General features: G+C 47.2%; 1 protein-coding gene and 1 non-coding gene across 4 annotated transcripts; both read right to left on the bottom strand.

The window, feature by feature from the left end:
- Window positions 1-27,873: 27,873 nt before the first annotated feature.
- UPF3A (UPF3A regulator of nonsense mediated mRNA decay) lies at window positions 27,874-206,730 on the bottom strand. Of its 3 annotated transcripts, none has more exons than XM_063953396.1 (10): window positions 206,340-206,730; window positions 196,477-196,583; window positions 176,269-176,375; window positions 134,344-134,442; window positions 112,642-112,752; window positions 96,077-96,132; window positions 95,829-95,987; window positions 76,428-76,585; window positions 69,519-69,816; window positions 27,875-28,347 (listed from the first exon to the last, which is right to left on the bottom strand). In XM_063953396.1, the coding sequence occupies exons 1-10, from the start codon at window positions 206,484-206,486 to the stop codon at window positions 28,195-28,197; spliced, it is 1,395 nt and encodes a 464-aa protein (XP_063809466.1). In that variant the 5' UTR covers window positions 206,487-206,730; the 3' UTR covers window positions 27,875-28,194. The 3 variants fall into 3 exon arrangements, with proteins under 3 accessions (XP_063809467.1, XP_063809466.1, XP_063809468.1); XM_063953398.1 differs by having other exon boundaries at window positions 69,575-69,816; window positions 206,340-206,729; XM_063953397.1 differs by lacking the exon at window positions 134,344-134,442 and having other exon boundaries at window positions 27,874-28,347.
- LOC135051758 (5S ribosomal RNA) lies at window positions 181,366-181,484 on the bottom strand. The gene has a single exon (XR_010242213.1). It is a non-coding gene; the product is annotated as a 5S ribosomal RNA (ribosomal RNA).
- Window positions 206,731-211,655: the final 4,925 nt, after the last annotated feature.

Below are 211,655 nucleotides of genomic sequence, written 5' to 3'. Positions count from 1 at the left end.
CTAGGGGTCTGAGCGCCCCTGGCAAAGTAAGGGCTGGTGCCCCCCACATATTTGAAATAAGGAGGGTGTATCAAAAAAGCGGCGTGGCCTTGTGGGGAAGGGGTGTGGCCACACAATAGTACTTCCAATTCAAATTACGCACAGTAGTGTCTCTTATTCACGTTATGCCACACAGTATCACGTTACATCACACAGTAGTGTCTCTTATTCATGTTATGCCATACAGTATCACATTACACCGCACAGTAGTGTCTCTTATTCACGTTATGCCACACAGTATGACATTACACCACACAGTAGTGTCTCTTATTAATGTTATGCCACACAGTATCACATTACACCGCACAGTAGTGTCTCTTATTCACTCTATGCTACACAGTATCACGTTACACCACACAGTAGTGTCTCTTATTCATGTTATGCCACACAGTATCACATTACACCACACAGTAGTGTCTCTTATTCATGTTATGCCACACAGTATCACATTACACCACACAGTAGTGTCTCTTATTCACGTTATGCCACACAGTATCACGTTACACCACACAGTATTGTCTCTTATTCATGTTATGCCACACAGTATCACATTACACCGCACAGTAGTGTCTCTTACACACATTATGCCACACTGTAGTACTCCTATAGGAAACATTGTCTATAGAAGGCATATGAGGAATGCAAATAGAAAATAGAAATGTGGACCAGTACTAATAAATATATTTCTATTTTTATCAGGGATGCGACTGCAATATCTCCTTTTCGAGGAGGCTGAGTGACATCACACACAGTCGCCCCTATGCTGCAAGGTGTCTTCCACAGTTGCTGCGACCACAATTAAATTGCGGTTGCAGTTGCTGAGCAGGCCATTCAGCATGCTGAACGGCCTTGCCCTGCGATGGAAGAGCATCCCCCAGCATGCAATCCTTACCGAATAACCCCCACTGCCATTAGTACATCTGATCCCGCCCATAGGCACACACATATACACTTACATACTGTCACACATAAAACACATACAGTACATATGATATACAGTACTGTCACACATGCAGTACACACAGTTACACACTTATTCACATACATAGTCACACACTAATACACACATAAATACAGTAGACACTTATACACACACACAAACATACATACATACACATATAGTCACATACTTAAATGCAGTCACAGACACACATACATACAGACAGACAGACAGACAGACAGACTATATAGTGTTTACCCCCCTCACTGCACAGACAGGGTACACTCAGTGCATGTACTTTAGTAGCTCCTCATCCTCTCCCCCTCTCCTCCATGCTGCTGAGTTGCCTGGCACTGACTTAGTGCCGTGTAGCCCCGCCCCCTGCTTCCACTCTGTCCACTTCCCAAAGGTCAATGCCGTGCAGTGCAGTCTTCTGCCACGCATCCCCTCACTTAATCCGGATTACCTTATGACTGTCTGTTACTGCCGGCGATGGTGTCCAGCAGCACAGCCCTGCACTAATGATCAATCAGACTCAAAATAAACGACAGCTTCCAGAGCTCCCGGCAACAAGGGATGCTGGTAGCTGTAGTTTATGTTGAGTCTGATTACAAGTGAGGTGCGGTGCGCTGCTGCCTGACACTGGTGCCGGCACTAACAGACAGTCCCCAAGTCTGACAGTACTACTGGATACCAGGCGGCACCCCCTTGCCTGGCACCCCTGGCGAGTGCCATCCTGGCCAATGGTTAGATACGCCCCTACCTACTGTATTCTGTTTCGGGAGGGCTATTATACTGAAAATTAGCCATTAAAATGTAAAAATATCCTTGTTAATGAGAAACTATCACCAGCCTCTGTTGTGTTTCTACCATACTAATAGCAATAGAACAATGTTCCTCTTTAACTATCCAGATAATACTTAACTTTTTCTGTGTGTGTGCTTGTGTGTATCTACACACAAGCACCATCGGTCAAACGCGCCTGTTTATTCATACAACATGGTAATTTACTATTCAGTCGTATTTTGTTGTTTGTCCATGAATGTTCAATTGCTGGCGTATTTTTTTGCGACTCGTAAAAAAAAAGCAGCAAAAAAAATAGATCTGCTTTTTCCTGGCGTGTTTGGATAGTCATGCACAGATCAGTGAGATCCGTGCGTGATTATCTGTGGGAAATGGTCTGTTTAGGTTAAAAATGTGTAAAAAAATTTGCGTGGGGTCCCCCCTTCTAAGCATAACCAGCCTTGGGCTCTTTGAGCCGGCCCTGGTTGTAAAAATACAGGGGGGAAAATGCGTAGAGTCCCCCCATATTTATACAACCAGCACCAGGCTCTGCGTCCGGCCCTGGTTCAAAAAAATACGGGGGACAAAATATGTAGGGGTCCCCCGTATTTTTTAAACCAGCACCGGCCTCCACTAGCCATGGAGATAATGCCACAGCCGGAGGACACTTTTATATAGGTCCCTGCGGCCGTGGCATTACCCCCCCCCCCCAACTAGTCACCCATGGCTGGGGTTCCCTGGAGAAGTGGGGGCCCCTTAAATCAAGGGGTCCCCCCCTCCAGGCACCCATGGACCAGGGGTGAAGCCCGAGGCTGTCCCCCCCATCAGTGGGCGGTGGATGGAAGACTGATAGCCTTTGTGTAAAAATAAGAATATTGGCCCTCATTCCGAGTTGATCGCTCGCTAGCTGCTTTTAGCAGCCGTGCAAACGCTAAGCTGCTGCCCTCTGGGAGTGTATCTTGGCTTAGCAGAAGTGCAATCGAAAGGATCGCAGCGCCGCTACAAAAAAAGATTGTGTCGTTTCTGAGTAGCTCCAGACCTACTCCTAGCTTGCGATCACTCAGAGCCGGCCCTAACCAATATGATGCCCTAGGCAAGATTTTGGCTGGTGCCCCCTAGCACCACCGCTGGTTCTGCCTCTGACCTTGCACCTCTTTCCCAGCACTATCACCCCTCACCCATAGCAGTCATTGTACCCCCTATATTTTAAATAGGAACAGTTCGCACATTTGACGCACAGCTCAAAAAGGGGCATCTTCTTGCTGGGTAGGGGCATGGCCACACAATAGTAACCCCAATTCCAATTCCGCCACACAGTACTGCAACTTTATTCACATTTTATCTTGCGATAGTGTCCATAATTCATATTACATCCCACAGTAGTATCACTTTACCTTATAAACATTTCTCCTCACAGTAGAACCCCTTATTCACATTACATCACACTGAATTGCTCCTTATTCACATTACACCACACCTTATTGCTCTTTATTCACATTAGACAACACAGTAGTGCCCTTTCTATATGCAACGCCACATAGTAGAGCACCTTATACACATAATGCCACACATTAGTAATGCATTTATACACAATTCCACACAGTAATGCCCCTTACACATGAGACACATTAATGTGCTTATAAACATAATGCACCTTACACATTATGACAACCTTTATTAATGCCCTTTTACACATAATGTCCCTTACACATATGCCGCACATTATTAATGCCCTTATACACATAATGACACACATAGTGCCTCCTACACATGTGCTGCACATTATTAGTGCCCCTATACACATAATGACACACATACAGTAGTACCCTGTTACACATATGCCGCACATTATTAATGCCCTTATACACATAATGACACACATAGTGGCCCTTTACACATATGTTGCACATTATTAATGTATTTTTACATGACACACATAATGCTCCTTACACATATTCCGAACACTACTGCACAACCAACCCACTCACATGCACACAGCACTCACACTTCCACTAACACTGTGACCTCTGCCTCTGCTTGGATACAGATGTGTCCTCACAAATCTTGCATCAATGCTAACGTCGGGCGCCTTTTTTTTATGAAAATGCATCTTATTTGCATTGCCATGTGGCTAGGATGCACAAGCAGCTTCTGCTGATTAAACGGATATGCAGCATGCCTATATACTGTGTGAGACTGTGGCTGTATCTGCATATGAAATACTACACACAGAATATAGGCATGCCGCATATCATTTTAATCAGCAGAAGCTGCTGATGCCCCTAGGCATATCAAATGCCCTAGGCAATTGCCTAGTTTGCCTATAGCTATGGCCGGCTCTGCGATCACTTAAGACTATTTAGTTCCTGTTTTGACGTCACAAACACGCCCTGCGTTCGGCCAGCCATGCCCGCGTTTCCCCAGGCACGCCTGCGTTTGTATTTGACACGCCTGCGTTTTTACACACACTCCCCGAAAACGGTCAGTTACCTCCCAGAAACACCCACTTCCTGTCAATCACTCTGCGGCCGCAGTGCGACTGAAAAGCATCGCTAGACCTTGTGTGAAACTGCATTGGTTTTTATGAAAGTACGTTGCGCGTGCGCATTGAGCCGCATACGCATGCGCAGAAGTGGCAATATTTAACCTGATCGCTGCGCTGCGAACAACGGCAGCTAGCGATCAACTCGGAATGACCCCCATTGTTTTTTGTTGTAGAACTACAAGTCCCAGCAAGCCTCCCCGCAAGCTGGTACTTGGAGAACCACAAGTACCAGCATGCGGGGAAATAACGGACCTGCTGGTACCTGTAGTTCTACAACAACAAAAAATACCCAAAAAACAACACAACACACACAAGAGTGACCCCAATTTACCGCAGACCACAAAGTTCCCATCATTGGGTAGAATGGAGGAGTGTCTCCTCCATTCTAGCTTGTGCGCTCCTCCTGATTGACAGGCTAGGAGCGCACAGCCAATCAGGAAAGCGCCATGACGTGGCGCTCCCTGATTGGCTGGCGGGACCTTCAGTGACAGAAGTCACGGGGGGTCCCTGCATTCGGGGAAAGGGGTTCCATGTTTAAACATGGAACCCCTTTAGTGGCGTGGATCGGGTTTCCGGTTTGTCCCTGGATTACGTTGGATAAGAAGAGGACAGATCTACACTGGATTGGTTATAAGTATAATTTTTATTTGACAGGTACCCCGTGGATTCTACTTGACAAGGGGACCGAGGGGCTCCGTGGGACACTAGGTAGGTAAGTATGTGAGTGTGTAAGTGTGCATGCATGTAAATTAAAGCTTTACTTCCACGGTGTGTGTGTGTTGTGTTGTTTTTCGGGTATTTTTGTTGTTGTAGAACTACAGGTACCAGTGGGCCCGTCATTTCCCCGCATGCTGATACTTGTGGTTCTCCAAGTACCAGCTTGCGGGGGAGGCTTGCTGGGACTTGTAGTTCTACAACAAAAAACAATATTCTTATTTTTACACAAAGGCTATCAGCCTCCCATCCACCGCCCACGGGTGGGGAGGACAGCCTCGGGCGTCACCCCTGGTCCTTGGGTGCCTGGAGGGGGAGACCCTTGATTTAAGGGGTCCCCACTCCTCCAGGGAACCCCAGCCAGGGGTGAGTTGGGGAGGGGGGGGGTAATGCCACGGCCGCAGGGACCTATAAAAATTTTTCCCCCGGCTGTGGCATTATCTCCCTGGCAAGTGGAGCCCGGTGCTGGTTTAAAAAATACGGGGATCCCTACATCTTTTGTCCCCCGTATTTTTTTAACCAGGACCGGACACAGAACCTGGTGCTGGTTGTATAAATATGGGGGGACCCTACGCATGTTTCCCCCTGTATTTTTACAACCAGGGCCCGCTCAAAGAGCCCGAGGCTGGTTATGCTTCGGTTGGGGGACGCCACGCAATTTTTTTTCTAGTTTTAACTCTTTAAACACTACTCATAATGTACACAATGAAGCCCTGCATGGATCTCACTGATCCGGCCGGGCTTAATTTTGTTATGTCCGGCAGTGTTTTACTCATCACTCCCGTAAAACACTGGCCCTCATTCCGAGTTGATCGGTCGCAAGGCGAATTTAGCAGAGTTACACACGCTAAGCCGCCGCCTACTGGGAGTGAATCTTAGCTTCTTAAAATTGCGACCGATGTATTCGCAATATTGCGATTACTAACTACTTAGCAGTTTCTGAGTAGCTCCAGACTTACTCTGCCTGTGCGATCATTTCAGTGCTTATCGTTCCTGGTTGACGTCACAAACACACCCAGCGTTCGCCCAGGCACTCCCACCGTTTCCCCGGCCACTCCTGCGTTTTTTCTGGAAACGGTAGCGTTTTCAGCCACACGCCCCTGAAACGCCGTGTTTCCGCCCAGTAACACCCATTTCCTGTCAATCACATTACGATCGCCGGAGCGAAGAAAAAGCCGTGAGTAAAATTACTTTCTTCATAGTAAAGTTACTTGGCGCAGTCGCAGTGCGAACATTGCGCATGCGTACTAAGCGGATTTTCACTGCGATGCGATGAAAAATACCGAGCGAACAACTCGGAATGAGGGCCACTGCCCGACAATACGAATCACATCGACATCGGAAAATACGAAAACAGAAAGCTCGACACCATAGTAAATTAGCGTAGATGATTTCAAAAAGTTGCAGAAACAGACGTCCGATAGCATTCGAAAAACTCACTAGAAATCGGCACAAACATGATTATTAGTAAATAAACCCCCCTGTCTCTTAACTCACATATACTTGTACAATCAATAAAGACATTGCATGCTACAGTGTGTATTATATTCTTTTATTTTTTAAGTATACCTAGCAAAAAGAAATACATTTACTAAGTGGCTGGTTTGAAGTGGCTTGTAAACTGATGGGACCCATTGGCAAATGCAGGATTTCTGTAGTTTTTTTTTTTAAATGTTTGCGTTTAGAGCGATTGTCGCCAGCCCATGAAGGATGCATAATTAGCATGTAAAAAACTGTAGTGTGCCCCAAATAAAGAGCAGTGTATGTAATACAGTACTTCAGACATACGCAGGCCCAATGATCACAGTAAGCAAATTACCACATTCTCTCTCAGGTGCGATGATTGAGCATGCAGACAAACAGTGGTAGCTGCTCAATCATTCTGGAGATAATTATACCAGGTGCTAAAAGACGGGAGGGGTCACACAAAAAACAGCAGACAGAGGGAACTGCTTTGGGTTACGGTAGTTAGGTCGACACAACTTAGGTCGACACTCATTAGGTCAACCACTGAAGGTCGACAATGCCATTAGGTCGATATGCATTAGGTTGATATGGCCGCTAGGTCGACATGTACTAGGTCGACAGGTCAAAAGGTTGACATGAGGGTTTTAAAAAAAACAAAAAAAAAATGTGAGGATTTTTTTCCATACTTAACGATCCACGTGGACTACGATTGGAACGGTAATCTGTGCCGAGCGAAGCGGTAGCAGAGCGAGGCACCTTGCCTGAAGCATGGCGAGTGAAGCGAGCCATGCGAGGGGACACGGTGCACTAATTTGGGTTCCCCGTCACTTTACGGAGAAAACAACACCAAAAACAGTCAAAAACCTCATGTCGACCTTTTGACCTGTCAACCTAGTACATGTTGACCTAATGCATGTAAACATAATGGCAATGTCGACCTTCAGTTGTCGACCTAATGAGTGTCGACCTAAGTTGGGTCGACCCAACGACCCATACCCGCTGATTTATCCCCTCTTTGTATCCCCTTAGCACACTGACTATTACCTGTAGCAATACTTGAACCTAACTGGTAATAGAATTTCGGAGATATTTTTTACATGCATTTGCAAAGACATGGATAAGCTGCTGAGCCGTGTCAAGGCTTCTCTGATGTCAGCAGAACTAACACTACATAGTAGCAGTGCCCACATAGGGCCATGTGATTTGTCTACAGCAGGGATGGGGTACCTTCAGTCCTCCAGCTGTTGTTGAACTACACATCCCAGCATGCCCTGCAACAGTTTTAGCATGGCCAAATAGCAAAACTGTAGCAAGGCATGCTGATATGTGTAGTTCAACAACAGCTGGAGGGCCGAAGGTTCCCCATCCCTGGTGTACAGTAAGGCCTCATGATAAAGGCTCATACAAAACCGCATCCAGACTGAGGGCTAGCTTATGATTGAGCAATCAGATCAACAGACACACACATACAGCAGAGTTGGTAGGAAAATCTGCTGCCACTGTGCATGTGCAGCAGCTCCATTCAGCCCTTTATATTGCATGTAGTGGCTGCTGGCCAGTGGGGAAGGGGAATTTCTGGGCAACTGGAATCCCCCTCCCCTGCATTTGCCTATGGGACCAGTCAAATCCGCAGTATTTACTAAAAGTAATTTTATCCTTGTACGTAGAAACCACATTCGACCCCGTTAGTCTCGTCAAAAAACACAGAGAATTAAAAGTTCTACATGGAGCCACAGAATCTGTGTACCTTCCCGATATGATTTTGTAAAAAAAAAAATGGACAAAAAAATGCAACCATAAGGTTACTGCGAAATTCATAACTAGCACTAGGCCTTTACACCAGGTTGATAAGTGGAAAAATCGGCTAGACGAAGAGCATAGAGTCCCCCCTGAATCTTCCACTAGTCAACACTAAGCTTTACCAGCCAGGGCTTGTTGCATTATGGCTGGGGTGATATGTGGTGTGTTGGTCCCCCGCCATGTTGTAAATCAGCCCAAGGCCATCTGTGGTGCTAATAAATATAGTTGAATAATAAAATGAATATTGTTCTTTATTGTAAACTACACAAATGACTGCCAGGAGACTCAAACCTTGACACGCTCGTCTGGGCTCTGCCTGTAGGGGATGGGGTATATGCCCATGGGGGTGGGGGGCAGTGACGTGCGGTGAGGTCGGTGGCTGGGGAAGCACACATGGGGGTAAACGTACACACCTGCATTACATGAAAGTTATGTGCTACTTGCAGATTAATTCAGTGCACATATATATGTATTGTATGGGGGTTAAATTGACCTTCTGCTGGGGAGATAGCACATTGCAAATCCCAACAAAAGCACTCCTAAATGGTATCACTCTTTCTTGCTCTAACCCATTCTAGAGAAAGACAATCCTGCAAGCATGAGCAAGCAATATCAAATATTTTGGTCACTTATTGCAGACCATTAGTGCATCCTGCAGTGAAGAAACAGGCAGGTTATTGGTTGTGCAAGTCATAGGTTCCCAGGGTCTCTGTCCTGCATGGTGCTACTGCTAGATCATTCACAGAAATCTCCTGGAAGCTTCCTGTGCATGAAAGTGCATTATCACTGTACATAACTTACACTAGCCAAGCTCTTATGTAAAAAGGTGTATCCAGGATCCACTAATAACAGTGTGCACTGCACAGCACATGGGGGGTCATTCCGAGTTGTTCGCTCGTTGCCGATTTTCGCTATACTGCGATTAGTCGGTTACTGCGCATGCGCAAGGTACGCAGAGCGCATGCGCTTAGTTATTTTACTAAAAACTTAGCTGTTTTGCTGTGGCTTCTGCGGCGCTTTTCAGTCGCACTGGTGTTCGGTAAATGATTGACAGGAAAGGGGCGTTTCTGGGGTTGGCTAAAAAACGCAGGCGTGTCAGGGAAAAACACGGGAGTGTCTGGGGAAACGGGGAGTGGCTGGGCGAACGCAGGGCGTGTTTGTGACGTCAAACCAGGAACTAAATGTCCTGAGCTGATCGCAGTGTAGGAGTAAGTCTGGAGCTACTCAGAAACTGCTAAAAGCTTTCTATTCGCAATTCTGCTAATCTTTCGTTCGCAATTCTGCTAAGCTAAGATTCACTCCCAGAGGGCGGCGGCCTAGCGTGTGCAATGCTGCTAAAATCTGCTAGCGAGTGAACAACTCGGAATGACCCCCATGGTCTTAGTAGACACCTGGGCCCTCATTCTGAGTTTATCGCTCGTTAGCTACTTTTAGCAGCCGTACAAACGCATAGTCGCCGCCCACAGGGGAGTGTATTTTCATTTTGCAAGAGTGTGAACGCCTGTGCAGCCGAGCGGCAGCAAGCTCATTTTGTGCAAAACAAGACCAGCCCTGTAGTTACTTATTGTGTGCCATGATTGCTGCGACGAGTGTCCCGATATTGACGTCAGATACCCACCCAGCAAGCGCCTGGCTACGCCTGCGTTTTTCCAAACATTCCCAGAAAATGGTCAGTTGACACCCAGAAACTCCCACTTCCTGTCAATCTCCTTGCGTCCGCCAGTGCGACTGGAAGCGTCGCTAGAACCTGTGCAAAATCACAAAGCTCTTTGTTCTTGTACGATGCACCTGCGCATTGCGGTGCATATGCATGCGCAGATTAGCCCCGTTCTGCCATAATCACTGCACTGCAAAAATCCGTAGTGAGCGATCAACTCGGAATGATCCCCTGGTCCCTTGGTGGACCTGTGTCAGCACAAAATGCTGGAAAAGTGCAGCTCTCAACTTTCCTGCCAGCGCTGCTGGTGCTCTCTTCTCCCCTACACTCTCCAGTTACTGACTGCTGCCCCAGAAATAACTCCTTGGCTCAGAAGACTGGGACAGATGCTCCCCTGATAAGAGGGATAGGAGAGTCCTGCAGGGCAAATGTAGTCAGTCCCCCGCCCTGGGATGGGAGTACACCTATTATCTGGCAGGAGGAATAAGTGGTGCAGGGAGCCCGGCCAGTGACAGCTGTGCACACTAGTACTGCTCTCACCTCTGTCTGTGTAGTAGTTCTCCTTCCTCTCTGCTCTTCCCTGCAGCTGCCATCTCTGCCCTTGGCCCCTCAGTGCTGCCGAGCTCTGCTGTTTTCCTGGACTTCTTTGATTGGTCACCAAAGCACGAGGCATGCCCCCCACTGTAAGGGATGCCTCACATGGATCTTTGCTGTATTAATGGCTGCTGTGTAGCCCCGCCCCCAGCTCTGCAAGCAGTGTCTGACTATACAGAGCTGATGCAGATCTACTGCCTAATTTCTTGTATTTCCCTGCAGGGAGCCCCGCAAATCTGAAGGGTTTTGCCTATAGAAAATGATTACAGCAATATAAAGAAGATGCTTGTAAGTTATAATTATCTTCTTTGTAGTGTATTATTCTAATAGTTTCTGTAGCCAAAACGCTAGGGAATAACAGGCAGTATGACAGGTAAGGCACTGCCTCCCCTGACTGCACATCCCTGGTGGGAGGTAACCCACTAGGGGACCTATCACCTGTGTGAATGGGGGAGGGGTAAAATAACATATCCTCCAACATTTTACACATAAAAATCGGTACAAATTAGAAAACGCCCCTTTTCCTATACTTTCAATGGAAGTTTGGAGAGCCAAAAATCGGTACAGACCATAAAAAAAGATACTGTACCTGTTAAAAAGGTACAGTTAGAGGGTATGAAATAAAGACGCAAGAGGGGGGATAAAATAATAATAAAAATTCATTGGTCACATGGTAGGAGGGTATGCTTTTTACATGGCAGGGGGGTTAGTTTATAAAACATGAATTTTCTTAAACTTTTTAAACTTTATTAAGTAATTTTTTGTGGGAAAAGAATTGTCGGTTAAGCTGTTAAATAAACACACCCTGTCACACCTTAATTAGCCACTTTATAACTTACTTAGATCCATATGAATGGGAACCTCTTTATTCCATGTAGGCAGAGCCCACCCTAACCAATCAGATGCCATAGGCAAGATTTTGGCTGGTGCCACCAAGCGCCGCCGTTAGTTCTGCCCAGTGACGTGTGGTGGGGTGAGGCAGGTGAGGCAGACCCTTTCCTGTCATACTAACGTTTGTGCTGGAGTTTTGACTGTATAAAGTATATGAAAAATACAAAGAATATGTTTGAAATAACTTCTTTGCATTATTCTAATCATTTTTATAGCCAAAACGCTGGAGTAAAAAGTCTATGAAAGGTGAGGCAATGCCTCTTTTCTGCACATCTCTGATCAAAACTCACCAAATTTCCAGGAGTTTATACTGCCACACCTGTGTATAATGCCCAGATGTATGCTTTGGCTCATATATTGCGTGTAAATCTGGCTCTTGCCTCTCCCAGTAGCACAGATCACCCTTCACCCACAACAATCCTCATCTAGCACCCCTCAACCAGAGATCTACTGTGAAAGCTACAAATCTTTCATGATCTAACAGGGTGGCGCGCGTTTAAAAAAGGGGGATGTGACATTACAATGGCATCGCTGCAAGGGGAGTAGGAACTGTTTTGCCCAAAATCAAACATTGGCCCACACAGTAATGAACACAAAAAATTGAAACACACACTGCCGCCAAAGGTAAAAAAAAAAACACACTGCCCCCACATGGGAAAAATGTCAAACACATTGCTACCACATGGAAAAAATAAGATTTTACTCACCGGTAAATCTATTTCTCGTAGTCCGTAGTGGATGCTGGGGACTCTGTAAGGACCATGGGGAATAGCGGCTCCGCAGGAGACTGGGCACAACTAAAGAAAGCTTTAGGACTACCTGGTGTGCACTGGCTCCTCCCACCATGACCCTCCTCCAGACCTCAGTTAGGATACTGTGCCCGGAAGAGCTGACACAATAAGGAAGGATTTTGAATCCCGGGTAAGACTCATACCAGCCACACCAATCACACCGTATAACTCGTGATACTATACCCAGTTAACAGTATGATAACAACTGAGCCTCTCAACAGATGGCTCAACAATAACCCTTTAGTTAGGCAATAACTATATACAAGTATTGCAGACAATCCGCACTTGGGATGGGCGCCCAGCATCCACTACGGACTACGAGAAATAGATTTACCGGTGAGTAAAATCTTATTTTCTCTAACGTCCTAACTCCTAAGTGGATGCTGGGGACTCCGTAAGGACCATGGGGATTATACCAAAGCTCCCAAACGGGCGGGAGACTGCGGATGACTCTGCAGCACCGAATGAGCAAACTCTAGGTCCTCCTCAGCCAGGGTATCAAACTTGTAGACTCTTGCAAGAGTGTTTGACCCCGACCAAGTAGCAGCTCGGCAAATTTGTAAAGCCGAGACCCCTCGGGCAGCCGCCCAAGAAGAGCCCACTTTCCTCGTGGAATGGGCTTTTACAGATTTAGGGTGCGGCAGTCCAGCCGCAGAATGTGCAAGTTGAATCGTGCTACAGATCCAGCGAGCAATAGTCTGCTTAGAAGCAGGAGCACCCAGCTTGTTGGGTGCATACAGGATAAATAGCGAGTCAGTCTTTCTGACTCCAGCCGTCCTGGAAACATATATTTTTCAGGGCCCTGACTACATCCAGAAACTTGGAATCCTCCAAGTCCCAAGAAGCCGCAGGCACCACAATAGGTTGGTTCACATGAAAAACTGATACCACCTTAGGAAGGAATTGGGAACGAGTCCTCAATTCCGCCTTATCCATATAAAATACAGATAAGGGCTTTTGCATGACAAAGCCGCCAATTCTGATATACGCCTGGCCGACGCCCAGGCCCACAGCATGACCACTTTCCACTTGAGGTATTGTAGCTCCACGGATTTAAGTGGCTCAACTCAATGCGACTTCAGGAAATCCAACACTACGTTGAGATCCCACGGTGCCACTGGAGGCACAAATGGGGGCTGACTATGCAGCACTCCCTTAACAAAAGTCTGAACTTCAGGCAGTGAAGCCAGTTCTATTTTGGAAGAAAATCGATAGAGCCGAAATCTGGACCTTAATGGAACCCAATTTTAGTCCCATAGTCACCTCTGACTTGTAGGAAGTGCAGAAATCGACCTAGCTGAAATTCCTCCTTTTGGGGCCTTACTGGCCTCACAGCACGCAACATATTTCCGCCATATGCGGTGATAATGGTTTGCGTTCACTTCTTTCCTAGCTTTAAATAGCGTAGGGATAACTTCCTCCGGAATGCCCTCTTCCTTCAGGATCCGGCGTTCAACCGCCATGCCGTCAAACGCAGCCGCGGTACGTCTTGGAACAGACAGGCCCCCTGCTGCAGCAGGTCCTGTCTGAGCGGCAGAGGCCATGGGTCCTCTGAGATCATTTCTTGGAGTTCTGGGTACCAAGCTCTTCTTGGCCAACCCAGAACAATGAGTATAGTTCTTACTCCTCTCCTTCTTATTATTCTCATTACCCTGGGTATGAGAGGCAGAGAAGGGAACACATACACCGACTGGTACACCCACGGTGTTACCAGAGCGTCCACAGCTATCGCCTGAGGGTCCCTTGACCTGGCGCAATATCTTTGTAGCTTTTTGTTGAGGCGGGACGCCATCATGTCCACCTGTGGCCTTTCCCAACGGTGTACAATCATTTGGAAGACTTCTGGATGAAGTCCCCACTCTCCCGGGTGGAGGTCGTGTCTGCTGAGAAAGTCTGCTTCTCAGTTGTCCACTCCGGGAATGAACACTGCTGACAGTGCTAACACATGATTTTCCGCCCATCGGAGAATCCTTGTGGCTTCTGCCATCGCCATCCTGCTTCTTGTGCCGCCCTGTCGGTTTCCCTGAGCGACCGCCGTGATGTTGTCTGACTGGATCAGCACTGGCCGGTGTTGAAGCAGGGGTCTAGCCTGACTTAGGGCATTGTAAATGGCCCATAGTTCCAGAACATTTATGTGTAGGGAAGTCTCCTGACTTTTCCACAGGCCTTGGAAGTTTCTTCCCTGTGTGACTGCCCCCCAGCCTTGAAGGCTGGCATCCGTGGTCACCAGGACCCAGTCCTGTATGCCGAATCTGCGGCCCCCTAGAAGACGAGCACTCTGCAGTCACCACCACAGCGACACCCTGGCCCTTGGAGACAGGGTTATCCGCCGATGCATCTGAAGATGCGACCCGGACCACTTGTCCAACAGATCCCACTGGAAAATCCTTGCATGGGACCTGGCGAATGGAATTTCTTCGTAAGAAGCTACCATCTTTCCCAAGGCTCGCGTGCATTGATGCACCGACACCTGTATTTGTATTAGGAGGTCTCCGTCTAGAGACGCCAACTCCTTGGACTTCTCCTCCGGGAGAAACCCTTTTTATCCTGTTCTGTGTCCAGAACCATACCCAGGAACAATAGACGCGTCGTAGGAACCAGCTGCGACTTTGGAATATTCAGAATCCAGCCGTGCTGTTGTAGCACTTCCCGAGATAGTGCTACTCCGACGAACAACTGCTCCCTGGACCTCGCCTTTATAAGGAGATCGTCCAAGTACGGGATAAGTACTTCGGCCATTACCTTGGTAAATACCCTCGGTGCCGGGGACAGACCAACGGCAACGTCTGGAATTGGTAATGACAATCCTGTACCACAATTTTGAGGTACACCTGGTGAAGAGGGTAAATAGGGACATGCAGGTAAGCATCCTTGATGTCCAGTGATACCCTGAAATTCTCCAGGCTTGCAATAATCGCCCTGAGCGATTCCATTTTGAACTTGAACCTTCGTATATAAGTGTTCAAGGATTTCAATTTTAGAATGGGTCTCACCGAACCGTCTGGTTTCGGTACCACAACATTTTGGAATAGTAACCCCGGCCTTGTTGAAGGAGGGGTACCTTGATTTCACCTGCAGGAAGTACAGCTTGTGAATTGCCGCCAGTACTACCTTTCTCCGAGGGCAGCAGGCAAGGCTGATGTGAGGTAACGGCGAGGGGGAGTCGCCTCGAACTCCAGCCTGTATCCCTGTGATACTACTTGCAGAACCTAGGGATCCACCTGTGGGCAAGCCCACTGGTCCCTGAAGTTCCCGAGACGCACCCCCACCGCACCTGTCTCCACCTGTGGAGCCCCAGCGTCATGCGGTGGACTCAGAGGAAGCGAGGGAAGATTTTTGATCCTGGGAACTGGCTGCCTGGAGCAGCTTTTTCCTTCTTCCCTTGTCTCTGTGCAGAAAGGAAGCGCCTTTGACCCGCTTGCTTTTCTGAAGCCGAAAGGACTGTACCTGAAAATACGGTGCTCTCTTAGGCTTTTGTGAGGAAACCTGAGGTAAAAAAATTTCTTCCCAGGTGTTGCTGTGGATACGAGGTCCCAGAGACCATCCCCAAACAATTCCTCACCCTTATAATGGCAGAATCTCCATGTACCTTTTAAAGGCAGCATCACCTGTCCACTGCCGGGTTTCTAATACCCTCCGGGCAGAATGGACATTGCATTAATTCTGGATGCCAGCCGGTAAATATCCCTCTGTGCATCCTTCCTATATAAGACAACGTCTTTAAAATGCTCTATGTTAGCAAAATATTATCCCTGTCTAGGGTATTATATCATCTGACAGGGTATCAGACCACGCTGCAGCAGCACTATTTTGCTGAGGCAATTGCAGGTCTCAGTATAGAACCTGAGTGTGTGTATATACAGACTTCAGGATAGCCTCCTGCTTTTTATCAGCAGGCTCCTTCAAGGTGGCCGTATCCTAAGACGGCAGTGCCACCTTTTTTGACAAACGTGTGAGCGCCTTATCCACCCTAGGGATATCTCCCAGCGTGACCTATCCTCTGGCGGGAAAGGGTACGCCATCAGTAACTGTTTAGAAATTACCGGTTTATTATCGGGGGAACCCACGCTTCTTTACACACTTCATTCATTCATCTGATGGGGGAACAAAACACTGGCTGCTTTTTCTCCCCAAAAATAAAACCCCTTTTATGTGGTACTTGGGTTCATGTCAGAAATGCGTAACACATTTTTCATTGCCGAGATCATGTAACGGATGTTCCTAGTGGATTGTGTATATGTCTCAACCTCGTCGACACTGGAGTCAGACTCCGTGTCGACATCTGTGTCTGCCATCTGAGGTAACGGGCGTTTTTTGAGCCCCTGATGGCCTTTGAGACGCCTGGGCAGGCGCGGGCTGAGAAGCCGGCTGTCCCACATCTGTTTTACGTCATCCAGCCTTCTATGTAAGGAGTTGACATTGTCGGTTAATACATTCCACCTATCCATCCACTCTAGTGTCGGCCCCACAGGGGGCGACATCCCATTTATCGGCCTCTGCTCCACCTCCACGTAACCTTCCTCATCCCACATGTCGACACAGCCGTACCGACACACAGCACACACACAGGGAATGCTCTGACTGAGGACAGGACCCCACAAAGTCCTTTGGGGAGACAGAGAGAGAGTATGCCAGCACACACCAGAGCGCTATATAATGCAGGGATTAACACTATAACTGAGTGATTTTTCCCCCAATAGCTGCTTGTATAAACAATATTGCGCCTAAATTTAGTGCCCCCCCTCTCTTTTTAACCCTTTGAGCCTGAAAACTACAGGGGAGAGCCTGGGGAGCTGTCTTCCAGCTGCACTGTGAAGAGAAAATGGCGCCAGTGTGCTGAGGGAGATAGCTCCGCCCCTTTTTCGCGGACTTTTCTCCCGCTTTTTTATGGATTCTGGCAGGGGTATTTATCACATATATAGCCTCTGGGGCTATATATTTGATATATTTGCCAGCCAAGGTGTTTTTATTGCTGCTCAGGGCGCCCCCCCCCAGCGCCCTGCACCCTCAGTGACCGGAGTGTGAAGTGTGTATGAGGAGCATTGGCGCACAGCTGCAGTGCTGTGCGCTACCTTGGTGAAGACTGATGTCTTCTGCCGCCGATTTTCCGGACTCTTCTTGCTTCTGGCTCTGTAAGGGGGCCGGCGGCGCGGCTCCGGGACCGAACATCAATGGCCGGTTCCATGCGGTCGATCCCTCTGGAGCTAATGGTGTCCAGTAGCCTAAGAAGCCCGAGCTACCACCAGTTAGGTAGGTTCGCTTCTTCTCCCCTTAGTCCCTCGCTGCAGTGAGTCTGTTGCCAGCAGATCTCACTGTAAAATAAAAAAACTAAAATATACTTTCTCTCTAGGAGCTCAGGAGAGCCCCTAGTGTGCATCCAGCTCGGCCGGGCACAGAAATCTAACTGGGGTCTGGAGGAGGGTCATGGTGGGAGGAGCCAGTGCACACCAGGTAGTCCTAAAGCTTTCTTTAGTTGTGCCCAGTCTCCTGCGGAGCCGCTATTCCCCATGGTCCTTACGGAGTCCCCAGCATCCACTTAGGACGTTAGAGAAAATGTCAAACACTTTGCTGCCACACTAGGAAAAAATGTCAAACACATTGCTGCCACACAGAAAAAATGTCAAACACATTGCCACCACACGGGAAAAATATCAAACACATTGCTGCCACACGGAAAAAATGAAAAACATTGTTGTGCCACACAGAAAAATTGTCAAACACATTGCCACCACACAGGAAAAATATCAAACACATTGCCACCACATGGAAAAAAAATCTACGTTTTCTGGACCGCTCCCCTAAAATGCTGCCGTAACGCCCTACAAACGCCTCTACCTGCCAACCAGTCAGAGGTGTTCACACAAGTGAGATGTCGTCACATCTCACTGTGGCTTCAGCATGCGAACGCTGTCGGAGCAACATTCCATGATGAATTAGGCCCAAAGTCTGGAGCACAGAAGGAAAATATCTCAAAGGTATTAACAAGGTACACGAGGGATACATTCTTCAAAGGAAGAGAAGTAGAACACGAGGACATGCACTGAAACTGGATGGAGGTAGGTTCAGGAGAAATCTGAGGAAAAATTGCTTCATGTAAAGGGTAACGGTTAAGTCAGTGGTGGCAGAGGCTAAGACAGTAGTGCAATTTAAATATGCTTGGGATAGGCATAAGGACAGAGGCGTCACTAGGGTTGGTGTCACCCCCCACCCCCACCCCTATCGACCTACTCTTGTATCAGTCCATGCAGATACCCTGAGAGCAGGGGCCAGTGTTAGGGTGTTTGGTGCTCCCAGCAAATGACAAATTTGCGCCCTCCATCCATATGCAATAAAGGGACAGTGCGTGCCGATGCACACCGCCAATAGTACCCCCAATTCAAATTACGCCACACCGTAGCACACAATAGCATACAATCTTATTCACATTACAATGCCCACAGTAGTAGTGCTTGAAGACCCTCCCACCCCTTTCCGTATATATATATTTAGTCATTTTGTGCCCCGTATTCCCCTTCCCTTATATTTATTTAGAATTTTATACTCCCCCTTATATTTTTTATGCTCATTATTACCCAAGTCCTTTATATATTTTATATCCATCACCCTCCACTCCTATTTTTTGCCCATTAACCCACCCCTAATATATTTTATGTCCATCAGACCCCACCAGTTATATACTTTTATCACATCAGCCCCCCCACCATCCCCTTATATAATGTATACACATCTACCCCTTATCTATCCTACACTGCCACATACTTTTGTAATGTACCTTTAGTTGGCAGTGCGTTCTGTCAGCTGAGGGGGATAGACTGCGGAAATGTATGTCCAGGTCCTTCCTATTCTAACGGCGCAGCAGCAGCACTCAAGCCTCCTCTCGTTCGTCCATTCCAGAATGGTATGCGGTGCCAGAGTGCGCGATGATGTCACGAGGGAGTGACGTACAGCACCCAGCATCGTTTCCATAGAGACTGTGGCAGGACGGACCCAGCGGCGCCGTGGCGGTGAATGACTTTGACAGTCCGGCTCATCAGTCAGTGGGGATTGCGTGATCTTGGTGTGGGTGCTGCCACGGGCATGTCTGTCAAGTCAGTAGTTGGGATGGGGTGCGTGTAAGCAGCTCTTTTTGGTGTCACCCCATTGAAGGGTGACACCCGGGTGTGGGCCGCACCCCCTGCACCCCCCTCATGACGCCACTGCATAAGGATAGCCTTACAAAGTACTAAAGATCAAATAGGGTTGCGGTTACCAAAAAATTAAAAAAGGGCAGATTAGATGTGTCAAGTGGTTCTTCTCTGCCGCCAAATTCTATGTATTTTTTGTTAATATACAGAAGGTTGCCTGGATCTTAGGGATCACTGCAGCTCTTTACTCAAACATGCCCCTTAGACACAACTCATTTTTTCAGTGTTTTTGCAGTGGGATTTCAGGGTTTTGCGGCACATACAAATCCATCACTTAATAAATCAGATGGTTTGTATACTTATCAGGAAAATTGTAATGGCATTTTTTTTTATCTAAAATTTTATTTCTCTTACGTCCTAGAGGATGCTGGGGCAGAGCTGGCCTTAGGCATAGGCAAACTAGGCAAATGCCTATGGCATTTGGTATGCTTAGGGGCACCAGCAGCTTCTGCTGATTAAAAAGATATGCGGCATGCCTATATTCTGTGTGTAATCCTGGAAATCATTTTAATGTAGCATTTCGTATACAGATACAGCCGCAGTTGCACACAGAATATAGGCATGCTGCATATCATTTTAATCAGCAGAAACTGCTTGTGCATCCTAGCCACATTGTAATGCAAATAAGATGCATTTTCATAAACAAAAGGCGCCCGATGTTAGCAGAGCTGCCAGCTGACTCATGCCAGGCTTCTCTTGCAGAACTAGCGGCGGTGCTAGGGGGCACCAGCCAAAATTTTGCCTAGGGCATCATATTGGTTAGGGCCGGCTCTGTGCTGGGGACTCCGTAAGGACCATGGGGATAGACGGGCTCCGCAGGAGACATGGGCACTTTAAGAAAGACTTTAGATCTGGTGTGCACTGGCTCCTCCCTCTATGCCCCTCATCCAGACCTCAGTTTGATACTGTGCCCAGTGGAGACTGGGTGCTTTTCAGAGAGCTCTCCTGAGCTTTCTGACAGAAAGTATATTTGTTAGGTTTTTTATTTTCAGGGAGCCTGCTGGCAACAGACTCCCTGCATCGAGGGACTGAGGGGAGAGAAGCAGACCTACTTCTGTGAGTTTCAAGGCTCTGTTTCTTAGGCTACTGGACACCATTAGCTCCAGAGGGAGTCAGAACACAGGTCTCACCCTGGAGTTCGTCCCGGAGCCGCGCCGCCGTCCTCCTCACAGAGCCGGGAGATAGAAGCCGGGTGAGTATGAGAAGAAAAGAAGACTTCAGAGGCGGCAGAAGACTTCATGATCTTCACTGAGGTAACGCACAGCAATGCAGCTGTGCGTCATTGCTCCCACACACCTCACACACGGCAGTCACTGTAAGGGTGCAGGGCGCAGGGGGGGGTGCCCTGGGCAGCAATATAAACCTCATTTCTGGCAAAAGAGATATATATACAGCTAGGCACTGTATATATAAAGAGCCCCCGCCAGTTTTTATTGTATTTAAGCGGGACAGAAGCCCGCCGCCGAGGGGGCGGGGCTTCTCCCTCAGCACTCACCAGCGCCATTTTCTCCACAGCACAGCTGAGAGGAAGCTCCCCGGACTCTCCCCTGCTTATCCACGGTGAAAGGGGGTTTCAGAGAAGAGGGGGGGGGGGGGCACATAATTGGCAGCAAATAATAGTATTACAGCGCTACTGGGTAAACACATTGTGTGTTTTTCCTGGGGTATTAGCGCTGGGTGTGTGCTGGCATACTCTCTCTCTGTCTCTCCAAAGGGCCTTGTGGGGGAACAGTCTTCAGATAAGAGGATTCCCTGAGTGTGTGGTGTGTTGGTACGTCTGTGTCGACATGTCTGAGGTAAAAGGCTCTTCTAAGGAGGAGATGGAGCAAATGTGTATGTGTGGTGTCTCCGTCGACAACGCCAACACCTGACTGGATATGTGGAATTAAGTGCTGAGGTAAATTTATTGCACAAAAGATTAGAGAACAGACAGGGAATCTACCCATGTCTGTCCCTATGTCGCAGGGACCTTCAGAGTCTCAAAACGCCCACTATCCAAAATAATAGACACTGATACCGACACGGAGTCTGACTCCAGTGTCGACTACGATGATGCAAAGTTACAGCCAAAACTGGCAGAAAAGTATTCAATATATGATTATTGTAATAAAAGATGTTTTGCATATCACTGATGACCCATCTGTCCCTGACACGAGGGTACACATGTTTAAGGGGAAGAAAGCTGACATAACATTTCCCCCCTCTCATGAACCAAATGAATTGTGTGAAAAAGAGCGGGAATCTCCAGACAAGAAACTGCAGTTTCCCAAAAGAATTCTCATGGCGTATCCTTTCCCTGCTAGGGCCAGGATACGATGGGAATCCTCCCCTAGGGTGGACAAGGCGTTGACACGTTTCCCCAAAAGGTAGCGCTGACATACCAAGATACAGCTACCCTCAGGGATCCTGCAGATACCATGCAGAAAAGTACTTTGAAGTCCATTTACACACATTCTGGTACACTACTCAGACCGGCGATTGTGTCGGCAGGGGTTTATAGCGCTGTAACAGCATGGACAGATACCTTATCAGCGGAGATTGAAACCTTAGATAAGGATACCATGTTATTGACCCTAGGATATATAAAAGATGCTGTCTTATATATAAGACATGCTCAAAGAGACATTGGTCTACTGGGTTCTAGAGTCAACGCTATGTCGATTTCTGCTAGACGTGTCCTGTGGAACATGCAATGGACAGGTGATGCAGACTAAAAGAGGCATATGGAGGTTTTACCTTACAAGGGTGAGGAATTGTGTGGAGCAGGGCTCTCGGACCTGGTCTCCACAGCTATAGCTGGTAAATCTGATCTTTTGCCTTATATTCCCTCACAGCCTAAGAAAGCACGACATTATCGAATGCAGTCCTTTCGGTCGCAGAAAAACAAGAAAGTACGAGGAGCGTCCTTTCTTACCAGAGGTAAGGGCGCAGGGCACAGCTAGTTCCCAGGAACAGAAGTCCTCCCCGGCCTCTACTAAATCCACCGCATGACGCTGGGGCTCCGCTAAGGGAGTCCGCCCCAGTGGGAGCACGTCTTCGACTCTTCAGCCACATCTGAGTTCACTCACAGCTGGATCCCTGGGCAATAGAAATAGTTTCTCAGGGTTACAAGCTGGAATTCGAAGAGGTGCCTCCTCGCCGGTTTTCCTTATCGGCCCTACTGGCTTCTCCCCCAGAAAGGGAGATAATATTAAATACAATTCACACATTGTATCTCCAACAGGTGGTGCTCAAGGTTCCCCTCCTTCAACAAGGAAGGGGATATTACTCAACCTTGGCTGTAGTCCCGAAACCGGACGGTTCGGTCAGACCTATTTTAAAATTAAAATCTCTGAACCTATACTTGAAAAGGTTCAAATTCAAAGTGGAATCGCGCAGAGCGATCATCGCCAGCCTGGAAGAGGGGGGATTTTATGGTGTATCTAGACATAAAGGCTGCATACCTTCATGTTCCCATTTATCCACCCCATCAGGCGTACCTGAGAATTACGGTACAGTATTGTCATTACCAATTTTAGGGTAATTGGCGGAAATAATGGTGCTCCTACGCAAGCAAGGAGTCACAATTATCCCATACTTGGACGATCTACTAATAAGGGCGAGATCAAAAGAGCAGTTTTTGAACAGCGTGTCACTTTCGCTGAAGGTGTCACAGCAACTCGGCTGGATTCTCAATATCCCGAAGTCACAGTTGGTTCCTATGACTCATCTGCCCTTCTTGGGTATGATTCTGAACAGGGCCGGTGCTAGGGTGTTCGGCGCCCCCCTGCAAACTATAAATTTGCGCCCTCCCATATTCCTTTGGCGCGAGCCAGGAAAAGGGGTGTGGTCTCACAAGTAAGGGGCATGGCCACACAATAGTACCCCCATTTAAAATTACGCCACAATGTAGCACAATCTTATTAATCTTATACGTAATGCCCCACCCGTAGTAGTAGCGTCCTTATATGTAATGCACCCCAGTAATAGTAGCATCCTTATACATAATGCCCCCCAGTAGTAGTAGTGTCCTTATACATAATGCCCCCCCAGTAGTAGACGCGTCCTTATACGTAATACCCCCCAGTAGTAGTAGCGTCCTTATACGTAGTGCACCCCCAGTAGTAGACGCGTCCTTATACGTAATACCCCCCAGTAGTAGTAGCGTCCTTATACGTAGTGCACCCCCAGTAGTAGAAGCGTCCATATGCATAATTCCACCCTAGTAGTAGTAGCGTCCTTATACGTAATGCCCCCCCAGTAGTAGTAGCGTCCTTATACGTAGTGCACCCCCAGTAGTAGTACCGTCCTTATACATAATGCTCCGCGCAGTAGTAGCATCCTTATACGTAATGCCCTCCCCCCAGTAGTACCATTGTTATACGTAATGCCCTCCCAGTAATAGTAGCGTCCTTAGACATAATGCCCCCAAGTAGTAGTATCGTCCTTATACGTAATGACCCCCCAGTAGTAGTAGCGTCCTTATACGTAGTGCACCCCAGTAGTAGTATCGTCCTTATTCGTAATGCCCCCCCAGTAGTAGTAGCGTCCTTATACGTAATGCCCCCCCAGTAGTAGTAGCGTCCTTATACGTAGTGCACCCCCAGTAGTAGTACCGTCCTTATACATAATGCTCCGCGCAGTAGTATCATCCTTATACGTAATGCCCTCCCCCCAGTAGTAGCATTGCTATACGTAATGCCCTCCCAGTAATAGTAGCGTCCTTATACATAATGCCCCCAAGCAGTAGTATCGTCCTTATACGTAATGACCCCCCAGTAGTAGTAGCGTCCTTATACGTAGTGCACCCCAGTAGTAGTATCGTCCTTATATGTAATGACCCCCCAGTAGTAGTAGCGTACTTATACATAATGCCCCCAAGTAGTAGTATCGTCCTTATACGTAATGACCCCCCAGTAGTAGTAGGTCCTTATACGTAGTGCACCCCAGTACTAGTATCGTCCTTATACGTAATGCCCCCCTCCAGTAGTAGTAGCGTCCTTATACGTAATGCACCCCCCAGTAGTAGTAGCGTTCTTACATGTAATGCCCCCCCAGTAGTAGCGTCGTTATACGTAATGCCCTCCCAGTAGTAGCGTCCATAAAGCGCGCGCACAGACATACCTCACACATACACACACACACAATTCACACACATATACACACCCACACACTTCTCTCTCACCCTCCACTTACCTAAGCCAGTCTCTCTCTGTACAGCAGCCTGGTCCGTGTAGCTCCGCCCCTTCTGTGCCGATTAGCCACGCCCCTTCCATCCCGTGTAGCTCCGCCCCCTTCTGTCCCGTACTCGGCGCTGTCACACAGGAGAAGGGAGGGAGGAGGCTTTTTATGCTGCAGGTGCCCGCTGCCAGTGCCTGTCATACAATGACAGATACAGCACTGGCAGCTGCACCAGCAGCAGGGGGCACAGGACGGCGCAGCAGGGAAGGAATGCAGAGCAGGGGAAGCGCCTATCCGTCCCAGCGCCTCCCTGCACTGCATCCCTTCGCTGAGCGGGTAGCGCCGGGCCTGATTCTGAATACGGACCAGAAATGGGTTTATCTTCCGATAGAGAAGGCCCAGGAACTAATGACTCTGGTAAAAAACCTATTAAAGCCAAAACAGGTGTCAGTGCATCACTGCACTCGGGTCCTGGGAAAGATGGTGGCATCTTACGGGGCCATTCCCTTCGGCAGGTCCATGCGAGGACTTTCCAATGGGATCTACGGAACAAGTGGTCCGGATCACATCTACAGATGCATCAGTTAATCACCCTGTCCCCTAGGGCCAGGGTGTCTCTCCTATGGTGGCTGCTCACCTTCTGCAGGGTCGCAGGTTCGCCATCCAATGCATTCTGGTAGCCACGGACGCGAGCCTCCGAGGTGGGGGAGCAGTCACACAGGGAAGAAACTTCCAAGGTCTTTGGGTCAAGTCAAAAAACTTGTATTCAAATCAACATCCTGGAGCTGAGGGCCATATACAACGCCCTTCGGCAAGCGGAAACATTGCTTCGCAACCTACCGGTTCTGATCCAGTCAGACAACATCACCGCAGTGGCTCATGTAAACCGCCAAGGCGGCACAAAGAGCAGAGTGGAAATGGCAGAAGCCACCAGGATTCTCCGCTGGGCGGAAAATCATGTAAGCGCATTTTCAGCAGTTCATTCCGGGAGTGGACAACTGAGAAGCAGACTTCCTCAGCAAACACGACCGGCATCCAAGAGAGGACTTCTTTCGGAAGCCTTCGCACAGATTGCAAGTCAGTGGGAACTGCCACAGATAGACATGATGGCGTCCCGCCTCAACAAGAAGCTACAGAGGTATTGCACCAGGTCAAGAGACCCTCAGGCAGTAGCTGTAGATGCCCTAGTGACACCGTGGGTGTTCCAGTCGGTCTATGTATTTCCCCCTCTTCCTCTCATACCGAAGGTGTTGAGAATGGTAGGAGGGAGAGGAATGAGAACAATCCTCATTGTTCCAGATTGGCCACGAAGGACCTGGTATCCGGATCTGCAGGAAATGCTCACAGAGGATCCGTGGCCTCTTCCTCTAAGACAGGACCGGTTGCAACAGGGGCCATGTCTATTCCAAGACTTACCGCGGCTGCGTTGGACGGCATGGCGGTTGAACGCCGGATCCTAGCGGATAAGGGTATTCCGGATGAGGTCATTCCTACGATAATAAAGGCTAGGAAGGACATGACATCTAAACATTATCACCGTATATGGTGAAAATATGTTTCTTGGTGTGAGGCCAGGAATGCTCCTACGGAAGAATTTCATCTGGGCCGTTTCCTTCACTTCCTGCAAACTGGAGTGAATTTCGGCCTAAAATTAGGATCTATTAAGGTTCAGATTTCGGCCTTATCCATTTTCTTTCAAAAGGAATTGGCCTCTCTTTTGTGAAGGGAGTACTGCATATTCAGCCTCCTTTTGTACCTCCGGTGACGCCTTGGGACCTTAACGTGGTGTTAAGTTTCATTAAGTCACACTGGTTTGAACCACTTAAAACGGTGGAGTTGAAAAATCTCACTTGGAAGGTGGTCATGTTATTAGCCTTGGCTTCGGCTAGGCGAGTGTCGGAATTAGCGGCTCTATCACATAAAAGCCCCTATCTGGTTTTCCATATGGATAGAGCGGAATTGCGGAACCGTCCTCAATTCCTGCCAAAAGTGGTTTCATCCTTTCATATGAACTATTGTGGTGCCTGTGGCTACGCGTGACTTGGAGGATCCCGAGTCCCTTGATGTGGTCAGGGATTTTAAAATTTACGTGGCCAGATCGGCTACAGTCAGAAAAACAGAAGCACTGTTTGTCATGTATGCAACCAACAAGATTGGTGCCCCTGCTTCAAAGTAGACTATTGCTCGCTGGATCTGTAACACGATTCAGGAGGCGCATTCTATGGCGGGATTGCCGTTACCTAAATCGGTCAAGGCCCATTCCACTAGGAAGGTGGGCTCTTCTTGGGCGGCTGCCAGAGGGGTCTTGGCGCTACAGCTGTGCCGAGCTACTACTTGGTCGGGTTCAAACTCCTTTGCAAAGTTCTATAAGTTTGATACCCTGGCGGAGGAGGACCTCTTGTTTGCTCAATCGTGCTGCAGAGTTATCCGCACTCTCCCACCCGTTTGGGAGCTTTGGTATAATCCCCATGGTCCTTACGGAGTCCCCAGCATCCTCTAGGACGTAATAGAAAATAAGATTTTAAACCAACCGGTAAATCTTTTTCTCGTAGTCCGTAGAGGATGCTGGGCGCCCGTCCCAGAGTGCGGACTACTTCTGCAAGACTTGTATATAGTTATTGCTTAAATAAGGGTTATGTTATAGTCTCATCGGTCTTGGACTGATGCTATGTCGTTTTCATACTGTTAACTGGATAGTATATCACAAGTTATACGGTGTGATTGGTGTGGCTGGTATGAAGCTTGCCCTTGGATTAACAAAAATCCTTTCCTCGTACTGTCCGTCTCCTCTGGGCACAGTTTCTCTAACTGAGGTCTGGAGGAGGGGCATAGAGAGGGGAGCCAGTGCACACCAGATCTAAAGTCTTTCTTAAAGTGCCCATGTTTCTGCGGAGCCCGTCTATCCCCATGGTCCTTATAGAGTCCCCAGCATCCTCTACGGTCTACGAGAAAAAGTTTTACTGGTAGGTTTAAAATCCTATTTTTACATCAATTTTACTGCGCAATTTGGCTTCGTAAATTGTCACGATGCAAAACCTCTGGAAAATAGCTGCAATCACACCGGTAATTCAAGCTGGTTAGTAAATCTCCCCTACATACTGTACACACATGATAATTAAGAAGCATTTTAGCATTTTCCTTTTAGTTGCATACGAAAGAATGGAAAATTATGAAATTATTGTTATCACTGCTCACAGTGACTTCTAAACAAGTGTTATCGTTAAAATGTTAAAAAAAAAAAGTTCACGAGGCTGTAACCATTCATTTTTATCTTTATTTATCTATGAATATCAATGAAAACACTAGACCTTAAGATCAACATTAATGATTCAGAATAGACAATAATAATTTAAAATAAGGGTTGCTCAAAGTTGTTCATTTTATCTGACCCTAAAAAGTACATCTGAACTGGCTATTGTATAATTTTTTATGAGGTATTTGGCACTGAAGGGGTTAACAAAAAAAAAAAGTATGCAACATTTTTTTCCTCCTTTACTAATGCTCTGTTTTCCATGGAAATAACGAGGCAGGCAACGCATGGCATCGTTTCAGATTCTGTTGTCCATATTCTATGGCCTACCTATGATCTGTTCTTCAGGTCAGAACACTGTACTTTCAGCAAATGTGTTTTACCCAGCATCTTCATTCTTCTCTGGTTGTCTTCCTGGTATATTGTCTACATCATTCTTTCTGTAATAGGCCTCTTCCACATATTTACTTGCAAATCCTGTAGTTATGCGATTGCGAGCTCCTGGCTGGTATAACTGCATGGCCGTACGATCCTGCGCAAGGTAAGCCACAACCAGCTGTTAACAGGATGAAGATAACACAAAACATGGCAGTATCTCAAACACAGCTTTGTCTTATTTGTAATAATCCATTGTAAGTAAGAAATAATTGGTTCAAAACTCCATCCATTAATTTCTATTACCAGGACTCAAACCAACATAACATTATTAGTTAAATGTTGTCATTTTTCTGCTTAATGTACTAGAATAGTTACTCAATTTACATCTTTACTTTTCTACTGTATCAGTTCATTAAATGTAAAAGGGAACGTAGGTGGTCAATAAAAAAAAAAAAGGGATTTTTGTTGCTTACCATAAAATCTCTATCTCTGATTCCATCTGGTGGACGCTGTGCACTTACGGATGCATTAGAGTCTGTCGGAAGGGAGTTTGGCACAGAACCTATAAAAACTAACTCCTCCCCCCTCTAACTCCTCCCATCTCCAGCCTGACCAACAATTACCTTAGTTAATGTTTAGCAGAGCCGGAAGAGGCAGAACAGAATACAACCAATAAACCACACAAAAATACGAGAGGGATCGCAGTGTCCCCAATATGGAATCAGAGAAAGAGATTTTACGGTAAGCAACAAAAATCCCTATTTCGCTTACGTCCTAGGGGATGCTGGGGTCCACATTAGTACCATGGGGTATAGATGGGTCACTTGGGAGCTATGGGCAGTTTAAGAGTTTCATAGTGTGGGCTGGCTCCTCTCTCTATGCCCCTCCTACCAGACTCAGTTTAGAAAATGTTCCCGGAGGAGCCGGTCACAGCTCGGGGAGCTCTATAGGAGTTTTTCAAGTTTTATTATTTTATTTTTTAATTAGAGTTAGGCACAGGGAGGCTGCTGGCAACAGCCTCCCTGCTTCGTGGGGGTGTAGTGTCCAACCCTTTGAGGTTAATGACCACTATCTCTGCTGACAGGACATTAAGCTCCTGAGGGTGATGATCGTTAAACCCCTCAAGGTGACCGCTTACTCCCGCTGCATGCCGCCACCCCCTAACAGAGCCAGAAGATCGCGGTGGTGAGTTAGTCACTGGCAACCCGACAAGCGGGGAACCGGTGTGAATGGCGGCTGTAGGGTGGGAGCGCAGTTCTGAAGCTTCGTTCCGTAGGCTCAGCGGTACTGTGGTGCGGCGCTGTGAGGGGCGCCCTGGGCCAGTGCAATACCCTTACACTGGTCGCTACCTCTATCAGGGTCTCCGAACTGCTGCTAGACACTAACCTCAGGCCAGTATAAAGAATTTCAAGTGCGGGAAGACGCGTCATTTTGGGGGGCGGAGCTTCTCCTCAGAGCGGATCCAGCAGCTCTCCAGCGCCATTTTCTCCATGCAGAAATCACACAGCAACGCTGACCCTCCACAGACCTCCAGTCATCCTGTGCGGTACCAGGGTGTTATAGAAGAGGGGGGGGGGGAGTGCATTCTAACTGTGTAATCTATTAATCTATTAAGGGTACACAGTCTGCGCCAGATAATTATTTCTAACTGTCTACTGGAAAGTGGGAAAACCCACCTATAGTGGACGCTTCTGTATCTAGACTGTCTAAAAAGGTGGTGTTGCCTGTCCCTGGGTCTACCGCTTTGAAAGAACCGGCAGACCGCAAGATTGAGACTACCCTCAAAACCATATACACTGCATCTGGCGTGGAGTTAAGACCCACTATTGCCTGCGCATGGATTTCTAAATCCATAGTTAAGTGGTCAGGCACATTTCTAGAGGAATTAGCTTCTCTGGACAGAAGTGACGTTGAATTGTTTTTACGTAACATACAGCATTCTGCGGGTTTCATGGTGGAGGCCATGAAGGATCCAGGTCATCTGAATGCAAGGATGTTTTCCATGGCTGTCTCGGCACGTAGGGGATTCTGGCTGCGCCAATGGTCGGCAGATGCGGAATCCAGGAGAAGTGTGGAAAACCTACCCTTCACAGGTCAGGCTCTATTTGGAGAAGCATTGGATGCGTTGGATTTACACGGCAAGCACTGGTAAGTCAACCTTTCTTCCCTCAGCCACTCAGTCAAAGAAGAAACCTTTTTCTATGTCCACGATGCAGTCCTTTCGGTCCGCAAAAGCTAAAAAGTCTCCTACCACTTTCTTCAGACGTGGTCGAGCAAAATCCAAAAGACATGCACCTGCAGGTTCCCAGGAGCAGAAGCCTACCTCTGTCTCCTCAAAATCCTCAGCATGATGGTGGACCTCACAGCCTGGAGATCGGGCAGGTGGGAGCGAGACTCAGACATTTCAGTCACGTCTGGTTGTCCTCCGGCCTGGATCCCTGGGTACAAGATACTGTGTCCCAGGGGAACAGGCTGGAGTTTCAAGAGCTCCCACCTCACAGATTCTTCAAATCAGGCTTACCAGCATTGCTGACAGACGTGGCTATCCTACAGGAAGCCATTCAAAAATTGGAAAGGGCAGATGTCATTGTATCGGTTCCAGCTCATCTGGAAAAATAAGAATTTACTTACCGATAATTCTATTTCTCATAGTCCGTAGTGGATGCTGGGGACTCCGAAAGGACCATGGGGAATAGCGGCTCCGCAGGAGACTGGGCACAAAGTAAAAGCTTTAGGACTAGCTGGTGTGCACTGGCTCCTCCCCCTATGACCCTCCTCCAAGCCTCAGTTAGGATACTGTGCCCGGACGAGCGTACACAATAAGGAAGGATTTTGAATCCCGGGTAAGACTCATTACCAGCCACACCAATCACACCGTACAACTTGTGATCTGAACCCAGTTAACAGCATGATAACAGAAGGAGCCTCTGAAAAGATGGCTCACAACAATAACTCGATTTTTGTAACAAAAACTATGTACAAGTAATGCAGACAATCCGCACTTGGGATGGGCGCCCAGCATCCACTACGGACTATGAGAAATAGAATTATTGGTAAGTAAATTCTTATTTTCTCTAACGTCCTAGTGGATGCTGGGGACTCCGAAAGGACCATGGGGATTATACCAAAGCTCCCAAACGGGCGGGAGAGTGCGGATGACTCTGCAGCACCGAATGAGAGAACTCCAGGTCCTCCTCAGCCAGGGTATCAAATTTGTAGAATTTAGCAAACGTGTTTGCCCCTGACCAAGTAGCTGCTCGGCAAAGTTGTAAAGCCGAGACCCCTCGGGCAGCCGCCCAAGATGAGCCCACTTTCCGTGTGGAATGGGCTTTTACAGATTTTGGCTGTGGCAGGCCTGCCACAGTATGTGCAAGCTGAATTGTACTGCAAATCCAACGAGCAATCGTCTGCTTAGAAGCAGGAGCACCCAGCTTGTTGGGTGCATACAGGATAAACAGCGAGTCAGATTTTCTGACTCCAGCCGTCCTGGAAACATATATTTTCAGGGCCCTGACTACGTCCAGCAACTTGGAATCCTCCAAGTCCCTAGTAGCCGCAGGCACCACAATAGGTTGGTTTAAGTGAAATGCTGAAAACACCTTAGGGAGAAATTGAGGACGAGTCCTCAATTCCGCCCTGTCCGAATGGAAAATCAGATAAGGGCTTTTACAGGATAAAGCCGCCAATTCTGACACGCGCCTGGCCCAGGCCAGGGCCAACAGCATGACCACTTTCCATGTGAGATATTTTAACTCCACAGATTTAAGTGGTTCAAACCAATGTGACTTTTGGAATCCAAAAAAAAACTACATTGAGATCCCAAGTGCCACTGGAGGCACAAAAGGAGGCTGTATATGCAGTACCCCTTTTACAAACGTCTGAACTTCAGGGACTGAAGCTAGTTCTTTTTGGAAGAAAATTGACAGGGCCGAAATTTGAACCTTAATGGACCCCAATTTCAGGCCCATAGACACTCCTGTTTGCAGGAAATGTAGGAATCGACCCAGTCGAATTTCCACCGTCGGGCCTTACTGGCCTCGCACCACGCAACATATTTTCGCCAATTGCGGTGATAATGTTTTTGCGGTTACATCCTTCCTGGCTTTGATCAGGATAGGGATGACTTCATCCGGAATGCCCTTTTTCCTTCAGGATCCGGCGTTCAACCGCCATGCCGTCAAACGCAGCCGCGGTAAGTCTTGGAACAGACAGGGTCCTTGCTGGAGCAGGTCCCTTCTTAGAGGTAGAGGCCACGGATCCTCCGTGAGCATCTCTTGAAGTTCCGGTTACCAAGTCCTTCTTGGCCAATCCGGAGCCACGAATATAGTGCTTACTCCTCACCATCTTATCAATCTCAGTACCTTGGGTATGAGAGGCAGAGGAGGAAACACATACCCTGACTGGTACACCCACGGTGTTACCAGAGCGTCTACAGCTATTGCCTGAGGGTCCCTGGACATGGCGCAATACCTGTCGAGTTTTTCCCAACGGTTTATAATCCTGTGGAAGACTTCTGGGTGAAGTCCCCACTCTCCCCAGGTGGAGGTCGTGCTGAGGAAGTCTGCTTCCCAGTTGTCCACTCCCGGAATGAATACTGCTGACAGTGCTATCCCATGATTTTCCGCCCAGCGAAGAATCCTTGCAGCTTCTGTCATTGCCCTTCTGCTTCTTGTGCCACCCTGTCTGTTTACGTGGGTGACTGCCGTGATGTTGTCCGACTGGATCAACACCGGCTGTCCTTGAAGCAAAGGTCTTGCTAAGCTTAGAGCATTGTAAATGTCCCTTAGCTTCAGGATATTTATGTGAAGTGATGTCTCCAGGCTTGACCATAAGTCCTGGATATTCCTTCCCTGTGTGACTGCTCCCCAGCCTCGCAGGCTGGCATCCGTGGTTACCAGGACCCAGTCCTGAATGCCGAATCTGCGGCCCTCTAGAAGATGAGCACTCTGCAACCACCACAGGAGGGACACCCTTGTCCTTGGTGACAGGGTTATCCGCTGATGCATCTGAAGATGCGACCCGGACCATTTGTCCAGCAGGTCCCACTGGAAAGTTCTTGCGTGGAATCTGCCAAATAGGATTGCTTCGTAGGAAGCCCCCATTTTACCCAGAACCCTTGTGCATTGATGCACTGAGACTTGGCTCGGTTTGAGGAGGTTCCTGACTAGCTCGGATAACTCCCTGGCTTTCTCCTCCGGGAGAAACACCTTTTTCTGGACTGTGTCCAGGATCATCCCTAGGAACAGAAGACACGTCGACGGAACCAGCTGCGATTTTGGAATATTGAGAATCCAATCGTGCTGCCGCAACACTATCTGAGATAGTGCTACACCGACCTCCAACTGTTCCCTGGATCTTACCCTTATCAGGGAATCGTCCAAGTAAGGGATAACTAAAATTCCCTTCCTTCGAAGGAACATCATCATTTCGGCCATTACCTTGGTAAAGACCCGGGGTGCCGTGGACCATCCCTACGGCAGCGTCTGAACTGATAGTGACAGTTCTGTACCATAAACCTGAGGTACCCTTGGTGAGAAGGGTAAATTTTGACATGAAGGTAAGCATCCTTGATGTCCCGAGACATCATGTAGTCCCCTTCTTCCAGGTTCGCAATCACTGCTCTGAGTGACTCAATCTTGAATTTGAACCTCTGTATGTAAGTGTTCAAAGATTTTAGATTTTAGAATCGGTCTCACCGAGCCGTCTGGCTTCGGTACCACAATAGTGTGGAATAATACCCCGTTCCCTGTTGCAAGAGGGGTACCTTGATTATCACCTGCTGGGAATACAGCTTGTGAATGGCTTCCAAAACTGCCTCCCTGTCCGAGGGAGACGTTGGTAAAGTCGACTTTTGGAAACGGCGAGGGGGAGACGTCTCGAATTCCAATATGTACCCTTGAGATATTACCTGAAGGATCCAGGGGTCTACTTGCGAGTGAGCCCACTGCGCACTGAAATTCATTGAGAACGGGCCCCCACCGTGCCTGAGCTTGTAAAGCCCTAGCGTCATACTGAGGGCTTGGCAGAGGCTGGAAAGGGTTTCTGTTCCTGGGAACTGGCTGATCTCTGCAGCCTTTTTCCTCTCCCTCTGTCATGAGCAGAAAAGAGGAACCTTTTGTCCGCTTGCCAACAAAGGACTGCGCCTGATAATACGGCGTCTTATTTTGAGAGGCGACCTGGGGTACAAACGTGGATTTCCCAGCTGTTGCCGTGGCCACCAGGTCTAAAAGACCGACCCCAAATGTCCCCTTTCAAAGGCAATACTTCCAAATGACGTTTGGAATCCGCATCACCTGACCATTTTACTGGTAGAATTGGACAACGCACTTATACTTGATGCCAGTCGGCAATTATTCCGCTGTGCATCATGCATATATAGAAATGCATCTTTTAAATGCTCTATAGGCAATAATATACTATCCTTATCTAGGATATCAATATTTCCAGTCAGGGAATCCGACCATGCCAACCCAGCACTGCACCTCCAGGCTGAGGCGATAGCTGGTCGCAGTATAACACCAGTATGTGTGTAAATACCTTTTTTTGGATACCCTCCTGCTTTCTATCAGCAGGATCCTTAAGGGCGGCCATCTCATGAGAGGGTAGAGCCCTTGTTCTTACAAGCGTGTGAGCGCCTTATCCCCCCTAGGGGGTGTTTCCCAATGCATCCTAACCTCTGGCGGGAAAGGGTATGCAGCCAATACTTTTTAAGAAATTATTAATTGTTATCGGGGGGAAACCCACGCATCATCACACATTTTATTTCTCAGATTCAGGAAAACTACAGGTAGTTTTTCCCTCACCGAACATAATACCCCTTTTTTGGTGGTACTCGTATTATCAGATATGTATAAAACATTTTCCATTGTCTCAATCATGTAACGTGTGGCCCTACTGGAAATCACGGTTGTCTCTTCACCGTCGACACAGGAGTCAGTATCCGTGTCGGCGTCTGTATCTGCCATCTGCCTGACGGCCTATGAGACGTCTGGACAGGCACAAGCTGAGTAGCCAGCTGTCTCATGTCAACCACTGTTTTTTTATATAGAGCTGACACTGTCACGTAATTTTCAACAGTACATCCACTCAGGTGTCGACCCCCTAGGGGGTGACATCACTGTTACAGACACTCTGCTCCGCCTCCACATCATTTTCCTCCTCATACATGTCGACACACACGTACCGACACCCAGCACACACACAGGGAATGCTCTGATAGAGGACAGGACCCACTTAGCCCTTTGGGGAGACAGAGGGAGAGTTTGCCAGCACACACCAGAGCGCTATATATGTATAGGGACAACCTTACAATAAGTGTCTATCCCTTATAGCTGCTTATATCTGTTATTTTGCCAAATAAGTGCCCCCCTCTCTTTTTTACCCTGTTTCTGTAGTTGCAGGATGCAGGGGAGATTCTGGGAGCCTTCCTACCAGCGGAGCTGTGTGGGAAAAATGGCGCTGTGTGCTGAGGAGATAGGCCCAGCCCCCTTCACGGCGGGCTCTTCTCCCGCTTTTTACTGGAAAACTGGCAGGGGTTAAATACATCCATATAGCCCAGGAGCTATATGTGATGTATTTTTCGCCAACTAAGGTAAATTCATTGCTTCCCAGGACGCCCCCCCCCCCCCAGCGTCCTGCACCCTCAGTGACCGGAGTGTGAAGTGTGCTGAGAGCAATGGCGCACAGCTGCAGTGCTGTGCGCTACCTTATGAAGACAGGAAAGTCTTCTGCCGCCGATTTATGGACCTCTTCTTGCTTCAGCATCTGTAAGGGGGCCGGCGGCGTGGCTCCGGGACCCATCCATGGCTGGGCCTGTGATCGTCCCTCTGGAGCTAATGTCCAGTAGCCTAAGAAACCCAATCCACTCTGCACGCAGGTGAGTTCGTTTCTCTCCCCTAAGTCCCTCGATGCAGTGAGCCTGTTGCCAGCAGGTCTCACTGAAAATAAAAAACCTATTTAAACTTTTACTCTAAGCAGCTCAGGAGAGCCACCTAGATTGCACCCTTCTCGTTCGGGCACAAAATCTAACTGAGGCTTGGAGGAGGGTCATAGGGGGAGGAGCCAGTGCACACCAGCTAGTCCTAAAGCTTTTACTTTGTGCCCAGTCTCCTGCGGAGCCGCTATTCCCCATGGTCCTTTCGGAGTCCCCAGCATCCACTAGGACGTTAGAGAAACAAGGGTTACTATTCAAACTTATTTGTGGTACCGAAACCGGATGGTTCGGTCAGACCAATTTTGAACCTGAAGTTGCTAAACCTTATTTGAGGGAATTCAATTTCAAAATGGAGTCTCTGAGACTGGTGATCTCAGGTCTGGAGGAGGGGGAATTCCTGGTATCCCTGGATATCAAGGATGCGTACCTTCACATTCCAATCTGACCACCTCACCAGGCTTATCTAAGATTTGCACAGTTGGACTGTCACTATCAATTCCAGGCACTGCCATTCGGCCTCTCCATGGCACCGATGGTTTTCACCAAGGTGATGGCAGAGATGATGGTTCTCCTCCGCAGGTAGGGAGTAAATATAATTCCATATCTGGATGATCTGCTGATAAAAGCGTCATCCAGGGAGAAGTTGTTGCAGAGCATTGCTCTCATGACTCATCTACTCCGGGATCATGGATGGATCCTGAATCTTCCAAAGTCACACTTGGAGCCGACAAGGAGATTGTCTTTCCTAGAGATGATCCTCGACACACAGGTGCAGAGGGTGTTTCTACCGGTGGAGAAAGCGTTGGTGATCCAATCACTGTACAGGGATGTCTTGAAGCCTGCCCGGGTATCGGTCCATCAGTGCACTTGCTTTCTGGGGAAGATGGTTGCCTCCTACGAGGCTCTAGAGTACGAAAGATTTCATGCACGGCCCTTCCAACTGTATGTCCTGGACAAGTGGTCAGGATCTCACTTACACATGCACCAAAGAATACGTCTGGCGCCGACAGCCAGGATTTCACTCCTATGGTGGCTACAACTGCCTCACCTTCTAGAGGGCTGCAGGTTCGGGGGTTCAGAACTGGATCCTTCTGACCACGGATGCAAGTCTCAGAGGTTGGGGCGCAGTCACCCAAGGGGAAACCTTCCAAGGAAGGTGGTCAAGTCTGGAATCCATTCTTCTGAGAAACGTCCTGCAACTAAGAGCCATGTACAACAGTCTTCTACAAGCAGCACACCTTCTGCAAGATCAGGCCATTCAAGTGCAGTCGGACAATGTAATGACGGTGGCCTACATAAACCGACAGGGCGGAAGGAAGAGCAGAGCTGCAAAGTCAGAGGTGACGAGAATCCTCATCTGGGCAGAAAAGCATGCAGTGGCGCTGTCAGCAATCTTCATTCTGGGTGTGGACAACTGGGAAGCGGACTTCCTCAGCAGGCACGCTCTCCATCCAGGAGAATAGGGCCTTCATCAGGAGGTGTTCGCAGAGTTGACAAGTTTTTGGGGTGTACCTCAAATAGACATGATGGCCTCACGCCTCAACAAGAAGTTTCGGCAGTACTGTTCCAGGTCAAGGGACCATCAGGCTGTGGCGGTAAACGCCCTGGTAAATCCGTGGGTCTTCAAGTCAGTGTACGTATTACCTCCACTACGACTCATCCCAAGGATTCTAAAGCTTGTAAAAAGAACAAAAGTTCAGGTGATCCTCATTGCTTCGGACTGGCTTGGAAGGGCTTGGTGTGCGGATCTTTTGGAGTTACTGCTGGAAGATCCAAGGCCTCTTCCTCTTCGAGAGGACCTTCTGCAACAGGGGCCGTTCACTTATCAAGACTTACCATGGCTACGTTTGACGGCATGGAGGTTGAGCGCCAGATCTTAGCTCGAAAAGGCATTCCCAGCAAAGTTATTCCTACCCTGATACAGGCTAGGAAAGGAGTAACGTCTAACCATTATCATCGGATTTGGAAAAAGTATGTATCTTGGTGTGAGTCCAAGAAGTTTCCTACGGTGGAGTTTCAACTTGAATGGTTTCTCCTCTTCCTGCAAGCAGGTGTGGATGTGGGCCTGCGTTTGGGCTCCATTAAGGTCCAGATTTCGGCCTTGTCCATTTTTTTCCAGAAACAATTGGCTTCCCTCCCTGAAATTCAAACTTTCTTGAAAGGGGTCCTGCACATCCAGCCTCCCTTTGTGCCTCCTACGGCATCTTGGGATCTTAATGTAGTGCTGCAGTTCCTGCAATCGGATTGGTTCAAACCTTTACAGGAGGTTGAGGTCAAGTTTCTTACTTGGAAGGCGGTCACACTGTTGGCATTGTCATCTGCTAGACGTGTGTCAGAATTGGGGGCATTGTCCTGCAAGAGCCCCTACTTGATTTTACATGTAGATAGAGCTGAGCTCAGGACGCGTCAGCAATTTCTTTCGAAGGTTGTGTCGGCTTTTCATATCAACCAACCTATTGTGGTGCCAGTGGCTACTGACTCCTCAATTACCTCAAAGTCCTTGGATGTTGTGAGGGCTTTGAAGATTTATGTGATGAGAACTTCTCGTCACAGAAAGTCGGACTCTCTGTTTGTCCTTTATGATCCCAACAAGGTTGGGTGTCCTGCTTCTAAGCAGACGATTTCTCGCTGGATCAGGTTTACTATCCAGCATGCAAGGAAAGATTACCAAAGTAATAGGCCCGGCGCTTCAAAATGTGGTGTTTGACCCAAAGCAGCTGTTTAAGGGATAGTTAATCCCTGAAGAATAATTGTAGGAGAAGATATACAGCGCTATAAACTGGATATAGACAATATAGCCTTTTATTGTTAAAAACTAACATTTAGTTGCAACAAAAGAATACTAAAAATCTGATTAAAAATATATATAAACAAATAGGGAAAACATAGCACAGCACTTTGTTGGAAATATTACCACATTTAGAGGCCAAACACAGTCTCCTGTTTAGAATCCTTGGAAAAAGGTGCCACAGTCCAAGCTTGGTCTTGTACTCCTCTCTCGGACAACAACAAGTTCCCCGTTTAGATTGTAGAAGGACTTCTAGGCGTATTCCAGGCTAAAGATGGTAGCTGTAGTGGAGGCCTCTGTAAACCGACGCGCTTCGCTATGTCAACAACTTGTTGTTGTCCGAGAGAGGAGTACAAGACCAAGATTTCACTAGGACTGCATCTGTCCATAATCAAACTCTGAAGGTCCTCCATCTTACTCCATACGGACCATAAAAATTCTTCAAGTGCTATATATACCCTCTGGACTGTGGCACCTTTTTCCAAGGATTTTAAACAGGAGACTGTGTTTGGCCTCTAAATGTGGTAATATATCCAACAAAGTGCTGTGTTATGTTTGCCCTATTTGTTTATATATATTTTTAATCAGATTTTTAGTATTCTTTTGTTGCAACTAAATGTTAATTTTTAACAATAAAAGGCTATATTGTCTATATCCAGTTTATAGCGCTGTATATCTTCTCCTACAATTACTATCCAGCATGCGTATTCTACGGCAGGTTTGCCGTGTCCAAAATCTGCTAAGGCCCACTCTACTCGTAAGGTGGGTTCTTCCTGGGCGGCTGCCTAGGGTGTCTCGGCTTTACAGCTCTGCTGAGCAGCTACTTGGTCAGGATCGAACACGTTTGCTAAGTTCTACAAGTTCGATACTTTGGCCTTTGAGGACCTAAAATTTGGTCAATCAGTTCTGCAGGGGCCTCCGCGCTCTCCCTCCCATACTGGGAGCTTTGGTACATCCCTGTGGTACAAATGTGGACCCCAGCATCCTCTAGGACGTAAGAGAAAATAGGAATTTAATTACCTACCGCTAAATCCTTTTCTCGTAGTCCGTAGAGGATGCTGGGCCCAGCGCTTTGTTATCCTGCAGTGGTTTCTTGGTTTAGTGCTGCTTTGTTCTTGGTTTAGTTTAGTACTATGTTGTTACTTAGTTAAGTAATGTTCTTCAGCTGTTGCTGAGTTTTCATGCTGGTTAGCTTCGTTTGCCTTGTATGTGTGAGCTGGTGTGAATTTCACCACTTTCTGTGTAAATACCTTCTCTTGAAGTTGTCCGTCTTCTCGGGCACAGTTTCTATACTGAGTCTGGTAGGCGGCGCATAGAGGGAGGAGCCAGCCCACACTATTAAACTCTTAAAGTGCCCATGGCTCCCAAGGGACCCGTCTATACCCCATGGTACTAATGTGGACCCCAGCATCTTCTACGGACTACGAGAAAAGGATTTACCGGTAGGTAATTAAAATACTATTTTCTCTTTTATCCATCTGGGGGACGCTGTGTACTTACTGATGGGATTTCCCAAAGCAAGCTAATTAGAGGAGGGAGAAACAGACAGCAGAGCTGTCTGTAAAATTTGACGCCCAACAGAGGCAGTCTCCAAACCAAAAGTATGAAAACGGTAAAACTTTGTGAAAGTATGCACGGACGATCAAGTCGCGGCTCTACACAGCTGTTCAACTGAAACACCGCCGCGAACACCCCAGGAGGCCCCAACAGCTCTAGTCGAATGAGCCCTCAGGGAGCCAGGCAAAGGCAGGGCAGAAGATATATATGCCTGCCGAATAGCAGAAGTTACCCAACGCGCTACTATGTTTTTAGAGGTCGGCCAGCCACATTTGGATGCATCAGTCAAAACCAGCTAGGTATCTGCGGAAAATAGACTCTGTATGGGACAAATAAATGCATAAAGGGCCCCATACAATACTGCAACATGTTGGACCCTCATGTCGTAAGCGATCACCCCAGCAGCCTCCCGGGCATCAGGATCGCCCAAGAAACATTGTATGCTGTCCTTTTGCATACGCTATATCTTGGGCGATCCCATCCATGCCTGCGGGGTCCGACATATCACAAGTGCAGCACGTTTAATCTGGAGGATCCGATGCTCACGGGAACGTGCATCGGATTGGTTCAGAAACACCTCCAAAATGCCCATTTTCACCCAATATATCGGGCCGAATGCCGAAATCGGATGAAATCGGGCATTATCCTTCTAGTGTATGGGGCCCTATAGGCCCTAACAACATCCAACAACGCCAAATGACAATGCTTTCCAGAAGACTATGGAGCAAACGCTGGAAGCACTATGTCATGATTCATATGGAAAGCAGACACAACCTTTGGCAAGAAGGAAGGCTTTGTACATAAGACCACTTGATCCTCATGAAAAACCAACAAAGGTGGTCTACAAGAAAGTGCCGCTAACTCAGAAACACGCCTGGCCGAAGCAATCGCCAAAATAAAAACCACCTTCAGTGTAAGAAACCTCAATTCTACAGTCTCCAGTGGTTCAAACGGAGGCTTCTGGAGAGCAAGAAGGACCAAATTTAAATCCCGGGAGGAACTGGAGCAACAAACGGAGGTTGATTCCTGAGCACCCCTTGAAGAAACATCTGCACCTCCGGAAATGATAGCCAGTCTTTTCTGAAAAAGAACTGACAAGGCTGACAACAGCCCAGAATTTGAGCCTGAAGAGGCCGAGCATGGAATCTGGCATATGGCACCACTTCGAAGGTCGCTACCATCTTGCCCAACACTTGCATATATCTGAGAACTGAGACCCTCTGCAATTGTAACAGGGAGCAGACTCTGGATTGTAGATCCTGAATTTTGTCCTGAGGTATAAAAATCTTCTGACTTTCTGTGTCGAACAGGAGACCTAGAAACACCACATTGTGGGAGGGAAGCAGCAAATATTTTTGGACATTCACTATCCACCCGAATGACTGTAGGGTGGCTATTATGAGCTGTAGGTGTTGGTGAAGCAGAGTCTGTGATGGAACCTTCAGCAACAAATCGTCCAGGTAAGGAGTTCTGTTGACTGCCTGACATCTGAGAACAGCCACCACATGGCCCATGATTTTGGTAAACACCTGGGGGGCAGTGGAGAGGCCGAACAGAAGAGCTTAAAACTGTAAATGCCAAGGCCCTATTGCGAATCTCAAAAGATGCTGATGACCTGTCCAAATAGGAACCCACTGATCCGGTTTCGACAGGAGCCACACATCCTTGAACTGTGGTAACTGAGTCCCAACCACCAATGATCCCTCCTGAGACCTCCCCGCATCATGCGGTAGGTTTGTCGGCAGGTTTGACCGCTGGTCTTCATGGTGTATGGGATCCCCTACCTCAGAACACACCTCTGCAGGGAAATCTTGAAAAGGCTTGAAAGGACTGGAAACCTCCCCTGCCTTGTATACGAAAGGACCGAAACTTAGTTGGTTTTGGCTTTTGAGGAGCTACTGGAAGAAACTGGCTCTAGTAGAGATAATTTTTGTATGTTCCAGACCAAAGAGAAATTCCCCCTCAAAGGGAACGGCAGTCAAAGTCTGTTTCGCATCTGAGTCAGCATTCCAAACCCGAAGCCAGAGTGAACGTCTTGCTGTAACTGCTAAAGCGGACACACGTGACTTTAGAGAGGCCGAGTCCAATAAAGCTACACCAACATAAGTGAGTGCCTCAGAAATTTGTTCTGCTAATTGAATAGCCTCCGATAGATCGTCAGATTGCATGCCAGATACAACTCGTGCTAACCAGTCATCCACTGCTTTAAGAACCCAAGCTCCAGCGAGGATTGGACACAGAGAAATACCTGATAAGGCAAACATGGACTTTAGGATCTCCTCTATCTTCCTATCCATGGAAAACTTCAGTGTCACTGATTGTACTGAAGGGATAACTGTAGCTTTCGCTAAATGAGTAATAGGAGCATCCACCTTTGGGGCTGACTCACAGAATTTTGTGTCTTCTGATGAAAATGGATACAGAAATTTTAATTTCTTAGGAGCTTGAAAGCGTGAATCCGGTTTAAGCCAAGGCTCTTTTAAAATCTCCGCAAAATGTGTATAGGAAGGGAACACAGCTACTTGTCTTTTCTGTCATTTGAAAAAGGCTGTTGAAGTCTCTGTCACTGCCGCATCTGGAAGATTATGGGTCTGACGTATGGCTTCTATCAATAATCTGACACCTGAGCTAGTAGACAACTCTTCTTCTTCCCAAACGGAGGTATCCTCCCACTTAGGATCTAATTCACCTTCTTCCAAAGGGGGAACTACAGAATCTGACTCCTCTCCTGGGAAAGTGATAGCGGGTAGTGGCTGCTGTCGTTTAGGAGCAGCTGAGCCTGAAGGAGTAATTATTTGGTCAAAGTCAGAAAGACATTTGCCCATATTTCTTGCACATGGTGGCTCTTCAGCAGACTGTCCTGAATCAGTACCCGACTGGGACTGACGCAAGTCAGTAATAGCGTCGACCATATTCCTGGCCCACTGAGGCATTGACTGAACCGTAGAACCGCCCTGCTGCTCTGCAACAGGTGATCCAGAGCACGCCGTGCAGAGAGGACCTGGGTCCGTGCTACCTTTAAACAGTTTGGAGCTGCACTGTGAACAGGCAAAATAAACAACAGAGCCTGCTTTCCCTTTAGCAGATTTGTCCGGCTTATTGGCCATATTATCTCTTAAATCTAACAACTGTCCTAAACTGTAAACAGTGAGTGGTAAGAAGGGGTCTATAAAAAATTCAGCCTATTTATCCCCTTATACAATGTCTAAAACAGATATAATCCCCGCCTGTAATAATAACAAGGTGAGAACCCACTAGTGTAATATGAAATTATAATAAAATCACAGTGAACCTGCACAGGGATAGCCCAATACTTGCTGTCAGCCGATTCCCGCCTGAAATGAACAGTGTGATAAGCTGATGTCCCCTTAACTGTCTGTGTGATGTGGTATCAGCAGCGCAGCATCCCCCGCAGTGTCTCTGCAGCGTGGAGAAAATGGCACTTGTAGTTCAAGCCAGCCCCCACAGATTGAGGTGGGCGGCGCAGTAAATGTCACCTGAGCTAGAAACGATCCTTCCCCCTTCTGTGTAACTGCCACTGCTGGCCATTCCCCTTCAGTAAGGGGACCCAAGCGGTACCAGAGCGAGGCGGAAGCAGCATCGAGGGTCGATATCCCCTTCAGTCACCGGGGAAATGATATCCCCTTCAGTATGGCCGGGGAAATGTCCGTATATCCCCTTCAGTATCCAGAGAAACTGTCTTGCTGCCCTTCCAACCTGTGCAGCACGGATCGAGCACCAGCGCGTGCACTCACCAGCGGCCCGTTAGACCGCCGCCACAACACCTCACAGCGTGCGCCCTTTCACCAGTTCCACAGCACCGCCACTTACATGATACCACGCAGAGGGGAAGAATAACCCAACACTATTTAAAACAGCGCTGTTTCTAATAGGCCAAATCTCACAGGAGAAATAATAAGAATTTACTTACCGATAATTCTATTTCTCATAGTCCGTAGTGGATGCTGGGGACTCCGTAAGGACCATGGGGGGGAATAGCGGCTCCGCAGGAGACTGGGCACATCTAAAGAAAGCTTTAGGACTACCTGGTGTGCACTGGCTCCTCCCCCTATGACCCTCCTCCAAGCCTCAGTTAGGATACTGTGCCCGGACGAGCGTACACAATAAGGAAGGATTTTGAATCCCGGGTAAGACTCATACCAGCCACACCAATCACACCGTATAACCTGTGATCTGAACCCAGTTAACAGCATGATAACAGAGGAGCCTCTGAAAGATGGCTCACAACAATAATAACCCGATTTTTGTAACAATAACTATGTACAAGTATTGCAGACAATCCGCACTTGGGATGGGCGCCCAGCATCCACTACGGACTATGAGAAATAGAATTATCGGTAAGTAAATTCTTATTTTCTCTAACGTCCTAAGTGGATGCTGGGGACTCCGTAAGGACCATGGGGATTATACCAAAGCTCCCAAACGGGCGGGAGAGTGCGGATGACTCTGCAGCACCAAATGAGAGAACTCCAGGTCCTCCTCAGCCAGGATATCAATTTTGTAGAATTTTACAAACGTATTTGCTCCTGACCAAGTAGCTGCTCGGCAAAGTTGTAAAGCCGAGACCCCTCGGGCAGCCGCCCAAGATGAGCCCACCTTCCTTGTGGAGTGGGCATTTACAGATTTTTGGCTGTGGCAGGCCTGCCACAGAATGTGCAAGCTGAATTGTACTACAAATCCAACGAGCAATAGTCTGCTTAGAAGCAGGAGCACCCAGCTTGTTGGGTGCACACAGGATAAACAGCGAGTCAGATTTCCGGACTCCAGCCGTCCTGGAAACATATATTTTCAGGGCACTGACAACGTCTAGCAACTTGGAGGCCTCCAAGTCCCTAGTAGCCGCAGGCACCACCAATAGGTTGGTTCAGGTGAAACGCTGAAACCACCTTGGGGAGAAACTGAGGACGAGTCCTCAATTCCGCCCTGTCCGAATGGAAAATCAGATAAGGGCTTTTTCAGGATAAAGCCGCCAATTCTGACACGCGCCTGGCCCAGGCCAGGGCCAACAGCATGACCACTTTCCATGTGAGATATTTTAACTCCACAGATTTAAGTGGTTCAAACCAATGTGACTTTTGGAACCCAAAACTACATTGAGATCCCAAAGTGCCACTGGAGGCACAAAAGGAGGCTGTATATGCAGTACCCCTTTTACAGACGTCTGAACTTCAGGGACTGAAGCTAATTCTTTTTGGAAGAAAATTGACAGGGCCGAAATTTGAACCTTAATGGACCCCAATTTCAGGCCCATAGACACTCCTGTTTGCAGGAAATGTAGGAATCGACCCAGTTGAATTTCCTCCGTCGGGCCTTACTGGCCTCGCACCACGCAACATATTTTCGCCAATTGCGGTGATAATGTTTTTGCGGTTACATCCTTCCTGGCTTTGATCAGGATAGGGATGACTTCATCCGGAATGCCTTTTTTCCTTCAGGATTCGGCGTTCAACCGCCATGCCGTCAAACGCAGCCGCGGTAAGTCTTGGAACAGACAGGGTCCTTGCTGGAGCAGGTCCCTTCTTAGAGGTAGAGGCCACGGATCCTCCGTGAGCATCTCTTGAAGTTCCGGTTACCAAGTCCTTCTTGGCCAATCCGGAACCACAAATATAGTGCTTACTCCTCTCCATCTTATCAATCTCAGTACCTTGGGTATGAGAGGCAGAGGAGGGAACACATACCCTGACTGGTACACCCACGGTGTTACCAGAGCGTCTACAGCTTATTGCCTGAGGGTCCCTGGACCTGGCGCAATACCTGTCGAGTTTTTAATCATGTGGAATACTTCTGGGTGAAGTCCCCACTCTCCCGGGTGGAGGTCGTGCTGAGGAAGTCTGCTTCCCAGTTGTCCACTCCCGGAATGAATACTGCTGACAGTGCTATCACATGATTTTCCGCCCAGCGAAGAATCCTTGCAGCTTCTGCCATTGCCCTCCTGCTTCTTGTGCCACCCTGTCTGTTTACGTGGGTGACTGCCGTGATGTTGTCCGACTGGATCAACACCGGCTGACCTTGAAGCAGAGGTCTTGCTAAGCTTAGAGCATTGTAAATGTCCCTTAGCTTCAGGATATTTATGTGAAGTGATGTCTCCAGGCTTGACCATAAGCCCTGGATATTTCTTCCCTGTGTGACTGCTCCCCAGCCTCGCAGGCTGGCATCCGTGGTCACCAGGACCCAGTCCTGAATGTCTAATCTGCGGCCCTCTAGAAGATGAGCACTCTGCAACCACCACAGGAGGGACACCCTTGTCCTTGGTGACAGGGTTATCCGCTGATGCATCTGAAGATGCGATCCGGACCATTTTTCCAGCAGGTCCCACTGGAAAGTTCTTGCGTGGAATCTGCCGAATGGGATTGCTTCGTAGGAAGCCACCATTTTACCCAGAACCCTTGTGCATTGATGCACTGAGACTTGGCTCGGTTTTAGGAGGTTCCTGACTAGCTCGGATAACTCCCTGGCTTTCTCCTCCGGGAGAAACACCTTTTTCTGGACTGTGTCCAGGATCATCCCTAGGAACAGAAGACACGTCGTCGGAACCAGGTGCGATTTTGGAATATTGAGAATCCAATCGTGCTGCCGCAACACTACCTGAGATAGTGCTACACCGACCTCCAACTGTTCCCTGGATCTTACCCTTATCAGGGAATTGTCCAAGGAAGGGATAACTAAAATTCACTTCCTTCGAAGGAATATCATCATTTCGGCCATTACCTTGGTAAAGACCCGGGGTGCCGTGTACCATCCATACGGCAGCGTCTGAACTGATAGTGACAGTTCTGTACCATAAACCTGAGGTACCCTTGGTGAGAAGGGTAAATTTTGACATGAAGGTAAGCATCCTTGATGTCCCGAGACATCATGTAGTCCCCTTCTTCCAGGTTCGCAATCACTGCTCTGAGTGACTCAATCTTGAATTTGAACCTCTGTACGTAAGTGTTCAAAGATTTTAGATTTAGAATCGGTCTCACCGAGCCGTCCGGCTTCGGTACCACAACAGTGTGGAATAATACCCCGTTCCCTGTTGCAGGAGGGGTATCTTGATTATCACCTGCTGGGAATACAGCTTGTGAATGGCTTCCAAAACTGTCTCCCTGTCAGAAGGAGACATCGGTAAAGCCGACTTTATGAAACGGCGAGGGGGAGACGTCTCGAATTCTAATTTGTACCCCTGAGATATCACCTGAAGGATCCAGGGGTCTACTTGCGAGTGAGCCCACTGCGCGCTGAAATTCATTGAGACGGGCCCCCCACCGTGCCTGATTCTGCTTGTAAAGCCCCAGCGTATACTGAGGGCTTGGCAGAGGCGGGAGAGGGTTTCTGTTCCTGGGAACTGGCTGATTTCTGCAGCCTTTTTCCTCTCCCTCTGTCACGGGGCAGAAATGAGGAACCTTTTGCCCGCTTGTCCACGAAAAGACTGCGCCTGATAATACGGCGTCTTCTCATGTTGAGAGGCGACCTGGGGTACAAACGTGGAATTCCCAGCTGTTGCCGTGGCCACCAGGTCTGAAAGACCGACCCCAAATAACTCCTCCCTTAATAAAGCAATACTTCCAAATGCCGTTTGGAATACGCATCACCTGACCACTGACGTGTCCATAACCCTCTACTGGTAGAAATGGACGACGCGCTTAGACTTGATGCCAGTCGGCAAATATTCCGCTGTGCATCACGCATATATAGAAATGCATCTTTTAAATGCTCTATAGGCAAAAATATACTGTCCCTATCTAGGGTATCAATATTTTCAGTCAGGGAATCCGACCACGCCAACCCAGCACTGCACATCCAGGCTGAGGCGATTGCTGGTCGCAGTATAACACCAGTATGTGTGTAAATACCTTTTAGGATACCCTCCTGCTTTCTATCAGCAGGATCCTTAAGGGCGGCCATCTCAGGCGAAGGTAGAGCCCTTACAAGCGTGTGAGCGCTTTATCCACCCTAGGGGGTGTTTCCCAACGCACCCTAACCTCTGGCGGGAAAGGATATAATGCCAATAACATTTTAGAAATTATCAGTTGTTATCGGGGGAAACCCACGCATCATCACACACCTCATTTAATTTCTCAGATTCAGGAAAACTACAGGTAGTTTTTCCTCACCGAACATAATACCCCTTTTTTTGGTGGTACTCGTATTATCAGAAATGTGTAAAACATTTTTCATTGCCTCAATCATGTAACGTGTGGCCCTACTGGAAGTCACATTCGTCTCTTCACCGTCGACACTGGAGTCAGTATCCGTGTCGGCGTCTATATCTGCCATCTGAGGTAACGGGCGCTTTAGAGCCCCTGACGGCCTATGAGACGTCTGGACAGGCACAAGCTGAGTAGCCGGCTGTCTCATGTCAACCACTGTCTTTTATACAGAGCTGACACTGTCACGTAATTCCTTCCAACAGTTCATCCACTCAGGTGTCGACCCCCCAGGGGGTGACATCACTATTACAGGCAATCTGCTCCGTCTCCACATCATTTTTCTCCTCATACATGTCGACACAAAAGTACCGACATACAGCACACACACAGGGAATGCTCTGATAGAGGACAGGACCCCACTAGCCCTTTGGGGAGACAGAGGGAGAGTTTGCCAGCACACACCAGAGCGCTATATATATATACAGGGATAACCTTATATAAGTGTTTTTCCCCTTATAGCTGCTGTATAGTTAATACTGCGCCTAATTAGTGCCCCCCTCTCTTTTTTAACCCTTTCTGTAGTGTAGTAACTGCAGGGGAGAGCCAGGGAGCTTCCCTCCAACGGAGCTGTGAGGGAAAATGGCGCCAGTGTGCTGAGGAGATAGGCTCCGCCCCTTTTTCGCGGACTTTTCTCCTGCTTTTTTATGGATTCTGGCAGGGGTTAAATGCATCCATATAGCCCAGGAGCTATATGTGATGCATTTTTTATTTTTTTTGCCATCCAAGGTGTTTTTATTGCGTCTCAGGGCGCCCCCCCCCAGCGCCCTGCACCCTCAGTGACCGAAGTGTGAAGTGTGCTGAGAGCAATGGCGCATGGCTGCAGTGCTGTGCGCTACCTTGTTGAAGACAGGACGTCTTCTGCCGCCGATTTTCCGGACCTCTTCTGCCTTCTGGCTCTGTAAGGGGGCCGGCGGCGCGGCTCTGGGACCCATCCAAGCTGGGCCTGTGATCGTCCCTCTGGAGCTAATGTCCAGTAGCCTAAGAAGCCCAATCCACTCTGCACGCAGGTGAGTTCGCTTCTTCTCCCCTTAGTCCCTCGATGCAGTGAGCCTGTTGCCAGCAGGTCTCACTGAAAATAAAAAACCTAAACTAAAACTTTCACTAAGAAGCTCAGGAGAGCCCCTAGTGTGCACCCTTCTCGTTCGGGCACAGAGATCTAACTGAGGCTTGGAGGAGGGTCATAGGGGGAGGATCCAGTGCACACCAGATAGTCCTAAAGCTTTCTTTAGATGTGCCCAGTCTCCTGCGGAGCCGCTATTCCCCCCCATGGTCCTTACGGAGTCCCCAGCATCCACTTAGGACGTTAGAGAAATACAGTCCAGGTTTCTTCACGTTTATAAAGGACACTGTACCACATCGGTGTAGATAAAAGATAATCCTTACTTTATTTCAAACATCCATTTAAAAAGTCTTTTTATGCAGACACAGGGCAATCTCAGCAAGAGAAGCGGTACAAGCGTTGGATTTCAGATATACTCAGTGGAGCTCACCAGACCCTCAGGACGCAGTTGGTAATCGCGGTGCTCTCTATTACGGGGTTTGCTCACCCGCAGTAGTTTTCCATACACCGCTAGCCGTCCTTAGGTCACGGACCCTCCAGGCGCTGCAGCCGCCTCCACACTCCTCCGCTCTCCCCCGTTAGATGCTCCCTGGTACACGCGGATAACGACCAGGTTCCCTCAGCTGCCGCCTCTCACCGTCCACCGCGTCCCGTCACCGGCTTCCTCCTCCTGGTCCTCCTCTCTCCAATTACTAGGTAGTTCCTGTACTTCCGGATTTTCTTGGTCATGTGACCGGGTGACTCTGCTGTCCTGTAGTGAGCGCTTTGTTGTAAATGATAATTGGCTTTTGGTGTATAAGGTCTTGGCCCAACGCGTTTGAGCCCACTTGGAGCCTTCCTCTGGCTCCAAGTGGGCTGAAACGCGTTGGGCCAAGAACTTATACACCAAAAGCCAATTATCATCTACAACAAAGCGCTCACTACAGGACAGCGGAGTCACCCGGTCACATGACCAAGAAAATCCGGAAGTACAGGAACTACCTAGTAATTGGAGAGAGGAGGACCAGGAGAAGGAAGCCGGTGACGGGACGCGGTGGACGGTGAGAGGCGGCAGCTGAGGGAACCTGGTCGTTATCCGCGTGTAGCAGGGAGCATCTAACGGGGGAGAGCGGAGGAGTGTGGAGGCGGCTGCAGCGCCTGGAGGGTCCGTGACGTAAGGACGGCTAGCGGTGTATGGAAAACTACTGCGGGTGAGCAAACCCCGTAATAGAGAGCACCGCGATTATCAACTGCGTCCTGAGGGTCTGGTGAGCTCCACTGAGTATATCTGAAATCCAACGCTTGTACCGCTTCTCTTGCTGAGATTGCCCTGTGTCTGCATAAAAAGACTTTTTAAATGGATGTTTGAAATAAAGTAAGGATTATCTTTTATCTACACCGATGTGGTACAGTGTCCTTTATAAACGTGAAGAAACCTGGACTGTATATTTCTCCTGTGAGATTTGGCCTATTAGAAACAGCGCTGTGACTTTCCTTGATCTGATTCCTCTTTCCCTATGTTTGATATTTGGGCAGTGTGAGCTGATCTGCCACAGAGAAAGGAAACAGCTGCAGTTATTTAAAGCGCCCCATACGGAGGACAACAACTTGTGTTTTTGACTATTTAAAACAGGTTGTGACTGCCGGAATGACCATCAGGTTATGGAGCCTTGTCCTACCTGACAGCTGCTCCCTCGGATTACTTGTCTGGATAGAAGAAAGCCCTAGTGACCTTATTATGGTGGCTTCCTCAGAGGCTGTATTGAGTGGGAAATTCTCCGTCTATCTAGCCCCACTCTAAATATCCTTGTCCCCTGACAGGGACTATGTACAAAAAAAGGTAAATCAAATAAATAAAAACCGAACTAAAAACTATAGCAAGGACATCTGTGCCTGCACTCTCCAGGCACAAAACTAAAACTGAGGTAATTGTTGGTCAGACTGGAGATGGGAGAGTTTAGAAGGGGGAGGAGTTAGTTTTTATAGGTTCTGTGCCCAACTCCCTTCACACACACTCTAACCCATCAGTAAGTACACAGCATCCCCCAGGTGGATTAAAGAGAAATACACGAAATACATTTATTTGTGGGCTCAAAATCCCACTCCCGAAATAGTAGGACCATAGGGTTCCATACTGGTATAACCCACACTTTAGGAATCTTTACTGCAAATGATCCTCTAGGGATCACATCTAGGAGTTGAAATATAAATTGCTGCAGGTGAAGCTTTTGATGTGGCTTATCCAATCAGCTTAGTCAATAATACCCCTTTCAGATTTACTCTAAAATCCTGGGTTTTTGTGCGTCAACCCAGGATTTCTGTAAGTCTGATAGGTACCAACCTGGGAACACGTGCTACTGACTAGGGTTTATCCCGGGACTTTCGTCCCAGGGTAAACAACTGGGGTTAAATGTGAATGGTGCGACCCAGGACTTTACTCCTGGGTCGCATTTAGAAGCCTCTGATAGGCTGTTCGGGGCTGCTTGGGGGGCGAGGCTGTGCTCCGTGCTGCCGGTAGAGACAGCTGGTTTTAGAAGGGGTGTGTGATTGCTTGACTGTGACATGGATGTGCGTGTATGAGTGTGACATGGATGTGTGTGTATGAGTGTGACATGAAAGTGTGTGTATGAGTGTGACATGTATGTGTATGAGTGTGATATGTATGTATGTATGTATGTATGTATGTATGTGTGACACGTATGTGTGTTTGTATGAGTGTGACATGTGTGTATGACATAAGCCTGGCAGCCCTGGCTTGTAGAATGCCAGGGCAGACTAGGCTTATGTCTGAAAGAGGACGAACCGGGAGTTTCTCAGGTCTCAGTCAGGTGTAGTGTGAAAGGGGGTCTTGAGCAAAAATTCTGGATTTTTCAGAAGCGAAAAACCCAGGTCTGAGCTGGCAAATTACCGGGGCATATGTCTGAAAGTGGTATAAACTGGATTTGCAGTTTCTTACACAGAATTGGAAGTACCAATAGTGGTGAGTTCCTTTTAAACCAATAGTTGGGGGTAGGAGAGGTTAATCTCCAAAAACTCCAGAATGTCAGGTGCCTATTGAAGTAACCTTGAGCCCTAGCCAGAGACAAGAAGTAGTAAACTTCATAGCATGGTACCAGTATGTGTTTTCTGCCCTTCCGGGAAAAAACCCACATCATACAGCATGATATTGTTACTCCACCTGGGGTGGTGATAAAACAAAGGCCATATCGCATTCCTGAGGCCAAACGGGTAGCAGTAAAAGGGGAAGTGGAAGAGATGCTGTACTTTGGGGTCATAGAGCAATCAAACAGTGAATAGGATAATCCCATTGTTTTAGTGCTTAAACTGTCGGGAACTTTGAGATTCTGTAATGACGTCATAAAAATAGGATTTTAATTACCTACCGGTAAATCCTTTTCTCGTAGTCCGTAGAGGATGATGGGGTCCATTTAGTACCATGGGGTATATATGGGTCTTTTGGGAGCCACTGGCACGTTAAGAGTTTAATAGTGTGGGCTGGCTCCTCCCTCTTTTCCCCTCCTACCACACTCAGTCTAGAAACTGTGCCCGAGGAGACGGACATACTTCGAGAGAAGGAAATACATAGATAGTGGTGAGATTCACACCAGCTCACACATAACAAAAAGGAAAGCCAAGCTAACCAACTTGAACCAATTCAACAACAGCTGAAACAACAATACTGAACCAAGTAACAATGCAGGAATACGAAGCACTGGACGGGCGCCCAGCATCCTCTATGGACTAAGAGAAAAGGATTTACAGGTAGGTAATTAAAATCCTATTTCCTCTTACGTCCTAGAGGATGCTAAGGTCCATTTAGTACCAAGGGGATGTACCAAAGCTCCCAGTACGGGAGGCAGAGTGCTGAGGTTCCTGCAGAACAGATTAACCAAACTTCCAGTCCTCAGAGGCCAAAGTATCGAACTTGTAGAACTTAGCAAACGTGTTCGACCCAGACCAAGTAGCTGCTCGGCAAAGCTGTAAAGCCGAGACACCCCGGGCAGCCACCCAGGAAGAACCCACTTTACGAGTAGAGTGGGCCATATCAGATTTTGGACACGGATAGCCTGCCGTAGAATAAGCATGCTGGAAAGTAAACCTGATCCAGCGGGAAATCATCTGCTTAGAAGCAGGACACCCAACCTTGTTGGTATCATAAAGGACAAATAAAGCGTCCGACTTCCTGTGACGAGAAGTCCTCTTCACATAAATTTTCAAAGCCCTCACCACATCCAAGGACTTTGAGGTAATTGAGGAGTCAGTAGCCACTGGCACCACAATAGGTTGGTTGATATTAAAGGCTGACACAACCTTCGAAGAAATTGCTGATGCATTCTGAGCTCAGCCCTAACTTCATGGAAAATCGAGTAGGGGCTCTTGCATGACAATGCCCCCAATTCTGACACACGTCTAGCAGATGCCAATGCCAACAGTGTGACCGCCTCCTTCCACGTAAGAATCTTGACGTCCACCTCCTGCAAAGGTTCAAACCAATCCGATTGCAGGAACTGCAGCACCACATTAAGATTTCAAGGTGCTGTAGGAGGCACAAAAGGTGGATGGATGTGCAGAACTCCTTACAAGAATGTCTAAACCTCAGGGAGGGCAGCCAATTGTTTCTGGAAAAAAATGGACAAGGCCGAAATCTGAACCTTTATGGAGCCCAAGCGGAGGCCCACGTGCACACCTGCTTGCAGAAAGAGGAGAAACCATCCCAGTTGAAACTCCACCATTGGAAACTTTTTGGATTTACACCAAGACACATACTTTTTCTAAATCCTATGGTAACGTTTAGACGTAATTCCCTTCCTAGCTTGAATCAGGGTAGAACAGGGATGGGGGGATAGAATACGCTCTGCACCAGCTAAATAATTGTTAGTATTAACTTGAAAGGAAAGCCCCGTCTTATATCTGTCAGGAGATCATCCACTTGTTTCTGGATACTCGGGGGTGCTACCAGAGACAAATTATATTGTACAGAAAAAAGGAGAGAAAGAATGTCTCTTTGTTGGCGCACATAGGATATTTTAAAAATTAACTTTTAATAGATATGTTAAAATTGTCCAAACACAAAATAAAACAATACAATACACCAAATAATGCACTTCCTATACACCGTGAATAAATTGCTTAATAAAGTGAGTTTTTAAAAACAAAGGCTCGCTACCTGTGTCAAGTCTCTATTAGTATAATTTAATTTGAATATATCTTACTATGAATAACAACTCTCAAAGTGAGTTATTCAATAATCTGCAAACAGTAGAGAATAAAGTAGGTCCACTAATATTCAGTATCTAAGTAGTCTTTGTTTTGATTTACAGAGATTATTCTTATATTACAATCCTATAAACTGTGTGATTCTAACAGGTGTATATTAATAATTTACTTCCATACCATATTGTATTGAGCTCATTCCCATGTATAAATTGTTTCTGTGAGACCACTAACTAGAGACCATAATTATGAGTACTCTGTCAATAGGATCTATATATACTCTTCAAATGCACCTATCACAGAACAGCTTGAGAGTGATTAGTGAATTTACTCAATGTGTCAGTCCTTCAACAGTAGTTACATTAAGTAAAAATGCGCACACTTGCTATTGCTGAACAGAGTCACCAAATATATTGCTATAATAGGATTCATGTGTATTAGCTGGGACTTTTATGTATAGAATTTTATTAGGATGAAATTTACAGCAGTATTTGTATTAATTGCTGTTAGATAGAATCACTGTGTATGTATCCTATATCTGGATTCACATCCAATTAATAAGCTGCTTATACTGTATATTGTCTTTATTACTAGCGGCTATATATAATGTGAACATGTAATTGGGTATAAAGTATTAGCTGGCTCTCTTACTGTTTTATCAATACTAGTTATTAGAAATCCCCACTGGATTCATTCACATAGGCTCAAATGTGTGAATTAATCATGTTCTCATGCGTTCATAGGATTTGTTTCCCATAGACTTAATTATTTTCTAAAACAATATTTGCAATAGTTTGCTGTGTGTAAATTAAACACAGTAAGATTATATTTGCCAATTATTTGGTCCCTCTATACACATAAATGGCTCTTAAATAGTGCTTCAATAATGTCTACAGCACTTGTACTATTTCATGCTGCTTACTTATCAAGTCCTTTTCTCAGCAGTAGCTTCATTTGTTACAAATGGGTATGAATGTAACTTCAGCAGTCGCTACATTACTCACAAGTAAACAAAATGTAGCTATTGAGTGAAGTCACTGGGTGTATTTCCTGTGACAGAATTCTCACATGATTGTTAAGCTGCTATCATGTTATCTTTGTTACTAGCAGCTATGTGAGGTAAAAGCTTGTAATTAAATGTACAGTGGTGGTCATTCCGAGTTGTTCGCTAGCTGTTTTCGCTCGCAGCGCAGCTATTAGGCAGAAAAGCGGCACTTCTGCGCATGTGTATGCGGCGCAGTGCGCACGTGCGACGTACTTTCACAACAGCCGTAGTAGTTTTACACAAGCTCTAGCGACACTTTGCAGTCGCACTGCTCGCCGCAGAGTGATTGAGATGAAGTGGGCGTTTCTGGGAGGTAACTGACTGTTTTCGGGGAGTGTGTGGAAAAACGCAGGCGTGTCAGATACAAACGCAGGCATGCCAGGGGAGACGCAGGCGTGGCTGGCCGAACGCAGGGAGTGTTCGTGACGTCAAAACAGGAACTAAATAGTCTGAAGTGATCGCAAGCTAGGAGTAGGTCTGGAGCTGCTCAGAAACCGCACAATCTTTTTTTGTAGCCGCGCTGCGATCCTTTCGTTCGCACTTCTGCTAAGCAAAGATACACTCCCAGGGGCGGTGGCTTAGCGTTTGCACGGCTGCTAAAAGCAGCTAGCGAGCGAACAACTCGGAATGAGGGCCAGTGTTAACTGACTCTCTTGCTCATTTATAGATGCTGCAGTATTTGGGTGGCACCACTGGTTACATCTGCATGTATAAATTAATTATACTCTCATACAATTAAGTGGAGCTGCTAGTGCGTATAATTATTTGAATATTTAGCATATTATATCGACATATGTAAGCTTCTAGTTGAATTCTCACAAAATTATTAGGCTGCTATTGTATTATCTTTTTCTCTGACGTCCTAGTGGATGCTGGGAACTCCGTAAGTACCATGGGGAATAGACGGGCTCCGCAGGAGACTGGGCACTCTAAAAGAAAGATTAGGTACTATCTGGTGTGCACTGGCTCCTCCCTCTATGCCCCTCCTCCATACCTCAGTTAGAATCTGTGCCCGGCCAGAGCTGGATGCACCTAGTGGGCTCTCCTGAGCTTGCTAGAAAGAAAGTATTTGTTAGGTTTTTTATTTTCAGTGAGATCTGCTGGCAACAGACTCACTGCTACGTGGGACTGAGGGGAGAGAAGCAAACCTACCTGCGTGCAGCTAGCTTGTGCTTCTTAGGCTACTGGACACCATTAGCTCCAGAGGGTTCGAACACAGGGCCTGACCTCGATCGTCCGTTCCCGGAGCCGCGCCGCCGTCCCCCTTGCAGAGCCAGAAGACAGAAGAAGGAGATAAAATCAGCGGCAGAAGACTCCGGTCTTCATTAAGGTAGCGCACAGCACTGCAGCTGTGCGCCATTGCTCCCACTGCACACCACACACTCCGGTCACTGTAGGGTGCAGGGCGCTGGGGGGGGGGGGGGGCGCCCTGGGCAGCAATAAGTATACCTTTTGGCAATATATACACATAATACAGTCTGGAAAACTGTATATGTGTAAAACCCCCGCCATTTTTAGTCAGAAACAGGACAGAAGCCCGCCGCTGAGGGGGCCGGGCCTTCTTCCTCAGCACACCAGCGCCATTTTCTCTTCACAGCTCCGCTGGAAGGAAGCTTCCCAGGCTCTCCCCGGCAGTATCCTGGTACACAAAGGGTGAAAAGAGAGGGGGGGGCACATAAATTTAGGCGCAAAAAAATTTGTATATACAGCAGCTACTGGGTAAACACTGAGTTGTAGTGTAATCCCTGGGTTATATAGCGCTGGGGTGTGTGCTGGCATACTCTCTCTCTGTCTCTCCAAAGGGCCTTGTGGGGGAACTGTCCTCAAATAGAGCATCCCCTGTGTGTGTGGTGTGTCGGTACGCGTGTGTCGACATGTCTGAGGTAAAAGGCTCCTCTAAGGAGGTGATAGAGCGGATATGTGTGTGAGAGGGTGTCTCCGTCGACAACGCCGACACCTGTTTGGATATGTGTAAGTGCTAAGGTGAATTTATTGCACAAAAGGTTAGGGAACAGGCAGAAAATCTACCCATGTCTGTCCCTATGTCACAGAGACCTTCAGAGTCTCTCAATGCTCACTATCCATAATAACAAACACTGGTATCGACATGGAGTTTAACTCCACTGTCGACTACGATAATGCAAAGTTACAGCCAAGATGGCTATAAGATATTCAATATATGATTATTGAAATAATAGATGATTTGCATATCACTGATGACTCATCTGTCCCTGACACGAGAGTACACATGTTTAAGGGGAAGAATGCTGAGGTAAATTTCCCTCCTCTCATGAGGAAAAAGAGCGGGAATCTCCAGACAAGAGACGGCAGCTTCCCACAAGAGAATTCTCAGGCTGTATCCTTTCCCCACTAGGGCCAGGATATGTTGAGAATCTTCCCCTGGGGTGTCCTGTTTGCACAGATGGTAGCACTTGCTATTCTCAGGGATCCTGCAGATAGCGTGCACATTCTAGTATACTACCCAGACCGGCGATTGTGTCGGCATGGGTTTATAGCGCTGTGGCAGCGTGGACAGGTACCTTATAAGCAGAGATGAGACCCTAGTATGCAATATAAATATATTAAAGATGCTGTCTTAAGTGATAGATATATAGTTATAAAGCATGCCCAAAGAGACATGAGTATACTGGGTCCTAGAGTCAAAGCTTTGTCGATCTCTGCTTGACGTGTCCTGTAGAATATGCATTGGACAGATGATGCCGACTTAAGAGGCATATGGAAGGCTGAGGATTGTGTGGAGAAGGGTTCTCGGGCCTGGTCTCCACAGCTATAGCTGGTAATTCTGCTAGTTTGCCTTATATTCCTGCACAGCCTAAGAAAGCACGACATTATTAAATGCAGCCTTTCGTATAAAGAAACAAGAAAGTCTGAGGGGCGTCCTTTCTTGTCAGAGCCGGGCAGCTAGTTTCCAGGAACAGAAGTCCTCCCCGGACCCCCACAAAAATCCACCAATGTCGCTGGGGCTCCACAGGCGGAGCTAGGCCCGGTGGGGACACGCCTTCGTAAGTTCAGCCACAAGTGGGTTCACTCCCTGTTCGATCCCTGGGCAATAGATATTGTGTCTCAGGGACACAAGCTGGACTGTGAGAAGATGCCCCCTCACCGACGGCCCTGCGGGCTTCCCCCCAAGAGAGGGAGCCAGTGTTATCTGCAATTCACAAATTGTATCTTTAACAGGTGGTGGTCAAGGGTCCCCTCCTTCAACAAGAGGGTGTTATTATTAGACCATGTTGTAATCCCGAAACCAGACGGTTCGGTCAGACCCATATTGAATTAAAAATCCCTGAACATATACCTGAGAAGGTTCAAGTTCAAGATGGAATCGCTAAGAGCGGTCAGTGCAAGCCTAAAAAGGGGGAGACTTTATTGTGAATCGGGACATAAGGGATGCATACCTTCAGGTCCCCATTTATCCACCTCATTAGGCGTACCTCAGAATTGCGGTACGGGATTGTCATTACCAATTTCAGATGTTGCCGTTTGGTCTCTCCACGGCCCCGAGAATATTCACCATGGTAATGGCGGATATGATTGTGCTCCTGCGGAAGCAAGGTGTCACTATTATCACGTACTTGGACGATCTCCTAATAAAAGCGAGATCAAGAGAGCAGTTGCTGAACAGCGTATCACTTTCTCTGGAAGTGTAACGGCAACACGGCTGGATTCTATATATTCCAAAGTCGCAGTCATTTCCTACAGCTCATCTGCCTCTCCTAGGCACGATCCTAGACACAGACCAGAAAAGGGTTATCTCCCGATAGAGAGAGCTCAGGAGCTCATGACACTGGTCAGGAATCTATTAAAACCAAAACAGGTGTCAGTGCATCACTGCACTCGAGTCCTGGGAAGGATGGTGGCATCATACGAGGCCATCCCCTTAGGCAGGTTCCATGCGAGGACCTTCCAATGGGACTTACTGGACAAGTGGTCCGGATCACCTCTTCAGAGGCATCGGTTAATCACCCTATCCCCCAGGGCCAGGGTGTCTCTCCTGTGGTGGCTGCAGAGTGCTCACCTTCTCGAGGGCCGCAGATTCGGCATTCAGGACTGGATCCTGGTGACCACGGATGCAAGCCTCCGAGGGTGGGGGGCAGTTACACAGGGAAGAAATTTCCAAGGTCTGTCGTCAAGTCAACTGACTTGCCTTCACATCAATATCCTGGAACTAAGGGCCATATACAGCGCCCTAAGTCAAGCGGAGATCCTGCTTCGCGACCAACTGGTTCTGATCCAGTCAGACCGCAGGGGTTCATGTAAACCGCCAAGGCGGCACAAGGAGCAGGGTGGCGAGGGTAGAAGCCACCAGAATTCTTCGCTGGGCGGAGAATCAAGTAAGCGCACTGTCAGCAGTGTTCGTTCCGGGAGTGGACATCTGGGAAGCAGACTTCCTCAGCAGGCACGACCTCCACCCGGGAAAGTGGGGACTTCATCAGGAAGTCTTCACGCAGTTGGCAAATTGATGGGAACTGCCTAAGGTGGACTAGATGGCGTCCCACCTCAATAAAAAGCTAAAAAAGGTTTTATGCTGGGTCAAGGGACCCTCAGGTGATAGCTGTGGTCGCACTAGTAACACCGTGGGTGTTCCAGTCGGTCTCTGTATTCCCTCCTCTTCCTCTCATAACCAAGGGCTGAGAATTGTAATAAAAGGAGGAGTGAAAACAATATTCTTTGCTCCGAATTGGCCAAGAAGGACTCGGTACCCGGAGCTGCAGGAAATGCTCTCAGAGGACTCAGGGCTTCTGCCTCTCAGACAGGACATGTTGCAACAGGGGCCCTGTCTGATCCAAAATTTACCGCGGCTGCATTTGACGGCATGGCGGTTGAACGCCGGATCCTAGCGGAAAATGGCATTCCGGATGCAGTTATTCCTACGCTGATAAAGGCTAGGAAAGACGTGACAGCAAGACTTTTTCACTGTATATGGCAAAAATAGGTTGCTTGGTGTGAGGCCGGGAAGGCCCTACAGAGGAATTCCAGCGGGGTCGATTCCTGCACTTCCTACAGTCAGGAGTGACTATGGGCCTAAAATTAGGATCCATAAAGGTCAAGATTTCGGCCCTATACATTTTCTCTAAAAATGAACTGGCTTCACTGCCTGAAGTTCAGACGTTGTTCCGGGGGTGCTGTATATTCAGCATCCTTTTGTGCCACCGGTGGCACCTTGGGATCTTAACGTTGTGTTGGATTTCCTGAAATCCCACTGGTTTGAGCCACTTAAGACCATGGAGCTAAAATATCTCACGTGGAAAGTGGTCATACTATTGGCCTTGGCTTCGGCTAGGCGTGTGTCAGTATTGGCAGTTTTGTCATGTAAAAACCCTTATCTGATCTTCCATATGGACAGGGCAGGATTGAGGACTCGTCCCCAATTTCTTCCCAGGGTGGTATCATCGTTTCCTTTGAACCAGCCTATTGTGGTGCCTGCGGCTACTAGGGACTTGGAGGATTCCAAGTTGCTGGACGTAGTCCGGGCTTTGAAAATTTATGTTTCCAGAAAGGCGGGAGTCAGAAAGTCTGACTCGCTGTTTATTCTGTATGCAGCCAACAAGGTTGGCGCTCCTGCTTCGAAGCAGACTATTGTTCGCTGGATCTATAGCACGATTCAGCTGGTTCACTCTGCGGCTGGATTGCCGCATCCAAAATGGTGAAAGCCCATTCCACAAGGAAGGTGGACACTACTTGGGCGGCTGCCTGAGGGGTCTCGGCTTTACAGCTTTGCCGAGCTGCTACTTGGTCGGGGTCAAACAAGTTTGCTAAGTTCTACAAGTTTGATACCCTGGCTGAGGAGGACCTTGAGTTTGCTCATGCGGTGCTGCAGAGTCATCCGCACTCTCCCGCCCGTTTGGGAGCTTTGGTATAATCCCCATGGTCCTTATGGAGTTCCCAGCATCCACTAGGATGTCAGAGAAAATAAGAATTTACTCACCGGTAATTCTATTTCTCGTAGTCCGTAGTGGATGCTGGGCGCCCGCCCCAAGTGCGGACTCTCTGCAATACATGTATATAGCTATTGCTTAACTAAAGGGTTATTGTTATGAGCCATCTGTTACTGAGGCTCAGTTGTTGTTCATACTGTTAACTGGGTATGGTTATCACAAGTTGTACGGTGTGATTGGTGTGGCTGGTATGAGTCTTACCCTGGATTCCAAATCCTTTCCTTGTTGTGTCAGCTCTTCCGGGCAGTTTCCTTAACTGAGGTCTGGAGGAGGGGCATAGAGGGAGGAGCCAGTGCACACCAGTTAGTACCTAATCTTCTTTTAGAGTGCCCAGTCTCCTGCGGAGCCCATCTATTCCCCATGGTCCTTACGGAGTTCCCAGCATCCACTACGGACTACGAGAAATAGAATTACCGGTGAGTAAATTCTTATAATTACTAGCAGCTATGGTGATCATTCCGAGTTGTTCGCTCGTTGCCGATTTTCGCTATATTGCGATTAGTTGCTTAATGCGCAAGGTTCGCAGAGCGCATGCGTTTAGTTATTTTACACAAAAGTTAGGTATTTTACTCACGGCATAACGAGGAATTTTCATCGTTCTGGTGATCGTACTGTGATTGACAGGAAGTGGGTGTTTCTGGGCGGAAACTGGCCGTTTTCTGGGAGTGTGTGAAAAAACGCTGGCGTTTCTGGGAAAAACGCGGGAGTGTCTGAAGAAACGGGGGAGTGTCTGGGCGAACGCTGGGTGTATTTGTGACGTCAAACCAGGAACGAAACTGACTGAACTGATCGCAGTGGCAGAGTAAGTCTGGAGCTACTCAGAAACTGCTAAGAAATTTCTATTCGCAATTCTGCTAATCTTTCATTCGCAATTCTGCTATGCTAAAATACACTCCCAGTAGGCGGCGGCTTAGCGTGTGCAAAGCTGCTAAAAGCAGCTAGCGAGCGAACAACTCGGAATGAGGGCCCATGTGAGATAAAAACTTATAGTCAAATGTGCAATGTTAAATAGCTCTCTTACTAATTTGTAGATGCTACAGCTATTAAGTGTCACCGCTGGTTACATCTACATGTACATATTATATCCTCATGCACTTAGATGGAGCTGCTAATATGCACAGTTAGATCTGCATTTGGCATAGTATATAAACACATGTAAGCTTCTGGTAAATAATCAGTTCTCCCATTGGATTCCAGGGGAATTCCCTCTGTTACTGCAACTTCCTATACTTAATGTCCCCTGTCAGCAGTGTTTCACAACAGCATAAATTATTATTTTTACAGATTTGTTTTCATAACAAGGTATATTATTTCATGTGTTAAACATTAGTGAGACCAGGTAGCAGCCATAACGCCGACAAGCGTTTCGTTTTTTTGGACTTTTTCAAGGCTTTTTGAGCCTAGTAATGTGCCGGACCACTTTACTATGGCTTTAGAAATCCACGCATGAGCAATAGTGGGCCTTAAAGCCATGCCTGTAGCAGTGTATAGTGATTTGAGCGTAGTCTCAATCTTGCGGTCTGCCGGCTCCTTTAAGGGGGTTGAACCGGGGACAGGTAAAACCACCTTTTTAGACAACCTAGATACAGAAGCGTCTACTATAGGTGGGTTTTCCCACTTCTTTCTATCCTCCTCAGGGAATGGGAAAGCAATAAGAATTCTTTTATGGATCTGGAATTTTTTCTCTGGGTTTTCCCAGGATTTTTTAAATAAAGAATTTAACTTCTTAGAAGCCAGGAAGGTGAGCGAGAATTTCCTATTTTCCGTAAAATAAGATTCCTCTACTTGTTCAGGAACCTTCTCAGAAATATGTAAAACATCCCTAATGGCTTCAATCATTAGCTGCACCCCCTTAGCAAGGGTTGCATCACCCTTCTGCATATCCCCATCACCGTCCCCTGTATCAAAGTCGGTATCAGTATCAACTTGCATTATCTGGGCAAATGTACGCTTCTTTGGATATGTAGGTTAGTATAGGAAGTAGTGGGAGCTGAATGCTGCAACCCCTCTACAGATTTTCTCAAAAACTGCGTCTCTTTCTCATTATGCGACATCCATGATGAAATCTGGGATTTCAGTCCCCTTAAAGAATCCACCCACGGGGGTTCAGATTCAGAAGGCTGGGAAAGCACATTGCAGTACATGGAATAGACTCCTCTGAAGAAGATACACACTCTGCAGCACATGATACAGAGCCCTTAGACATGGTAATGTGGCTATATACACTCACACACACATACAGGAAAATGTCAGACACAGTTTCCCCCAGAGTACCTTCAGAGAGTCACAGAGTATAAGGATCCAGCCACACAGTGCCCCTGTGGACAGTTATTATGATAAAAGCCCGGCACTGACTAATGAACCTTAATAGGTTGAATAGTACTAACTACACTCTCCCCCCGTCTATAACACCCTGGTACCACAGTAACTGGAGTTATGTGGGGTTCAGTGCTGCCTGTCAGCGTCTTGTTAGGCATTCTGCAGAGAGAAAATGGTGCTAGTGAGTGCTGGATCCTCTCTGAGAAGCCCCGCCCCCTGTAATGGCGCGCGGCTTCCCGCACAATGATTATACTGGTCTGAGGTCTCATGGTGCTAACAGCGGGATTAGCCCATTAGCTATGTACACCAGTGTAGGGTGATCTTGCTGGCCCAGGACGCCCTTCAGCAGCTTCTACATACATATGTTGCTGCGCCTGTATGGAGCGCAGCCTGTCAGAGCTGTGCTCCCACCCTTGCACCACCATTCCCGCCGGCGACCCGCTAACCGGGGCCACCAGCGCTGTACTCACCACTCTTCTTTCTTCTGGCTCTGTTAGGAGGTGGCGGCCGTGCTGCGGGAGTGAGCGGTCGCCTCGTGGGCTTGCGATCAGCACCCTCAGGAGCTCAGTGTCCTGTCAGCGGAGATAGAGAACCATTAACTTCTAGAGTTGGTTCCTACCCCCCCCCCCCTAAGTCCCACGAAGCAGGGAGGCTGTTGCCAGCAGCCTCCCTGTACCTAACACTCTTAGAAAAAAAAAAACCAACTAGATAAAACTCCTAAGAGCTCCCCTAGCTGTGACCGGCTCCTCCAGGCACATTTTCTAAACTGAGTCTGGTAGGAGGGGCATGGAGGGAGGAGGCAGCCCACACTATTAAACTCTTAACGTGCCAGTGGCTCCCAAAGGACCCGTCTATACCCCATGGTACTAAATGGACCCCAGCATCCTCTAGGACGTAAGAGAAATTAAATCTTACCAAGCTAGATTTAACAAAGGGGTACTGGAAAATTCCACTGACGGAAGCTGCCAAAGCAAAGACAGCCTTCTCTACCCCAGAGGGTTTGTTCTAGTAAAAAGTGCTGCCCTTTGGTTTGTATGAGGCCTCTGCAACTCTCCAGAGAGCTATGAATAAATTGCTCCGGCAGGGAATACGCAGTAGCATATTTAGATGGCATTGTAATTTTTAGCTCTGACTGGAAGTCACACCTTCCAAAGGTGGAGGCACTGTAACAGTCTCTATGGGCACATGAGTTCACAGCTAACCTGGAGTAGTGTGCCATTGGAATGGTGGAGGCAAAGTATCTGGGGGATATTGTAGGCCGAGGGCAAGTTAAACCTCAACCCAGCACAGTGGAAGCAATCCTCACATGTCCTAAGCCAAAATGTATGGTGGGCTATTATCGTAGGTTCAAATGCGATTTTGCCACCAGGGCGGCACACTTAACTGCATGTCTGAGGGAACAGTCCCCAGACAAGGTAGTAAGGTCTAGGCCTGCAGCGACTGCTTAGCAGGATTTAAGGCAAGCTTTATGAGCAGAGCCTGTATTGCAAGCACCTGATTTCTGGGGCATGAAGGGGAAGAGAAGCCCATCCTCTACCTTAGCCGGAAATTGCTGCCCAGAGAATGCAAGTACGTAACCGTGGAGCAGGAGTGCTTGGTGATTAAATGGGCAGTGGAGTCACTGAGATACTATTTGTTGGGGCGAAAATTCCGGCTAATCACCGACCATGCACCCTTACAGAGGATGCACACAAACAAGGAGGTGAATGCTCATGTGACTCGCTGGTTTCAGTTGCCCTTCCTAGAAACTGTATGGGTCCTGATTCTCCTAGCATCCCTGTGATGAAACTAGGGGAGGACGAGGGTGAAGAAGGGGATCTGTGGAAGCTAGCTGAGGTGTGTGTTGCCGGACGGATGTAGCAAATAGGTATGGGTGAGGCAGGAAACTTGCCGGGTGAAGTCATAGCTTCACCAGAGTGGTTGAAGCTAAGGGGGAGGAGTGTGGCAGGGACAACATGATTCCACATGAGGTTAATGTAGAATGGCAGGTTTTTGCAGGATTGGATCAGCAGCAACAGGTCTGATGGAATACAATCCGGGTTTAAGCTGAGTCTGTGGTAAGCCACATCTGGGCTAATCACTTCACATTGTCTGTTGTCTTTAAAAATGTGTTTTGTTCAGTAGGTCATTGCTTCTGATGCCAGCAAATGGCCAGGCGATAGCTTGGGGGGTCTGGAGATACGTTAGGAGCCATTTGGAATATGCACTGTTTCTGATTACCAGAACTTGGAATGTTATACTGCTGTTTTAAGAAAACTGCCTGTAAAACTTCACCTGCAAAACCTGCATGTGAAACTGAATCCTGCCTGAGGTCAAAATAAAGTGTGTTGGATTGTACTCCATCTATGTGTTTCCTGTCACATTATGCATGTAAATTATACTTTAATCTTTCTTAGCAGTGCTCATGCAAATCATTATCTCGGTTTTTAAAATCTCTCTGTAACGGAAAAAAGAGTGGCTGCAAAAACATACCTTAGATTCTCAGCATTTGTCTCTCAGTAAATCGAGTTTAAGGGGTCTATTTACTAAGCCTTGGATGGAGATAAAGTGGACAGAGATAAAGTACCAATCAGCTCCTAACTGACACATTACAGGCTGTGTTTGAAAAATGTCAGTTAAGAGCTAGTTGGTTGGTACTTTATCTCCATCCACTTTATCTCCATTCTAGGCTTAGTAAATAGACCGCTTAGCCTTTTAATCATATTTAAAAAGGATAAAAATATAGGATGTTTATTCTTGAAACTATGGGGGTAATTCAGACCTGATCGCTGGGCTGTGGTTTTTGCTACCCTGTGATCAGACAGTCGCCGCCTACAGGGCGAGGGTGAATTTGCTGTGCAAGTGTGCATTCGGATGTGTAGCAGAGCTGCACAAACTGATTTTGTGCAGTCTCTTCTCAGCTCAGGACTCACTCAGCCGCTGCGTTTGGCTTCTTGCTGATCGGGGCCGGAGCTGACATCAGACACCCTCCCTTAACACGCTTTGACATGCCTGCGTTTGTCCGGACACTCCCTGGAAACGGTCAGTTGCCATCCACAAATGGCCTCTTCCTGTCAATCACCTTGCGAATACCCGTGCGATCGGATTTATCACACCAGCCCGTCACTGACCGGTGTTCCTGTTGCTGCGGTCCATCGCGCCTGCGCATTGTGGTGCGTACACATGCGCAGTTCAGATATGATCGCACGCTGTGCAAAAACGCACAGCAGCGATCAGGTCTGAATTACCCCCTATATTTTATTACTTGTTCATGAGAAGAAGGTCAAGACAAACTCAATTTCGGTAGGTTATTCCTGATTCACAGTCCTCAAAAGTGGAGGCTTTTCTGGATGGAATGTGGTGTTTAGGCAAATCGGTAGAGAGTTTCGGCGGATTGAGGTGTGTGGGATCCCTATGGATAACAATGTAAACAAGAAGTGATGTCCATGCAAGTAAGATGGTACTAAAGTTAGTTAAAACACTGGCCCTCATTCCGAGTTGTTCGCTCGGTATTTTTCATCGCATCGCAATGAAAATCCGCTTAGTACGCATGCGCAATGTTCGCACTGCGACTGCGCCAAGTAACTTTGCTATGTAGAAAGTAATTTTACTCACGGCTTTTTCATCGCTCCGGCGATCGTAATGTGATTGACAGGAAATGGGTGTTACTGGGCGGAAACACGGCGTTTCAGGGGCGTGTGGCTGAAAACGCTACCGTTTCCGGAAAAAACGCAGGAGTGGCCGGAGAAACGGTGGGAGTGCCTGGGCGAACGCTGGGTGTGTTTGTGACGTCAACCAGGAACGACAAGCACTGAACTGATCGCACAGGCAGAGTAAGTCTGAAGCTACTCTGAAACTGCTAAGTAGTTAGTAATCGCAATATTGCGAATACATCGGTCGCAATTTTAAGAAGCTAAGATTCACTCCCAGTAGGCGGCGGCTTAGCGTGTGTAACTCTGCTAAATTCGCCTTGCGACCGATCAACTCGGAATGAGGGCCACTGTAACTGTGTTGGCATTGTAAGTTTACACATGATGCTACGGCATCATTTTTAAACTTATACTGACATGCTTGACATCAGGTTGCTGACAAACTCATAGTTGACAAAGTGGCTGCCTGAAGATTAACTAAATCCCCACTGGAGGTTGCTTTCCCTGTTAGCATTAACACTGGTATTTTCTTTAGCTGATGTTGAATTGATCAGCAGCTGTATAATAAAATACATAAAACGAGGCATTATTACAACTGTTAGATAGGAAAAGAGACTGTAAGTAATTGCAAATTATTATGACTGCTACAGATGAACAATAAATCTTTCTAAACACTGCAACAAACAGCATATGACTAGTCGTTCTAGTCACAGCCTTTCCTGAACACCAAGGTCCATAGCTGCCAGTAACTAAGTGCTGAATGGAATAGGGGAAGGAAAGGGAGAAATGTTCTTATCCCTCTCCTGTCCCTACTCTTCTTTCTCTTTCAGTCACCATGCATACCATGGTGGTCGACATGCATTAGGTCGACAGGTACAAAATGTCGACAGATGAAAGGTTGTCAGGTTCAAATGGGCGACATGGAAATAGTGACACAAAAATGGTCGACCTACTGTATTGACTGTCAAACTATACATTGTTGATCTTTCACCCGCATACCTCATGCAACAATGACTGCAAGGCACTGATGTTGTTTGTTGTGCAGTCAATAACTGCAGGGCAACCAGTGACCAGAGTGCTGGATGAGGCAGGTTAGCATCCAGAAGGTTCAGTGAGAACCTTGTCTTTGCTGCACCTACTGTATGATTATATTATCTGAGACAAGCATCTTACCTTGCTCCCTGGGAGGAACAACCCTGCACAAATGCCTCCCCAAAATATATAGTCCAAAATTCTTTAGCCTTAAATACTGGCTGACAGTTAATGTGAATTGTAGTAAAAGCAGCTTTTATTAATTCATGTTGACTGTCTTCATTCCTTCCATTGACTGGTGTTCTATTTTTCTCCATAAAACTTTAACGTTCTTATCACTGACTTAAAATGACAGAACACATCTCTCCTACTACTCACCATGTTCAACGTATTTTGGCAAAACAGACTCACTAAGTTTAGTCAACACAATGTACATTTACATTAATAATATCCAGAAAAATGCTGCATGAAAAAAATGATGTTTTTTTACACAAGGTAAATGTAATGTGCTTCTGTATGCTTTCTTATTGGTGCATAAGGACCATTTTTTTATGGGTATATTTGGCTAATGAAGAATGATCCTAAAAGAAAAAAAGAACCTTATTTCTTATGCGCTCCTTTTTGGATGCCATGTCATCACACTTGTCCTCTTTACCCAGTTTGTCTACAGCATCCCCTGAAAAGCTGTTGCTGTGACTTCCTTTCTTGACCCGGTCTTGGTTGTATGCTTTTCCCCATTTCTGGTCATCTTCATTCCGCCTTATTAACTTCTCAAACTCAAAGTGGGTTCTCGATTTTCTGCCATCCTCCATGCGCTGATACTTTTGCCTTTCTTGTTCTTTATCTCGAAATCTCCTGTCATTATCTCTTTGTTCCTTGTCACTTTCATTCTGAGTCCTGACAAAAGAGTATAACTATGTTATCAGTTTTTCTGCGCACAAAAATAAGCCAATTACATTTTTATATGGGACAAAATCTGGGCTCCTTGCTGATCTCTCCTTCTAATGCCATACACACAGAACCGATCAACAGCCTAGGACAGTGAGGGTAACAGGCAGTATTGGGGCTGTATTCAGCCCTCCAAGGCTTCACTTGCTGCTCCTATTTCCTGCCTTCATGTTCTCATATTTGCTTGCTGTGGCTTGTAATGCTTATTTAAAAGTCCTGCTGATATGTTATTATATGTGTCTGGTTCAGTGACTATGGGGTCTATTTACTAAGCCTTGGATGGAGATAAAGTCACCGGAGATAAAGTATCAGCCAATCGGCTCCTGTCATGCCACAGGCTGTGTTTGAAAAATGACAGTTAGGAGCCGATTGGCTGGTACTTTATCTCCAGCGACTTTATCTCCATCCAAGGCTTAGTAAATAGACCCCTAAATGTATTAACATAACTAATTACTAACATTAAAAGTGTGACCCTTTTAAGTGTTAAAGAGGGCCACCTAATGTGGCCCCCAAAGTTTATTAGTTTGCTTTTCTGCAGCGGGGTATACTGGTATTCCACAGGGAATAACATTGGGGTGTAGAAGATAGAAGACTTCAAGGGCTGCAGCAGAGGCACTCTAGTGCTAGATATCATTCTGATATCTCCTGCTGCAGCTCCATCACCTCCCCCAGCGACGCTGTGTACTCCCGCATCCCTGGTTGCCGGGTACTTACAGCGGAGGCTCCGGTTCTTCACCCAGGGCACACACACTAACCGAAGTTCTCCGGGATCGCGTGGCCGCACTCAGGGAGGAGGTAAGAGGGTCCCCCAGGCGGGACCCACTGGAAATCGCGATCCGGTGCGGCCATTAGGAGGCAGGCCGCGTGCGCTGGCGTGGACACTGTGTCCGTACAGGGACCCCACTAGACCACCAGGGCAAGGGTACAGGTCGGATTAGGCTATAATGCATTTTATTAAGGCCCGCAGCACCCGGTGGTGAAGTCCAGCAAGAGGATAAGGCTCTGGCCTGTAGCCACTCCCCCAGCCCCATGGCACCATTTAGAGTAAATGTTCCCGACCTGGAGCGGCATCTCTCTGTCTCCCTCACTCCCTGTCAGCATTTGGGCGCCATTATACACAGCAGTGCTGATTCTGGGACTGCTGGGTGATGCCTCCTCTGTAAAGCCACCTGCATCATCAGTGCTGTGCATTTACAGGACACTTAAGTATTCTACATGTCGTTTAGACAGTGTTAGTTAAGAACAAGTGCTTACTTCAGGGTTATTTAGTACAAGTACCCTGTGATATTCATCCAGTTTTTACTGTGCATTGATATATCTATTTATATACATAGCCTTACTCAGTAATAGTATTGCTAGTCCAGTGCAGTTTTATTGTTTGTCATAATTCCTGCATTGTACATGTGACTTTGTGTGTGTGTGTGCATATAGCTGCTGGGTGATCTCTACTCTGTGTATCTTACTCCTACTGCTATCCCTATTCTATAACCTGAGGGGGCTCTGTGCGTCAGGGTTATTAGATAATATAGGTATTTCACAGGATATATGTATTTTGTATTTTTCTCTGTTTTTCAGTCACATTTTACCTCAGAAATCCTCTGTTTGTGCTGTCACACTGCACGGGGGGGTTTGTGTTAGGTATTCTATCTACTGATACTGTACTGTGTCGCCCGTGGTTTACGCTTTCATATTATGTCAGCTACAGGGGGCGATGGGTCTGGGGCTGATTCTGCCGTGTGCGGTTATGACGCCCCAGATGCATTTGAGGATAACATGGCTGCGGAGGGTTCAGGTTTTGGGGGTTCTGTACCCCCCAGTCAGTTTGTTACAACGGGGGCACATCAGGGCCCGCCTTGGTCTGCCTTTTCTAATTTACTGACTACGCTGGTAACTAGACTTGCGCCCGCTATGGGACCTCCTGTGCCTTATCAGCCTTTTATGGTCCCTGCGGTTAATCCGCCATGGACAGATGCTCTGTCCACTCAGTTACAGCACTTGAATAACTTTTTGGATAAACGTATTCCTGACCCCCGCCCGCCTAAGACTAAACCTAAGAAGTCCTCTAAGCAGGCTGTTACTTCCCCTCAATCCACGCATGTTCTGAATACCTCTTCCGATGAAGATGGCGTGAATACTGATCCCACAGACTCTGATAATGACTTTTCTGATGGAGAATCTGCTTCACAGGTGGATGTTCCTGATCTCTTAGAGACTACCAGGCTCATTCTGTAGATTGATGATGATCCTGAGCCTGCTACTACATTTAAGAAACTGGACAGGTTCAAACGTCAGAAGGTTAATAAATTGGTTTTACCTCATTCTGACCACTTGGTTGAAATACGTCAGGAATCCTGGGAGAACCCAGGAAAGAAATTCACCCCGCACAAGAAGATGTTATCCCGCTATCCCCTTGCGGTAGAAATTGAGTAGAAATTGGGAAACGCCACCGCCGGTGGACTCTCAAATCGCTCGGCTGGTGGTTTCATCTGCTCTGCCTGTCACTACCGTCACTTCTCTCAAGGAGCCGACGTATAAGCGTGTGGAAGGCTGCTTAAAAGCTATCTATACCCTTGCAGGGGCTGTGCATAGGCCCACGATTGCGGCTACTTGGGCCGCAGAAGCTATTGAGGCGTGGGCTCAGGAAATGGAGGCTGAGTTTCCGTTCAATTTTCCTGAACATGCCAGACAATGTCTCTCTTATATTGTCACGGCATCTCATTACATTAAAGAAGCAGCTTCAGATGCAGGTGTTCTGGCGGCCAAGGCTGCTACGACATCCATTTTGGCTCGCCGTATTCTCTGGTTACGGTCCTGGTCGGTGGACTTGGACTCTAAGAAAACCCTGGAGGTGCTCCCGGTTAAAGGAAACATCCTCTTTGGTGAGGATCTCAACAAGATTGTCGCTGACTTGGCGTCTGCCTAGTACTACTCCTTCGGCCCCGAAGGCTAAGAGTACTTCCTTTCGTTCCTTTCACCCTCGGGTAAAGCAAAGGGTCAGGCGTACCCGAAACAGTCTCGCACTTCCAAAACCACCAAGCCCAAGTCTAAACGTGTCTGGGCTGCCCGTCAGCCTGCTTCCAAATCTGACAAGCCTGCGGCATGACGGGACGGGCCTCCCCCTGGGAGATCCCAGGGTGGGAGGCCGACTTCTACAGTTCACCCAGGTATGGTTGAAGACCACTTCAGACGCTTGGGTACGGGAAGTCGTCACTCACGGATACGCTATATCCTTCAAGAAGCGTCCCGCTCCTCGCTGTTGCCTGACGGACATCCCTTCGGATCAGGCAACAACTCTCCGTTTAGTGGTACATTCCCTCCTGGACACCGGAGTGTTAGTGCCAGTGCATTGGGCTCAGAGGGTCAGGGGGTACTATTCAACGCTGTTCCTAGTCCCCAAACCAAATGGTTCCTCCCAGCCCATTCTCAACCTCAAATCTTTGAACAAGTTTGGGAGGGTTTCCAAGTTTCGTATGGAGACCCTTCGCTCTATTGTCCTGGCTTTGGAACCAGGGGACTATATGGTATCCTTACCTGCATATCCCTGTTACCATGTCACATCAGCAATACCTGCGGCTTGCTATTTACTAATTCCTGGCCTTACCGTTTAGTCTGACCACGGCTCCGCAAATTTTCACCAAGGTCATGGCAGTTATGACGGCTTCACTCCGCCGTCGGGGTATCAGGATCCTGCCGTATCTGGATGACCTGCTGATCCTGGCCAATTCCCCAGAAGTTCTCCTCCGTCATTTGGATCTGACGGTCCAGTTTCTGCAAGCCCATGGGTGGCTCATCAACTGGAAGAAATCATCCCTGGTCCCTGCCCAGAGCATGGTGCATCTGGGAGCGTTGTTGGACACACACATCCAGAGGTTGTTTTTTCTCACAGGAGAAAGTCCTGAAGCTTCAGGACAGGATACGTTGCTTCCTCTCTCGTCCACGTGTGTCGATACACTCAGCGATGCAAGTACTAGGCCTCATGGTATCGGCTTTCGACATAATGGAGTATGCTCAATTTCATTCCCGCCCTCTGCAGAAACTGATTCTTGCCAAGTGGGGCGGCCTGCCTAACCGGATCAGGTCTGAAATGATCTCCTTGTCTCCGGAGGTCCGTCTGTCACTGACCTGGTGGTTGCAGGACCAACGATTGAGTAGGATTCGTCTCTTCTGGATCTCCAACTGGGTCCTTCTGATGACGGATGCCAGTCTGAGGGGTTGGGGCGCGGTGTTGGAGCAACACTCTCTTCAGGGTCGGTGGACCAGGGAGGAGTCTCTCCTCCCGATAAACATTCTGGAATTGCAGGCAGTGTTCAATGCTCTGAAACTGGCCCAGCATCTGGTACTGAACAGGCCTGTTCAAGTGCAGTCAGACAACGCCACCACGGTGGCGTACATAAATCATCAAGGTGGCATCCGAAGCCGCATGGCAATGATGGAAGTGATAAAGATTCTTCAATGGGCGGAACGCCATCTGCCAGCCATATTGGCAGTGTTCATTCCGGGGGTCCTCAACTGGGAAGCGGACTTCCTTAGTCGCCAGGATGTACACGCCGGAGAGTGGAGCCTTCATCCAGAAGTATTTCAGCTCCTAGTGGACAAGTGGGGCCTATCAGATGTAGACCTGATGGCGTCTCAACACAATCACAAGGTTCCAGTCTTCGGAGCAAGAACAAGGGATCCTCAAGCGGCGTTCGTGGACGCAATGGCAATTCCATGGAACTTTCGGCTGCAGTACATGTTCCCTCCGGTGTCACTCCTGCCCAGAGTAGTGAGGAAATTCAAGCAAGAAGGAGGAATCCTTCTACTAATAGCTCCAGTGTGGCCCAGACGGCATTGGTTCTCAGACCTACAGGGTCTCTCGCTAGAGCGTCCTCTTCTACTTCCGCAATTACCAGAATTTCTCGTTTAGGGCCCTTGTGTTTACCAGGATTTGGCCCAACTGGCTTTGACGGCGTGGCTCTTGAAGCTTCCGTACTGAGGGCCAAAGGATTTTCTGAGGCGGTCATTCAAACTATGTTGAAGGCCCGTAAGCCGGCTTCTGCTCGGATTTACCATAGGGTCTGGAATTCTTACTTTGCTTGGTGCGCATCTAACAATCATGACGTTTACAAGTTTAGTACGGCCAAACTTTTGGCCTTCCTACAACAGGGCCTGGACTTGGGCCTTCGGTTGGCCTCCCACAAGGTTCATATTTCTGCCTTGTCGGTATGGTTTCAGAGAAAAATTGCGACTCTTCCTGATGTTCATACATTCACTCAGGGTGTTTTACGGATTCAACCTCCCTATGTCCCACCTGTGGCTCCTTGGGATTTGTCGGTGGTTCTGGAGGCTTTGCAAGAGTCTGCATTTGAATTTGAACCTCTTGAATCTGCGGACCTTAAGTGGCTTTCCCTCAAGGTCTTGTTTCCGCTAGCTATTGCCTCTGCTAGACGGGTATCACATTTGGGTGCCTTGTCTTGTAGGTCCCCCTATCTGATTTTTCACCGTGACCAGGCGGTTCTTCGGACGCGCCCTGGTTATCTACCTAAGGTGGTGTCTTCTTTCCACCTTAACCAGGAGATTGTGGTTCCGGCCTTTGTCTCTCCGGATTTATCCTCCAAAGAGCGGTCTTTGGATGTGGTACGGGCTCTCCGTATCTATGTGAAGAGGACAGCCTCCGTTAGGGAGTCTGATTCTCTCTTTGTACTGCTAACAAGCAGACCTTGGCCAGATGGATTAGAATAGTGATTGCACATGCATATGTACAGGCTGGCCTTCCAGCTCCTGCTACCATCAAAGCCCATTCTACTCCGTCTGTTGGACCTTCTTGGGCGGCCCGCCGTGGTGCGACCCTTGAACAATTGTGCAAGGCGGCTACATGGTCCTCAGTGAACACGTTCATAAGGTTCTATGCTATGCCTTCGATACTTCCGCCTCCCAGGATGCTTCCTTTGGACGCCGGGTTCTTGTGCCCGCTACAGTGCGTCCCCGCCCATAAGGAACTGCTTTAGGACATCCCCGATGTTATTACCTGTGGAATACCAGTGTAGCCCGCTGCAGAAAAGGAGATTTATGGTAAGAACTTACCTTTGTAAAATCTCTTTCTGCAAAGTACACTGGATTCCACAGGACGCCCACCCTGACGCACTTAGCTTCTTTGGGTTGGTATGGCATTAGCCGCTGATACCTTCTCCTGTCATGAGAATGTGGTATCTGTGGCTAGTAACAGTTGTCGTCTCTTTTACCTGCTACTGCTTTGGACTGGTTAACAAAACTGAGCTCCTGTGCATGGAGGCGGGGTTATAGAGGAGGCGGTGCTGAGCATCTTGGGAACAGTCAAAGCTTTTAGCCTGTTGGTGCCTCGGATCAAGATCCTACTCTACACCCCGATGTTATTCCCTGTGGAATCCAGTGTACCTCGCAGAAAGAGATTTAACAAAGGTAAGTTCTTACCATAAATCTCCTTATTCCTAGTCTACGGTAAAGTTAATAAGTGTAGTCATTGCTGGTTCTCTACTGGAGTACAACTCATTAAAACTTCAAGTACAATGGAATGTCTTGGAACTCAAACAATGGACCCTTACTTTTCCTTGAGTTCCTTGACAAAGTGGTCAAAAGTTCTCATTTTGATGATCCCAGAAGAAGACTTTTCCCATTTTGTTTCCTCTAGCTCAATGTCTTCTATTTTCTCTTTTTGCTTCTCATTGATTATGTCGTCGCTCTTGTCAGGTTTCTTAAGAAGCTAAATTTAGGAATATTTTACAGTGAAAATAAATGAAAACACTAAATAATAAGAGACATTGGGGGGTATTCAATTAGCATTTTTTGCAGTAAAAAGATGCAAATGTACATTAAATTCGTGAATAATAGGTGAAAAATTCAGCAGGAGCGAAAAACATGTGGATCAGTGAATTTGTTTTTTCACCTGCACTGGCGAAAAAGTGGGCTGTTTGCACTGATTTTGAGGCATTTTTCGCCCGCGTCTTTTCACAAAACAAAAAAAAGTGGCGAAATTGCCTTAAAAAGGCAACTGAATACACAGGGGATTGACTTTAATAGCTCTGAAATTAACCCCAAATTAACAGAGCTAATTGAATAGCCCCCATGATATTTTACACACCAAAGGGTCTGACTTCTAGGAGCAAACAAAGGTATAGTAATGAATAGGGTAGTTTCTGTGTGTACCTATAGATTCAGCATTGTAATACACTGTATGGCAGATTGTATTATTTCATACAGTATTTTCCATTCACCTATTTTGGCTAATATAGATCTACAAATAACAATACATTGCAAATAATCTAATCCTGTTTATACAGCCACCCTCCCTAATCTTACTAAATTGCCAATGGCACATTATGTGCCGGTTCCTTTTTAAAAATGATAGAAATAGGCCTATCATTTAATTCCCAGGCAAAATGACATATTTATTGGAATGCATAAGGATCTGTTTTGTTTTTGTTAGTAAAACTGTACATGCATGGTACATGTCACTCCTGGCTGAATGGTCATTACTTGGTGGCAATGGGACTGTAACGTGGTACTCTCACATAAGATAAGTGGCTCATGAGTGTGTAGACAGCATTACGGGCTATTCAGCAAGAGTGTATGAAGAAAGCCATCTGACTTCAGTTAGATTTTCAAAACCAAGGATAGGGCTGGTGCATTTGCAGATAAAGGCCCTCATTCCGAGTTGATCGCTCGCTGCCGTTTTTCGCAGCGCAGCGATCAGGTGGAAAAACGGCAATTCTGTGCATGCGCATGGTACGCAGCGCGCATGCGCTAAGTACTTTCACACAAAAGTTTGTAGTTTTACACAAGCTCGAGCAACGCTTTTTAGTCGTTGTTTGATTGACAGGAAGTGGGTGTTTCTGGGCGGCAACTCAGCGTTTTCAGGGAGTGTGCTAAAAAACGCAGGCGTCCCAGGTAAAAACGCAGGAGTGGCTGGAGAAACGGGGGAGTGGCTGGCCGAACGCAGGGCGTGTTTATGACGTCAAACCAGAAACTAAACAGACTGCAGTCATCGCAAGCTAGGAGTAAGTCTTGAGCCACTCTGAAACTGCATGAAATTTTTTAGTTGCAGAACTGCTAACCTTTCGATCGTACTTCTGCTAAGCTAAGATACACTCCCAGAGGGCGGCGGCCTAGCGTTTGCATTGCTGCTAAAAGCAGCTAGCGAGCGATCAACTCAGAATGAGGGCCAATAACTATGCCAGCTGCTTTTACAAGTGGAAGCCTGGGGGTATTGTGGTTGTACAGATGCAACCAACTATCCCATTACTGGATGCGGACGGAACTGTGACCGTTTTACCTGAGACTCTGCATAAGGCCCTCAGTAACTGAAAAAAATCTTAATAGGTTTATATAAAAAATTAGCTGCACATACCATTAATATGCTACATATCTACCAAATAAGTGCTCACTATGGAGTTTAAGACATTTTACTGCACTATTTGGTTGTATTCTGAGACGCCTGGCTGAAAAAGACACAGCTTCATACATTCTACACAGCTGTATGTGTATACTCTAGTAACAGATGTTACAGGTATTTGCATTAGCAGTTTTGCAGACATATCTTGCATGTTTTCGCACCGCTTATGTTCAGGAGTTGAGCATACAAAGTATTTCGGAGTACGGACAATGCTAAGTTGTACACAATTCAGTAGCATCTCCACTTGTAGCTGAAGATATGTAACTGGGCGGTAGCGGGGCAATTGCACATAGCTAGGGGACGTTCAACCTCAGATGCATATAACTCTGCATATGGTGGACTACAGATGTAGCCACGCTCATCATTATTGCGATGCGCACAGGTATACACATCGGGGCAAGGCGCGTACGCGCCCCACTGCGACTAAGTGCAGCCGGCGATCGCTCCATAGACGCAGGCACACTAGTCATGCCTTCGCTGCCGCGAAGCGCAACGAATAGCGTGGCTAAATCTGTATATGCATTTTTTCCAATGCATACAATGTAGGAGCAATTACAGCCAACTTGCGTTCAACTCTCCATCAGGCCCTAAGTCTGAATCTCTCTATGGACCTGATTCAGAGGTGGACACTAATTGTATTGCTCCTGTCTCTTTGTACACAGCAGATCTGAGAAGATATGCAAATGTCACATCTGCTGTCTTTGTATAGAAACAACCACCGCCGGTTCTCATATCCTCTGGTTGCGTACAAAGATGCAGCATCGGACAAACACCGGTCGCACCATTGGAGCTCTGACCAACCCTATGGTTGATAAGAATGTCCATCGAAACTAAGCCGGTGGGGCCAATGACGCTGCGTCTGAAGACACAGTCATTGTCTGTGACATGCCCCCAAAATGGTCACGACATCCCTGTGTTTTATACACCTCTGCTCCGTTACCTCCCCTAACAGTCACTGGAGTCATTCCGAGTTGATCGCTTGCTAGCAGTTTTTAGCAGTCGTGCAAACGCATAGTCGCCGCCCACGGGGGAGTGTGTTTCCACTTTGTGCAAAACAAGACCAGCCCTGTAGTTACTTATCCTGTGCGATGATTGCTGCAACGAGTGACACGGTAATGACGTCAAATATCCGCCCTGCAAACGCCCGGCCACGTCTGCATTTTTCCAAACACTCCCAGAAAACGGTCAGTTGACACCCAGAAACTCCCACTTCAGGTCAATCTCCTTGCGTTCGGCTGTGCGATTGGAATCGTCGCTAGAACCAGTGCAAAACTACAAAGGACTTTGTACCCGTACGACGCGCATGCGCACTCCGGTGCATACGCATGCGCAGATTAGCCGTTTTTTTTCAATGAACGCTACGCAGCAAACAACGGCAACTAGCGATCAACTCGGAATGACCCCCCATTGTCTGCCAATCACTCTGCATCCGAATGCATACTACAGCCATCACAAGACCATCGTGGCACATGTGCAGTGTGACTCCAACGCATGTGAAGCAGAAAAAATACTGGCTAACCGTATAAACATTAGCATTGCATCACCTCTGCATCAGGCCCTATATCTCCTAGCCTGAAAGGAAGTCAGTTGTTTTCCTAACCAAGCCTAACAGGATAGAACAGAGAAAAATAAAATAGAAAAAGGAAGGAAAACAACTGGTCCCCAGCAGTGCCCCCAATTAATTCAAAGATTTTGATTTAACATAAATTACATGTTCTTCATCATCCTGTTTGGAATACCAAATCCTTGTTCCTAATCTGCCAGAATGGGCGGGTGTGCTCCGAGGTTTAATTTGCACAGCGCCTTCCCTTGAATGCTAGCATCTTTGTACACAGCAAATTCTCATGGATTTAAAAGTGTGAGAATATGCAAATGCCAGTTTAAGCATTCATCTTGTGCACTAAGAACTTTGCAAACCCTGCAATCCCCACTTTGCAGATGTGAGCAATGAAAGTGTGCTGATGGATCCCAATTATCCCATCGACGCACCACTGTCGCAACATCGGCTCCCTGAGTTCATTGACTCTATGAGTTGCCCCTGCCAGAAGCAGTCTCCCTTGTAACTTTCTTAAGATATGGCCATTGCAGCAGCATGCCGAAACACACCCTTGACACTCCCATAACACGCCCATGATACCTCCTCTTTTTGCAAAGACTTTAGGTAACCTCCCAATCTACACTCTGACATGCCCATGGTACACAGAAGCCATATTAAGTAACAGCGTTGTCGTACACAAATGCGTACGCCATCACACACCTTGGGTCATGTGTGCCCAGTAAGGGTTTCCAGGGCTATTTTTGCATGTGCAGTAGAGTTCACATCTGCATCTGGCCCAAAGACTTGAACTTCTAAAATGTATGTCCTGAGGACCATGAGGTTGCTCACCATGGCTATTCAGCTGAAGCACCATGCCATCCAGAAGGCACTCATCGGTCTGGTAATATGTGCATTCACATTGTCAGGAACAGCTTCCCTGCAGCACTGTAATGCTGCATTCACACGGTGCGACGGCCCATATTGACTATATTGTGTCCAGAGGCATGAAACTCCGACATAGCCAATATCAAACCTGCCTACACACACTATTTTTTCTTGCGATGCCGATCCCGCGGGACTGCGCATCGGCATCACAAGGTGTTTACACGCGGTGCATTATGCACTGTTTCTCATACGTCCTAGAGGATGCTGGGGTCCACTTCAGTACCATGGGGTATAGACGGTTCCGCAGGAGCCATGGGCACTTTAAGACTTTTCAAGGGTGTGAACTGGCTCCTCCCTCTATGCCCCTCCTCCAGATCTCAGTTTAGAAAATGTGTCCAGGCAGACTGGATGCACTCCAGGGGAGCTCTACTGAGTTTCTCTGAAAGACTTATGTTAGGTTTTTTATTTTCAGGGAGGACTGCTGGCAACTGTCTCCCTGCTTCGTGGGACTTAGGCGGCAGAAGTAGGAACCAACTTCCTGAAAAGTTTCATGGCTCTGCTTCTGGCTGACAGGACACCATTAGCTCCTGAAGGGTACTGAACGCTAGCTGCGGCTATGTACTCACTCCCACAGCCCGCCGTCACCCCCCTTACAGAGCCAGAGGTCAGGTGAGTGTAAGAAGAAAAGGCTCTTCAGACATCGTGACGGCTGAAAGGTACCGTGCAGCGGCCGGGAGCGCTGCGCGCCATGCTACCCATCACACACAGGCACTGCAGGGTGCTAAAACTGGCAAAAATAAGGGGCATGAGATGCTGAGGCACAGTCCTACCCCTGCCAGTATAAATATTAGTTCAAAAAATCTGAGGGGAAACGCGCCATTATGGGGGCGGGGCTTCCTCCTGGGTCAGCCAGCACACTGCTCAGCGCCATTTTCTCTCCCTCCAGGCTGCAGAGAAGAACGCTGGTCCTCCTCCACTGCTGAACTAAGTATCAGGGTGCTAAACAGGGGGGGCACAGTGAAATTTGGTGTTATATATATATATATATACATATATAATATTGTGTGATTATAAAAGCGCTGCAGGTCTGTGGGCATTTTGTGTTACACAGACATTTTATTACTGGCGCTGGGTTGTGAACTGGCAAATCCTATCTGTGTCCTTCTGACAGACTTTACTGTGGGTCTATCCCCTATAAGTCCCGGAGTGTCTGTGGTGTGATTGTGCATGTGTGTGACATGTCTGAGGCAGGGAGCTCTTCCCCTGAGGGAGCCATTTTAGGGACACAGAGTTGTAATGTGGTGGCACTGCCGGCACACCATGAGCCTGAATGGGTGAAAGAATTACGTGATAGTGTGAATCATATCAGTAAGAGATTAGATAAGTCTGAGTCTCATGTAGAAAGCTGGAGAAAATCAGTGGAAGATGTGATTTTTAGTGGTTCTGCTTTTTCATCCACAGGCGTCACCTCTGGGTCACATAAAAGACCATTTGCACAAATAGTACAAACTGATACCGACACGGACTCTGATTCCTGTGTCGACACTAGTGATTCCAGGGGAATAGATCCTAAATTGGCAAAAAGCATTCAATACATGATTGTTGCTATAAGGGAGGTTTTGGAAGTTACGGAAGCCCCTCCTGTACCTCAGGAGAAGGCTTATTTTTATAAAGAAAAGAAAATTATTGTAACTTTCCCTCCTTCTCACGAGCTAAATACTCTCTTTGAGGGAGTTTGGGCAAACCCTGAAAATAAATTTCAGATTCCCAAAAGGATTCAGGTTGCTTATCCTTTCCCGGCAGAGGACAGGAAAAGGTGGGAGTCACCCCCAGTTTTAGACAGTGCCCTGTCACGGTTAACAAAAAAGGTGATTCTCCCTGCACCTGGGACGGCTTCACTAAAGGAGCCGGCAGACCGCAAGTTGGAGACTACATTAAAATCTATTTATGTGGCCAATGGTACACTGCTCAGGCCCACTATTGCTTGCGCGTGTGTGAGTAGTGCGATCGAAAAATGGTCAGATAACTTGTCATCTGAAATTGACACGATAGATAGAGATGAGATACTCCTAAAGTTAGGTCGTATCAAAGACGCTGCTGCATACATGCTAGAGGCCATGAAGGATATTGGGCTTTTAGGTTCAAAAGCCGCTACCATGGCAGTCTCGGCTCGGAGGGCGTTGTGGATTCGCCAGTGGAATGCTGACACAGATTCCAAAAGAAATATGGAGGCTCTCCCGTATAAAGGTGAGTACTTGTTTGGAGATGGGCTGGATGCGTTGGTCTCTGCGGCTACCGCAGGTAAGTCGACATTCTTGCCTTATGCTCCAGCACCGACAAAAAAGACACATCACTCTCAGATGCAGTCCTTTCGGCCCAACAAATACAAAAAGGCCAAAGGTTCCCCCTTCTTTGCAGGTAGAGGGAGAGGATGAGGAAAAAAGTCTGCAGCATCTCCCGGATCGCAGGAGCAGAAGTCTACCCCTGCTTCTGCCAAATCTGCAGCATGACGCTGGGGCTCCCTTGCGGGAGTCCGCTCGGGTGGGAGCACGTCTGAAACTTTTCAGTCAGATCTGGGCTCAATCTGGCCTGGACCCTTGGGTTTTGCAAATAGTGTCCCAGGGATACCAGCTAGAGTTTCAAGACATCCCCCCATGCCGATTTTTCAAATCGACCTTGCCAGCTTTTCTTCCAGACAGAGAAGCAGTAAAGGCTGCAATTAAAAAATTATGTCAGGATTAAGTCATTGTCCTTGTACCCTTGTCACAGCAGGGAGGAGGTTTTTATTCAAGCCTCTTCGTAGTTCCGAAGCCGGACGGCTTGGTCAGACCAATTCTGATCCTAAAATCTCTGAATCTCTACCTGAAAAGGTTCAAGTTCAAGATGGAATCTCTGAGGGCAGTGATTTCCAGTCTGCAGGAAGGAGATGTCATGGTGTCGGTAGACATAAAAGATGCCTACTTACATGTTCCCATTTATCCTCCACATCAGGCTTATCTGAGGTTCGCGATACAGGATTGCCATTACCAGTTCCAGACGTTGCCGTTCGGACTCTCCGCGGCACCGAGGGTGTTCACCAAGGTGATGGCAGAGATGATGGTCCTCCTTCGACAACAAGGAGTCCATATAATTCCTTACCTGGACGATCTCCTGATAAAAGCGAGATCCAAGGAACGGTTGGTGCAGAACATTGCACTCTCCCTGTCAGTGATCCAACAACACGGTTGGATTTTGAATTTTCCAAAGTCACAGTTGGAACCAACGACAAGATTGTCTTTTCTAGGGATGATACTGGACACAGAAGTTCAGAGGGTATTTCTTCCAGTGGAAAAAGCTCTGGAGATCCAGAAAATGGTCAAACAAGTTTTGAAACCGACAAGAGTGTCAATACACCAATGCATTGGGTTGTTGGGAAAGATGGTAGCGGCCTACGAGGCCATACAGTTTGGCAGATTCCATGCCAGAGTTTTCCAGTGGGATCTGTTTGACAAGTGGTCCGGACCCCACCTACACATGCACCAGAGGATAATCCTGTCATCCTAAGCCAGGATTTCACTCCTGTGGTAGCTGCACAGTTCTCACCTATTAGAGGGATGCAGATTCGGGATTCAGGACTGGGTCCTAGTAACCACGGATGCAAGTTTCCGAGGCTGGGGAGCAGTCACACAGGAAAGAAGCTTCCAAGGAAAATGGTCAAGTCAGGAATCCTGTCTTCACATAAACGTTCTGGAATTGAGAGCCATTTACAATGGTCTTCTACAAGCGGTGCATCTTCTACAAGATCAGCCAGTGCAGATCCAGTCGGACAATGTAACATCAGTCGCGTACATAAACCGTCAGGGCGGAACGAAAAGCAGAGCGGCAATGGCAGAGGTGACAAAGATCCTCCTCTGGACAGAAAGACGTGCAAAAGCTCTGTCGGCAATTTTCATTCCGGGAGTGGACAACTGGGAAGCAGACTTCCTCAGCAGACACGATCTCCATCCAGGAGAGTGGGGCCTCCACCAAGAAGTCTTCGCAGAGGTGACAAGTCTTTGGGGAGGTCCTCAAGTAGACATGATGGAATCTCGTCTCAACAAGAAGCTTCAGAGATATTGTTCCAGGTAGAGAGACCCTCAAGCAATAGCAGTGGATGCACTGGTGACCCAGAGGGTGTGGTCGGTATATGTCTTCCCTCCTCTTCCACTAATACCAAAAGTTCTCAAAATAATAAGAAGAACAAGGGTTCTAGCAATCCTCATTGCCCCAGACTGGCCAAGGAGGGCTTGGTATCCAGATGTTCAGGAGTTACTCATGGAAGATCCTCAGCCTCTTGCTCCTCGTGAGGACCTGCTACAGCAGGGGCCGTGCGTATATCAAGACTTACCACGGCTACGTTTGACGACATGGCTGTTGAGCGCCGGATCCTAGCCCGAAAGGGGATTCCCAAGGAAGTCATTCCCACTCTTGTTCCGGCCAGGAAAGGAGTAACGTCAAAACATTACCACTGTATTTGGAGAAAATATGTGTCTTGGTGTGAATCCAAGAAGGCTCCTATGGAAGAGTTTCAGTTGGGACGTTTTCTCCATTTTCTGCAGGCAGGTGTAGATGCAGGCCTAAGATTGGGCTCAATCAAGGTTAAGATTTCGGCCTTGTCAGTTTTCTTTCAAAAACAATTGGCCTCCTTTCCAGAAGTTCAGACGTTCGTGAAAGGGGTGCTGCACATCCAACCTCCATTTGTGCCTCCAGTGGCACCATGGGATCTTAGGTGGTCATTCCGAGTTGTTCGCTCGCTGCTATTTTTAGCAGAATTGCTAATAGGCTAAAATCCGGCAGTTCTGCGCATGCGTATGCACAGCAGGGCGCACGCGCTAAGCAATTTTATACAAAACTATGCTATTTTACTCACGGGCAAATTAAGCTTTTCAATCGCTCTGCTGATCGTAGTGTGATTGACAGGAAGTGGGTGTTTCTGGGCGGAAACTGTCCGTTTTCAGGGAGTGTGCTAAAAAACGCAGGCGTGCCAGGTAAAAATGCAGGAGTGGCTGGAGAAGCGGAGGAGTGGCTGGCCGGACGCTGGGCGTGTTTGTGACGTCAAACCAGGAACTAAACGGACTGAGGTGATCGCAATCTAGGAGTAGGTCTGGAGCTACTCAGAAACTGCAAGGAAATACTTAATAGCAGAATTGCTAATCTTTCGTTAGCAATTCTGCTATGCTAAGATACACTCCCAGAGGGCGGCGGCTTTGCGTTTGCATTTCTGCTAAAAGTAGCTAGCGAGCGAACAACTCGGAATGAGGGCCTTAATGTGGTGTTGCAATTCCTTCAATCGGATTGGTTTGAACCTCTACAGGAGATAGAACTGAAGTTTCTCACTTGGAAAGTGGTCATGCTATTGGTCTTGGCATCCGCAAGGCGGGTGTCTGAGTTAGGGGCCTTGTCTCACAAAAGCCCTTACCTGATCTTCCACGAAGATAGGGCAGAGTTGAGAACTCGCCAACTATTTCTTCCGAAGGTGGTTTCGTCTTTTCATATAAACCAGCCTATTGTGGTGCCAGTGACTGCTGACACCTTCACTGCGTCAAAGTCTCTTGATGTGGTTAGAGCTTTGAAAATTTATATCGCAAGAACAGCTAGGATTCAGAAAACAGAAGCTATGTTTATGCTGTATGCTCCCAACAAGATTGGGTGTCCTGCTTCTAAGCAGACCATTGCGTGCTGGATCAGAGGGACGATTCAGCACGCTCATTCCACGGCAGGATTGCCGATACCGAAGTCGGTAAATGCCCATTCTACTAGAAAGGTGGGCTCATCCTGGGCGGCTGCCCGGGGGGTCTCGGCGTTACAACTTTGCTGAGCAGCTACTTGGTCAGGGGCAAACACGTTTGCGAAGTTTTACAAGTTTGAGACCTTGGCCGATGAGGACCTCAAGTTTGGTCAATCGGTGCTGCAGGGTCATCCGCACTCTCCCGCCCGTACTGGAGCTTTGGTATAACCCCATGGTACTGAAGTGGACCCCAGCATCCTCTAGGACGTATGAGAAAACAGGATTTTAATACCTACCAGTAAATCCTTTTCTCCTAGTCCGTAGAGGATGCTGGGCACCCGACACAGTGCGTACTTTACCTGCAGTTGTTAGTTTGTTGTTACGCGAGTGTTGTGTTGCGATTATTTTCAGCATGTTGCTGCAATTGTTCATGCCCGTTGGCATGTGTTAAGTTGAATGCCATGTTGTGCGGCATGGTTGAGGTGTGAGCTGATATGAATCTCACCTTTAGTTTAAAAGTAAATCCTTTCCTCGAAATGTCCGTCTCCCTGGGCACAGTTCCTATACTGAGGTCTAGAGGAGGGGCATAGAGGGAGGAGCCAGTTCACACCCTTGAAAAGTCTTAATGTGCTCATGGCTCCTGCGGAACTGTCTATACCCCATGGTACTGAAGTGGACCCCAGCATCCTCTACGGACTAAGAGAAAAGGATTTACCGGTAGGTATTAAAATCCTGTTTTTTTCTACTGATATAGATTAACACATAAAAATAATAATTTACTTACCGATAATTCTATTTCTCGTAGTCCGTAGTGGATGCTGGGAACTCCGTAAGGACCATGGGGAATAGCGGCTCCGCAGGAGACTGGGCACAAAAGTAAAGCTTTAGGACTACCTGGTGTGCACTGGCTCCTCCCCCTATGACCCTCCTCCAAGCCTCAGTTAGGATACTGTGCCCGGACGAGCGTACACAATAAGGAAGGATTTATGAATCCCGGGTAAGACTCATACCAGCCACACCAATCACACCGTACAACCTGTGATCTGAACCCAGTTAACAGCATGATAACAGAGGAGCCTCTGGATAGATGGCTCACAACAACAATAACCCAATTTAGTTAACAATAACTATGTACAAGTATTGCAGACAATCCGCACTTGGGATGGGCGCCCAGCATCCACTACGGACTACGAGAAATAGAATTATCGGTAAGTAAATTCTTATTTTCTCTGACGTCCTAGTGGATGCTGGGAACTCCGTAAGGACCATGGGGATTATACCAAAGCTCCCAAACGGGCGGGAGAGTGCGGATGACTCTGCAGCACCGAATGAGAGAACTCCAGGTCCTCCTCAGCCAGGGTATCAAATTTGTAGAATTTAGCAAACGTGTTTGCCCCTGACCAAGTAGCTGCTCGGCAAAGTTGTAAAGCCGAGACCCCTCGGGCAGCCGCCCAAGATGAGCCCACCTTCCTTGTGGAATGGGCTTTTACAGATTTTGGCTTTGGCAGGCCTGCCACAGAATGTGCAAGCTGAATTGTATTACAAATCCAACGAGCAATAGTCTGCTTAGAAGCAGGAGCACCCAGCTTGTTGGGTGCATACAGGATAAACAGCGAGACAGATTTTCTGACTCCAGCCGTCCTGGAAACATATATTTTCAGGGCCCTGACTATGTCCAACAACTTGGAGTCCTCCAAGTCACCAGCAGCCGCAGGTACCACAATAGGTTGGTTCAGATGAAATCACCTTAGGGAGAGAATGAGGACGAGTCCTCAATTCCGCCCTGTCTGAATGGAAGATCAGATAAGGGCTTTTACAGGATAAAGCCGCCAATTCTGACACGCGCCTGGCCGAGGCCAGGGCCAACAGCATGACCACTTTCCATGTGAGATATTTTAACTCCACAGATTCAAGTGGTTCAAACCATTGTGACTTTAGGAACCCCAAAACTACATTGAGATCCCAAGGTGCCACTGGAGGCACAAAAGGAGGCTGTATATGCAGTACCCCTTTTACAAACGTCTGAACTTCAGGAACTGAAGCTAGTTCTTTCTGGAAGAAAATTGACAGGGCCGAAATTTGAACCTTAATGGACCCCAATTTTAGGCCCATAGACACTCCTGTTTGCAGGAAATGCAGGAATCGACCTAGTTGAAATTCCTCCATCGGGGCCTTACTGGCCTCGCACCACGCAACATATTTTCGCCAAATGCGGTGATAATGCTTTGCGGTTACATCCTTCCTGGCTTTGATCAGGGTAGGGATGATTTCATCCGGAATGCCTTTTTCCTTCAGGATCCGGCGTTCAACCGCCCTGCCGTCAAACGCAGCCGCGGTAAGTCTTGGAATAGACAGGGTCCTTGATGGAGCAGGTCCCTTCTTAGAGGTAGAGGCCACGGGTCCTCCGTGAGCATCTCTTGAAGTTCCGGGTACCAAGTCCTTCTTGGCCAATCCGGAGCCACGAGTATAGTTCTTACTCCCCTCCGTCTTATAATTCTCAGTACTTTTTGTAAGAGAGGAAGAGGAGGGAACACATACACTGACTGGTACACCCACGGTGTTACCAGAGCGTCCACAGCTATTGCCTGAGGGTCCCTTGACCTGGCGCAATACCTGTCCAATTTTTTGTTTAGGCGGGACGCCATCATGTCCACCTTTGGTTTTTCCCAACGGTTTACAATCATGTGGAAGACTTCTGCTGAGGAAGTCTGTTTCCCAGTTGTCCACTCCCGGAATGAACACTGCTGACAATGCTATCACATGATTTTCCGCCCAGCGAAAAATCCTTGCAGCTTCTGCCATTGCCCTCCTGCTTCTTGTGCCGCCCTGTCTGTCCACGTGGGCGACTGCCGTGATGTTGTCCGACTGGATCAGCACCGGCTGACCCTGAAGCAGAGGTCTTGCTTGGCTTAGGGCATTGTAAATGGCCCTTAGCTCCAAGATATTTATGTGAAGTGATGTCTCCAGGCTTGACCACAAGCCCTGGAAATTTCTTCCCTGTGTGACTGCTCCCCAGCCTCGCAGGCTGGCATCCGTGGTCACCAGGACCCAGTCCTGAATGCCGAATCTGCGCCCTCTAGAAGATGAGCACTCTGCAACCACCACAGGAGAGACACCCTTGTCTTTGGTGACAGGGTTATCCGCTGATGCATCTGAAGATGCGATCCGGACCATTTTTCCAGCAGGTCCCACTGGAAAGTTCTTGCGTGGAATCTGCCGAATGGAATTTCTTCGTAGGAAGCCACCATTTTTCCCAGGACCCTTGTGCACTGATGCACTGACACTTGGCCTGGTTTTAGGAGGTTTCTGACTAGTTCGGATAACTCCCTGGCTTTCTCCTCCTGGAGAAACACCTTTTTCTGGACTGTGTCCAGGATCATCCTTAGGAATAGAAGACGTGTCATCGGGATCAGCTGCGATTTTGGAATATTAAGAATCCAACCGTGCTGCCGCAACACTACTTGAGATAGTGCTACCCCGACTACCAACTGTTCCCTGGATCTTGCCCTTATCCGGAGATCGTCCAAGTAAGGGATAATTAAAACTCCCTTCCTTCGAAGGAGCATCATCATTTCGGCCATTACTTTGGTAAAGACCCGGGGTGCCGTGGACAAACCAAACGGCAACGTCCGAAACTGATAGTGACAGTTCTGTACCACAAACCTGAGGTACCCTTGGTGAGAAGGGTCAATTGGGACATGGAGATAAGCATCCTTGATGTCCAGAGACACCATATAATCCCCTTCTTCCAGGTTTGCAATCACCGCTCTGAGTGACTCCATCTTGAATTTGAACCTTTGTATGTAAGTGTTCAAGGATTTCAGATTTAAATTAGGTCTCACCGAGCCGTCCGGCTTCGGTACCACAAACAGCGTGGAATAATACCCCTTTCCCTGTTGTAGGAGGGGTACCTTGATTATCACCTGCTGGGAATACAGCTTGTGAATGGCTTCCCATACCGCCTCCCTGTCGGAGGGAGACGTCGGTAAAGCAGACTTTAGGAAACGGCGAAGGGGAGACGTCTCGAATTCCAATTTGTACCCCTGAGATACCACCTTAGGGATCCAGTGGTCCACCTGTGAGTGAGCCCACTGCACGCTGAAATTTTTGAGACGGGCCCCCACCGTGCCTGAGTCCGCTTGTAAAGCCCCAGCGTCATGCTGAGGACTTGGCAGAAAACGGGAGAGGGCTTCTGTTCCTGGGAACTGGCTGTTTGCTGCAGCCTTTTTCCTCTCCCTCTGCCACGGGGCAGAAATGAGGAGCCTTTTGCCCGCTTGCCCTTATGGGGCCGAAAGGACTGCGCCTGATAATATGGCGTCTTCTTATGTTGAGAGGCTACCTGGGGTAAAAATGTGGATTTCCCAGCCGTTGCCGTGGCCACCAGGTCTGTTAGACCTACCCCAAATAACTCCTCCCTTTTATAAGGCGATACTTCCATATGCCTTTTGGAATCAGCATCACCTGACCACTGTCTTGTCCATAACCCTCTTCTGGCAGAAATGGACAGCGCACTTACTCTTGATGCCAGTCGGCAAATATCCCTCTGTGCATCACGCATATATAGAAATGCATCTTTTAAATGCTCTATAGTCAGTAATATACTGTCCCTATCTAGGGTATCAATATTGTCAGTCAGGGAATCCGACCAAGCCACCCCAGCACTGCACATCCAGGCTGAGGCGATTGCTGGTCGCAGTATCACACCCGTGTGAGTGTATATACATTTTAGGATATTTTCCTGCTTTCTGTCAGCAGGTTCCTTAAGGGCGGCCGTATCCGGGGACGGTAGTGCCACCTGTTTAGACAAGCGTGTGAGCGCTTTATCCACCCTAGGGGGTGTTTCCCAACGTGCCCTATCCTCTGACGGGAAGGGGTATGATGCTAATAACTTTTTAGGAATTAACAGTTTTTATCGGGGGAAACCCACGCATCATCACACACTTCATTTAATTCCTCAGATGCAGGAAAAACTACAGGCAGTTTTTTCTCACCCAACATAATACCCTTTTAAGTGGTACTGGTATTATCAGAAATGTGTAAAAACATTTTCCATAGCCTCAATCATGTAACGTGTGGCCCTACTGGAAGTCACATTCGTCTCTTAATCGTCGACACTGGAGTCAGTATCCGTGTCGGCGTCTGTATCTGCCATCTGCGGTAACGGGCGTTTTAGGGCCCCTGATGGCTTTTGAGACACCTGGACAGGCACAGGCTGAGTCGCCGGCTGTCTCATGTCATCAATCTTTTGTAAAGAGCTGACACTGTCACGTAATTCCTTCCATAAGCTCAGCCACTCAGGTGTCGACTCCCTAGGGGGTGACATCTCTGTTACAGGCAATTGCTCCGCCTCCACATCATTTTCCTCCTCATACATGTCGACACAACGTACCGACACACAGCACACACACAGGGAATGCTCTGATAGAGGACAGGACCCCACTAGCCCTTTGGGGAGACAGAGGGAGAGTATGCCAGCACACACCAGAGCGCTATATATATACAGGGATAACCTTATATAAGTGTTTTTCCCCTTATAGCTGCTGTATTGTTAATACTGCGCCTAATTAGTGCCCCCCTCTCTTTGTTAACCCCTTTCTGTAGTGTAGTAACTGCAGGGGAGAGCCAGGGAGCTTCCCTCCAACGGAGCTGTGAGAGAAAATGGCGCCAGTGTGCTGAGGAGATAGGCTCCGCCCCTTTTTCGCGGACTTTTCTCCTGCTTTTTTATGGATTCTGGCAGGGGTTAAAATACATCCATATAGCCCTGGGGGCTATATGTGATGTATTTTCGCAAGCCAAGGTGTTTTTATTGCTGCTCAGGGCGCCCCCCCCTAGCGCCCTGCACCCTCAGTGACCGAAGTGTGAAGTGTGCTGAGGAGCAATGGCGCACAGCTGCAGTGCTGTGCGCTACCTTGGTGAAGACAGGATGTCTTCTGCCGCCGATTTTCCGGACCTCTTCTTGCTTCTGGCTCTGTAAGGGGGCCGGCGGCGCGGCTCTGGGACCGGACTCCGAGGCTGGGCCTGTGTTCGGTCCCTCTGGAGCTAATGGTGTCCAGTAGCCTAAGAAGCCCAATCCACTCTGCAAGCAGGTGAGTTCGCTTCTTCTCCCCTTAGTCCCTCGATGCAGTGAGCCTGTTGCCAGCAGGTCTCACTGAAAATAAAAAACCTAAAACTAAACTTTCACTAAGCTCAGGAGAGCCCCTAGTGTGCACCCTTCTCGGCCGGGCACAAAAATCTAACTGAGGCTTGGAGGAGGGTCATAGGGGGAGGAGCCAGTGCACACCAGGTAGTCCTAAAGCTTTACTTTTGTGCCCAGTCTCCTGCGGAGCCGCTATTCCCCATGGTCCTTACGGAGTTCCCAGCATCCACTAGGACGTCAGAGAAAATAGGTTTATCTGTAAGATAGAGCCCCCAGCTTTGACCCCATCTGTGCTGTGGAAATGGATGTCAGGATTATGAACAGAGGCTGGTATAGAAACAGGTGTTATACTGCATCTCAGCTAGTTTCTGTCATTTAAACTAGTTACTTTGCCTTTACTTGATTTCTCTGATACTCAAGAGCTTAGAATTAAGGATATCCTGAGAGGTAGTGGTTGGAAACCTTTTATTACACCAAGAAAAATAGTGTAACAAACCCTATAATACGCTTTTGACAAGACAGGCCTTGGGCATGGTCCACATCCCTTTTCCTTAAGAATTATGGCTTCATACGCCACACTGTCAGCGGCACCGATACCTGTCGATAAATTGCTTCCTGATGATGCCCCATCTGTCCTGTTGATATTTTGATAGTGTCTGTGCACCCTTACCTTCTTAGCCAGTCTGTGATGCTACCAAAAACACCTTTTCCTTTTTACTTTTTTGAGGATACACATTAGCATCACCACCACAAGGAAACGGATAAACCAGATGAAAATCCCAAGGTACAGTCATATGGCGGGATGTACTGCAGGCTGAGATCGCCAGAGGTGCGGATTGCCAGACGTTTTTTTAAAGGGGCAATGACTTACAAGGCATGGATTTGCCTGGTAAGTGACTGTTCTTTTAAAAAAACGTCCGAGATCGGCCAGCAAGCCAATCTCATTACATCACACCGATAGTGTCTGCCAGAGATGCCTGTGGGTTCCTTGTTTTTGAGAAGAACCACTCCATTTTATGAGTTTAACAATTTATGACCCATTGCTTCTGGTGTAACCCAGTGATGACACTAATAAAGTAGACTAATGACTAATGAGGCCCTAAGTAATCCCCCAAAAATATGGTTTGGTTATTTTGACCCAATGTCCATCCTAATGGACAACGATGCTAGCGTTGTGTCTCATATATTAAAACATTGCAATTGCTTTTTAATTTGATAGTTTGATACCCCAGTAACTCCAATTACTGTTTGCATAATGATTTTGTCACAATTTGATTGATAAAGGACATTGATTTACTTGTAAAGCGGGACACACGCCTCGTGCAGCCGTTCTGGGTGAAGCTATTTTTTAAACTTGCAGCGACCGTTGCAAGCCGGTGTTGCCAACTGCCAGAAAATGTTTTGAGTATTTTTGTACATTTAAATTAGAGATGAGCGGGTTCGGGTTTACTCGGTTCTTAACGCCAAAATTAACACAAGTTCAGATTTTCCAGATTTTTCTTGCTGGCTAACCAAAACACTTGAAATCCGAGTAAAACCGAACCCGCTCATCTCTAATTTAAATGGACATTGGGTTTGAATAGCAACCGTCATCACAATACAGTCTACGCATTACAAATCTGCATTTTCAGGGAAAAATGCACAAAAACATGCCTGATGTTAGCAAAAGTGCTCACAAATAGGTGCCACTTGAAGGGCTGTGGTAACTTTGTGTCTGGAACAAAACGTTTTGCCATGCAAGGGGAGCAAATGCATTTATATTTTATCTGTGCAGGATAAATAGCAGCTGCTTTTGCATGCAGCCCACAAATGTAACATACTGTAGCTTAATTTCTACACTGCAATTTAGATTTCGGTTTAAACACACCCCACACAAATGTAAATCTCTCTGCACGTTACATCAGCCCCTCTTTGCAGTGCAACATGGTTTGGCCCAGTTGCTTGCTATTTTGCGTTACTTACAAACATGAATCAGGCCCAGAGAAATTATTAGTCTCTTTATTAACTGTAGCTTGTCTTCTGGCAATGAAACTGTTTTCTTTTGCCTGTCAAATAACAGCTATAGGAAAACTAACCACTGCATTGGCACTAGATTGGATGTTTGATAGTAAATGATCCAACTATTCAGAGCTATCCTTCTTATATTGAAATTCTGCCTTCATCAAAATATCTTCCATGTAAGTACTGAGTTACCTCCTTGGACGTCAGAATAACAGCCATAAATGACACAACGTTCACAAAAACAAAAAAAGCTTTGAAAGGACAAAAGGAAGTACCCAAAATTAGAAATGATGAGCTTGAACTATAAATCTATAGAGGCAATCATGGCCCATCCAGACCAGAACATACAAAATAAGCATCTAAGATGCCCATGGATACCATGAACTCAATCCGCTTCATGTTGTTTATGGCAGACTTAAGAAACTTCATCTTGAAGATGTTCACTCAAACCTGGGTGTCCATGGCCTTTAGGTTCAAGGACACAGCCACTGGCTTCAGCACGCCTAGAAAAAAATGTGCCCTCCCTGTTTTCTGTAATGCTGCTTGTCGCTGCCCCAAATGCCAGCAGCATGTCAATCAAGCGCATGAGTAGATCTGAAAACACTGTAGATGTACTTAAACATCAGGGTTGCTTACATCACTAAATTAAACCCCATGAACAGGGGATACGGTCATTAGGTCGACACCACATAGGTAGACAGTAATTAGGTCGACCACTATTGGTCGACATGCATTAGGTCGACATGGTCATGAGGTTGACATGTACTAGGTTGGCAGGTCAAAAGGTTGACATGAGTTTTTTTTTTTTTTAAATTCATTTTTTTAACTTTTTCATACTTTACGATCCATGTGGACTACAATTGAGAACGGTAACCTGCCCAAAGCATGACGAGCCATGTGAGGGGACACGGTGCACTAACTGGGGTTCCCCATCACTTTACGAAAAAAACAACACCAAAAAAAGTAAAAAAACTCAGGTTGAACTTTTGACCTGTCGACCTAGTACATGTCGACCTAATGACCATGTCGACCTAGTGACTCTGTCGACCTAATGTATGTCAACCAATAGTGGTCAACCTAATGACTGTTGACCTAAGTTTTGTCGACCCAACGACCCATACCCATGAGTAGTGTTAAGATGAGCTTCGTAAATAGGCATAAGTTCAACACTGCAGCAGCCCGTCTGACATAATGATTTATGAAACTTATCAGTTAATCAATATTTCCATCAACTTTTCTTTTTTTTTACCTTAATTCGTATTTCCTTTTCGCACATTTTCTTTTGCTTATCAGCTTCCTTCCTTTTACGCCTTTCCTCTTCTCTCCTTTTTCTTTTTTCTTCCTCTCTCAAGCGCTTTTTCTCCAATTCCCGTCGTCTCCTGTCTTCCCTTTTTTCTTCTCGTATTCTCTAGAGTTGCATTAATTAAACATAAAACATGAAATGCTAAAAGAATAAATGTTAAATGGTGCATTCCTCAGATCAAAGCTCTATAATACCTGTTTCTCTAATTTCCGGTTTTTGATGAATTCTAGAAGCGGAGTCGTCCTTCTGGCTGAAAGTCAAAACTACATTAATTGAACATATATATAATTATAGTCATTATTTATTTATGATATCTTATACAGAAATGTGCCAATGAATAGTGAGTATGCCATTCCATTTTAATGTTTTTCACAGTTAAAACTACACAATCTGCAACTGCCTGCGATCGCATGTTGGGGGTCGCCCAGCATAGGGCAAGGCCGCCCAGCATGCACATACATGGCAGCGATGCGATTGCAATGCAATTTGTGGATGACCCCCTGCCTCTGCAGCCAGGCTGCGAAGGCAGGCGCAGCGCCACCATTTTTTTTATCTGAGCAGCTGTCATTCATACTGCAGGGATAGGATCACAATATGACAGCATGCATATTGCTACCAATGTGCATGCACAGTACAGCACACGTTGTGAGTATGTAAACGGAACGCATCTCCGACACTGCCCCATGTTTTTTTAAAGAATAAATAAATAATTGTTACAATTATTTGCCCACAATCCTCTCATTTACCATTTAATCTAAGGACCAAAATACAAAATATAGATCCAGCTAACATTTCAGACAGCATCTCAGTCAGAGTTTTTGGTTTGAGATGTACCAAATGGTTTATGAAAGCCATTTACTGTAATTGCACAGTTCTCAATCAGCTACTATAAAAATATCATGATATTTATGTTTAGCAGGAACCATAGTGGAAAGGTTGCCACATTTGGAACATAATTAGTCAGATTTGAGTATTTGCTACAAAGGGAAATTCTTTCATAGAGGTGCATCCAATCTAACAACAATTTTGAAATGTGTGCCCAGGTTTCCCCAACAGAGTACTGGTTATGTGTCCACATACACCTATCTTCAAATACCTGTTTAGCTCAGCGGATTTTGCAACTTGACTGTGCCAAAACACTAGTACCTCGTACACTATATACAAACTAAGACTCAAAATTTTGAAAAAAGTGGCACAGTGGAGAAAAGCATACACAATCTGTCTAAACAGACAAAAGACATGTCTGATACAAATGCATCAAGTGGAAAGTAATGCCCAGGGAAGGTGATATTTTGGCACATGGGGGGTGTAAGCGTGTGAGAAAAGGTGGTTCTGCTGTGAGGCAGGTGGATTAAACTTATATTTAGATTGACACATGGTGGTAGTAGGGAGGGACCTCAGTGTGTTGTCCACCCTACTTGTAATACTACAGTATTATAAAGGGGGCTTATGGATAACATTTTTAAATCCATTTTAAAGAATGTATTTTAAGGCTGGGTACACATCAGATGATATGTTGTCCGATCCCACAGATCGGAGCAACATATCGCACACATCGTCCAATGTGTACCTGTGATTGCGCGCTCCCGCCCATCAACAGCGGGGTCATCACATTCAATATCAGATGTGATATGTTCTACATATCAGATTTGACGACCCGACAGCTGACGGCATGCTCCTGGATTTGGCCAATGAACGATATATTGTGCAGTCATGAGCTATATCATTCTGTGTCTACGGGCAACCAATGTTGTCCCGTCGACTACAATCAAGGATCATTTGATGTGTACCCAGCTTAAACATAATTAGATAACTTCTGAGTGTTTTTTTAAGAAATAATTAGTTAATAATATTTGCGAACTAGGGGGCTTATTCAGTAAGGATTCTTACTGCATTTCCCCAATGTTTGAGCATATGTGCAGAACAGGCCCTGCGAACGTGGCACAGTTTTGCGAATGCCTCTTCTTGAGTGACAAGCAGAAACGTTCAAGGGAAGGGGGAGGCCAGCATTGGCGAAACCGGGAGCATTTTCCGGGAGTGGCGAGGCCAAGGACTGCGTTGTGAGATTCAGTTTCCCTTGCCTAGCAAGTCGCCCTGCGACAGCAAGGATAAAGGTGCATACACACGGTCAGGGCCGGTGCTAGGGTGTTCGGCGCCCCCCTGCAAACTATAAAATTGCGCCCTCCCATATTCCGTTGGCGTGCGCCGGGAAAAGGGGTGTGGTCTCACAACTAAGGGGCATGGCCACACAATAGTACCCCCATTTAAAATTACGCCACAATGTAGCACAATCTTATTAATCTTATACGTAATGCCCCACCCGTAGTAGTGGCGTCCTTATATGTAATGCACCCCAGTAGTAGTAGCACCCTTATACATAATGCACTCACAGTAGTAGTAGCATCCTTATACACAATGCCCCCCAGTAGTAGTAGCATCCTTATACGTAGTGCCCCCCCAGTAGTAGTAGCATCCTTATACATAATGCACCCAGAGTAGTAGTAGCATCCTTATACGTAGTGCACCCCCAGTAGTAGATGCGTCCTTATATACGTAATGCCCCCCCCCCCAGTAGTAGAAGCGTCCTTATACGTAGTGCACCCCCAGTAGTAGAAGCGTCCTTGTACGTAATTCCCCCCTAGTAGTAGTAGCATCCTTATACGTAATGCCCCCCCCACAGTACTAGTAGCGTCCTTATACGTAATGGCCCCCTCAGTAGTAGCATCTTTACATGTAATGCCCCCCCCCCTGCAGTAGTAGCGTCCTTATGCATAATGCCCCCCCAGTAGTAGCATCCTTATACGTAATGCCCCTCTAGTAGTGGTAGCATTGTTATACGTAATGCCCCCCCGAGTAATAGTAGCGTCCTTATATATAATGCCCCCAAGTAGTAGTGGCGTTCTTATACGTAATGCCCCCCCCCAGCAGTAGTAGCGTCCTTATACGTAGTGCACCCCCAGTAGTAAAAGCGTCCTTATACGTAATTCCCCATAATAGTAGTATCGTCCATATACGTAATGCCCCACAGTAGTAGTAGCGTCCTTATACATAATGCACCCCCAGTAGAAGCCTCCTTATATGTAATTCCCCCGTAGTACTAGTAGCGTCCTTATAAGTAATGCCCCCCCCCCCCCAGCAGTAGTAGCGTTGTTACGCGTAATGCCCCCCCTGTAGTAGCGTCCTTATACGTAATGCACCCTCCCAGTAGTAGTAGCGTTGTTACGCGTAAAGCCCCCCCTGTAGTAGTAGCATCCTTATACATAGTGCACCCACAGTAGTAGTAACATCCTTATACGTAATTCCCCCCTAGTAGTAGTATCGTCCTTATAAATAATGGCCACCCCAGTAGTAGCGTAGTTTCACGTAATGCCCCCCTGTAGTAGTAGCGTCCTTATACGTAATGCCCCCCCAGTAGTAGTAGCGTCCTTGCATGTAATGGCCTCCCCCAGTAGTAGCGTCATTATACGTAATGCCCCCCCCCCCAGTACTAGCATCCATAAAGTGCGCGTACGCAGACATACCTCACACACACAATTCACACATATATACACACACATACACACCCACCCACCATATGCACACATACACACTCACCACACACACACACACACACACACACACACACACACACACACACACACACACACACACACACTTACCTAAGCCAGTCTCCCTCTGTACTGCAGTGCAGCCTGGTCAGTGTAGCTCCGCCCCTTCTGTCCCGTTTAGCCCCGCCCCTTTCGGCCCGTTAAGCTCCGCCCCCGTCTGTCCCGTACTCAGCCGCTGTCACACGGGGAGGGGAGGCAGGGCCGCAGGAGGTTTTTGATTCTGCAGACGCTGCTGCCAGTGACTGTCATACAGTGACAGACACAGCAGCAGCAGGGGGGACAGGACGGCGCAGCAGTGAAGGGATTCAGAGCAGGGAAAGCGCCTCTCTGTCCCAGCGCCTCCCTGCACTGCATCCCTTCGCTGAGCGGGTAGCGCCGGGCCTGCACACGGTGAGATTTTGACTATCTTCGATTTTGACTATGCGATTTCCCTTGAAATCCCCCAGTGCCCAGATAGCAGAGATTTTGACCATCTGTACCCTCGATTTTTCGCTGCTGTGCGAACGGGTACGGAAAGCGCATGCACGGTGGGCGCGACATTGCCCGGCGACAGGGAACGGTTGCATCACAAATGCAGGGAGGAGCTGGTATGCACCTCCTCCTGCATTTGCATTGCAGGCTAAGGATTTGCAATCCTTAATGAATCAGGCCCTAAGATGTGAAATTGAGTAAAAAGTAGCACAATGAAGGAAAAAGTAACAAAAAACGGAGAAAAAATAAGGCAGCGTGGGAATCACGCCAGGTGTCTTGTGCCATATGGTGCAAAAAGGTATAGATGGATGAGAACATGTAGTTTTACAATTATTAACCATAATTTTAATTCATTGAGTAGACTTTTTACTTTGTATAAAATAGGATTTTAAATACCTACCGGTATATCCTTTTCTCATAGTCCATAAGGGATATTGGGGACAGAATTAGTACGATGGGGTATAGACGGAATGATGGTGAGATTTATACACCAGCACACCAAAACATAACTGGGCCAGCAATGGCTGGAAACATTAACAGCTGAACAGGTAACACATAATAGGGAACCAGCAGCAGTAACCGGTCAGAGGCGGGCGCCCAATGGCCCTCATTCCGAGTTAATTGCACGATGCCGATTTTTGCAGTGCAGCGATCAGGTTACTACTGCGCATGCGTATGCACTGCAATGCGCACGCACGTTGTACGGGTGCAAACAGCATTGTTGCTGTGCAATGCTTCTAGCGACGATTCCATTCGCACAGCCGTTCGCAAGGAGACCGGACAGGCTGAAGTGATCAAGGGCTGAGTAAGTTCAGACCTACTCAGAAACTGCAAAAAACTTTTTCGTCCCGCTCGGCTGCACATGCAATCACACACTTGCAAAGCAAAAATACACTCCTATACGTTTGCACGGCTGTAAAAAGTAGCTAGCGAGCGATCAACTCGGAATGAGGGCCAATATCCCTAATGGACAACGAGAAAAGGATTTACCGGAAGGTATTTAAAATCCTATTTTCTCTAGCATCCATAAGGGATATTGGGGACAAAATTAGTTCGATGGGGATTTCCCAAAACTTCCATAACGGGCGGGACCGTGCGGAGACTGCTGCAGCACCGCCTGCCCAAACTCTTTGGCTAGGGTATCAAACTTGTAGAAGTTCACAAAGGTGTTCTTCCCCGACCAGGTAGCGGCTCAGCATAGTTGCAAGGCCGAAACTCCACGGGCAGCTGTCCAGTAAGAGCCATCTGACCTTGTCGAGTGGGCCTTCAAAGACTTAGGAACAGGCAAGGCTGCCGACACATAGGCCTGTTGGATAGTAAGCCTAATCCAACGAGCAATGGACTGTTTTGAAGCAGGACAACCCTTTTTCTGCGCATCATTGAGCACGAACAAGGAATCCGTCTTCCTGACCTGAGCTGTGCACCTGACATAGATCTTCAACGCGCGCACCACATCCAAAGACTCTGGAGGAGACAAAGCGTCAGAACAAGACGGACCCACAATAGGTTGATTCAGATGGAATGCGGAGACAACCTTCGGCAGGAACTGCTGTCTAGTCTGGAGCTCCGCTCTGTCCTCATAAAAGACCAAGTATGGACTTTTACACGATAAGGCCCCCAATTCTGAGACGCATCTAGCAGAAGCCAGGGCCAACAACATCACTGTCTTCCATGTGAGGTACTTGTCTTCTACTGTCATCAGAGGCTCAAACCAGGAAGACTGTAGAAATTGCAACAACACATCCAAAGCCCAGGGTGCCGTAGGCGGCACAAATGGATGTTGTATGTGGAGCACCCCTTGTAAGAAGGTCTGAACCTCTGGCAATACAGCCAATTTCTTCTGAAAGAAAATTGCAAGAGCTGAAATCTGGACCCTAACGGAACCCAGACGTAAGCCTTTATCCACACCAGCCTGCAGGAAACGTAGGAAACATCCCAAGTGAAACTCCACAGGTGGATATATGCATTCCTCGCACCAAGAGACGAATCTCCTCCAGATATGATGATAATGTTTTGACGTCACAGGTTTTCTAGCTTGCACCATAGTGGCAATAACCTTTTTGAAAAGTCCTTTGTGAGCTAGGATATTCCGCTCAACTTCCATGTCGTCAAACAAAGCCGCCGTAAGTCCGGGTAGACGAACGGTCCTTGCTGAAGAAGATCCTTTCGTAGCGGCATAGGCCAAGTGTCTTCTACGGACATGTCCAGAAGAGTTGCATACCACGCCCTTCGGGGCCAATCCGGCGCAATCAGGATTGCTTGGACTCTGTGATGTCTGATCCACTGAAGTACCCTTTACCCTTGGGATCAACAGGATCGGAGGAAACAGGTAGACCAGCCGGTAAGGCCAAGGCAACGTCAGTTCATCCACTGCACTCGCCTGAGGGTCCCTGGTTCGCGAGCAGTAGCAACGAAGCTTCTTGTTGAGGCGAGACGCTATCATGTTGATCTGCAGGTATCCTCACCTGTTGACAATCTGTTGAAACATCTGGGGATGTAATCCCCACTCCCCAGGGTGGAGGTCGCGGCGACTCAGGAAGTCCGCTTCCCAGTAGTCCACTCCCAGAATGAAAATTGTGGACAGTGCTCTTCCATTTCTTTCCGCACAGAGAAGTATTTTTGACACTTCTCGCATGCAGGCCTTGCTTATTGTCCCTCCTTGTCGATTGATGTACGCCACTGCCGTAGCGTTGTCCAACTGAACCTGGATCGCCCAATCCCTGAATAGAGGGGAGGCCTGAATCAGAGCATTGTATATCGCCCGAAGTTCCAGAATGTTGATCGGGAGTAGGGCCTCTTGGGCAGACCACCTGCCCTGGAACTGCGCCCCCTGGGTGACAGCTCCCCGTCCTCGTATACTCGCATCTGTCGTGAGGAAGGTCCAATCCTGAATCCCGAAACGTCGACCTTCCAGCAGGTTGGAAGACTACAACCACCATAGGAGCGAAATCCTGGCCTGGGGTGACAGCTGAAACATTCGGTGCATCTGGAAATGTGAACCGGACCACTTGTTCAGGATGTCCAATTGGAAGGGTCTGGCATGGAACCTTCCGAGCTGTATCGCCTCATACGAGGCTACCATTTTTCCCAACAACTTTATGCAAAGATGAATGGAAACTCGGGCAGGATGGAGAACCCTGCGAACCATCTCTTGAAGTGTTTTCACCTTGTCCTCTGGGAGAAACACCCTTTGAGCTACAGTATCCAGTATCATACCCAGAAACAGGAGCCATTGAGACGGTTCCAGTTGAGACTTCTGTAGACTGAGGATCCACCCGTGGTGAGACAGAAGCTGGATAGTGCGATCTATATGGAGCAGTAGAAGCTCCCTGGAACTTGCTTTTATCAGGAGATCGACCAGGTAAGGGACAATCTTGACCCCCGGACTCTAAGCTGGAACATCATTAACGCCATCAGCTTCGTGAACACCCTCGGAGCTGTAGACAGGCCGAAGGGCAATGCCTGAAACTGGTAGTGATCGTTCAGTAGGGCGAACCATAGATAGGCCTGATAAGGAGGTCAAATCGGGATATGCAGGTAGGCAACCTTGATATCCAGGGACACGAGGAATTCTTGTTGTTCCAGGCCCGCGATCACCACTTTCAAAGATTCCATCTTGAATTTGAAAACCTTCAGGTAAGGATTCAAGGACTTCAGATTCAAAATGTGTCTCACTGACCCGTCTGATTTTGGTACCACAAACAGACTGGAATAGTAACCTTGTCCTTGTTGTAGTAGGGGTACTTGTCGATGGCCAGCAGTAGCGTAACATGCATATTTTCCAAAACTGGCAAGCCTGATTTGAAAAATTGTTGGGGAGGAGCACTGTCTAACTCCAGCTTGTAACCCTGAGAGATAAGGTCCCTTACCCTGGCATCTTGGCAGGAACTGACCCAGATGTGGCTGAAGTGATGAAATCGAGCCACCACTGCGAGATCCCCTCGGGGTGGGTGGGCACCGTCATACTGAAGTCTTGGCAAAAGCTGAACTGGTGCTCTGGTCCTGAGAGCTGGCAATTGCTGGTTTCTTAGGGTTACCTCTGGAGCCTCTAGCTTCATTGGAGGCACCCCGAGCCCTAGATCAAAATCTGGAGGACCAAGAGAACTGAGTAGACAGCCCCGGATAGGTACGTCTAGCAGGTGGAGCCCCTGAAGGGAGAAATGTGGATTTTCCAGCAGTAGCTTTGGAGATCCATGCATCCAATTCTCCTCCGAAGAGCCATTCACCTGTGAAGGGAAGAGATTCCACATTACGTTTGGAGTAAGCATCTGCAATCCACTGACAAAACCATATGGCTCTGCGAGCAGACACAGCCATAGCAGTTGTTTTAGCCTGTATATTGGCAATCTCTTTTAGGGAGTCACAGAGGACTCTTGCCGTGTCCTGAATGTAAGTAAAGTTACAGTAGTAACCAAGGTCATATACCCAGAAAGGTCCTCTTGAATTTGAGTAGCCCATGTATGAATGGCATGTGTCATCCAGCAACCAGCAGTGACCGGCCTTTAAGCTACACCTGCAGCAGTGTAGATAGATTTTAGAGTGGTTTCTATTTTCCTATCCCCCTGGTCCTTTACTGTAAAGGAGGCCGGAGCAGGGAGCGCCGCCTTTTTGGAAAGACGAGAGACTGATACATCTACTGCTGGAGATTCTTCCCAGAATTTCCTGCCTTCAGGGGCAAAAGGGAAGGTATTTAAAAACCTTTTGGACACCTGATATTTTTTATCTGGATTTTTCCAGGCTATTTTAAATAAATCATCCATTCTTTAGAATCAGGAAACGTGACAGTCAGTTTGTCTTGAGGGAGGAAAAATTACTGCTGATTAGTAGAATCCTCCAGGGGGAGCTTTACCACATCCCGTATAGCCAATATAAGGGGTTCAATACCCTGCGTAGGGGTGGAGTCCCCGCTTATGGGGTCCATATCATCCCCATCATCCTGTAAATCATCATCAGTATCTGATAGTGGGGCAGTACGGATGGTGTAATGGTTAGCATTACTGCCTCACAGCACTGAGGTCATGGGTTCGATTCCCACCATGGCTCTAACTGTGCGGAGTTTGTATATTCTCCCCGTACTTGCGTGGGTTTCCTCCGGGTACTCCGGTTTCCTCCCACAATCCAAAAATATACTGGTAGGTCAATTGGATCCCAACACAAATTAACCCTAGTATGAATATGTGCTCGTGTGCATGTGGTAGGGAATATAGATTGTAAGCTCCACTGGGGCAGGGACCGATGTGAATGGGCAAATAGTCTCTGTAAAGTGCTGCGTAATATGTGTGCGCTATATAAATAACTGGTAATAATAATAATAAGAATTTACTTACCGATAATTCTATTTCTCGTAGTCCGTAGTGGATGCTGGGGACTCCGTCAGGACCATGGGGAATAGCGGCTCCGCAGGAGACAGGGCACAAAATTAAAAGTTTGACCACTAGGTGGTGTGCACTGGCTCCTCCCCCTATGACCCTCCTCCAAGCCTCAGTTAGGATACTGTGCCCGGACGAGCGTACACAATAAGGAAGGATTTTGAATCCCGGGTAAGACTCATACCAGCCACACCAATCACACTGTACAACTTGAGATCTGAACCCAGTTAACAGCATGATAACAGAGGAGCCTCTGAAAAGATGGCTTCCAACAATAATAACCCGATTTTTGTAACAATAACTATGTACAAGTATTGCAGACAATCCGCACTTGGGATGGGCGCCCAGCATCCACTACGGACTACGAGAAATAGAATTATCGGTAAGTAAATTCTTATTTTCTCTGACGTCCTAAGTGGATGCTGGGGACTCCGTCAGGACCATGGGGATTATACCAAAGCTCCCAAACGGGCGGGAGAGTGCGGATGACTCTGCAGCACCGAATGAGAGAACTCCAGGTCCTCCTTAGCCAGGGTATCAAATTTGTAGAATTTTACAAACGTGTTCTCCCCTGACCACGTAACTGCTCGGCAGCGTTGTAATGCCGAGACCCCTCGGGCAGCCGCCCAAGGTGAGCCCACCTTCCTTGTGGAGTGGGCATTTACAGATTTTGGCTGTGGCAGGCCCTGCCACAGAATGCGCAAGTTGAATTGTGCTACAAATCCAACGAGCAATCGTCTGCTTAGATGCAGGAACACCCAGCTTGTTGGGTGCATACAGTATAAACAGCGAGTCAGACTTTCTGACTCCAGCCGTCCTTGAAATATATATATATATATATATATATATATATATATATATTTTTTTTTAAGGCTCTGACAACGTCGAACAACTTGGAGTCCTCCAAGACGCTAGAAGCCGCAGGCACTACAATAGGTTGGTTCAGGTGAAACGCTGATACCACCTTAGGGAGAAACTGAGGACGCGTCCGCAGTTCTGCCCTGTCCCAATGGAAAATCAGATATGGCTTTTGTACGAAAAAGCCGCCAATTCTGACACTCTCCTGGCCGAAGCCAGGGCCAGTAGCATGGTCACTTCCCATGTAAGATATTTCAAATCCACCGATTTGAGTGGCTCAAACCCATGGGATTTGAGGAATCCCAAAACTACATTGAGATCCCACGGTGCCACTGGAGGCACAACCGGGGCTGTATATGTAGTACTCCTTTGACAAAAGCCTGGACTTCAGGAACTGAAGCCAATTCTTTCTGGAAGAAAATCGACAGGGCCGAAATTTGAACCTTAATGGACCCCAATTTGAGGCCCATAGACAATCCTGTTTGCAGGAAATGTAGGAATCGACCCAGTTGAAATTCCTCCGTCGGAGCCCTCTCCTTCAGGATCCGGCGTTCAACCGCCATGCCGTCAAACGCAGCCGCGGTAAGTCTAGAGGTAGAGTGCACGGATCCTCCGTGCGCATCTCTTGAAGTTCCGGGTACCAAGTCTTTCTTGGCAAATCCGGAACCACGAGTATCGTTCTTACTCCCCTTCGCCTTATAATTCTCAGTACCTTGGGTATGAGAGGCAGAGGGGGGGAACACATACATTGGCTGGTACACCCATGGTGTTACCAACGCATCCACAGCTATTGCCTGAGGGTCTCTTGACCTGGCGCAATACCTGTCCAGTTTTTTGTTGAGGCGGGACGCCATCATGTCCACCTTTGGTTTTTCCCAACGGTTCACAATCATGTGGAAGACTTCTGGATGAAGTCCCCACTCTCCCGGGTGGTGATCGTGTCTGCTGAGGAAGTCTGCTTCCCAGTTGTCCACTCCCGGAATGAACACTGCTGACAGTGCTATCACATGATTTTCTGCCCAGTGAAAAATCCTTGCAGCTTCTGCCATTGCCCTCCTGCTTCTTGTGTCGCCCTGTCTGTTTACGTGGGCGACTGCCGTGGTGTTGCCCTACTGGTTCAACACCGGCTGACCCTGAAGCAGAGGCCTTGCCAGGCTTAGAGCATTGTAAATTGCCCTTAGCTCCAGTATATTTATGTGAAGTGAAGTCTCCAGGCTTGACCACACTCCCTGGAAATTTCTTCCCTGTGTGACTGCTCCCCAGCCTCTCAGGCTGGCATTCGTGGTCACCAGGACCCAGTCCTGAATGCCGAATCTGCGGCCCTCCAAAAAGGTGAGCACTCTGCAACCACCACAGAAGAGACCCCCTTGTCCTTGGAGACGGGGCTATCCGCTGATGCATCTGAAGATGTGATCCGGACCATTCGTCCAGCAGATTCCACTGAAAAGTTCTTGCGTGGAATCTGCCGAATGGAATCGCTTCGTAAGAAGCCATCATTTACCCAGGACTCTTGTGCATTGATGCACTGACACTTTTCCTGGTTTTAGGAGGTTCCTGACTAGCTCGGATAACTCCCTGGCTTTCTCCTCCGGGAGAAAAACCTTTTTCTGAACTGTGTCCAGAATCATCCCTAGGAACAGCAGACGTGTCGTCGGGCTCAGCTGGGATTTTGGAAAATTTAGAATCCACCCGTGCTGTTGCAGCACTACTTGGGTTAGTGCTACACCGGCCTCTAACTGTTCTCTGGATCTTGCCCTTATCAGGAGATCGTCCAAGTAAGGGATAATTAATACGCCTTTTCTTCGAAGAAGAATCATCATTTCGGCCATTACCTTGGTAAAGACCCGGGGTGCCGTGGACAATCCAAACGGCAACGTCTGAAACTGATAGTGACAGTTTTGTACCACGAACCTGAGGTACCCTTGGTTTGAAGGGCAAATTGGGACATGGAGGTAAGCATCCTTGATGTCCCAGGACACCATAAAGTCCCCTTCTTCCAGATTCGCTATCACTGCTCTGAGTGATTTCATCTTGAACTTGAACCTTTGTATGTAAGTGTTCAAAAGATTTCAGACTTAGAATAGGTCTCACCGAGCCGTCCGGCTTCGGTACCACAAACAGCGTGGAATAATACCCCTTTCCTTGTTGTAGTAGGGGTACCTTGACTATTACTTGCTGGGAATACAGCTTGTGAATAGCTTCCAACACCGTCTCCCTGTCGGAGGGAGATGTTGGTAAAGCAGACTTCAGGAATCTGCGAGGAAGAGACGTCTCGAATTCCAATCTGTACCCCTGTGATACTACCTGCAGGATCCAAGGGTCGACTTGCGAGTGAGCCCACTGCGCGCTGAAATTCTTGAGACGACCCCCCCACCGGACCCGAGTCCGCTTGTAAGGCCCCAGCGACATGCTGAGGACTTTTCAGAAGCGGGGGAGTGCTTCTGCTCCTGGGAAGGAGCTGCTTGCTGCAGTCTCTTACCCTTTCCTTTGCCTCGGGCAGATATGAATGGCCTTTTGCCCGCTTGTTCTTATGAGAACGAAAGGACTGAGGCTGAAAAGACGGTGTCTTTTTCTGTTGGGAGGTGACCTGAGGTAAAAAAGGTGGATTTTCCGGCTGTTGCCGTGGCCACCAAGTCCGATAGACCGACCCCAAATAATTCCTCCCCTTTATACGGCAAACTTCCATATGCCGCTTGGAATCCGCATCACCTGACCACTGTCGCGTCCATAAACTTCTTCTGGCAGAAATGGACAGCGCACTTACCCTTGATGCCAGAGTGCAAATATCCCTCTGTGCATCTCGCATATAAAGAAAATGCATCCTTTAAATGCTCTATAGTCAATAAAATATTGTCGCTATTCAGGGTATCAATATTTCCAGTCAGAGATTCCGACCAAACCCCCCCAGCACTGCACATCCATGCTGGGGCGATTGCTGGTCGCAGTATAACATCAGTATGTGTGTATATACTTTTTAGAGTATTTTCCAGCCTCCTATCAGCTGGATTTTGAGGGCGGCCGTATCAGGAGACGGTAACGCCACTTGTTTTGATAAGCGTGTGAGCGCCTTATCTACCCTAGAGGGTGTTTCCCAGCGCGCCCTAACCTCTGGCGGGAAAGGGTATAATGCCAATAACTTCTCTGAAATTAGCAACTTCCTATCGGGGGTAACCCACGCTTCATCACACACTTCAATCAATTCATCTGATTTCAGGAAAAACTACAGGTAGTTTTTTCACACCCCACATAATACCCATTTTTGTGGTACTTGTAGTATCAGAAATATGTAACGCCTCCTTCATTGCCGTGATTATGTAACGTGTGGCCCTACTGGAAAATACGTTTGTTTCTTCACCGTCGACACTGGAGTCAGTGTCCGTGTCTGTGTCTGTCGACCGACTGAGGTAATGGGCGTTTTAAAGCCCCTGACGGTGTTTGAGACGCCTGGACAGGTACTAATTGGTTTGCCGGCCGTCTCATATCGTCAACCGACCTTGTAGCGTGTTGACACTATCACGTAATTCCATAAATAAAGCCATCCATTCCGGTGTCGACTCCCTAGGGGGTGACATCCCATTACAGGCAATTGCTCCGCCTCCACACCAACATCGTCCTCATACCTGTCGACACACACGTACCGACACACAGCACACACACAGGGAATGCTCTGATAGAGGACAGGACCCCACTAGCCCTTTGGGGAGACAGAGGGAGAGTTTGCCAGCACACACCAAAACGCTATAATTATACAGGGACCACCTTATAGTAAGTGTTTTCCCTTATAGTAGCTTAATATATAATAATATCGCCAAAAAAATGCCCCCCCTCTCTGTTTTAACCCTGTTTCTGTAGTGCAGTGCAGGGGAGAGCCTGGGAGCCTTCCCACCAGCGGATCTGTGTGGGAAAAATGGCGCTGTGTGCTGAGGAGATAGGCCCCGCCCCCTTCACGGCGGGCTCTTCTCCCGGTTTTTTCTGTAATCCTGGCAGGGGTTAAATACATCCATATAGCCCAGGGGCTATATGTGATGTATTTTTAGCCAGTAAAGGTAATTACATTGCTGCCCAGGGCGCCCCCCTCCCAGCGCCCTGCACCCTCAGTGACCGCGGTGTGAAGTGTGCTGAGAGCAATGGCGCACAGCTGCAGTGCTGTGCGCTACCTTGAGAAGACTGGGAAGTCTTCAGCCGCCGATTTCTGGACCTCTTCTCTCTTCAGCATCTGTAAGGGGGCCGGCGGCGCGGCTCCGGTGACCCATCCAGGCTGTACCTGTGATCGTCCCTCTGGAGCTAGTGTCCAGTAGCCTAAGAAGCCAATCCATCCTGCACGCAGGTGAGTTCACTTCTTCTCCCCTTAGTCCCGCGTTGCAGTGAGCCTGTTGCCAGCAGGACTCACTGAAAATAAAAAACCTAACAAACTTTTATTCTAAGCAGCTCTTTAGGAGAGCCACCTAGATTGCACCCTTCTCGGCCGGGCACAAAAACCTAACTGAGGCTTGGAGGAGGGTCATAGGGGGAGGAGCCAGTGCACACCACCTAGTGGTCAAACTTTTAATTTTGTGCCCTGTCTCCTGCGGAGCCGCTATTCCCCATGGTCCTGACGGAGTCCCCAGCATCCACTTAGGACGTCAGAGAAAATAATAATAGTAGTGCAGGTAAAGCACGTTTTTGTGCACCTGCATTGGACAGGGAGGGGCGTTTTGCAGCTAAATTTGCCACAGCTTGCTGCAGCTCTTGAGTTTTAATGGCATTTGCAGTGAGCTGAGATGACATATCTGACATCATAGTTTTGATAGCCCCCAGCCAGGAGGGCTCTGGACTCTCCGCCACATCGTTATCAGCATTCTGAGATGACTGACTACACTGCTCACATGATATTGAGCCAGATTAACTAGGAGAGAATCTAGCATTACAAACACTGCATAACTTCTGTTTTACCATGTTGAATAAGAACAACAGGTATAATACACATACAACATACAAAACAAGCCTGTCCTATTGCATGTGAGAGGAGACATAGGAGAGAGGACACCAGCGCACCCAGCGCTGCACAGCCCCAGTGAGGCTGTCAGCGTTTTTATAAGTAAACAACAGTGAGACTGTATTATGAAAAATCCCTCAGATGGATGTTACTTGTGCACACTCTAGCGGCTCTCCCCCTCTACACCCAGTACCAGTGATCCAGGGACTGTTATGGAGGAGCTGTTGAGGCTGCTGCTGCTGCTAAGCAGAGGAAGGCTCCAAAATGCCGCTGAGCCCGCTCTGATGTAGCTCCGCCCCCCGCCATGGCATCGGAGCTACTGTTTTATATTTATGCTGGCCATATCTCCCTGTGTTGTATCCTCACATAAATACTTGGTGCAATGCCTTTTAGCCAGTCTCACGCAGGGGCTACAGCGGGTCCCCCCCAGGAGGGACCCGTACGCCTCCCACGCGCTTCAGTAGCACAGTGAACCTTAGCGGTATCCCTGGCTTGTACTCACCACAGATGATCACCTTCAGGCAGCGTTAGCGGTGTGCGGCATGCTGCGGCTGCGGCAGCCAAGGCGCCATGCCCCGCTGAACAAACAGCCTCTCAGGGCGGTGGTCCTGCAGCGGGGAAGCGGCTCTGCACCTCAGGAGGCCGGTGACCGTCCCCCCCTAACTTCCACGGTGCAGGTATGCTGTTGCCTAAACCGCATACCGAAAAAAATGTAACTTTTAAAAGAAAAACTCTGGAGCTTGCAGAGTGTGCATCCTCTCCTGATGGCACTTTTTCTAAACTGACCTGTAGGAGGAGGCATAGAGGGAAAGGAGCCTGCACACCCAGTTGAAGAAATTTAAAGTGCACTGGATCATTTGGACCCGTCTATACCCCATCGTACTAATTCTGTCCCCAATATCCCTTATGGATGCTAGAGAAATAATATTTTAAAAATTCCTAATTACAAAAAAAAAAAAAAAAAAACAACTATTAATTAAAAACTAGGTTTACAGTAGTGTCAATGATAAGTGGTACTGGTGAACTGAATGGGATCCGTTCAATTTACCGGCTGTTGGGATCCCGGCGGTCAGGATACCGCTGCCAGAATCTCGTTAGCCGACAATGCCGCCAGCCAGAATCCCAGCAAAACAGGACTATTCCCACTCGTGGGTGTCAATGACACCCATAGAGTAGGAACAGAATCTGTGGCGAGCCCCCGAGCCCGCAGCGTGGCAAGTGCAATGAGCCCGCAAGGCGACTCTTTGCTCCCGCCTTGCTGGCAGCATTCTGGTGGTGCTTCCGTCGCGATATGGACAGCCGGCATCCCGCCCACTGGTAAATCATACTGATTCCAACTGAACAAATGATGATGTCTTTGACTTTAGATAACCTTATTACCTTGAGAGTACTGTAAAATGATAGCAAAGAAAATATTTTTCTATAAAATCTTTTATGCAAATGCTATAATACAATCCACATGTATATAAATAACAAACCAATAAGTTCCTTTGTTTTTGCTTCAATTTCTCCTAAGAGCGTTTCTGGATTTGCGCAAATCTTTTCCTCATCAGCACAATAGTTCTCCAAAAACTTCTTATACTCTATATCTACAAAATGAACATAAAACAGTTAAACAGTTAAACTGATGTACGGTTAGAAGACATTAGGAAGACATTAAAAATAAAGCAAAGATGACATGCACTGAAACAGCTAAACTTTGAAATGACACCACCAATTTGAACCAGTGACTCCATTATGGGGCTAATTCAGTAAGGATTGTATAAAGTACAATCGCAAAATTGCGAAAGCACGCCCAAACGCAAAATCTGCAACACTAATTTAATGTTACAACAAAAGGTGGACTTGTTAAATTAGCAAATTTTGCAATTAGATTTAAAAATCTGCATTTTTTGCGAAAAAACTTACACTTTGTCGCATTTTTTGCATAAAGGTTTCTGATGTCACAATTTAACATCAGCCACACACAACATTGGGGGTAATTCCAAGTTGATCGCAGCAGGATTTTTGATAGCAATTGGGCAAAACCATGTGCACTGCAGGGGAGGCAGATATAACATGTGCAGAGAGAGTTAGATTTGGGTGGGGTGTGTTCAATCTGCAATCTAATTTGCAGTGTAAAAATAAAGCAGCCAATATTTACCCTGCACAGAAATAAAATAACCCACCCAAATCTAACTCTTTCTGCACATGTTATATCTGCCTCCCCTGCAGTGCACATGGTTTTGCCCAATTGCTATCAAAAATCCTGCTGCGATCAACTTGGAATTACCCCCATTGGGGGTAATTCTGAGTTGATCGCAGCAGCTAGTTTGTTAGCAATTGGGCAAAACCATGTGAACTGCAGGGGGGGGGGGGGGGGGGGCAGATATAACATTTGCAGAGAGAGTTAGATTTGGGTGGGTTATTTTGTTTCTGTGCAGGGTAAATACTCCCTGCTTTATTTTTACACTGCAATTTAGATTTCAGTTTGAATACACCCCACCCGAATCTAACTCTCTCTGCACATGTTATATCTGCCCCCCCTGCATTGCACATGGTTTTGCCCAACTGCTAACAAAATTGCTGCTGCGCTCAACTCAGAATTAGGCCCATGGAGCCAACCATGCCTATTGACAGGATGCGTCGAACAACAAGACGAGCAACTCCCGCTGATAAATACACAAACGCCGGCGGAAAAAGGGAAAAATACACGTTTTTTTAATGTTGAAAGTTTACATACATGACATATTAATGTTTCTTTGTTATTATTAACATTCCTTATGTTATTGTTTAATGTGAAAATATAAAAAAAAAAATGGTGCATAATTAAAATGTCCACAAAATCACAATTATTATGGTGATGTTATTGAACATATGATTCTTTGTCAAGGGGGAAAAAAAAAACCTTACACATGTATGTGGGTATAATTTTTGAAGATAATAATTGTTTGTTAGTTTAAATCATTAAAAAAACTCAGCTTTTAAACAAAAAGCCATTAACCAAACAATAAATAAAAAAACTTGTTTGTAAATGTTATTGTACATGTTTGTTCTTGACAAACCTGCATTTTTATTAACTTAAAGTATTATGTTACTACTAACATATATTTTATAGTAATACATGTGTTAAATAGTTTAAAGCTCCCTTACATGATGTTAGTTTCAATGCAGCTGAATAAACTGAATTGTGGTCAGCAGTCTGATCTGCTTCAGCTGGGTGTAATGAAGCAATGATTGCAGGATACATCCAACATTCTACAACTGAGGTCAGCTTGTGTAGATTTTAAGGTAGACCTGTAGTCACTCAGAAACTGTACACCATAAATGTGCGTTCAGTTGCAAAAAATGCGTATGCTCCGCCTATCTAAAATCTGCATATGCCCCCAACACACCCCTGCTCGTAGTTTTTGCGAGTCCAGCCCTTTAGTACGCTCCCTACACGCCTAGTTTTCGTAGTGCATATGCAGTTTTTGCTTTGTCTCAGAAGTTGTATTTTTTGTCTCAGATTTTACGTATTTTCGCAATTTTTGCAGTTTTACATTCCTTGTTGAATTAGCCCCTATGTCTGAAAAGAAATGCCCTCATACGTCTTTGCTTCAGTCACACCAAACAGCCCCTCTGGGCACACCAGGTCGCGTAAGAATATTCTAGCATTGGGCGACTTTTTTTCTGAAAATGTGTCTTAGTCACAACGCAATGCGACTAGGACGCATGAGGAGACTGTGCAGATTAATGTGATATATGACACTTGTGTAATTGTGTGTGACTGAGGGTCTATGTACTAAGCCTTGGAGAGAGATAAAATGGATGGATATAAAGTACCAGCCAATCAGCTCCTAACTGCCATGTTACAGGCTTGGTTTGAAAAATGACAGTTAGTAGCTGGTTGGTTGGCACTTTATCTCTATCCACTTTATTTCACTCCAAGGCTTAGTTCATAGGGGGTCATTCAGATCTGATCGCTACTGTGCGTTTTCACACAGCGGGCGTTCAGGTCCTAACTGCGCAAGCGTATGCACCACAATGCGCATGCGCGTCGTACAACAACAACAGGCATCGCCGGTCTGCCACGGGATACTGTGAAAAATCCAATCGCACGGGCGTTCACAAGGTGATTGACAGGAAGAGGCCTTTTGTGGGTGGCAACTGATCGTTTACAGGGAATGTCCGGAAAAATGCAGGCGTGCCCAAGTGTTTTCAGGGAGGGTGTCTGACGTCAGCTCCAGCTCCGATCAGCCTGATTCTATTGCACTGGAGGAGTAAGTCCTGGGCTGCGCACAGCGAGAAAATGCTCTGTTCCTGGACTTTCCCAGTAATGTATGATTGCCATCACCTGTGGTGAAACACCTTTCTTATCAATTAACTAGCTCACCACAGGTGATGGCAATCATACATTACCAGGAAAGTCCAGGAACAGAGCATTTTCTCCCTCATGGAGAGGGTCAGGTAGGATCCATGTGCACTTTCAATCTCCGTCTGTAGGCCTATACATGCTGCGGTGCATGTGCAGTCTGCGATTGATTTCTACAATGCATGCAGTTTGCAGATATCCACAGGATGCGTCTAACTCAGAATAAGGCCCATTGTCAGTTATATATAAATATATATACTTGAGTCACTATATGAGTCAGAGTTTATCTTAGGGCTGGTATAAGGCTTTTGGGGAACCCACGGCAAGTAAGTTGTGGGGGCCCCCCTCTATTAAATGTCCCCTTGCCTTGGCCCCAAATTGGGGACAGTGCCCCCCCCCCTCCCCATATGTTGCACATTGCAAATCCCCCCCGTTCCCTCCATGCCATTCACAGACGTAGTTTCTGTGGCAGCATACTTTCCGGCACTGTGTTCTGCATGCACAGACTGATTACAGAGTACAGCATCCTTCGAGTCCCCTTATCAGCAGGAAGGACAGTCGTGATGTGTCACTGATGGTGGGTACCGGGGAGCCTTCTTGCGCTGTATGCTGTTTGTGCATGCAGAACGCAGAGATACGGAGCACCTGCCTGCTGGCACTGTTCTCGCAGAGGAGAGTGAAGAATCTTATTTTATTATAAAAAATAAACCCTCAGCCACTCTTCCTGTGCCACAGGAACTAAATACCCTGTTTAAAGACCCGTGGGTTAATCCTGATAGCAACCGTTTAGGGATTTGAAATTTCCTATCATCTTTAACGTTTCCTCCTGAGGATAGGAAAAAATGGGAAAATCCACCGATAGTGGATGCATCAGTATCCAGGCTGTCACAAAAAAATTGTATTGCCTGTCCCGGGTGCAGCCTACCTGAAAGACACGGCTGATTGTAGGATTGAGACCACACTCAAATCCTTGTATACAGCTGCTGGGGTGGCCCAGAGACCCACTATAGCAAGTGGGTGGATTACTAAAGCCATTGCTAAATGGTCGGGTAACCTAATTGAAGGGTTAGATACCTTGCCTCAAGGGGAGAAAATTTTACTCCTGCAACATATACAGGACTCTGTAAACTTTATGGTGGAAGCCATAAAAGAAATAGGCTTGCTTAATGCATGCACCACTGCTATGGCAGTGTCAGCATGCAGGTGCTTTTGGCTACACCATTGGACTGCTGACGCGGACTCCATGAAAGGAGTGGAAGGCCTACATTTCACAGGAGAGGCCTTATTTGGAGATGAACTAGACAAATGAATCTCCAAAGCTACTGCGGATAAGTCCACATATCTTCCTTCTACAGCTTCCCCAGCCAGGAAGGTTTACTCAGGTTCCAATTTACAGTCCTTTCGGACGGCCAAGTTTAGGGGCAAAACCAGAGGTTCTTCTACAGCCACCAGAGGTAAATCACGCAAACCTGCAACTGCCGGTTCTCAGGAACAGAGCTCAAGCTCTGCTTCATCAAAGCCTTCAGCATGACGGTGGACCGCGATGCCTGAAAGACTGGCGGGTGGGAGCCCGACTAAAATTTTTCAGTCACATCTGAACAAGTTCATGCCAGGATCCCTGGGTCATAGATCTTATAGCCCAGGGCTACAGACTGGAGTTCCAGGAGCTCCCACCTCACAGATTCTTCAAATCAGGCTTACCAGTTTCGCAAGAGACAAGTATAACTTTACAGGACGCCATTCAAAAACGGATACAGACCCAGGTCGTTGTTCCAGTTCCACCTCATCAGCAAAACAAGGGGTATTATTTCATCATGTTTGTAGTACCGAAACCGGATGGTTCGGTAAGACCGATTTTGAACCTCAAGTCGTTGAACCCGTAGTTACAAGTGTTCAAATTCAAGACGGAGTCTCTGCGAGCGGTAATCTCAGGTCTGGAGGAGGAGGAGGAATTCCTAATGTCTCTGGATATCAAGGATGCGCACCTTCACATTCCGATCTGGCTGCCTCATCAGGCTTATCTACGGTTTGCATTGCAGGACTGTCACTACCAGTTCCAGTCTCTCCATGGCACTGAGAGTGTTCACCAAGGTGATGGCAGAGATGATGTTTCTACTCCGCAAACGGAGTGAACATAATTCCGTACCTGGACGATCTTCTGATAAAGGCACCGTCCAGGGAGCGGTTGTAGGACAGCATTGGCCGCTCAACCAGACTACTACTGGATCACGGGTGGATTCTGAACTTACCAAAATCTCACCTGGAACCGACGCAGTGGCTTCCTTTCCTGGGAATGATACTCGACACAGAGTCTCAGAGAGTGTTCCTTCCCTTGGAGAAGGCTATGGTAATCCAGTCAATGGTTCGAGCTGTCCTGAAGTCAACCCGGATCTCAGTGCATCTGTGCATTTGCCTTCTGGGTAAAATGGTGGCCTCTTACGAGGCACTTCAGTACGGAAGGTTTCATGCGAGGCCCTTCCAGCTGGATCTGTTGTACAAATGGTCCAGATCGCATCTTCACATGCACCAGAAGATACGTCTGTCGCCAAGAGCCAGGAGCTCCCTTCTGTGGTGGCTACAGACTTCTCACCTCGTTGAGGGTTAGAGGTTCGAGATTCAGAATTGGATTCTGCTAACCACAAACGCAAGCCTCAGAGGTTGGGGAGCAGTCACCCAGGGGGTACAGTTTCAAGGAAGATGGTCAAGTCGGGAAGTCGTCCTTCCAATAAACATCCTGGAACTCAGGGCAATCCACAACGCCCTTCTGCAGGCCTCACATCTACTTCGGACTCAGACCATTCAAGTCCAGTCGGACAATGTAACAATGGTAACGTACATAAACCGACAGGGCGGAATGAAAAGCAGAGCAGCAATGTCAGAGGTGTCAAGAATTCTCCTCTGGGAAGAAAAACACGCCATGGCATTGCCGTCGGTCTTCATTCCGGGAGTAGACAACTGGGAAGCAGACTTCCTCAGCAGGAACGACCTGCACCCGGGGGAGTGGGGCCTCCACCTGGAGGTATTCTGGTAGATGACACGTCGGTGGGGATATCCACAGATCGACAAGATGACCTCTCCACTCAACAAGAAGCTCAAGCGGTATTGTTCCAGGTCGAGGTACTCACAAGCAGTGGCGGTAGACGCTCTGACAACTCCGTGGGTCTACCAGCTGGTGTACATGTTCCCTCCACTTCCTATGATCCCAAGAATTCTAAAAGAATAAAAAGGGATAGGGTTCAAGCAATTCTCATTGCTCTGGACTGGCCACGAAGGGCCTGGTATGCTGATCTTCCCGAGATGCTGATCGAAGACACGTGGCCTCTACCTCTTCGCGAGGATCTTTTGCAACAGGGCCCATTCATCTATCAAGACTTACCGCGGCTACGTTTAATGGCATGGAAGTTGAATGGCTAATTCTAGCCAGGAGAGGGAATACTGACAAGGTCATCCCGACTATGATCCAAGCCAGGAAGGGGGTAACGTCTAAACATTACCACCGTATATGGAAGAAGTATGTCTGTGTGAAAGCAGACAATATTCTGCGGTGCAGTTTCATCTGGGTTGTCTCCTGCTTTTTCTGCAGTCAGGAGTTGATGTAGGCCTACGCCTAGGCTCCATTAAAGCCCAGATTTCGGTCTTGTCTATTTACTTTCAGAAATAATTGGCTTCTCTCCCTGAGGTCCAGATGTTCTTGAAGGGTGTTTTGCACATCCAACCTCCCTTTGTGCCTCCCACGGCACCTTGGGATCTCAATTTGGTTCTACACTTCCTACAATCGGACTGGTTTGAACTGTTACAGGAGATGGATGTAAAGTACCTTACGTGGAAGACCGTCACACTGCTGGCCTTGGCTTCAGCTGTACGTGTGTCGGACCTGGGGGCATTGTCTTACAAGAGTCCCTACTTAATTTTCCATGAGGATAGAGCTGAACTCAGGACTTGTTAGCAATTTCTTCCTAAGGTGGTGTCCGCATTTCACATAAACCAACCTATTGTGGTTCCGGTTCTGCTACTTCAAAGTCTTTGGATATTGTGAGGGCTTTGAAGGTGTACATAAAGAGGACAGCTCGTCACAGGAAATCGGACTCGCTGTTCGTTCTTTATGATCCCAATAAAATTGGGTGTCCTGCTTCAAAGCAGTCAATTGCACGCTGGATCAGGCTCACTATCCAGCATGCTTATTCCACGGCAGGATTGCCGGTTCCAAAATCTATACAGGCCCACTCTAGTAGGTCAGTGGGTTCTTCCTGGGTGGCTGCCCGGGGGAGCTCGGCTTTACAGCTCTGCCGAGCAGCTACTTGGTCAGGTTCGCACACGTTTGCAAAGATTTACAAGTTTGATACTTTGGCCTCTGAGGACCTTCAGTTTGGTCAATCAGTTCTGCAGGAACCTCAGCACTATCCCACCCGGTTTGGGAGTTTTGGTACTTCTCCATGGTACTAAATGGATAACCAGTATCCCCTAGGACGTAAGAGAAAATAAGATTTTAATTACCTACCAGTAAATCCTTTTCTCGTAGTCCGTAGGGGATACTAGGCGCCCGCCCGGTGCTTCATTCTTCCTGCACTATTACTTGTTTAAGTAATGTTGTTTGGTTCAGCAGTTGCTGTTCCTGGTTTCATGTTTGGTTAGCATGGCTTTCCTCTTGTTTTGTGTGTGCTGGTTCGAAATCTCACCACTTTCCTTTTCTATAACCTTCTCTCAAAGTATGTCCGTCTCCTTGGGCACAGTTTCCTAAACTGAGTCTGGTAGGAGGTGCATAGAGGGAGGAGCCAGCGCACACTATCAAATTCTTAAAGTGCCCAAGGCTCCTAGTGGACCCGTCTATACCCCATGGTACTAAATGGATTCCCAGTATCCCCTACGGACTACGAGAAAAGGATTTACCAGTAGGTAATTAAAATCCTATTTTCCTGACTAGTGATAGAGTAAAACCCTTTTCTCTGACGTCCTAAGTGGATGCTGGGACTCCGTAAGGACCATGGGGAATAGCGGCTCCGCAGGAGACTGGGCACAACTAAAGAAAGCTTTAGGACTACCTGGTGTGCACTGGCTCCTCCCACTATGACCCTCCTCCATACCTCAGTTAGAATCTTGTGCCCGGCTGAGCTGGATGCACACTAGGGGCTCTCCTGAGCTCCTAGAAAGAAAGTATATTTTAGGTTTTTTATTTTACAGTGAGATCTGCTGGCAACAGGCTCACTGCAGCGAGGGACTAAGGGGAGAAGAAGCGAACCTACCTGACTGGAGATAGTTTGGGCTTCTTAGGCTACTGGACACCATTAGCTCCAGAGGGATCGAACACAGGACCCGACCTCGATCGTTCGGTCCCGGAGCCACGCCGCCGTCCCCCTTACAGAGCCAGAAGCAAGAAGTGGTCCGGAAAATCGGCGGCAGAAGACCTCGGTCTTCAACAAGGTAGCGCACAGCACTGCAGCTGTGCGCCATTGCTCCTCATGCACACCTCACACTCCGGTCACTGATGGGTGCAGGGCGCTGGGGGGGGCGCCCTGAGCAGCAATATAAACACCTTGGCTGGCAAATCATCACAATATATAGTCCCAGGGCTATATATGTGATAAATTACCCCTGCCAGAATTCCTGAAAAAAGCGGGAGAAAAGTCAGCCGAAAAAGGGGCGGGGCTAACTCCCTCAGCACACTGGCGCCATTTTTTCTTCACAGTGCAGCTGGAAGACAGCTCCCCAGGCTCTCCCCTGTAGTTTTCAGGCTCAAAGGGTTAAAAAGAGAGGGGGGGCACTAAATTTAGGTGCAATATGTGTATACAAGCAGCTATTGGGGGAAAAAATCACTCAGTTATAGTGTTAATCCCTGCATTATATAGCGCTCTGGTGTGTGCTGGCATACTCTCTCTCTGTCTCCCCAAAGGACTTTGTGGGGTCCTGTCCTCAGTCAGAGCATTCCCTGTGTGTGTGCGGTGTGTCGGTACGGCTGTGTCGACATGTTGGATGAGGAAGGTTACGTGGAGGCGGAGCAGAGGCCGATAAATGGGATGTCGCACCCTGTGGGGCCGACATCAGAGTGGATGGATAGGTGGAAGGTATTAACCGACAATGTCAACTCCTTACATAAAAGGCTGGATGACGTAACAGCTGTGGGACAGCCGGCTTCTCAGCCCGCGCCTGCCCAGGCGTCTCAAAGGCCATCAGGGGCTCAAAAAACGCCCGTTACCTCAGATGGCAGACACAGATGTCGACACGGAGTCTGACTCCAGTGTCGACGAGATTGAGACATATACACAATCCACTAGGAACATCTGTTGCATGATCTCGGCAATGAAAAATGTGTTACACATTTCTGACATGAACCCAAGTACCACATAAAAGGGGTTTTATGTTTGGGGAGAAAAAGCAGCCAGTGTTTTGTTCCCCCATCAGATGAGTGAATGAAGTGTGTAAAGAAGCGTGGGTTCCCCCGATAAGAAACTGGTAATTTCTAAAAAGTTACTGATGGCGTACCCTTTCCCGCCAGAGGATAGGTCACGTTGGGAGATATCCCCTAGGGTGGATAAGGCGCTCACACGTTTGTCAAAAAAGGTGGCACTGCCGTTTTAGGATACGGCCACTTTGAAGGAGCCTGCTGATAAAAAGCAGGAGGCTATCCTGAAGTCTGTATATACACACTCAGGTACTATACTGAGACCTGCAATTGCCTCAGCATGAATAGTGCTGCTGCAGCGTGGTCTGATACCCTGTCAATATTAATACCCTAGACAGAGATAATATTTTGCTAACATAGAGCATATTAAAGACGTCGTCTTATATATGAGGGATGCACAGAGGGATATTTGCCGTCTGGCATCCAGAATTAAGGCAATGTCCATTCTGCCAGGAGGGTGTTAGAGACCCGGCAGTGGACAGGTGATGCTGACTTTAAAAGGCACATGGAGATTCTGCCTTATAAGGGTGAGGAATTGTTTGGGGATGGTCTCTGGGACCTCGTATCCACAGCAACAGCTGGGAAGAAAATTTTTTACCTCAGGTTTCCTCACAGCCTAAGAAAGCACCGTATTTTCAGGTACAGTCCTTTCGGCTTCAGAAAAGCAAGCGGGTCAAAGGCGCTTCCTTTCTGCACAGAGACAAGGGAAGAAGGAAAAAGCTGCACCAGACAGCCAGTTCTCAGGATCAAAAATCTTCCCCCGCTTCCTCTGAGTCCACCGTATGACGCTGAGGCTCCACAGGTGGAGACAGGTGCGGTGGGGGCGCCTCTCGGGAACTTCAGGGACCAGTGGGCTTGCCCACAGGTGGATCCCTAGGTTCTGCAAGTAGTATCACAGGGATACAAGCTGGAGTTCGAGGCGACTCCCCCTCGCCGTTACCTCACATCAGCCTTGCCTGCTGCCCTCGGAGAAAGGGAGGTAGTACTGGCGGCAATTCACAAGCTGTACTTCCAGCAGGTGAAATCAAGGTACCCCTCCTTCAACAAGGCCGGGGTTACTATTCCAAAATGTTTGTGGTACCGAAACCAGATGGTTCGGTGAGACCCATTCTAAAATTGAACTCCTTGAACACTTATATACGAAGGTTCAAGTTCAAAATGGAATCGCTCAGGGCGATTATTGCAAGCCTGGAGAATTTCATGGTATCACTGGACATCAAGGATGCTTACCTGCATGTCCCTATTTACCCTCCTCACCAGGAGTACCTCAAAATTGTGGTACAGGTTTGTCATTACCAATTCCAGACGTTGCCGTTGGTCTGTCCCCGGCACCGAGGGTATTTACCAAGGTAATGGCCGAAATAATTATCCCGTACTTGGACGATCTCCTTATAAAGGCGAGGTCCAGGGAGCAGTTGTTCGTCGGAGTAGCACTATCTCGGGAAGTGCTACAACAGCACGGCTGGACTCTGAATATTCCAAAGTCGCAGCTGGTTCCTACGGCGCGTCTACTGTTCCTGGGTATGGTTCTGGACACAGAACAAGAAAAATAAGAATTTACTTACCGATAATTCTATTTCTCGTAGTCCGTAGTGGATGCTGGGGACTCCGTCAGGACCATGGGGATCAGCGGCTCCGCAGGAGACAGGGCACAAAAGTAAAAGCTTTAGGATCAGGTGGTGTGCACTGGCTCCTCCCCCTATGACCCTCCTCCAAGCCTCAGTTAGGATACTGTGCCCGGACGAGCGTACACAATAAGGAAGGATTTTGAATCCCGGGTAAGACTCATACCAGCCACACCAATCACACTGTACAACCTGTGATCTGAACCCAGTTAACAGCATGATAACAGCGGAGCATCTGAAAAGATGGCTCACAACAATAATAACCCGATTTTTGTAACAATAACTATGTACAAGTATTGCAGACAATCCGCACTTGGGATGGGCGCCCAGCATCCACTACGGACTACGAGAAATAGAATTATCGGTAAGTAAATTCTTATTTTCTCTGACGTCCTAAGTGGATGCTGGGGACTCCGTCAGGACCATGGGGATTATACCAAAGCTCCCAAACGGGTGGGAGAGTGCGGATGACTCTGCAGCACCGAATGAGAGAACTCCAGGTCCTCCTCAGTCAGGGTGTGCCCCTGACCAAGTATCAGCTCGGCAAAGTTGTAAAGCCGAGACCCCTCGGGCAGCCGCCCAAGATGAGCCCACCTTCCTTGTGGAATGGGCATTTACATATTTTGGCTGTGGCAGGCCTGCCACAGAATGTGCAAGCTGAATTGTACTACACATCCAACTAGCAATCGTCTGCTTAGAAGCAAGAGCACCCAATTTGTTGGGTGCATACAGGATAACAGCAAGTCAGTTTTCCTGACTCCAGCCGTCCTGGAAACCTATATTTTCAGGGCCCTGACAACATCTAGCAACTTGGAGTCCTCCAAGTCCCTAGTAGCCGCAGGTACCACAATAAGCTGGTTCGGGTGAAACACTGACACCACCTTAGGGAGAAACTGGGGATGAGTCCACAGCTCTGCCCTGTCCGAATGGACAATCAGATATGGGCTTTTTTGAGACAAACGCCGCCAATTCTGACACTCGCCTGGCCGAGGCCAGGGCCAACAGCATGGTCACTTTCCCTGTGAGATATTTCAAATCCACAGATTTGTTTAAACCAATGTGATTTTAGGAATCCCAGAACTACGTTGAGATCCCACAGTGCCACTGGAGGCACAAAAGGGGGTTGTATATGCAGTACTCCATTGACAAACTTCTGGACTTCAGGAACTGAAGCCAATTCTTTCTGGAAGAAAATCGACAGGGCCGAAATTTGAACCTTAATGGACCCCAATTTGAGGCCCATAGACACTCCTGTTTGCAGGAAATGCAGGAAACGACCGAGTTGAAATTTCTTCATGGGGCCTTCCTGGCCTCACACCACGCAACATATTTTCGCCACATGTGGTGATAATGTTGTGCGGTCACCTCCTTCCTGGCTTTGACCAGGGTAGGAATGACCTCTTCCGGAATGCCTTTTTCCCTTAGGATCCGGCGTTCAACCGCCATGCCGTCAAACGCAGCCGCGGTAAGTCTTGGAACAGACATGGTACTTGCTGAAGCAAGTCCCTTCTTAGCGGCAGAGGCCATGAGTCCTCTGTGAGCATCTCTTGAAGTTCCGGGTACCAAGTCCTTCTTGGCCAATCCGGAGCCACGAGTATAGTTCTTACTCCTCTACGTCTTATAATTCTCAATACCTTGGGTATGAGAAGCAGAGGAGGGAAGACATACACCGACTGGTACACCCACGGTGTTACCAGAAACGTCCACAGCTATTGCCTGAGGGTCTTTTGACCTGGCGCAATACTTGTCCAGTTTTTTGTTCAGGCGGGACGCCATCATGTCCACCTTTGGTCTTTTCCAACGGTTCACAATCATGTGGAAGACTTCCCGATGAAGTCCCCACTCTCCCGGGTGGAGGTTGTGCCTGCTGAGGAAGTCTGCTTCCCAGTTGTCCACTCCCGGAATGAACACTGCTGACAGTGCTATCACATGATTTTCCGCCCAGCGAAAAATCCTTGCAGTTTCTACCATTGCCCTCCTGCTTCTTGTGCCGCCCTGTCTGTTTACGTGGGCGACTGCCGTGATGTTGTCCCACTGGATCAATACCGGCTGACCTTGAAGCAGAGGTCTTGCTAAGCTTAGAGCATTGTAAATTGCCCTTAGCTCCAGTATATTTATGTGGAGAAAAATCTCCAGACTTGATCACACTCCCTGGAAATTTTTTCCCTGTGTGACTGCTCCCCAGCCTCTCAGGCTGGCCTCCGTGGTCACCAGCATCCAATCCTGAATGCCGAATCTGCGGCCCTCTAGAAGATGAGCACTCTGTAACCACCACAGGAGAGACACCCTTGTCCTTGGAGATAGGGTTATCCGCTGATGCATCTGAAAATGCGATCCGGACCATTTGTCCAGCAGATCCCACTGAAAAGTTCTTGCGTGGAATCTGCCGAATGGAATCGCTTCGTAATAAGCCACCATTTTTCCCAGGACTCTTGTGCAATGATGCACTGACACTTTTCCTGGTTTTAGGAGGTTCCTGACTAGCTCGGATAACTCCCTGGCTTTCTCCTCCGGGAGAAACACCTTTTTCTGGACTGTGTCCAGAACCATCCCTAGGAACAGCAGACGTGTCGTCGGAAACGGCTGCGATTTTGAATATTTAGAATCCACCCGTGCTGTCGTAGAACTACTTGAGATAGTGCTACTCCGACTTCCAACTGTTCTCTGGACCTTGCCCTTATCAGGAGATCGTCCAAGTAAGGGATAATTAAGACGCCTTTTCTTTGAAGAAGAATCATCATTTCGGCCATTACTTTGGTAAAGACCCGGGGTGCCGTGGACAATCCAAACGGCAGCGTCTGAAACTGATAGTGACAGTTCCGTACCACGAACCTGAGGTACCCTTGGTGAGAAGGGCAATTTTGGACATGGAGGTAAGCATCCTTGATGTCCAGGGACACCATATAGTCCCCTTCTTCCTGGTTCGCTATCACTGCTCTGAGTGACTCCATCTTGATTTGAACCTTTGTATGTAAGTGTTCAAAGATTTCCCATTTAGAATAGGTCTTACCGAGCCGTCTGGCTTCAGTACCACAATATAGTGTGGAATAATACCCCTTTCCTTGTTGTAGGAGGGGTACTTTGATTATCACCTGCTGGGAATACAGCTTGTGAATTGTTTCCAATACTGCCTCCCTGTCGGAGGAAGACGTTGGTAAAGCAGACATCAGGAACCTGCGAGGGGGAGACGTCTCGAATCTCCAGTCTGTACCCCTGGGATACTACTTGTAGGATCCAGGGGTCCACTTGCGAGTGAGCCCACTACGCGCTGAAACTCTTGAGACGACCCCCCACCGCACTTGAGTCCGCTTGTACGGCCCCAGCGTCATGCTGAGGACTTGGCAGAAGCTGTGGAGGGCTTCTGTTCCTGGGAATGGGCTGCCTGCTGCAGTCTTCTTCCCTTTCCTCTATCCCTGGGCAGATATGACTGGCCTTTTGCCCGCTTGCCCTTATGGGGACGAAAGGACTGAGGCTGAAAAGACGGTGTCTTTTTCTGCTGAGATGTGATTTGGGGTAAAAAAGGTGGATTTTCCAGCTGTTGCCGAGGCCACCAGGTCCGATGGACCGACCCCAAATAACTCCTCCCCTTTATACGGCAATACTTCCATGTGCCGTTTGGAATCTGCATCACCTGACCACTGTCGTGTCCATAAACATCTTCTGGCAGATATGGACATCGCACTTACTCTTGATGCCAGAGTGCAAATATCCCTCTGTGCATCTCGCATATATAGAAATGCATCCTTTAAATGCTCTATAGTCAATAAAATACTGTCCCTGTCAAGGGTATCAATATTTTCAGTCAGGGAATCCGACCAAGCCACCCCAGCGCTGCACATCCAGGCTGAGGCGATCGCTGGTCGCAGTATAACACCAGTATGTGTGTATATACCTTTTTAGGATATTTTCCAGCCTCTCAGCTGGCTCCTTGAGGGCGGCCCTATCTGGAGACGGTACCGCCACTTGTTTTGATAAGCGTGTGAGCGCCTTATCCACCCTAAAGGGTGTTTCCCAACGCGCCCTAACTTCTGGCGGGAAAGGGTATACCGCCAATAATTTTCTATCGGGGGAAACCCACGCATCATCACACACTTCATTTAATTTATCTGATTCAGGAAAAACTACAGGTAGTTTTTTCACACCCCACATAATACCCTTCTTGTGGTACTTGTAGTATCAGAAATATGTAACACCTCCTTCATTGCCCTTAACATGTAACGTGTGGCCCTAAAGGAAAATACGTTTGTTTCTTCACCGTCGACACTGGAGTCAGTGTCCGTGTCTGTGTCGACCGACTGAGGTAAATGAGCGTTTTACAGCCCCTGACGGTGTTTGAGACGCCTGGACAGGTACTAATTTGTTTGCCGGCCGTCTCATGTCGTCAACCGACCTTGCAGCGTGTTGACATTATCACGTAATTCCTTAAATAAGCCATCCATTCCGGTGTCGACTCCCTAGAGAGTGACATCACCATTTCAGGCAATTGCTCCGCCTCCTCACCAACATCGTCCTCATACATGTCGACACACACGTACCGACACACAGCACACACACAGGGAATGCTCTGATAGAGGACAGGACCCCACTAGCCCTTTGGGGAGACAGAGGGAGAGTTTGCCAGCACACACCAAAAACGCTATAATTATACAGGGACAACCTTTATATAAGTGTTTTTCCCTTATAGCATTTTAATATATATATACATATCGCCAAATAAGTGCCCCCCCTCTCTGTTTTAACCCTGTTTCTGTAGTGCAGTGCAGGGGAGAGCCTGGGAGCCTTCCCACCAGCATTTCTGTGAGGGAAAATGGCGCTGTGTGCTGAGGAGAATAGGCCCCGCCCCCTTTTCGGCGGGCTTCTTCTCCCGTTTTTCTGAGACCTGGCAGGGGTTAAATACATCCATATAGCCCCCAGGGGCTATATGTGATGTATTTTTAGCCAGAATAAGGTACTATCATTGCTGCCCAGGGCGCCCCCCCCCAGCGCCCTGCACCCTCAGTGACCGCTGTTATGAAGTGTGCTGACAACAATGGCGCACAGCTGCAGTGCTGTGCGCTACCTTATGAAGACTGAAGAGTCTTCTGCCGCCGTTTCTGGACCTTCACTTTTCGGCATCTGCAAGGGGGGTCGGCGGCGCGGCTCCGGGACGAACCCCAGGGTGAGACCTGTGTTCCGACTCCCTCTGGAGCTAATGGTGTCCAGTAGCCTAAGAAGCCAATCCATCCTGCACGCAGGTGAGTTCACTTCTCTCCCCTAAGTCCCTCGTAGCAGTGAGCCTGTTGCCAGCAGGACTCACTGAAAATAAAAAACCTAACAAACTTTTACTCTAAGCAGCTCTTTAGGAGAGCCACCTAGATTGCACCCTTCTCGGCCGGGCACAAAAATCTAACTGAGGCTTGGAGGAGGGTCATAGGGGGAGGAGCCAGTGCACACCACCTGATCCTAAAGCTTTTACTTTTGTGCCCTGTCTCCTGCGGAGCCGCTGATCCCCATGGTCCTGACGGAGTCCCCAGCATCCACTTAGGACGTCAGAGAAAAAGGGTTTCTCCTGGAGGAGAAGTCCAAGGAGTTGTCGTCTCTAGACAGAGACCTCCTAATACAAATACAGGTGTCGGTGCATCAATGCACGCGAGCCCTGGGAAAGATGGTAGCTTCTTACGAAGAAATTCCATTCGGCAGGTTCCATGCAAGGATCTTCCAGTGGGATCTGTTGGACAAGTGGTCCGGGTCGCGTCTTCAGATGCATCGTCGGATAACCGTGTCTCTAAGGGCCAGGGTGTCGCTGTTGTGGTGGCTGCAGAGTGCTCATCTTCTAGAGGGCCGCAGATTCGGCATACAGGACTGGGTCCTGGTGACCACGGATGCCAGCCTTCGAGGCTGGGGGGCAGTCACACACGGAAGAAACTTCCAAGGACTATGGACAAGTCAGGAGACTTCCCTACACATAAATATTCTGGAACTAAGGGCCATTTACAATGCCCTAAGTCAGGCTAGACCCCTGCTTCAACACCGGCCGGTGCTGATCCAGTCAGACAACATCACGGCGGTCGCTCATGTAAACCGACAGGGCGGCACAAGAAGCAGGATGGCGATGGCAGAAGCCACAAGGATTCTCCGATGGGCGGAAAATCATGTGTTAGCACTGTCAGCAGTGTTCATTCCCGGAGTGGACAACTGGGAAGCAGACTTTCTCAGCAGACACGACCTCCACACGGGAGAGTGGGGACTTCATCCAGAAGTCTTCCAAATGATTGTACACCGTTGGGAAAGGCCACAGGTGGACATGATGGCGTCCCGCCTCAACAAAAAGCTAAAAAGATATTGTGCCAGGTCAAGGGACCCTCAGGCGATAGCTGTGGACACTCTGGTAACACCGTGGGTGTACCAGTCGGTGTATGTGTTCCCTTCTCTGCCTCTCATACCCAGGGTAATGAGAATAATAAGAAGGAGAGGAGTAAGAACTATACTCATTGTTCCGGATTGGCCAAGAGCTTGGTACCCAGATCTCCAAGAAATGATCTCAGAGGACCCATGGCCTCTGCCGCTCAGACAGGACCTGCTGCAGCAGGGGGCCTGTCTGTTCCAAGACGTACCGCGGCTGCGTTTGACGGCATGGCGGTTGAACGCTGGATCCTGAAGGAAAAGGGCATTCCGGAGGAAGTTATCCCTACGCTAATTAAAGCTAGGAAAGAAGTGTGCGCAAACCATTATCACCGCATATGGCGGAAATATGTTGCGTGCTGTGAGGCCAGGAAGGACCCAACGAAGGAATTTCAGCTAGGTCGATTTCTGCACTTCCTACAGTCAGGGGTGACTATGGGCCTAAAATTGGGTTCCATTAAGGTCCAGATTTCGGCTCTATCGATTTTCTTCCAAAATAGAACTGGCTTCACTGCCTGAAGTTCAGACTTTTGTTAAGGGAGTGCTGCATAGTCAGCCCCCGTTTGTGCCTCCAGTGGCACCGTGGGATCTCAACGTGGTGTTGGATTTCCTGAAGTCGCATTGGGTTGAGCCACTTACATCCGTGGAGCTAAAATACCTCACGTGGAAAGTGGTCATGCTGTTGGCCTTGGCGTCGGCCAGGCGTGTATCAGAATTGGCGGCTTTATCATGCAAAAGCCCTTATCTGATTTTTTTATATGGATAGGGTGGAATTGAGAACTCGTTCCCAATTCCTTCCTAAGGTGGTATCAGTGTTTCAGGTGAACCAACCTATTGTGGTGCCTGCGGCTACTTGGGACTTGGAGGATTCCAAGTTACTGGACGTAGTCAGGGCCCTGAAAAATATATGTTTCCAGGCGGCTGGATTCAGGAAAATTGACTCGCTATTTATCCTGTCTGTTCCAAGACGTACCGCGGCTGCGTTTGACGGCCTGGCGGTTGAACGCCGGATCCTGAAGGAAAAGGGCATTCAGGAGGAAGTTATCCCTACGCTATTTAAAGCTAGGACAGAAGTGAACGCAAACCATTATCACCGCATATGGCGGAAATATGTTGCGTGCTGTGAGGCCAGGAAGGCCCCAAAGGAGAAATTTCAGCTAGGTCGATTTCTGCACTTCCTACAGTCAGAGGTGACTATGGGCCTAAAATTGGGTTCCATTAAGGTCCAGATTTCGGCTCTATCGATTTTCTTCCAAAATAGAACTGGCTTCACTGCCTGAAGTTCAGACTTTTGTTAAGGGAGTGCTGCATAGTCAGCCCCCGTTTGTGCCTCCAGTGGCACCGTGGGATCTCAACGTGGTGTTGGATTTCCTGAAGTCGCATTGGGTTGAGCCACTTACATCCGTGGAGCTAAAATACCTCACGTGGAAAGTGGTCATGCTGTTGGCCTTGGCGTCGGCCAGGCGTGTATCAGAATTGGCGGCTTTATCATGCAAAAGCCCTTATCTGATTTTTTTATATGGATAGGGTGGAATTGAGAACTCGTTCCCAATTCCTTCCTAAGGTGGTATCAGTGTTTCAGGTGAACCAACCTATTGTGGTGCCTGCGGCTACTTGGGACTTGGAGGATTCCAAGTTACTGGACGTAGTCAGGGCCCTGAAAAATATATGTTTCCAGGCGGCTGGATTCAGGAAAATTGACTCGCTATTTATCCTATATGCACCCAACGAGCTGGGTGCTCCTGCTTCTAAGCAGACTATTGCTCGCTGGATCTGTAGCACGATTCAACTTGCACATTCTGCGGCTGGACTGCCGCACCCTAAATGTGTAAAAGCCCATTCCACGAGGAAAGGGGCTCTTCTTGGGCGGCTGCCCGAGGGGTCTCGGCTTTACAATTTTGCCGAGTTGTTACTTGGTCGGGTTCAAACACTTTTGCAAGAGTCTACAAGTTTGATACCCTGGCTGAGGAGGACCTAGAGTTTGCTCATTCGGTGCTGCAGAGTCATCCGCACTCTCCCGCCTGTTTGGGAGCTTTGGTATAATCCCCATGGTCCTTACTGAGTCCCAGCATCCACTTAGGACGTCAGAGAAAATAAGATTTTACTCACCGGTAAATTTATTTCTCGTAGTCCGTAGTGGATGCTGGTCGCCCATCCCAAGTGCGGATTGTCTGCAATACTTGTATATAGTTATTGCCTAACTAAAGGGTTATTGTTGAGCCATCTGTTGAGAGGCTCAGTTATATTTCATACTGTTAACTGGGTATAGTATCACGAGTTATACGGTGTGATTGGTGTGGCTGGTATGAGTCTTACCTGGGATTCAAAATCCTTCCTTATTGTGTCAGCTCTTCCGGGCACAGTATCCTAACTGAGGTCTGGAGGAGGGTCATAGTGGGAGGAGCCAGTGCACACCAGGTAGTCCTAAAGCTTTCTTTAGTTGTGCCCAGTCTCCTGCGGAGCCGCTATTCCCCATGGTCCTTACGGAGTCCCAGCATCCACTACGGACTACGAGAAATAGATTTACCGGTGAGTAAAATCTTATTTTTAAGTGCACTGAATTGTTTCTCAAGCATTTACTTTGTGTATGCATTTTTATGAATTTTATTAAATTGTTATTATACATTCACTCTCTCTCAACATTGCTTTCAATTTATTTTTACCCTTATGGTGGGACTGACTCTCCCCTACCAAGGCAGCTGCTCAGTAAAGCACCTCTTGTCCTAAGCGCCCTAATATACTTAGGTATATGCAATCTTTTTCCCCTTAATGTACAGGGCTGGACTGCTTATTTTATCTTCTCTCCCCTGCATCTTCTCATGTTTTGCAATACTACACAATAAAGTTGAACCATCAGAATCCTGCAGAAACAATCTTTCAGACCTTCTTTGGTAGCCTATGACTAGTTTGTGTAAAATGCACCTACCGAATTACAGTATGGCTGTTTTCTTTATTTATGCTCTATTTATCTAACACTGCCACCCCCACCCTCCCATTTTACTTTTTTCACCACCAACAAGTTACAGTATCACTTACTGTTGAGAAGTGGTGCAAGTAGAAATGTTTTCTTAGTGGTACTGATAGTTAAAATGGGCGTGGTCACGTGTCATAAGGCGGGGTGGTCACACAAAACTTGGGGAGTGGCTACATGACAATAGGGGCATGGCCACATTATGCCACACACCGTAATGCCCCTTACACATTATGCCAAACATTGTAATGCCCATTACACATTATGCCAAACACCGTAATGCTTATTACATATTATGCCACACACCATAATGTTTATTACACATTATGCCAGACACCGTAATGCCCATTACACATTATGCCAGACACCGTAACACCCATTACACATTATGCCACACACCGTAATGCCTTACATATTATACCACACACAGTAATGCCTAATACATATTATGCCACTAACACCATTTTATGGCCCACACAAAAAAATGCCCCTTATAAATTATGCCACAGCAATGGGCTGGTGGTATTGCGTACCACCACCATATTTCTTAACGGTACTCCATACCACCCCGTACCACCCTACTTTTAGCACTGCTGTTGAGGCTTACAGCCATTTGTTTTCCTTTAATGCTTTATTTGTTGTCTTTGTTCATAAATTCAATACCTGTTACTGCCTATATTGGTACATTTGTAAACACAAAAATAAAAGTACAAAATACGCAAAGTATAAAGAAAAATTGTACTCATTGGGGGTTATTCCGAGTTGTTCGCTCGCAAGCTGCTTTTAGCAGCTTTGCACACGCTAAGCCGCCGCCTACTGGGAGTGAATCTTAGCTTATCAAAATTGCGAACGATAGATTAGCAGAATTGCGAAAAGACTTCTCTGTGCAGTTTCTGAGTAGCTCGAGACTTACTCTGCCAGTGCGATCAGTTCAGTGCTTGTCGTTCCTGGTTTGACGTCACAAACACACCCAGCGTTCGCCCAGACACTCCTCCGTTTCTCCAGCCACTCCCGCGTTTTTCCCAGAAACGGTAGCGTTTTTTCGCACACACCCATAAAACGGCCAGTTTCCGCCCAGAAACACCCACTTCCTGTCAATCACACTCCGATCACCAGAACGAAGAAAAAAACCTCGTAATGCCGTGAGTAAAATACCTAACTGCATAGCAAATTTACTTGGCGCAGTCGCACTGCGGACATTGCGCATGCGCATTAGCGACTAATCGCTCCATTGCGAGAAAAAAATAACGAGCGAACAACTCGGAATGACCCCCCTTGTGAAACAAGAATAAGAAAACAATTGCATGCAGTGATTAACAAATCCCTGTGTGCTTTGCTTACAATATATGCACTCCACTGACAGCCATTTCAAGTATTTATACAAAATTTAACAAGAGAAAAAAGCGGTTGTTATCTTTTTTGATAATTTAATTACGAACATACATATATTCTCACTAGTACACACATGCTTACCTTCAGCTATACTTCCAGCTTTTGCATCTTTTTTCTTTAGTTTCTTTTTGGAAATTTTTTGAAAAGGTGCAAATTCAACCACAGCAGGAAACTCCTGACCTAAGGACACACAATGTACCGTAGGTCACTTAGGGAGAGCACGGATTTATTTTTACTGTTATCACAGCAATAGAGTTAGAGAAACATTGCAATTATGTTTACTTGTACCCAGTCAGCATGGGGTAATGCTGACAGAATAGTTTTGCCGCTTTACGCGGCTAAACCCGACTGATGTGGGCACAATCAGCACGATAATGGGGGAAAATTGAATATCTCCCTACAATCTCCCATCACTTTAGATGGGAGATCGGGCGCGATTAAACAATTGAATTCCCCCAATAATGTCAACCACACAATGTGAATAAAATATATTAAAATGTTATTTTAAATGGAAAAAAAAATGTAGATTTTTTTTTTCTGTACACTTTGCCTTTCCCTGTGTATTAAATTGTGATTATGAGTTATTGAGTGCTCTCTTGTTATTCTCCATTTTTGTTTCCATAATTTCCACTACTGTTTTATCCCTTCTCTTACTCATGTAAGGGCTGATTCTGAGTCGCGCAGATCTCTCTTCACAGATGCAAACAATGAGTGTTTGCATACAGCACATGTGCAGAAGTGGCCTTACACATTCTTGCGTATGCCCGTCCTATTCTGGGTCATGCACAACTTGGTCAGATCTGTCTTTCCATGAAATGAAACTGGACAGAGGCAAAGGAAATACAAATAACTGCCCTGACTTCTGGGGGTGTCAAGGGAGAATCCTGGAGTGTTGCAGGTGTGTCATGGGAGTGTATCAGTCATGCATTTTTGATAGATCTCTTGCACTTAGCAAGGGACTGGAGGAAGTGCATGTACTAATGATGACCGTTGTTGCAGGTAGCATAAAACCAATGGGAGGCCCTGGTTTCTGCAAGATCCCTCACATTAGTTGAATGCATACTTGTATTAGCTGCCTGCATCTACTGCCACTTTGCGTGCGACCAAGAATCAGGCCCTTAATCTATCACCGGCATTTTCTATTTATACTGTAGTCAAGTATCTTCCTCTCAGCATTCCTTCATCTCACTGTCTCTACTTCTTCATATCAGTGTGTGTTAGTTCTCATGCCACTGTCGTGTTACATACAGTACCTATATGCCTTTCCTGCTAGGGAGAAGTGGAGAAATAGATGGGGCATACACATCAGAAGGGTTGTGGCCACACTTGACAGGAGCCATTCCCTTCCCCTACAAGCCCTCTCTGAATGCTGCCCGCTCCATTGCAGGTTAAATCTCATCACACAAGACAGTAGCTCTGAGGTAAATAGTGCTATTCACATGTCCAGGATGGACAAAAAGTCACTTTTCCCTTTAAATCAGACTCACTGGGCTATGGGAAGAAGAGTCACTGAAACTCTGCAATGTATTAGTAGCATACTTCATCTTGAAGCACTGCTGGCCCCAGCAACTCAATGATGATAGCCATGGTATCAAACTGTCATCTCCACAAGACAACCTGTTTAATTTACCTGGATGATTTATTAATCATAGATAGGGACAGAAACTCCTAATTCTATAATACTGCAAAAAACTGCTGTGTTTCACAATAATGTGCAAAAACCTCTCATCTGAAGAAGACTTACATGAATATGCTAGAGCTCAGGGCGGTAAGTCGCCTCAGAGGCTCTGTTACCTTCACACTTCACTTCATCCTCAATCAGATGGATAACTGAGCAGCAATATCATCCATAACATAATATACATAAACTGGTTGAGGGGAATAACATTCTTGTAAGCTATGCAAAGTGGTCTCTCAGAATAATCTTGTCTATCCTGGAAAGGAAACAAGATATACTGTTCTGTGACATTGTGGGATTTCCTATATAGATCAGCTGCCAACCCGGGCTTCCAAGAAAAAGAACAGAAAGTATAGTAATAGGGAAAAAGTATCAGTACATATACTGTCAGGCAGAGTGTCTCTGGTTTAATGAACTGTCTCCATTTCTAATGAAAATAATAAAATGTATAATACAGCCATACGGGATGCAGTTAAAATGGCAGTTGTTAAGATCCCAGCGTTCAGGATACCAATGCCGAAATCCCGCCAGCCAACAATGCCGCCAGTTGGAATCCCTGCGACTCAGGGCTAGTCCTACTTGTGGGTGTCCACGACACCCATAGAGTGATAATAGATCCTGTGATGACCGCAGCAAGCCACCAAACCCACAAGGGAATTCTTAGCGCTCGCCCCACTGCCGGCATTCTGGCGGACAGGATATCACTATCGGTATATTGACAGCCGGAATCCTATCCGCTGGTAATACGTATGCAATCCGTATGTAATAGCCTGCAAGTTTAAGGCGGACACAAGATTTCATTAATTTAACCACTTTTTTTTAAAAGACAATGCCAGTTTGGTTACCCCTTTGAGTACAGTTGATGAAAACTTGTAGCTACTTGCAACTTGCAGTCTATAATATATCCATTATTTATAGTAGCACTCAGACAAACCATTTCCAAACACTACATCAGTCTAAAGGCCCGTACACACTGGTCGATATATCGGCCGTTCTTTTGAACGGCCGATATATCGCGGGACCGTCGGCCAGTGTGTACGGCCGACACGTCTGTGAACTCCGTCGTTCACAGACGTATCGCGTCGGCCGCGCAGCACAGCCGACGGCCAATATATCTACCGATATATTGGCGCGTCGCTGTGTGTGTACGGGGCGGTCGGCCGACCGCCCGTACACATGCTGCGGCTGCCGGCGGTGATTGACAGCTGAACTGGGCGGGCATGTGTACACGCCCGCCCAGTTCATGACGTCAGTCCCCGACGGATCGAGCAGTGTGTATGCTGAACACACTGCTCGATCCATCCATAGATATATCTGCAGATCAATTGATCTGCAGATATATCTATTAGTGTGTTCCCACCTTAAGGAGTATCATGTACAATCTGACCTTAGCTATGCTTTTCAGGCTTAGGAACAATTTCCCACTTTAAAGTATAAAAATAAACATAAAAATTGTACAGTACACTTTGACTAAGTTTTTATGCAGATAGATGATGAATATTCAAATGCTAGTAAATACCAAATCAATAGATCTGGTAGCAAGCCAAGCCATCTATTATTGAATTTACTCAAAGGTGACAGACTGCAATGAAGAATGGTTCTAATTAGCAGTGTCAGAATGGGGGAGGTGTACCGGTAAGTGGGCAGCTATCCACTCCAAAACATCTGAGAGCGGCACCAGTCAATGAACTGGACTGCTTCGAGGACGAGAAATAATAGGATTTTAATTACCTAGCGGTAAATCCTTTTCTCGTAGTCCATAAGGGATACTGGGGGAATCTAGTACGATGAGGTATAGACGGGGTCCAAAGGAGCTGGTGCACTTTAAATTTCTTCAATTGGGTGTGCTGGCTCCTCCCCTCTTTGCCCCCTCCCACAGACAGGTATAGGTAAAATAGTGCCCGAAGGAGAAAGGACATACTTGAGAGAAGGAACAAACAACAATGAGTGGTGAGATTTACACACCAGCACACCACTAACAAAAAAACGACCAGCAATGGCTGGTAACAAAACAGCAACAGCTGAACAGGTAACCTTAGAAAAGAGAACCTATAGAAAAGTCAACACACTGAGGCGGGCGCCCAATATCCCTTATGGACTACGAGAAAAGGATTTACCGATAGATAATTAAAATCCTATTTTCTCTAGCATCCATAAGGGATATTGGGGGAATCTAGAACGATGGTGTTACGATTCACCTGCCTCTAATGTTTGGCAGGTGAATTACAAGGAGAGAATTACTACTGGAGGTGCAGGCAGATGCAGTGTGACATAGAAATGGTTAACCAGACTTGACTGGGGAATACAGTAATAACTTGAGCACGTTGTAGCAGAATTGAAGGTTAGCAGACTATGGACTCTCCCTTTAATACTGAAATGTGCAGCACCACACTTTACACTGATTATGGACAGCAGGTGAGTAATATAACAGCTAAGAGCCAGGACTTGATTACAGGACTAGAATGTATCACAATCACTGTTGCAGGTAATGAATGTCCACAGAAGTGCAGGAATACTAAGTATTTATTATAGCAGTGGTATAATGAGGTATGGCAGAGGTATCACAGTAACAATCCAGGGTACAATATGAGCTAAGAGTAAATGGGTTTGCAGACTGAGAATTGCAGCAGAGTAATGAGACAGTTGAATAAGGAATCAGAGTAATATAATCCACGGAACTGATTGCAGGATTTGTATAATAAAGCATAACAGCATGCAGGCATAGAAGGAGTCCATAGTAACATGTAACACGAGTAGTGAATACTAGAAAATCCACAGAGCAGTGAAAGTCCATAATACTTAACTAAATAGTTCTGGCATGAACATGAGCTGGCAAGAATGGTTGTGGCAGTATAACATGAACTGGAAAACCAGGCTTCTCGGCATGAACAGGAGCTAGGACGAAGACACCAGGCAATGCAGGTAGTTCAGGCAGGAAAGTAGTATAATATCACCGGCGTCGGAGAACTCAGCTAGCTGGCCTTTAACAGCCACACTAACCAATGAACAAGGCCAGGCTGGGAGTGTTAACTCTAATTACAAACCCTGTGCACCTGCTGAGCTGCATGTACACAGAGCCAAAGGAACAGAACACATATGGATCAGCTGACACCAGATACATACTGAACAGAATCCTAACAGATGGGGACGTCCCAAAGCTTCCAGAACGGGCTGGAATGTGTGGAGACGTCTGCAGCACTGCCTGCCCAAACTGGGAATCCTCTTTGGCCAGGGTATCAAACCTGTAGAACTTCACAAAGGTGTTCTTCCCTGAGCAGGTAGCAGCTTGTCATAGTTGCAAGGCTGAGACTCCACGGGCAGCCGCCCAGGAAGACCCCACCGACCTTGTAGAGTGGGCCTTCAGAGACTGTGGAATAGGTAAGGTTGCCAACATATAGGCCTGAAGGATAGTAAGCCTAAGCCAATGAGCAATGGACTGCTTTGAAGCAGGGCAACATTTTTTCTGCGCATCACAGAGCACAAACAAGGAATCCATCTTTCTGATCCGAGCCATTCTTTTGACATAGATTGTCACAGCATCCAATGCTTCCAGAACTCGACGGAAACACAATAGGTTGATTCAAGTGGGAACGCAGAGATGACCTTCAGCAGGAACTGCTGCCTAGTCCTGAGCTCCGCTCTGTCCTCATAAAAGACCAAGTAAGGGTTTTTACACAATAAGGCCCCCAATTCTGAGATACGCCTAGCAGAAGCCTGGGCCAGTAACATCTCCGTCTTCCACATGAGGTACTTGTCTTCTACCATCGTCAGAGGTTCAAACCAGGAGGACTGTAGAAATTCCAACACTACATTCATTTCCCAGGGTGCCGTGGGCGGCACAAAAGGAGGTTGAATGTGAAGCACCCCTTGCAAAAAGGTCTGAACTTCTGGCAATACCGCCAATTTCTTCTGGAAGAAAATCGAGAGAGCTGAAATCTGGACCTTAATGGAACCCAGACGCAAGCCCTTATCCACACCAGCCTGCAGTAAACGGAGGAACCGTCCCAAGTGAAACTCCGCAGGTGGATACGTGCGGTCCTCGCACCAAGTGACATATCTCCTCCAGATATGATGATAGTGTTTTGACGTCACAGGTTTCCTGGCCTGAACCATGGTAGCAATACCCTTTTTGGAAAGGCCCTTGTGAGCTAGGATGTTCCGCTCAACCTCCATGCCATCAAACGAAGCTGCCGTAAGTCTGGGTAGACGAACGGTTCTTGTTGAAGAAGATCTCTTCTCAGTGGCAGAGGCCAAGGGTCTTCGACGGACATGTCCAGAAAATCCACGTACCAAGCCCTCCAAGGCCAATCCGGGGCAATCAAAATTGCTTGGACTCCTTGATTCTTGATTCGCTTGAGCACCCATGGGAGCAATGGAATCAGAGTAAACAGGTAGACCAGCCGGTAAGGCAATGGCAACGTAAGTACATCTACTGCCCTCATCTGAGGGTCCCTGGTTTGTGAGCAATACCAACGAAGCTTCTTGTTGAGCAAAGAAGCCATCATGTCTATTTGTGGGCAGCCCCACCCTTCGATGATCTGCTGAAACACCTGATGGTGAAGCCCCCACTTCTCCCGGGTGGAGATCGTGACGACTCAGGAAATCCGCTTCCCATTTGTCTACTCCCGGAATGAAGATTGCGGACATTGCTCTTGCATTTCTTTCTACCCAGAGGAGTATCTTTGACACCTCTCGCATGCAGGCCCTGCTTTTTGTCCCTCCTTGTCAATTTATGTACGCCACTGCTGTGGCGTTGTCCGACTGTACTTGGATCGCGTGATCCCTGAGTAGAGGAGAGGCCTGAAGCAGAGCATTGTAGATCGCCTAAAGTTCCAGAATGTTGATTGGAAGTAGGGCATTGTGGGCTGACCACCTGCCCTGAAACTGAGCCCCCTGGGTGACAGCTCCCCATCCTCTCAGACTCGCATCTGTCGTGAGGAGGATCTAATCCTGAATCCCGAAACTTCGATCTTCCAGTAGGTTTGAGGACTGTAGCCACCACAGGAGGGAAATCCTGTCTTGAGGTGACAACCGTATTAACCGGTGCATCTGAAGATGTGATCCGGACCACTTGCTCAGGAGATCCAATTGAAATGTTCTGGCATGGAACCTTCCATACTGGAGTGCCTCGTATGAGGCTACCATTTTCCCCAGCAATCTTAAGCAAAGATGGATGGATATTTGAGTAGGCCGTAGAACCATTCAGACCATCTCCTGGAGTGTTCTCGCTTTGTCCTCTGGGAGGAACACTTCCTGGTCCACAGTATCCAGCAACATTCCCAGGAACAGGAGCCTCTGAGTTGGCTCCAGGTGGGACTTCTATAAATTGAGGATCCACCCATGGTGTGACAGAAGCTGGATAGTGCGGTCTATATGGAGCAATAAAAGCTCCCTGGATCTTGCTTTGATCAGATCATCTAGGAAAGGGATAACATTGACCCCCTGGACCCGGAGTAAGAACATCATCTCGGCCATCCCCTTCGCAAACACCCTCAGAGCTGTGGAAAGGCCGAAGGGTAACGCCTGGAACTGATAGTGATCGTTCAGAAGGGCAAACCTCAGGTAGGCCTGATGAGGTGGCCAAATCAGGATATGGAGATAGGTGTCTTTATATCCAGGGAGACCATGAACTCCCGTACTTCAAGGCCCGCAACCACTGCTCACAAGGATTCCATCTTGAACTTGAAAACCTTTAGGTAAGAGTTCAAGGATTTTAGATTCAAAATGGGCCTTACCGAACCATTCGGTTTCGGTACCACGAACAGGTTGGAGTAGTAACCCTGTCCCTGTTATTGCAGCGGCACTGGAACAATGACTTGGGATTGGACCAACTTTAGGAAGGCCTATTGCAGCGTAACACGCGTATCTTCCAAAGCTGTTAAGCTTGATTTGAAAAATCAGTGGGGAGAAGCACCGTCGAACTCCAGCTTGTAGCCCTGAGAAATGAGGTCCTGTACCCAGGTATCCTGGCAGGAACTTTCCCAGATGCGGCTTAAGTGACGCAGCTGAGCTCTCACCACGAGATCCCCATGGGGGTGGGCGGGCACAGTCATGCTGAGGCCTTTGTGGAAGCTGAACTGGTGGTTTGTTCCTGGGAACCTGCACCTGCTGGCTTTTTTGTCAACTAGCAACCCGCTATCACAGGTCTTTGTGATATACCAGCTGCTGTGGAATAGACTTCAGTGTAGTCTTCTAGTTTTCAACCCCCAGGGTCCTTCGAAGCCGAGGTGCCAGTAACACCACCTCTTTAGACAGGCGTGAGACAGAGACGTCAACAGCCGGAGGATCTTCCCAGATTTTCCTGCCATCAGGAGAAAATGGGAAAGTGTTAAGAAGCATCTGGCCACCTGGAATTTTTTATCAGGATTTTTCCAGGTCAACTTTAAACATATCATCTAATTCCTTAAAATTAGAGAAAGTGACGCTAACCTTTTTCTGTGAGGAGAAAACGAATGCTTTACTGCATCGTCTTCTACTGGGAGTTTTAACACATCCCTGATAGCAGTTATGAGGGGCTCAAGCCCTTGTGCAGGAGATGAATCCTCAATAATAGGGTCCATCTCCTCCCCCTCCTTCTGTCCCTCTTCATCAGTTACTGAGAGTAAGCAGGCAGCCCACATGTATGTGGCCCTGAGAAGGATCTGTCCTCTGCCTCTTGCAGCCAGGTCTGCTATACAGCCTGCTGCAGTCGCTGTGTCTTATGACTATTTGCAGGGAGCTGAGGTCCACCATCCAGGGAGTTTAAACAGGATGGCTACTGTACCCCCCCCCCCCCCCCCAAGCCCGTGAGGACTTGCAACATTGTTCATGAGAAGGAAGGGGGGGGGGGGGTGTATGTGCATAAAAGGAGATTTATGGTAGGAACTTACCTTTGTTAAATCTCTTTCTGCGATGTACACTGGGTTCCACGGGGATAACATCGGGGGTAGTGTTGGATCTTGATCCGAGGCACCAACAGGGTAAAAGCTTTGATTGCTCCCAGGATGCTTAGCGCCGCCTCCTCTATAACCCCGCCTCCGTGCACAGGAGCTCAGTTTTGTTAACCAGTCCAATGCAGTAGCAGGTAAAAGAGACGACAACCGTTAGTAGCCACATACACTACAGTCTCACGACAGGAGAAGGTATCAGCGGCTAATGCCATACAAACCCAAAAAAGCTAAGTGCGTCAGGGTGGGCGCCCTGTGGAACCTCGCAGAAAGAGATTTAACAAAGGTAAGTTCTTACCATAAATCTCCTTTTCTGCAGCGGGGTACACTGGGGTTCCACAGGGATAACATCGGGGATGTCCTAAAGCAGTTTCCATCATGGGAGGGGACGCACTGTAGCGGGCACAAGAACACGGCGTCCATAGGAGGCACCCTGGGAGGCGGACGTTTCAAAGGCATAGAACCTTATGAAAGTGTTCACCATGTAGCCACCTTGCACAATTGTTCAAGGGTCGCACCACGGCGAGCCGCCCAAGAAGGTTCAACAGACCGAGTAGAATCGGCTTTGATGGTAGCAGCCTGTACATAAGCATGTGAAATCACCATTCTAATCCATCTGGCCAAGGTCTGCTTATTAGCAGGCCAACCATGTTTGTGAAAACCAAAAAGGACAAAGAGGGAATCAGATCTCCTAAGAGAAGCTGTCCTCTTCACATAAATATGGAGAACCGTACCACATCCAAAGAATGCTCTTTGGAGGATAAACCTGGAGAGGTAAAGGCCGGAAACCACAATCTCTTGGCTAAGGTGGAAAGATGACACCACCTTAGGGAGATAACCAGGGTGAGTTCTAAGCACCGCAGGTTCACGATGAAAAATCAGAAAGGAACCGACAGGACAATGCACCCAAGCCTGAAACCCGTCTAGCAGAGGCAATAGCCAGCAGAAAACAAGACCTTAAGAGTAAGCCATTTAAGGTCCACAGACTCAAGAAGTTCAAACGGAGACTCTTGTAAGTCATCCAGAACAACCAACAAATCCCAAGGAGCCACAGGCGGGACATAGGGAGGTTGAATCCATAAAACATCCTGACAAGGCAGAAATATGAACCTTGAGGGAGGTCAGACGAAGGCCTAAGTCCAGGCCCTGTTGCAGAAAAGCCAAGAGTTTGGCAGTACTGAACTTGTATGCGTCATAATTGTTAGTTGCACACCAAGCAAAATAAGAATTCCATACCCTATGATATATCCGAGAAGAAGCCGGGTTATGGGCCTTCAACATAGTTTGAATGATCGCCTCAGAAAATCCTTTGGCCCTCAGTATGGAAGCTTCAAGAGCCACGACGTCAAAGCCACCTGGGCCAAATCCTGGTAGACACAAGGGCCCTGAACGAGGAGGTCTGGGCCCTGCGGAAGCAGAAGAGGACGCTCTATCGAGAGACCCTGCAGGTCTGAGTACCAATGCCGTATGGGCCACGCTGGAGCAATTAGAAGAAGTATTCCTCCTTTTTGCTTGAACTTCTGTTACATTCACTGTACTTGGTACTCCTGAAACTTGGCGGATGAGCCCCAACAATCAGCAACAACCCCTACAGAACCCTGACTCCGTTGTTCCACCCGCGTGGTCAGTCTACGCCTGCGAGACTATGTTTGCTTGGGCCCACGGCAGCCGCTTTTGAAGGGCGGATTATGTCTGCCCAACTCCGATGCCCCCCGGTCTTAGTTGGAGACAAGGCGTAAACTGAGACGGGGCGAGAACAAGGGGAACCTCTAACTAAACAGAAACCTGAGTTAGGGGCAACTACAGAACTCAAACAAAAGTATGTGCGGCTCAGCCGCCAAGACGAACTACAACAAAGGAAATGCTGACCACACGCCGACACAATACTGTTGTGTACCAGCGATGACAGCATACGCAGAACCCTCTGCAGAAAATCCAAAGTAAATATAACAAGAAGCTACGGCCAAGGCCTTAAGGTGCGACAAAGCTGCTACTCACAACACCGGTGCTAATACAGGCAGGTGAACGGGAACCCCGAGGCTGCAGGCACAGACTCACAGGAATGGAAAGCTGGAAGGATTCCAGCAACAGACTTCCGGACACCAGGACTCAGGACTACAGGATCAAAGGTTGACAGAATCACTGGGTTACAGGACAGGAACGCTCCAGGGCAGGAAGCAGCTCACAAGAAGCTCCAGACTCTGACAGAACCGAGTACACAGGATTCCAGTATCAGACAGGGCCAGGACATAGATGCAATACTGGACCAGACACTAATCAGGAACATCCAGGTATAGCTACAAACGTCTATCACCAGCCCAGAACTGCATAGCCAGCTAGGCAATAAGGGAACACGCCCCAATCCGGATGGCTGGAAGCCAGGAACAAGATAATGACCAGAATAGCTGCAGGTGAGAGTAACACAGACAAGAGCTAGATTGCAGTACAGAGATTCACCACATAATGATCAACTATCAGACAGGTGAGGCTAAACACATAGAAACAGGCTGTAATTACACCAACTCACCACCGGCGGCCAACAAGAGTCTTCTAAACCATTGCAATGGAAATCCTGGCATGCGAACAGAACTATAGTACAAAATACATAAACGGAAAGCAAACAGGAATGAACCACTACTTGTGGTTCATAACAGTACCCTCTCCTTAAGGGTGGACTCCGGACACCCCATATAAGCCAAGGGGAACAGAATCAGAAGAATAACATAAAATACATAACCAAAATGCAAAACAGGAATGAGCCACTACCGTGGCTCATAACAGTACCCCCCCCCCCCTTTGGGGAGGGGTCAACGGACCCCAAAATTCAGGTTTTCCAAAACAAGAGATACATAAAAAAACCTGACACACTGGACTAACAGGCAAGAAAACAGAAACAAGCTGTGGCAACAGCTTGTAACAGTGCCCCCCTCCCCCCCCCCCCCCTTGACAGTGGCCACTGGACACAAGACAGGGGGGGGGAAATCAAGAGTCAGCAATTATTTATTTTTCTTCTTCTTTTTCCCCTGTGCCTGCTTGGAGACAGCAGGAAAGGAAGAAATCTCTGGCTCAAAAAGTCTTCAAAATATATAGGTCGAGCAGTCAGATGATTCTTCCCTTTTCTACTAGAATGCTCAGGCACATAAGAAATCTCATCAGTTTCAGAATCTGAGAACAGAACATAGATTGGTTTCATTCCCCTAGGTACTGAAACTTTATGAGAATTCCTGTGGGGAGAAGACAGGAAAGCACATCCAGTAGCCAAAGCAATAGGCTGAGATTTTTGTGTTGAGTTTACAGTGGCCCTCATTCCGAGTTGATCGGTCGCAAGGCGAATTTAGCAGAGTTACACACGCTAAGCCGCCGCCTACTGGGAGTGAATCTTAGCTTCTTAAAATTGCGACCGATGTATTCGCAATATTGCGATTACTAACTACTTAGCAGTTTCAGAGTAGCTTCAGACTTACTCTGCCTGTGCGATCAGTTCAGTGCTTGTCGTTCCTGTTTGACGTCACAAACACACCCAGCGTTCGCCCAGGCACTCCCACCGTTTCTCCGGCCACTCCTGCGTTTTTTCCGGAAACGGTAGCGTTTTCAGCCACACGCCCCTGAAACGCCGTGTTTCCGCCCAGTAACACCCATTTCCTGTCAATCACATTACGATCGCCGGAGCGATGAAAAAGCCGTGAGTAAAATTACTTTCTACATAGCAAAGTTACTTGGCGCAGTCGCAGTGCGAACATTGCGCATGCGTACTAAGCGGATTTTCATTGCGATGCGATGAAAAATACCGAGCGAACAACTCGGAATGAGGGCCAGTATACAATGGACTCTCAGCAGATAAGACGGGTGACCTAGAGAAACCTGAACCAATTGCTTTGGAACCATACCTTTTAATAACTACATCACTGAATGCCGGGGGATCCTGAAGAATGGGATCTTCAGTATTCATTAAGTTGGAAGCCCACTCAAAAGGCTCCCCTCTAAAGGAATATATCAGATAGAGCACAAGGTTCTCTGAAGTGATGCCCAGAAATGGTCTAGACAGCACAATGGTGTAGTAGTGTTTGGTTAGTGCAAAAAATTGGACTAAGTCCCCATCAAAGACTATAGACGTTGAGATATCAAAAGAGTCAGGATCTGCCTCATTCCCATCTGACTGACTGGAGTGCATTGCTAAGACCAGGTCACTACTGACCTTCCTCGAGGTTGTGGCCTTCGGAATCCCCTCTGGGGCAGTGGCCTTCGGAACCCCCTCTGGGGCAGTGGCCTTCGGAACCCCCTCTGGGGCAGTGGCCTTCGGAACCCCCGCTGGGGCAGTGGCCTTCGGAACCTCCGCTGGGGCAGTGGCCTTCGGAACCCCCGCTGGGGCAGTGGCCTTCCGGAACCCCGCTGGGGCAGTGGCCTTCCGGAACCCCGCTGGGGCAGTGGCCTTAGTTTCTCTTACAGGGACCGGACCCTCGGATTCCCTCTCTGGGATCGGACCGTCGGCCTCTCTCTCTGGGAATGGACCGTCGGCCTCTCTCTCTGGGACCGGACCGTCGGGCTCCCTCTCTGGGACCGGACCATCGGGCTCCCTCTCTGGGTCGATAATTATTGAGACTTCTCCCAGGATTATGACCTCCGGGACTTTTGCTGAAGCTATGACCTTCAGAACCTCCACTAAAGCTATGCCTCTTGAGTCCTTTCCTGGGGAAGCGGCTTCTAGACCCTTCTCTGGGACTGTGCCTCTCGAGACCCCACCTGGGGACATAGCTTCAAAGATCCCTTCTGGGGTTGTACTTCTCGAGTTCCCTTCTGGAGCTATAGCTCTAGATACCCTTTCTGGGGTTGCGCCTTTAATGTTCCTACCTGGGGAAAAAGCTTCTAAGACCCCTTCTGGGATTGACACCTGAGCTATTATATTCGATGCCCCTCTTTGACCCTGAGCATCGGGCCCCGCTCCTAGACCCTGAGCATCGGGCACCGCTCCTGGGCCCTAAGCATCGGGCACCGCTCCTGGGCCCTGAGCATTGGGCACTGCTCCTGGGCCCTGAGCATCGGGCACCGCTCCTGGGCCCTGAGAATCGGGCACTGCTCCTGGGCCCTGAGCATCGGGCACCGCTCCTGGGCCCTGAGCATCGGGCACCGCTCCTGGGCCCTGAGCATCGGGCACCGCTCCAGGACCCTGAACATTGGGCACCGCTCCAGGACCTTGAGCATCGGGCACCACTCCAGGACCCTGAGCATCAGGCACCACTCCCGGACCCTGGGCATCAGGCACCACTCCAGGACCCTGGGCATCGGGTACCGCTTCAGGACCCTGGACATCGGGTACCACTTCAGGACTCAGAGATTCCACTATGGGGGTTTGCAACTCTGATTCAACAGGAAAGTCAAGAGAGGAGAGAAACATTCTCCTTTGGTTCCGGAATCTATAATGGGGCTCCCTAGCCCAAGGACCCCAATTATAGGACAGTGTTTTTTAGTGTGGGTTTTGTGACAAGTACCTCTGCCACAGTAGAGACAGGGGTAGGTCTTGAATCCTGACTCAACTTGGCCAGAGGGCAGGACTTGTCGCCACACTTTGGCTTACGCAAGTCACAGGTCTGCAGATAGTGGCCTAAATCCCCATAATATAGGCATAAATTTAAGTTTCTGCAATGCAGACGCTCCTCTTCTGAGAGCCTAGGCCGCAGAAAACTTTTAAACTTTTTCTCTCCAACCAAACCTGAGGATTCTCTTGTCACAACATTGTGAGCAAGAGTCTGTTTAGAGATAGATGAACTCTCAACAAATTCAGGCAGGATAAGCAAAATTTTGGTCAGAAGGTTTTGCAGTTGCTTTAAGGATTGCTGCAAAACTTCCAGCCGCTCAGGTTTCAAAGCACTGAAAGCAGAGTTCAGGGCTGAGAGAGAGACGCCTGCAGGGCTTGCATAGTAGACATAGGAGGATTTCAAACTAGACAATACAAGACAAGACTGGGCTGTATTCTGAACTAGACAAGACAAGACTGGACTGGATTCTGAACTAGACAAGACAAGACTGGGCTGGATTCTGAACTAGACAAGACAAGACTGGGCTGGATTCTGAACTAGACAAGACAAGACCGGGCTGGATTCTGAACTAGACAAGATAATGTTATTTTCACTGTACTTGGTACTCCTGAAACTTGGCGGATGAGCCCCAAGTACAGGAACGTAATGCTGGAGTGGGAACGGAGTTCAGCAGCAACCCCTACAGAACCCTGACTCCGTTGTTCCATCCGCGTGGTCAGTCTACGCCTGCGAGACTATGTTTGCTTGAGCCCACGGCAGCCGCGTTTGAAGGGCGGATTATGTCTGCCCAACTCCGATGCCCCCCGGTCTTAGTTGGAGACAAGGCGTAAACTGAGACGGGGCGAGAACAAGGGGAACCTCTAACTAAACAGAAACCTGAGTTAGGGGCAACTACAGAACTCAAACAAAAGTATGTGTGGCTCAGCCGCCAAGACGAACTACAACAAAGGAAATGCTGACCACGCCGACACAATACTGTTGTGTACCAGCGATAACAGCATAAGCAGAACCCTCTGCAGAAAATCCAAAGCAAATATAACAAGAAGCCACTGCCAAGGCCGTAAGGTGCGACAAAGCCGCTACTCACAACACCGGTGCTAATACAGGCAGGTGAATGGGAACCCCGAGGCCGCAGGCACAGGCTCACAGGAATGGAAAGCTGGAAGGATTCCAGCAACAGGCTTCCGGACACCAGGACTCAGGACTACAGGATCAAAGGTTGACAGAATCACTGGGTTACAGGACAGGAACGCTCCAGGGCAGGAAGCAGCTCACAAGAAGCTCCAGACTCTGACAGAACCGAGTACACAGGATTCCAGTATCAGACAGGGCCAGGACACAGATGCAATACTGGACCAGACACTAATCAGGAACATCCAGGTATAGCTACAAATGTCTATCACCAGCCCAGAACTGCATAGCTAGCTAGGTAATAAGGGAACACGCCCCAATCAGAATGGCTGGAAGCCAGGCACAAGATAATGACCAGAATAGCTGCAGGTGAGAGTAACACAGACAAGAGCCAGATTGCAGTACAGAGATTCACCACATAATGATCAACTATCAGACAGGTGAGGCTAAACACATAGAAACAGGCTGTAATTACACCAACTCACCACCGGCGGCCAACAAGAGTCTTCTAAACCATTGCAATGGAAATCCTGGCATGCGAACAGAACTATAGTACAAAATACATAAACGGAAAGCAAACAGGAATGAACCACTACTTGTGGTTCATAACAACTTCCTTATCACCCTGGGCAGAAGTGACACCGGAGGGAACACGTACGGCAGCCGAAAGTTCCATGGAATTGCCAGTGCTTCCAAGAACGCTGCTTGAGGATCCCTTGTCCTTGCTCCGAAGACCGGAACCTTGTGATGTATCTAGACGCCATTAGTTCTACATCCGGTAGACCCCACTGTTCCACGAGGAGTTGAAAGACCTCCAGATGAAGGCTCCACTCTCCAGCGTGTACGTCCTGACGACTGAGGAAGTCCGCTTCCCAGTTTAGGACCCCCGGAATGAACACTGCTGATATGGCTGGCAGATCTTTGACACTTCTATCAGTGCTTTACCGTTTCGGGTGCCGCCTTGATGATTTATGTATGCCACCATGGTGGCGTTGTCCGACTGTACTTAAACAGGCCTGTTCTGTACCAGAGGCAGGGCTAGGTTCAAAGCATTGAACACTGCTCGCAACTCCAGAATGTTTATCGGGAGGAGAGACTCCTCCCTGGTCCATCGACCCTGGAGAAAGTGTCGCTCCAACACCACGCCCCAACTCCACAGACTGGCATCCGTCATTAGAAGGACCCAGTTGGAGATCCAGAAGGGATGACTCCTGCTCAGTTTCTGGTCCTGTAGCCACCAGGTCAGTAACAGGCGGACCTCCGGAGTCAAGGAGATCATGTGAGTTCTTATCCGGTGAGGCAGGCCGTCCCATATGGAAAGGATTAACCTCTGTAGAGGGCGGGAGTGAAATTGAGCGTACTCTACCATGTCGAAAGCCAACACCATGAGACCTAGTACTTGCATCGCCGAGTGTATTGACACACGTGGGCGGGATAGGAAGTATCTTATCTTGTCCTGAAGTTTCAGGACCTTCTCTGGAGACGAAAACAACAGCTGGTTGTGTGTGTCCAATAGTGCTACCAGGTGCACCATGCTCTGAGCAGGGACCAGGGAAGATTTCTTCCAGTTTATGAGCCACCCGTGGGCTTGCAGGAATTGGACAGTTAGTTCCAGATGATGAAGGAGAACCTCTGGGGAGTTCGCCAGGATCAACAAGTCGTTGAGAAACGGCAGGATCCTGATACCCTGACGGCGGAGTAGGGCCGTCATGACCGCCATGGCCTTTGTGAAAACTTGAGGAGCTGAAGTCAGACCAAAAGGCAAGGCCTTGAAAGAAAATGTAGGTTGCCAATAGCAAACCGCAGGTATTGCTGATGCGACACTGCAATAGGTATATGCAGGTAAGCATCCTGTATGTCCAGGGATACCATGTAGTCCTTGGGCTCCAAGGCCAGAACAATAGAGTGAAGAGTTTCCATACGGAATTTGGAGATTTTCACAAATTTGTTCAAAGACTTGAGGTTGAGAATGGGCCAAGAAGATCCATTCGGTTTCGGGACTAGGAACAGCGTTGAATAGTACCCCCTGCCTCTCTGAGCCAGAGGCACCGACACTACCACTTCTGTGTCCAGGAGGGATTGTACCACCATATGGAGAGTCTTTACTTTTACCTGATCCGAAGGGACTGTTGTTGAGCATAACTGGTGAGCGGGACGTTTCTTGAAAGAGATGGCGTGTCCGTGAGTGACGACTTACCTTACTCAGGCATCCAAAGTGGTCTGTAGCCATACCTGAGAAAATAGTAGAAGTCGGCCTCCCACCCCGGGATCCCCCAGAGGGAGACCCACCCGTCATGCAGCAGGCTTGTCTGTTTTGCAGCAGGCTGACGGGCAGCCCAGGAACGTTTAGGTTTGGGCTTAGTGGATTTGGAAGTGCGAGCCTGTTTCATGTACGCCTGACCTTTTGCTTTACCTGGAGGTCGAAAGGAAGTACGCTTAGCCTTCGGGGCCGAAGGAGTAGTACTAGGCAGACGCTAAGTCAGCGACAATCTTGTTGAGATCTTCCCCAAAAAGAATGTTTGCCTTAAAAGGGATCACCTCCAAGGTCTTTTTAGAGTCCAGATCTACAGACCAGAACCGCAACCAGAGGATACGGTGAGCCAGAATAGACGTGGTGGACTCTTTGGCCGCTAGGATACCTGCATCTGATGCCACATCTTGAATATAATAAGAGGCTGTAACAATGTACGAAAGACACTGTTTTGCATTATCAGGAAAATTAGACGGTAGTTCCGCTTCAACTTCCTGAACCTGGGCCTCAATAGCTTTAGCAGCCCAAGAGGCCGCAATAGTAGGCCTATGCACAGCTCCAGCCAGAGTGTAAATGGACTTCATGCAACCCTCCACGCGCTTATCCGTCGGTTCCTTCAGAGAAGTGACGGTAGTGACAGGCAGAGCAGATGATGCCACCAGACGTGCGACCAGCGAGTCGACCGGCGGCGGTGTTTCCCAATTTTTGCATAACTATGCAGTGAAGGGATAACAAGCTTGCATCTTCTTAGACAGAGAGAATTTCTTTCCTGGATATTCCCAGGATTCCTGACGTATGGCAACTAAATGGTCAGAATGTGGTAAAACTAACTAAGTAACCTTTTGACGCTTGAACTTATCTGGTTTTTTAGAGGGAGCTGGTGGTTCTTCGTCATCATCAATTTGAAGAATCAGCCTTATAGCCTCTAAGAGGTCAGGAACATCCACTTGGGTCAGGGATTCCCCATCAGAAGCATCTGCATCAGTGTCTGAGGGATCAGTATATGCGCCATCTTCATCAGATGAAGTATCTGTAACATGTGTGGATTGTGAGGACGTAATGGCCCGCTTAGATGACACCTTGCTCTTAGGCGGGTGAGGGTTAGGATTTTGCTTGGCCAAAGACTGATTTAATTGCTGTAACTGAGAGGACAGAGTATCTGCCCATGGTGGATTAACAGCAGGGACAATATGTAGCTGTAATGGCACAGGAGATCCCATAGGAGGCGCATGTCTAGTTACCAGCGTAGTCAGTAAATTAGAAAAAGTAGCCCACGGCGGGTCAGTAGTTGCCCCCGTTGTAGTAAACTGACTGAGAGGTACAATGCCCCCAGCACCTGAACCCTCAGCTGCAATATATTCCTTAGAGACATCCATGGTATGAGCATTGCAGGACACAGGGTCAGCCACAGAACCCTCACCATGTTGAGCTGACATTATATGAAAGCTTTACTTTAGGGTGGAACAGTACAATATAAACAGACAAAGTACCTAACAAAAATCCCCCCGGCTAGTGTAACTACAGGCAGAGCACACACAGATGATTTAAGAGGTATATGGTGACTGTAATACACAGAGAAAATACCAAAAGAGTATATCCTGTGATCAACACTATATTATATGAAAACCCTGACGCACTTAGCCCCCCTCAGGGTACAGAATATAGGGATAGCAGTATAAGTGAGATACACGGAATGGAAATCACACAGCAGCTATTGGCACACACACAGTCACATGTACAATGCAGAAATTATCACAAATAACAATAAAACTGCACTGGACTAGCAATACTTTAGTAACAATACTACTCAAGTAAAGCTAATTAGGTATAGAGATATATCAATGCACAGTGAAGACTGGATATACACTGCTCAAATAAATAAAGGGAACACTAAAATAACACATCCTAGATCTGAATGAATGAAATATTCTTATTAAATACTTTGTTCTTTACATAGTTGAATGTGCTGACAACAAAAATCACACAAAAATTATCAATGGAAATAAAATGTATTAACCCATGGAGGTCTGGATTTGGAGTCACACTCAAAATTAAAGTGGAAAAACACACTACAGGCTGATCCAACCTTGATGTAATGTCCTTAAAACAAGTCAAAATGAGGCTCAGTACTGTGTGTGGCCTCCACGTGCCTGTATGACCTCCCTACAACGCCTGGGCATGCTCCTGATGAGGTGGCGGATGGTCTCCTGAGGGATCTCCTCCCAGACCTGGACTAAAGCATCTGCCAACTCCTGGACAGTCTGCGGTGCAACGTGGCGTTGGTGGATAGAGCGAGACATGATGCCCAGATGTGCTCAATTGGATTCAGGCATGGGGAACGGGCGGGCCAGTCCATAGCATCAATGCCTTCGTCTTGCAGGAACTGCTGACACACTCCAGCCACATGAGGTCTAGCATTGTCTTGCATTAGGAGGAACCCAGGGCCAACCGCAGCAGCATATGGTCTCACAAGGGGTCTGAGGATCTCATCTCGGTACCTAATGGCAGTCAGGCTACCTCTGGCGAGCACATGGAGGGCTGTGCGGCCTCCCAAAGAAATGCCACCCCACACCATTACTGACCCACTGCCAAACCGGTCATGCTGGAGGATGTTGCAGGCAGCAGAACGTTCTCCTTGGCGTCTCCAGACTCTGTCACGTCTGTCACATGTGCTCAGTGAGAACCTACTTTCATCTGTGAAGAGCACAGGGCACCAGTGGCGAATTTGCCAATCTTGGTGTTCTCTGGCAAATGCCAAACGTCCTGCACGGTGTTGGGCTGTAAGCACAACCCCCACCTGTGGACGTCTGGCCCTCATACCACCCTCATGCAGTCTGTTTCTGATCGTTTGAGTAGACACATGCACATTTGTGGCTTGCTGGAGGTCATTTTGCAGGGCTCTGGCAGTGCTCCTCCTGTTCCTCCTTGCACAAAGGCGGAGGTAGCGGTCCTGCTGCTGGGTTGTTGCCCTCCTACGGCCTCCTCTACGTCTCCTGATGTACTGGCCTGTCTCCTGGTAGCGCCTCCATGCTCTGCACACTATGCTGACAGACACAGCAAACCTTCTTGCCACAGCCCGCATTGATGTGCCATCCTGGATGAGCTGCACTACCTGAGCCACTTGTGTGGGTTGTAGACTCCGTCTCATGTTACCACTACAGTGAAAGCACTGCCAGCTTTCAAAAGTGACCAAAACATCAGCCAGAAAGCATAGGAGCTGAGAAGTGGTCTGTGGTCACCACCTGCAGAACAACTCCTTTATTGGGGGTGTCTTGCTAATTGCCTATAATTTCCACCTGTTGTCTATTCCATTTGCACAACGGCATGTGAAATTAATTGTCAATCAGTGTTGCTTCCTAAGTGGACAGTTTGATTTCACAGAAGTGTGATTGACTTGGAGTTACATTGTGTTGTTTAAGTGTTCCCTTTATTTTTTTGAGCAGTGTCTATCACAGGGTACTTGTACTAAAATAAGATTTTACTTACCGATAAATCTATTTCTCGTAGTCCGTAGTGGATGCTGGGACTCCGTAAGGACCATGGGGATATAGCGGCTCCGCAGGAGACAGGGCACAATAATAAAAGCTTTAGGATCAGGTGGTGTGCACTGGCTCCTCCCCCTATGACCCTCCTCCAAGCCTCAGTTAGGATACTGTGCCCGGACGAGCGTGCATAATAAGGAAGGATATTGAATCCCGGGTAAGACTCATACCAGCCACACCAATCACACCGTACAACCTGTGATCTGAACCCAGTTAACAGTATGATAACAACGAAGGAGCCTCTGAAAAGACGGCTCACAACAAGAATAACCCGATTTTTGTAACAATAACTATGTACAAGTATTGCAGACAATCCGCACTTGGGATGGGCGCCCAGCATCCACTACGGACTACGAGAAATAGATTTATCGGTAAGTAAAATCTTATTTTCTCTGACGTCCTAGTGGATGCTGGGACTCCGTAAGGACCATGGGGATTATACCAAAGCTCCCAAATGGGCGGGAGAGTGCGGATGACCCTGCAGCACCGAATGAGAGAACTCCATGTCCTCCTCAGCCAGGGTATCAAATTTGTAGAATTTAGCAAACGTGTTTGCCCCTGACCAAGTAACTGCTCGGCAAAGTTGTAAAGCCGAGACCCCTCGGGCAGTCGCCCAAGATGAGCCCCCTTCCTTTTGGAATGGGCTTTTACAGATTTTGGCTGTGGCAGGCCTGCCACAGAATGTGTAAACTGAATTGTATTACAAATCCAGCGAGCAATCGTCTGCTTAGAAGCAGGAGCACCCATCTTGATGGGTGCATACAGGCTAAACAGCGAGTCAGATTTTCTGACTCCAGCCGTCCTGGAAACATATTTTTCAGGGCCCTGACAACGTCAAGTAACTTGGAGTCCTCCAAGTCCCTAGTACCCGCAGGTACCACAATAGGTTGGTTCATGTGAAAAACAGAAAACACCTTAAGGAGAAATTGAGGACGAGTCCTCAATTCTGCCCTGTCAGAATGAAAAATTAAGTAAGGGCTTTATATATGATAAAGCCGCCAATTCTGACACACGCCTGGCTGAAGCCAGGGCTAATAGCATCGTCACCTTCCATGTGAGATATTTTAAGTCCACAGTGGTGAGTGGTTCAAACCAATGTGACTTTAGGAAACTCAAAACAACATTGAGATCCCAAGGTGCCACTGGGGCACAAAAGGAGGCTGTATATGCAGTACCCCTTTTACCAACATCTGAACGTCAGGCACTAAAGCCAGTTCTTTCTGGAAGAAATTCGACAGGGCCGAAATTTGAACCTTAATGGACCCTAATTTTAGGCCCATAGACAGTCCTGTTTTCAGGAAATGTAGGAAAACGACCCAGTTGGAATTCCTCTGTAGGGGCCTTCTTGGCCTCACACCACGCAACAGATCTTCACCAAATGCGGTGAAAATGTTTTGTGGTTACATCCTTCCTGTCTTCGACCAGGGTAGGGATGACTTCATCTGGACAGCCCTTTCAGGATCCGGCGTTCAACCGCCATGCCGTCAAACGCGGCCGCGGTAAGTCTTGGAACAGACAAGGCCCCTGCTGGAGCAGGTCCTTTCTTAAAGGTAGAGGCCACGGGTCTTCCGTGAACATCTCTTGAAGTTTCGGGTACCAAGTCCTTCTTGGCCAATCCGGAACCACGAGTATCGTTCTTACTCATCTCCCTCTTATGATTCTCAGTACTTTTGGTATGAGAGGCATAGGAGGGAACACATACTCTGACTGGTACACCCACAGTGTTACCAGAGCGTCCACCGCTATTGCCTGAGGGTCCCTTGACCTGGCGCAAAATCTGTCTAGTTTTTTGTTCAGGCGGGACGCCATCATGTCCACCTTTGGTTTTTCCCAACGGTTTACAATCATGTGGAAGACTTCCCGATGAAGTCCCCACTCTCCCGGGTGGAGGTCATGCCTGCTGAGGAAGTCTGCTTCCCAGTTTTCCACTCCCGGAATGAACACTGCTGAGAGTGTTATCACATGATTTTTCGCCCAGCGAAGAATCCTTGTAGTTTCTGCCATTTCCCTCCTGCTTCTTGTGCCGCCCTGTCTGTTTACGTGGGCGACTGCCGTGATGTTGTCCCACTGGATCAATACCGGCTGACCTTGAAGCAGAGGTCTTGCTAAGCTTAGAGCATTGTAAATTGCCCTTAGCTCCAGTATATTTATGTGGAGAGAAGTCTCCAGACTTGATCACACTCTCTGGAAATTTTTTCCTTGTGTGACTGCTCCCCAGCCACTCAGGCTGGCATCCGTGGTCACCAGGACCCAGTCCTGAATGCCGAATCTGCGGCCCTTTCATAGATGAGCACTCTGCAGCCACCGCAGAAGAAACACCCTTGTCCTTGGAGACAGGGTTATCCGCTGATGCATCTGAAGATGCGATCCGGACCATTTTTCCAGCAGATCCCACGGAAAGGTTCTTGCGTGAAATCTACCGAATGGGATCGCTTTGTAAGAAACCACCATTTTTCACAGGATCCTTGTGCAATGATGCACTGATACTTTTCCTGGTTTTAGGAGGTTCCTGACTAGCTCGGATAACTCCCTGGCTTTCTTCTCCGGGAGAAAACATCCTTTTCTGGACTGTGTCCAGAATCATCCCTAGGAACAGTAGACGTGTTGTCGGAAAAAACTGCGATTTTGGAATATTTAGAATCCACTCGTGCTGTCGTAGAACTACTTAAGATAGTGCTACTCCGACCTCCAACTGTTCTCTGGACCTTGCCCTTATCAGGAAAGCGTCCATATTTCTTTTAAGAAGAATCATCATTTCGGCCATTACCTTGGTAAAGACCCGGGGTGCCGTGGACAATCCCAACGGCAGCGTCTGAACTGATAGTGACAGTTCTGTACCACGAACCTGAGGTACCCTTGGTGAGAAGGCAAATTTGGACATGTAGGTAAGCGTCCCTGATATCCAGTGACACCATATCGTCCCCTTCTTCCTGGTTCGCTATCACTACTCTGAGTGACTCCATCTTGATTTGAACGCTTGTATGTAAGTGTTCAAATATTTCAGATCTCACCGAGCCGTCTGGCTTCAGTACCACAATATAGTGTGGAATAATACCCCTTCCCTTGTTGTAGAAGGGGTACTTTGATTATCACCTGCTGGGAATACAGCCTGTGAATTGTTCCCAATACTGCCTCCCTGTCGGAGGGAGACGTTGGTAAAGCAGACTTCAGGAACTTGTGAGGGGGAGACGTCTCGAATTTCCAATGTACACCTGGGATACTACGTGTAGGATCCAGGAGTCCACTTGTGAGTGAGCCCCTCTTGAGATGACCCCCTACCGCACCTGAGTCCGCTTGTACGGCCCCAGCGTCATGCTGCGGACTTGGCAGAAGCTGTGGAGGGCTTCTGTTCCTGGGAATGGGCTGCCTGCTGCAGTCTTCTTCCCTTTCCTCTACCCCTGGGCAGATATGACTGGCCCTTTTGCCCGCCTGCCCTTATGGGGACGAAAGGACTGAGACTGAAAAGACTGTGTCCTTTTCTGCTGAGATGTGACTTGGGGTAACAAAAGGTGGATTTTTCAGCTGTTGCCATGGCCACCAGGTCCGATGGACTGCCCCTTTATACGGCAATACTTCCATGTGCCGTCTGGAATCTGCATCACCTGACCACTGTCGTGTCTTCGTCTGGCAGATATGGACATCACATTTACTCTTGATGCCAGAATGCAAATATCCCTCTGCGCATCTCGCATATATAGAAATGCATCTATAGTCAATAAAATCTTGTCCCTGTCAAGGGTATCAATATTTTCAGTCAGGAAATCCGACCAAGCCCCCTCAGCGCTGCACATCCAGGCTGAGGCGATTGCTGGTCGTAGTATAACACCAGTATGTGTGTATATACTTTTAGGATATTTTTCAGCTTCCTATCAGCTGGCTCCTTGAGGGCTGCCGTATCTGGAGACGGTAACGCCCCTTGTTTTTATAAGCGTGTGAGCGCCTTATCCACCCTAAGGTGTGTTTCCCAACTCGCCCTAACTTCTGGCGGGAAAGGGTATACCGCCAATAATTTTCTATCGGAGGAAACCCACGTATCATCACACACTTCATTTAATTTATCTGATTCAGGAAAAACTACAAGTAGTTTATTCACACCCTACATAATACCCTTATTTGTGGTACTTGTAGTATCAGAAATATGTAACACCTCCTTCATTGCCCTTAACATGAAACGTGTGGCCCTAAAGGAAAATACGTTTGTTTCTTCACCGTCGACACTGGAGTCAGTGTCCGTGTCTGTGTCGACCGACTGAGGTAAATGGGCGTTTTTACAAGCCCCTGACGGTGTCTGAGACGCCTGGACAGGTACTAATTTGTTTGCCGGCCGTCTCATGTCGTCAACCGACCTTGCAGCGTGTTGACATTATCACGTAATTCCTAAATAAGCCATCCATTCCAGTGTCGACTCCCTAGAGAGTGACATCACCAATACAGGCAATTTGCTCCGCCTCCTCACCAACATCGTCCTCCTACATGTCGACACACACGTACCGACACACATCACACACACAGGGAATGCTCTGATAGAGGACAGGACCCCACTAGCCCTTTGGGGAGACAGAGGGAGAGTTTGCCAGCACACACCAAAAACGCTATAATTATACAGGGACAACCCCTTATACAAGTGTTTTCCCTTATAGCATTTTTATATATGTAATCATATCGCCAAATAAGTGCCCCCCCTCTCTGTTTTAACCCTGTTTCTGTAGTGCAGTGCAGGGGAGAGCCTGGGAGCCTTCCTCACAGCAGAGCTGAGCAGGAAAATGGCGCCGTGTGCTGAGGAGAATAGGCCCCGCCCCCTTTTCGGCGGGCTCTTCTCCCGGAGTTTGTGAGATCTGGCAGGGGTTAAATACATCCATATAGCCTCAAGGGCTATATGTGATGTATTTTAGCCATAAAAAGGTATTATACATTGCTGCCCAGGGCGCCCCCCCCAGCGCCCTGCACCCTCAGTGACAGTTGGTGACTGTTGGTGAAGTGTGCTGACAACAATGGCGCACAGCTGCAGTGCTGTGCGCTACCTTATGAAGACTGAAAGTCTTCTGCCGCTTGTTTCTGGACCTCTGGACCTCTTCAACTTCGGCATCTGTAAGGGGGGTCGGCGGCACGGCTCCGGGACCGGACTCCATGGCTGGGCCTGTGTTCGATCCCTCTGGAGCTAATGGTGTCCAGTAGCCTAAGAAGCAAATCCATCCTGCACGCAGGTGAGTTTACTTCTCTCCCCTAAGTCCCTCGTAGCAGTGAGCCTGTTGCCAGCAGGACTCACTGAAAATAAAAAACCTAACTTAAACTTTTATTCTAAGCAGCTCAGGAGAGCCACCTAGATTGCACCCTTCTCGTCGGGCACAAAAATCTAACTGAGGCTTGGAGGAGGGTCATAGGGGGAGGAGCCAGTGCACACCACCTGATCCTAAAGCTTTTATTATTGTGCCCTGTCTCCTGCGGAGCCGCTATATCCCCATGGTCCTTACGGAGTCCCAGCATCCACTAGGACGTCAGAGAAATATCCCTTACAATGTGCACTTGTTCATCACTAACACTGTCTAAAGACATGTAGAATACTTAAGTGTCCTGTAAATGCACAGCGCTGATGATGCAGGCGGCTTTACAGAGGAGACATTGCCCTGCAGTCCCAGATCAGCGCAGCTATGTACGTAATGGCGCCCAAATGCTGATGGGGAGTGAGGGAGAGAGAGAGATGCAGCTCCAGGGCAGGAACATTAGCAGTAAATGGTGCCCTGGGGCTGGGGGAGGGGCTACAGGTCAGAGCCTTATCACCTTGCTGGACTTCACCACCGGGTACTGCGGGCCTTAGAAAAACGGATTATTTCCAAAATCCGACCTGTGCCCTTGCCCTGGTGGTCTAGTGGGGTCCCTGCACGGCCACAGTGTCCACGCCAGCGCCCGCGGTCCATCTCCTAGAGACCACACCGGATTGCGATTTGCAGCGGGTCCCGCCTGGGAGACCCTCTTACCTCCTCCTTGATGCGGCCACGCGATCCCAGAGAGCAGCGGTCAGTGTGTGTGCCTAATTGAAGGACCGGAGCCCTCCGCTGTAATTACCCGGCAGCCAGGGCGCTGGAGTATACAGCGCCGCTGGGAGGTGAGGGAGCCGCAGCATGATATGTCAGAAATTACAGTGCCTATGCTGCGGCCCTTGAAGTCTTCTTTCTTCATATAAAAGCTCTTTTCAGGGCTGCTTAGCGCAGCTCTCCCTGTTAGCTGCCTGCACTGCAGGCACCAACTTACAAACTGAGCTCCTGTGCACGGAGGCAGGGTTATAGAGGAGGCGGTACTAAGCATCCTGAAAACAGTCAAAGCTTTTAGCCTGTTGGTGCCTCGGATCAAGATCCAACTCTACCCCCGATGTTATCCCTGTGGAACCCCAGTGTACCCCGCTGCAGAAATGGTGTTTACCGTATTCACAGGAGACAAACTCTCACACACACCACACAGACACTGTACAAGCAAGCCTGCCCTTGATTGGTATGTGAGTAGGAGACCCAGAGAACATGACCAGCACACCAAGCCTAGCAGACTCAGGGAGACTGCAGGCTGTAACTTTATACTGTGACTCAGTGGAACACCTGTGTTTTTCCCTTATGAGGACTCTATTTACAAGTATAGTATAATGGCTGCTCTACCCCTTTCTAACACCCCTATATGTATCTGGAGTGTTGGAGGAGCTGTGTGCCTGCTTCTGCTGCTGCAGGAAGCAGAGGAAGGCGCCAAGAAGCCGCTGGTCCCGCTCTGAGGTAGCTCCACCCCCTGCAATGGCGCCGGAGCTATACACTTATTTATACTGGCAAATGTCTCCTTTTGGTGTAAAACATAATATAAATACCTGTTTTCACAACCGCGTGCCAGTGTACACAGGGGGCTATAGCGGGTCCCCGCGTTTTTGCCGCACCAAGACTCACCACTGTCGTTTACCTTCAGGCAATGTTAGGGGTGTGCGGCGTGCTGCGATTGTGACCGCAAAAACAGTGCCCCGCTGTACAGCAACCTCTCAGGACAGTGGTCCTGCAGCGGGAAAGTGCCTCTGACACCTCGCGAGGCCGGAGACCGCCCCCCTTCCCCTAGCTCCCACGATGCACGTATGCTGTTGCCCAAACAGCATACCAAAAAATAAGATTTTACTTACCGATAAATCTATTTCTCGTAGTCCGTAGTGGATGCTGGGGACTCCGTCAGGACCATGGGGATTAGCGGCTCCGCAGGAGACAGGGCCCAAAAATAAAGCTTTAGGATCAGGTGGTGTGCACTGGCTCCTCCCCCTATGACCCTCCTCCAAGCCTCAGTTAGGATACTGTGCCCGGACGAGCGTACACAATAAGGAAGGATTTTGAATCCCGGGTAAGACTCATACCAGCCACACCAATCACACCGTACAACTTGTGATCTAAACCCAGTTAACAGTATGACAACGTAGGAGCCTCTGAACAGACGGCTCACAACAAGAACAACCCGATTTTTTTGTAACAATAACTATGTACAAGTATTGCAGACAATCCGCACTTGGGATGGGCGCCCAGCATCCACTACGGACTACGAGAAATAGATTTATCGGTAAGTAAAATCTTATTTTCTCTAACGTCCTAGTGGATGCTGGGGACTCCGTCAGGACCATGGGGATTATACCAAAGCTCCCAAACGGGCGGGAGAGTGCGGATGACTCTGCAGCACCGAATGAGAGAACTCCAGGTCCTCTTTAGCCAGGGTATCAAATTTGTAGAATTTTACAAACGTGTTCTCCCCCGACCACGTAGCTGCTCGGCAGAGTTGTAATGCCGAGACCCCTCGGGCAGCCGCCCAGGATGAGCCCACCTTCCTTGTGGAATGGGCCTTGACAGATTTAGGCTGTGGCAGGCCTGCCACAGAATGTGCAAGTTGAATTGTGCTACAAATCCAACGAGCAATCGTCTGCTTAGAAGCAGGAGCACCCAGCTTGTTGGGTGCATACAGTATAAACAGCGAGTCAGATTTTCTGACTCCAGCCGTCCTTGAAATATATATTTTCAATGCCCTGACAACGTCCAGCAACTTGGAATCCTCCAAATCGCTAGTAGCCGCAGGCACCACAATAGGCTGGTTCAGGTGAAACGCTGACACCACCTTAGGCAGAAAATGAGGACGCGTCCGCAGTTCTGCCCTGTCCGAATGGAAAATCAGATATGGGCTTTTATACGATAAAGCCGCCAATTCTGACACTCTCCTGGCTGAAGCCAGGGCCAGTAGCATGGTTACTTTCCATGTAAGATATTTCAAATCCGCCGATTTGAGTGGCTCAAACCAATGGGATTTGAGAAAATCCAAAACTACATTAAGGTCCCACGGAGCCACTGGGGGCACAACCGGGGGCTGTATATGTAGTACTCCTTTTACAAAAGTCTGGACTTCAGGAACTGAAGCCAATTCTTTCTGGAAGAAAATCGACAGGGCCGAAATTTGAACCTTAATGGACCCCAACTTGAGGCCCATTGACAATCCTGTTTGCAGGAAATGTAGGAATCGACCCAATTGAAATTCCTCCGTGGGGGCCTTCCTGGCCTCACACCACGCAACATATTTTCTCCAAATGCGGTGATAATGTTGTGCAGTCACCTCCTTCCTGGCTTTAACCAGTGTAGGAATGACCTCTTCTGGAATGCCTTTTTCCCTTAGAATTCGGCGTTCAACCGCCACGCCGTCAAACGCAGCCGCGGTAAGTCTTGGAATAGACACGGTCCCTGCTGAATCAGGTCCCGTCTTAGAGGTAGAGGCCACGGATTTTCCGTGAGCATCTCCTGAAGTTCCGGGTACCAAGTTCTTCTTGGCCAATCCGGAGCCACGAGTATCGTTCTTACTCCCCTTTGCCGTATAATTCTCAGTACTTTGGGTATGAGAGGCAGAGGAGGAAACACATACACTGACTGGAACACCCACGGTGTTACCAGAGCGTCCACAGCTATTGCCTGAGGGTCTCTTGACCTGGCGCAATACCTGTCCAGTTTTTTCTTGAGGCGTGTTGCCTTATAGGTAATTGTCTGCACTTAGTATAATATTAGGGCAATGGATATTGTCTGAATCAAAATATAATTCATTATAAATAGGCGATGTTACCATAGTGGACAGTATACTGGATATATATAGTAAGGAATAGATATGAAATAAGTTTGAATGTATGAGGTAATGTTTAGCTGATTTAAGAGATTAGGTTTGTGTATGTGTTTATATAGATATACTGTATATTTGTGTCTTACAGCAAGATGGTAAAAAATAGTGTAGGGAACAGGTTTATTCTGCTCTAGTCATAAATAAGGCCAGAGAGGTTACAGTAAGATCAAGAGTCATTGTAGAGAAAAGGTATTAGGCCATAAATGATAATAGGTATGTGACAGAGCTCTGTTGGTCATTGGAATTCACAGGTGTGCTTACAGTAGATCAGAATCTACTGGTTTGTCTATTGTCCAGTGAAGGTTAAAAGCTAGGGAGTATAAATTAACTACTATGAAAAGAGATCACATCCATTGATAAAACATTGTGTAACCGACCCCAGGAAAACTTGTCAATACAACAGAACTTTGGATGAAAAGACATTCCAGATTTTACAATACTATACTTGCTTAAGGCAGTGTGGACACCACACTTTTATGACACCATGCCTCCGTGAACAGGACACGACAGCCCAGTTCAATGTTTGTTTTATTACACCTTGGAATCTGACAAACCTATAATTACCTATTCCATTGGAAACTATGAGAATATGATAGTTTGAATTGGTAAAATATGAGATAAAAGGACCAGACTTGTAGTTAGGAGTTAGAAGGAAGAGGGAGAGGGAGAAGAAGAAGGAGAAGGAAGGAAGTCAGTCAGGAGGAGAAGTCATGGAGAACATGCAGAAGGAATGATTCTTGGGATGGCAATCTTTAACTTGCAAGTATACATTTTATGTTAGCAATTGAAACTGTTTGTGAAACTTATGTCATGTTGTTTTATGTTATGTAACGAAGGAAGCATATATAATTATAATTAGTATATATATCACTACTGTGTATATCTTATTCTGTACGATTTGATCTGCCTGTAAATAAAGAATCATATAAAAAGAGCGGTAATATTCAAGCTTGAACTCTCTTTAAGGAATCTTAACTTAATAACTTCATAAGTCATATGTATAAGGACTGCATATATGTATCAGCCAATTAGTTTGTAAGCCTGACATAATATATTTGCAGATATATATGATAAATGCATATTAATTGAAATATATCCATATATTAAATACCATATATGATATATTAAATATTAATATTCATAAATAAGATTCCATAAATCAATATTGGCGACCACGAATTGGACTTGTTATTACTGAATCTGATTATCTGATTTATAATATTTATGAGGAGTAGCAAATGCTATAAGCTGGCTACCAAATCTGCAGAATCACGGTGGGGATGTATCTATGAAAATTTATTACCATTGTGTAATGTCAATTTTGTATTCTGTATAACCTAGGATAAATGTGTTAGTGCAATATACGTTATTTTAACTAACATAATATCTATTAGGAAGCAGCACCAAAGGCTATAAGCCTGCTGGCAAAATACAAGATCACAGTGGAATAGGTTACAAATGAGAATAAAGAATTTAAAGGCCTAGAATAGAAAATGTGCACAGTGGAAAAGAGTATTTCCAAATAAATGTATAAATGTACCAGGTATTAGAGTTTAACCTTAAGACACCGGTCAATCTTAAGGAGAGGATACCTTCAGTACTAAAAACAAAGAATATATAAATTTAGCATTGAAATGTTAAAAATGCAAAAGTTTTCTGTAGCATTTAGAAAAATGCGCAGAACTGCGGCTCTAGAAGCCAAACAGAAATGTAAAGAAGAATCAGGTTCACGTCTTCGTAAGGCGTGCCTGACCATTAATGCAAAAATGCATTCGTTATTTAAGTCCCTTAAACAGAAAAATAAACAGAAAAAGTTTGGGGCAGAAGCGAAAAGCCTGACAGTTTGTAATCAAATTGTCAAGATCTCTGATGAAGAGATAACATCCAGCAAGCAAGCTGAGATAGAAACACCAAACAGGAATAGTGTTGAGGTATGTGAAACTCTGTACACAGAGTCTACAGGAGTCAGAAATGACTTAATCAGTCAAGATCCTAAAATTAAGGAAAGTTACATGTTGCAGGACTGCATCAATGTGCAGCGCATGGAGTCTGCTATGGTCACACAGACCACCAGCAGAACAGCCTCTGTGGTAAAGGAAGAAAGTAGCAATGTGCCGGATGTGTCTATCATCAGACAGCACATTAATGTAAAGGAGGTAGCAGCAATAGGAGATGTCCCCTATACTGTGTCTAGTAAGGGGGAAGATCATTGTAACTCAGATTATGAGTATTCTGCTGAATACACTCTCAGAGTTCCCAATGTAAATGAAGAATTTGTTATGCCCTTAGGCAAAGGTGAATTGTCAGCAGATTTAAACACTGATAGCAGCAGTACAGTGCACACAGGGGTGGGGAAGTTCCCCATGGTGAAAACTCCCATGGCAACCAGAGTTGCAAACCTTGAAATGTATTCACCTGGAAACATGTTTAAAGGGAAAATCCATGAAATTAATTCAGGAATGCATGTTTACAAACAAAGTTCCCAAACTTATGTAACCCCCACAGAGCACTCAGAGACTTCTAGTGATGGTGCAAATGTTTGCATGCTCTCAGAGAGACCACATGCAGAGTGTCATTCTGCAAACCACACACCAATTAACAATGACAAAAAGGATCACCAGGATGAAAATGTTTTTATGCCCTGGTGCCATAACCATTTTATTACAGGTGTGGAAAGACAGAAAGCCCTGGGACCTGCAATACATATTTGGCAAAGTTTAACAAGTTTCTCTCCCCACAAAAGTAGGTTTTTTTCAGAAGCTCCAAGATTCTTCCAAACTAAGGAGCCACACCAAGCAGCAAACGCTATGGTTAAAGACAGTCTGGGACCAGGCTGCATCACAAGGGAGTATGGTCACAAGTGAATACGGTAGTATCATTCCTTTACTTGTTAGATCCAATGAAGCCATTGTTTGCTTTGATGTTCAAACAGCCACAGTTTCCAAATTAAACCTGCATCATATCTGCAGCGACAATTGTGCTGTCATTGACACACAAGGTGACAGGAAAGATTGGCACAGGCCAGAAACAATTGTTTGTTTGTTATTCAATCGTTAAAAGACACATTTGTAAATTCTGTACCTGATAACATGCAGCAGATAGGACAGAATGCATAGCAAGCTATGTTAAATCACTGTATAAATATCTGTGATAGTCATTGTATGTATTTTTGTTTGATTCATAGTAATCCTGGCAACCTGTATACAGAATGGTGCAAGACTCCAAAAAGACTCCAATTTACAAGGGAAAAGGTCTTCATTAACCCTTTCATCGCTGCTATCCAGCAAAATCTACATAGCATCCCTAAAGACTGATATATGGACAAATCCTCAAGGAGTTTTCCAGTTTCACAAGAAAGGGGAAGGTTTTCATTAACCCTTTCATCACAAGTAATCATTACTTGTCTTTCAAACTACATGTACACTCCCACAACAGTGTACAGCACATCTCATCACTGTGATTATACAGAACTGTCTCATCCCTTCATATACCTTAATCACATATATGTAAACATTTGTCTGAGATATATTTTATATCATTGCATATATACCTTGTAAATATTTTATGTTTTTTTTATATATTACACAATAGATACTACCTATGCTTCCTTCGTAAAAGCTTCAAAAGTAATTAAATATCTAATACAGGATGGTATACCACGTTATAACAAATTGGGCCGAGATTATTAAGTGGGATGAATAATTCTCTTAATAAAGACTGTCACAAGTCTAAGATAATTATTTGTAGCATAACAGGGTCACTGTATATGCACATGGCTGCATATAAAATAATATTGGATGGAATTAGATATATTTAAAGCCATTCCTAAATGATATTTAATATCTGTTTGAAGCAAAATTATATTCATTTATTGTATTGATAGGATGTTACTATATACACATCAAAAGCATTTTAAATAATTATTAGTCAAAATATAGGTAGGATAGAAAACGCCTTTATATGGGTTAAACTGGTATAAGTTTATGTAAGATTGAGATGTATAAATAGGTACAAGGTAGAATAAGGAGATTTAAGACTGCATGGTAATTTATTCAGTGAGGAAATACAGAACAGAGTAGGTGTACTACTCACAGCCATTTGTGGTACTATTGCCCGAAGACAATTAAGACCTACTATTAACAAGCAAGGAAAGAAAAAAAAAAAAAAAAAAAAAAAAAAGACTGTTTCATATATGCCTGTTCTATTCAAAATCACAACCTGTTTGTGCAAAAGCAATATGGACACTGGTCACAACTGCGGCATTGGATAAACGCAAAGGAAACAGAACTGCTAAAGACTGTATAAAGACTATTACTATTACTGAGGGTCGTCACAAGTACTGAATGTTCAAGACACAGCACTCGACGTACACAGCCCTCTGCCTCAAACAGCGAAATGGCAAGCAAAGGAGCAGCTGCTACGAAGAATTCTACTTCTAGTAATGGTGCAAATGTTGCAAACGCAAGGCCATAATGCAAACGCAAGGCATCTCCAATTGCAAGCAAACCACGCAGATGACAGTCTTATCCCAGTAAATTGCTACATACAAGAACAGCAAAAATGTCCAAACGTACTGATCCAGATACAGAAAAAAGGTCTACAATTGGGCTATTGTATTCCAAATGTCTGTAGAAATTAGTTTTCCTCATGAATACTGAATAAAAACCTCAGTTTTGTCTGCTTTAGTTAAAAAGTAGAATAAGGTTAGGTAAGCTAAGAATTTTTAGAGATTTTTAAAATCATAATGGTTATTATTATTACACTTATGGTATATATTATGGTTACAACGAAAGTTATGTTTGAAGGAATATTTTGAAATGTATTTGGAAGCAATTACGCTAGTTTAATGTGTGGCCAATCAAAAGAATTTCTCATGGCCACAAGGGGGCGACTGTTGCCTTATAGGTAATTGTCTGCACTTAGTATAATATTAGGGCAATGGATATTGTCTGAATCAAAATATAATTCATTATAAATAGGCGATGTTACCATAGTGGACAGTATACTGGATATATATAGTAAGGAATAGATATGAAATAAGTTTGAATGTATGAGGTAATGTTTAGCTGATTTAAGAGATTAGGTTTGTGTATGTGTTTATATAGATATACTGTATATTTGTGTCTTACAGCAAGATGGTAAAAAATAGTGTAGGGAACAGGTTTATTCTGCTCTAGTCATAAATAAGGCCAGAGAGGTTACAGTAAGATCAAGAGTCATTGTAGAGAAAAGGTATTAGGCCATAAATGATAATAGGTATGTGACAGAGCTCTGTTGGTCATTGGAATTCACAGGTGTGCTTACAGTAGATCAGAATCTACTGGTTTGTCTATTGTCCAGTGAAGGTTAAAAGCTAGGGAGTATAAATTAACTACTATGAAAAGAGATCACATCCATTGATAAAACATTGTGTAACCGACCCCAGGAAAACTTGTCAATACAACAGAACTTTGGATGAAAAGACATTCCAGATTTTACAATACTATACTTGCTTAAGGCAGTGTGGACACCACACTTTTATGACACCATGCCTCCGTGAACAGGACACGACAGCCCAGTTCAATGTTTGTTTTATTACACCTTGGAATCTGACAAACCTATAATTACCTATTCCATTGGAAACTATGAGAATATGATAGTTTGAATTGGTAAAATATGAGATAAAAGGACCAGACTTGTAGTTAGGAGTTAGAAGGAAGAGGGAGAGGGAGAAGAAGAAGGAGAAGGAAGGAAGTCAGTCAGGAGGAGAAGTCATGGAGAACATGCAGAAGGAATGATTCTTGGGATGGCAATCTTTAACTTGCAAGTATACATTTTATGTTAGCAATTGAAACTGTTTGTGAAACTTATGTCATGTTGTTTTATGTTATGTAACGAAGGAAGCATATATAATTATAATTAGTATATATATCACTACTGTGTATATCTTATTCTGTACGATTTGATCTGCCTGTAAATAAAGAATCATATAAAAAGAGCGGTAATATTCAAGCTTGAACTCTCTTTAAGGAATCTTAACTTAATAACTTCATAAGTCATATGTATAAGGACTGCATATATGTATCAGCCAATTAGTTTGTAAGCCTGACATAATATATTTGCAGATATATATGATAAATGCATATTAATTGAAATATATCCATATATTAAATACCATATATGATATATTAAATATTAATATTCATAAATAAGATTCCATAAATCAATAGGCGAGACGCCATCATATCCACCTTTGGTTTTTCCCAACGGTTCAAAATCATGTGGAAGACTTCTGGATGAAGTCCCCACTCTCCCGGGTGTAGATCGTGTCTGCTGAGGAAGTCTGCTTCCCAGTTGTCCACTCCCGGAATGAACACTGCTGACAGTGCTATCACATGATCTTCCGCCCAGCGAAGAATCCTTGCAGCTTCTGCCATTGCTCTCCTGCTTCTTGTGCCGCCCTGTCTGTTTACGTGGGCGACTGCCGTGATGTTGTCCGACTGGATCAACACCGGCTGACCATGAAGCAGGGGTTTTGCCAGGCTTAGAGCATTGTAAATCGCTCTTAGCTCCAGTATATTTATGTGAAGAGACATCTCCAGGCTTGACCATACTCCCTGGAAGTTTCTTCCCTGTGTGACCGCTCCCCAGCCTCTCAGACTGGCATCCGTGGTCACCAGGACCCAGTCCTGTATGCCGAATCTGCGGCCTTCTAACAGATGAGCACTCTGCAACCACCACAGAAGAGACACCCTTGTCCGTGGCGATAAGGTTATCCGCTGATGCATCTGCAGATGCGATCCGGACCATTTGTCCAGCAGATCCCACTGAAAAGTTCGTGCGTGGAATCTGCCGAATGGGATTGCTTCGTAAGAAGCCACCATCTTTCCCAGGACTCTTGTGCATTGATGCACAGACACTTTTCCTGGTTTTAGGAGGTTCCTGACAAGTTCGGATAACTCCTTGGCTTTCTCTTCCGGAAGAAACACCTTTTTCTGAACCGTGTCCAGAATCATTCCCAGGAACAGCAGACGTGTTGTCGGGGTCAACTGAGATTTTGGAAAATTCAGAATCCACCCGTGTTGTTGCAGCACTACTTGGGTTAGTGCTACTCCGTCCTCCAGCTGTTCTCTGGACCTTGCCCTTATCAGGAGATCGTCCAAGTAAGGGATAATTAATACGCCTCTTCTTCGCAGAAGAATCATCATTTCGGCCATTACCTTGGTAAAGACCCGAGGTGCCGTGGACAATCCAAACGGCAGCGTCTGAAACTGATAATGACAGTTTTGCACCACGAACCTGAGGTACCCTTGATGTGAAGGGCAAATTGGGACATGCAGGTAAGCATCTTTTATGTCCAGGGACACCATAAAGTCCCCTTCTTCCAGATTCGCTATCACTGCTCTGAGTGATTCCATCTTGAACTTGAATTTTTGTATGTACAGGTTCAAAGATTTCAGATTTAGAATAGGTCTTACCGAGCCGTCCGGCTTCGGTACCACAAATAGCGTGGAGTAATACCCCTTTTCCTGTTGTAGGAGGGGTACCTTGACTATCACCTGCTGAGAAAACAGCTTGTGAATGGCTTCCAATACCGTTGCCCTGTCTGAGGGAGACGTTGGCAAAGCAGACTTTAGGAACCGGCGAGGGGGAGACTTCTCGAATTCCAACCTGTAACCCTGAGATACTACCTGCAGGATCCAGGGGTCCACCTGTGAGCAAGCCCACTGCGCGCTGAAATTCTTGAGTCGACCCCCCACCGTTCCCGAGTCCGCTTGTAAAGCCCCAGCGTCATGCTGAGGGCTTTGCAGAACCCGTGGAGGGCTTCTGTTCCTGGGAAGGAGCTGCTTGCTGCCCTCTCTTACCCTTTCCTCTGCCTCGGGGCAGATATGACTGTCCTTTTGCCCGCTTCTTATAGGACCGAAAGGACTGCGGCTGAAAAGACGGTGTCTTTTCTGTTGGGAGGGGGTCTGAGGTAAAAAGGTGGATTTCCCGGCAGTTGCCGTGGCCACCAAATCCGATAGACCGACGCCAAATAATTCCTCCCCTTATACGGCAATACTTCCATATGCCGTTTGGAATCCGCATCACCTGACCACTGTCGTGTCCATAAACTTCTTCTGGCAGATATGGACATCGCACTTACTCTCGATGCCAGAGTGCAAATATCCCTCTGAGCATCTCGCATATAAAGAAAAGCATCCTTTAATTGCTCTAAAGTCTGTAAAATACTGTCCCTATCCAGGGTATCAATATTTTCAGTCAGGGAATCCGACCAGACCACCCCAGCACTGCACATCCAGGCTGAGGCGATGGCTGGTCGCAGTATAACACCAGTATGTGTGTATATACTTTTTAGGGTAGTTTCCAGCCTCCTATCAGCTGGATCCTTGAGGGCGGCCGTATCAGGAGACGGTAACGCCACTTGTTTTGATAAGCGTGTGAGCGCCTTATCCACCTTAGGGGGTGTTTCCCAGAGCGCCCTAACCTCTGGCGGGAAAGGGTATAATGCCAATAACTTTTTTGAAATTAGCACTTTTCTATCTGGGTTAACCCACGCTTCATCACATACATCATTCAATTCCTCTGATTCAGGAAAAACTACAGGTAGTTTTTTCACCCCCCACATAATACCCCTTTTTGTGGTACTTGTAGTATCAGAGATATGCAAAGCCTCCTTCATTGCCGTGATCATATAACGTGTGGCCCTACTGGAAAATACGTTTGTTTCTTCACCGTCGACACTAGATTCAGTGTCCGTGTCTGGGTCTGTGTCGACCGACTGAGGTAAAGGGCGTTTTACAGCCCCTGACGGTGTCTGAGACGCCTGGGCAGGTACTAACTGGTTTTCCGGCCGTCTCATGTCGTCAACTGATTTTTGTAATGTGCTGACATTATCACGTAATTCCATAAACAAAGCCATCCATTCCGGTGTCGACTCCCTGGGGGGTGACATCACCATTACCGGCAATTGCTCTGCCTCCACACCAACATCGTCCTCATACATGTCGACACACACGTACCGACACCCAGCAGACACACAGGGAATGCTCTATTGAAGACAGGACCCCACTAGCCCTTTGGGGAGACAGAGGGAGAGTTTGCCAGCACACACCCAAGCGCTATAATATATATTGGAACAACCCTATATAAGTGTTGTATCCTTATAGCAGCTTAAATATAGTAATATCGCCAAAAAAAGTGCCCCCACTCTCTGTTTTACCCTGTTTCTGTAGTGCAGTGCAGGGGAGAGTCCTGGGAGCCTTCCTCACAGCGGAGCTGAGCAGGAAAATGGCGCTGTGTGCTGAGGAGAATAAGCCCCGCCCCCTATTTCGGCGGGCTCTTCTCCGGAGTTTGTGAGATCTGGCAGGGGTTAAATACATCCATATAGCCTCAAGGGCTATATGTGATGTATTTTTTAGCCATAAAAAGGTATTATACATTGCTGCCCAGGGCGCCCCCCCAGCGCCCTGCACCCTCCGTGAACGCTGTGTGAAGTGTGCTGACAACAATGGCGCACAGCTGCAGTGCTGTGCGCTACCTCAGGAAGACTGAAAAGTCTTCTGCCGCCTGCTTCTGGACCTCTTCCATCTTCGGCATCTGCAAGGGGGGTCGGCGGCGCGGCTCCGGGACCGGACTCCATGGCTGGGCCTGTGTTCGATCCCTCTGGAGCTAATGGTGTCCAGTAGCCTAAGAAGCCAATCCATCCTGCACGCAGGTGAGTTGACTTCTCTCCCCTAAGTCCCTCGATGCAGTGAGCCTGTTGCCAGCAGGACTCACTGAAAATAAAAAACCTAAAAACTTTTTCTAAGCAGCTCTTTAGGAGAGCCACCTAGATTGCACCCTGCTCGGACGGGCACAAAAACCTAACTGAGGCTTGGAGGAGGGTCATAGGGGGAGGAGCCAGTGCACACCACCTGATCCTAAAGCTTTATTTTATTTATTTTTTTGTGCCCTGTCTCCTGCGGAGCCGCTAATCCCCTTGGTCCTGACGGAGTCCCCAGCATCCACTAGGACGTTAGAGAAATAAATATTTAAAAAAGAAACTGAAGAAAACTCTCTGGAGCTTGCAGAGTGTGTATCCGCTCCTGAGGGCACTTTTTTTCTAAACTGCCTGTGGGAGGGGGCATAGAGGGGAAGAGCCAGCACGCCCAGTTAAAGAAATTAAAAAAGTGCACCGGCTTCTTTGTCCACCGTCTATACCCCATCGTACTAGATTCCCCCAACATTCCTTATGGATGCTAGAGAAATATATTTGTATCTGCTGGCAACATTGGTTTGGAGATAGAACAGGGGAACGGAGGGGGCACAGGCAGATAAGCTGGTTGGCAGTGCAATCTCATGAAATAAACACATTGCAGTGCAGGGGCAGTGCAGCCGAATGCTACAGTACGCGCCCTCTGCCTCCTCCTCTCTCCTGGTGGCCCCTCCCCCTAACAAGGCCAGCAGTTGAACCCATTACCTAAAAAGTGAAAACAGCACCGCACACTCAAAGGCCCTCATCAATAGAATAGAGGCTCATTACAGTTACAAAAGAATATAAAGAAGATATTATCCAATTAAGCAACAGGTAAGATTCAGATGTGATGGGTGTAGCTGAAGTGTATAAGGGGGTAAGTAATGTGGGGGTTTTATTATAAGTGTGGAGGTGTTAAGTGTCTGTTTGCAAACTGGTTTTGACTTGTAAATAACTGCCGCTTCAAAAATATGGGCATACTCGCCGGAATTCCTGCACAGCCTGCATCTCACAGGCTATTACATACACCCCTTAATGTTAGTTATTATGGTGTATAAAATGTAATGTAATGTTCAGATATGATTTACCAGTTGATTAATTTAGAGTTGATGTCCATGATATAAGGTATGCTTATGCCATACATGCGGCAGCAACGGAGAGGGTTATTCAGACCTGATCGCTGTTGTGCGAATTCGCAAGTCGGGCGATTATCGATTGACTGCGCATTCGTACGGATCGTAGTATGCATTCGCGAGGCTAAACAGTGAAAAAATTGTGACTTTTTTTATCACTAGCCATACGTCAGTTGATTGACAGCCGGCGTTTGGGGGTGGTAACTGCCCGTTTTCTGGGAGAGTCAGGAAAAATGCTGACGTGGCCAAGCGTTTTCAGGAAGGCTGTGTGTCGTCAGCTCCGGCCCTGATCAGCCTGATTCTATCACACTATAGGAGTAGGTCCAGGGCTACACACAAACTGCACAGACTGGAAAAATCATTCAATGGTGAGTGAGTTGCGAACGGATTTGCAGCTCACTGCCGAGATTTTCGCAAGGTGTACGTAGACTTGCACGGAGCAGACTTTCACTCTGTCTGGGCGGTGACTATCTGATTGCAGATCTCTGCAAATTTGCAGAGGAGCGATCAGGTCTGAATAACCCTCTAAATCATGTTTTCTAATAAGCATCCCTATGGGTCTGCTATATAGAGGCAAATTTAGAGTAAAATCACTCCGATTTAAGGTGCAAATGCAGCGTTCCAATGCCATTGCATAATACGTCATCGCTCTCAATTCTCCCCTTATTCAATTGTCCTATGTCAATTTTCATGTAGCCTCATACTGATTTATGATGTCACATTTTCACAGAGATGTGAAGAATTAAAAAAAATTAAATAAACTTTTATGTTTTACAAAGTCTGATTCAATGTTACAGAACCGAGTTTAAAAATACTAATCGTGTTTGATGCTATGTATATGTAATCAGAGTATTCACTTAAGGTACATACTGTTTGTATATTTTATTAAACTTCAAAATGTTTTTCAATTCAAAATCTGTACATAAAAAAAAATACTGACCTTTGTTGTCAATGAAGATAAATCCATCAAATCTATCTCTAAAAAGAAGAATGTCTTCAGGATTTCTAAAGTTAATGTAGGCTCTTGAGAAGAGATGTGGGTATAAGCTGCAAACAGAAAGAAAACGTCATTATCTTTAAGAAAGGAGAGAGTAAACATGATGGGGCTGATGCAGAGTCAGTCGTCAAATGGGCAAAAACTGCTGTAAAAAATTTTTTTATTAAAAAATTTCATAATTCCCTCCACATACAAAGCTTGAGATGCCTTCTGGTTGGCAACAGTAGGATGAATAAGCCAGTAAATGAACCCTACCAGTGAATGAACATTATCAGGTTTAAAATATTAAAGCAAGATTTAATTTTCTCAGATAATCATACCAATTGTCTAATTTTATGCTTTGAAGCTTTGAAGCCTTCTTATGATAGTTAGCTTCTGATTTCATCCTGAACTCACATGACTGGGTTGCAAATGGATTTAAGGTTCTGGTTTGAATGAGTCTGAACTGCTTTTCCGTCAAAATAATAAGGTAATGTACTGCCCAATTTGTACTAAAACAACAATTTACATTGTTTATACGTCAATACATGGGTAAAGTCTTTAAAATGGTAAAATCTGATATTCCAAGGTGAATGTCACAACTGAGGACTGAGGCTGACTTAGGGAAGCCTCAGTTGTAGGAGCTGGTGTAAAGGTGAACCGAGGAGGTAAGATTAGGTTCCTGGACATACAGGATGTTGAACACCATCAACCCGAAGGCGTGACCACAACAACGGAGTAAAATATAAAAGTCAGTTTATTGATTACACAGTATGTATCTTGGCAATGTGATATCTTCAACAATTAAGTGCAGAGAGAAATGCAGTACAGTTCCTGAGAATGCAGAAGGTATTTGAGACTGTGGCTATGCAGAACAAGATGACTAAAAGTCCTTGCCAAATTCCGGAGTTGAAAACTCCGTGCCACAGCTAACCGCTGTAATGAGGAACAAGTAAGTACTGTCCAGTAGGTGGTTGACAGAAGACTGGGATAGGCACTGATACACTGAGGTTGAAGAAATCAGGATTTTGGTACTTACCGATAAATCCCTTTCTCCGATTCCACAGGGGCCACTGGAGTGTAGTTACAATGGGGAGATAGTAGGTGGTATTGGTAGCTGGCACTTTAAAAATTCTCACACTGTGGCTAGCTCCTCCCCTACTATCTCCCCTCCAAGCCAGTCTACGTTAAACTGTGCCCGAGGAGAGCTGTAATAAACAAACCGTAAGGTAGAGGAGGTTAACGACGCCCTGTAAACCAGGCGAACACAAACTAAACCTGGAACAGAACCTGACAAAAAACCAGGCTAGCCTGAACCCAACAAGCAGTCATATGGTGATCTGCAATCGTTAATCAAACAAAAATCAGGAGAAACAGCGCTGGGCGGGCGTCCAGTGGCCCCTGTGGAATCGGAGAAAGGGATTTATCGGTAAGTACCAAAATCCTGATTTCTCCTTCATCCACTAGGGGCCACTGGAGTGTAGTTACAATGGGGACGTCCCAGAGCTCCCAAAAAACGGGTGGGAAAGCGCTGAGAGTCCTGTAAAAACTGCTCGGCCAAACAGTGATGCAGAGGCCGTAAAAGTGTCAAACTTGTAGAATTTGACAAAACGAATGTCGGTTTGACCAAGTAGCCGCCCGACAAAATATTCATGGAGACCCCGCGGGCGGCTGCCCACGAAGGTCTTACAATGCGCGTAAAGCGCGCTGAATTGGAAAACGGAGGTTCCCTAGTAACCGCCAAGAAGACTGTCTGATGATCAGATGTATCCAACTGTCCAGCATATGCTGGGGCCCCGGCTATTTAGTACGGGAGCATCGTCCAGAGCAAAGAAGAAAAAACACTTCATCGAATAGCCTGAGACCTCTGTAGAGAGAGTTGACGAGCCCTGACAACATTCAGAGAGGATTGAAAACCACTAGTGTCAGATTTATATGAAAAATGGACCTCCCCTCTGGAAGAAACGACCGCTGAGGCCGAAGCCGAGCCCGGGGAGTTGCCAATAGAGTACTCCCTGAACAAGAGGCCGAACTTACGGCCGCTAGGCTAATCTCATTTGGAAGAAAAGCGAAAAAGGCAGAGACCTAAAATTCCGGTCAGTGTGGTTTGAAGCGCAGCGGAGCAAAAAACCTCCCAGAGAAACCAAAGATGAATGGTAACTGGAAGAAGGGGGAAAAACCCCCTTTTATCTTCATTATGTTCCATAAAGTTTTCCCAAAGTGGCAAAAGCGAGAAGAGGTAATAGACTTCTGAAATCGGAGCCCAGTAGGCCTAACCGAACTAGGGAACTCCTCCCTTCTGAGGTCTCGTGAACAGTCACACGGGTAACCGAAACCAGTGTAAAATTGAACAAGGAGAAAAAAAAAAAGGAGCCTGTTGAAGTAGACAGTCCCGTCGAGGTAGGAGCCAAGGCTCCTCTACTGACAACAGGCGTATCTGTATCTTCAAGTCATGCGTGGCCCAACCAGCGCCACCGAGAGGACTAGCACGCATAATCCCCTCCTGTGTTACTGAACATGAAGTAGAAATAGAAAAGGAGGCAGGATAGAATAACCAGAAAACTCCCCGGAGCCCTGAGGGCCTCCACGGCTACTGCCGTCCGAGAGTAATAAAGGGTTAAAGAGTCAGTCAGAACGCCCTGAGGTCGATCCGAAATCTCCGCCCACAGCGGACCAGCTGACAAAACTCCGGGGCATGTTCCCTCACCCAGGAGTCTGACCTGGTGGCTTGATCTGGAAACAAGATTGTTGTCCCCCGTTCCGAGAGGAATGGAGGCGACCACTCATTACGTCGCAACTTGACTGAAGAAATAGAGTCTCTGGTGCCGAGGAATGAAAAAACCTCTGACGGACCGTGTTGAGAAACGTCTATGCGGAGCATAAATTGGATCTGTGTCGAATCAGAAGCTCGTGGATCCTCCGGATATTCAGAAGCCACCTAATGTACAGAGTGGGATAGTAGCAGTAAATTGTCCCATTAGGGAACCAACGTCACCCACTGCCCTTGAAAAAGAGTTATTCTGTTATCTTCCTAAACTCTGTGGGAGCGGAAGAGAGAAGAGTAAAGGACTTACAGTGAAAATGAGAATCCTGTTAAGGGGGAATCTGAGAAAAGCCTGTCCAACGGAAATCAGTAAACAGGCATCTCTGAAGACAAGGGACACGTAAAACTCCCTTTCTTGTTTAAACTAGCAATCACAGACTAAAAGGATTGTAAGGCCAGAATAGGCCTGTCCGAGCCACTTGGCTTCGGAACGTGAAAAGAAAACAAAGGCCTGAGAACTGTCCTAATTCAAATGATATGTGTAAAACAGGGATCAACACCCTTTGCGGTTAGAAACCTATGGAGCGCAGCCTGCAGTATGACTCTCTTGTCATCGTAAATCAGCCGACCCATGCCGAGGGACTCCTGAGACGGTTGTAACCGCCCAAGCCTTCTCCCATCGACCTGCGCCTACCCTGGGACCCTGCAGGTGTAATGGGTGTATAGGATGACATAAAATCAGACTGGACTGAGGATGTTGAACCTCTGCTTCAGCCTTTTTACCCTGAGAACCCCTGGCGACGAAGATATCACCCGTGTGGAGTCAAAAACCTGAAAGGGCACGAAACAATCTAAAGGGAAGACCAGTAAAGGTCTGTCTTGGAGCTGGGGCAGTAGTAGGAGAAATCAAAGTGGACCTACCTCCATTGGTTCAAGAAATCCTGCAGAAAGTTCCTTCCCCAGAACCATCTGCCCCGTAGGATTTCATGTTTACTTGTCACTGTCGCAGCCCCAGAGGTCGTCGGGTTAAGACAGCCCAAGCGAAGATGCAGGGTCCGAGTCTGTAGACATGGAGACCTCCAAGGAACATAAAGCAGAATCGTGATTCTGACCTGTATCAAAGTATCAATTGATCCTGATGCGAAGCATCCTGTAACCTAGAGGACAATTGTTCCCCAACCTACCTGCTCCGGATACGGTAGAACCATGCTGCCGCATATGTCGATGGATCCCTGAGCAAGGTTGCCTCAGGAAAACGGCGGCTTGATGGACCGGCGATACACCGAGGTGTATACCCTAGAGAGGTTCTGATACCATCTCCTGCCATCTGCGGGGAAAAGATAGGAAAACAAACCCTGTTTGATACCTGATATTGTGTATTCGGGTGTCTGTCGGCCGCCTACCGGAGCCTGCCCAGCTCATCCGAAACTGAACCAGTCGCTGTCATTTTCGTCAATGGCGTGGAACCCTGATGGACTTGACGTGTCCTCCTCCTTTACCTGCAGTATCAGATGAACTGCTGTATTATGTACCTGTATATTCTGAGACACTGGTTCAGATCCACAGAAAACAGACATCAGTAATGCATGGAATGTTAGCAAAGTTTCTTTTTGGAAAGGTGTGTTTGGTCCCGCTGTGATTTGATCCTGTGACCTTGGAAACCAAAGTCCAAGGGCTTACCTGATGAGCTATTGTCTGGTTAATAGTGACATTACCTGCATCATTGATCAAACAGGGGTGTGCAGGTGCGTGGAGGGCGAAGCAGATGGCTCCGCCGCATACTTCACACCTAAGAGGGAATTCTTCGACTATCCCAGGAGAGACAAACGAAAGGAGAAAAGGTGGGTTAAATAAACAGAGCCCTACGTAAGGTCTGCACTATAATGTGTAGTGACCGATACGATTAAAATAAACTTTCTGGAGCAGCGGAGACCTGAACCAGCAACGCTGCGCTGTGGGACAGGAGTCTTAGCCCTAGGCTATAGGAGTTCTCCTTAAAGTTTTGTTTGGATTCAAACCCCTGTTCAGATACCCGCTACTAGCGTACTGAGCCGCAGCGCTATTTGTCTGATGCCTTACACGCATTCCACAATTACAAATAGCATTAGTAACTAGTGACAACAAGGAATAATAAAGGGAAGGCAACACCCCGCCCTGTATTTAGTGTACCGCTAATTAAGGTGCACCAGATGTTTCTCTGAGGTTCCGCTGGCTTTTCAAAATGGTGACCAGCCTGTGAGAAAGATGGGGGAAAATGTTATGTGCAAGATGTTGTTATTAGAAAACATTGCGGAAGTAGCCTACAGCACCTGGTATTCCCAGGCGGTCTCCCATCCAAGTACTAACCGGGCCTGACCCTGCTTAGTTTCCGAGATCAGACGAGATCGGGCGTGTTCAGGGTGGTGTGGCCGTAGGCTTTTATCCCCTATATCTGGTATTTTATGGATTTATCTATATACATACCAACACGCACTTAAATATATATATCTATATATATACATGCACAAACATAACTATATATGTATATATACACACACACCGTAGGTAAATAAATACTGCACAGTAGATCCTTTTAATTATTATTGAGCTGAGTCCCAGCTACTGTAATAGAGCAGGTTCCCTGATTTGCAAGTAGGAAAATGCTGGGTAGAGGACTCTACTGCAGGAGGAATGTATCTATATTTCAGCAGCCTGAAGTATCGAAAAGTTACAAATCCCAGAGCTGTTGCCTAGCGACGGGGAGACCTGGGAGCCCGCTGAGTAAAGCGGGTTAACTGTTAATATACCTGGGACTTTATTTGTATTTGTCTCTGAGTATGCAAGATTAGCCCACTGGGCTATAGGAGACACTGCAAATATGAAGCCAGGTCTGTGCAGGGAGGAAATGGCCGCCAGAGTGAAACTCCTCTGGGCTATGCGATAAAATCTATATAGTGGATAACTGGATTAGTGCTGAGCCACTCTGACTATATCACATTCTCCTCAGCACCATGTGCATTAAACTCACATAAATGCCTATTACACTATAACAGTGGCCGGGGAGCGGAGAATGCTGAGCCCGCTGTACAGAGCAGGAGTTAGCTCCGCCCCCCGGCTATGGCGCCTTATTGCAAAACTAAGCGGGAAGCGAGCTGTACCCTCCGCTGGGCCTGCGAGTCACCGCCGGGGAGCGCTGAGCGCTGAGCCCGCTATACAGCGCTAGTAGAGCCCTGTATCTGCTAGCCGCCGCCGGGGAGTGTTGCGCTGAACAGAGCGCGAGTCGCCGCCTGGGAGCAGGGAGCGCTGAGCTCGCTCTACAGAGCGGGACTTAGCTCCGCCCCCTCCGTACAAGGCGCCAAATTTAAACATTGCTTTGCGCTCGAGCGGGATCCCTGTGCCGGCTCTGTGAGTCGCGCTGAGTGGGTGCGGGGGGTGCGGGGAGCTGGGGGAGCAGAGGGTTATCAGAATGACACACACCCGTTTTTCAGTCAGGGTTGTATAAACACATACTCAGCCTCCCCCAATCATCCTGTCTGTTTCTCCATGAGGAGGACAGGTAAGGATACAATAAAGTACATTACAGCCCCAGAGAGCCCTTCTGGAGTGGGTTGTACAACAATAAACAGATTGCTCTAAAAACATACATAGCCACCACAAATAAAGTATACTTCACTCACCACTGTGTTCTTGGTGGATCGGCCCCGACACACGCCGCACGCAGCGGCGTCCAGCCGGAATCTTCTGTGGTGGGGTGGTCCCGACACAAGCCGCACGCAGCGGTGTCCGACCATTTTTGATACTCACCGCTGCCATGCTGCCGGAATCTTCTGCTGGATGGAGTGGCCGCGACACGCGCCGCACGCAGCGGTGTCCGCCAACTCAGGAGAGCTCAGTGTCTCCCTCAGCCGGGGCCCATCCCTAGCCGCACGCAGCTGCGATGGGACCCCGCCGGCAGCTCCCACGGTGCAGACTGGCAGTGGCAGAGCTGCCAGTCTGTGAGTGTGTGTAAGAAAAATAAAATAATAAAGAAAAAAGAAGAAAATTCTTCAGCTAAACCCAAGTGAACCAGCTACCTCGGGCACTTAACTAAGACTGGCTTGGAGGGGAGATAGTAGGGGAGGAGCTAGCCACAGTGTGAGAATTTTTAAAGTGCCAGCTACCAATACCACCTACTATCTCCCCATTGTAACTACACTCCAGTGGCCCCTAGTGGATGAAGGAGAAATGTAATTAGAATTGCCAGAGATTACCGGACGGAACCGGTATGAAGAACGATGTGCTGAACTCACCGCTGGATGGTGAGCATCGATGAATACTGTGATCCGATGTTGTGTAGAAAGATATGCAGGGCGATATAGGAATACCGCTATGAGGAACGATATGCTGAACTCACCGCTTGAGCAAAAGTTTGATGGTGAGCATCGATAAATACTGTGATCCGATGTTGTGTAGAAGGATATGCAGGGCAGTATAGGAATACCGCTGGAGATGACATGAAGCACCACTGAAGGCAAATGGTGACACCAAGCACTGCTGGAAGCGATAGAACTCTGGAAGCTAGAAGCCAGTGACAACTGTACCATAGAAGCTAGTGAGCGATGCAGTAGATATTGGAAGTGGCAACGATACCAGAACACCGCTGGAAGCTGGGAGCAGAGTAGGTCCAAAGCTGAAAGCCGATGTCAGGATCGCATTAGATAGCCAGGAAGCAGAGCTGGAACACTGCGGGAGTCAGGCTGCACCGCAGGGTGGTTATTGGTGCCGGTCTCTTGGAGAAGCTGAATCACAGGAGCTGGAATACCTGGAAAGTCAAGCTGTAAGTTCACCAAACAGGAGAGATATGTATGCAAGGATTGACAACCAAAGCACTGTTGATTATCCAGCCCTGGAGCAGGATATTTATACCAGCTCGTGAGCAAGGATTGGCTGGATAATTAAGGCAGAGTCCAGACTGCAGCGGATAGGCTGAAAACAACATGAAAAACTGGAGGGAAAGTCTGTTTGTACTTTACATGTGGGAATCGGTAGTAATGGCGGTGGAGGCCGCGGAGGGCAGGAGACGCCATACTTTAAACAAATGAATATTTTGTATAATGTTGCCATGCCAGCGCTGCCGCGATCACTGAAGAGAACCTTGAGACACAGACATGCAGCGCGCTGCCCGCAGACAGCGCAGGTGGAATCCAGGCCTGGAACGCCAGGCCAGTCTCAGGAGGCACTTAGCAGGTAAATAATGGGGGCTAATAACCCGGATCGTGACAGTGAAAAACGATGTGGATTGTCTTGGATAAAGAGGAGGTTGTTCATTTACTGGATGACATCATCAGGTTTTTTCAGTAAATTAACACATTGTTTATTTATTGGGTTTTTACAGATTATTGTTGGTTTTTCCTAAAAATCAAGGTTTATTTTGGCTAATTTATACTAATTGGAATAAACATAACTAAAAACATAATATTGAATGTAGCCAGTAATTGAACACCATTTTTTTTATTGTGTTCAATGACTGCTTGATATCTGTTCATTTACTTGCTTGTATTTTCTAAGATGTTTGAAACTGTAATAGGCCTATTCCTTTTTTATAAACAGATGGATTTTGGGGACTAATATTCGGCCAAAGTCTACAAGCAGTTTAGGTACAGGAAGAAGCAGTGTCCGCTGCTTTGGAAGCTATTATAAGTGCCACTCTAGACCTGGGTACACACTATACGATGTAACAAAAGATGTAATGGTCATTCTAATGTCACTAAATCCCACAACGCATGATATTGGACCTTATTCAGCCATATTGCAGATTCTGCTAAAAAGCAATCTCTTCTGTAGCATGGTAGGGCCCACCTATCGCAGGGCAAGGCCACCCAGCATGCTAACTCCCACCCTGATGCTGTGATCGCAATCCGATTGAGATACAATCGCAATCGGATTGCAGTCGCAGCAATTGGCTGCGTATGCAGGCGGTCCACTGCCATTTTTTTCCATCGAAGTGGCTGCATGTGACATCACGCAGCCGCCCCGTATACGCCGACAACCCGCCCCCATTTTCCCCCTGCCGCCCCGCCCGCCTCCACTTGTCAATCAGGTAGAGGCGTTCACAGTCAATGTGACGCAATCACATTGGCTGGCCCGTGCACACACAGAATGGGACCTGCGCATGCGCAGTAGTGCCGGTACCAGGGATATTGCAGTTGTAATGTGACCTAAATAACCCCCATACAGCGTACACACTATGCAATCTTCCACACTGAGGGGGTAAGCAGTAAGCAAATGGGTGTCCGACGGAGCAATTGAATTGATGATCTGATCAGGCGCGAATGCACGGGGTGCCTACATTTCTGCTTGCAACTTCCTGAGGTGGTAAGCAGCAATGTGCGAAAAGTCCATGGTTTAGGCGCTCTAACAAGAATTCAGATGGGTTTAGTCGCTATACACAACTAAACCCAGTGCTTTGAGGTGACAAGCGTGATAATTAATGGGAACCCAAAACAACTGAATTGCTCTGTCAGCTCACACTAGTAGTAGTTACTGATGCGCTCAAAACAACAGAATTTTAAGCGAGAACCCAAATAAAGATAATATAAATGGAGGCCAATGCATTGTCAAAACTTTATATATTACTAGCTGGAGTACCCAGCATTGCCCGGGATATTAAGAATGTCTGTTTACAAAAATAAATGTAAATATGAAACACACAGTATAAATAACATTGTAGATAGCTGAATACCCGTACTTCGCTACAGGATGAGGATGGTAAATTAGAATGATAGTTGTTCGTTAATTTACGTTGGTTGGAGATCTAGTATATAGGCATATCTTGCTTCCCTGACGCACTTTGTGTAGTGGCCGGACCCGTTTTTGTTCCCCCAAGGGACACTGCTGTTCCCACTATACAACTCTCAATACAACTATACAACTGTGGCTTCCTGCTGCCTCCATTCCCCTCCTCACATCATGTCAGTGCCCCTGTGAAAGTATTGATTTATTTTTGGTTTCTTATATAGCATAGCACATTATGTATCTCCTGATATACACTGTGCTGCTGGGGGACCGTGCTACTTCCACTATATAACTCTCAGTGTGTGGGTTTGTGCTACCTGCATTCCCCTCCTCACATCATGTCACTGGCCCTGTCACATGCAGCCCTGTCATCACTGACATATCATGCATGTCCTGATATAGTCTGTGTTGCTGGCCCACCCATAGGGGTGCTAGTGGTGTGTTACATTCTGGGAACAAACACTGTGGGGGTAAGTCATATGTGTAGCAAGTTTGGTGTAAATTGCTCCAGGCATTCCAGAGTTATTCTGTCTGCTGAAAAACTCTGTGCTGCTGCCTCACCCCTAGGAGTGCTAGGGGTGTCTAACCCCCACAGTGTTTGTTCCCAGCTTGTAAGTCATATGTGTAGCAAGTTTGTTGTAAACTGGTCCAGGCATTCCAGAGTTATGCTGTCTTCTGAAATACTCTGTGCTGCTGTCCAACCCCTAGGGGTGTCTAACCCCAACAGAGTTTGTTCCCAGATTGTAAGGCATGTGTGTGCCAATTTTTGAGCATTTCTTATTGTTTTAGTTGCCTCGGCCATGTTTTAATATGCTCGTATGTAAAATTTCACGATCATAGCTTGAAAACTGTGGATTTGTATAGAAAGACAGAAGGACACATTTTCACTTTTATATAGTAGATTGACTATGTTATTGTAGAATATGAGGGAAAAGTTTTATCGTGGGAATAGTGAAAGAAAAATTCCATAGCCAAGTTGAAGTAACTAATACCTCTTTTACACCAAAATCTCGGATCGACCTGGGATTAGGAACACAGTTCCAATACAGGTCAGACCTGTGATTTACCCCATTTCTACTGCGGGGGCCGCCTCGTGATATTCCTGAGTCGGCACTGTTCACACTCTGGCAACTTCTGGGCTGCCCCCCAGCCTCCGTCTCTGTGCAGTGATTGGACTACGCACTCATGCGTGTGGCATCCATTCGCCTTCACCCCGGCACTGCTGTTGTCTGCATAGCAGGGCAGACAGCAGCGGAGACTGTGTGAGCCCTGGCCACCAACCTCCTGCCCGCTCGCAGGACGATGTGGTTGGAAGGTATGGGCTCTCCCATTTGCTTCAAACAGGTCCCTAGTCAGATTGCTTCAAACAGGTCCCTAGTCAGATGACACGGGTTACCCGTTTACACTGCCCCTCAAAATCGGTTCTACCCGTGTTCAACCTGGGTTGAGACTCGGATAGGATTGCCAGGTAAGTCGATCTGGGTTATTGTTATTGATGGCCAACCCGGGTTGACGCGGCAATAACCTGTTTTTTTTTTTGCTTGGTATAAAAGGGTATAAGTAAGCACCATGACCATGTCAAGTGTCACTTCTTGATAACAGCCCTAGAAAGAGGACAGGATATGGTACAACACTAACATGGTGAAGGAAAAAATAATTGCTCCAAATATACTGTAACTGGTTCAAGAGGATATCAATTATATAGTATTCCTGAAAGTTAAATGTAAGCAAAAAGATGCTTAATAGCATTTAAACATCAAATTATCTCATTCTTCAATTATAATTAATCTACTTAGTAGTATCTTGTACTTTGATATAACATCTATGTAAGCTAACATGTTGGCTTTATTTTATTAACATAGCTACAGTGTTCATTTACTGGCTTTGTGTATTCAGTCAGTGGTAATTTCTGCACCTCTCCTGTTTTTAGGTTGTAAGATTCTACCTCTTACCACAGTCTTTAGAACCACAATTTCTTCAAAAAGTAGATACATTTATGATGATGGTACATATCATAAAATGTATGTTGTATCTGCTACATACACCATCCCCTGAAACAGGAGAACTCCCTTAACTATTCGTTCATTGTCCAGATCCACCCTAGTATATTTGTTTCTCACCAGGCACATTCACAAAAACTTATGTCCCTCTAGCAATTTACTTTTTGTATAACAAATTGATTCACAATTAGGCATCAATTAAGCAATACCATGTGGTGTGCTAGGGCTGGCAGCAGTAGTTAATCATCCAACATTTGCAAGTTTCCCTTGACCACCTACAAATAATATTATGTTGCCAGGAACATATTCATTTTTCCCTGTCCGTATGTGCTCATATCTGCACAAATTCGCTTACTGTACTTGGCTTACATTATGATGTTTTCCCCCTATTCTGCCCATGAAGGTGCAGGCATGTATAAATGGTGGAATTACACAAATCTGTATGGGTGCAAAGAGGTGGATACACTACTCTGGGCATGCACAGTGTGTTTTCACACAAGATACACCACAAAGCTGCGTAGTACTCACTCTGCATCAGCCCCTATGTATACAGAAAACAGAATATTAAAGTACAAGTTTCACATTTTAAAAAAACAACTTCTACAGTGAGCAAAAAAAAAAGTAAAGCACAGCAATGACAAAATTGTTAGTAAAATAGCAACTCGGCGACATAGTTTAAAATAATAACAGAATTTTAAATATTTAAACAATTCCCTTTAGAAAAAAAAAAAGATTTCCATTTTTCAATTTGGCTACTTCTGCTGTCATGTCTCATTTCAGTCACAGATATTTGTGTCAATATAACCAGATCAGTGTCAATATAACCAGATCAAATTTCAGTGATTTTGACAGCTATCCTCTCATTGACTAATTTTCTATGACCATTCCTGTAATGGGCATGTTTTAAACCTTGGATATCTAAAGGTATCAGATCTTAGTGCTGGACGAGATGGATGAAGGTACCTGCATCTCGTTGGGAGATGTGTAGTCTAAATTCACCTTCACTGCGGATGGTGCATTTACTTACCTCCAGCTGCATCACTTTGGTAACTCCTTGCAATGTGTGGTGCCAAATCACTAACTAAATTCCTCTGAATCAGTTTGCTACCACAGACTCTTAATGACAAGTATGATATATATGCTTTACAAATTGCCTTCTACTTTTGACTGATTTTCCTACACCTAAAGTCGAACCCCTATAAGAGTTAGAACTGGGTAGCCTGGCAGAGGAGGATGCTTGGACCACCATAAGGGAGAGATTATCTAAACTACCAATTTCTACATTAGTGAAAGGGGTATGGGTCGTCGGGTCGACCCAACTTAGGTCGACATGGGTATTAGGTCGACATGCACTAGGTTGACAGGTGAAAAGGTCGACATGTTTTTTGTGTCGTTTTCTTCGTAAAGTGACGGGGAACCCCAATTAGTGCACCGTGTACCCTCGCATGGCTCGCTTCGCTCGCCATGCTTCGGGCAAGGTGCCGAGCAAAGGCACAGGTTACCGTTCCAGTCGTAGTCCACGTGAATCATCAAGTATGGAAAAATCCCCCCCAATTTTTTTTTAAAGTGAAAAACTCATGTTGACCTTTTGACCTGTCGACCTAATTTCAATGCCTATACTATACCTTTCAATACTGTCACCACTACTGTATTTATTAACGCCATTCCGGTACCCACATGTTCTTTGAAACAGTAAACACATTTTTTTTAAAGAAAAAATGCAAAATGTCTCATACAAATTGGTCTAATCTTTCTCCCATAATATAGTTGTAGAAAAAAGAGATACAGTAGTTGATTTCTAAGAGGAACAGCAATAACAGTATAAACGTAATAATTTTCAAAACAAATATGACAGTACAGCGATGCTTAGTAAATGCTATGGACAGTCAGTGGAATTGAGGTTGTATTTTTATATTCCATATTGTGATAGCTGTCAATTAAAAAGTCAATAGTTAAGCAATAAATACTTGTCTCAAAAGTTACCTAAAAATAAGAATTTACTTACCGATAATTCTATTTCTCGGAGTCCGTAGTGGATGCTGGGGTTCCTGAAAGGACCATGGGGAATAGCGGCTCCGCAGGAGACAGGGCACAAAAGTAAAGCTTTCCGATCAGGTGGTGTGCACTGGCTCCTCCCCCTATGACCCTCCTCCAAGCCAGTTAGGTACTGTGCCCGGACGAGCGTACACAATAAGGGAGGAATTTTGAATCCCGGGTAAGACTCATACCAGCCACACCAATCACACCGTACAACTTGTGATCAAAACCAGTTAACAGTATGATAACAGAGGAGCCTCTGAAAGATGGCTTCCTAACAATAACCCGAATTAGTTAACAATAACTATGTACAATTATTGCAGATAATCCGCACTTGGGATGGGCGCCCAGCATCCACTACGGACTACGAGAAATAGAATTATCGGTAAGTAAATTCTTATTTTCTCTATCGTCCTAGTGGATGCTGGGGTTCCTGAAAGGACCATCGGGATTATACCAAAGCTCCCAAACGGGCGGGAGAGTGCGGATGACTCTGCAGCACCGAATGAGAGAACTCCAGGTCCTCCTTAGCCAGAGTATCAAATTTGTAAAATTTTACAAACGTGTTCTCCCCTGACCACGTAGCTGCTCGGCAAAGTTGTAATGCCGAGACCCCTCGGGCAGCCGCCCAAGATGAGCCCACCTTCCTTGTGGAGTGGGCCTTTACAGATTTAGGCTGTGGCAGGCCTGCCACAGAATGTGCAAGTTGGATTGTGCTACAGATCCAACGAGCAATCGTCTGCTTAGACGCAGGAGCACCCATCTTGTTGGGTGCATACAATATAAACAACGAGTCAGATTTTCTGACTCCAGCTGTCCTTGCAATATATATTTTTAATGCTCTGACAACGTCCAGTAACTTGGAGTCCTCCAAGTCACTTGTAGCCGCAGGAACTACAATAGGCTGGTTCAGATGAAATGCTGACACCACCTTAGGGAGAAAATGCGGACGAGTCCGCAGTTCTGCCCTGTCCGAATGGAAAATCAGATATGGGCTTTTGTAAGATAAAGCTGCCAGTTCTGACACTCTCCTGGCCGAAGCCAGGGCTAGTAACATGGTCACTTTCCATGTGAGATATTTTAAATCCACCTTTTTTAGTGGTTCAAACCAATGAGATTTTAGAAATTCCAAAACCACATTGAGATCCCACGGTGCCACTGGAGGCACCACAGGAGGCTGTATATGCAGCACTCCCTTAACAAAAGTCTGGACTTCAGGAACTGAAGCCAATTCTTTTTGAAAGAAAATCGACAGGGCCGAAATTTGAACCTTAATAGATCCCAATTTGAGACCCATAGACAATCCTGATTGCAGGAAATGTAGGAATCGACCCAGTTGAAATTCCTCCGTCGGAGCACTCCGATCCTCGCACCACGCAACATATCTTCGCCAAATGCGGTGATAGTGTTGCACGGTTACTTCCTTCCTTGCTTTAATCAAAGTAGGAATGACTTCTTCCGGCATGCCTTTTTCCTTTAGGATCCGGCGTTCAACCGCCATGCCGTCAAACGCAGCCGCGGTAAGTCTTGAAACAGACAGGGACCCTGCTGAAGCAAGTCCCTCCTTAGAGGTAGAGGCCACGGATCTTCCGTGATCATCTCTTGAAGTTCCGGGTACCAAGTCCTTCTTGGCCAATCCGGAACCACTAGTATCGTTCTTACGCCTCTTTGCCGTATAATTCTCAATACTTTTGGTATGAGAGGCAGAGGAGGAAACACATACACCGACTGGTACACCCAAGGCGTTACCAGCGCGTCCACAGCTATTGCCTGCGGATCTCTTGACCTGGCGCAATACCTGTCCAGTTTTTTGTTGAGGCGAGACGCCATCATGTCCACCATTGGTCTTTCCCAACGGGTTACCAGCATGTGGAAGACTTCCGGATGAAGTCCCCACTCTCCCGGGTGAAGGTCGTGTCTGCTGAGGAAGTCTGCTTCCCAGTTGTCCACTCCCGGGATGAACACTGCTGACAGTGCTATCACATGATTCTCTGCCCAGCGAAGAATCCTTGCAGCTTCTGCCATTGCACTCCTGCTTCTTGTGCCGCCCTGTCTGTTCACATGGGCGACTGCCGTGATGTTGTCCGACTGGATCAACACCGGTTTTCCTTGAAGCAGAGGTTCTGCCTGGCTTAGAGCATTGTAGATTGCTCTTAGTTCCAGAATGTTTATGTGAAGAGACGTTTCCAGGCTCGTCCACACTACCTGGAAGTTTCTTCCTTGTGTGACTGCTCCCCAGCCTCTCAGGCTGGCGTCCGTGGTCACCAGGATCCAATCCTGTATGCCGAATCTGCGGCCCTCCAATAGATGAGCACTCTGCAACCACCACAGAAGAGATACCCTTGTCCTTGGAGACAGGGTTATCCGCTGGTGCATCTGAAGATGCGACCCTGACCATTTGTCTAACAGATCCCTCTGGAAAATTCGTGCATGGAATCTGCCGAATGGAATTGCTTCGTAAGAAGCCACCATTTTTCCCAGGACTCTTGTGCATTGATGTACAGACACCTTTCCTGGTTTTAGGAGGTTCCTGACAAGCTCGGACAACTCCTTGGCTTTTTCCTCCGGGAGAAAAACCTTTTTCTGAACCGTGTCCAGAATCATCCCTAGGAACAGCAGACGAGTTGTCGGCATTAACTGGGATTTTGGAATATTCAGAATCCAGCCGTGTTGTTTTAGCACTTCTTGAGACAGTGCTAATCCCCTCTCTAGCTGTTCTCTGGACCTTGCCCTTATTAGGAGATCGTCCAAGTATGGGATAATTAATACGCCTTTTCTTCGAAGAAGAATCATCATCTCGGCCATTACCTTTGTAAAGACCCGAGGTGCCGTGGACAATCCGAACGGCAGCGTCTGAAACTGATAGTGACAGTTTTGTACAACGAACCTGAGGTACCCCTGGTGTGAGGGGTAAATTGGAACGTGGAGGTACGCATCCTTGATGTCCAAGGACACCATAAAGTCCCCTTCTTCCAGGTTCGCTATCACTGCTCTGAGTGACTCCATTTTGAACTTGAACTTCTTTATGTACAGGTTCAAGGACTTCAGATTTAGAATAGGTCTTACCGAGCCGTCCGGCTTCGGTACCACAAATAGAGTGGAATAATACCCCTTTCCCTGTTGTAGAAGAGGTACCTTGACTATCACCTGCTGAGAGTACAGCTTGTGAATGGCTTCCAAAACCGTCTCCCTTTCGGAGGGGGACGTTGGTAAAGCAGACTTCAGGAAACGGCGAGGCGGATCTGTCTCTAGTTCCAACCTGTACCCCTGAGATATTATCTGCAGGATCCAGGGATCTACCTGCGAGTGAGCCCACTGCGCGCTGAAATGCTTGAGACGACCGCCCACCGCCCCCGAGTCCGCTTGAGAAGCCCCAGCGTCATGCTGAGGCTTTTGTAGAAGCGGGGGAGGGCTTCTGTTCCTGGGAAGGAGCTGCCTGTTGGTGTCTCTTCCCCCTTCCTCTGCCTCGTGGCAGATATGAATATCCCTTTGCTCTCTTGTTTTTAAAGGAACGAAAGGACTGCGGTTGAAAAGTCGGTGTCTTTTTCTGTTGGGGAGTAGCTTGAGGTAAAAAGGTGGATTTCCCGGCTGTAGCCGTGGCCACCAAATCTGATAGACCGACTCCAAATAACTCCTCCCCTTTATACGGCAAAACTTCCATATGCCGTTTTGAGTCCGCATCGCCTGACCACTGTCGCGTCCATAAACTTCTTCTGGCCGAAATGGACATAGCACTTACCCGTGATGCCAGTGTGCAGATATCCCTCTGTGCATCACGCATATAAAGAAATGCATCCTTTATTTGCTCTAAAGACAGTAAAACATTGTCCCTATCCAGGGTATCAATATTTTCAATCAGGGACTCTGACCAAACTACTCCAGCACTGCACATCCAGGCTGACGCTATAGCTGGTCGTAGTATAACACCTGTATGTGTGTATATACTTTTTTGGATATTTTCCATCCTCCTATCTGTTGGATCTTTAAGTGCGGCCGTCTCAGGAGAGGGTAACGCCACTTGTTTAGATAAGCGTGTGAGCGCCTTATCCACCCTAGGAGGTGTTTCCCAGCGCGCCCTAACCTCTGACGGGAAAGGGTATAAAGCTAATAACTTCTTTGAAATTAGCATCTTTTTATCGGGGGCAACCCACGCTTCATCACATACATCATTTAGTTCTTCTGATTCAGGAAAAACTATAGGTAGTTTTTTCACACCCCACATAATACCCTGTTTAGTGGTACCAGTAGTATCAGCTAAATGTAACGCCTCCTTCATTGCCAAAATCATATAACGTGTGGCCCTACTGGAAAATACGGTTGATTCGTCACCGTCGCCACTGGAATCAGTGCCTGTGTCTGGGTCTGTGTCGACCGACTGAGGCAAAGGGCGTTTTACAGCCCCTGACGGTGTTTGAGGCGCCTGGACAGGCACTAACTGATTGTCCGGCCGTCTCATGTCGACAAACGACTGCTTTAGCGTGTTGACACTATCCCGTAATTCCATAAATAAAGGCATCCATTCTGGTGTCGACCCCCTAGGAGGTGACATCCCCATATTTGGCAATTGCTCCGCCTCCACACCAATATCGTCCTCATACATGTCGACACACACGTACCGACACACAGCAGACACACAGGGAATGCTCTTAACGAAGACAGGACCCCACTAGCCCTTTGGGGAGACAGAGGGAGAGTTTGCCAGCACACACCAAAAGCGCTATATATGACAGGGATAGCCTTATAATAAGTGCTCCCTGTATAGCTGCTTTTATAATATAATTTTTGCCACTATTTTGCCCCCCCTCTCTTGTTTTACCCTGTTTCTGTAGTGCAGTGCAGGGGAGAGACCTGGGAGCCGTCCTGACCAGCGGAGCTGTGTAAGGAAAATGGCGCTGTGTGCTGAGGAGATAGGCCCCGCCCCTTTTCCGACGGGCTCGTCTCCCGCTCTTTAGTGTATTCTGGCAGGGGTTAAATATCTCCATATAGCCCTGGAGGCTATATGTGAGGTATTTTTTTAGCCAAATAGGTTTTCATTTGCCTCCCAGGGCGCTCCCCTCCCAGCGCCCTGCACCCTCAGTGACTGCCGTGTGAAGTGTGCTGAGAGGAAAATGGCGCACAGCTGCAGTGCTGTGCGCTACCTTTAGAAGACTGAGGAGTCTTCTGCCGCCGATTCTGGACCTCTTCATGTTTCAGCATCTGCAAGGGGGCCGGCGGCGAGGCTCCGGTGACCATCCAGGCTGTACCTGTGATCGTCCCTCTGGAGCTGATGTCCAGTAGCCAAGAAGCCAATCCATCCTGCACGCAGGTGAGTTCACTTCTTCTCCCCTAAGTCCCTCGTTGCAGTGATCCTGTTGCCAGCAGGACTCACTGTAAAATAAAAAACCTAAGCTAAACTTTCTCTAAGCAGCTCTTTAGGAGAGCCACCTAGATTGCACCCTTCTCGGCCGGGCACAAAAATCTAACTGGCTTGGAGGAGGGTCATAGGGGGAGGAGCCAGTGCACACCACCTGATCGGAAAGCTTTACTTTTGTGCCCTGTCTCCTGCGGAGCCGCTATTCCCCATGGTCCTTTCAGGAACCCCAGCATCCACTAGGACGATAGAGAAACTTACATTTTGGATGTGCAGTAAGACTTTTAAAGAGCTAAATTGTTGACCTAATTTCAAAGGCCTTCTACTTAGATATACCAAAATGTGGTATCCTAACATGTCAGCTACTGGGCAAAACACGTGCTAATAGCAAAGATACCAAAGTACCTCAGTATAACTGAGAGCATCTTAAATACAGAAGCTATCTGGTAAATCAGGGCTTGACAAACTTTTCTAAAACCAAGGAGCGAGGGTGAAAGTATAGGACGCAGATCATTGCCCCCCCCCCCCCCCAAGAAGACAACAGATAACTGAAACCTCCCCTTCAGCCACATTACTGAGCAGCTTCCCCCCACTCTCCAGGCAATCCAGCCCCCATAGCCACACAAATAAGGGTGTACCACCAGGCAAACTAGCCTTTCGCAGCCAAACTGCTTTGCAGCCACCCCCGGGCAAACAACAACACCCCCGCCCCACCCCGTGGCCATGTTATTGAGCAAGCCACCTCCGGGCAACCAACCCCCATGGCCACATAACTAAGGGGGTACCCCCAGGCAAACCACCCTTCCGCAGCCACCCCCTGGGCAAACAGGAGTGGCCACCTCCCACCCAGTGGCCACATCACTACCCCTTCCAAGGCCGCAATCCCTAGCCAGCATAGACCCTCTTATTGGAGAGCTTTATTCAGCCGGAGTTTGGAGACAGCAGACAGCACAGGTTGGGATGGACGGGCACACCACAAAGCGTTCTCCTGAAATGGTGGCTGCCAACGAATCTCCGTAGGGGCTGAAGAGGATTTGCTTCCGCCCTCCCTGCAAAATCTAGTAGCCATTGGTATATTTTATGGTTGATATGCAGTTTTCGAAATATTTTATTTTGTCTACTATTCTACAAGCAGTATTTTATTTAATAAGTACTCATTAGAAATGCACAGGGAGATTATTTTACACAATATAATGTATTTCTTGTTATGTTCCATATCTACACTTTCTGCAGTACTTGTTTTCAGTAATTCTCCTCATGATCTTTACCTGGGATCAGCAGTGAAAAATTCAAAATAATCGTGTGCTGGCAAAGGATGTAGTTGTTCCTCTAGTTGTTCTTTACTTATGCTGGGAGGAAGGCGCCGTATTACCACCTGCAAGAGACACCACAAATAAGTGATACTCTCTTATAACCATGACTCTATGATACTGAGAACTGTGGTGTCGGGTTATCAAAACATAGGAAATTTAACTTTACAGGCATAAAGGCAATGAAAACTATTTATTTTGTTGCAGAAATTGATATACATTTATTAAATCACTAATAAATGATGGAGATTAGCTGTAGGGCTTCCTGACTGAACTTACCTAACTTTACAATCTTGGTTTTTCTAGTGGATTTTTTTTTATATCAATGCTTAAGGGCTCATACAAATGGGACTAAGCTTTCATCTGTACTATGGTTGGTGAAACAGAGATGGTTGATCTCTAAGGGGAACAGCAATAGTAGTGCAAAGTGATCATTTCCAACAATAGATGACTCTACAGCTGTGCATGGTAAATGCATCACCTGTATCATCATGAATGATGCTCACATAAAAGACTGGAAAACATTTTTTTGCCCAGGCAGCCTCCTCTGTCAATATCAAGAGATATTTAATGTAGCCAGTGGTTTCCATTCCCTTGTGCACGATGAGCAGCCAGGGCACATATTGTACAGACCATATTGGAAGACACAAATGTTTTCAATCTGTCATTTAAGATAGGATATACAACTGTTTTTGTACAAACATTGCCATACATATAAATAATTATCCTTACAGTACAGTAGGTCTCCTCGCACTCACTCCAAATTTTAGATCTTCCCATAGACTTTCCACAGTATTCAAGTCTGGGGTCTGTGAAGGCCATTCCAAGACCTGAATCTTTCACACCTCTTGATTATAAGATATGTTTTAAATTGTTGCCTTGCTGAATCAGCAATCTTTTTCATCTACACTTTCTTCAAGTCTGGAATATTCAGTTTTTTTATGTTTACTCAACTTTATTCTTCCTTTCATCTGCAAATATGTCCTATGTCACTGGCTGACACATGGACTTAATAGAGGACTCTACCCACATAACTATGGATTGTCATTCTTTATATACTTATAAAGATGTTTATTCTACATGAAGATTTACACCATTATTCATTTTCACCAATATTCAATGCAGACACTTTTTTGTGAAGGCACTTTGGTGTAAGCTAAACCTTTCTTCAGGGCTTTTGTAGCTATATGGGTCCTGCTTCAACAGAATGAATTCCATCTTGGATGTTTGAAGATATTTTTTATGGCTCTCCTCTCCTCTGCAATAATCAATCAGTTGCTTAGTGGAGCCCATTGTTGTTGAGGGTAGGCAACGTATTCTTGATCAGTTAAAGTGATCATAGTTTTCAGTTGTGGAATTGTCTTCTCCTGGCTTAATTTAAGGACTAGTGGATCAATCAAGAATCTAGAAATAAATGTATACTGAATCTACTGTGCCCAAAGCTTACTTACATGCCACAGTCACGGTTTTATTTTGTATCAACCAGTTAAATTCAGCAACTAAATAGTAATTTTACATTAAATGATCACAAATATGTTCTGTTTGTACCTTGCTTAACAGGTGTTATCACATAGATATTCAATGATTGCTTTAATTTTATAAGGGATGCCCAATTACATTTACTGATTTATTGTTTATACTGTCATCTGTCTTATAAATCAGAGAAAGAAAACATGTTGCCCACAATTACAATTGAAAACTGAATTCCATAATTACAATTGTATGGGAAACCCATGTAGGAAAATAACTGTCATACATTTAATGTCATTTTATTTGGTTTATTAGTTCGGATAACCTTTGTCTGCAGGCCCACTACAAGAGTCACAGCAGAAAGACCAATCACAAGCCACTAAAAAAAACTGTAGGGTCAAATTGTACATTTGACCCCTGACAAAAATAGGATTTTAATACCTACCGGTAAATCCTTTTCTCTTAGTCCGTAGAGGATGCTGGGGATGCTTCAAGAACCATGGGGTATAGACGGGATCCGCAGGAGACATGGGCACACTTTAAGACTTTGAATGGGTGTGAACTGGCTCCTCCCTCTATGCCCCTCCTCCAGACTCGTTATAGGAACTGTGCCCAGGGAGACGGACATTTCGAGGAAAAGGATTTATTTTAATTTTTTAAACTAAGGTGAGACACATACCAGCTCACACCTCAACACGCCGTACAACATGGCATTCAACAACAACGCATGCAACGGCATGACCAACTTCAGCCATAGACTTACTGAACTTAACTCAACACGAGTGTAACCATAACCAAACTGCAGAAACAGCCCGCACTGGGACGGGCGCTCAGCATCCTCTACGGACTAAGAGAAAAGGATTTACTGGTAGGTATTAAAATCCTATTTTCTCATACGTCCTAGAGGATGCTGAGGATGCTTCAAGAACCATGGGGTTTATACCAAAGCTCTAGAACGGGCGGGAGAGTGCGGATGACTCTGCAGCACCGATTGACCAAACAAGAGGTCCTCCTCAGCCAGGGTTTCAAACTTGTAAAACTTCGCAAAGGTGTTTGATCCTGACCAAGTAGCAGCTCGGCAAAGCTGTAATGCCGAGACCCCCCGGGAAGCCGCCCAGGAAGAGCCCACCTTTCTGGTAGAATGGGCTTTCACCGATTTTGGTAACGGCAATCCTGCCGTAGAATGAGTCTGCTGAATCGTATTACAGATCCAGCGCGCAATAGTCTGCTTGGAAGCAGGAGCCCCAATCTTATTGGGAGCCCAGAGAACAAACAGAGCCTCTGTTTTCCTAATCTGCTCCGTTCTGGCGACATAGATTTTTAAAGCTCTAACAACATCGAGAGACTTCGATTCCGCCAAGGCGTCAGTAGCCACTGGCACCACAATAGGCTGGTTTACGTGAAATGATGAAACCACTTTTGGCAGAAATTGCTGACGAGTTCTCAACTCCGCTCTATCCGCATGGAAGATTAAATAGGGGCTGTTGTGAGACAAAGCCACCAACTCGGACACCCGCCTTACGGACGCCACTTCTTTTCTAGCCTGAAGAAGTGTGGGAATGACTTCACTGGGAATACCCTTTCGGTCTTCTATGAGTAACTCCTGAAGATCTCGATACCAGGCCCTTTTTGGCCAATCCGGAACAATGAGTATCGCCTGAACCCTTGTTCGTCTTATAATCTTTATCACCTTTGGAATGAATAGAAGTGGAGGGAACACATAGACCGACGGAAACACCCACGGTGTCACTAGGGCGTCCACCGCTATTGCTTGAGGGTCCCTCGACCTGGAACAATATCTGAAGTTTCTTGTTGAGACGGGACGCCATCAAGTCTATTTGAGGAATTCCCCAACGACTTGTCACTTCTGCAAAGACCTCTTGATGAAGACCCCACTCTCCTGGATGGAGATCGTGTCTGCTGAGGAAGTTTGCTTCCCAGTTGTCCACTCCTGGAATGAAGACTGCTGACAGAGCGCTTGTACAGTATGTCTTTCCGCCCAGCGAAGAACTTTCGTGGTCTCTGCCATCGCCGCTCTGCTCTTTGTTCTGCCCTGGCGGTTTATGTACGCCACTGCTGTTATGTTGTCTGACTGAATCAAGACGGGCAGGCCGCGAAGATGTTCTGCCTGCAGAATGCCGTTGTAAATGGCCCTTAATTCCAGAATGTTTATGTGCAGACAAGCTTCCTGGCTTGACCATTTTCCCTGAAAGTTTCTCCCCTGTGTGACTGCTCCCCAGCCTCGGAGGCTTGCATCTGTGGTCACCAGGATCCAATCCTCAATCCTGAACCTGCGTCCTTCCAGAAGGTGAGAACTGTGCAGCCACCACAGAAGGGAGATCCTGGTCCTGGAAGATAGGATTATTTTCTGGTGCATGTCCAGGTGAGACCCGGACCACTTGTCCAACAGGTCCCACTAAAACACCCTGGAATGGAACCTGCCATACGGAATGGCCTCGTAGGCTGCCACCATTTTCCCCAGCAACCGAGTGAATTGAAGAATTGACACTCTTGCCGGTTTCAGAATCTGTTTAACCATGTTCTGTATTTCCAGAGCCTTTTCCACTGGAAGAAAAACTCTCTGTAATTCTGTATCCAGAATCATACCCAGGAACGACAGTCGTGTCGTTGGAACCAACTGTAATTTTGGCAAGTTTAGGAGCCAACCATGTTGTTGCAGAATCGTCAGTGAGAGCGCAACATTTTTCAGCAATTGCTCCTTGGATCTCGCCTTTATGAGGAGATCGTCCAAGTACGGGATAATTGTGATTCCCTGCTTGCGCAGGAGATCCATCATTTCCGCCATAACCTTGGTGAAAATCCTCGGAGCCGTGGACAGGCCAAACGGCAACGTCTGAAATTGGTAATGACAATCCTGAACAGCAAACCTCAGGTATGCCTGATGTGGAGGATATAAGGGAACGTGGAAGTAGGCATCCTTTATGTCGACCGACACCATAAAATCCCCCTCCTCCAGACTGGAGATCACTGCTCGGAGAGATTCCATCTTGAACTTGAATCTTTTTAGAAAGAAATTGAGGGATTTTAGGTTCAGAATCGGTCTGACGGAGCCATCCGGCTTCGGGACCACGAACAGACTCGAATAAAAGCCTTCCCCCTGTTGTGACGGGGGAACCGTGACAATGACTTGATTTTGACACAGCTTCAGTATTGCAGCACATACTACCTCCCTTTCTAGAAGAGAAGCTGGCAAGGCCGATTTGAAAAATCGGTGAGGGGGCATGTCTTGAAACTCTAATTTGTACCCTTGAGTTACTATTTCTAATATCCAAGGATCCAGGTCCGAGTGCACCCAGACCTGACTGAAGAGTTTGAGACGTGCCCCCACCGGTGCGGACTCCCGCAGAGGAGCCCCAGCGTCATGCGGTGGATTTGGTAGAAGCCGGAGAGGACTTCTGCTCTTGGGAACTTGCCACAGCCTGTGACCATTTTCCCTTTCCTCTTCCTCTCGCAGCAAGGAAGGAGGACCCTCTGCCTTTTTTGTATTTATTGGGCCGAAAGGACTGCATCTGATAGTGGGGCGTTTTCTTTTGTTGTGCAGGAACATAAGGTAAAAATTATGACTTAGATACCAGGTCAGCGAGGCCGTCACCAAACAAGACACTACCGTTAAACGGTAGAGACTCCATAGTTTTCTTAGAGTCAGCATCAGTATTCCATTGATGAATCCACAATGCCCTCCTAGCCGAGACTGCCATGGCATTGGCCCTTGATCCCAAAAGGCCAATATCCCTTGCAGCTTCTTTTAAATATGCTGCAGCGTCCCTGATATGACCCACAGTCAAAAGCACACTATCCCTGTCTAGGGTATCTATCTCAGATGACAAGTTATCTGCCCACTTTTCAATAGCGCTACTCACCCATGCGGAAGCAACGGCAGGCCTGAGTAGCGAACCCGTAGTGACATAAATGGATTTTAGTGTATTTTCCTGCTTACGATCCGCAGGATCCTTTAGGGTTGCCGTGTCAGGAGACGGAAGCGCCACCTTTTTGGACAGACGCGATAGAGCTTTGTCCACCATGGGGGTTGATTCCCACTTTTCCCTGTCTCCAGAGGGAAACGGATATGCCACTGTAATTCTTTTGGGAACCTGTACCTTCTTGTCAGGATTTTCCCAAGCCTTTTCAAAAAGAGCGTTCAGTTCATGAGAGGGAGGAAACGTTACCTCAGGTTTCTTTCCTTTATACATACAGACCCTAGTATCAGGAACAGCAGGGTCCTCTGTGATATGTAATACATCTTTTATCGCCACAATCATGTACTGAATGCTCTTAGCCAGTTTAGGATTTAATCTGGCATCACTATAGTCGACACTGGAATCAGAGTCCGTGTCGGTATCTGTATCTGCTATCTGGGTAAATGCACGTTTTTGTGACCCAAAAGGGGTCTGAGCTTGTGACAATGCGTCCTCCATGGATTTTCTCCATGTCTGGTTTTTAGACTCAGATTTATCTAATCTCTTAGTCAACCGAGCCACATATGCATTCAAAACACTCAACATATTTACCCAATCATCCGTCGGCGGTGCCGACACGGTCACTCTCACAGTCTTTTCTGTCCCCACTCCAGCCTCCTCCTGGGAAGAGCACTCAGCCTCAGACATGTCGACACACGCGTACCGACACCCACAACCACACTGGGGCTATAGGGGATAGACCCACAGCAAAGCCTGATAGAAAAACACAGAAGGAGTTCTGCCAGCTCACAACCCAGCACCTGTCCCGGTTCTGAAGCGAGTAATATACTGCCCAGACCTGTTAGCGCTTTTAATTTCAACAAATTAACACCAAATCTCTTGTGCCCCCCCCCCCCCCCCTCGTTTTGCACCCTGTTACTTGTACAGTAGTGTGGGAGGCCAGGCTCAGCATCTCTGCCACTTCTGTGATGAGAAAATGGCGCTGGTCAGAGCTGTGAGGGCTAAGCCACGCCCCCTTAATGGCGTGCTTCAGTCCCACTTAATTTCAATATTTATACTGGCGGGGGTCTGTAATTAGTGCCCAGCACTGTATACACTCTTGCCAGTCGCTATTTGAGGATTTATGCTGCCCAGGGCGCCCCCCCCCCCCCTCCCCACCTGCGCCCTGCAGTGCTGTTCTGTATGTGGGAGCATGGCGCGCAGCGCACCCGCTGCGCGGTACCCCAAAAGCCGTCTTCTGTCATCACTGAAGTCTTCTGATCTTCTTTTACTCACCCGGCTTCTGACTTCTGTCTCTGCAAGGGGGTTGACGGCGCGGCTCCGGGAACGAGCATCTAGGCGTACCTAGCGATCAGACTCTCTGGAGCTAATGGTGTCCAGTAGCCTAAGAAGCAGAGCCGTGAAACTCACAGAAGTAGGTCTGCTTCTCTCCCCTCAGTCCCATGATGCAGGGAGCCTGTTGCCAGCAGGTCTCCCTGAAAATAATAAACCTAACATAAAGTATTTTTCTGAGAAACTCTGGAGAGCTCCTCAGTGTGCATCCAGTCTCATTGGGCACAGAATCTAACTGGAGTCTGGAGGAGGGGCATAGAGGGAGGAGCCAGTTCACACCCATTCAAAGTCTTAAAGTGTGCCCATGTCTCCTGCGGATCCCGTCTATACCCCATGGTTCTTGAAGTGTCCCCAGCATCCTCTAGGACGTATGAGAAAGTGGAATTTTCCTTTAACCACTAAACTGGCATGGTTGCATGGGATCTGACCACAACCAGCTGGGCTTTATTGACTCACGACACATCCCATGTGACTATATCCGAGTCTGCCCCCGGCTGTAGCTGAGGAAATCCATTCTACATATATGCAGAACAGATTTCTACTTCCTACTCAGGCCCCCGATCAGTAATGTAGTGGTCTGTGACCACCAACATTACTGCCAAAATCACACTCCAGAATGACATGTGAACGGCACTCTGGAGTGCATGTCCCGGTACTAAAAGTTCATTGGAGGAGGGACAATGTAACAAGGGTGTAATGAAGGGGGTGGTCATTTAGCACAGGTTTTTGATGACCCATAAACATGCTGATTGACCAGGGGTGTGGAGGAAAGTGCTTTCCCCCCAATACACCTCTACATACATGTCCCATATTATTTAACCAATTTTTCTGCTTATTTCTAGAAAATCACCAAAAAAATGATCTCTTATTTAAACATCTCATTGGGACAGCTGTACCAGGAGCACTGTACTATGGGGGTCATTCCGAGTTGTTCGCTCGGTAAAAATCTTTGCATCGCAGTGATTTTCCGCTTAATGCGCATGCACAATGTTCGCACTGCGACTGCGCCAAGTAAATTTGCTATGCAGTTAGGAATTTTACTCACGGCTTTTTCATCGTTCTGGTGATCGTAATGTGATTGACAGGAAATGGGTGTTACTGGGCGGAAACAGGCCGTTTTATGGGCGTGTGGGAAAAAACGCTACCGTTTCCGGAAAAAACGCAGGAGTGGCTGGAGAAACGGAGGAGTGTCTGGGCGAACGCTGGGTGTGTTTGTGACGTCAAACCAGGAACGACAAGCACTGAACTGATCGCAGATGCCGAGTAAGTCTGAAGCTACTCAGAAACTGCTACGAGGTGTGTAATCGCAATATTGCGAATACATCGTTCGCAATTTTAAGATGCTAAGATTCACTCCCAGTAGGCGGCGGCTTAGCGTGAGCAAATCTGCTAAAATCCGCTTGCGAGCGAACAACTCGGAATGACCCCCAATGTCATTACATTTTTACGCTTTCGATGTGTTAAATAATCTCAGATTATTAATTTAATTCAACCTGCAATTTCAGTTCATGGGACACAAGTTATCACATATTTTAAATTCAATTGACCCCCTCAGAATTAGCCTATTGTCTATATTAATAAACATGTAACTGAACATATTTGTAAAGCTATCTTTAATTAATAATGTGTACGTGCGATAGTCTACTAAAATACCCATTTCACATTGCATCAAAAACTCGGTATATTGCAGAGTTTTAGCCGTGTCAACCAGGGTCGAGCTGCAGTGTGAAAGCTCCACAGTGAATTTACCGGGTCCAACAACCCGGTATTTCAACCCGTGTTAAAAGGATCCTACACGGTTCGGACCCAGTTCATTTGGCAGTGTGAAAGCCTCAGACCCGGTATATTCAACCCCAGAATCTGGAAAAGGAGGTGATAGGCTGTCTCCCTGTGAAATGTCACATGTGAGATAGAAAAGTCCATTTAAAATAGCATCACACTGTTTTAAATGGGTGAACCAGGTTCAGTGTGAAAGGCACTAACCCGGAAATAACCCGGGAATAACCCAGCTCCAAAATGCGATGTGAAAGGGGTATAGCTTGTTCAGAACCGGGTCGGACGCGTGTTCAAAAGCCGGGTCCTTACCAGGTTTGCGATGTAAAAGCGGTAAAGGTGTTGTTTCATTATTGTCGGTTTTGTTTTTTTTAAAGAATGCCTTCAGTGCAGCAAGCAAAGCCTGTGAAGGAAGTAGTGGGTTGAATGGAACTAGTGTCTGATCAGGCTTCCTCATAGCTAGTAATTATGCTGCTGTCCATGGTACTGTCTCACATTTCGGTCATACAGTATCACTGGCCTAAAAGTCATGCATAAAATGACACAAACCATGGGGTCAATTCAATTGCGGACCATACCTGTGATATTGGCGTGATGTTGTTGAATACCAAATTGCCCCCAGTTCAGTCTGAAAATGTGTATTTTTGTTTGCAGTTCCATAGGGATGCATATTAAAATATGCAATCTCAGGAATACCATAAGTGCAGCATATGCACACACTAGGTCATACGCATTGCTGGCATCACCCACAACTGAACTGACCCCCATGAGTGCATAACGCCAACATGTCGGCAGCTGATTACTAAATATAGATCTGGAGATGTGAGTCTGAATGTAGACCAAGGGTAGGTAACCTGTGGCACTCCAGCTGCATGGAACTACATGACCCAGTATGCCTTGCCATAGTTTTGCTGTTAGGGTATTTTAAAACTGTGGCAGGCCATGCTGGGATGTGTAGTGGAGTTCCACAGGTTGCCTCCCCCTTGTATAGACCATGCATCAGGTAACATGTGGCTCTCCAGCTGTGGTGAGGCCATGTCTAAGCATGACCATTTGGCCAAAGTCTCCACCATCATGTCACCCCAGCTGGGGAGGAGCAGGTCGTCTGGCTGTGCCATACATGTCCAAGCTATGTATACTGGCATGCAGTGGTACCACACACCAGCAAACATATGTGTGTACACATAAACACAGGAGATGAGTGTGATAGTGACAGGTCACGTGGTATGCCTGGTCCAACCCCAGCCCGGTCCCCAGCAGCAGCACACAACAATAGGTGACACACACAGCAGCACCCCGCGTCCTCACTTTGCTTAGAGCCGCCTTCCTCTCCTCTCTGTGCCTCACGGTGCTCGCCATTCCCCCCACTTCCACATCCCGGTTCTGCCTGTCACTGCTCCGGTTCTCCCGGTTCCCTCTCAACACGGACGGCTGAGTCTCCCGCTCGCTCCTCATGTCCTGGGTCTCGCCTCCAGCTTTTGTCTGACACCTCCGGTAACAGCTGTCGGTCCGGACGTGGTGTATATATTGGAGAGCGGTGCTCCAAGTCCGCTACCGGGAAAACAACTGTCTCCTCTCTGCTGCGAGCCTCAGTCCCGAGACCCGCGCGCATCCAGCCCGCTCCGGTGCGAGATGCTGCTGCAGCCGCCGCCGCCGCCAAGATGCTGAGAGCCGAGTCCACAGCACAGAAATGGGTATGCGCGTTCCCGACACTGAGCACTGAGACTAGTCGTGGCCGCGCATCTGCTGTAGGGCTCAATCTGCTGCGGGGACCATCCGCTGCTGTCTTTCTTTGGTCAGTCAGTGTCCACTTGTTCCCAGCACTAAACCACGCAATTAAGCAACAATAGAAGGGATCCAGCACATTTAAAGATTCCAATTACATTTAGTTAAGAATGAAGACTGTAACAAGATTTTGTTGTAACACCAAAATACACTTTTTCAAAATTATTTTTCACCTGTAAATATTTCTATAGGTTAAGTGGTGTGCAAGTGGTGCACTATTTTATTTTTTGTCATGTTTTTCTTAAAATTGACACAAATTTACGTTATCATTGTAACTGATAAGGCTGGACGAGGCTGAAGTTGGCTTCTTATTAGGCCAGATACTTATTCACTTCTTATTCAAGCTCCAGCTTCTTATTCACTTCTTATTCGAGCTCCGGCTTCTTATTCAGATCATTCAGTTGTGCAAGGGTTAATGAATCTTGGTCAACAAATTTGACACCTGAAATCAACAGAGGAGGGTCCCTTGCATATGACTCACGTGTACTTTGCCTTGCCCAACGTTGGTGTGGGCATGAAATACGCTGGCAAAGTGGGCACATACACTATAATTTACCATTTTGAATGTGTCTGTAGTTTTGCAAGGGTTAACAAGTCTCGGGCAACAAATTTGACACTTGAAATCAACAGAGGGTGCTCAATTGCATATGACCCGCTTGTATTTTGCCTTGCCCAACACTGGTGTGGGCATGAAATACGCTTGCAAAGTTGGCACATACACTATAATTTACCAATTTGAATAAGTAGCTGTAGTGTTGCAAGGGTTAACGAGTCTCTTGCAACAAAGTTGACTCCTGTAGTCAACAGAGTGGGGTCACTTGCATATGACCCACATGTATTTTTCCTTGCCCAACACTGGTTTGGGCATGAAATACACTGGCAAAGTGGGCACCTTAACACCATAGTTTTCTATTATGAATAAGTAGCTGTAGTTTTGCAAGGGTTAACGAGTCTCAGGCAACAAATTTGAGACCTGAAGTCATCAGAGTGGGATCAATAGTATATGACATGCGTGTATTTTTCCTTGCCCAACACTGGTTTGGGCATGAAATACGCTGGCAAAGTGGGCACATACACCATATTATGATTTACTATTTTGAAAAAGTAGCCGTAGTTTTGCAAGGGTTAACAAATTTGATTCCTGAAGTCAACAGAGTGAGGTAACTTGCATATGACCCACATGTATTTTTCGTTGGCCAACACTGGTTTGGGCATGAAATACACTGGCAAAGTGAGCCAGTGACGTGCGGTGAGGTCAATGGCTGGGGAGGCACTGGCCAATGTGGGTGGGGCAATGATGCAATGAGCGAAGAGAGAGAGACAAAGAGAGAGAGGGAGTGGCTGAGGGATAGCGTTAAGGTGGGTACACACTGGTAGATATATCTGCCGATCAATTGATCGGCAGATATATCTATGGACAGCAGTGTGTTGAGCATACACACTGCCCGATCCATCGAGGACGGACGTCATGAACTGGGCGGGCGTGTGTACACGCCCGCCCAGTTCAGCTGTCAATCACTGCCGGCTGCCGCAGCATGTGTACGGGCGGTCACAGCGACGCACCAATATATCGGTAGATATATTGTCCGTCGGCTGTGCTGCAAGGCTGATGCAATACGTCTGTGAACGACGGAGTTGACAGATGTATCGCCCGTACACACTGGCCGACGGACCTGCGATATATCGGCCGTTCAGGAGAACGGACGATATATCGGCCAGTGCGTACCCACCTTAAGAAACAAGACAATGAGTGCAGTCACACAGGGAGAGGAACAGGGGCAGAGAAAGGACTGGGGGTGGGGGGTAATAGGGGGTGTTAGAGTTAGGGCAATGACAGGACAGTCACACAAGAAGAGAGGCAAAAAAGAGGGGTAAGTAGAGAAATATGAGGGAGCTGTGGGGTAATAGAGAGTGTCAGAGTTAGGATAATGAGGGTGTAGCACTCACACAGGGAGAGGGGCAGTTGGAGAGAGAGGGCATGTTGTGTGTGGTAGAGACATCAGAATGGAAGAGGGGAGGGGTGGGAGGTATAGATACAGAAATAATAAAGCAGCAGCAGACAGGTCTCAACTAACCTATCTAGTGTTGTTAGAGGCAGCATCATGGTCTGAGAGGAGCTGCAAGCCTGTACTTTGCTATTTTATAACCTATAGCAACGTAACAAATGTTTTATATATAGAAAGAAATTTGCAATGGAGTCACAGCATCACGGCTGCAGCGCGGAAGTTCTTCTGATGCTCTCTATCCCTAGGTACACTAGAAAACAAATTCTATGATGCTGTGAATTTGTTTTCTAGTGTACCTAGGGATAGAGAGCATCAGAAGAGCTTCCGCGCTGCAGCCGCCGTGCCGCTGGCTGAGACAATTGTCGTACTGGCACCTCCACTCACACTAAGAGAAAGTCCCGGGGTAAGCTCCTGATGTCAGACAGCCATGACCACCGCGCTCCCTGGTGACCTGGAGGAGTCCATCTTCTGCTCAGTAGCCCCAGCCTGAACGCTGCCTCCTGCCTTGGTGGTGCTCCCTTGTCGCCGTGTGACCTGCTCACCCTGCTGGGCACTGTCTCTGCAGCGGGGAGCAGTGAGCATCAGCGGAGAGAGCGAGAGGTGGTCATCAGGGGAGGGGAGGGGAGCATAGCAGATCGGGAAGGTGAGGGGCGTGCCTTGATGTGGGCTCAAGGCACAACCCTGTCATTGAGGCACATGTACAGGTGCCTCAATCCCTCGTTTTTTTCAATGGGCATTTCCTGACCACTGCCATGGCCACGCCCCCCGCTTCATGCAGTTTATAATTGTCAGTGGGAGGCAGCGCTCTCGCTGCCTCCCATCTCTGTATGGCTAGGATTTTAACTGAAAAATTTGTAGAATAATACAAAGAAGTCATCAATAACACAGAATCTGTGTTATAGATATCTTTTTTGTATTATTCTAATAATCAGATCAGAATATGACAGGTGAGGCACTGCCTCCCCTGACTGCACGTCCCTGAAGTGAGCACCTTAACACCATAGTTTTCTATTATGAATAAGTAGCTGTAGTTTTGCAAGGGTTAACGAGTCTCCGGCAACAAATTTGACACCTGAAATCAACAGAGTGGGGTCACTTGCATATGACCTACATGTATTTTGCCTTGCCCAACACTGATTTGGGCATGAAATACACTGGCAAAGTGGGCACCTTAACACCATAGTTTTCTATTATGAATAAGTAGCTGTAGTTTTGCAAGGGTTAACGAGTCTCGGGCAACAAATTTGACTTCTGAAGTCAACAGAGTGGGGTCACTTGCATATGACCCATATGTATTTTTCCTTGCTCAACACTGGCTTGGGCATGAAATACACTGGCAAAGTGGGCACCTTAACACCATAGTTTTCTATTATGAATAAGTAGCTGTAGTTTTGCAAGGGTTACCGAGTCTCTTGCAACAAATTTGACACCTGAAATCAACAAAGTGGGTATCTTTTTAATAAGAAAATTGCAACATATATTAGAAAAATATGGTAAAATTCATAAAACAAGACACACAATATACACTGAATTGTTGTCTAGCTAACCAAAATGAAAGGAACAAAGCTTGTATGGCTGCACACACTGCCAGTACAGCTTAACACAAATCATCTAGACAAAACCAACCTACTATACAAACAATACACATCATAACCACAAGCAATGAAAAAATGAATGAAACCTTTTAGCCATATGTTTCAACAACAAAAAAAAAAAAAAAACAGAAAAAGAAAATCTATGGGGAGGTGAAGAACAGAAAGCCAGAAGATGAACAAGAAAAGGATTTCTGCTACCCACTCAAGGGGGTTTCAAGTGGTGCCAGAGCCTGGACCACCCGACAGCATCCAACCTCCTCCTGTCCATATCCATCATCCTCCTAATCTCGTGTACAATATTTCCCACCACCACTTCACAGGGGAGGACCTTTGCTCTGAGAGAAACCTGACACCGTGCATACCATGTGTGAAACCTAATTGCTAAACCAACTTAAAAAATTGTGGTTAAATCATATCCTTTATATCCAGTGCCAGATTAAGGTCCAGATGGGCCTGGAGCTGAAATTTAGGAAAGGCCTATTGTGTGCCTTGGCAGGATGTGTGACTGGTGCTGCGGCGGTGTGACTAGTGATGTGGGGGTGTGACCAACGTGGTGTGGGTTTGGTCTACATAAGAGGGTGTGGCTATCTCCATGACGGACATAGCTAGTGCCTACCTTCAACCACTTAATAGTGCAGCTATGGGGGCACTCAGAGTCAATAGTATGTTTGTTTGATAAGAAGTTAAAACATAACCTTTTTTGGTTTTGGTTAAAAATTATAGTTTAAGCGCCTTTTATGCAGTAATATATAAAAGAAAAGAAAACAAACAAGGAAGACCCTAATTACACATATCAAGTGTTCATCTGGATATTTTTCCTTAACGTCCACCATAAATCAGTGGATAGAAAAAACCTGCAACAGTCTGATATCTATTCACGTGTGACTCAATATTTTAATGGCTCCATGTTGCCGTAATATACATTTTACACATCACGGATACCTGCAATGATGTGAACAAGCCCGTGGAGGTGAACCGTGTTATCAGGCAGCGACAGGTACCTCACTCCATACGCTACTGTGCACGACGGGCCCACCCGGCTCTGCGTTCTGAGCTCCAGCTCTCCCTGGAAAGTACAAACCGCTAATACCCCTTTCAGTATTGGTGAAAGTTTATACTGTGTGGATCTTGTATTAATTTTTACATAACACAGGTATTCTCTCTAAACTCTTTTATTTACTAAACTTCTCTTTACCTTCGGACCCTTTCTCATCATTGCAGGTATACGTAATATGTAA

Source organism: Pseudophryne corroboree, chromosome 2 (assembly GCF_028390025.1).
Source record: "Pseudophryne corroboree isolate aPseCor3 chromosome 2, aPseCor3.hap2, whole genome shotgun sequence".
Taxonomy (NCBI): domain Eukaryota; kingdom Metazoa; phylum Chordata; class Amphibia; order Anura; family Myobatrachidae; genus Pseudophryne; species Pseudophryne corroboree.
This window is presented reverse-complemented; position numbering and strand designations above follow the sequence as displayed.

Bases quoted from the DNA above. Each gene is read 5' to 3' on its own strand.
- UPF3A (XM_063953396.1), bottom strand. From the start codon at position 206,486: ATGAGGAGCGAGCGGGAGACTCAGCCGTCCGTGTTGAGAGGGAACCGG. The intron at 96,133-112,641 runs GTTTGTTATTTA...TTTGACTTTCAG, and splicing joins AAAAACAAAGGAACTTATTG to CCAGAAGGACGACTCCGCTT. The intron at 28,348-69,518 runs GTTCTTTTTTTC...TACCTTGCGCAG, and splicing joins AGGAGCGCATAAGAAATAAG to GATCGTACGGCCATGCAGTT.